The sequence below is a fragment of the Mobula birostris genome, chromosome 9 (genome assembly GCF_030028105.1).
Source record: "Mobula birostris isolate sMobBir1 chromosome 9, sMobBir1.hap1, whole genome shotgun sequence".
In the NCBI taxonomy this organism is placed as follows: Eukaryota; Metazoa; Chordata; class Chondrichthyes; order Myliobatiformes; family Myliobatidae; genus Mobula; species Mobula birostris.
In genome coordinates this window covers 68,262-307,707 of record NC_092378.1, presented here as the reverse complement: position 1 = coordinate 307,707, position 239,446 = coordinate 68,262, and the positions used below count along the sequence as shown (strand labels likewise).

Genomic DNA, 239,446 nt, shown 5'->3' with positions numbered 1-239,446 from the left:
TTTTAGTTTTCCAGCTAGAACATGCGTCTGTGTCTCCGTTTCTGTTGTGTATTTGTTTTTATGTCACAGTTTCATTTTTAAAACAGAGTGTTACGTTCTGTTGCAAGGTACAATAGTGCTGGATTGGTAATTTTTGCTAGATGTGTTGATGTACCTTATTCCAGCAGTAGTATGGGGGAGTGAAGACTTTATGGAAGTACAGGACCCGAAGGATAGAGAGCAGTCGGTATCATTTGGCTGTTTAACAAAGGATCGACCTTATTGAGTCTTCGTTAAAGTAATGATCTGCATCCAAGATAACTCTTGCCAAAAGTGCAAAGAGTTCATGCAAGGTGCTCACTAGAATTTAAGGTCAGTTGTTTTACACTGTTTATTTCCTGCATCGTGAATCCTTTGGACAGAACCAGCAGGAAATTTGCGTCTATGAAGAAATCCTTCTCCAGAGAAGTCTCTCCCAATTGAACGTATAAATCTGTTGGACTTTCAAATTTACCATTTTAAGAACTACATCTGACTTTACCGCTTTAAGAACTGTTTTCGCATTTAACGCTTTAAGAACCAATGCCGAGTGATGATTTGTTGAATGGCTGCATAGCGGTTAACTTCCAGTTAAGATTTTCGTTTTTTTTTATTGTTTATCCGTGTTTAATAAATGTTTAGTTGTTTTTATATAACCTGTCTCAATTGATATTCATTGTTGCTGGTTATATAACAGGAGCAAAATGGATCAACCATGATGTAATGGTAGAGCAACCTCAATGGACCAAATGGCCTAATTTTGCTCCACTCTCTGAGGTCTAAATGTTACAATTGTACTTGTATCCACTGTACCACTTCCACCCGCGCTCATTCCACACTCACACTGCCCTCTAAGTGAAGAGATTCTTCCTCAGGTTTCCCGTAAATATTTTATCTTTCTCCCTAAACCTATGACCTCTAGTTTTGGTCTCACCCAAACTGCATGCGTTCACCCTATCCATACCCCTCATAGATCTCCCTCAGATCTCCCCTTGTTTCCTATGCTCTAGGGAATAAAATCCTAACCTACTCAACCTTCCCCTACAAGTCACTCTTTCAAGCTTACTGATATCCCTCCTGTAGGTAGGTGACCACAGCTGCACACAATACTCCAAATTAGGCCTCACTGACATCTTAAACAATTTCAGCATAACATCCCAACTCCTGTACTGAATACTATGATTTATGAATGTCACTGTACCAAAGCTCTTTTTACAACCCTATCTATGTATCATGCCACCATAGAGGAATTAGGGATCTGTATTCCCAGGTCCCTTTGCTCTACCACACGCCTCATAGCCCTACCATTCACTGTATAAAACCTACCCTGGTTTGTCCTCCCAAAGTACAACACCTCACTCTTGTCTGCATTTAATCTCATCTGCCATTTTTCAGCCCATTTCACAGTTGGGTCCAGATCCTGCTGCCAGCATTGATAGCCCTCCTACTGTCTATGTCACCCACCGCCCCCCCCCGCCCCATCTTGGTACCAATGACCAGAAGGTCGTAAATTGAGCTGGCTCCATCTTGAAACTAGCCTATGAAGTACCCAGGACATCCTCAAGGAGCGGTGTCTCAGAAAGGCAGCGTCCATGATAAAGGACCTCGAGCACCCAGGGCATGTTCTTTTCTCACTGTTACCATCTGGTAGGAGGTACAGGAGACTGAAGGCACACACTCAGCAATTCAGAAACAGCTTCTTCTGATTCCTAAATGGACACTGAACCCATGAACACTACCTCACTTTTTAAATATATACTATTTGTTTTTTTGCATGAATTTTAATCTATTCAATATACCTGTATGTATACTGTAATTTATTTATTTTTCTTCTATAACATAGAATAGTACAGCACATTATAGGCCCTTCGACCCATAATGTTGTGCCGAACCTCAAACCCTACCTCTCTGATTCTATTCTTTTCCATGATAATGCTAAAGGCCAGGGGGCGGTGGTCACTGTCCCCCAGATGCTCACCCACTGAGAGATCTGTGACCTGACCCGGTTCATTATCTAGTACTAGATCTAGTATGGCATTCCCCCAGTCAGCCTGTCCACATACTGTGACAGGAATCCATCCTGGACACACTTGACAAACTCTGCCCCATCTAAACCATTGGAACTAATCAGGTGCCAATCAATATTAGGGAAGTTAAAGTCACCCATGATAACAACCTTGTTATTTTTACACCTTTCCAAAATCTGCCTCCCAATCTGCTCCTCTGTATCTCTGCTGCTACCAGGGGGCCTATAGAATACCCCCAATAGAGTAACTGCTCCCTTCCTGTTCCTGACTTCCACCCATACTGACTCAAAAGAGGATCCTGCTACATTACCCCCTTTCTGTAGCTGTAATAGTATCCCTGACCAGTAATGCCACCCCTCCTCCCCTTTTTCCGCCCTCTCTATCCCTTTTAAAGCACTGAAATCTGGGAATATTGAGAATCCATTCCTGCCCTGGTGCCAGCCAAGTCTCTGTAATGGCCACTACATCATAATTCCATGTATGTATCCAAGCTCTCAGTTCATCACCTTTGTTCCTGATGCTTCTTGCATTGAGGTACACACACTTCAGCCCTTCTACCTTACTACCTTTACACCCTTCATTCTGCTTCTCTTTTCTCAAAGCCTCTCTATATGTTAGATCTGGCTTTACTCCATGCACTTCCTTCACTGCTCTATCGCTCTGGGTCCCATCCCCCTTGCAAGTTAGCTTAAACCCTCCCAAACCATGCTAGCAAATCTACCTGCAAGGATATTGCTCCCCCTCGAGTTCAGGTGCAAGCCATCCAATCTGTACAGGTCCCACCTTCCCCAGAAGAGATCCCAACAATCCAAAAATCTAAAACCTTGCTCCCTGCACCAACTCCTCAGCCACGCATTCAACTGCCATCTCCTCCAACTCTTACCATCACTGTCACGTAACACTGGCAGCAATCCTGAGAATGCTACCCTTGAGGTCCTGTGCTTCAGCCTTCTGCCTAGTTCCCGAAACTCACACTTCAGGACCTCATCTCTTTTCCTGCCTATGTTGTTGGTGCCAACATGTATCATGACTTCTGGTTGCTTTCCCTCTCGTACCAGGATGTCGTGCACACGGTCAGAGACATCCCGGACCCTGGCACCCGGGAGGCAACAAACCATGCGGGTGTCCTTCTCACGTCCACAAAATCTCCTGTCTGCTCCCCTGACTGTAGAGTCTCCAATGACGACAGCTCTCCTCTTCTCCGTCCCACCCTTCTGCACCACCGGGTCAGACTCAGTGCCGGAGGCCCTGCCACCGTGGCTCACAACTGGTCGGTCGTCCCCGCCAACAGTATCCAGGATGGTAAACTTATTATTCAGGGGAATGGCTACAGGGGTGCTCTGCACTACCTGTCTGCTCACCTTCGCTTTCCCCCCTCTGACTGTCACCCAACGACCTGCTTCCGACAGCCTAGATGTGACTATCTCCCTGTAGCTCTCATCTATGACTGCCTCATTCTCCCTTATGAGTCGAAGGTCATCCAGCTGCTGCTCCAGATTCCTTACATGGTTTTCCAGGTCGCCCAGCTGTATGCACTTCTGGCAGACGTGACTCTCAGGGACAGGGGCATTCCCCCAAGACTGCCACATCTCACATGAGAGGCACATCACCGTCTCAGGAGGCATTGTAAAGATTAACTGCAAGCAAGCTTGTCCTCCGCCTCTTCTCGTTGAAGCCTCTCGAGTCAAAGCCTCAAAGCTTCACTCCTTCACTGGCCCACTCACACAGTGGCTGCTCCGCTTGAGCTACCCCTCTATTTATTTGTTTGAGCTTTTCAAACTGCTTGGTCACCTGACCTCGATTGCCCAATCAGCTGCTTTCTGCTGAGTCTGAGCTATTCAAATCTTGTGTTCTTGTGGCATATTAAGATGCTTGACCAGTTCGACCTGCGAAACCTTCACAAAATCATAGGCATCTCATGGCAAGACAGAGTCCCCACACAGACATGCTATGAAGGACCAAGAGCTCTGGCACAGAGACACTGATCACTAAGGCTCAACTTAATGGGTTAGGCATGTGGTCCAGATGGAAGGCAACCACCTTCCAAAGATGGTATTCTTTTCAAAGCTGGCACATGGCACCAGAAAGCAGGGAGGCTCCACAAAGTGCTATAAAGACTATGTGAAAGCATCCTTGAAGGCATGCAATATCCCTGTGACTGGTTGGGAGGCCTTGGCCAAAGACAGCAATGCCTGGCACCTGACGGTCTACAAAGGCACCAGCACATTCAAACAGCAGCCGCTTAAGGACCTCGATCAAAAGCGCCGGGACCGCAAGGAGAAACAACCTGACTCAACCCTTCAGGAAATTATAGGTCAGTTAGCCTGACTTCATAAGATCATAAGGTATAGGAGCATAAGTAGGCCATCTGGCTCATCGAGTCTGCTCCGTCATTCAATCAAGGGCTGATCCAATTCTTCCAGTCATCCCCACTCCCCTGCCTTCACCCCATACCCTTTGATGCCCCGGCTAATCAAGAACCTATCTATCTCTGCCTCAAGTACACCCAGTGACTTGGCCTCCACAGCCGCCTGTGGCAACAAATTCCACAGATTTACCACCCTCTGACTAAAGGAATTTCTCCACATCTCTGTTCTAAATGGACGTCCTTCAATCCTGAATTTGTGCCCTCTTGTCCTAGAATCCACTACCATGGGAAATAACTTTGCCATATCTAATCTGTTCAGGCCTTTTAACATAGGGAATGTTTCTATAAGACCCCTTCCTCATTCTCCTGAACTTCAGGGAATACAGCCCAAGAGTTGCCAGACGTTCCTCATATAGTAACCCTTTCATTCCTGAAATCATTCTTGTGAATCTTCTCTGAACCCTCTCAATGTCAGTATATCCTTCCTAAAATAAGGAGCCCAAAACTGCACACAATACTCCAAATGTGGTCTCACGAGTGTCTTATAGAGCCTCAACATCACATCCCTGCTCTTATATTCTGTACCTCAAGAAATGAATGCCAACATTGCATTTGCCTTCTTCACAACTGACTCAACCTGGAGGTTAACATTTAGGGAATCCTGCACAAGAACTCCCAAGTCCCTTTGCATCTGGGCGTTTTGAATTCTCTCCCCATCTGAACAATAGTCTGCCAGTTTATTTCTTCCACCAAAGTGCATAACCATACAGTTTCCAACATCGTATTTCATTTGCCACTCTCCATTTTCTGCCGACCAGCCAATGCTTCACCCATGCTGGTAACTTCCTTGTAATTCTATGGGCTCTTATCTTGCTAAGCAGCCTCATGTGCGGCACCTTGTCAAAGGCCTTCTGAAAATCCAAGTACACCATGTCTACTGCATCTCCTTTGTATACCCTACTTGTAATTTCCTCAAAGAATTGCAGTAGGTTTGTCAGGCAGGATTTTCCTTTCAGGGAACTATGCTGGCTTTGGTCTATCTTGTCATGTGCCTCCAGGTACGCCGTAATCTCATCCCTAACAATTGATTCCAACAACTTCCCAACCACTGATTTCAGGCTCACAGGTCTATAATTTCCTTTCTGCTGCCTCCTACCCTTCTTAAATAGTAGAGTAACATTTGCAATTTTCCAGTCATTCAGTACAATGCCAGAATCTATTGATTCTTGAAAGATCATTGTTAATGCCACTGCAATCATTCCAGCTACTTCCTTCAGAACTCAAGGGTGCATTCCATGACGTCCAGGAGATTTATCCACCCTCAGACCATTAAATTTCCTGAGCACCTTCTCAGTCGTAAGTTTCACTGCACATACTTCACTTCCCTGACACTCTTGAATGTCCGGTATACTGCAGACGTCTTCCACTGTGAAGATTGATGCAAAAGATGTGTTCAGTTCCTCTGCCATCTCTGCATCTCTCATTATAAGATGACGCTGGAGATATTGTATTGGTTCCATATCCACCCTCAACTCTCTTTTACCCTTTATATACTTAAAGCTTTTAGTATGTTCTTTGATATTAGTCACCAGCTTCCTTTCATAATTCATCTTTTCCATCCTAATGACCTTCTTAGTTTCTTTCTGCAAGTTTTTATAAGCTTCCCAATCCTCTATCTTCCCACGAGCTTTGGCTTCCTTGTATGCCCTCCTTTTGCTTTTACTTTGGCTCTGACTTCACTTGTTAGCCATGGTAATGTCCTCCTTCCCTTTGAAAATTTGGTTGGGAAGATGTTGGAGTCAATTGTTAAGGATGAGGTTATGGAGTACTTGGTGACACAGGACAAGACAGGACAAAGTCACCATGGTTTCCTTAAGGGAAAATCTTGCCTGACAAACCTTTTGTAATTCTTTGAGGAGATTACACCTAGGATAGATAAAGGGGATGCAGTGGATATTGTATTTTGGACTTTCAGAAGGCCTTTGACAAGGTGCCACACACGAGGCTGCTTACCAAGTTAAGAGCCCATAGTATTAGAGGAAAGTTACTAACATGGCTAAAGCATTGGCTGATTGGTAGAAGGCAGCAAGCGGGAATAAAAGGAACCTTTTCTGGTTGGCTGACTAGTAGGTGTTCCGCAGGAGTCGGTGTTGGAACCACTTCTTTTTATGCTGTATATCAATAATTTAGATGATGGAATAGATGACTTTGTTGCCAAGTTTGCAGTTGATAGGAAGATTGGTGGCGGGGCAGTAGTGTTGAGGAAACAAATAGGCTGCAGAAGGACTTAGACAGATTAGGAGAATGGGCAAGAAAGTGGCAAATGAAAAACAATGTTGGAAAATGCATGTTCGTGCACTTTGGTATTAGATATAAACGTGCAGATATTTTCTAAATGGGGAGAAAATCCAAAAATCTGAGATGTAAAGGGACTTGGGAGACTTTGTGCAGAACACCCTAAATATTAACTTGCAGGTACAGCTGGTGAGGAAGGCAAATGTTAGCATTCATTTCAAGAGGTCTAGAATACAAGAGCAGGGATGTGATGTTGAGGATTTATATAGCACACACCTTGAATATTGTGAACAGTTTTGGGCTCCTCATCTCAGAATAGATGTGCTGGCGAAGGTTCAGAGGAAGTTCACAAGGATGATTCCAGGAATGAAAGGGCTATCATACGAGGAACATCTGCTGACTCTGGGTCTGTACTTGCTGAAATTTAGAAGGATAAGGGGGGGATCTCATCGAAACCTTTTGAATGTTCAAAGGCCTAGATAAAGTAAATGTGGAAAGGATGCTTCCATTGATGGGGGAGTCTAGGACTAGAGGGCATAGCCTCAGGATAGAGGATCGTCCTTTCAAAACAAAGATGTGGAGAAATTTCTTTAACCAGAGGGTGGTGAACTTGTGGAATTTATTACCACAGGCAGCTGTGGAGGCCAGGTTGTTTGTGTATTTAAGGCAAAGCTTGATAGGTTCTTGATTGGACAGGGCATCAAAGGCTACGGGGAGAAGTCTACTGAGTGGAGCTGAGGAGGGGAAAAATAAAAGAATCAGGCAGGATTGGATGGCGGAGCAGATTTTATGGTCCAAATGGCCTAATTCTGCTCCTATATGGAAAAAAAAATCTTCTCCACTAGTATCTATGTCCAACGCAATGGAATTTTGCAGTCTCATATGGACCTGACTTCCAGATCTGGATTTCCAGCATCTGCAGAATATTGTGTTTAAGGAAATGACTTCAACTGTATTTGCTTAGGACTTTCAAAAGTCAACTTTTATCATCTCTATTTGCTATGGAGAAAGACCCAAACACTTTGGAACCTCGGATAGTTCATGGGGATATATTGCATTATCAGGGCTTGTTCCAGATATGCACCACCCTCTACATGAAAAACAGCACACAGACATCTTATTTCTCCCCTCACACATTAGACCTGTGTGCTTGAGATATAGATGTCCTGGCTGGGAACTAATTCCATCTCTCCTACTTATCCAGCCCCCCAATAATTTTATACACCTTTATAAGGTCACCCTCAGCTTCCCAGTGAGTCTTACCTCAGTGGTTGGTAAGTTGATAGAGAAGATCCTGAGAGGCAGGATTTATGAACATTTGGAGAGGTATAATATGATTAGGGGTAGTCCACATGGCTTTGTCAAGGGCAGGCTATGCCTTACAAGCCTGGTTGAATTTTTTGAGGATGTGACTAAACACATTGATGAAGGTAGAGCAGTAGGTGTATATGGATTTCAGCAAGGCATTTGATAAGGTACCCCATGCAAGGCTTATTGAGAAAGTAAGGAGGCATGGGATCCAAGGGGACATTTCTTTGTGGATCCAGAACTGGCTTGCCCGCAGAAGGCAAAGTGTGGTTGTAGACAGGTCATATTCTGTATGGAGGTTGTCACCAGTGGTGTGCCTCAGGGCTCTGTTCTGGGACCTTTACTCTTCATGATTTTTATAAATGACCTGGATGAGAAAGTGGAGGGATGTGTTAGTAAATTGGGCTGCTGATGACACAAAGGTTGGGGCTGTTGTGGATAGCGTGGAGGGCTGTCAGAGGTTACAGCGGGACATTGATCAGATGCAAAACTGGGCTGAGAAGTGGCAGATGGAATTCAACCCAGATAAGTGCGAAGTGGTTCATTTTAGTAGGTCAAATATGATGGCAGAATATAGTATTAATGGTAAGGCTCTTGGCAGTGTGTTGGATCAGAGGGATCTTGGGGTCTGAGTCCATAGGACACTCAAAGCAGCTGCGCAGGTTGACTCTGTGGTTAAGAAGGCGTACGGTGTACTGGCCTTCATCACTCATGAAATTGAATTTAGGAGCTGACAGGTAAAGTTGCAGCTATATAGGACCCTGGTCAGACCACACTTGGAGTACTGTGCTCAGTTCTGGTCGCCTCACTACAGGAAGGATGTGGAAGCCATAGAAAGAGTGTAGAGGAGATTTATAAGGATGTTGCCTGGATTAGGGAGCATGCCTTATGAGAATAGGTTGAGTGAACACAGCCTTTTCTCCTTGGAGCAATGGAGGATGAGTGGTGACCTGATAGAGGTGTATAAGATGATGAGAGGCATTGATCATGTGGATAGTCAGAGGCTTTTTCCCAGGGCTGAAATGGTTGCCACAAGAGGACATAGGTTTAACGTGCTGGGGAGTAGGTACAGAGGAGATGTCAGAGGTAAGTTTTTTTACTCAGAGAGTGGTGAGTGCGTGGAATGGGCTGCCGGCAACGGTGGTGGAGGCATATACTATAGGGTCTTTTAAGAGACTTTCAGATAAGTACATGGAGCTCAGTAAAATAGAGGGCTATAAGTAAGCCTAGTAATTTCTGAGGTAGGGACATGTTCGGCACAACTCTGTGGGCCAAAGGGCCTGTATTGTGCTGAAGGTTTTCTATGTTTCTATGTTTCCTAATGTTGGTAACAAGAAACACAGATTATCTAGTTTCTCCTTATTACTCCAATTCCTCATTCCAGACAACATCCTGGCACTCACTTTAATACTTTCACATTCTAACTAGTGTTGTCTCACAATTGTTCAAATTTGAACCCGAACAGAAAATCCTGCAAAACGTAGTGGATACAACCCAGTACATCATGGGTAAAGACCACCCCATCACTTAGCACATCTACATGGAGCACTGTCACAGGAAAGCAGCATCCATCATCAAAAATTCCCACCAGCCAATGCTCTTTTCTTGCTGCCATCAGGAAGGTGGTACAGGAGCCTCAGGGCTTAAACATAGAAATTTACAGCACATTACAGGCCCTTCAGCCCACAACATTGTGCCAACCATGTAACCTACTCTAGAGACTACTTAGAATTTCCCTAGCGCATAGCCCTCTATTCTTCTAAGCTCCATGTACCTATTTCAGAGGTTCTTAAAAGACCCTATTGTATCCGCCAATATACCATACACCTTCTTAACAACACTGTCAACCTGTGCAGCAGCTTAGTGTCCTATCGACACAGATCTCTCAGATCCTCCACACTGACAAGAGTCTTAACATTTATATTATATTCCATCTTCCAATTAGACATACCAAAATGAACCACTTCACACTTCTCTGGGTTGGTCCATCTGCCACATCTCAGCCCAGTTCTGCATCCTATCAATATCCCGCTGTAACCTCTGACAACCCTCCAGACTATCCACACCACCATCAACCACAAAAGAGGAGGAGTCCCAGAACAGATCCCTGCAGAACACCACTGCTCACCGACCTCCATGCAGAATACGAACCATCTACACCCAACCATTTGCCTTCTGTGGACAAGCCAGTTCTGGATCCACAAAGCAAGGTCTCCTTGGATCCCATGCCTCCTTACATTCTGAAGGAGCCTTGCATGGGGAACCTTATCAAATGCCTTATTGAAATCCATATCCACTACATCCGCTGTTCTATCTTCATCAACGTGTTTTATTTCATTCTCAAAGAATTCAATCAGGCTCGCAAGGCACAACCTGCCCTTGACAAAGCCATGCTGACTATCCCTCATCAGATCAGATTGAGAGGACTCAATGATCCAAAAATCTGAATCCCTGCCCCCTGCTCCAATCCTTCAGCCATGCATTTATGCTCCACTTCATTCTATTCCTATACTCACTGTCGCGTGGCACAAGCAGCAATCCCAACATTACTGCCTTTGGGGTCCTGCTTCTCAGTTTCCTTCCTAACTCTCTGTATTCTGCTTTCAGGACCTCCACCCTGTTATTATCTGTGTGGTTGGTACCAATATGTAACACAGCCTCTGTCTGCTCACACCCCCAACCCCATTTCAGAATATTGTGGATGCGCTCAGACTTATACCATCAAATTCAACAACAGTTATTACACCTCAACAATGAGGTTCTTGAACCAGAGGGGATAATTTCACTTAACTTCACCTCCCCATCACTGAACTGTTCCCACAACCCATGTGCTCCCTTTCAAGGAATCTTCATCTCACAGAACATATAGAACATACTTTATTGTCGCCAAACAATTGATACTAGAACGTACAAGCATTACAGCGATATTTGATTCTGCACTTCCCACTCCCTGGATTACAAATATTAAATATTAAAAATAGTAAAAATTAGTAAATATTAAAAAATTAAATTATAAATCATAAATACAAGATAGAAAAATGGAAAGTAAGGTAGTGCAAAAACACCGAGAGGCAGGTCCGGATATTTGGAGGGCACGGCCCAGATCCAGGTCAGGATCCGTTCAGCAGTCTTATCACAGTTGGAAAAAAGCTGTTCCCAAATCTGGCCATATGAGTCTTCAAGCTCCTGAGCCTTCTCCCGGAGGGAAGAGGGACAAAAAGTGTGCTGGCTGGGTGGGTCGTGTCCTTGATTATCCTGGCAGCACTGCTCCGACAGCGTGCGGCGTAAAGTGAGTCCAAGGACGGAAGACTGGTTTGTGTGATGTGCTGCGCCGTGTTCACGATCTTCTGCAGCTTCTTCCGGTCTTGGACAGGACAACTTCCATACTAGGTTGTGATGCACCCTAGAAGAATGCTTCTAGAAGAACATAGAATAGTACAGCACAGTACAGGCCCTTCGGCCCACATTGTTGTGCCGACCCTCAAACCCTGCCTCCTATATAACCCCCCACCTTAAATTCCTCCATATACCTGTCTAGTAGTCCCTTAAACTTCACTAGTGTATCTGCCTCCACCACTGACTCAGGCAGTGTATTCCACGCACCAACCACTCTCTGAGTAAAAAACCTTCCTCTACTCTTCCCCTTGAACTTCCCATCCCTCACCTTAAAGCCATGTCCCCTTGTATTGAGCAATCTATTCTATCTATTCCTCTTAATACCTTGTATACCTCTATCATGTCTCCTCTCATCCTCCTTCACTCCAAAGAGTAAAGCCCTAGCTCCCTTAATCTCTGATCATAATGCATACTCTCTAAACCAGGCGGCATCCTGGTAAATCTCCTCTGTACCCTTTCCAATACTTCCACATCCTTCCTATAGTGAGGCAACCAGAACTGGACACAGTACTCCAAATGTGACCTAATCAGAGTTTTATAGAGCTGTATCATTACCTCGCGACTCTTAAACTCTATCCCTCGACTTATGAAAGTTAACACCCCATAAGCTTTCTTAACTACCCTATCTACCTGTCAGGCAACTTTCAGGGATCTGTGGACATGTACCCCCAGATCCCTCTGCTCCTCCACACTACCAAGTATCCTGCCATTTACTTTGTATTCTGCCTTGGAGTTTGTCCTTCCAAAGTGTACCACCTCACACTTCTCCAGGTTGAACTCCATCTGCCACTTCTCAGCCCACTTCTTCATTCCATCAATTTCTCTCTGCAATCTTCAACAATCCTCTACACTATCTACATCACCACTAACCTTCGTGTCATCTGCAAACTTGCCAACCCACCCTTCTACCCTCGACATCCAGGTCATTAATAAAAATCACGAAAAGTAGAGGTCCCAGAACAGATCCTTGTGGGACACCACTAGTCACAACCCTCCAATCCCAATGTACTCCCTCCACCACGACCCTCTGCCTTTTGCAGGCAAGCCAATTCTGAATCCACCTGGCCAAACTTCCCTGGATCCCATGCCTTCTGACTTTCTGAATAAGCCCACCATGTGGAACCTTGTCAAATACCTTACTAAAATCCATATAGATCACATCCACTACACTACTCTCATCTATATGCCTGGTCACCTCCTCAAAGAACTCTATCAGGCTTGTTAGACATGATCTGCCCTTCACAAAGCCATGCTGACTGTCCCTGATCAGACCATGATTCTCTAAATGCCCATAGATCCTATCTCTAAGAATCTTTTCCAACAGCTTTCCCAACACAGATGTAAGGCTCACTGGTCTATAATTACCCAGACTATCCCTACTACCTTTTTTGAACAAGGGGACAACATTCGCCTCCCTGCAATCCTCTGATACCAGTCCCGAAGACAACTAGGACATAAAGATCTTAGCCAGAGGCTCAACAATCTCTTCCCTCGCCTCATGGAGCAGCCTGGGGAATATTTCGTCAGGCCCCGGGGACTTATCCATCCTACTGTATTTTAATAACTCCAACACCTCCTCTCCCTTAATATCAACATGCTCCAGAACATCAACCTCACTCATATTGTCCTCATCGTCATCAAGTTCCCTCTAATTGGTGAATACCGAAGAGAAGTATTCATTGAGGACCTCACTCACTTCCACAGCCTCCAGGCAAATCTTCCCACCTTTATCTCTAATTGGTCCTACCTTCACTCCTGTCATCCTTTTGTTCTTCACATAATTGAAGAATGCCTTTACCCTACTCGCCAAGGCCTTCTCATGCCTCTCTAAAGAACATTAATTAATTAATTTTTCTTTTGTATTTGCAGTTTTTTGTCTGTAGCATGTTAGTCATATGTTCATCCTGTTGGGTGTGGTCTTTCATTGATTTCATTGTTTTTCATGAATTTACTTCATATGTCCGTGTCCTGTGGCAGGGTGTGCCTTATTCCGATTGTCAAAAGCCATTTCCATTGTGATTAGTTCAGAAATGGCAGCTGCTTTTCCCATTGGATAGCTGCCTGGTGTCCAGTGTCAAATATCCTGGGTATATAAAATAGCATATGGAAGAGGGTTGCTTGCTTCTTCCTTTGTTTTAGGCAATAATGCACATGATGATTGGAAAGGTATGCTCTGTGTGCACTTTTAATTATGTTTGCTGAATGTACTATGTTTGTTGAATATTCAGCTTTGTGTTGTCTGTAACTTGGGAAACATGAATGTCTGGTCGAATTTTAATTGTTTGCAAATAAATGATTCATATACCTTTCAAAGTCGGTGCATTTCCTGTCTCACTTGCCGGACCCGCAAACCTGATTCAACATTACAGTCCTCAAGAAAATTAAACTTAGGGTTGTATGTGGTGGAATATGTACTTTGATAATAAATTTACTTTGAATTTTTGAAGAACATTTAGTTCTGCCTAACTAATATATAGTACAGCTGCAGACAGGATAGCCCAACACTTATATTCAATGACTTGCTCAATGAAGACAAGCATGTCCCCATGCCTTTAAAAATAATAAAATAAAAACAGAAGTGTAACACATCAGGATACTGTGTTCCACGCTCTCTAATACTCCAAAAAGAGGAAATGAGGTAGAAAGACAACATTGTTGTTTTGCCCATAAGGCTAATGACTAATTGAAATAGTTGCCTGAATTTTTACTCTAAAGATGTAAAACGATTGAGATAATGTTATTAAACAAACCTTCACACCGTGCCTCACGAGGACAGCTAGTCCACAGTCCATCCAGTTGCTTGTCAATCCAAAGAGACTCGGAATTATGAGGAGTACAATGCATGGGGAGAGCTAGGCTTCAAGTGTGCCAAAGCACCACACTACAGGAAGGCTACACTCGGGTAATCTGGCCTGAGAAAAAGAACATGAATAGCAAAGACTTGGAGACATGGCAAAGAAGGTTCTGCCCACAGGAAAAAGAAGTTTAAGACTTCTTCCCTCTCTACCTCAAAAATTCTTCAGCACCAAACTTCAAGTGTTCTCTTTTTCAATACCTCCAGATTTTAATGTGCAGAGTGGATATCAGATATTCTGTGCATTGATTCCCACAAAGACAATAGAGTTCCTGCTAAAGACCATTGTTTTGTCCACAGAGTGAAAAGTCCCAAGAAGCCTATTGGTTAGTGGAAAAGAGCTGATAGACCATCTCCTTGGTATTTATATTTATTCCATCTTTGCAAGGGAGTTCAAATGGGTCTGATTGTTTCAAGAAATGTTAAATTTAGAACATTTCATTGCATTTTAATGTGTCTTTCCCATTTCATTACCTGATAATTTCAGCAGTAATTTCTTCAGTTCTCTTTAACAGAAACTAATCAGGTATTCTGGATAGATATGGTTAGCATCAAATATTACAAAAATCTTTGGATTCCACTGGTTGTCCACACAGCTGTCATACAGGTTCACCAGACTTCCATCTTTGGAAGGAGGACGGGTATATTTGGGATATCCTGTAACATAATCACCCACAAGAACTCGAGCAAGAAACATTGTTTTAAGTTGTGGCTTCCCCTGATCTGGCTTCAATGTTGCTACAGACTTCTCATTAGGTTGGCAATAACGGCTGGAGTATGAGGCATCACGAGCAAAATAAGTCCCTGTAGAAAAATTCAAAATATACTTCAATGTAGTCCCAATTCTTAGCAATAGAATCTGCTTTTAATTGATGAAAGTGCAACTCACAAAGTAGCAATGTCATAATTACTGGCTTACCTTTTCCATAAACAGTAGCATGCATTCCATTTATTCTCCAGTCAAAATTCTGTAAACATATTGTTTGCACAAATTCATTGCTCGTACCATGAAAAAGCAATCTTTCATTCACTTCCAAAACATTTTTAATCTTCTTCAAATGGGCTTTTTTTCTGAAAAAGTGAAATATTAAAAGTATTAAGGAAGGTAAGATTATAATGCCTGAATTTATAATGCTTTAATGCTGTACAGCACAGAAATAGGCCATTTAATTCACAATATCTGTGCCCAACACGACACAACTTGTACGTGATCCATATCCCTCCATTTACTGCGTATTCATGGGTCTACCTACTGTATCTTCATCTTAAGTGGCACTATCATACTTCGCCACTAACCTCTCCCCCTCCCCCCACTCTTTTCCTGACAGCGTCTTCCAGGCACCAAACACTAGCCTTCACTGGAAAAAGGTTAAGGACATAGTCATTCAACATAACAGCACAGAAAGAGGCCCTTTGGCCCATCTAGTCCATGTCAAACTATTATTCATAGAAACATAGAAAGCCTGCAGCACAATACAGGCTCTTCAGCCCACAAAGCTGTGCCAAATATGTCCTTACTATAGAAATTACCTAGGGTCACCTATAGCCCTCTATTTTTCAAAGCTCCATGTACATATCCAGTAACCATAGAAACCATAGAAACTACAGCACAGAAACAGACCTTTTGGCCCTTCTTGGCTGTGCCGAACCATTTTCTGCCTAGTCCCACTGACCTGCACACGGACCATATCCCTCCATACACCTCCCATCCACGTATCTGTCCAATTTATTCTTAAATGTTACAAAAGAACCCGCATTTACCACTTCGTCTGGCAGCTCATTCCACACTCCCACCACTCTCTGTGTGAAGAAGCCCCCCCTAATATTCCCTTTAAACTTTTCCCCCCTCACCCTTAACCCATGTCCTCTGGTTTTTTTCTCCCCTTGCCTCAGTGGAAAAAGCCTGCTTGCATTCACTCTATCTATACCCATCATAATTTTATATACCTCTATCAAATCTCCCCTCATTCTTCTATGCTCCACAGAATAAAGTCCTAACCTATTCAACCTTTCTCTGTAACTGAGTTTCTCAAGTCCCGGCAACATCCTTGTAAACCTTCTCTGCACTCTTTCAACCTTATTTATATCCTTCCTGTAAATTGGTGACCAAAACTGAACACAATACTCCAGATTCGGCCTCACCAATGCCTTATACAACCTCATCATAATATTCCAGCTCTTACACTCAATACTTTGATTAATAAAGGCCAATGTACCAAAAGCTCTCTTTACGACCCTATCTACATGTGATGACACTTTTAGGGAATTTTATATCTGTATTCCCAGATCCCTCTGTTCCACTGCACTCCTCAGTGCCTTACCATTAACCCTGTATGTTCTACGTTGGTTTGTCCTTCCAACGTGCAATACCTCCCACTTGTCAGTATTAAACTCCATCTGCCATTTTTCAGCCCATTTTTCCAGATGGTCCAAGTCCCTCTGCAGGCTCTGAAAACCTTCCTCACTGTCTACTACACCTCCAATCTTTGTATCATCAGCAAACTTGCTGATCCAATTTACCACATTATCATCCAGATCATTGATATAGATGACAAACAACAATGGACCCAGCACTGATCCCTGTGGCACACCACTAGTCACAGGCCTCCACTCAGAGAAGCAATTCTCTACCATCACTCTCTGGTTTCTTCCATCGAGCCAATGTCTAATCCAATTTACCACCTCTCCATGTATACCTAGCAACTGAATTTTCCTAACTAACCTCCCATGCGGGACCTTGTCAAAGGCCTTACTGAAGTCCATGTACACAATATCCACTGCCTTCCCTTCATCCACTTTCCTGGTAACCTCCTCAAAAAACTCCAACAGATTGGTCAAACATGACCTACCACGCACAAAGCCATGTTGACTCTCCCTAATAAGCCCCTGTCTATCCAAATGCTTGTAGATTCTGTCTCTTAGTACTCCTTCCAATAATTTACCTACTACTGACGTTAAACTCACCGGACTATAATTTCCCGGATTACTTTTCGATCCTTTTTTAAACAACGGAACAACATGAGCCACTCTCCAATCCTCCAGCACTTCACCCGTAGACAGTGACATTTTAAATATTTCTGCCGGGGCCCCCGCAATTTCAACACTAGTCTCCTTCAAGGTCCGAGGGAACACTCTGTCAGGTCCCGGGGATTTATCCACTTTAATTTTCCTCAAGACAGCAAGCACCTCCTCCTTTTTAATCTGTACAGTTTCCATGGTCTCACTACTTGATTCCCTCAATTCCATAGATTTCATGCCAGCTTCCTTAGTAAATACAGATGCAAAAAACCTATTTAAGATCTCCCCCATTTCCTTTGGTTTCGCACAAAGCCGACCACTCTGATCTTCAAGAGGACCAATTTTATCCCTTACAATCCTTTCGCTCTTAATATACTTGTAAAAGCTCTTTGGATTATCCTTCACTTTGATGCCAAGGCAACCTCATGTCTTCTTTCAGCCCTCCTGATTTCTTTCTTAAGTATTTTCTTGCACTTCTTATACTCCTCAAGCCCCCTGTTTCCTATACATGTCATACAACTCCCTCTTCTTCTTTATCAGAGTTGCAATATCCCTTGAGAACCAAGGTTCCTTATTCCTATTCAATTTGCCTTTAATCCTGACAGGAACATACAAACTCTGCACTCTCAAAATTTCCCCTTTGAAGGCTTCGCACCTACCAATCACATCTTTGCCAGAGAACAACCTGTCCCAATCCATGCTTTTTAGATCCTTTCTCATTTCTTCAAATTTGGCCTTCTTCCAGTTCAGAACCTCAACCCTAGGACCAGATCTATCCTTGTCCATGACCAAATTGAAACTAATGGTGTTATGATCACTGGAACCAAAGTGCTCCCCTACACAGACTTCCGTCACTTGCCCTAATTCGTTACCTAACAGGAGATCCAATATTGCATCCCCTCTAGTTGGTCCCTCTATATATTGATTTAGAAAACTTTCCTGAACACATTTTATAAACTCTAAACCATCTAGACCCCTAACAGTATGGGAGTCCCAATCAATGTATGGAAAATTAAAATCCCCTACCACCACAACTTTATGTTTCCTGCAGTTGCCTGCTATCTCTCTGCAGATTTGCTCTTCCAAGTCTCGTTGACTATTGGGTGGTCTGTAATACAATCCCACTAATGTGGCCATACCTTTCCTGTTTCTCAGCTCCACCCATGAGGACTCAGTAGACAAGCCCTCTAATCTGTCCTGCCTGAGCACTGCTGTAATATTTTCCCTAACAAGCAATGCTACTCCCCCACCTTTCATTCCTCTGCCTCGATCACATCTGAAACATCAGAACCCTGGAATATTAAGCTGCCAGTCCTGCCCCTCCTGTAGCCAAGTTTCACTAATTGCTACAACATCATAATACCACGTGTCAATCCATGCCCTCAACTCATCCGCCTTCCCCGCAGTACTCCTAGCATTGAAATATATACACCTCAGAAGATTTTTACCACCACTCACAACCTTTCTATCAGCGGATTTGCTTAAATCTTCAACATCATTTATTTTCACCCCAGCCACACTGTCAGCTCTGGCACTCTGGTTCCCATCCCCCTGAAAATCTAGTTTAAAGCCTCCCCAATAGCACTAACAATCCTCCCTGAAAGGATATTGGTCCCCCTGTGGTTCAAGTGTAACCCATCTCTCTTGTACAGGTCCCACCTGCCCAGGAAGAGGTCCCAATGATCCTGAAATCTGAAACCCTGCCCCCTACACCAGTTCCTCAACCACTTGTTCCTCCTCCAGAGCATCTTATTCCTACCCTCACTGGCACCTAGCACAGGTAGCAATCCTGAGATTACCACCCTTGAGGTCCTGCTTTTCAACTTCCTACCAAGCTCTCTATACTCACTGTCCAGGACCTCTTCACTCTTCCTTGCTATGTCATTGGTACCGATGTGCACCACGACACCTGGCTGGTCACCCTCCCACTTCAGAATGTCATGCAATCGATCAGAGACATCCTTGACCCTGGCACCCGGGAGGCAACAAACCATCCTGGATTCTCTGTCATGACCACAGAACCTTCTACCTGCACCTCTAACTATCTCTTAAAAGACCCTATTGTATCAGCCTCCACCATCATTGCACGTACTCACCACTCTCTGCGTAAAAACACTTAACCCTGACATCTCCCCTGTACCTACTTCCAAGCACCTTAAAGCTGTGCCCTTTCGTGTTAGCCATTTCAGCCCTGGGAAAAGGCCTCTGACTATCCACACGATCAATGCCTCTCATCATCTTTTACACCTCTATCAGATCACCTCTCATTCTCCGTCGCTCCAAGGAAAAAAAGCAGAGTTCACTCAACCTATTCTCATAAGGCATGCTCCCCAATCCAAGCAACATCCTTGTAAATCTCCTCTGCTTCCTTCTATGGCTTCCACATCCTTCCTGTAGTGAGGTGACCAGAACTGAGCACAGTACTCTAAGTGGGGTCTGACCAGGGCTCTATATAGCTGTAACATTACCTCTTGGCTCCTAAACTCAATCCTACGATTGATGATGGCCAACGCACCGTCTTAACCACAGAGTCAATCTACAGAGCAGCTTTGAGTGTCCTATGGACTCGGACCCCAAGAACCCTCTGATCCTCCACACTGCCAAGAGTCTTACCATTAATGCTATATTCTACCATCATATTTGACCTACCAAAATGAACCACCTCACACTTATCTGGGTTGAACTCCATCTGCCACTTCTCAGCCCAGTTTTGTATCCTATCAATGTCCCGATGTAACCTCTGACAGCCCTTCATGCTATCCACAACACCCCCAACCTTTGTGTCATCAGCAAATTTACTAACCCATCCCTCCACTTCCTCATTCAGGTCATTTATAAAAATCACGAAGAGTAAGGGTCCCAGGACAGATCCTTGAGGCACACAACTGGTCACCGACCTCCATGCAGAATATAACCCATCTACAACCACTCTTTGCCTTCTATGGGCAAGCCAGTTCTGGATCCACAAAGCAATTTCCCCTTGGATCCCATACCTCCTTACTTTCTCAATAAGCCTTGCATGGGGCACCTTGTCAAATGCCTTGCTGAAATCCAATTCATTACATCTACTGCTCTACCATCATCAATGTGCTTAGTCACATTCTCAAAAAATTCAATCAGGCTCATAAGGCATGACCTGCCTTTGACAAAGCCATGCTGACTATTCCTAATCATATTATGCCTCTCCAAATGTTCATAAATGCTGCCTTTCAGGATCTTCTCCATCAACTTTCCAACCACTGAAGTACGACTCACTGGTCTATAATTTCCTGGGCTATCTCTACTCCCTTTCTTGAATAAGGGAACAGCATCCGTAACCTCCAATCCTCCGGAACCTCTCCCGTCCCCATTGATGATGCAAAGATCATCGCCAGAAGCTCAGCAATCTGCTCCCTCACCTCCCACAGTAACCTGGGGTACATATCGTCCGGTCCCGAACTTGATGCTTTCCAAAAGTTCCAGCATACCCTCTTAATATTTATATGCTGAAGCTTTTCAGTTCGCTGTTAGTCATCCCTACAATCGCCAAGATCCTTTTCCGTAGTGAATACTGAAGCAAAGTATTCATTAAGTATCTCTGCTCTCTCCACGGTTCCATACACACTTTTCCACTGTCACACTTGATTGGTCCTATTCTCTCAAAGCTTATCCTCTTGCTCTTCACATTGCTATTCTGCCTAGTCCCATCAACCCGCACCGGACCATAGCCCTCCATACTCCTCCCATCCATGTACCTATCCAAATTTCTCAAGTGTTGTTTTCAGACCCACATCCACCTCTTCTGCTGGCAGCTCATTCCACACTCACAACACGCTCTGAATGGAGTATCCCCTCATGTTCCCCTTAAACATTTCACCTTTCACCCTTAACCCATGACCTGTAGTTCTAAGTGATTAGCTGAGTCTCACCCATTCTCAATGAGAAAAGCCTGCTTGCTATCAATACCACTCATAATTCTGTATACCTCGAGCAAATTTCCCCTCATTCTCCGATGCGAGAGGGAATAAAGTCTGAACCTATTCACCATTTCCCTATTAACCCAGATTCTCAAGTCCTGGGTAAAATCCTTGCAAATTTTCTCTGCACTCTTTCACTCTTACTAATATTTTTCCTGCAGGTAGGTGACAAACCTGCACACGATACTCCAAATTAGAGCTCACTAACTTCTTATACAACTTCAACATAGCATCCCAACTCCTGTACTCAATACTTTGATTTATGAAGGCCAATGTGCCAAAAGCTCTCTTTACGACCCTATCCAACTGTGACGCCACTTTCAATGTATTCCCAGATCCCTCCTTCTACTTCACCCTGCAGTGTCCTACTGTTCATCATGTAAGTGCTATCCTGGTTTGTCCTCCAAAAGTGCAACACTATACACTTGTCTGCATTAAATTCCATCTGCCAATTTTCAGTCCATTTTTCCAGCTGATCCATATACCGTTGCAAGTTTTGATAGACCTCCTCTATTCTACCACACCCCAAGTTTTGGTGTCATCTGCAAATTTGCTGAGCCAATTTACCACATTATCATCCAGTTCGTTGATATAGATAACAAACCACAACAGACCCAGCACCAATTCCTGCACAACACCACTAGTTAAAGGCCTCTAGTCAGAGAGCAACCACCTATTACCACTCTTTCGCTTCTCCCATAAAGCCAATGGTTAATCCAGTTAATTACCTCATCCTGAATGCCAAGCGACTGAACCATCTTGACTAACCTCTCATGCAGGACCTTGTCAAAGGCCTTGCTAAAGTCCATATAAAGCAACATCTACTGCCTTGCCTTCATCATCTTTCCTGATAACATCCTGATAAGAAGGGGGGGGGGAACAAGGAAAGAGGGGAGGGAAGAAAGAAGGGGCCAGAGGAAGAGGAGGAAGGGGAGGTAGGAACGAAGGAAAAATACATAATCAAGCATCGAGAACATCAGGTGAGGGGTCCTTGAAAGTGAGTCCATTGATTGTGGGGAGTTATCCCCTTTAGTTCAAGAGCCTGATGGCTGAGGGGTAGTAACTGTTCCTGAAGCTGGTGATGTGAATGTTGAGGCTCCTGACAGCAGCAGTGAGAAGACGGCACGTCCTAGGTAGTGGAGCTCCCTGACGATGGATGTTGCTCTCGTACAACAGCATTTTGTGTGAATGTGCTCAAAGGTGGGTAGGGCATTACCCGTGATGGACTGGGCTATATCCACTACTCTCTGTAGTTTTCATTCAAGGGCGTTGATGTTTTCATATCAAGCCGTCATGCAGTATACTCTTCACTACACATCTATAGAAGTTTGTTAAAGTTTTAGATATCATGCCAAATCTCCACAAACTCCTAGTTAGAGGTGCTTCCATGCTTTCTTCATAATTGCACTGATGTGCCGGGCCCATGACAGGTCCTCTGAAATTATAACATATAGGGACTTAAGATTGCTGGCCCACTCCACCACTGATCAGGAATGGCTCATAGACCTCTAGTTTTCTCCTCCTAATCAGCTCCTTGGTCTTGTTGATGTTAAATAAGAAGCTGTTATTGCAGCACCACTCAGCCAGATTTGTAATCTTTCTCCTACATGCTGACTCATCACCACCTTTGATTTGGTCTACGGCATTGGTGATGTCAGCACCATTGGAGCTGTGCTTAGCCACACAGTCATAAGTGTAAAGTGAGTAGAGCAAAGGGGTAAGTATACAGCCTTGTGGTGCTGGAGACAGTGGTGCAGATGTTGTTGCCAATCCAAAGAATACCCTTCCAAAAACTTACCCATGTCTGATATCAGGCTCACTGGCTTCTCTACAAAGTGATCTAAATTAATTACAAATATAAAACACAACATAATTGATTGCATAAGTATTCACCCCCTTCAAGTCAGTATTTAGTAGATGCTCCTTTGGCAGCAATTACAGCCTTGAGTCTATATGGATAGGTCTCTGTCAGCTTTGCCCATCTGGAATTTGCAATTTTCCCCCGTTCCTCTTTGCAAAACTGCTCATGCTCTGTCAGATTGCATGAGGATCATGAGTGAACAGTCCTTTTCAAGTCCCGCCACAAATTCTCAATTGAATTGAAGTCTGGACTCTGACTTGGCCACTCCAGGACATTAGCTTTGTTATTTTTAAGCTATTCCTGTGCAGTTTTGGCTTTATGCTTGGGATCACTGTCTTGCTAGAAAATAAATCTTCTCCCAAGTTGCCGTTCTCCAGCAGACTGCATCAGGTTTTCCTCCAGGATTTTCCTGTATTTTGCTGCATTCATTTTACCCTCTACCTTCACAAGCCTTCCAGGGCCTGCTGTAGTGAAGCATCCCCACAGCATGATGCAGCCACCACCATGCTTCACAGTAGAGATGGTGTGTTTCTGATGCTATGCGGTGTTTGCCAAACATAGCATTTAGTCTGATGGCCAAAAAGCTCAATTTTGATTTCATCAGACCATAGAACCTTCTTCCAGCTGACTTCAGAGTCTCCCACATGCCTTCTGGCAAACTCTATCCAAGATTTCATGAGAGTTTTTGCAACAGTGGCTTTCTCTTTGTCACTCCCCGATAAAGCTGTGACTGATGAAGCACCCGGGCCACAGTTGCTGTTTGCACAGTCTCTCCCATCTCAGCCACTGGAGCTTGTAACTCCCCCAGAGTTGTCATGAGTCTCTTGGTGGCCTCTCTCGCTAGACCCCTTCTTGCACAGTCACTCAGTTTTTCAGGACAGCCTGCACTAGGCAGATTTACAGCTAAGCCATATTCTTTCCATTTCTTGATGATTGACTTAATTGTACTCCAAGGAATATTCAGTGACTTAGAATTTTTCTTGTAACCATCTCCTCTGTTTTTCAATAACCTTTTTGCAGAGCTGCTTGGAGTGTTCATTTGCCTTCATGGTGTAGTTTTTGCCAGGATACTGACTCACTAGCAGTTGGACCTCCCAGACACAGGTGTATTTTTACTACAATCAATTGAAACAGGCCCCAAACAGTCCTCCCAGGTGAGGCAACACTTCACTTGTGAGTCTGTTGGGGTCATCTATTGCATCCGGTGCTCCTGGTGCGGCCTCCTCTACATCGGTGAAACCCGATGCAGATTGGGGGACCGCTTCATTGAGCACCTCCGCTCCGTCCGCCACAACAGACAGGATATCCTGGTTGCCACCCACTTCAACTCTGCTTCACATTCCTATTCGGATATGTCCGTACATGGCCTCCTCTACTGCCATGATAAGGCCAAACTCACATTGGAGGAGCAACACCTCATATACCGTCTAGGTAGTCTCCAGCCCCTTGGTATGAACATCGAATTCTCCAACTTCCGGTAATTCCCTCCCCCTCCCTTCCCCTATCCCAGTTTCACTCTGCCCCCTCCCCCAGCTGCCTATCACCTCCCTTATGGTTCCACCTCCTTCTACTACCCATTGTGCTTTCCCCTATTCCTTCTTCACCTTTCCTGCCTATCCCCTCCCTGCTTCTCTTCCCCCACCCCTTTATCTTTCCCCTTACTGGTTTTTCACCTGGAACCTACCAGCCTTCTCCTTCCCACCCTCCCCCCACCTTCTTTATAGGGCCTCTGCTCCTTCCCCCTACAGTCCTGACCTGAAACGTTGACTGATTGTTTCCACGAATGCTGCCCAACCTGCTGAGTTCCTCCAGCATGTTGTGAGAATTGAAACACCTCGACTACACACAGGTGTCCAAAAACAGATCTCCTAAGTGCACCAGTGATGATTTGGTGTGTCATTTTAAAGGGGGGGGGGGTGAATACTTATGTAATCAATTATTTTGTGTTTTATATTTGTAATTAATTTAGATCACTGTAGAGATCTCTGACATGAAAGAGTCTTTTTCTGTTGATCAGTGTCAACAAAGCCAAATTAAACCCACTGTGATTCAATGTTGTAAAACAATAAAATGTGAAAATTCCCAAGGGGTTGAATACTGTACACAGCCTTATTAATGCTTCTGCTTTCTGAGGGGCTACAAAGGGCTTGACTATGCACATCTATACTCACGTCATTCGAGGATCGTAACAAGCTGCACGGTACAGAAACTGCACCGCGGCAGACAGGAAGGCTCTACAACAGGTAGTCTAAACTGCCCGGTGCATCACCGGCATCAGCCGATCTATCAAGGACATATATACAGAAAGGTGCTGGAAAAAGGCCAGTAACATCATTAAGTACCTCTCCCACCTTGCTCATGGACAGCTTGTTTGACTCCTTCAGGGAGAAAGCTATGTAGCACTTGCACCAGGTCCACCAGACTCAAAATGAGTTATTTTCTCCAAGCAGTAAGACTGTTCAACACCTCCAACCACTAACTCATCCCTTCACAACACCCTACCCGCCAACACCACACCTGCCACCACTACTTTATCATTTCTTGTCAGTCTCCTTATGCACAGATACTCCTGTGCCTGAAGTCACTTTACAGACATTCATGTATATAATCTAATATACCATATTTATATGTTTTTTATTATTGTTTTTTTGCTTTTTGTGCTGCATTGGATCCAGAGTAACAATTATTTTGTTCTTTACACTTGTGTACTGAAAACAACATTAAATTACATTAAACAATTTTGAATCGCTATAATCTGTATACAATCCATGACCTCATTGCTATTTTGCCTTACTTCTATAAACTCCGAGTCCATCTCCTGAGTAAATACAGGTACAAAGAATTCTCTTACAGCTTAATGTTTAGATGATCACTCTGATCTTCAAAGAGGACCAATTTTGTTCCTTGCTATCCTTATGCTCTTAATAATCTGTAGAAGCCCTTGGGATTCTCTTTCACCTTGTCTGCTAGAGCAACCTCAAGCCTTCTTTTAGCCCTCCTGAATTCCTTCTCAAGTGTACTCTTGCATTTCTTATACTCAAGTACCTCATTTGTTCCTTGCTACCTATACCTGCTATGCACCTCCATCTTCTTCTTGACCTTGGCCTCATTATCTTCAAAAACCAATATTCTCTAAACCTGTTAGCATTTCTTTTTAATTCTGACAGGAATATATAAACTCTGTATTCACAAAATTTTATTTTTGAAGGCCTCCCACTTACCAACTATACCTTAGCCAGAAAACAGCCTGTCCCAATCCACACTTGCCAAATCCTTGCTGATACCATCAAAATTGGCCTTTCTCCAATTTAGAATCACAACCCAAGGACCAGATCCATCTTTCTCCATAAATATCTTGAATATAGGAACATAAGAAATAGGAGAAGGAGTTGGCCATCTGTCCTGTCAAGCCTGCTCTGCTATTCAATAACATCATGGATGATAGGACTGTGGACTCAGCTTCACTGACCTGCCTTTTCCCCATGATCTTTAATTCTCCTGCTATGCAAAAATCTCACTGTTAATGCTTAATAAGATAAACTCTACTGCTTCTAGGCAGAGAATTCCAGATTCACTACTCTATAGGGAAAAAATTTCTCCCCTTTTCCATCCTTAATCTACTCCCCTAAATCTTGAGTTTACATCATCTAGTTCCAGTCTCACCTACTAGTGGAAACTATTTTCCTGCCTCTATCTTATCTATCCATTTCTTAATTTTACGTTTCTTATTCTTCTGAAATCCAACAAGTATAGTCCCAGTCAACTCAATCTCTCTTTATCTCCAAGATCAACCCTCCTCTGCATCAGCTCTCAAGGAGACCAGAAATGCACACAACACTCCAGCTGTGGCCTCACCAGTACCCTATAAAGTTGCGGTGTAACCTCCCTGCTCTTAAATTCAATCCCTCTAGCAATGAAGAACAACATTCTATTTGCCCTCATGATTACTTGTTGCACCAGTTGCAAACTAACTTTTTGAGATTTATGCTATTGTGCAGAGGGACTTGGAAATGCTTGTGCATGTTGCAATCTTTCACTATTTAAATAATAATTACTTTTTTCTTCCAAATTGGATGACCTTGCATTTACTGCCATTGTACTCCATTGCCAAACCCTTGCCCACTCATTTAACCTATCTATATTTTTCTGCAGACTCTCCAAATCCTCTGCATCATTCGCTTTACTGCCCAATTCAGTGTCAAAGTTAGATTTGCTATAAAAAATCTTCATCTTCCAAATCATTAATGTACATCATGACCCCTGTAGCAGTTGACTCACCACGGACTGTCAACCAGAGAAATAATCATTTATCCCAACTCTCTGCCCTTTATTAGTTAAACAGTCCCCCATCAATGATAATGCATTACCACCAACTCCATGCATCCTGATCTTATGGATAAATTAGTTATAGTCATACTTTATTGATCCCTGGGGAAATTGGTTAAAATTATTTATGCAACAACTTTTCAAACATATTCTGGAAACTCAAGTACACAAATTTCACAACATATGCCGGAGATATTAAACCTGATTCTGATTCTGACAACATCCACTGCACTCATTATATCCTCAAGGAACTCCACTAAGTTTGTCAAACAGGACCTGCATTATGAATCCAAGTTGTGTCTGCCCGATAGAACCACTTCTATCCAGATGCTTTGCTATATCTTCCTCAGTGCATTTTTCTGACTACAGACATTAAGCCAAATGGCCTATAGCTACCTGCCATTTGTCTACATGCTTTTTAAGCAGTGACATGACATTCACCATCTTTCAATCCAAGAAGACATCCTATTAGTGTGTTTGGAAGCAAGTTTAGTGGAGATGTCAGAGGTAAGAGTTTTAAACACAGAAAGTGGTAAGTGCCTGGTATACATTACTGCGTGTGATGGTAGAGACCAATACAAAAGGGACATTGCAGAGCCTCTTAGATAGGTACATGGATGTAAGGAAAATAGAGGATTATGAACTCTATAGGAAGGAAGAGTTAGATAGATCATGGAGTGGTAAATCTGTGAAATTCTTTGCCACAGGCAGCTGTGGAGGCCAAGTCTATGTACACTTAAGGCAGAGGATGATGGATTCTTGATCGGTCAGGGCATGAAGGGATACCGGGAGGCGGGGGCAGGCGGGGAAGAGGCAGGAGATTGGGGCTGAGAGGAAAATTGGATCACCCATGATGAAATGGAGAGCAGACTCGACGGGCCCAATGGCCTAATTCTGCTTTGTTATCTTATAGTCTTATATAGGTCAGCACAACATCATGGGCTGAAGGTCCATACTGTGCAGTTCTGTTCTATATTCTGTGTTCAATCTGCTGGGAGCTGCCTAGAGTTCAGAGAATTTTGGTAAATTATCACAAATACCTCTACTATAACTTCTGCCATTTCGTTCAGTACACTGGGACGTGTTACATACGAACCAGGACTGGTCTATCTTTACGCCCATGCATTTACTCAGTTTCCTTCCATTGCAGGCATAACATCTTCCTTTGGTATATTAGATATGTCCTCCACCATGTATACTGACGTTAACAGTCATTTAAAGTCTCGCAATTTCTGCAGTACCAAATATTAATTATCTCTTCTGATCTTCCAAGAGAGTTATAGGAAGAGAAGACAAATGAGTAGAACTAGACCATTCAGTTTATCGAGCCTACTCTGCCATTCCATCATGGCTAATTTATTATCTCTCTCAACCCCAATTTCATGCCTTATCCAGGTAACCCTCAACACACTTGTTAATCAAGAAGCTATTAACCTCCACTTTAAATATATCCAATGACTCGGCCTGGACAACCGCCTGTGACGATGACAATGAATACACCACCCCTGACTCAAGAGATTCTTCCTCATCTCTGTGCTGGTTGGATGTTCTACTATTCTGAGGCTGTGGCTTTTGGTCCTAGACTCCCACACGATAGGAAACATCCTCTCCACATCCACTCTATCTAGGCCATTCAATATTCAATGGTTTTCAATGAGATTCCGCACCCCCCCAAACTCTTCCAAACTCCAGTGAGCAGAGTCATCAAACACTCCTCCCTTTACTGTCCTAAATCGTTTGCATTATGCTTTACCAAAGCAGGCTCATTTACGATGGAATTTCATAAGTAAATGACATACACTCCGTTTCTCCCTAAACTATACTAACATCCTATATAAAAAAAGATTATCAAACTCTACTTGTTTTCAAACTGGCTTTGACACTATTCCATAAGGCCACAAGACATAGGAGCAGAATTAGGCCATTTGGCCCATCGAGTCTGCTCTACCATTTCATCGTGGCTGATCCATTTTCATCTGAGCCCCAATATCTTGCCTTCCCCCCGTATCCCTTCATACTATGACCAATCAAGATTCTACCAAACTCTGCCTTGTATATACATAAAGACTTAGCCTCCACTGCCACCTGTAGCAAACAATTCCACAGATTCACCATTCAATGGCTAAAGTAATTCCTTCTCATCTCTGTTCTAAAAGGATGCCCCTCTATTCTAAGGCTGTGTCCTCTGGTCCTAGGGTCTCCCACCACAGGAAACATCCTCTTGACATCCACTCTATCATGGCCTTTCACTATTTGATAGATTTCAATTAGATCACCCACCATTCTTCTGAATTCCAATGAATACAGGCCCAGAGTCATCAAACGTTCTTCATATGACAAGCCATTTAACCCTGGAATCATTTTTGTGAACCTTCTTTGAACCCTCTCAAGCGTCAGCACATCCTTTCTAAGATTAGGGGCCCAAAACTGCTCAAAAAAAACTAGAAGTGAGGTCTCACTAGTGTTTTATAAAACCTCAACATGAGATCTTTGCTTTTATATTCTAGTCTTCTTGAAATGAATGCATACATCGCATTTGCATTCCTCACCACAGACTCAACCTGTAAATTCACCTTTAAGGCATCCTACACTCTTTGCACCTCAGATTTTTGAATTTCCTCTCCATATAGAAAAAAGTCAACCCTTTCATTTCTTCCTCCAAAATGCATGACCATTCACTTAGGAACCATAGAAACCATAGAAACTACAGCACAGAAACAGGCCTTTTGGTCCTTCTTGGCTGTGCCGAACCATTTTCTGCCTAGTCCCACTGACCTGCACACGGACCATATCCCTCCATACACCTCCCATCCACGTATCTGTCCAATTTATTCTTAAATGTTACAAAAGAACCCGCATTTACCACTTCGTCTGGCAGCTCATTCCATACTCCCACCACTCTCTGTGTGAAGAAGCCCCCCCTAATATTCTCTTTAAACTTTTCCCCCCTCATCCTTAACCCATGTCCTCTGGTTTTTTTCTCCCCTTGCCTCAGTGGAAAGAGCCTGCTTGCATTCACTCTATCTATACCCATCATAATTTTATATACCTCTATCAAATCTCCCCTCATTCTTCTACGCTCCACAGAATAAAGTCCTAACCTATTCAACCTTTCTCTGTAACTGAGTTTCTCAAGTCCTGGCAACATCCTTGTAAACCTTCTCTGCACTCTTTCAACCTTATTTATATCCTTCCTGTAATTTGGTGACCAAAACTGAACACAATACTCCAGATTCGGCCTCACCAATGCCTTATACAACCTCATCATAACATTCCAGCTCTTATACTCAATACTTCGATTAATAAAGGCCAATGTACCAAAAGCTCTCTTTACGACCCTATCTACATGTGACGACACTTTTAGGGAATTTTGTATCTGTATTCCCAGATCCCTCTGTTCTACTGCACTCCTCAGTGCCTTACCATTAACCCTGTATGTTCTACATTGGTTTGTCCTTCCAATGTGCAATACCTCACACTTGTTTGTATTAAACTCCATCTACCATTTTTCAGTCCATTTTTCCAGCTAATCCAAGTCCCTCTGCAGGCTCTGAAAACCTTCCTGACTGTCTACTACACCTCCAATCTTTGATCATCAGCAAATTTGCTGAACTAATTTACCACATTATCATCCAGATCATTGATATAGATGACAAATAACAATGGACCCAGCACTGATCCCTGTGGCACACCACTAGTCACAGGCCTCCACTCAGAGAAGGAATTCTCTACCACCACTCTTTGGCTTCTTCCATTGAGCCAATGTCTAATCCAATTTACCACCTCTCCATGTATACCTAGCAACTGAATTTTCCTAACTAACCTCCCATGCGGGACCTTGTCAAAGGCCTTACTGAAATCCATGTAGACAATATCCACTGCCTTCCCTTCATCCACTTTCCTGGTAACCTCCTCGAAAAACTCCAATAGATTGGTCAAACATGACCTACCACGCACAAAGCCATGTTGACTCTCCCTAATAAGTCCCTGTCTATCCAAATGCTTGTAGATTCTGTCTCTTAGTACTCCCTCCAATAACTTACCTACTACCGATGTTAAAATCACCAGCCTATAATTTTCCGGATTACTTTTCGATCCTTTTTTAAACAACGGAACAACATGAGCCACTCTCCAATCCTCCGGCACCTCACCTGTAGACAGCGACATTTTAAATATTTCTACCAGGGCCCCCGCAATTTCAACACTAGTCTCCTTCAAGGTCCGAGGGAACACTCTGTCAGGTCCTGGGGATTTATCCACTTTAATTTTCCTCAAGACAGCAAGCACCTCCTCCTCTTCAATCTGTACAGTTTCCATGATCTCACTACTTGATTCCCTCAATTCCAAAGACTTCATGCCAGTTTCCTTAGTAAATACAGACACCAAAAACCTATTTAAGATCTCCCCCATTTCCTTTGGTTCCTGACACTGTATTCCGTCTGCAACTTCATTGCCCATTCTCCTAAAGTATCTAAGCCCTTCTTTAGCCTCTCCATTTCCTCAAATCTGCCTGCACCTCCACCTATCTTCATTTCATCCAAAAACTTTGCAACAAAGCCATCAATTCTGTCACCAAAATCATTGACATATAACGTAAAAAGAGGTCCCAACATAGATACATGTGGAACACCACTAGTCACCAGCAGCCAACCAGAAAAAAAACTCTTATTATTCCCATTCTTTGCCTCCTGCCAATCAGCCACTGCTTTATCCGTAGTATAATTCCTGTAACACCATGGGCTCTTAATGCATAGGGATTATGAAAAATAAAAAAGGATGTTCTTGTTGTACTATTACAGATTATCAGGTATGATGTTGTAGCCATCACTGAATCGTGGCTGAATGATGGTTGTAGTTGGGAGCTGATTGTCCAAGGCTACATGTTGTATCGGAGGGATAGGAAGGTAGGCAGAGGGGGAGGTATGGCTCTGCTGATTAAAAAATTGCATAATATCAATAGAAAGATGAGAGATAGGTTCAGAAAGTAAAGTCTAATGTAACAGTATTTCAGTGCAGTAAATTAGTGGTATGAGAGAGGAATTGGCCAAAGCAAATTGGAAGGAGTTGCTGGCAGGGATGACAGCTGAGCAGCAATGGTGTGTGTTTCTGGGAAAAATGAGGAAGGTGCAGGATAGATGTATTCCAAAAATGAAGAAATGATCAAATGGCAAAATAGTACAAACGTGGCTGACAAGGAAAGTCAAAGCTAATGTAAAAGCAAAAGAGAGGGCATACAACAAAGCAAAAATTATTGGGAAGATAGAGAATTGGGAAGCTTTTAAAGACCTACAGAGAGCAACTAAAAGGATCATTAGAAGAGAAAAGATGAAATATGAAAACAAGCTCGCAAACAATATCAAAGTTGATAGTAAAAAATTTTCATTTAAAAATAAAAGAGAGATGAGAGTGGCTATAGGACCACTAGAAATGAGGCCAGAGAAATAATAACAGGGGACAAGGGAGGAGAAGATGGCAGCGCACCACACGTGTGCAGCTCTCCGGTGAAAAATGATGTTGTATCTGTTAAATAGGGGCTGTGAACAATTCTGATTTGATGGAGATAGACGTGAAAGCACAGAGGAACATCTGCAGAAATTTCTGAAACACCCATCCGCTGCTGTCGTTACTGTGTGGTCGTGAATCTTTCGGAGGGTAGGCCTCAAAATCCCCGGCCTTGCCTGCTTTTGGTGACTGAGAAAGAGGTCCAATCGCTCGGACAGAGATGGCGCTCAGTACTCGGTGTCGGAGAGCTGATCAGAGCTCGAAGTTTGCGGATGACTCAGAGTCGGATTGTGGTCGGCATGGCAGGGTGAGTTTTTCTTCCCTCTCCGTCTGCGTGAGATGTGGGACATTTGAGAAACTTTGAACTTTACTGTGCTCACGGACTTCTTCATCAAGTTATGGTATTGCGCACTGTTGTAACTATATGTATAATTATGTGATTTTGTCAGTTTTTTCAGTCTTGGTTTGTCCTGTGTTTTTGTGATATCACACCTGAGGAAATAATGTATCATTTCTTAATGCATGCATTACTAAATGACAATAAAAGGGGACTACGTGTCTTCATAATCTAAAAGATGATGGCAAATGAACTAAATGTATAGTTTGCATGTCTTCACTGTGGAAGACACTAGCAGTGTGCCAGATATGGAAGGCAATAGGATGTTGTAATATTGATGTGACTCGGACACCGCTGTAAATTGAACAACCACGTTTATTCAACAGACTTCCATTTTTTACCTCTCCACATCCTGACGTCATACGCATTCTGATGCTAAGAATACTCACACAATACATTACAACCCCTTCTCAAGATTATTTTTTACAACACTGTGAATTACCAAAACAATGCCTCTAAGTATGCCCTTCTTACAGTGCAACAACCATGACATAAATTAAAAGAAAACATCTTAACTTCTTGTACTCTGCATTGCATCTTACAATACTAATAGCAGTGTATTTTCTTTTACTAATATAGACTAATAAACCTTTTATTTTACACCTTGGAACTTATAACATGTGTGCCTTTGCCTCAAACTGTGTGAGACTGTATGTATGTCTAGTCTCTGTATCTAACTGGAAGTTTGACTTGTCTCCCAGTCCATGTGTGATACAACTGCGACTGTGCTTGTCCTTCATCAGTGTCAGTCTCTTGAGTGTCCTCTGTGTCTTTGTGGTCAGCATCACACTTGGTGTCGTTTGTTTCCATGTCTGTACAGTATATGTGGAAATGTCCTGTGCATCTGTACGTGGAAACTCCCTCTCGCCTGTCGCCTGTTTTCAGCAGATGCTTCCTGTTCCTCCTGTAGACTCTTCCATCCGGCGTGCAAACTATGAAGGATCTTGGTTGCTGATGTCTGTTTAATTTGCACATCTTTGCAAAGTGATTTCTCTTCTGGCATAACTTGCATGTCTGACCAAAGGCTGGACATTTTCTGTATCCATGTTCACAACCACAGCTGGTTGCCAAGTGTTTCCTCTCCGTATTCTGACATTTTCACCTGTATGCAGATCTGGCAACTGTCTTGTATGTCTGTCATAGTAGCTCTTTTTGCTTTATTTGCTTGTACTTTTGCTTGTCATGTACTTGAGCATTACCTTCAGGAGTCAGCAGAGTTGTGGATGTTGGCAGTTTGGACTTCAGACGAACCCCCATCAACAGCTGCGCAGGAGAGAATCCACACCCTCAATCGGTGTGTTGCAGTATTCAAGCAGAGCAATGTAAGGGTCACCGTCGCTGCTATGTGCCTTCTTAAGCATGTTCTTGACAGTTGGTACAGTTCTCTCTGCTTGTCCATTAGACCGAGCGTGCCCTGGACTGGAAGTAACATGTTGAAATTCCCAGCTTTCTGAGAACCCTCTGAACTCACCATTGGCATATTGTGGACCATTGTCACTAATGACAATATCTGGAATACCATGTCTTGCGAATGTCAACTTCATTGCGGTAATGACACCTCGACTGGACGTGTCACTCAACTTGGTGATCTCCGGATATTTTGAATACTAGTCCACACAAAGCAGATATTCTAAACCACTGTAGTGAAAGAGATCTGTGCCAATCTTCTCCCATGGTCTTCCTGGTAGTGGGTGGGGAAGCAGAGGCTCTCTTGGATTGCTGTTTCTGTTTTCATTACAGGCAGCACACTGAGACACAATGTCTTCTATCTGAGTTGACATGCCTGGCCAATAGAGAATGTCCCTTGCTCTTTCTTTACATTTCGCTACCCCAGGTGTGACTCATGAATTCTGTTGAGCATTTCCTGTCTCGTTTGGTTTGGTACGATGAGTTTTGCCCTTTTCAACATTAGTCCTGATGCATAGCTGATTTCCTCTTTAAATGTCCAGTATTTCTGCATTTTCTTTGGTACATCTTTTCTTTCTGCTGGCCATCCATTCATTGTAATGTCTCTTAGCATTTGCATTTCAGGATCATCTGCAGTCGCTTTCCTGAACATGTTCAACTTCTCCTCAGAGATGGGTAGCTGAGGTGTAACCCAGTTGACCTCCAGCTCTCTTCCTAGCAACTCTTCCTTTTGCTCTTTGAGGTAAGCACGGCTCAAAGCATCAGCGATGTGCAGTTCTTTTCCTGGCTTATAGGTGACTGTGAGAGTGTACCTCTGTAGTCTGAGAAGCATCCTTTGCAGCCTCATAGGAGCTTGGTGGAGTGGCTTTTTGAAGATGCTCTCAAGTGGTTTGTGATCACTCTCAACCTGGATTTCTTTGCCATATACATATTGGTGGAACTTCTCACACCCATAAACTAAGGCGAGTAATTCCTTTTCGATTTGAGCATATCGGCGTTGACAGTCCGTAAGTGCTCATGATCCATACGCCACAGGCCTCCCATCCTGCAGTATAACAGCTCCTATTCCCTCCGAATTGGCATCCACAGACATTGTCTCCAGTTTATTGACATCATAGAACTTGAGAACTGGTGCATTGGTAACCAACTGCTTCAATGTGTCAAAACTTTTCTTCTGTTTGTCTTCCCAATGCCATTCAGTGTTGCCCTCTAGTAACTTTCAGAGCGCTGACCTCTGATAAGTTGGGAATGAATTTGGCAAGATACTGTATCATGCCCATGAACGTCAATAGTTCTTGCTTGTCTTCGGGTGGTGGTAGCTGTACCACAGCTCTGACCTTTTCATCATCTGGTTTTAGCCCATCAGCGCTGAGTACATGACCTATGTATTTGATCTCTGTAGTTCTGATCTTACATTTACTTTTGTTCAGTTTTAGGTTGTACTCACGTGCTCTCTCCAGGAGCTTCCCCAGTCTCTGATCATGTTCCTCAATTGTATCACCCCATATCAGCAAATCATCAATGATGTTGAGCACCCCGTCCAGGCCTTCAATCATTTGTGCCACGGATCTCTGGAATACCTCTGATGCAGAAGAAATCCCAAAGGGTAGACGCAGGAAACAATATCTCCCTATGGATGTGTTGAAAGTGCATAATTTGGACCTTTCTTCATCCAGCTTGAACTGCCAGAAACCTTGATTTGCGTCTAATACTGAAAAGTATTTTGCATTAGGCTTGCCGGAGACAACCTCTTCGACCGTGAGCAGCGGATAGTGCTCTCTTTTGATGGCTTGGTTGAGATCTTGTGGATCCATGCAAATCCTCGTCTTTTTTTCTGTGACCATTGTCACCATACTATTTACCCAGTCAGTTGGTTCTATTTGTCTTGTTATGACTCCCATCTGTTCCTTTTTGTGTAGCTCCTCCACTACTTGATCCCTGAGAGCTACTGGAATCTTTCTCGGGGAATGCACGACTGGTGCATTAGTTGGATCAATCTGGATATGGTGTTTCCCTGGTAAACATCCTAATCCAGAAAACAAGTCATCAAAGTCTTTGAGAATGTCATTTTCTTTTTCAACACCATAGATTCGCTTCACCAGGCCTAGCTTTGTGCATGTTGCTTTGTCCAGTATTGCTGAAACATGTTGCTGTACTATTTCAAACTCAATATTGTATTTTTGACCTTTGTACAAACAGGTGAGTGCTTTTTTGCCCAGTGGCGCCATCTTGTGGCTGAAATATGCAACAAGCTTGCAGGTGGATTTTCTCAGTCTTCCTCTGATGTCCAGGGAGTTGAATGTTTCTGCTGACATTACATTGCACTTTGCCCCAATGTCACATTCCTCCTGTTTATTATCAGATCTTGAGTCCAATCATCTTCATCCTCCATCTCTGCATTGTCAATATTCTTGATGCATTCCTCCTATTCCACTTCAACTGTGCCAATGAACATATCACCGTTGCCCTCACTCTGTTCCACAGCATGCACTTTCCTTGTGTTCTCCTTCCATTTGCACATCTTTGCAAAGTGATTTCTTTTCTGGCATACCTTGCGTGTCTCACCAAAGTCTGGACATTTCCTGTATCCATGTTTATAACCAAATCTGTTGCAGTTAACTTCCTTTTTATCATCCTGTGGAACTGGCTTTGTCCTACTCTTGTCAATTTTCAGAGTTTTTATTTTGTGCACTTCAATCTCTTCATTGAGCACTTTAACCTGACTTGACGTGATCTCGCTGGCACGGCAAACATCAATCGCCTTATCTAATGTAAGATCCGCCTCTCTCAATAGCCTGCCTCTCACTTGATCATCTCGTATGTTGCATACAATCCTGTCACGTATTAAAGAATCATGCAGTTGTCCGAACTCACAGTCTTTTGCCTCGTTCTTCAAACCTGTTACATAGGCGTCTATGGTCTCTATTGGTCCTTGAGCCCTCGTGAAAAACGTGTCGGATGTACGGTAGGTTTTTTCTCGGTTCACAGTAATCTTGAAACGTTTTCTTCAACACTTCAATTTTATCTTGCTCATCATCTTGGAAGACAAACATGTTGCAAACCTTTATTGCCTCTTCTCCCACCACATGCAGAAAGGTAGCACATTGCACTTTCTCTCTTTTCAGCTACACTGCTAGTGGTGCAAAACAGCTCAAACCTCTGGATCCATATTTTCCAGTTTTCAGCAAGATTACCTTGTAGGCTTAAACTTGACGGTGGCTGTAACTGTGACATCTTTTACGTGTCTTCTCTTCCTTTTTTTTTTCTTCGCAATATTTTCTGACACCATGTAATATTGATGTGACTCGGACACCGCTGTAGATTGTCATAGTCATAGTCATAATTTATTGACCCCGGGGGAAATTGGTTTTTGTTACAGTTGCACCATAAATAATTAAATAGTAATAAAACCATAAATAGTTAAATAGTAATATGTAAATTATGCCAGGAAATAAGTCCAGGACCAGCCTATTGGCTCAGGGTGTCTGACCCTCCAAGGGAGGAGTCATAAGTTTGATGGCCACAGGCAGGAATGACTTCCTATGACACTCTGTGTTGCATCTCGGTGGAATGAGTCTCTGGCTGAACGTACTCCTGTGCCCACCCAGTACATTATGTAGTGGATGGGAGACATTGTCCAAGATGGCATGCAACTTGGACAGCATCCTCTTTTCAGACACCACCGTGAGAGAGTCCAGTTCCATCCCCACAACATCACTGGCCTTACGAATGAGTTTGTTGATTCTGTTGGTGTCTGCTACCCTCAGCCTGCTGCCCCAGCACACAACAGCACACATGATCGCACTGACCACCACAGACTCGTAGAACATCCTCAGCATCGTCCGACAGATGTTAAAGGACCTCAGTCTCCTCAGGAAACAGAGACGGCGCTGACCCTTCTTGTAGACAGCCTCAGTGTTCTTTGACCAGTCCAGTTTATTGTCAATTCGTATCCCCAGGTATTTGTAATCCTCCACCATGTCCACACTGACCCCCTGGATGGAAACAGGGGTCACGGGTACCTTAGCTCTCCTCAGGTCTACCACCAGCTTCTTAGTCTTTTTCACATTAAGCTGCAGATAATTCTGCTCACACCATGTGACAAAGTTTCCTACCGTAGCCCTGTACTCAGCCTCATCTCCCTTGTTGATGCATCCAACTATGGCAGAGTCATCAGAAAACTTCTGAAGATGACAAGACTCTGTGAAGTAGTTGAAGTCTGAGGTGCAAATGGTGAAGAGAAAGGGAGACAAGACAGTCCCCTGTGGAGCCCCGGTGCTGCTGATCACTCTGTCGGACACACAGTGTTGCAAGCACACATACAGTGGTCTGCCAGTCAGGTAATCAAGAATCCATGACACCAGGAAAGCATCCACCTGCATCGCTGTCAGCTTCTCCCCCAGCAGAGCAGGGCAGATGGTGTTGAATGCACTGGAGAAGTCAAAAAACATGACCCTCACAGTGCTCGCTGGCTTGTCCAGGTGGACGTAGACACGGTTCAGCAGGTAGACGATGGCATTCTCAACTCCTAGTCAGGGCTGGTAGGCCAACTGGAGGGAAGCTAAGTGTGGCCTGACCATAGGCCAGAGCAGGGTCTTCATGATGTGGAAGGTCAGTGCCACAGGTCTGTAGTCATTGAGGCTGCTGGGGCGCGGCGCCTTCGGCACAGGGACGAGGCAGGACGTCTTCCACAGCACAGGAACCCTCCGGAGCCTCAGGCTCAGGTTGAAGACATGGCGAAGTACTCCACATAGCTGAGGGGCACAGGCTTTGAGCACCCTGGTACTGACACCATTTGGTCCTGCAGCCTTGCTTGGGTTGAGACATTTCAGCTGTCTTCTCACCTGTTCAGCTGTGAAGCCCACCGTGGTGGTTTCGTGTGGAGAAGGGGTATAGTCATGAGAGCAGGGTGGGAGACTGTGAGGAGGGGTAGGAGGGGAGAGTGGAATATGTGTTGGTTGGGGGCCGACAACAGATGACTCATGTGAGGGATGGGCAGGGGCCACAATGTCAAATCTGTTAAAGAACAGGTTAAGTTCGCTGGCCCTGTCCACACTGCCTTCAGCTCCTCTGTTGCTAGTTTGCCAGAACCCAGTGATGGTCCTCATCCCACTCCAGACCTCTCTCATGTTGTTCTGCTGGAGTTTCCACTCAAGTTTCCTCCTGTACTTGTCTTCAGCCTCCCTGATCCTGGCTTTCATGTCCCTCTGTATTGCCCTCAGCAACTCCCATTTTCATCTCTAAACGCCCTCTTTCTAGCGTTCAGGATGTCCTTAATGTCCTTTGTTACCCATGGCTTGTTATTTGAATAACAAAGGAATTGAATAACCACGTTTATTCAACAGACTTTACCTCTTCACGTCCTGATGTCATACGCACTCTGACGCTACGAATACTCACACAATACATTACAGGTGTGAGGGAAGAGAAATGAGTGCAGTTACTATTACAAGGGAGAAGATGCGCAAGTCACCTGGATCAGATGAACTACACCTTAGGGTTCTGAAAGAGGTAGTCGTAGAGATTCTGGAGGCATTAGAAATGATCTTTCAAAAATCACTGGACTCTGGCATGGCGCCAGAGGTCTGGAAAATTGCAAATAGACAATAGGTGCAGGAGTAGGCCATTCGGCCCTTCGAGTCAGCACCACCGTTCACTGTGATCATGGCTGATCATCTACAATCAGTATCCAGTTCCTGCCTTATCCCCATAACCTTTGATTCCACTATCTTTAACAGCTCTATCCATCTCTTTTTTTGAAAGCATCCAGAGACATGGCCTCCACAGCCTTCTGGGGCAGAGCATTCCATATATCCACCACTCTCTGGTCGAAAAAGTTTTTCCTCAACTCCGTTCTAAATGGCCTACCCCTAATTCTTAAACTGTGGCCTCTGGTTCTGGACTCACCCATCAGCGGGAACATGCTTCCTGCCTCCAGTGTGTCCAATCCCTTAATAATCTTATATGTTTCAATAAGATTCCCTCTCAGCCTTCTAAATTCCAGAGTATACAAGCCCAGTCACTCCAATCTTTCGACATATGACAGTCCCGCCATCCCGGGAATTAACCTTGTGAACCTACGCTGCACTCCCTCAATAGCAAGAACGTCCTTCCTCAAATTTGGAGACCAAAACTGCACACAGTACTCCGGGTGTGGTCTCACCAGGGCCCTGTACAGCTGCAGAAGGACCTCTTTGCTCTTATACTCAATTCCCCTTGTTATGAAGGCCAGCATGCCATTAGCTTTCTTCACTGCCTGCTGTACTTGCATGCTTGCTTTCAGTGACTGATGTACAAGAACACCTACTTCCCTTTTTCCTAACTTGACTCCATTTAGATAATAATTTGCCTTCCCGTTCTTACCACCAAAGTGGATAACCTCACATTTATCCACATTAAACTGCATCTGCCCACTCACCCAGCCTGTCCAAGTCACCCTGCATTCTCATAACATCCTCCTCACATTTCACACTGCCACCCAGCTTTGTGTCATCGGCAAATTTGCTAATGTTACTTTTAATTCCCTCATCTAAATCATTAATATATATTGTAAACAGCTGCGGTCCCAGCACTGAACCCTGCAGTACCCCCTTGGTCACCGCCTGCCATTCCGAAAGGGACCCGTCAATCGCTACTCCTTGTTTTCTGTCAGCCAGACAATTTTCAATCCATGTCAGTACTCTGCCCCCAATACCATGTGCCCTAATTTTGCCCATTAATCTCCTATGTGGGACTTTATCAAAGGCTTTCTGAAAGTCCAGGTACACTACATCCACTGGCTCTCCCTTGTCCATTTTCATAGTTACATCCTCACTCCACTCTTTAAGAAAGGAAATTATAGACCAGTTAGCCTGGCCTCAGTAGTCGGGAAAGTGTTGGAGTCAATTGTTAAGGATGAGGTTATGGAGTACTTGGTGACGCAAGATAGGACAAAATCAGCAGAGTTTCCTTAGGGGAAAATCTTGCCTGATGAACCTTTTCACATTTTGAGGAGATAAAAGGGATGAAATAGATGTTGTATATTTGTACTTTCAGTAGGCCTTTGACAAGGTGTCACACATGAGGCTGCTTACCAAGTTAAGAGCCCGTGGTATTACAGGAATGTTACTAACGTGGTTAGAGCATTGGCTGATGGGTAGGAGGCAGCAAGTGGGAATAAAAGGATCCTTTTCTGGTTGGCTGCCTGTAATTAGTGGGGTCAGTGTTGGGACCGCTTTTTTTTATGCTGTACTGTATATCAATGATTTAGATGATGAAATAGACAGCTTTGTTGCCAAGTTTGCAGATGATACAAAGATTAGTGGAGTGGCAGGGAATGTTGAGGAAACAGGAAGGCTGCAGAAGGATTTAGACAGATTAGGAGAATGAGGACAGATTAGGAGAATGGGGAAGAAAGTGGCAAATTAAACAATGTTGGAATGCATTGTCATGCACTTTGGTAGAAGAAATAAATGTGCGGACTATTTTCTAAATGGGGAGAAAATCCAAAAATCTGAGATGCAAAAGGACTTGAGTCCTTGTGCAGAACACAGTAAAAGTTAACTTGCAGGTAGAGTCGGTGGTGAGGAAAGCAAATTCAATGTTAGCACTCATTTCAAGAGGTCTAGAATACAAGAGCAAGGATATGATGCTGAGGCTTTGTAAGGCACTGTTGAGGCCTCAACTTGAGTACTGTGAACAGTTTTGGGCTCCATATCTAAGAAAAGATGTGCCGGTTTTGGAGAGGATTGAGAGGAGGTTCACAAGGATAATTCCGGGAATGAAAGGGTTATCATACGAGGAATGTTTGATGGCTCTGGGTCTGTACTTGCTGGAATTTAGAAAGATGAGAAGGGATCTCATTGAAACCTTTCGAATGTTGAAAGGTCTAGACATGGTAGATGTGGAAAAGATGAAGGGGAGTCTAGAACAAGCGGGTACATCCTCAGGATAGGGGAGCGTCCATTTAAAACAGATGCAGAGAAATTTCTTTAGCCAGAGGGTGGTGAATTTGAGGAATTTGCTACACAGGCAGCTGTGGAGGCCAGGTCGGGTGTATTTCAGGCAGAGGGTGATAGGCTCCAGATTGAACACAGCATCAAAGGTTAGGGCATGAAAGCCAAGGAGGGGAGCTGAGGAGCAGGCCATGATTAAATGGTGGAGCAGACTCAATGGGCCACATGGCTTATTTCTGCTCCTATGCCTTATGGTCTTATTAAGGTCTTAACTTGTTAAGCAGCCTCATGTGTGGCACCTTGTCAAAGGCCTACAGATAATCCAAGTACACAACATCCACCAATTCTCCTTTGTCTATCCTGTTTATTATTTCTTCAATGAATTCCAACAGATTTGTCAGACTTGATTCTCCCTTGAAACAATGCTGACCATGGCCTATTTTATTGTGTTTCTCTGAAACAACATCCTTAACAATTGACTCCAACATCTTCCCACCCACTGAGGTCAGACTAACTGGCCTATCATTTCCTTTCTTCTGCCTCTGTCCCTTTTTGAAGAACGGAGCGACATTTGCAATTTTCCACTCCTCCGGAACCATTCCAGGATCTAGTGATTCTTCAAAGATCATTACTAATACCTCCACAATCTCTTCAGTCAACGCTTTCAGAATCTTGGGGTGTATACCATCTGGTCTGAGTAACTTATCTACCTTCTGATCTTTCAGCTTCCCAAGAATCTTCTCCCTAGTAATTACAACTTCACACTCTTCTGCCCCCAACACTCTCAAACTTCCCTGTATACTGCTAGTGTCTTCCACAGTAAAGTCTGATGCTAAAATGCTTATTCATTTTGTCTGCCATTTCTGTTTCCCGCATTACTACCTCTCCAGCATTGTTTTCCAGCATGACAAGGTGACAATCCTCAGAGAAGACACTCTAACCATTGAAGGCAAGTATTCTATCTGCTTTCTTTAGCAACTTATCCACTTGCATAGCCACTTCCAGTGACTGGGGACCTGTACCTTGTACCTCAATGTTATGAGGTGGCCTACCATTAAATATAAACGTTCTCCTTCCATTTTACATCAAGTACAACACCTTAGACACATGGATGGCTACGAGGGAGGGAAGGGTTAGATTGATCTTGGAGTAGGTTAACAGTCAGCACAATATCATGGGCCAAGGGCCCTGTACTGTGCTACTATGTTCTTTGATCTATGTTTTATGTTGTCACAGTTACACAGATTAAACTCCATCTGCCACTTCTCAGCACAGCTCTGCATCCAATCAATGTCCATTGTAAGCTACAATGACCTTCTGCACTATTCACAACTCCACCAATCTTCATATCATCTGCACACTACCAACCCACCCTTTCACTTTCTCAGTCATTTATAAAAATCATAAAGAGCAAGTGTCCCAGTAGAGATGCCTGCAGAATTTCACTGGCCATTGATCACCATGTAAAATACTTTCTATCTATTGCCACCTCTGCCTTCTGTGAGCAAATCAATTCGAAATCCACACAGTCAAATTCCCCGGATTCCATGCCTTTAACTTTCTGAATGAGCCTACTGTGGGGAACCTCATCAAATAAGAACATAAGAAATAGGAGCAGGAGTAGACCATCGAGCTTGCTCCGCCATTCAATAAGATCATGGCTGATCTGACTGTGGACTCATCTCCACCTACCGGCCTTTTCCCCATAAACTTTAATTTCCCTAAATGCAAAAATCTATCTAATCTTGTCTTAAATATATTTACTGAGGTAGCCTCCACTGCTTCATTGGGCAGAGAATTCCACAGATTCACTCCTCTCTGGGAAAAGCAGATCCTCCTCATCTCTGTCCTAAATCCACTCCCCTGAATCTTGAGGCTATGTCCCCTAGTTCTAGCCTCACCTACCAGTGGAAACAGTTTTCCTGCCTCCATCTTATCTATCCCTTTCATAATTTTATGTGTTTCTATAAGATCTCCTCTCATTCTTCTGAATTCCAGCAAGTACAGACCCAGGTGACTCAATCTCTCCTCATAGTCTAACACCCTCATCTCTGGAATCAACCTGGTGAACCTCCTCTGTACCTCCAAAGCCAGTACATCTTTCCTCAAGTAAGGAGACCAGAGCTGCACGCAGTACTCCAGGTGCAGCCTCACCAGTACCCTGTACAGTTGCAGCATAACTTCCCTGCACTTAAATTCAATCCCTCTAGAAATGACCAACATTCAATTTGCCTTCTTAACAGCCTGCTTCACCTGAACACCAACCTTTCACGATTCATGCGCAAGCATTTCCAAGTCTTTCTGCACAGCAGCATGCTGCAATTTTTTACCATTTAAATAATAATCTGCTCTTTCATTTATCCTGCCTTACTAAAATCTATCTATTCCACATCTACTGCTCTACCATCAATTCATTTTGTCACTTCCTCAAAGAATTCAATCAAGCTTGAGAGACATGGCCTGCCAGTCACAAAACCACGCTACCTTTCTCTAATCAAACTATGCTTTTCCAAATGCTCAGAAATCCTGCCTCTAGGAATCCTCTCAGTAGTCTGCTCACAGCTGATGTAAGACTCATAGGTCTATCATTCCCAGGGTTATCCCCACGACCTTTCTTGTACAAAAGAATAATATCTGCCACCCTCCAATCATTCGGTACTACTCCTCTGGCAGGCAAGGATGCAAAGATCAACACCAAAGACACAAAAACTTCTTCCTTCAATTCCTTCAGTTATCTGAGGTGTATCCTGTCAGGCCCTGGACACTTACCCATCCTAATATTTTTTTCAAAAGTTCCAGCACATTCAGATGAATAGGAGTTGGTGTAGTGGAAGATTTGAGCTCCACTGTGCACATATGACTGTTTAAGCATGATAGGCCTTTTTTAAATTTTCTTCTTTCTTTCCTTTAATAACTGTTTGCTTAAGTTAACATCCTTAAATATATTTCTTTATATCTGTTATCTCTTGCCGACAGGTGATTGCCGGGGCAGTAAATCACACAGCATTCACACAAACTGGAGTTTGGGTGGGCACGACATTTGAACCTCACGGATCTGGCGGGATCAAAGTCATAGACACCCTAGACATATGAAGCTTGAGAAAGGTGAGTCTCTTGCCGCGGAGTCTAGTGGCTGTTATCGAGGGGCTAGCGAGCCACATTTCCAGAGATGCGCAGTAAAAAGGAGTTTCACCTGCAAGCGTTGCCATAGTTCTAGCACCAACATAGCATGACTACAATTCACTAACAATAATCCGTTTGCCTCTGTGTGTTCATATATGACAAACAACAGAGATCCCAGCACTGGTCCTTGCCCAGACAGTATATAATCCTTCATCTACTTTGTTCTCTAGGGAAGCCAGTTCCAAATCTAAACCTGCAATTCACCCTAGATCCCATGCACTTTTATCTTCTGAATTAACCAGCCATGAGGACACGTCAAATGCCTGAATCAAGTCAGATTTTGTCCACTACCTTACCCTTATCAAATACCTTTGTCACCTCCTAGAAAAACAATCAGGTTTGTAAAACACGACTATTCCCACAACATGTCATGCTGATTGGTACATCTGGAAATTAATATAAATGTTTTTCATTTAACCTCAATTGATCCAATGTCACCAGTTATGCATATGCAGACTGATGAGATGGTGGTGAAATCTTCGTTTAAGTTCTCAGTGACATGACCGGTATTGAAACTGGATGCAAGGTAAGACATGGAAATTCTAGCCCAAAATATTCACAGAAAAAGAATACTTAAGATTATTCTAATCAACAACAGGTTGATTTTTCTCCTGAAGAAAATGTGTATAGACAATCGACACAAAATAATAAGATAGCCCTCAGAATTACCTGCAATAGAACTCCCATAAGTCTAAATTCTGAATTCTTTGAATTTGCATGATTCGGTTCTGATCCATTGTTTGTCCAAAGAGTTTTGCGACTTCCTGATATTCATTTGTAGATTTATGCAATGGACAGAGCTAAAACAGAGTTTATAATTTAAGTTGATAGGTTAAGATGCAGTTACAAACCATGTTAGGAAACTGGAGTTACAACTGGATGACCTTCGGCTCCTACAGGAGAACGAGGACATGATAGATAGGAGGTACAAGGAGGCAATCCCCCAAAATTTGCGGGAGGCAGGTAGCTAGGTGACTGCCAGAAGAGGGAAAGACAATAAACAGCCAGTACAGAGTACTTTTGTGGCCGTTCTCCGCAAAAATAGGTATATCACTATTGGGGAGTCAGTTTACTCGGGGAAAGCTACAACAACCAGGTCTCTGACACTGAACAACACACACAAAATGCTGGAGGAACTCAGCAGGTCAGGCAGCATCCACAGAAACGAATAAGCAATCAATGTTTCAAGCCAAAACCCACCATCAGGACTGAAAAAGGGGGAAGATGTAAGAAGGTAGAGAGAAGGAAAGAAGGACTAGCTAGAAGGTAATAGATGAAGCCAGGTGAGTGGGGGGGGTGGGTAAAGTAAGAAGATGATTGGTGGAAAAGGCAAAGGGCCAGTGAAGTAGGAATGTAGTAGGAGAGGAGAGTGGGCCATGGGAGAAAGGGAAGGATCATGAGAGAAACAGCATGACAGGGAGGTGATGGGCAGAAAAATGAAGATATGAGGCCTGACTGGGGAATTGAAAATTACTGGAATTTAGAGAAACCAATGTTTATGCTATCAGGTTGGAGGCGACCTAGAGGGAATATGAGGTGTTGCTCCTCAAACCTGAGAGAAGCTTCATCATGGTAGAACATTAGGCCATGGACTGATATATCAGAACAGGAGCGGGGATAAGAATTAAGATGGTTGGCCACCCAAAAATTCAGCTTTTGGGATGGAGTGGAGGTGCTCAACAAAGCAGCCCCCCAATCTAAGTTGGGCCTCACCAATGCCAAGGTAGAGGAATCCACTTCGGGAGCAACGGACACAACAGATGACAGGTGAAGTGTTGTGTCACCTTGAAGGACTGGTTGGGATCCTGAATGGAGGTGAATGGGTAAGTGTAGCCTTCTTCCGCTTGCAGGGATAAGTGCCAGGACAAATGAAGAAGGGAATCATGGAGGGAATGAACTCTGTGGAAAGGAGAGATGACGGGGGGGGGGGGGCGGGGGCAGTAAAAACATGTTTGGTGGTAAGGTCCTGTTAAAGATGGCGCAAGCTGTGGAGAATGCTGTGATGGATGCCGATGCTCATGGGGTGGTAGATGAGGATAAGAGGTCTTGCTGAAGGGTTTTGGACCGAAAAGTCGACTGTACTTTTTTTCCCCATAGATGCTGCCTGGCCTGCTGAGTTCCTCCGGCATTTTGTGTGCGTTGCTTGGATTTCCAGCATCTGCAGATTTTCTTGTTTGTGATCTCTATCCCTGCAAAAAGGCAGCAGGAAAATGGGGAGAATACACACGTTCCCGAAATAGAGGAGATGCAGGTGAAGGTAGCATCAATGGTAGAGGAAGGGAAACCCCATTCTGTGAAGGAGGAGGACATCACTGATTTCCTGGAAAAGGAAGCCTTATCCTGAGAGTAGATGCAACAGAGATGAAGGAATTGAGAAAAGGAAGAAGCATTTTTACAGGAGGTGGGAAGCGTTATAGTCAAGATAGCCATGGGAATTGAAAGGTTTATAAAAGAAGTTGGTTGACAGTTTATCTCCAGTGATGGAGACAGAGATCGAAAAAGGAGAGAGAGAAAGTCAGAAATGGAGCAAGTAAATTTAAGAGCAGAATGGAAGTTGGAGGCAAAGTTGATGAAATTGACGAACTCAGCATGGCTGCATGAAGCAGCACCAATGCAGTTGTCAATGAAGTGCAGGAAGAGATGGGAAGCGTTACCAGCGAAGGCTTAGAAATTGGACTGTTCTATGTAGCCAATGAAAAGGCAGGCATAGCTGGGGCCCATGGCTATACCTTGAGTTTCAAGAAAGTAGGAGGAAATGAAAGAGTATTGTTGAGGGTAAGGACCAGTTCTGTCAGACGGAGGATGTTGATGGTGGAGGGGAACTGGTTGGGTCTTTTGTCAAGAAAGATGTGGAGATCTTTAAGGCTTTCTTGATGTGGGATAGATCTGTATATGGGCTGGACATCCACAGTAAAAATGAGATGATATGGGCCAGTGAATTGAAAGGTTGAGCCGATTGAGAGCATGTGAAGTGTCATGGATGTAGGTGGGAAGGGATTGCACCAAGAGGGATAAAACAGAGCTGAGGTATGTGGGCACGAGCTCAGTGGGACAGGAGCAGGCAGGAACAATGAGTCTATCCGGACAGTCAGGCTTGTGAATCTTGGGTAGGAGGTAGAAACAAGGTAGTGGAGAATGTGAACCATAAGGCTGTCATTGAGTCTGGCTCTCAGGTTCAGAAGGGAAGGGGAAGAAGAGGAGTGCAATAGTGATAGGGGATTCCATAGTTAGAGCAGCAGACAGGAGATTCTTGGACATGAAAGAGTCATCAAGATGGAATATTGACTTCCAGGTTCAAGGGTCAGGGATGTCTCAGATTGGGTCCACAGCATTCTGAAGGGGGACAGTGCAAAGCTAGATGTATTGGTACACAATGGTATCAACATCATAGGTAGGAAAAGAGATGAGGGTTCTGAAGAGAGAATATCAGGAGCTAGGAAGAAAGCTGAAAGGCAGGATCTCAAGGGCAGTGATCTCTGGATTGCTGCCTGTGCTACGCACCACTGAGGGTATGAATAGGATGATTTTGCAGATGAATGCGTGGCTGAGGAATCACCGAGTCATTCTGAAAGAAGATCACAGTTTCAAGCTTAACATTCAAGGATATGCATTGTATTGAAAGGACAGGCAGGTATGCAGAGGGGGTGCAGTGGCCCTGTTGAAAAAAAAAATGAAATTAAGTCCTTAGAAAGAGGTGACATAAGATCAGATGATGAAGAGTCCTTGTGGATGGAGTTAGGAAATGGCCAGAGTACAAAGATCCTGATGGGAGTTATATCAAGTGACCACAATGCCATTAGTTTCAAGGTAAAAATAGAAAAAGATAGGTCTGGCCATGGGTTGAGATTCTAAATTGGAGAAAGGCCAATTCAGATGGTATCAGAAAGGATCTGGCAAGTGTGGATTGGGACAAGCTGTTTTCTGGCAAAGGGTATATTTGGTAAGTGGAAGGTCTTCAAAAATGAAATTTAGAGAGTGCAAAGCTTATATGTGCCTGTCAGAATAAAAGGCAAAGATAAAAGGTGCAGGGAACCTTGGTTTTCAGGAGATATCAAGGCCCTGGTTGAGAAGCAAGGAGGTGCATAGCAGGTATAGGAGGCAGGAGCAAATAAGGAGCTTTGGAGTACAAGAAATGCAAGAGAATAAGAAATCAGGAGGGCTAAAGGAAGACAAAGTTGCTCTAGAAGGCAAGGTGAAGGACAATCCTAAGGGATTCTACAGATATGTTAGGAGCAAAAGGACTGCAAGGGACAAAATCAATTCTCTGGAAGACCAGAATGGTAATCCATTTATGTAGCCAAAACAGTTGGGGGAGATCATAAATCATTTTTTTTACATCTATATTTACTCAGGAGATGGACACCGAGTCTATAGAAGTGAGGCAAAGGAGCATGAACTTCATGGACCCAGTACAAATTACAGAGTAGGTGGTTTTGGCTACCCTGAGGCAAATCAGGGTAGATAAATCCCCATGGCCTGACAAGGTGTTCCATCTTACCATACATCTCACCAAGTGCAGAAATTGCCAGGGTCCTAGCAGAGATATTTAAATCAACCTTAGCGACAGAAGGAGTATCAGAGGATTGGAGGATGGTCAATGTTGTTCCACTGTTTAAAAAAGGCTCTAAACAGAAACCAGGAAATTATTGGCTGTTGAATCTGATATCAGTTGCCAGAAAGTTATTAGAAGGTATTCTAAGAGACTAGATATAGAAGTATTTGGATAGACATGGGCTGACTAAGGATAGTCATGGGCTGATTAAGGATAGTCATGGGCTGATTAAGGATAGTCAGCATGGCTTTGTGCGTGGCATGTCATACCAATCTTAGAGTTTTTTGAGCAATTTACCAGGAAAGTGGATGAAGCAAGGCAATGGATGTTGTCTACATTGACTTCAGCAAAGCATTTAACAAGATCACAGTTGGAAGGTTGGTCAAAAAAGTTCAATCGCTCGGCATTCAAAATGAGATAGTAAATTAGATTAGACATTAGCTTTATGGGAGAAGCTTCAGATGATGGAAGATTGTTGCCTCTCTGACTGGAGGCTTGTGACTAGTGGAGTGCTGCAGAGATCAGAGCTGGGTCCGTTGTTATTTGTCATTTATATCAACAATTTAGATGATAATGTGGTTAACTGGATCAGCAAAGTAACAGATAACACCAAGATTGGGGGTGTAGTAGACAGTAAGGAAGGCTATCATGACTTTCAGCAGGATCTGGACGAGCTGGAAAAATAGGCGGAAAAATGGCAGATGGATTTCAAGCCAACAAGTGTGAGATGTTGTACTTGGGTAGAACCAACCAGGGTAGGTCTGACGCAGTGAACAGAAGGGTACTAGGGAGTGCAGTAGAACAAAGATATCTGAGAATACAGGTCCATAATTCTCGCAAGTTGATAGGGTTGTAAAGAAAGATTTTGGCACAATGGCCTTTATAAATCAAAGTATTGAGTACAGGAGATGGGATGTTATGTTGAAGTCATACAAGACATTGGTGAGGCCCAATTTGGAGTACTGTGTGCAGATTTAGTTCTCTCACCTAAGGAAAGATGTAAATAAGACCATAAGATATAGGAGCAGGCTATTTGGTCCATTGAGTCTGCTCTGCCATTTCATCATGGCTAATCCAATTTTCCTCTCAGCCCCAATCTCCTGCCTTCTCCCCGTATTCCTTCATGCCCTGACCAATCATGTATGTATCAACCTCTGCCTAAAATATACATAACAACTTTGGCCTCCACAGCTGCCCTACTGCAAAGAATCCCACAGATTCGCCACTTTCTGGTGAAAGAAATTCCTCCTCATCTCCCTTCCAAAAGGCCCATGACTGCACACTGAGGCTGTGTCCCCTGGTCGTAGGCTCTCCCACAAAGGAAACAACCCCTCCACATCCATTCTATCGAGGCCATTCACCATTTGAGAGGTTTTAATGAGGTCACCTCTCATTCTTCTGAATTCTAGTGAATACAGGCCGAGAGCCATCAAATGCTCTTCAAATGTCAAGCCATTCAATCCTGGAATCATTTCCATGAACCTTCTTTAAACCCTCTCTAGTTTCAACACATTCCTTCTAAGATATGGGAACAAAACCTGCTCATAATACTCTCAAGTGAGGCCTCACCAGCTCTTTATAAAGTTTCAACATTACATCCTTGCTTTTATATTCTAGTCCTCTTGAAATGAATGCCAACATTGCATGTGCCTTCCTCACCACAGGCTCAATCTACAAATTAACCTTTAATGTGTTCTGCACAAGGTTTCCCATGCCCCTTTGCACCCCAGTTTTTTTGTATTTTCTCTCCACTCAGAAAATAGTCAACCCTTTCATTTCTTCTTCCAAAGTGCATGACCATACACTTCCTGACACTGTATTCCATCTCCCATTCTTTTGCCCATTCTCTTAATCTAAGACCTTCTGTAGCCTCTCTACTTCCTCAAAACTACCTGCCCCTCCACCTATCTCCACATCATCTGTAAACTTTGCAACAAAGTCATCAAACCATAATCAAAATCATTGACATATAATGCAAAAAGAATCGGTCCCAACAAAGACCACTGTGGAACACAAGTTACCAGCAGCCAACCCAAAAAGGCTCCCTTTATTCCCACAGTATGCCTCCTGCCAATCAGCCACTGCTTTATTCATGCTAGAATATTTCCTATAATATCATGGGCTCATAGCTTGTTAATCAGCCTCATGTGTGCCACCTTGTCAAAGGCCTTCTGAAAATCCAAATAGACAACATCAACTTTGTCTATCCTGCTTGTTATTTCTTCAAAGAATTCCAACAGCTATGGAGGCCAGTTCATTGCATGTATTTCAGGCAGAGTTTGATACAGCATCAAAGGTTATAGCATGAAGGCTGAGGAGTGGAGCTGAGGAGGGGAAAAAGGATCAGCCATGATTAAATGGTGGAGCAGACTCAATGGACAGATGGCTTATTTCTGCTTCTATGCCTTATGGTCTTATCAAGACCTGAACTTGCTAAGCAGCCTTATGTATGGCACCTTGTCAAAGGCCTCCAGATAACCCAAGTACACAACATCCACCGATTCTCCTTTGTCTATCCTGCTTGTTACTTCTTCAAAGAATTCCAACAGGATTGTCAGGCAAGATTTTTCCTCGTGGCAACCATGCTGATGATGACCTATTTTATCATGTGCCTCCAAGTATTCTGAGACCTCATCCTTAATAATCAACACCGACATCTTCCTGACCACTGAGGTCAGACTAACTGACCAATAGTTTCCTTTCTTCTGCCTCTCTTCCTTCTTGAAGAGTGGAGAGACATTTGCAATTATTCGGTCTTCTGTAAATATTCCAGAACCTAGGCATTCTTGAAAGATCACGACAAATGCCTCTATGTTCTCTTCAGCTACCTCTTTCAAAACCCTGGGGTATATACCATCTGGTCCAGGTGACTTATCCACCTTTAGACCTTTCAGTTCTTGAAGAACCTTCTTTCTAGTTATGGTTATTTCACACACTTCATGCCCCCGACACCTGAAACTTCCACCATTGTACTAGTGTCTTCCACAGTGAAGACTGATTCAAAATTATTGGCTAGCTTACTTTTGAATTCCATTTTTAACTTTTTCATAACATTTTTAGTTGTCTTCTGTTGGTTTTTAAAATCTTCCCAATCCTCTAACTTCCCACTAATTTTTGCTCTATTATATGCCCCCTCTTCAACTTCTACATTGGCTTTCACTTCTCTTGTTAGCCACGGTTGTGTCATCTTTCCTTTAAAATACTTCTTCGTGATGTACATATCCTGTGCCTTCCAAATTGCTTCCAGAAATTCCAGCCATTGCTGCTTTGCCATCATTCCTGCCAGTTGTCTTTTCCATTCATCCTGGCCAAATCCTCTCTCATGCCTCTGTAATGCCATTTACTCCACTGTAATACTGATACATTTGACTTTAGCTGCTGCTTCTCAAATTTCAGGGTGAATTTGTCCATATTATGATCACTTCCCCTAACGGTTCTTTTACCTTTTCCTCTCTAATTAATAAACAAGAGAAAAACAGCAGATGCTGGAAATCCAAGCAACACACACAAAATGCTGGAGGAACTCAGCAACCCAGGCAGCATCTATGGAAAAAAGTACAGTTGACGTTTCAGGCCAAGTCGCTTTGGTAGGATTGAAAAAAAAGATGAGGAGTAGATTTAAAAGGTGGGGGAGGGGAGAGAGAAGCACATGAGATTAAGTGAAACCAGGAGGGGGAGAGATGAAGTAAAGAGCTGGGAAGTTGATTGGTGAAAGAGATACAGGGCCGGAGAAGGGGGAGTCTGATAGGAGAGAACAGAAGGCCATTGGAAAAAAAACTGGAGGGAGGGGCACCAGAGGGAGGCAATGGACTGGTTCATTGCACAACACCCAGTCCAGAATATCTGATCCTCTAGTGGGTTCCACCACGAGCTGCTCTAAAAGGCCATCTTGTAGACATTCTGGAAATTCCCCCTCCTGGAATCCAGCATCAACCTAATTTTTCCCATCTACCTGCATACTGAAGTCCCTCATGACTATTGTCACATTGCCCTTTTGGCATGCATTTTCTTTCTCCCATTGTAATTTGTAGGCCACATCCTTACAATTGTTTAGGTGTTTGAATACAACTCCCGTCAGGGTCTTTTCACCTTTTGCAGTTTCTTAGCTCCATCCATAATGATTCAACACCTTCCGATCCTGTCACCTCTTTCTAATGATTTGACTTTGTTACCAACAGAGCAACACACCCCCTCTGCCTTCCTGCCCATCCTTTCAATACAATGTGTATCCTTGGACATCAAGCTCTCAGTTATAATCTTTCAACCTTATTCCGTATTCTGCGTGTATTCAAACACCTTCAGTCCTGTATTCACCCTTTTTGATTTTGTCCACCTTTTACACTGCAACTCATCCTGTTGACTGATATTTTGCCCTTTTAACAGCCTCTCCTCACTATACATTGCCTCTGTTTGTAAACCAGCTACCTTATCTACAGCACCATTATCTGCCTGACCTGCGATACTATTTGCATTGAAATATATGTAGCTCCAGAACACTAGTCGCACCATGCTCAACTTTTTGATTCCTAACTTTAAACAAGGTCTTACCAACTCTGCCTCCACAACCTCTCCACTGACTGTTCTGGCACTCTGGTTCCCATCCCCTGTAACCCTAGTTTAAACCCCACCGTGCAACACTAACAAACATTCCTGCTAGGGCAGTAGCCTCCCTCCCAGTCAGGACCATCTCTCTTGTACAGGCTCTCTTCCCTGGAACAGAGTCCAACGATCAAAAAACGTTTACCCTCTGTCCTATACCAATGAGGGAGTTAGATACGGCCCTTGTGGCTAAAGGGATCAGGGGGTATGGGGGGGAAGGCTGGTACAGGGTTCTGAGTTGGATGATCAGCCATGATCATACTGAATGGCGGTGCAGGCTCGGAGGGCTGAATGGCCTACTCCTGCACCTATTTTCTATGTTTCTATGTTTCTATCTCTTTAGCCACATATTAAACTGTATAATCTTCCTTGTTCTGGCCTCACTAGACGTGGCACAGGTAACAATCCTGAGATCACAACCCTTTAAATTAGTTCCCTGAACTCCCTGCGCAGAACCTTGTCACTCGTCCTACCCATGTCATTGGTACCTACATGGACCACGACTTCTGGCTGTTCACCCTCCCACTTAAGAATGCCAAGGACTCGATCAGAGATATTCCTGATCCTTACACCTGGGAGGCAACATTCCATCTGGGAATCTCATTCTCGCCCATAAATCCTTCTGTCCATTCCCCTAACTAAAGAATCCCCTATCACTACAGCGCGCCTCTTCTCCCCACTTCCCTTCTGAGTCACAGAGACAGACTCAGTGCCAGAAACCCAACCACTGTGAATTTCCTCTGTTAGATCACACCCCCACCTCCTCGACAGTACCCAAAGTGATGTACCATTTGTTTGGGGGGGGGGAATGGCCACAGCGGTACTCTGCACTGGCTCTGTGAACCCTTTCCAATTCCTGACTGTCACCTAATTTCCTGTGTCCTGCATCCTGGGAGTGGCTATTTCTTTCTATGTCCTATCTATCACTTCCTCAGCTTCCTGAATGATCCCAAAGTTCATCCAGTTCCAGCTCCAACTCCTTAATGGGATTTGTTTGAAGCGGCAACTGGATGCAACTCGCAGTTGTAGTCGTCAGAGACACCGGGAGTCTCCCTGCCTTCTCACATCCCGCAAGAGAAGCATTTCACTATCCTGCCTGGCATCTCTACTGTCCTAGCTGAGCAGATATGAAGAAGAGAAGAGAAAAAAAAATCAGCTTTTCTTTCTTTTGCTTTCTTGAGTGAAGCCTCTCTTCTTCGAAGCCCTGAGGAGCTAAAGCCTTAAGATCACCACTCTGACTATGTCCACTCAGCTGATGGCCACTGCCTTCCTTTAACTTCCTCTTACAATTCAATCCCAGACGCTGGCTGGTTGCTGGTCAAAGGTTGAAAGAGTACAGAGAAAATTTACAAGGATGTTGCTGGCTCTGGAGGACCCGAGTTATAAGGAAAGATTGAATAGGTTAGGACTTTGTTCCTTTGAATGTAGAAGATTAAGAGGAGATTTGATAGAAGTGTACAAAGTTATGAGAGGTATAGATAGAGTAAATGCAAGCAGGCTTTTCCAGTGAGGTTGAGTGGGACCACAACCAGAGGTCATGGGTTACGAGTGAAACTTTAGGGGGAACATGACAGGAAACATCTTCACTCAGAGGGTCGTCAGAGTGTGGAATGAACTGCCAGCTGAAGTGGTGCATGCAAGCTCAATTTCACCATCTAAGAGAAATTTGGATAGGTACATGGATGGTAAGGGCTTGGAGGGCGATGGTCCTGATGCAGGTCGATGGAAGTAGGTAGTTTAAATGGTTCAGCATGGACAGATAGGATGAAGGGCCTGTTTCTGTGCTGTACCTCCCTATGACTCTAGGACTACGCTGTCCTATACATCTGTAAGTGAACTGGAAGGAGATGCTGGCGAGGATGTCAGCAGAGTAGAAATGGCATGAATTTCCAGGAAAAATGAGGAAGGTGCAGGATAGATGTATTCCAAAAACAAAGAAATACTCAAATGATAAAATAATACAACCGTGACTGACAAGGCAAGTCAACGCTAATGTAAAAGCAAAAGAGAGGGCACCCAACAAAGCAAATATTAGCAGGAAGATAGAGGATTGGGAAGCTTTAAAAACCTACAGAAAGGAACTGAAAAAACCATTAGGAGAGAAAAGTTGAAAAATGAAAGCAAGCTTGTAAACAGCATCAAGACGGATAAAAAAAGCTTTTCAAATATATTTTAAAAATCCTTGCATGCCGGTTAGCTAGAGTTGTTCAGATGGGTTTAAACTAATTGGACAGGGAAGTGAGAACTGGGGTGATAGTGCTGAAGATGAGGTCATTGGTTTACAAAGAGGCAATGTATAGTGAGACTCCAAGCAAGGAGAGGCTGATAACAAGGCAAAATTACAGTCAACAGGATGAGCAGCAAAGTAAAAGGAAGACAAAATTGAAAAGGGCGAATCCAGGTCTGAAGATGTTGTATTTATAGAACATAGAATAGTACAGCACAGTACAGCCCTTCGGCCCACAATGTTGTGCCAACCCTCAAACCCTGCCTCCCATATAAGCCCCCAACTCAAATTCCTCCATATGCTTGTCTAGTAGTCTCTTAAATTTCACGAGTGTATCTGCCTCCACCACTGACTCAGGCAGTGCATTACACGCACCAACCACTCTCTGAGTAAAAAACCTTCCTCTAATATCCCCCTTGAACTTCCCACCCCTTACCTTAAAGCCATGTCCTCTTGCATTGAGCAGTGGTGCCCTGGGGAAGAGGCGCTGGCTATCCACTCTAACTATTCCTCTTATTATCTTGTACACCTCTATCATGTCTCCTCTCATCCTCCTTCTCTCCAAAGAGTAAAGCCCTAGCTCCCTTAATCTCTGATCATAATGCATACTCTCTAAACCAGGCAGCATCCTGGCAAATCTCCTCCATACCCTTTCCAATGCTTCCACATCCTTCCTATAGTGAGGCGATTAGAACTGGACACAGTACTCCAAGTGTGGCCTAACCAGAGTTTTATAGAGCTGCATCATTACATCGCGACTCTTAAACTCTATCCCTCGACTTATGAAAGCTAACACCCCATAAGCTTTCTTAACTACTCTATCTACCTGTGAGGCAACTTTCAGGGATCTGTGGACATGTAACCCCAGATCCCTCTGCTCCTCCACACTATCAAGTATCCTGCCATTTACTTTGTACTCTGCCTTGGGGTTTGTCCTTCCAAAGTGTACCACCTCACACTTCTCCGGGTTGAACTCCATCTGCCACTTCTCAGCACACTTCTGCATCCTATCGATGTCTCTCTGCAATCTTCGACAATCTTCTACACTATCTACAACACCACCAACCTTTGTGTCATCTGCAAACTTGCCAACCCACCCTTCTACCCCAACATCCAGGTCGTTAATAAAAATCACGAAAAGTAGAGGTCCCAGAACAGATCCTTGTGGGACACCACTAGTCATAATCCTCCAATCTGAATGTACTCCCTCCACCACCACCCTCTGCCTTCGGCAGGAAAGCCAATTCTGAATCCACCTGGCCAAACTTCCCTGGATCCCATGCCTTTTGACTTTCTGAATAAGCCTACCGTGTGGAACCCTGTCAAATGCCTTACTAAAATCCATATAGATCACATCCACCGCACTACCCTCATCTATATGCCTGGTCACCTCCTCAAAGAACTCTATCAGGCTTGTTAGACACGATCTGCCGCTCACAAAGCCATACTGACTGTCCCTGATCAGACCATGATTCTCTAAATGCCCATAGATCCTATCTCTGAGAATCTTTTCCAACAGCTTTCCCACCACAGACGTAAGGCTCACTGGTCTATAATTACCTGGACTATCCCTACTACCTTTTTAATGCACGCAGTACACGGATTAAGGTAAATGAACTTATAGCACTGTTACGGATTGGTATGCATGATGCTATAGGCATCACTGAATCATGGCTGGAAGAAGATTATAGCCGGAAGCATAATGTCCAAGGATACACATTGTATCGAAAGATCAGGCAGGAATGCAGAGGGGGTGGCGTTGCCCTGTTGTTAAAAAATGAAATCAAATTATTAGAAAGAGGTGACAGAGGATCAGATGGTGTTGAATAATTGTGGATTGATCCAAGGAACTGCAAAGGTAAAAAGGCCCTTACAGGAATTAATAACAGACACCCAGACAGTGGTAAGGATGTGGCCTACAAATTACAAAAGGAAGATAGAAAATGCATTCCAAAATGCAATAGTACAATAGTTATGGGGGACTTCAATATACAGATAGATTGGGAAAATCAGATTGGTGCTGGATTCCAAGAGGGTGAATTTCTGGAATGCCTACGAGATGGCTTTTTAGAGCAATTCATGGTTGAGCCCACTAGGGGATCAGCCATTCTGGATTGGGTGTTGTGTAATTAACTGAAATTGATTAGACAGCTAAAAACAACCCTGATGGACAAGTGATCATAATATGATTTAATCACATTGAAATTTGAGAAGGAGAAGCTAAAAAAATTAGATGCATCGGTATTACAGTGTTGGCACGTGGCCAAGTGGTCAAGCGTTCATCTAGTGATTTGAAGGTCGCTAGTTTGAGCCTTGGCTGAGACAGCGTGTGTGTCCTTGAGCAAGGTACTTAATCACACATTGCTCTGCGACGACACCAGTGCCAAGCTGTATGGGTCCTAATGCCCATCCCTTGGACAACATCAGTGGCATGGAGAGGGAAGACTTGCAGCATGGGCAACTGCTGGTCTTCCATACAACCTTGACCAGGCCTGCGCCCTGGAAACTTTCCAAGGCGCAAACCCATGGTCTCATGAGACTAACGGATGCCTATAACAGTGGAGTAAAGGGAATTACAGAGATATGAGAGAGGAGTTGGCCAGAATTGATTGGAAAAGGACACCGGCAGGGCAGCAATAGCTGGAATTTCTGGAAGCAATTCAGAAGGCACGGGATATGTACATCATAACGAGGAAGAAGTATCCAAAGGCAAGATGACGCAACCATACCTAACAAGAGAAGTCAAAGCCAACATAAAAGCGAAAGAGAGGGCATTTAATTATTCAAAATTAGTAGGAAGTTGGAAGATTGGAAAGCTTTCAAACACCAACAGAAGGCAACTAAAAAAGTCATTACGAAGGTAAAGACTGAATATGAAAGTAAGCTAGCCAATAATATTAAAAACGATACCAAAAGTTTCTTCAGATACATAAAGTGTAAAAGAGAGACAAGAGTGGATATTGGACTGCTGGAAAGCAATGCCGGAGAGGTAGTAATGTAGGACAAGGAAATGGTGGACGAACTGAATAAGTATTTTGTGTCAATTTTCACTGTGGAAAACACTAGCAGTATGATGGAAGTTCCAGAGGTGAGGGATCATGAAGTGTGTGAAGTTACCATTACTAAGGAGAAGGCTCTGGGAAAACTGAAAGGTCTGAAGGTAGATAAGTCACCTGGACATGATGGTGTACACCCCAGGGTTCTGAAAGAGGTAGCTGAAGAGATTGTGGAGGCATTAATAATAATCTTTCAATTATCACTAGATTCTGGACTGGTTCCAGCAGACTGGAAAATTGCAAATATCACTCCACTCTTCAACAAGGGAGAGAGACAAAAGAAAGGAAATTATAGACTAGTTAGTCTGGCTTCAGCAGTTGGGAAGATGTTGGAGTCAATTGTTAAGGATGTGGTTTCCGGGTACTTGGAGGCATATGATAAACTAGGCCGTAGTCAGCATGGTTTCCTCAAGGGAAAATCTTGACTGATGAATCTGTTGGAATTATTTGAAGAAATAGCAAGCAGGATAGACAAGGGAGAATTGGTTGATGCTGTGTATTTGAATTTTCAGAAGGCCTTTGACAAGGTGCCACATATGAGACTGCTTAATAAGCTATGAGCCCGTGGTATTACAGGGAAGATTCCAGCATGGATAAAGCAGTGGCTGACTGGCCGGAGGCAAAGAGTGAGAGTAAATAGAGCCTTTCCTGACTGGCTGCCGGCGACTACCGGTATTCACAGTGGTCTGTGATGGGAGCAATTCTTTTTACATCATATGGCACTGATTTAGATGACAGAATTGAAGGCTCTGTTGCAAAGTTTGCAGACGATACAAAGATAGGTGGAGGGCCAGGTAGTTTTGAGGAAGTAGAGATGCTACAGATGGACTTCGGCAGATTAGGAGAATAGGCAAAAAAATAGCAGATGGAATAGAGTGTCGGGAAGTATATGATCATGCACTTTGGTAGAACAAAGGGAAGAGTTGACTATTTTCTAAATGGAGAGAAAATACTAAACTCTGAAAAACAAAGGGACTTGGGAATCCTTGTGCAGGATTCCCTAATGATTACTTTGCAGGTTGAGTCTTAATATACACTCAGTGGCCAGTTTATTAGGTACACCTGTACACCAGCAGCAACTCAATGCACAAGAACATGCAGACATGGTCAAGAGTTTCAATTACCATTCAGACCAAACGTCATAATGAGGAAGAAATGTGATGCAAGTGTCTTTGACTGTGGAATATAGTTGGAGCCAGGTGGGGTGGTTTGAGTATCTCAAAAACTGCTGATATCCTGGGATTTTCACACACAAGTCTGGAGTTTACAGAAATGGTTCGAAAAACAAAAAAAAACATCCAGACAGTGGCAATTCTGTGGGCAAACATGCCTTGTTAAAGATCAGAGGAGAATGGCCAAATTGGTTCAAACAGTCAGGAAGGCAACAATAACTCAAAGAACCACACATTAAAACAATGGTGCACAGAAATGCATATCTGAACACACAACACATCAAACCTTGAAGCAGATCAGCTACAGCACCAGAAGAGCACGAACATACAGGAATGACTCCTGTGTGTAATAAAATAGCCACTGAGTGTCGATGATTAACAACAATGAACACAGCACCGATCACTGTGGCACACCACGAGACACAGGCCTCCAGAGGGACAACCATCTACTTTTCGCTCTGACTTCTCCCAGAAAGTCAATGTTCAATCTACACCAACACACACAAAATGCTGGAGGAACTCAGCAGATCAGGCAGCATCTATGAAAATGATTAAACAGACAATATTTCCAGCTGAGACTCTTCTTACAGTCTTGGCCCAAAATGTTAACTGTTGATTCATTTCCATAGATGCTGCCTGACCTGCTGAGTTCCTCCATCATTTTCCATGTGTTGCTCTGGATTTCCCACATCGGCATAATCTCTTGTCGTTATAATGTTGAATCTAATCATCTACTTTATCCCAAATGGCAAGTGACTTAACGTTCTGGTTTGGCCTCCCATATATGACTTTGTCAATGGCCTTGCTGAAATCTGTGTAGAGAACATTCACCACTTTTCCTTCTACCTGTCTCAAAACCTTGTCAAAAACCTTTATAAGATTGATTAGACATAACCTACCACACACAAAGCCATGTTGACCATCTCCAACAGATACATAAAATGTAAAAGAGAGGCGAGAGTGGATATCGGACCCGCTGGAAAACAATGTGGGTAGCAATGTGGGACAGCGAAATAATGGACAAACTGAATTAGTATTTTGCATCATAGAAAACCATAGAAACTACAGCACAGAAACAGGCCTTTTGGCCCTTCTTGGCTGTGCCGAACCATTTTCTACCTAGTCCCACTGACTTGCACATGGACCATATCCCTCCATACACCTCCCATCCATGTATCTGTCCAATTTATTCTTAAATGTTAAAAAAAGAACCCGCATTTACCACCTCGTCTGGCAGCTCATTCCATACTCCCACCACTCTCTGTGTGAAGAAGCCCCCCTTAATGTTCCCTTTAAACTTTTCCCCTCTCACCCTTAACCCATGTCCTCTGGTTTTTTTCTCCCCTTGCCTCAGTGGAAAAAGCCTGCTTGCATTCACTCTATCTATACCCATCATAATTTTATATACCTCTATCAAATCTCCCCTCATTCTTCTACGCTCCAGGGAATAAAGTCCTAACCTATTCAACCTTTCTCTGTAACTGAGTTTCTCAAGTCCTGGCAACATCCTTGTAAACCTTCTCTGCACTCTTTCAACCTTATTTATATCCTTCCTGCAATTTGGTGACCAAAACTGAACACAATACTCCAGATTCAGCCTCACCAATGCCTTATACAGCCTCATCATAACATTCCAGCTCTTATACTCAATACTACGATTAATAAAGGCCAATGTACCAAAAGCTCTCTTTACGACCCTATCTACCTGTGACGACACTTTTAGGGAATTTTGTATCTGTATTCCCAGATCCCTCTATTCCACTGCACTCCTCAGTGCCTTAACATTAACCCTGTATGTTCTACATTGGTTTGTCCTTCCAATGTGCAATACCTCACACTTGTCTGTATTAAACTCCATCTGCCATTTTTCAGTCCATTTTTCCAGCTGGTCCAAGTCCCTTTGCAGGCTCTGAAAACCTTCCTCACTGTCTACTACACCTCCAATCTTTGTATCATCAGCAAATTTGCTGATCCAATTTACTACATTATCATCCAGATCATTGATATAGATGACAAATAACAATGGACCCAGCACTGATCCCTGTGGCACACCACTAGTCACAGGCCTCCACTCGGAGAAGCAATTCTCTACTACCACTCTTTGGCTTCTTCCATTGAGCCAATGTCTAATCCAATTTACCACCTCTCCATGTATACCTAGCGACTGAATTTTCCTAACTAACCTCTCATGCCGGACCTTGTCAAAGGCCTTACTGAAGTCCATGTAGACAATATCCATTGCCTTCCCTTCATCCACTTTCCTGGTAACCTCCTCCAAAAACTCCAATAGATTGGTCAAACATGATCTGCCACGCACAAAGCCATGTTGACTCTCCCTAATAAGTCTCTGTCTATCCAAATGCTTGTAGATTCTGTCTCTTAGTACTCCTTCCAATAATTTACCTACTACCGACGTTAAATTTACTGGCCTATAATTTCCCAGATTATTTTTCGATCCTTTTTTAAAGAACGGAACAACATGAGCCACTCTCCAATCCTCCAGCACCTCACCTGTAGACAGCGACATTTTAAATATTACTGCCAGGGCCGCTGCAATTTCAACACCAGTCTCTTTCAAGGTCCGAGGGAACACCCTGTCAGGTCCCGGGGATTTATCCACTTTAATTTTCCTCAAGACAGCAAGGACCTCCTCCTTTTCGATCTGTACAGTTTCCATGATCTCACTACTTGTTTCCCTTAATTCCATAGACTTCATGCCAGTTTCCTTAGTAAATACAAATGCAAAAAACCTATTTAAGATCTCCCCCATTTCCTTTGGTTCCGCACATAGCCGACCACTCTGATCTTCAAGAGGACCAATTTTATCCCTTACAATCCTTTTGCTCTTAATATACCTGTAAAAGCTCTTTGGATTATCCTTCACTTTGACTGCCAAGGCAACCTCATGTCTTCTTTCAGCCCTCCTGATTTCTTTCTTAATTATTTTCTTGCACTTCTTATACTCCTCAAGCACCTTATTTACTCCCTGCTTCCTATACATGTCATACAACACCCTCTTCTTCTTTGTCAGAGTTGCAATATCCCTTGAGAACCAAGGTTCCTTATTCCTATTCACTTTGCCTTTAATCCTGACAGGAACATACAAATTCTGCACTCTCAAAATTTCTCCTTTGAAGGCTTCCCACCTACCGATCACATCCTTGCCAGAGAACAACCTGTCTTTGTTGTGGAAGAGTCTAGCAGTATGGTGTAAGTTCCAGGTGTCAGAGGGTATGAAGTTAGCATAACTAGAGAGAAGGAAACTAGAGAGAAGCATAACTAGAGAGAAGGAAACTGAAAGGTCTGAAAGTAGATTAGTCACTTGGACCAGATGGTGTACACCCCAGGGTTCTGAAAGAGATGGCTGAAGGGATTGTGGAAGCATTAGTAATGACCTTTCAAGAATCACTAAATTCTGGAATAGCTTGGCAAACTGGAAAATTGCAAATGTCACTCCACTCTTCAAGAAGGAAGAGAGGCAGAAGAAAGCAAACTATTGGCCAGTTAGTCTGACCTTAGTGGTTGGGAAGATGTTGGAGTTGATTATTAAGGATGAGATCTCAGGGTACTTGGAGGCACATGATTAAATAGGCCATAGTCAGCATGGTTTCCTCAGGAAAATTTTTGCTTGACAAATCCGTTGGAATTCTTTGAAGTAGTAACAAGCAGGATAGACAAAGGAGAATTGGTTGATGTTACATAATTGAATTTTCAGAAGGCCTTTGACAAGGTGCTACACGGGACTGCTAAACAATCTACGAGCTCATGGTATTACAGGAAAGATTCTAGCATGGATAAAGCAGAGGCTGATTGGCAGGAAGCATACATAGGAATAAAGGGAGCCTTTCCTGGCTGGCTGCTGGCAACTAGTTGTATTCCACAGGGGTCTGTATTGGGGCTGATTCTTTTTACGTTATATGTCAATGATTTGGATGATGGAATTGATAGCTTTGTAAAGTTTGCACGATATGAAGATAGATGGGAGGGTGGTAGGGTAGGTTTGAGGAAGTAGAAATGCTACAGAAGGAAACATGGAAAACCTACAGCACAATACAGGCACTTTGGCACCCAAAGCTGTGCCAAACATGTACTTACTTCATAAATTACCTAAGGTTACCCATTGTCCTCTATTTTTCTAAACTCTTTAAAGGACTTAGACAGAATAGGAGAATTCGGAAAGAAATGGCAGATGGAATACAGTATTGGAAAGTGAATGGCCATGCACTTTGGTAGAAGAAATGAAAGACTTGACTAGTTTCTAAATGGAGAGAAAATACAAAAAACTGAGGTGTCAAGTAACTTGTGCAGGATTCTGTAATGGTTAACTTGCTGGTTGATTCTGTTGTGAGTAAGGCAAAAGCAATGTTAGCATTCATTTCAAGAGGACTATAATATAAAAGCAAGGACTTAATGTTCAAACTCTATAAGGAACAGGTGAGGCCTCACTTGGGAGTACTACGAGCAGGTTTGGGCCTCTCATAGTAGAAAGGATGTGCTGAATCTGGAGAGGGTTTTCAAAGGAGGTTCACAAAAGTGATTCCAGGATTGAATGGGTTGTCATATGAAGAGTGTTTGATGGCTCTAGGCCTGTATTCACTAGAATTCAGAAGAATAAGGGGTGACCTCATTGAAGCCTCTCAAATGGTGAAAAGGCTTTGATGGAGTGGATGTTGAGAGGATGTTTCCCATGCTGGGGTGTCTAAGACCAGAGCACACAGCCTCAGGATTGAAGGGCCACCTTTTTGAACAGAGATGAGGACCTTCTTGGGGAAGTCCAGAATGAGGACCTTGTTGGGCAAGTCCAGAATGAGGGGTCACAGTTTGAGGATAAAAGGGAAGCCTTTTAGGACTGAGATTAGGAAGAACTTCTTCACACAGAGGGTGGTGAATCTGTGGAATTCTCTGCCAAGGGAACAGTTGAGGCCAGTTCATTGGCTATATTTAAGAGGGAGTTAGATATGGCCCTTGTGGCTAAAGGGATCAGGGGGTATGGGGGGGGGAAGGCTGGTACAGGGTTCTGAGTTGGATGATCAGCCATGATCGTACTGAATGGCGGTACAGGCTCGAAGGGCCGAATGGCCTACCCCTGCACCTATTTTCTATGTTTCTATGTTTCTTTAGCCAGGGAGTAGTGAGCCTGTGGAATTCATTGCCACAGACAGCCGCGGAGGCCATTTGAAGCAAAGGTTGATCGATTCTTGATTGGTCAGAGCATGAACGGATATGGGGAGAAGGTAGGAGATTGGGCTGAGAGGAAAATTGCTCAGCCATGATGAAATGGCAGAGCAGACACAATGGGCCAAATGACCCAATTCTGCTCCTATGTCTTATGGTTGACCCTAGATAAGTCGCATGGTCCAGATGGACTACCCCCTAGGGTTCTGAATGAGGTAAATGATAAATTCTGGAAGTGTAAGTAATGATCTTACAAGAATCACTGGATTCTGGAATGGTTCCAGAGAACTGGAAAATTGGAAATGTCACACCACTCTTCAAGAAGGAAGAGAGGCAGAAGACAGGAAATTATAGGCCAGTCTGACTTCAGTAGTTGGGAAGGTGTAGGGGTCCATTACTAATGATGATATTTCGGGGTACTTGGGAGCATTTGATAAAATAGGCCAAAGCATGGTTTCCTTAAGGGAAAATCTTGTCGAACAAATTCGTTGGAATTCTTTGAGAAAATAACAAGCAGGGTAGACGAAGGATTGTCAGAAGGTGTTGTTTACTTGGACTTTCAGAAGGCTTTAGACAAGGTGTCGCACATGAGGCTACTAAGCAAAATTAGAACCCATGGTATTACAGGAAAGATACTAGCACGGAAAGACGATTGGCTGACTTGCACAAGGAAAAGAGTGGGAATAAAAGGAACCTTTTCTGTTGGCTGCCAGTGTCTAGTGGTGTTCTGCAGGGGTCAATGTTGGGACCCACTTTTTTGTGTGTTTAATATCAATCATGTCAGGCATGGGATCCAAGGGGACACTGCTTTGTGGATCCAGAATTGGTTTGCCCACAGAAGGCAAAGAAGGGACACGCTCAGACCGAAGGTTTGAGATGCGTCTATTTTAACGCAAGGAGTGTTATGAACAAAGCAGATGAGCTTACAGCATCGATCGGTACTCGGAGCTATGATATGGTGGCCATTACAGAGACTTGGATGGTTCAGGGACAGGAATGGTTACTTCAAGTGCTGGGTTTTAGATGTTTCAGAAAGGACAGGGAGGGAGGCAAAAGAGGTGGGGGCATGGCACTGTTGATCAGAGATACTCACAACACGCTGGAGGAACTCAGCAGGTCGGGCAGCATCCGTGGAAGAGATCGGTCGACGTTTCAGGCCGGAACCCTTCGTCAGGACCGATCTTTTCCACGGATGCTGCCCGATCTGCTGAGTTCCTCCAGCATGTTGTGAGTGTTGCTTTGACCCCAGAATCTGAAGATTATTTTGTGTTGATCGGAGATAATGTCACGGCTGCAGAAAAGGTGGACGCCGTGGAGGGAGTGTCTACAGAGTCTATGTGGGTGGAGGTTAGGAACAGTAACAACAATAACTTTACTAGGTGTTTTTTTATAGGCCGCCCAATAGTAACAGGGATTTCAAGGAGCAGATAGGGAAACAGATCCTAGAAAGGTGTAATAATAACAGAGTTGTTGAGATGGGAGATTTTAATTTCCCAAATATCGATTGGCATCTCCCTAGAGCAAGGGGTTCAGAACATAGAATGCTACAGCACAGTACAGGCCCTTCGGCCCACAATGTTGTGCCAACCCTTAAACCCTGCCTCCCCCACCTTAAATTCCTCCATATACCTGTCTAGTAGTCTCTTAAATTTGACATTGTCGCAAAGACAATAACCTATCCCTCAACGTCAACAAGACGAAGGAATTGGTTGTTGACTTCAGAAGGAGTAGCGGACCGCACGACCCAACTTACATCGGTGGTGCGCAAGTCGAACAGGTCAAAAACTTTAAGTTCCTCAGGGTCAATATCACAAATGACCTGACTTGGTCCAACCAAGCAGAGTTCACTGCCAAGAAGGCCCACCAGCGCCTTTACTTCCAGAGAAAACTAAAGAAATTTGGCCTGTCTCCTAAAACCCTCACTAATTTTTATACATGCACCGTAGAAAGCATTCTTCTAGGATGCATCACAACCTGGTATGGAAGTTGCCCTGTCCAAGACCGAAAGAAGCTGCAGAAGATCGTGAACACGGCGCAGCACATCACACAAACCAATCTTCCGTTCTTGGACTCACTTTACACCGCACGCTGTCGGAGCGGTGCTGCCAGGATAATCGAGGACGCGACCCATCCAGCCAACACACTTTTCGTTCTTCTTCCCTCCGGTAGAAGGCTCAGGAGCTTGAAGACTCATACAGCCAGATTTGGGAACAGCTTCTTTCCAACTGTGATAAGACTGTGGGATGGATCCTGACCCGGATCTGGGCCATACCCTCCAAATATCCGGGCCTGCTTCTGGGGTTTTTTGCATGACCTTACTTTCCATTTTTCTATTTTCTTTTTATGATTTATAATTTGAATTTTCAATATTTACTAATTTTTTACTATATTTAACATTTGTAATCCGGGGAGCGGGAAGCACAGAATCAAATATCGCTGTGATGATTGTACGTTCTAGTATCAATTGTTTGGCGACAATAAAGTATAAATTTCACTAGTGTATCTGCCTCCACCACTGATTCAGGCAGTGCATTACACGCACCAACCACTCTCTGAGTAAAAAACCTTCCTCTAATATCCCCCTTGAACTTCCCACCCCTTACCTTAAATCCATGTCCTCTTGCATTGAGCAGTGGTGCCCTGGGGAAGAGGCGCTGGCTACCCACTCTATCTATTCCTCTTATTATCTTGTACACCTCTATCATAGCTCCTCTCATCCTCCTTCTCTCCAAAGAGTAAAGCCCTAGCTCCCTTAATCTCTGATCATAATGCATACTCTCTAAACCAGGCGGCATCCTGGTAAATCTCCTCCATACCCTTTCCAATGCTTCCACATCCTTCCTATAGTGAGGCGACCAGAACTGGACACAATACTCCAAGTGTGGCCTAACCAGAGTTTTATAGAGCTGCGTCATTACTTCATGACTCTTAAACTCTATCCCTTGACTTATGAAAGCTAACATCCCATAAGCTTTCTTAACTACCCTACCTACCTGTGAGGCAACTTTCAGGGATCTGTGGACATGTACCCTCAGATCCCTCTGCTCCTCCACACTACCAAGTATCCTGCCATTTACTTTGAAATCTGCCTTGGAGTTTGTCCTTCCAAAGTGTACCACCCCACACTTCTCCGGGTTGAACTCCATCTGCCACTTCTCAGCACACTTCTGCATCCTATCAATGTCTCTTTGCAATCTTCGACAATCCTCTACACTATCCACAAGACCACCAACCTTTGTGTCGTCTGCAAACTTATCAACCCACTCTTCTACCCCCACATCCAGTTTGTTAATAAAAATCATGAAAAGTAGAGGTCCCAAAACCAATCCTTATGGGACACTAGTCACAAACCTCCAATCCGAATATACTCCCTCCGCCACGACCCTCTGCCTTCTGCAGGCAAGCCAATTCTGAATCCACCTGGCCAAGCTTCCCTGGATCCCATGCCTTCTGACTTTCTGAATAAGCATACCGTGTGGAACCTCATCAAATGCATTTCTAAAATCCACGTAGATCACATCCACTGCACTACCCTCATCTATACGCCTGGTCACCTTCTCAAAGAACTCTATCAGGCTTGTTAGACACGATCTGCTCTTCACAAAGCCATGCTGACTGTCCCTGATCAGACCATGATTCTCTAAATGCCCATAGATCCCATCTCTGAGGATCTTTTCCAACAGCTTTCCCAACACAGACGTAAGGCTCACTGGTCTATAATTACCTGGACTATCCAGACTACCTTTTTTGGACAAGGGGACAACATTCATCTCCCTCTAATCCTCCGGTACCATTCCCGTGGACAACGAGGACATAAAGATCCTAGCCAGAGGCTCAGCAATCTCTTCCCTCGCCTCATGGAGCAGCCTGGGAAATATTCCATCAGGCCCCGGGGGACCTATCCATCCTAATGTATTTTAACAACTCCAACACCTCCTCTCCCTTAATATCAACATGCTCCAGAACATCAACCTCACTCATATTGTCCTCATCGTCATCAAGTTCCCTCTCATTGGTGAATACCGAAGAGAAGTATTCATTGAGGACCTCGCTCACTTCCACAGCCTCCAGGCACATCTTCCCACTTTTATCTCTAATCGGTCCTATCTTCACTCCTATCATCCTTTTGTTCTTCACATATTTGAAGAATGCCTTGGGGCTTTCCTTTACCCTACTTGCCAAGGCCTTCTCATGCCCCCTTCTTGCTCTCCTCAGCCCCTTCTTAAGCTCCTTTCTTGATACCCTATATTCCTCAATAGACCCATCTGATCCTTGCTTCCTAAACCTCATGTATGCTGCTTTCTTCCACCTGACTAGATTTTACACCTCACTTGTCACCCATGGTTCCTTCACCCTACCATTCTTTATCTTCTTCACCAGGACAAATTTATCCCTAACATCCTGCAAGAGATCCCTAAACATCGACCACACGTCCACAGTTCATTTCCGTGCAAAAACATCATCCCAATTCACACCTGCAAGTTCTAGCCTTACAGCCTCATAATTTGCCCTTCCCCAATTAAAAATGTTCCTGACCTCTCTGATTCTATCCTTTTCCATGATAATGTTAAAGGCCAGGGAGCGGTGGTCACTGTCCCCCAGATGCTCACCCACTGAGAGATCTGTGACCTGACCCGGTTCGTTACCTAATACTAGATCTAGTATGGCATTCCCCCTAGTCGGCCTGTCAACATACAGTGACAGGAATCCATCCTGGACACACTTATCAAACTCTGCCCCATCTAAACCCTTGGAACTAATCAGGTGCCAATCAATATTAGGGAAGTTAAAGTCACCCATGATAACAACCCTGTTATTAATGCATCTTTCCAAAATCCGCCTCCTAATCTGCTCCTCGGTATCTCTGCTGCTACCAGGGGGCCTACAGAATACTCCCAATAGAGTAACTGCTCCCTTCCTGTTTCTGACTTCCACCCATACTGACTCAAAAGAGGATCCTGCTGCATTACCCACCCTTTCTGTAGCTCTAATAGTATCCCTGACCAGTAATGCCACCCTTCCTCCCCTTCCCCCCGCCATCCCTTTAAAAGCACTGAAATCCAGGAATATTGAGAATCCATTCCTAACCTGGTGCCAGCCAAGTCTCTGTAATGGCCACTACATCATAATTCCATGTATGTATCCAAGCTCTCAGTTCATCACCTTTGTTCCTGATGCTGCTTGCATTGAAGTACATGCACTTTAGCCCTTCTACCTTACTACCTTTACACCCTTTATTCTGTTTCTCTTTCCTCAAAGCCTCTTTATATGTTAGATCTGGCTTTACGCTATGCACTATACTTGCGGTTCTCGCATGACCTTTATCCTCCTCCACCTCACTATCTGCTCTAACACTCTGGTTCCCCTCCCCCTGCAAATCTAGTTTAAACCCCCCGGAGCAGCACTCGCAAACCTTCCCGCAAGGATGTTAGTCCCCCTCCAGTTCAGGTGCAACCCGTCCCGTCAGAACAGGTCCCACCTTCCCTGGAACAAGGCCCAATTGTCCAGAAACATGAAGTCCTCCCTCTTGCACCAACTCCTTAGCCACGTATTTAGCTGCATTATCTTCTGATTTCTAGCCTCACTAGATCGTGGCACAGGTAGCAATCCTGAGGTTGCAGCCCTGGAGGTCCTGCCCTTCAACTTTGCACCTAACTCCCTAAACTCTCTTTGCGGGACCTCCTCCTCCTTCCTACACACGTCATTGGTCACTACATGGACCGCAACATCTGGCTGCTCACCCTCCTTCCTGAGAATACCGAGAACTCGATGGGGTGGAGTTTGTTAGGTGTGTTGAGGAAGGTTTCTTGACACAATATGTAGATAAGCCAACAAGACGAGAGGCTGTACTTGATTTCCTATTGGGAAATGAACCTGGTCAGGTGTCAGATCTCTCACTGGGAGAACATAAGGCTAATAGGAAGGAGCTTAAGAAGGAAATTAGGAGAGCCAGAAGGGGCCATGAGAAGGTGTTGGCAGGTAGGATTAAGGAAAACCCCAAGGCATTCTACAAGTGTGTGAAGAGCAAGAGGATAAGACGTGAAAGATTAGGACCTGTCAAGTGCGACAGTGGGAAAGTATGTATGCAACCAGAGGAAATAGCAGAGGTACTTAATGAATACTTTACTTCAGTATTCACTGTGGAAAAGGATCTTGGTGATTGTAGTGATGACTTGCAGCAGACCGAAAAGCCTGAGCATGTAGATATTGAGAAAGAGGATGTGCTGGAGCTTTTGGAAAGCATCAAGTTGGATAAGTCACCAGGACTGGATGAAATGTATCCCAGCCTACTGTAGGAGGCGAGGGGGGAGATTGCTGAGCCTCTGGCGATGATCTTTGCATCATCAATGGGAACGGGAAAGGTTCCGGAGTATTGGAGGTTTGCAGATGTTGTTCCTTTATTCAAGAAAGGGAGTAGAGATAGCCCAGGAAATTACAGACCAGTGAATCTTACATCAGTTGATGGAGAAGATCCTGAGAGGTAGGATTTATGAACATTTGGAGAGGTATAATATGATTAGGAATAGTCAGCATGGCTTTGTCAAGGGCAGGTCATGCCTTACGAGCCTGATTGAATTTTTTGAAGATGTGACTAAACACATTGATGAAGGAAGAGCAGTAGATGTAGTGTATATGGATTTCAGCAAGGCATTTGATAAGGTACCCCATGCAAGGCTTATTGAGAAAGTAAGGAGGCATGGAATCCAAGGGGACATTGCTTTGTGGATCCAGAACTGGCTTGCCCACAAGAAGGCAAAGAGTGGTTGTAGATGGGTGAAATTCTGCCTGGAGGTCGGTCACCAGTGGAGTGCCTCAGGGATCTGTTCTGGGACCCTTACTCTTCGTGATTTTTAAAAATGACTTGGATGAGGAGGTGGAGGGATGGGTTAGTAAATTTGCTGATGACACAAAGGTTGGAGGTGTTGTGGATAGTGTGGACGGCTGTCAGAGGTTACAGTGGGACATTGATCGGATGCAAAACTGGGCTGAGAAGTGGCAGATGGAGCTCAACCCAGATAAGTGTGAGGTGGCTCATTTTGGTAGGTCAAATGTGATGGCAGAATATAGTATTAATGGTAATACTCTTGGCAGTGCAGAGGATCAGCGGAATCTTGGGGTCCGAGTCCATAGGACGCTCAAAGCAGCTGTGCAGGTTGACTCTGTGGTTAAGAAGGCATATGGTGTAGTGGCCTTCATCAATCGTGGAATTGAATTTAGGCAAGAGGTAATGTTGCAGCTGTATAGGACCCTGGTCAGACCCCAACAGAGTACTGTGCTCAGTTCTGGTCGCCTCACTACAGGAAGGATGTGGAAACCATAGAAAGAGTGCAGAGGAGATTTACAAGGATGTTGCCTGGATTGGGTAGCATGCCTTATGAGAGTAGGTTGAGTGAACTCGAGCTTTTCTCCTTGGGAGTGACAAAGGATGAGAGGTGACCTGATAGAGGCGCATAAGATGATGAGAGGCATTGATCGTGTGGATAGTCAGAGGCTTTTTCCCAGGGCTGAAATGGTTGCCACAAGAGGACATAGGTTTAACATGCTGGGGAGTAGGTACAGAGGAGATGTCAGGCGTAAGATTTTTTACTCAGAGAGTGGTGAGTGCGTGGAATGGGCTGCCGGCAGCAGTGGTGGAGGTGGATATGATTGGGTCTTTTAAGAGACTTTTGGATAGGTACATGGAGCTTAGAAAAATAGAGGGCTATAGGTAAGCCTAGTAATTTCTAAGGTAGGGACATGTTCGGCACAACTTTGTGGGCCGAAGGGGCTGTATTGTGCTGTAGGTTTTCTCTGTTTCTATGTTTCTATATGAAAGGCTGAGATAGAGAGCTTGTGGAATGGATGTTTCCCATAGTGGGGGAGTCTCAGACCAGAAGGTACAGCCTCAGAATACAAGGACATCCCTTTAGAGCAGAGATAAGGAGGAGTTTCTGCCACAGCGTGGTGAATCTGTGGAATTCATTGCGGCAGATGACTGTGAAGTGCAAGTCATCAGGCCTACAATGGTTTCCAGTTATTTGGGCCATTGGTTAATCAAGGCAGCTGCTTATTTGGAACAACTCTTAAAAAAACAAAAACAAAATCTAGAAAACAGCTGGGATTCCCTTTGTTTACTTGGGCTTAAATGCAGCTTAACTGGGACAGGAGACTGTTGCCAACCCGTTTCTAACTTGTGTTAATCATATGCATTGTGTGGCTGTTCGACACTACATTGTGCTTAGAGTGAACAGTTTTGAAACAGTGTCACTTGTGTGTGTTTGCATTCAAAAAGCATTGATTTTTGTCGTTGATAGTTGGTGAATAAAAGCCATAAGACAATTCAGTACTGTTTTTTCACTGTAGTTTCAAGCATTCAGACTTGGAGATACCAGAAACAGCTGGGAGTGAAAATGAAATAATTTCACAACTTCAACAAATTAGGAACTACTAAGAATTTGAAGGAATCGACAATCATTTTAAATGTTACAATGACAATGAAAATCTGGAAGATGTAATCACTGAAAACATTGTTTGACAGGTGTCTGCACTAATGTTAGACAAAAGAGGTACTGCAGATGCTGGAAATTCAGAGCAATACAAACAATGTGCTGGAGGACCTCAGCAAGTCAGGCAGCATCTGTGGATGGGAATAAACAGTTGACGTTTCAGGCCGAGATCCTTCATCTGGACTGACCTGATAAAGGGTCTCTGCCCAAAACGTCGATTCTTTATTCCCATCCATAGATGCTGCCTGACCTGCTGAGATCCTCCAGCGCAATGTGTGTATTGCTTTGGCCTAATGTTTATTTGTAGTCAATCAAATGATTATAGCAGTGTACACTGAATTAATTCCTCCATCTATAACTATAAGAAACTAATACACAGTTTTATAGTACTGTGGTAGTTTTGATAGTGTTCTTATTTGTTCTGTATTTCATTTAAATGCATAATTTGTTATTTAGTTAAACGGTAATTTGTCTTTTTTACTGTATACCTTTTTAACTATTTCTATGAAACTTCGGCAGCTGCTTAACTGGGTCAAAATTTTCCAGTCCCAACATGTCACAATTAACTGGAATCTACTGTATTTAAAATAAGAGCTAATAGGTTCTTAATTAGTCAGGATGTAGAGTGTTATAGGGAGAAGGCAGGAGAAAGGGGTTAAGAGAGATAATAAATCAGCCATGATGGAATGGGGGGATCAGATTCAATAGGCCAAATGGCCTAATTCTGTTCCTATATCTTATGGTCTTTAAGATTCTGAAATCAGCTGCATAAAATGACCTACCTGGTACGGTTTGTCTCGATCTATATTCTCCCAATGCAAAGGAATAGGAATTTCTGCATTTCCACATATAAAACTTCAAAAGATGTCAGAACAAACAGATATTAATGTTACCATTCAAAAACATAAATGAAAACAGAATATTTTTATATACACATTTATCTCTCTCTCACATACCTCATACACAGTTTGCTTCATCTATTTAGACGCAATATTTTAAAGTCATTTGTATGTAGATTTATGCTACCCACAGTTAAAATTTACTTTTGTTTATATTTTTATTAGAAGATTGCCTCAATTAACAGGCTCTCACAGCTCAATTACAGAAGGCTAACAATCCAAGACAACTCTAGAGTACAATATTTTGTGACCTATTGACAATAGTGCTGTTCTTCAGCTCTGGTAATGTCTCAGATCTATGATCTATGATCTAGCTAATTCCAAATTAAAACTACCAAGACTCCATGGGTCCCATGCATCTTAATCTTCTACAAAGATGGACCTTCGACATTGCCTTACTAAAACTCATGTAGGCAACATCCACTGCTCTATCTTCATCAATCATCACCGTCACCGCTTTCTAATACATGACCTGTCCTGCACAAAGTCATGGCTGACTGTTCCTAATCAGGCCATAGTTTCCCAATGCCAGTAATTCCTATCCCTAAAAATGCATTCCAACAGCATCCCTACTGCTTATGTAAGGCTCACCAGCCTATAATTTCCTGGATTATCCTTATTGAGTCAAGGAACAACGCAGGCTACCCTACAGTCCTCTAAAACCTTGCCTGTTCCTCATGATGTTACAATGACCTTTGTAAAGGCCCAGCAATTTCCTCCCTTACCTCTTTCAGTGGCCTGTGATATATCCCTGGTACTTAATGCACCTTAATTTTCTTCAAGAGACACTGTACCATCTCTTGCTTGATTTCAAAATGCCCAAGCATAAAAGTATACACCACTCAGCTGTTCTTCTGTTTGGTGAATACTGATGCAATGTATTAGCTTAGTCCCTTGTCCACATCATCTAACTACAAGTATTATTTTTCTGTTTTATCCTTGAAGGCACAAAAGCTTCCAGTCTTCCAGTATCACACTCATAGCTAACAAAGATACGAACAGTACAAATATTTGTGCTGGAGCTCCAGCAATCACTTTTGTGGCTTCCCACAATGTCCTAAAGTACACTTGGTCAGACCCCAGAGACTTATGCAGTTTAAGACCAGCAACAGCTCCTCCTCTTTTGTCATGTGGCTATGACAGGAACCTGGAGAATGTTGTTGAATAGTGGTACACTTGTTCTCTGAATAAGGAAACACAGACAGGGTGATGAGGAAAGTGATTGACATGCTTGCCTTCAACTGGCCAAGGCATTCAGTATGAGGATTTGAATGTCATGTTACAGTTGTAACAATACTTTAACTAAGCCACACTTGAAGCATCTGCAGTTCAATTTGCCACACTACAGGAAAGATGAGATGAAATGCCAGAGAGTGAAAGAGAGGAGGCTTCAAGTAGATCTGAGGAGTTAATACTGTCACACAGATAAATTGAATAGTGGAATTGATCTGAGTCCTGATGATGAGTCTCGGCCTGAAACGTCGATTGTTTATTCTTCTCCATAGATGCTGTCGATTTGCTGAGTTCCTCCAGCATTTGGTGCATATTGCTTGGATTTTTAGCATCTACAGATTTTCTCATGTTTGTGGAATAAACTGCCAGGGGAAATGGCAAAATGGCATGCTGAGTTCCTCCAGCGTGTTGTGCGTGTTGAAGTGCCAATTCAGTCTTATGGAGCTTTTCAAGATGGTTACCAGGAAAGCTGATGAAAGAAGGACCGTGGACATTATCTATTTGGACTTTAGCAAGATCTTTGACAACGTCCCGCATGGAGGTTGGTCAAAAAGGTTCAGTCGCTTGGCATTCAAGATGAGGTAGTAAATTGGATTCAACATTGGCTTCGCAGGAAAGGCCAGTGATTGGTAGTAGATGGCTGCCTCTTTGAGTGGAGACCCGTGGCAAGTGGAGCATCGCAGGGACTGGTGCCGGGTCTGTTGCTGTTTGTTACCTTCATCAATCAACTGGATGAAAATATGGTTCACTGGATCTGAAAATTTACGGATAACACTAAGACTGGGGATGTAGTGAACAGTGAGAAAAGCTTGCTGTGGGATCTGGACCAGCTAGAAAAATGGACTAAAAAAAAAAATGCAGTTAAGTGAGAAGTATTGCACCTTCGGAGGACAAACTGGGGGAGGACCAACGGGATCCCACCACCAAGCACCTCTTTCCCTCACCCTCACTTTCTGCTTTCCTCAGGGATCACACCCTACACAACTCCTTTGTACATTTGTCCCCACTGATCTCCCTCCTGGCACTTATCCTTACAAGTGGAACAAGTGCTACACTTGCCCCTACACCTCCTCCCTTACTACCATTCAAGGCCCTAACCAGTCCCTCCAGGTGAGGCGACACTTCACCTAAAAGTCTATTGGGGGTCATATACTGTGTCTGGTGCTCCCGGTATGCCTCCTGTGCATCAGTGAGACCCAACGTAGATTGGAAGACCACTTCACCAACTACCTACACTTCATCTGCCAGAAAAACCGGGATCTCCAGTGGCCACCCATTTTAATTCCACTTCCCATTCCTGTGTCTATGTCTATCCATGGCCTCCTCCACTGTTGTGATGAGGCCATACTCAGGTTGGAGGAACAACACTTTATATTCCGTTTGGGTAGCCTCCAACCCGATGGCAGGAACATCGATTTCTCGAACTTTTGGTAATGCCCCCCACCACCCCCCTTCACCATTTCCAATGCCCTTTTTCCTCTCTCACCTTATCCCCTTGCCCACCCATCGACTTCCTCTGCTGTCCCTCCCCCCTTTTCTTTCTTCCATGGCCTTCTGTCTCTTTCACCTATCAAATTCCAAGCTCTTTATTTCATTCCTCCCCCTTCAGGTTTCACCTATCACCTTGTGTTTTCTCTCTCCTAACCCCAACTTTTAAATCTACTCCTCAGCTTTTTTTCCCCTCCAGTCCTGTCACAAAGGGTTTCGGCTGCCTGGCCTGCATTTTGTGTTTGTTGCTTGGATTTCCATCATCCAAATGACTGACAAATAGAATAAAAAGTAGTCGTCCATGTGGAACACCACTAGTCACCGGTAGACTTTATTGTCACTCTTAGTCTCTTGCCAGTCAGACAATATCCTATCCAGGCTGGTATCTTTCCTGTAATACCACGGGCTCTTATCTTGACTCTCCTTTTCTACTCTGTTTGTTATTTCCTCAAAAGATTCCAACAGATTTGTCAGGCAAGATTTCCCCTCAAGGAAACCATGCTGACTTTGGCCTATTTTATTATGTACATTAAGTACCCCAAAAGCTCATCCTTAATAATGGACAACTTCCCAACCACTGAAGTCAGGTTAACTGGCCTGTAATTTCCTTTCTACAGCCTCCTTCCTTTCTTAAAAAGAGGGGTGACATTTGCAATTGTCTAGTCTTCTGGAACCATTCCAGAATCTAGTGATTCTTGAAGGATCAATGCCTCCATACTCTCTTCACACAGAAGCCTGGAGTGTAGTCCATCTGGTCCAGGTGACTTATCTACGTTCAGACCCAAGCACCTTCTCCTTACTAATAGCAACTATACTCACTTCTTCCCCTTGACACTCGAATTTCTGGCATACTGCTAGTGTTCTCCACAGTGAGGACAGAAGCAAAATACTTATTCAGTTCATCTGCCATTTCTCTATCCCCCATTAGTACCCATCCAGCGTCATTTTCCAGGAGCCCGATATCCACTCTCATCTCTATTTTACTCTTTATATAACTGAAAAAAGCTTATCTTCTTTTATATTATTGGCTAACTTACCTTGATATTCATCATTTCTCTCCTTCTGGCTTGTTAGTTGTCTTTTGTTGGTTTTAAAAGCTTCTCTATCCTCTAACTTCCCACTAATCTTAGCTATATTACATGCCCTTTATTTTGCTTTTTGCTGTCTTCGACCTCCCTTGTTAGCTATGGTTGCATCATCCCTCCTTTAGAATACTTCATCTTTGAGATGCATCTATCCTGAACCTTCCACGCAGCAGGACAGAGTGTTCAAAAGAAGCAAGGGTAGTCAGGCATCTGTGTGCCACGGTTCCCAAGGAGACATTAAATAGTGCATAATTAGGCACTTAGCACAAGCTGATAAAAAGTTAGATTTAAGTGGAGCAGCCATTGTGAGAGTGGGCCAGTGTTACAGTGGGGAGTTCAGGCTTTGCATCAGGCAAGGAGACACAGTAGATTTTTTTATTTAAATATTTTTGTCTTTCTTTCTCTTTGCACAGTTAGAGCAGGGGGAACACCAGGCAGGATAGTGGAATACTCCTCTTGCAGGATGTGGGAAGGCAGGGAGACCTCCAGTGTCCCTGATGACTACACCTGCAAGAAGTGCATCCAGCTACAGGTTTTTGAAACCGTGTTAAGGAAATGGAGCTGGAACGCGATGAACTCTGGATCATTCAGAGGCTGAGGGGTTGATCAACAGGACATACAAGGTGTGGCGGCACCCAAAGTGCAGGACACAGGATGACTGTCAGGAGGGGGAAGGAGATAGACAGGTGGTGCAGAGTACCCCTTTGGCCATTCCCGTCAACAACAGATATACCATTTTGGATAGTGTTAGGAGGGGGAAATGGCCGAGCAGAGGAAAGTCACAGCTGTCAGATCTCTGGCACTGAGTCTGGTTTTGTGGCTCAGAGAGAAAAGGGGAGAAGAGGCAAGCTGCAGTGATAGGGAATTCAATGGTTAGGGGAACAGGCAAAAGGCTCCCTGGACAAGAATGAGATCCCCAGAGGGTATGCAGCCTCTCAAGTGTCAGGATCAGGAACATCTCAGGTCAGAGCCCATAGCACACTTAAGTGAGAGGATGAATAGGCAGAAGCCCTGGACTACATCAGTATCAATGGCATAGGTAGGAGGGGTGACACAGTCCTGCAAATGTAGGTGCTAAGTTGAAGGACAGGACCTCCAAAGTTGTGATCTCAGGATTGATTCCTACCTGTACCACTTACTAGTGAGGCCAGAAATAGGAAAATCATACAGTTAAACACGTGGCTAAGGAGATGATACAAGAGGAAGGGCTTCAGATATTTGGATCATTGAGTTCTCTTCTAGGAAAGGTGGGACCTCTACAGACAGGACAGTTTGCACCACAGGGGAATTAATATCCTTGCGGGAAGGTTTGCTAGTGCTGCACTGGGGGGGAGGAGGTTTAAACTTGAGTTGCAGGGTGATGGGAACCAGAGTGCCAGATTTATGTTCCGAATTGTATAGATTTCAATGTAAGGGGTAGGAAAGCCATTAGAGCTTAGGGCATGGATCAGCATGTGGAATTATGATATTGTAGCCATTAGTGAGATTTGGTTGCAAGCGGGTAAGACTGGCAGCTCAGTACTCCAGGTTCTATTGTTTGAGATGTGATCGAGCAGGTTGTATTAAAGGGGGAGGGGAAGCATTACTAATCAGGGAAAATGTCACAGCAGTGCTCAGACAGGATAGACTGTAGAGCTCGTCTTCTGGGTGGAACTGAGGAAGAAGAAAGGGATGGCCACATTGATGGATTATATCATCAACAGGATGAGGAAAGGATGTGGAAAATCTAGTTAAGAAGTAAAAAGCTTATGAAAGGTTCAAGAAACTAGGTACTGATAGAGTTCTAGAAAATTCCAAGGTTTCCAGGAAGGAGCTTAAGAATGAAATTAGGAGAGCTAGAAAGGGGCCTTGAGAAGGCCTGGGTGAGTAGGATTAAGGAAAACCCCAAGACATTCTACAAGTATGTGAAGAGCAAGAGGATAAACCATGTGAGAATAGGACCAATCAGGTGCTATAGTAGCAACGTGTGCATGGAGTCAGAGGAGGGAGCAGAGGTACTTAATGAATATTTTGTTTCGGTATTCATCAGGGAAAAGGACATTGGCAATTGTGGGAATGACTTATAACGAATTGAAACGCTTGAGCACATAGACGTTAAAAAAGAGGATGTGCTCGGGCTTTTGAAAAGCATTAAGTTAGATAAGTCACTGGGACTGGACCTAGAATTACCCTACTGCATAGCCTTCTATTTTCCTAAGCCCAATGTACCTATCCAGGAGTCTCTTAAAAGACCCTATCATATCCACCTCCACCACTGTTGCCAGCAGCCCATTCCACGCACTCACCACTCTCTGTAAAAAAAACTTACCACTGACATCTCCTCTACACTTACCTCCAAGCACTTTAAAATTGTGCCCTCTCGTGTTAACTATTTCAGCCCTGGGAAAAACTTCTAACTATCCATACGATCAATGCCTCTCATTATCTTGTACACCTCTATCAGGTCACCTCTCATCCTCTGCCACTCCAAGGAAAAAAGGCTGAGTTCACTCAACCTATTCTCAAAAGGCATGCTCCCCAATCCAGGCAACATCCTTTCAAATCTCCTCTGCACCCTTTCTGTGGCTTCCATATCTTTCCTGTAGTGAGGCGACCAGAACTGAGTACAGTACTCTAAGTAGGGTCTGACCAGGGTCCTATATATCTGTAACATTACCTCTCAGCTCTTAAACTCAATCCTACGGTTGATGAAGGCCTTCTTAACCACAGAGTCAACCTGCACAGCAGCTTTGACTGTCCTACGGACTCTGACCCCAAGATCCCTCTGATCCTCCACACTGCCAAGAGTCTTACCATTAATACTATATTCTACCATCATATTTGACCTACCAAAATGAACCACCTCACACTTATCAGCCATTCTCAGCCCAGTTTTGCATCCCGCTGTAACCTCTGACAGCCCTCCACACTATCCACAACACCCCCAACTTTTGTGTCATCAGCAAATTTACTAACCCATCCCCCACTTCCTTATTCACGTCATTTACAAAAATCACAAAGGGGTCCAAGAACGGATCCCTGAGGCACTCCACTGGTCACCGACCTCCATGAATAATATGACCCATCTACAACCACTCTTTGGCCTTCTCTGAGCAAGCCAATTCTGGATCCACAAAGCAGGGTCCCCTTGGATCCCAGGCCTCCTTACTTTCTCAATAAGCCTTGCATGGGGTACCTTATCAAATGCCTTGCTAAAATCCATATACACTACATTTACGGCTCTACCTTCAATGTGTTTAGTCACATCCTTAAAAAAATTCAATCAGGCTCGTAAGGCACGACCTGCCTTTGGCAAAGCCATGCTGACTATCAGTAATCATAATATGCCTCTCCAAATGTTCATAAATCCTGCATCTCAGGATCTTTTTCATCAACTTACCAACCACCGAGGTAAGGCTCACTGGTCTATAATTTCCTGGGCTATCTCTACTCTCTTTCTTGAATAAGGGAAGAACATTTGCAATCCTCCGGAACCTCTCTCATCCCCATTGATGATGCAAAGGTCATTGCCAGAACACAGCAATCTTCTCCCTCACCTCCCACAGTAGCCTGGGGTACATCTCGTCTGGTCCCGGAGACTTATCCAACCTGATGCTTTCCAAAAGCTCCAGCACATCCTCTTTCTTCATGTCTATATGCTCAAGCTTTTCAATCTGCTGTAAGTCATCCCTACAATTACCAAGATCCTTTTCTGTAGTGAATACTGAAGCAAAGTATTCATTAAGTATCTCTGCTATCTCCTCCAGTTCCATACACACTTTTCCACTGTCAAACTTGATTGGTCCTATTCTCTCACGTCTTATCCTCTTGCTCTTCATATACCTGTAGAATGCCTTGGGGTTTTCCTTAATCCTGCTCGCCAAGGCCTTCTCATGACCCCTTCTAATGCCATTAGTTTCAATGTAGTTAAAGAGAAGGATAGGTGTGGTCCTCTGGTTGAGATTCTAAATTGGAAAAAGGCTAAATTTGATGGGTCTGGCAAGGGTCTGGCAGGTGTGGATTGGGATAGGTTGTTTTCTGGCATAGGTGCACTTGGCAAGTGAGAAGCCTTCAAAATTGAAATTCGAGTACGTCATTTTTCTGTTCCTGTCAGAATAAAAAGGTAAAGACAACAGCGTTAAGGAACCTTGGTTTTCAAGAGATATTGGGGGGGGGGGGAGGAAGATGAAGGAGGAGGACGAGGACGAGGAGAAGAAGAAGAAGGAGAAGAAGGAGAAGAAGAAGAAGAAAGAAAGTGCATAGCAGGTATAGACAGGAAGGATGAAATGAGGTAGGTAGTTGAGAACTGAATGAAATACACAAGAACACTTAAGGAGGGAATCAGGAGGGCTAAAAAAAAAGGTACAAAATTGATCTAGCAGACCAGGTGAAGGAGAATCCCAAGGACCTCCAAACTGGTCCCCTGGAAGATCAGAGTGGTCATCTATGCATGGAGCTGAAAGGGATGGGGAAGATCTTAAATCGACTTCTAACATCTATATTTACTCAGGAGTTGGACACAGTCCATAGAAGTGAGAGAAAGCAGCAATGATGTCAAGGACCCTATACAGATTACAGAAGAGGAGGTGTTTGCTGTCTTAAGGCAATTTAGGTTGGATAAATCCCCAGGGACTGACAAGGTTTCCTTTGGACCCTGTGGGAGGCTAGTACAGAAAGTGAAGGGGCCCTAGCAGAGGTATTTAAAATGTTCTTAGCCACGGGTGGGGTACCAGAGGATAGCTAATGTTGTTGTATTGTTTTACAAAGGTTCTAAGAATAAGCCAGGAAATTATTGGCAGGTGAGCCTGACATCAGTAGTGGGCAAGTTATCGGAATGTATTCTAAAGGACTGGATATATAAGCATTTGGATAGACAGGCACTGATTAAGGATAGTCAACATGTCTTTGACTGTGGTAGGTTGTGTCCAACCAATCTTATAGAGGTTTTTCAAGGAAGTTACCAGGAAAGTTGATGAAGGCTAGGCAGTGGATGTTGTCTACATGGACTTTAGAAAGGTCCTAACAATGTCCCGCGTGGGAACTTGTTCAAGAAGGTTCAGTAGCTTAGCATTCAGGTTGAAGTAGTAAATTGGATTAGACATTGATTTCGTGAGAGAAGCCAGAGAGTGGTAGCGGATGGTTGCCTCTCTGACTGGAGGGCTGTGACAAGTGGTGTGCAAAGAAGGATTGGTACTGGGCCCATTGTTGTTTGTCATCTATATCTAAGATCTGGATGGCACTGTAGTAAACTGGATCGGCATATGATACCAAGATTGGTGGGTGAGGAAAAATATCAAAGCTTGCAGCAGGATCTGGACGTCTTCCTGGTATGCTCAGTGCCCTGACCAATGAAGGCAAGCATCCTGTAAGGCTTCTTTACCACCTTATGCGCTGGTCTTACCACTTTCATGGACCCATAGACTTGCACCCAATGATTCATGTGGTTGCAAGGATCCTGTTATTTATTGTTTACTTTTCCTTTACAGTTAACATTCCGAAGTGCAACACAATTTGTCCAGATTAAACTCCATCTGCCATTTCTCTGCTCATATGTCCAACTAATCGACATCCTGCTACACACTTGGAATACTATATCAACTGTCCACAATTCCATCGACATTTGTGTCATCTGAAAACCTACTTTTGAGCCCTATCTACAAATGTGGCAGATAGAATATAGTGCTGGAAAGTGTACAATAAAGCATTTTGGTAAAAAGAACAATAGTGCGAACTATTATCTAAATGGGAAGAAGGTTCAAACATCAGAGGTGCAGAAGGACTTAGGAGTCCTCGTGCAAGACTCCCAGAAGGTTAATTTACAGGTTGAGTCTGTGGTAAAGAAGGTAAATGCAATGTTGGCATTTGGGGAATAAATATAAAAACAAGGAGGTAATGCTCAGGCTTTATAGGACAATAGTCAGGCCACAGGTGGAGAATTGTCAACAGTTTTGGGCCCAATAGCTCAGAAAGGATGCATTGCTATTGGAGAGAGTCCAAAGGAGGTTCACGAGGATGATTCCAGGAATGAAGGGATTAACATATGAGGAGTGTTTGGCAGTTTTGGGCCTGTACTCATTGGTGTACCCAGAACTAGAGGGCACAGCCTCAAAATTGAGGGGCGACCTTTTAGAACCGAGGTAAGGAGGAATTTCTTTAGCCAGAGAGTAGTGAATCTGTGGAATGCTCTGCCACAGACTGCAGTGGAGGCCAAGTCTGTGGGTATATTTAAGGCAAAAGTTGATCATTTCTTGATTAGTCTAGGCATCAAAGATATGGTGAGAAGGCAGGTGTATGGGGTTGTGTGGGATTCAGGATCAGCCATGATGGAATAGCAGAGCAGACTTGATGGGCTGAAAGGCCTAATTCTGCCTTATGGTCTTATGATCTACATTTTCCTACAATTTGTTTACATATTTCACAGCAATGATCTTTGCAGAACACACTCACTCAGAATAACACCTCTCAACCATGATCTCTGTCCTTTTTAGCCAAGCCAATCTTGAATCCAATCCAGTGAGTCTCCTTGGATCCCATATATCTTAGTCTATATTACCATTTCTTTTACATTACTGTTCCACTTTATTCTCCACAAAATGCATCACGTCCTAGAGTGATCAACACTACAGCACAGAACAGGCCCTTTGGCCTACCTAGTCTGTGCCAACCTATTAATCTGCCTTGTCTCATAGAACTGCACCTGGACCATACATAGTTCTCCATACCCCTCCCATGCATATTCCTATCCAAATTTCTCTTAAATGTTGAAATTGAACCCATAACTACAACTTCTGCTGGCAGCTTGTTCCACAATCTCATGACCCTCTGAGTGAAGAAATTTCCCCCTCAGGTTCCCCTCAAACATTTCATCTTTCACCATTAACCCATGACCACTAGCTGCAGCTTCACCCAACCCCAGTCGGAAAAGCCTGCTTGAATTTACCCTATCTATACCCCTCAATTTTCTTTACCCCTATCAAATCTCCTCTCAATCTTCTACTTCCCTGAAATTGCTTACAGGAAAAGAAGAATTCAATACATGGTATGAGCAGCACTTTCCATGACCAGTGGGAAAAATCAACAGGGTTTTACCAAAAAGTGTGGCACTTTCTCTTTACTCATTGATCTAGTGAAATCTGTAATGTGCAGTCAATTCTTGTAATGAAGCATTACTGAATCCTACCTGAAAGCAGTGACAGAGAAGTCTGCACGTTTCACAGGCCTCTCCTTTCCAGTTGCTGTGTTTGTTTGTTTCATTTCTGCAACACATACATTTCTTTATTCATATCAGCAATTTGCTAACCCAATTCCAGATTAGAAAAAGACAATACAGGTGTAACAATATAGAAACATAGAAAACCTGCAGCACAATACAGGCCCTTCGGCCCATAAAGCCGTGCCGAACATGTCCTTACCATAAAAATTACCTAGGGTTACCCATAGCCCTCTATTTTTCTAAGCTCCATGTACCTATCCAGGAGTCTCTTAAAAGACCCTATCGTATCCGCCTCCACGACATACAAAATCTTTAAGTAAAATGGAGAAAAATCACTTTTTTTATATAATGGAGAATCCTTCATCTAGACCAGGGGTTCCCAACCGATTTTATGCCATTATGAACTCAACTGCCATTAACTGAGGGGTCCATAGATTCCAGGCTGGGAATCTGGAACAGGGCTAAGAATAACTGATCATCCCATTCAAATGAGGAATTGAAAGCCTGGGTTATCATGTTTCCAGATGACTGGGAAGATGGTGGTGTTGTGGATAGTAAACAAGATTGTCATAGGTTACAGCAGGCCATTGGCAGGTTGCAGAGCTGACTGAGAAGAGGCAGGTGGAGTTCAATCCAGAAAAGTGTGAAGTGATTCACTTGGAAGGTCAAACCTGAAGGCAGAATACAGGGTTAATGGCAGGATTCTTAGCATTGTGAAGGAAAGACAATAATTGGAATGCATGTTGATAGATACTTCAAAGTTGCTATGCAAGTTGATAGGGTTACTAAGAAGGCATATAGTTTGTTGAGTCTTGAAGAAAGACTTCTGCCTGCAATTTCAACTGTTTACTTATTTTCATAGGTGTTGCCTTTCATAGGTGAGTTCCTCCAGCATTTCATGTGAAATTGCTCTCAATTTCTAGCATCTGCAGAATCTCTTGTATATAGTGTGTTGACCTTCATTAGAATGGGGAATTGAGTTAAAGTACTGCTTAATAACATTACAGTTTAATAAGACCATACTTGGAGTATTGTGTTCCATACTCATCACCTCATTATAGGAAAGATGTGAACGCTTTAGAGAGGGTGCAGAGGAGACCTACTAGGATGCTGCCTGGACTGCACAGCATGTATTATAGAACCTCTTCCTCATAAATTACAGAATTACATAGTGCAATGAAGGCAAAATGAGATTGTTTTTAGATTGTTCAGCAATCTAATGATGAAGAGGAAGAAGCTGTTTCTAAATCCTTACTTGTGGATCTCCTGCTTTCTGATGGTAGTAAGGTGAAAAGGGCTAGATGGCGTCTTTGAAATAAAATGTGCTGTTATCCCATATGGTAATCTAGGCTCAATGTGCACACTGTGCAAGCCACATAAGTACAATTCCTCTCTATACTTAATGCAATCATGGAAACAGGTCCCTACTGGAATATCAAAGACTGAATTCTTTCACTATCTGCATGGAATTTTATAGTGTGTTCTTTGGTCCAGCTTAATTTCCACGCATGTTAAATTAAAATACCAGAGTTACATTGATAGTAACTCATTTCTAAAGTTGAAAGTAAATTTATTATCGAAGTACATATGTCACGATATACAACCCTGAGACTCATTTTCCTGTGGGCATACTCAGCAAATCTATAGAATAGTAACTTAACATGATCAATGAAAAATCAACCAGAGTGCAGAAGACAACTAACAATGCAAATGCCAACATAAATAAATAGCAATAAATAACGAGAACATGATATAATGAGATAAAGAGTCTTAGAAGGGAGATCATTGGTTGTAGGAAGATTTCAATGATGGGGCAAGTGAGTGCAGTTATCCCCTTTTATTCAAGAGCCTGATTGTTGAGGGATAGTAACTGTACTTGAATCTGATGGTGCGAGTCCTGAGGCTCTTGTACCTTCTACCTGATGGCAGCAGCAAGAAGAGAGCATGACCTGATGGTGGTGAAATCTGATAACGTATGCTGCTCTCCTATGACAGCATTATATGTAGTTGTGCACAATGATTGTGAGGGCTTTACCCATGATGTACTGGGCCAAGTTTACCACCTTTTGTAGGATTTTCCATTCCAAGGCATTGGTGTTTCCATACCAGGCCATGATGGAGCCAGTCAATATACTCTCCACTACACATCTATAGAAATTTGTCCAAGTTTTAGATGTCATGCCGAATCTTCACAGACTCTTAAGTAGAGGCGCTGTCATGCTTTCTTTGTAATTGCACTTACGTGCTGGGTCCAAAACAGGTCCTCTTAAATAGTCACACCATGGAATTTAAAGTTGCTAACCTTCTCCACATCTGATCCTCTGATGATTACTGGCTCATGGGCCTCTAGTTTCCCTCTCCTGAAGTCTACAATCGATTCCTTGGTCTTGCTGACATTGGTGTCATAACAACAACCTCCCACTCACTCAGCGAAATTTTCAATCTCCCTTCTGTATTTTGACTTATCACTACCTATGATTCAGCCCACAACAGCAGTGTCATCAGCAAACTTGAATATGGCATTGGAGCTGTGCTTAGCCACACAGTCATAGGTGTAAAGTGAGTAGAGCAGGGGGCTAAGCACACGGCCTTGTGGTGCACCTGCATTGACAGAGATCATGGAGGAGATATTGTTACCAATCCGAACTGACTGAGGTCTGCAGGTGAGGAAATCCAGGATCCAAAATGCACAAGGAGGTATTGAGACCAAGGTCTTGGAATTTATTGATTAGTTTTGAGGGAATGATGGTATTGATTGCTGAGCTGTAGTTGATAAAGAGCATCCTGATGCAAGCATCCTTGCTGTCCAGATGTTCCAGGATTGAGGGAAAATCCAATGAGCTGGCATCTGCTGTGCACTGTTGCTCTGGTAGGCAAATTACAGCAGACCCAGGTTACCTCTCGGGCAGGAGCTGATACGTTTCTTTATCACTGTGGATGTAAGTGCAACTGGGCAACAGTCATTGAGGCAGGTCATCACTCTCTTCTTGAACACTGGTATGATTGAAGCCTGCTTGAAGCAGGTGGGTACCACACACAACCAAAGTGAGTGATTAACACACCAGCTAGTCAGTCAGCACCGGTCTTTAGTATGCGGCCAGGTACCCTGTCCAGTCCAGATGCTTCCCGTGGATTCATCCTCCCGAAGGCAGCCTGCACATTAGCTTCAGAGACTGAGATTATAGCATCATAGAGTCAGAGAGAAACACAGTACAGAAACAGGCCCTTCTGCCCATCTAGTCTTGGTTTCTCCATATTCTGATGGTCAAGGTGAACACAGAAGGCATTGAGCTCATCTGGAAGTGAAGCCCTGCTGTCCCCCATGTTGTTTGATTTACATTTGTAGGTGGTGATAGCATTCAAGGCCTATCACAACTGTCCAGCATCCCCTGTTGATTCAAGTTTGGTCCAGAATCTCCACTTTGCTTAATGGATGGCTTTCCAGAGAACATTTCTGGACCTCCTATAAGCTTCTTGGTAACCAGATTTGAATGCCTCTGATCTGGCCCTCAACAGATTTCAGATCTCATGGTTCATCCTGGGCTTCCAATTGGGGAAGACTCTGAATGATTTAGAGGGGACACACTCATCTACAGCTGTTTTAATGAAGTCCATTACAACCATGGTGTATTCACTCAAATCTCTAGATGAGTGCTTGAACACGGCCCTAAGCAATCCTGTAATCATTCCTCTGCCTCCCATACCACTCCTTTCTTGTCCTAATCTCTGGAGCCTTGATTTTTAGGTTCTGCCTGTATGTAGGTAGGAGGAGGATAGCCAAGTGATCCAATTTACCAAAATACAGTCTAGGCAAGGAATGGTAGGCATTCCTTATCTTAGTGTAGCAGTGGTCTAGTATGTTGGGACCTCTGGTGCTAAAGGTTATATGCTGGTGATGTTTGGGCAGGATTATCTTCAAGCAAGCCTGGTTGAAGTCTCCGATTATTATTTGAAATGCATTGGGATGGGCTTTTTTTTGTTTGAAGACAGCATCATGCAGTGTCATGAGTACTTGATTTTAGTCGGCAGCTGGTGGTATATCCACTGAGGTCAGGATTACACGAGTATTCCCTAGGTAAATAGAAAGGATGACATTTGACCATTAGGTGCTCCAAGTCGGGGGGTAAACGAGTTCAGCAGAACTGCCACACCTGAGCAACAATGAGAATTAACTACAAAACAGTCCTCCCTTTGCCTTACCAGGGTTCGCAGTTCAGTCCATTTTGCAAATTGTGAATCCTTCTGGTCTGACTGGTGCATCTGGCATGTCCGGAGATAACCACGTTTCGATAAAGCATAAAATCAGGCAGACTTTCATCTGCCTCTGATACAGCAGTCTTGCCCTCAGATCCTCAGTTTGATTCTCCAGTGACTGCACATTTGCCAACAAAATGCTGGGTAGAGGAGGCCTCATCCCTCACTGTTTAAGCCTAATTTGCATTGCCCGTCTCCTGCCATGTTTTTGACCATGGCGATAAGCCTTAAAGGTGCCCCCCCTGATTGGTCTGGGCTCTCCAATCAATCATGACATCTGAAGATCGTTGAGGTGATTTAAAATTCTATTCTTTGGAAGAAGGTTACATGCTTCAGATTTCAGCTCAAGTAGTTCAAAAGTGTATTTAAGAGGAATTTTGGAACAATTTTCTGTAGCCCACAGTAAGTCACCAATGATCATCAATGCCATCATGTGTGCCATGATGGCACCAGTGATCATTTCTGTTCATTAAGTGTATTAAGGGAAAGAAATGGATGCAGTGGGCAAGTAAGATTACCTCTGAAATCTATTATGTAGTTGTATTTTGCAGTGGAAAATGAAAGCACACCGTGTGAATTCTCCTTAAAATTTCTTTCGATATCTTCACTGCTTACAGAATGTGGAATATTGGGATCCTTCTGAAAGAAAAAGAAAAATTGTCTAAAAATAACAAACAAATCCCAAATTACTTTCTGACTTTATCTAGTTACTTCATATGGACAAGTAAAAGCCTTAGTGCAAAAGTTTGAGTTAAGGTAGAATGTTAGGTATGTCCAGGAAATATTGCTGAGACAGTATGTGGAGAGACTGACCAAAGGAGAGGTCACACTGCATGCAGTTATTCGGTAGTGAACCTGGTCAGGTGACAGAGTTTCTGGTGGACAAGCATTTCAGAGTTTGGAACCAACAATTTCCTGACCTTTAGCTTTTTAAAGGATTGCAGACAATATGGAAAGTATTTAATTGGGAAAGGGCTAATTATAATGGTATTAGCCAAGAACTTTGGAGTGTAAATTGGGAACAGATATTATCAGAAAATGTGGAAATTGTTTAGGGAGCACTTGCATGGGAATTTGAATAGCTTTGTCCCACTGAGACACAGAAAGGATGGTAGGTGAAGGAACCTCGTGGTTGACCAGAAAGGTGGAACATTTCATTAAGGGGAAGAAGGAAGCAGACTTAAAGTTTAGGAATGAAAATTTTCTAAAATCTTGAAAGTTCTAAGTAGCCAAGAAACCCAGAACTGAAATTGCACATTTTAGGGAAAAAAAAACACAGTACCAAGGAGGAATTTCCTATCAGAAATGTGGTTTAGCCATTAAAATTCCATTGACTACAAATACTGTCAAACTAAATGCTAAATAGGACAATAAAAATTGGCTAAACTGGATTTTTCCTTAATGTTACACAAAAAATAAATCTGAGCTACATTTTAGGACTCTTCAATTTTCTATCATAACTGATGGCTCACTTTTCATTTAAGCATTCCACAAGTAATAAAATACTACCTCATAAATGTGCCATTTTCCACATTCCCCCAAGTAGTACCAGCTCCATTGTGTATCAGATGTATCCATGTCCTCCATCATTGAAGCAAATTCCTCATCACCCATGAGTGAAATTACTGCAGGTCAAAATTACAATTTGAATTAATAAAATAGCAAAACGCATACTCATCCATTAAGCAACACACATAAAAGTTGCTGGTGAATGCAGCAGGCCAGGCAGCATCTCTAGGAAGAGGTACAGTCAACATTTCGGGCCGAGACCCTTCGTCAGGACTAACTGAAAGAAGAGACAGTAAGAGATTTGAAAGTGGGAGGGGGAGGGGGAGATCCGAAATGATAGGAGAAGACAGGAAGGGGAGGGATGGAGCCAAGAGCTGGACAGATGATTGGCAAAAGGGACGTCTAACACGAAGGAACCCATCACCCAGCACATGCCCTCTTAGACCATAAGACATAGGAGCAGAATTAGGCCATGCAGCCCTTCGAATCTGCTCCATCATACCATCATGACTGATCCTGAAACCCACTGAACCCCATACACCTGCCTTCTCTCCATATCCTTTGATGCCCTGACCAACCAGGAAATGATCAACTCTGCCTTAAATATACCCACGGTCTCCGCTGCAGCCTGTGGCACAGCATTCCAGACTCACCACTCTCTGGCCAAAAAAAATTCTCTTTACCTCTGTTCTAAAGGGTCAACCCTAAATTTTAAGGCTGTGCCTTCTAGTTCTATAGTCCATCTGGTCCAGGTGACTTATCCACCTTAAGACCTTTGAGTTTGCCTAGCAATTTTTCCTTTGTAATAGCAAAGACTACCATTCTTTAGCTCCTACCACTGTTTCTTTACTTTCCCTAACAAGCCAAAGGTCATTGAGTTGCAGCTCCAGTTCTCTAACACAGTCTCTAAGGAGTTGCACCTCGATGCGCCTGGTGCATTGGGGTGGCGAGAAGTCTCCTGGAAATACCACACCCAGAACAGAACACTGGCTCTTCTCGTGGTTACCTTGTTACCATCAGGAAGGAGGTACAGAAGCCTGAAGGCACACACTCAGTGGTTCAGGAACAGCTTCTTCCCCTCTGACATCTGATTTCTAAATGGACATTGAACCCATGAACATTACCTCACTGCTTTTTTTATTATTTCTATTTTTGCACTAATTTTAATTTATCTATGTAATATACACATAATTCAGCCTTTTCTCCCCTTTTATAGACCTCAAGGTGGCGCCGCGTAAGGCGGCCGTGTTGTGAGCTTCGTTCCAAATCTACAGTATACTACTAATTTCTACAACTTTCTTAGCATTTTTTGTTCAAGTAGCCAATAGTCACATCAGATACGATAAACTGACCCTTCTGAACATCAGAAAGATGGCATTTACCCACTATGTGCCGCCTTTCCAACACTGGGAACCCCTGCTTGTGCGATCCATGGGAGACTCACCTCTTACACCATCACTACCTCAGAAGAAGCACTGGAGGTGAGGGAGAAGGGCCGGTGTCCTGGTGAGGCTGAGACGGCGTGCAGCTCGACTGCCGCTCCCTAGCGTACTCCTGGCTAACGTTCAGTCCCTGGACAACAAGCTGTGCAAACTGAGAGCCAGAATCTCCTACTAGCAAAAAACAAAGGAGTGCAACGTTTTGTGCTTCGTGGAGACCTGGCTGACAGAGGAAATACCGGATCATGCCATCGAGCCCTCTGGGCTCTCCCTGTTCCAAGTGGACAGGTCAAAAAACCTCTCTGGGAAGAGTAAAAGAGGAGGGGTGTGCTTCAAGATCAACAATGCTTGGTGTAACCCCCAGAATGAGCATGCCTTCAAATTATTTTGTTTCCCAGACCTGGAATACCTGGTGCTGCTGTGCACACCCTACCGCTGCGTTCACAGTTGTTATCATCACAGCAGTGTACATTCCGCCGCAAGCTGATACTGACCTGGCTCTCAAGGAACTGTACGAGACCATCAACACGCTGGAGGCGGCACACCCACAGGCTGCCTTCATCGTTGTCGGTGACCTTAATTGAGCATCGCTGACGGAAGTCTCTCCGAAGTTTTGTCAGCGCATCCAGGTGAGCACTTGTGGAGATAACACACTTGACCGCCGCTATACTCCCTTCCGCAATGCTTACAAAGCTCTACTTTGCCCAGCTTTTGGAAAATCAGATCACTCTTCAATCCTGTTTCTGTCGACGTACAGGCAGAAGCTGAAACAAGAGGCGGCCATAGTTAAAGCCGTCCACTGTTGGTCTGACCAATCGGCCTCCATGCTGTAGGACTGCTTCGATGACGTCGACTGGAATGTCTTCCATGATGAGGATGTCTCTGAGTTCACGGATGGAGTCACATGCTTTATCCGGAAGTACATCAACGATGTTGTCCTCTGAAGTTGGTCAGGGTCTTCCTGAACCAGAAACCCTGGATCAATAGCTCTGTGTGAGCAGCACTTACCACGTGGCACAGAGCTTATGTTGTCGGCAATCAGCAGGAGCTCAAGAAAAGCAGCTATGATCTGTGCAAAGCTATCGAGGCTGTGAAATACAGGGACAAGATTAAGTCAAGATACGAATAGCACACATGACTTGTGGTGAGGGTTGCATACCATCGCAGACTTCAAAGCCAAACGTAGTGGCCTCTCTCTCAGATGAGCTCAATCGCTTTTACGCTCAGTTCGATGTCGCTAACTCTGAGCCTCCAAGGAAAGCCACCTCCACAACCTGCAACCTGGCCATCTTTGAGGCTAAGGCATGCAGATGTTTCCAATGAGTGGACAGTCGCAAGGCTGCGGGACCAGACAGCATCCCAGGGCGAGTATTCAGGATGTGCGCAGCACAACTGGCAGATGTGTTTACAGACACTAAGTCTTTTCCTCTCCCAGTGTAGATTGCCCTCCTATTTCAAATTATCCACCATTGTCCCTGTACCAAAAAAGAACAAGGTAACATGCCTGAACGACTGACGGCCTGTCGCACTCACCTCAATAATAAGCAAATGCTTTGAGAGGCTGGTCAAGGGTTACATCTGCAGCTTGCTACCACCCAAACTGGACGACCTACAATTCGCCTACCGACGCAACCGATCAACAGGTGATGCAATAGCCACTGCTCTACATACCGTCCTTACACACCTGGAGAAGGGGGATGCTTATGTGAGAATGCTGCTCTTGGACTACAGTTCAGCATCCAACACCATAATTCCATCCATGTTCGACAGGAAGCTCAGAGACTTCGGCCTTGACCCTGCCTTGTACAGCTCGATCCTGGACTTCTTGTAAGATCGCCAACAGGCGGCAAGAGTGGGCTCCCTCACCTCCACCCCTCTGACTCTACACACTGGAGCTCCTCAGGGCTGTGTACTAAGTTCCCTCCTTTACTCCCTGTATATCCATGACTGTGTTGCTACCCACAGCTCCTATCTGTTAATTAAATTTGCCAATGACACTACATTGATTGGCCTAATCTCAAACAATACCAAGGTGGCCTACAGGGGAAAAGTCCTCTCTCTGACAAATCGGTGTCATGAAAACAACCTCTCCCTCAATATCACAAAAACAAAGGAGCTGGTTGTGGATTACAGAAGGAATGGAGACAGGTTAACCCTTATTGACATCAATAGATCAGGGGTTGAGAGGTTGAACAGCTTTAAGTTCCTCAGCATACACATCACCGAGGATCTCATGTGCTGTGTGATGAAAAAGGCACAACAGCGCCTATTTCATCTCAGATGGTTGAGGAAGTTTGGTATGGACCCCCAAATCCTAAGAACTTTCTCCAAGGGCACAATTGAGAGCATCCTGACTGGCTGCATCACTGCCTGGTATGGGAACTGTACCTCCCTCAATCGCAGGACTCTGCAGAGAGTGGTGCAGACAGCCCAGCGCATCTGTAGTTGTGAACTTCCCATGATTCAAGACAGGAGTGGCAAAAAAGGGCCTGTAGGATCACTGGGGACCCGAGTCACCCCAACCACAATCTATTCCAGCTACTACCATCTGGGAAACGGTACCGCAGCATAAAAGCCAGGACCAACAGGCTCCAGGACAGCTTCTTCCACCAGGCCATCAGACTGATCAACTCATGCTGATTTGAGTGTATTTCTATATTACACTGGCTGTTCTATTTATTATAAATATTATAAATTACTATGATTGCACACTGCACATTTAGATGGCGATGTAACGTAAAGATTTTTACTCCTCATGTATGTGAAGAATGTAAGAAATAAAGTCAATTCAGTTCACGCAACACACATCAAAGTTGCTGGTGAACGCAGCAGGCCAGGCAGCATCTCTAGGAAGAGGTACAGTCGACGTTTCAGGCCGAGACCCTTCGTTAGTCCTGACGAAGGGTCTCGGCCTGAAACGTCGACTGTACCTCTTCCTAGAGATGCTGCCTGGCCTGCTGCGTTCACCAGCAACTTTGATGTGTGTTGCTTGAATTTCCAGCATCTGCAGAATTCCTGTTGTTTGCGTTTCAATTCAGTTCACATTCATTTCAATGTTTATCATGTACTTCATTACACTGTTGCTGCAAAGCTAACAGATTTCACAGCATATGCTGGTGATATTAAACCTGATTCTGATTCATAATTTATACTTCTGGGTATCACACAAATATGCAGGAGCAGGGATGTGATGTTGAGGCTCTATAAGGCGCTGGTGAGACCTCACTTGGAGTACTGTGGGCAGTTTTGGTCTCCTTATTTAAGAAAGGATGTGCTGACGTTGGAGAGGGTACAGAGAAGATTCACTAGAATGATTCCGGGAATGAGAGGGTTAACATATGAGGAACGTTTGTCCACTCTTGGACTGTATTCCTTGGAGTTTAGAAGAATGAGGGGAGACCTCATAGAAACATTTCGAATGTTAAAAGGCATGGACAGAGTGGATGTGGCAAAGTTGTTTCCCATGATGGGGGAGTCTAGTACGAGAGGGCATGACTTAAGGATTGAAGGGCACCCTTTCAGAACAGAAATGCGAAGAAATTTTTTTAGTCAGAGGGTGGTGAATCTATGGAATTTGTTGCCACGGGCAGCAGTGGAGGCCAAGTCATTGGGTGTATTTAAGGCAGAGATTGATAGGTATCTGAGTAGCCAGGGCATCAAAGGTTATGGTGAGAAGGCAGGGGAGTGGGACTAAATAGGAGAAAATGGATCAGCTCATGATAAAATGGCAGAGCAGACTCGATGGGCCAGATGGCCTACTTCTGCTCCTTTGTCTTATGGTATTATGGTGTTCATGATTCAAATTATAGAGTATGCCAATATATACCACACACTTCAAAGTATTCACCAATGATAGGGATCCTTGCAGATCCAGAGCAAGCATGTTCCCCTTTCATTAAACATTCCAGCAATGGTGGGTTGGTACTTTACCTGTGGTTCATGATTCTGACAAAGAACGAGAGTACACAATGGTCATACCCCCACCCCAGCCCCACATATTGTTTCAAACTAAGTCATTTATGTGAATGATCAACATGATTTGAGAAACAACACATCTAACCCTACCCATATCTTAGCCCCAGATATAACCATCACTGTTCATGGCAAAATTATTCAATCTTATTTACCCATAAAAATGCTTGTTGCCTGAGTTCAGAAGGTACCACTCCAGGAGGGCGTCGCCTATGTAATCGTACCCTACATTGTCCTAAATGAAGTAACAACTCTGCAACCTTTACTGATGACTAGAAAAACATCATGCTCTTATTAGGTACCTGTAATGGTAATTAGAAATGGTCTAAGTTGATGGAACAACAAGGCGTAGGAAGCGGTGCATATCAGCTCTCCCACATAATTGGTTAGGATCTTGTTATAAAGGATATGCTTTTCCTGCCTTGAGGCGCGCGCGCACACACACACACACACACACACCTTACTTGTACCTGTACCTCCTGAGTCTAAACATAAACGAGACATTTCAAAAGGACTCTGCTTTCCATCCACCCTTTTTCCATCCTAAGGTGTTGCAAGGAGTGTAAGAGAGACTATGAAAGCTTCCAGAGCATTAGAAAAGATGAGCAATGACATTGCTGATGCCTTGAACGAGGTTGCCATGCACAAAATTGCTCTTCAGAACCGCACGGCATTAGATATTCTCATAGGAGTTAAGGGGGGAACTCATGCAGTTTTAGGTAAGGAATCTTGTATCTACATTATCTGACAGCTCCAAAGACATAACTGATTTGGCTGACCACGTTCATAAAGAAGTTGCTAAACTACATCAAACTGATGGATGGGATTTCTTTAATTGGATTCATTTCAGTCTTGGAAGCGGTGGTTACTCAATATTAAAAGTCATAATATTCATAACAATATGTATGATTGTAATCTACAATTTTTGTGTTTGAAGAATAATACAAGTGTGACTGGTGTTCAATCATGACATAATGCTACAAAGGTTTTGAAGAATATGTATATATTTCTTGATATTATAGAACTGAGGTAGTTTAGATTACTCTGTAATGTAGAGATTTTAAGTTTTTCTGTCTCTAACTTTTAAGATATAATGATTCTAAATACATGATTTAGAATGAAATAGAGGATTGTTCAAATCGGTTGTCCTTTATGCTTTTAATAAGGTATTAATTGAATTAATGAGTTTTTAGCAAGACAGAATTTGTAGTTTCACTAACATATAACTTGTATTTTAACCTGTATTTTTCGCAATGTGGTGTTAGACTCCACCTACTGCTGGTAAAACAATGTAACAGTGACATAACGGTTTATTGCCTGTCATTTTTCATTGGCTAAGTGTAAAACATGTTATACCTGTACGTCTTCCAATAGGCTCTCCAATATCTCAGGAATTTACCTTAACTTGGTATAAAAGTGTCTCTTTCTGTGAAAGTCACCATCTTTGCTTTTAGTTCTTCTGTTCTTTAGTTTTTCGATCTCCTATTAGTAAAACGGTTGCCATGTGTTCTGTGCCTGTTCTTTACTTTGAGTTTTCAATAAATGATCATGACGCAACAAGTTGCCAACTCATTTTTGGACTCCTTAAAAGAACCTGTGGATCAGAAATCACCAGATCCAACACTGCACTACTGGAAGATTTCGGAGAAAATGCAAAACAGGTTCACCAAGATGTTGCCTGGACTAGAGAGCAATAGCTACAAGGAGTGGTTGGACAAACTAGGATTATTTTTTCCAGAGCATCAGGGGTTTGAGGGGCAAACTAAGAGAAGTACTTAAAGTTATGAAGGTCACAGAAAGCATACATCGACTTTTTCTTAGGGTGGAAATGTCAAATATTAGAGTGCACAGCTTTAAAGTAAAAGGGGGAATTTTATTTATGTACATAGAAAGTAGTAGGTGCCCAGAACATTCTACTGGTGGTGGGAGCAAACAGAGTATCAACATTTAGACAGGCATATGAACGGACAGGAAATGGAGGGATACAAGTCATGTGCAGGTCAATGGGATTATCATCGGCACAGGCATAGTTGACTGAAGGGCCTGTTCTTGTGCTGTACTGTTCTGCATTGTCTGCTCTAAGGATCGGCATTTCTTAAGTGCAGTGAAAGCACCTGCCTGTGCTAATATATTCTACATTGGACATCCCTTCCCTAGCATGCTGCTCCAAAGTTAAATAGCTGTAGGTGTTAACAGTCATGAGCACATTCAGAAAAACTGAGGTAAACTGATTGATGACAACTTCAGGATTTTCACATTTGCGTAGAAATTCTGATAATATCAGACATCCACAAAGAAATAACCATTTCTTTCTATATTCAGGACATTTCATTCATCCCATTTCAAACTCTGCTCCTCAGCCCTGCCCTTACAGCAATCTTGACCTGAACATGTTTACAGTTATGCATTCTTTGTAAGACTATAAGATATAGGATCAGAATTAGGCCATTTGGCCCATCAAGTCTGCTCCACCATTTCATCATGGCTGATCCAATTTTCTTGTCATCCCCAATCTCCTGCCTTCTCCCAGTATCCCTTCATGCCCTGACCAATCAAGAATCTTATGATTATGATTATGAGGACACGCAGTCCCCCTTTATTGTCATTTAGTAATGCACACATTAAGAAATGATAAAAATGTTTTTCCAGAATTCTATCACGAAAACCATGACAAACCGACTTAAAAACTAACAAAAACCACATAATAACATATAGTTACAACAGTGCAAAGCAATACCGTAATTTGCTAAGAACAGACCATGGCACAGTAAAAATCTCCAGAAAGTCCCATCATCTCACACAGACAGTGAACCTCTCAGCGCCGCCAACTTGCCGATGCAGCATCCCGGAAGCATCCGACCACAGTCCGACTCTGAGTCCGCCTGAAAACTCTGAGCCTCTGACCACCTGTTCAACACCGAGCACCATCTCTGCCGAGCGTTTCGACCCCGGCTCCAGGCGATATGCAAAGCCGAGGATTTGGGGCCTTTGTCTCTGGAGATTCTCGATCGCACAGTAGCAGCGGCAGCCAAGCGGGCATTTCAGAAGTTACTCCAGATGTTGCTCTGTGCTTCTCACGGCTGTCTCCATCAATTCCGGATTGTGCACAGCACCCCTAGTTACGCATATCAATATTCATTCGGAACGGCCGCGCGCGCTGCATCGCACCACCATCTTCTCCTCCCTCCTTTCAATCTCTGCCTTAAATGTACATCAAGACTTGGCCACCACTGCTGCCTGTGGGAAAGAATTCCACAGATTCACCACTCTCTGACTGAAGAAATTCCTCCTCATCTCTGTTCTAAATGGACGCCCTTTTATTATGAGACTGTGTCTTCTGATCTTAGACTCTCCCACCATAGGAAACATCCTCTCCACCACATCCACTCTATAAAGGCCTTTCACCATTCAATAGGTTTCAACGTGGTCACCCCTCATTCTTCTGAATTCTAATAAATACAGGCACAGAACCAGACACTCTCCATATGTCAAGCCATTCAATCTTGGAATCATTTTTGTGAACCTACTTTGAATCCTCATTAGGAGGGAGGAGAAGATGGTGGCGTGACGCAGCGCACGTAGCCGTTCCTAATGATATCAATATGTGTTAACTAGGAGACCATGCACAATCCTGATTTGATGGAGACAGCCGTGAGAAGCACAGAGGAACACCTGGAGAAACTTCTGAAATGCCCGCTTCGCTGCCGCTGCTACTGTGCGATCGAGAATCTCCGGAGACGAAGGCCCCAAATCCTCAGCTTTACCTATTGCCTGTTGCCGGGGCCGGGTTCGAAGCACTCGGCAGAGATGGTGCTCAGTGTCCAAGAGCAGGTCGGAGGCTCGGAGTTTTCGGACGGACTTGGGAGTCAGACTGTGGTCGGATGCTTCCAGGATGCTGCATTGGCAAGTTGGCGGCGCTGGAGGTTCACCGTCTGCATGAGATGATGGGACTTCCGAGAGACTTTGAGACTTTTACCGTGCTCATGGTCCGTTCTTATCAAATTACGGTATTGCTTTGCACTGTTGTAACTATATGTTATAATTATGTGGTTTTTGTCAGTTTTTCAGTCGGCTTGTCATGTGTTTCTGTGATATCATTCTGGAAAAACATTGTATCATTTCTTAACGCATGTGTAACTAAATGACCATAAAAGAGGACTGCGTGTCCTCATAATCTAATCTAATAGCACATCCTGTCTAAGATAAGGGGCCCAAACCTGCTCACAATACTCCAAGTGAGACCTCACCAGTGTTTTAAAAAGTTTCAAGATTACATTCTTGCATTTATATTCTAGTCTGCTTGAAATGAATTCTGACATTGCATTTGCCTTCCTCACCACAGACACAACCTGCAAATTAATCTTTAGGGAATCCTGCACCATGACTTCCAAGTCCTTTTGCACCTCAGTTTTTGTATTTTCTCTCCATTTAGAAAATCAACCTTTTCATTTCTTCCACCAAAGTGCAGGACCGTACACTTCCTGACACTGTGTTCCATCTGCCTTTGTCCTTCTGTTCACCATAAGATATAGGAGCAGAAGTAGGCCATTCGGCCCATCCAGTCTGCTCCGCCATTCAATCATGGGCTGATCCAGTTCTTCCAGTCATCCCCACTCTCCTGCCTTCTCCCCATACCCTTTGATGCCCCGGCTAATCAAGAACCTATCTATCTCTGCCTTAAATACACCCAATGACTCCACAGCCACTCGTGGCAACAAATTCCACAGATTTACCAACCTCTGACTAAAGTAAATTCTCTGCACCTCAGTTCCAAAAGGGCGTCCTTCAAACATGAAGTTGTGCCCTCTTATCCTAGACTCTCCTACCATGGGAAATAATTTTACTATAGCTACTCTGTTCAGGCCTTTTAACACTTGGAATGTTTCTATGAGATTCCCCCTCATTCTCCTGAACTCCAGGGAATACAGCCCAAGAGATGCCAGGTGTTCCTCATACAGTAACTCTTTCATTCCTGGAATCATTCTCATGAATCTTCTCTGAACCCTCTCCAATGTCAGTATATCCAGTAAATTTTCTAAAATAAGGAGCCCAAACTGCACACAATACTCCGTGTGGTCTCACGAGTGCGTTATAGAGTCTCAACATCACATCTCTGCTCTTATATACTATACCTCTAGAAATGAATGCCAACATTGCATTCGCCTGCTTCACCACCGACTCAACCTGGAGGTTAACATTTAGGGAAACCTGCACAAGGACTTGTAAGTCTCTTTGCATCTCTGCATTTTGAGTTCTCTCCCCATCTGAACAATAGTCTGCCTGTTTATTTCTTCCACCAAAGTGCATGACCATACACTTTCCAACACTGTATTTCATTTGCCACCTCTTTGCCCATTCCCCTAAACTATCCAAGTCTCTCTGCAGGCGCACTGTTTCCTCAACACTACCCGCTCCTCCACCTATCTTTGTATCATCGGCAAATTTAGCCACAAATCCATTAATACCATAGTCCAAATCATTGACATACATTGTAAAAAAAAACAGCAGTCCCAACACAGACCCCTGTGGAACTCCACTGGTAACCGGCAGCCAGCCAGAATAGTATCCCTTTATTCCCATTCTCTGTTTTCTGCCGACCAGCCAATGCTCCACCCATGTTAGTAACTTCCCTGTAATTCCACAGGCTCTTATCTTGCTAAGCAGCCTCATGTGCGGCACCTTGTCAAAGGCCTTCTGAAAATCCAAGTACACCATGTCAACTGCATCTCCTTTGTTACCCTGCTTGTAATTTCCTCAAGGAATTGTAGTAGGTTTTTAGGGAGGATTTTCCTTTTGGGAAACCATGCTGGCTTTGGCCTATCTTGTCATGTGCCTCCAGGTACTCCGTAATCTCATCCCTAACCATCAATTCCAACAACTTCCCAATCACTGATGTCAGGCTAACAGGTCTATAGTTTCCTTTCTGCTGCCTCTCACCCATCTTAAACAGCAGAGTAACATTTCCGGTACAACGCCAGAATCTATTGATTACTGAAAGATCACTGCTAATGCCTCCACAATCTCTCCAGCTACTTTCTTCAGAACTCAAGGATGCATTCCATCAGGTCCAGGAGATTTATCCACCCTCAGACCATTAAGCTTCCTGAGCACCTTCTCAGTCGTAATTTTCACTGCACGTACTTCATTCCCCTGACACTCTTGAATGTCCTTTCTGCTGCCTCCCACCCTTCTTAAATAATAATAGGCATCCGTTAGTCTCGTGAGACCTTGGATTTGTGCCTTAGAAGGTTTCCAGGGTGCAGGCCTGGGCAAGGTTGTATGGAAGACCGGCAGTTGCCCATGCTGCAAGTCTCCCCTCTCCACGTCACCGATGTTGTCCAAGGGAAGGGCACTAGGGCTGATACAGTTTGGCACCAGTGTCATCACAGAGCGATGTGTGGTTAAGTGCCTTGCTCAAGGACACAACACGCTGCCTCAGCTGAGGCTCAAACTAGCAACCTTCAGATCACTAGACCGACGCCTTAACCACTTGGTCACGCGCCAACACCTTCTTAAATAACGGAATAACATCTGCAATTTTCCAGTCATCCGGTACAATGCTAGAATCTATTGATTCTTGAAAGATCATCGTTAATGCCTCTGCAATCTCTCCAGCTACTTCCTTCAGAACCCGAAGGTGTATTCCATCAGGTCCAGGGGATTTATCCACCCTCAGACCATTAAGCTTTCTGAGCACCTTCTCAGTCGTAATTTGTACTGCACAATCTTCACTTCCCTGACACTTTCGAATGTCCGATATACTGCAGATGTCTTCCACTGTGAAGACTGATGCAAAATACACATTCAGTTCCTCTGCCATCTCTGTGTCTCTCATTACAATATCTTCAGCGTCATTTTGTATTGGTCATATATCTACCTTCAACTCTCTTTTACCCTTTATTTACTTAAAAAAGCTTTCAGTATCTTCTTTGGTATTAGTCGCCAGCTTCTCCGCACAATTCATCTTTTCCTTCCTAATGACCTCCTTAGTTTCCTTCTGCAAGTTTTTAAAAGCTTCCCAATTCTCTATCTTTCCACAAGCTTTGGCTTCCTTGTATGCCTCCTCTTTTGCTTTTACTTTGGCTCTGACTTCACTTGCCAGCCACGGTAGTGTCCTTCTTCCCTTTGAAAATTTCTTCTTATTTGGAATATATCTGTCTTGTACTTCCCTCACTTTTCGCAGAAACTGCAGCCATTGCTGATCTGCTGTCTTTCCTGCAAATGTCCCTTTCCAGTCAACTTCAGCCTGTTCCCCTCTAATGGCATTGTAATTTCCTTTATTCCATTGAAATACCGACACATTGGATTTTATTTTCTCCCTCTCAAATTTTAATAAACTCGATCATATTGTGATCATTATTCCCTAAGGGTTCCTTAACCTTAAACTCTCTTATCACCTACAGATTATTGCACAACACCCAATCCAGCACAGCCAATAGCCTAGTGGACTCAACAACAAGTTGTTCTAAAAAGCCATCCCTTAGGGACATTCTACACATTCTCTCTCGAAGTCCAGTACTGACCTGGTTTTATCAATCCACTTTCATGTTAAAATCCCAGAATTAACATGACACGCTTTTTCTATCTCCTGCTGCAATTTGTAATCCACAGCCCGACTGCTGTTTGGAGGTCTGCATACAACTGTCATATATACGTATATAACTAGCCTCTCTACTTCCTCAAAACTACCTGATCTTCCACCTATCTTCATATCATAGAAACATAGAAAACCTACAGCACAATACAGGCCCTTCGGCCCACAAAGGTGTGCCAAACATGTCCTTACCTTAGAAATTACCTACGGTTACCCATAGCCCTCTATGTTTCTAAGCTCCATCTATCTATCCAGGAGTCTCTTAAAAGACGCTATAGTATCCACCTCCACCACCGTTGCCACCAGCCCATTCCACACACTCACCACTCTCTGCGTAAAAAACTTACCCCTGATATCTCCTCTATACCTACTTCCAAGCACCTTAAAATTGTGCCCTCTCGTGCTAGCCATTCTCAGCCCTGGGAAAAGGCCACACGATCAATGCGTCTCATCATCTTGTACACTTCTATCAGGTCATCTCTCATCCTCTGTCTCTCCAAGGAGAAAAGGCCGAGTTCACTCAACCTATTCTCATAAGGCATGCTCCCCAATCCAGGCAACATCCTTGTAAATCTCTTCTGCACCCTTTCTATGGCTTCCACATCCTTCCTGGTCACCTCACTACAAAACTGAGCAGAGTGCTCCAAGTGGGGTCTGACCAGGGTCCTAAATAGCTGCAACATTACCTCTCGGCTCCTAAACTCAATTCCACAATTGATGAAGGCCAATGCACCGTATACCTCTTTAACCACAGAGTCAACCTACACAGCTGCTTTGAGCGTCCTATGGACTCGGACCCCAAGATCCCTCTGATCCTCCACACTGCTAAGAGTATTACCATTAATACTATATTCTGCCATCACATTTGACCTACCAAAATGAACCACTTCACACTTATCTGGGTTGAACTCCATTTGCCATTTCTCAGCCCAGTTTTGCATCCCATCAATGTTCCGCTGTAGCCTCTGACAGCTCTCCACACTATCCACATCTCCAGCCTTTGTGTCATCAGCAAATTTACTAAACCATCCTTCCACTTCTTCACCCAGATCACTTATAAAAATCACAAACAGTAGGGGTCCCAGAACAGATCGCTGAGGAGCACCACAGGTCACCGACCTCCATGCAGAATATGACCCGTCTACAACCACTCTTTGCCTTCTATAGGCAAGCCAGTTCGGGATCCACAAAGCAATTTCCCCTTGGATCCCATGCCTCCTTACTTTCTCAATAAGCCTTGCATGGGGTACCTTGTCAAATGCCTTGCTGAAATCCATATTCATTACATCTACTGCTTGACCATCATCAATGTGTTTAGTCACATCCTCAAAAAATTCAGTCAGGCTCGTAAGGCACGACCTGCCTTTGACAAAACCATGCTAACTATTCCTAATCATATTACGTCTCTCCAAGTGTTCATAGATGCTGCCTTTCAGGATCTTTTCCATCGACTTACCAACCACTGAAGTAAGACTCACTGGTCTATAATTTCCTGGGCTATCTCTACTCCCTTTCTCGAATAAAGGAACAACATCCGCAACCCTCCAATCCTCCAGAACCTCTCCCGTTCCTATTGATGATGCAAAGATCATCACCAGAGGCTCAGCAATCTCCTCCCTCGCCTCCCACAGTAGCCCGGGGTACATCTTGTCCGGTCCCAGTGACTTATCCAACGTGATGCTTTCCAAAAGCTCTAGCACATCCTCTTTCTTAATATCTACATGCTCAAGCTTTTCGGTCTGCTGCAAGTCATCACTACAATTACCAAGATCCTTTTCCATAGTGAATACTGAAGTAAAGTATTCATTAAGTACCTCTGCTATTTCCTCCAGTTCCATACACACTTTTCCACTGTCACACTTGATTAGTCATATTCTTTCACGTCTTATTCTCTTGCTTGTCACATACTTGTAGAATGCCTTGGGGTTTCCCTTAATCCTGCTCACCAAGGCCTTTTCATGGCCCCTTCTGGCTCTCCTAATTTCTTTCCTGAGTTCCTTCCTGCTAGCCTTATGATCATCTAGCTCTGTATCATTACCAAGCCTTTTGAACCTTCCATAAGCTCTTCTTTTCTTCTTGACTAGGTTTAGAACAGCCTTTGTACACCACGGTTCCTGTACCCTACCATCCTTTCCCTGCCCCATTGGAACGTACCTGTCCAGAACTCCATGCAAATATCCCCTGAACATTTGCCACATTTCTTCCATACGTTTCCCGAGACAATTTGTTTTCAATTTATGCTTCCAAGTTCCTGCCTGATGTCCTCATATTTCCCCTTACTCCAATTAAAAGCTTTCCTAACTTGTCTGCTCTTATCCCTCTCCAATGCTATGGTAAAGGAGATAGAGCTGTGATCACTATCTCCAAAATGCTCTCCCATTGAGAGATCTGACACCTGACCAGGTTCATTTCCCAATACTAAATCAAGTACAGCCTCTCCTCTTCTAGGCTTATCTACATATTGTGTCAAGAAACCTTCTTGAGCACACTTAACAAACTCCACCCCATCTAAACCCCTTGCTCTAGGGACGTGCCAAACGATATTTTGGAAATTAAAATCTCCCACCACCACAACCCTATTATTATTACACCTTTCTAGAATCTGTCTCCCTATCTGCTCTTCGATGTCCCTGTTAATATTGGGTGGTCTATAAAAAAAACACAGTAGAGTTATTGATCCCTTCCTGTTCCTAACTTCCACCCACAGATACTCCATAGACAATCCTGCCATGTCTTCCTCCTTTTCTGCAGCCGTGACACTATTTCTGATCAACAGTGTCACCCCCCCCCCCCCAATGCCTCCCTCCTTGTCCTTTCTGAAACATTTAAAGCCTGGCACTTGAAGTAACCATTGCTGCCCCTGAGCCATCCAAGTCTCTGTAATGGCCATAACATCATAGTTTCAAGTGCTGATCCATGCTCTAAGCTCATCCGCTTTATTCATGACACTCCTCACATTAAAACAGACACATCTCAAACCATCGGTCTGACCTTGTCCCTTCTCTACCACCCACCTATCCTCCCTCTCGCACTGCCTCCAAGCTTTCTCTATTTGTGAGACAACCGCTTCTTCTCCGTCTCTTCAGTTTGGTTCCCACTTTCCAGCGATCCTAGTTTAAACTCTCCCTACTAGCCTTAGCAAATCTCTCCGCCAGGATATTGGTCCCCCTGGGATTCAAGTGCAACCCGTCCTTTTTGTACAGGTCACTCCTGCCCCAAAAAAGGTCCCAATGATCCAGAAATCTGAATCCCTGCCTCCTCATCCAATCTATCAGCCATGCATTTATCTTCCACCTCACTGTATTCCTGTACTCACTGTCACGTGGCACAGGCAGTAATCCCGAGATTACTACCTTTGTAGTCCTGCTTCTCAACTTCCTTCCTAACTCCCTGTATTCTGCTTTCAGGACCTTCTCCCTTTTCCTTTCTATGTCATTGGTACCAATATGTACCACAACCTCTGGCTGTTCTCCTTCCCACTTCAGGATATCTTGGACACGATCAGAAACATCCCGGACCCTAGCACCTGGGAGGCAAACTACCATCTGTGCTTCCTTCCTGTGTCCACAGAATTGCCTGTCTGACCTCCTATAGAGTCCGCTATCACTGCTGCCGTCCTCTTCTTTCCCACAGGGCCAGACTCTGTGCCATTCCCCCCCCCCCCAATAGTACTCAAGCAGGAGTATTTATTGTCAAGGGATACAGCCACAGGGGTGCTCTCTAGCCTCTGACTCCTGCCCTTCCCTCTCCTGACTGTTACTTTTAAGAGAGGTATTTCAGGTTTTAAGCCTTGTGACACTAAAGGAGTATCATTATATTTTAATGTCACTATAAAATCTGTGTCTTCACCCGCTAACTTATCCCATTAATAAGTCAGTTGATCTACACGGCAATGGTAGCCTTATCGAGGTTGATCTTACCCTATCACAGATATTCTCCCTGAACTACCTATCCCTCCCATCACCTTTTTTGTATCTTGAAACTACATTTTTAAAATCTCTACCATTTCTGAAACATAGAAAACCTAAAGCACAATACAGGGCGTTAGGCTCACAAAGTTGTGCCGAACATGTCCCTACCTTAGAAATTACTAGGTTTACCTATAGCCCTCTATTTTACTAAGCTCCATGTACCTATCTAAATGTCTCCTAAAAGACCCTATTGTATCCGCCTCCACCACCGTTGCCGGCAGCCCATTCCACACACTCACCACTGAGTAAAAAAAACTTACCCCTGACATCTCCTCTGTAACTACTCCCCAGTACGTTAAACCTGTGTCCTCTTGTGGCAACCATTTCAGCCCTGGGAAAAAGTCTCTGACCACCCACACAATCAATGCCTCTCATCATCTTATACACCTCTATCAGGTCACCTCTCATCCTCCGTCACTCCAAGGAGAAAAGGCTGAGTTCACTCAACCTATTCTCATAAGGCATGCTCCCCAATCCAGGCAACATCCTTGTAAATCTCCACTGCACCCTTTCCATAGCTTCCACATCCTTCCTGTAATGCGGCACTCCAAGTGGGGTCTGACCAGGGTCCAAGATAGCTGCAACATTACTTCCCGGCTCCTAAATTCAATTCACGATTTATGAAGGCCAATACACAGTACGCCTTCTTAACCACAGAGTCAACCTGCGCAGCTGCTTTGAGTGTCCTATGGACTCAGACCCGAAGATCCCTCTGATCCTCCACACTGCCAAGAGTCTTACCATTAATACTATATTCTGCCATCATATTTGACCTACCAAAATGAACAACTTCACACTTATCTGGGTTGAACTCCATCTGTCATTTCTCAGCCCAGTTTTGCATCCTATCAATGTCCTGCTGTGACCTCTGACAGCCCTCCACATTATCCACAACACCTCTAACCTTTGTGTCATCAGCAAACTTACTAACCCATCCCTCCACTTCCTCATCCAGGTCATTTATAAAAATTATGAAGAGTAAGGGTCCCAGAACAGATCACTGAGGCACACCACTTGTGACTGATCTCCATGCAGAATATGACCTGTCTACAACCACTCTTTGCCTTCTGTGGGCAAGCCAGTTCGGGATCCACAAAGCAATGTTCCCTTGGATCCCACGCCTCTTTACTTTCTCAATAAGCCTTGCATGGGTATCTTATCAAATGCCTTGCTGAAATTCATATACAGTACATCTACTGCTCCTCCTTCATCAATGTGTTTAGTCACAGCCTCAAAAAATTAAACCAGGCTCATAAGGCACGATCTGCCCTTGACAGAGCCATGCTGACTATTCCTAATCATGTTATGCCTCTCCAAATCTTCATAAGTCTTGCCTCTCAGGATCTTCTCCATCAACTTACCAACCACTGAAGTAAGACTCACTGGTCTATAATTTCCTGGGCTATCTCTACTACCTTTCTTGAATACAGGAACAACATTCACAACCCTTCAATTCTCCGGAACCTCTCCCGTCCCTACTGATGATGCAAAGATCATCGCCAAAGGCTCAGCAATCTCTCACAGTAGCCTGGGGTACATCTTATCCGGTCCCGGTAACTTATCCAACTTGATGCTTTCCAAAAGCTCCAGCACATCCTCTTTCTTAATATCTACATGCTCAAGCTTTTCAGTCTGCTGCAAGTCATCACTACAATCACCAAGATCCTTTTCCATAGCGAATACTGAAGTAAAGTATTCATTAAGTACCTCTGCTATTTCCTCCGGTTCCATACACACTTTCCCACTGTCATACTTGATAGGTCCTATTATCTCACGTCTTATCCTCTTGCTCTTCACATAGAATGCCTTGGGGTTTTCTTTAATCCTGCCCGCCAAGGCCTTCTCATGGCCCCTTCTGGCTCTCCTAACTTCCTTCTTAAGCCTCTTTCTATTTGCCTTATAATCCTCTAGATCTCTAACATTACCTAGCTCTCTGAACCTTTTGTAAGCTTTTCTTCTTGACTAGATTTATTACAGCCTTTGTACATCACGGTTCCTGCACCCTACCATAACTGCCCTGTCTCATTGGAACGGACCTATGCAGAACTCCACGCAAATATCCCCTGAGTATTTGCCACATTTCTTCCGTACTTTGCCCTGAGAACATCTGTTTCCAATTTAAGCCTCCAATTTCCCGCCTGATAGCCTCATAACTCCCCTTACTCCATTTAAATGCTTTTCTAACTTGTCTGTTCCTATCTTTCTCCAATGCTCTTGCAAAGGAGACGGAATTATGATCACTACCTCCAAAATGCTCTCCCACTGAGAGATCTGACACCTGACCAGGTTCATTTCCCAATACCAAATCAAGTACAGCCTCTCCTCTTGTAGGCTTATCTACATATTGTGTCAAGAAACCTTCCTGAACACACCTAACAAACTCCAGCCTATCTAAACCCCTCGCTCTAGGGAGATGCCAATCGATATTTGGGAAATTAAAATCTCGCATCACGACAACGCTGTTATTATTACACCTTTCCAGGATCTGTTTGCCTATCTGCTCTTCGATATCTCTGTTACTATTGGGCAGCCTATAAAAGACACCCAGTAAAGTTATTGACCCCTTCCTGTTCCTAACCTCCACCCACAGAAACTCCATAGACAATCCCTCCATGGCATCCACCTTTTCCGCAGCAGTGACAGTATCTCTGATCAACAGTGCCACACTCCCACCTCTTTTGCCCCCCTCCCTGTCCTTTCTGAAACATCTAAAACCCGGCACTTGAAGTAACCATTCCTGTCCCTGAGCCATCCAAGATCTTCCACCTTAAAATTTAACTCTTTATTTTATCACAGATAGTGCCTAACCTGCTGAATGTTTCCAGCATTTTCTCACATAAAGAAAGATCCCAAGCTACAAGACATCACTGCGGCAGTTCCAAAGGCACAACAGTCTTCAGTTGTGCCCTCATTTAATAAGCCTTCTACCTGAAGCTTAGACATGGGGATGTTAGTGTTCAATTCCAGTCACTACTCTTCAGCAAATGAACCGGTCCATTCCTGCAGCCTGCAAGATCCAGATAACACTCATCAGTGGCAAGTAACATTCCCATCAAAAAAGGTGCCAGAGGAAATCCAACTATGCGCCCTAGACATCCATAGAGTTACCCTCATCACTAACACCCTGCAGTGAGATAGGGTTTATCATTAACCAAAAAACTGAACAGGACCAGCCACAACAATATATGGTGACAAGAGCAGTACCGAGTCTATTTTACAGTGAGTGACTTACCTTCTGTCATCCCAAAGTCTTTCTACCATCTCAAGGCATACATCAATACTATGAGAGAATACCCAACCTTTTCTTGATGAATGAAAATCCAACAGCATTCATGAAATTCAATACTCGTCAAGAGAAAGTAGCACATGGCACTGCTCTAAACATTCATCTCCAGTACTGCTGGCACACAGTTATTGCAGTGTGTATACCTTCTAAATCATACAGGTTGAGTATCCCTTATCTGAAATTTTTTTGAACGCTGACATGATGTCACAAATGGAAAATTCCACAAGGTGCTGATCTCTGCACATCACAGACAGTTCTGAGAAGTGACCTCATGCAAAATAGAAAATCACTGCATTAAAAAAATTGTAGATCTCAATCAAAAGAGTAGATTCATCAACATTGAAATGAACAAATGCTGCTAACAGTATGCTGATCAAGAAGCAAGGAAAGATCTATTAAAATAAACTGAAAGTTGAAGATAATTGTGAATATTCAGCAGGCTGGTTGCAGAAATTTAAGAAAAGGCATAGCACAAAATTTTTTTAAGATATTAAAAATTTTTAAGATAAAGTATCTGCTGATCATGAAGCAGCAGTTAAATTCATTGATAAATTTGTGAAGATTGCTGTTGAATATCTAACACCAGAACAAGTCTACAGTTTTGTTTTTATACTTTACATTAAACTTAAAATAAGTAATATACAAAAACAGTGGACGGTAACCTTTTAATCAAAACACAGCAACTTAAGTGGAAACCAAAAGCCTGCCATTATTTGTTATTGTTTAACAGCTGATTCAGGTATCCTCCTGATGCTGCTGTGCTGATTTTGTTACCCTGCACACATTATATTAATGGTATATAATAATTTTTAACTGTTAAGCATTTATGTGTGATGAACAAGTGTAAGAGAAAGACTTAACTGGTAGCACGTAAATTCAGAGATGGAAATGATAGCAATCCTATGCTATCTCATTATATATTCCAAAATTCGAAACATTTCTGGCACCAAGCGTTTCGGACAAAGGGAACTTCCAGTCCACATGATGCCAGTGAACAATGATTCCTCTGGCGACATCTTCCAGATAATAAATCATTTCAATTTTTCTATCCCTTCTACTTATTCGATACATCTTAATTTTGATTTCAGAACTGTTGGAACCTGTGACTTACAGTCTGTAGTTTAATTGAGTGAACTAGTGTTCAGCTGTTCCCGAGTAAACTCCAGGAAAGAAATGCTAGCACAAGATCCCACAAGGAGAAGTTCAGTAGCCATGATCAACTACATTTCTTGTCAATTACAGCGTCAAGGAAGATTGAAACAACGAAGCAAATGTGGAGGAAGCAAGTGATTCTCAGAGAGGCCGCTTGGTCCTTGTGCTCCTGGAGATGTTATCGAAATTCTGAGATTCACGGATCGGACTGTAGCTCATATTGGCCTCTTTCAATTTATGCTTTTTTTGTGTTCTCGCCCATTCTTTCCTGTTGCCGATTGGCGGGCTGGGGGTTTGGGGATTGATGTTCTTGCTGTTGTCGCTACATGGGTGATCTGTTAGTTTTTGTGTGAGGGAGAGGTCGGGATTTACAAGTTTCTGTTTCCTTTTCTTTCCATGCATGGGGGGGGTATTGAGAACCGGGGGGGGGGGGGAATTGATGTTTTTCTTTCAGCCACTATGATTTTCTGTATTTTGTGGTTATATGGAGAAAACAAATCTCAGAGTTGTATTCTGCATACATACTTTGATGACAAAATGAACCTTTTAAGGGTTACTCAACCTGTCTCGGGATGTCTCGGATCGGGTCCAGAATATTCTGAAGGGAGAGGGTGAGCAGCCAGTTGTCTTGGTACATGTTGGTACCAATGACATAGATAGGACAAAGGAGGAGGTCCTGAAGAGAGATTTCTGGGAGTTAGGAAGGAAGCTGAGAAGCAGGACCTCCAGGGTAGTAATCTCGGGATTGCTACCTGTGCCATGTGCTAGCAAGGATCAGGCAGATGAATGCGTGGCTGAGAGACTGGTGCAGGGGGCAGGGCTTCAGATTCTTGGATCATTGGGATCTCTTCTGGGGGAAGTATGACCTGTTCAAAATGGACAGGTTACACCTGAACCCAAAGGGGACTAATATCCTGGCGGGAAAGTTTAATAGAGCTGTTAGGGAGGGTTTAAACTAATTTGGCAGGGGAATGGGAACTGGAATGATAGAGCGGAGGAAGGGGAAAACAGAAATAAATCTAAGATAGTGTAGTGAGCAGTAAAGATGTCAGAAAAGACAGACAAGTGATGGGGCAAATTTGTAGCCATTGGGATGAGTTGCAGTGCAATAAAGTTGCAGTGAAATCAAAGCGAAAAGTACCAAATACTGGTCTTAAGGTGTTATACTCAAATGCACGCAGCATAAGGAATAAAGTGGATGATTTTGTCGTACAGTTACAGATTGGCAGGTATGATATTGTGGCCAAAACTGAGACGTGGCTAAAGGATGCATGTCTCTGGGAGCTGAACGTCCAAGGATACACGGTGTATCGGAAGGATAGGAAGGTAGGCAGAGGGGGAGGCGTGGCTTTATTGGTAAGAAATGATATTAGATCATTAGACTATCATGTGGACTACAAATTACAACAGGAAATAGAAAAGGCTTGTCAGAAGGGCAGTGTTATGATAATTATGGGTGATTTTAACATGCGAGTGGATTGGGAAAATCAGGTCGGCACTGGATCTCAAGAGAGAGAATTTGTAGAATGTCTGCGAGGTGGCTTTTTAGAACAGCTTGTTGTTGAGCCCACTAGGGGATCGGCTGTACTGGATTGGGTATCGTGTAATGAACCGGAGGTGATTAGAGAGATTGAGGTGAAGGAACCCTTAGGAGGCAGTGATCATAACATGATTGAGTTCACTGTGAAATTTGAAAAAGAGAAGCCGAAATCTGATGTGTCGGTATTTTAGTGGAGTAAAGGAAACTTCAGTGGCATGAGAGAGGAACTGGCCAAAGTTGACTAGAAAGGGACACTGGCGGGAAAGGCAGCAGAGCAGCAGTGGCTGGAGTTTATGCAAGAAGTGAGGAAGGGTGCAAGACAGGTATATTCCAAAAAAGAAGAAATTTTCGAATGGAAAAAGGATGCAACCATGGTTGACAAGAGAAGTCAAAGCCAAAGTTAAAGCAAAGGAGAGGGCATACAAGGAAGCAAAAATTAGTGGGAAGACAAAGGATTGGAAAGTAAAGAGGTCATTAAGAGGGAAAAGATTAACTGTGAAAGGAAGCTAGCAAATAATATCAAAGAGGATACTAAAAGCTTTTTCAAGTATATAAAGAGTAAAAGACAGGTGAGAGTAGACATAGGACCAATAGAAAATGATGCTGGAGAAATTGTACTGGGAGATAAGGAGATGGCAGAGGAACTGAACGAGTATTTTGCATCAGTCTTTACTGAGGAAGACATCAGCAGTATACCGGACACTCAAGGGTGGCAGGGAAGAGAAGATTCAAAGATTCAAGATTCAAAAAATTTTATTGTCATTCTAACCATACATCAGCTCTGCAGAGCAGAATGAGACAGCGTTCCTCAGGGGCAGTGCAATCATAACATAACAAACGCAACACTAAATAATAAACATAACAATAAATAGTAAAACACAACAGCTACATGTCAGTTAAATCAGTTATAAGTGTCCAGTGCAAGTTAAAAGTGTCCAAAGCAGAGTCAGGTGGAGCAGCTATTTAGCAGTCTGACTGCCTGTGGGAGGAAGCTGTTTAGTAGCCTTGTGGTTTTAGTTTTGATGCTCCTGTAACGTTTGCCTGATGGCAGAAGAACAAACAGTTCATGGAGAGGGTGTGAGGGGTTTTTAATGATGTACCGTGTCTTCTGGAGGCATCGAATCTGAAAGAGGTCTTGGACAGAAGGTAGGGAGACCCAAATAACCTTCTCTGCTCCCCTAACCACCCTCTGCAAGGCTTTTTTGTCGACAGCACTGCAGCCGGAGTACCAGGTTGTGATGCAAAAGGTCAGCACACTCTCAACCATGCCTCTGTAGAATGTAGTTAAGATGTCAGTGGGGAGTGATGCTTGTTTAAGCTTCCCCAGAAAGTGCAATCTCTGCTGGGCCCGTTTCACAATCCCAGTGATGTTCCTGGACCAGGTGAGATTGTCCGAGATCTGCACCCCAAGGAACTTGATGTTTTCCACTCTCTTCACTGTGGAGCTGCTGATGCTGAGGGATGTGTGCTCAGGCTGAGACCGTCTGAAATCGACGTTCATCTCCTTGGTTTTGGTGACATTAAGCATCAAGTTGTTATCCCTGCACCAGTTCGCTAGGTGTTTGACCACCTCCCTGTACATAGTTTCATCATTTTTGCTGATGAGCCCCACCACTGTGGTACCATCTGCAAACTTAGTGATCAGGTTCTCCTTGAATCTGGTTGTACAGTCATGTGTTAGCAGTATAAACAGCAATGGGCTAAGCACACAGCCTTGTGGAGATCCAGTGTTCAGTGTGATGGAGTCAGAGACGTTCCTGTCAACACGGACTGACTGTGGTCTCTCTGTCAAGAAATCCAGAATCCAGCGACACATGGCAGTGCTAAGGCCAAGCAGCGACAGTTTCTCCACTAGTCTCTGCAGGATGATGGTATTGAACGCTGAACTGAAATCAATGTACAGGATTCTGGCATAAGTGTCTTTGTTGTCCAAGTGAGAAAGAACTGTGTGCAGTGTGGTGGATATTGCATCCTCCGTAGAGTGATTTGGACGATAAGCAAACTGCAGAAGATCCAGTGATGAGGGGAGGCTGGCTGTGATATGAGGCTTGACAAGCGTGCGCAGAAGTGTGCGCAGTCACAATTACGACAGAGGAAGTACTCAGGAAGCTGAACAGTCTAAAGGTAGATAAATCTCCTGGACCAGATGGAATGCACCCTCGTGTTCTGAAGGAAGTAGCTGTGGAGATTGCGGAGGCATTAGCGATGATCTTTCAAAAGTCGATAGATTCTGGCATGGTTCCAGAGGACTGGAAGATTGCAAATGTCACTCTGCTATTTAAGGGGGCAAGGAAGCAAAAAGGAAATCATAGACCTGTTAGCTTGACATCGGTGGTTGGGAAGTTGTTGGAGTTGATTGTCAAGGATGAGGTTACAGAGTACCTGGAGGCATATGACAAGATAAGCAGAACTCAGCATGGTTTCCTTAAAGGAAAATCTTGCCTGACAAACCTATTACAATTTTTTGAGGAAATTACCAGTAGGCTAGACAAGGGAGATGCAGTGGATGTTGTATATTTGGATTTTCAGAAGGCCTTTGACAAGGTGCCACACATGAGGCTGCTTAACAAGATAAGAGCCCATGGAATTCCGGGAAAGTTACATACGTGAATAGAGCGTTGGCTGATTAGCAGGAAACGGAGAGTGGGAATAAAGAGATCCTATTCTGGTTGGCTGCCGGTTACCAGTGGTGTTCCACAGGGGTCCGAGTTGGGACCGCTTCTTTTTACATTATACGTCAACGATTTGGATTATGGAATAGATAGCTTTGTGGCTAAGTTTGCTGACAATACCAAGATAGGTGGATGGGAACAGTAGTGCTGAGGAAACAGAGAGTCTGCAGAGAGACTTGGATAGATTGGAAGAATGGGCAAAGAAGTGGCAAATTAAATACAATGTTGGAAAGTGTATGGTTATGCACTTTGGCAGAAGAAATAAAGGGGCAGACTATTATTTAAATGGGGAGAGAATTCAAAGTTCTGAGATGCAACGGGACTTGGGAGTCCTCGTACAAGATACCCTTAAAGGTTAACCTCCAGGTTGAGTCCGTGGTGAAGAAGGCGAATGCAATGTTGGCATTCATTTCGAGAGGAATAGAGTATAGGAGCGGGGATGTGATGTTGAGGCTCTATAAGGCACTGGTGAGACCTCACTTGGAGTACTGTGGGCAGTTCTGGTCTCCTTATTTAAGAAAGGATGTGCTGACATTGGAGAGGGTACAGAGAAGATTCACTAGAATGATTCTGGGAATGAGAGAGTTAACATATGAGGAACATTTGTCCGCTCTTGGACTGTATTCCTTGGAGTTTAGAAGAATGAGGGGAGACCTCATAGAAACATTTCGAATGTTGAAAGGCACGGATAGAGTGGATATGGCAAAGTTGTTTCACATGATGGGGGAGTCTAGTACGAGAGGGCATGTCTTGAGGATTGATGGGCGCCCATTCAGAACAGAAATGCGCAGAAATTTTTTTAGTCAGAGGGTGGTGAATCTATGGAATTTGTTGCCACGGGCAGCAGTGGAGGATAAGTCATTGGGTGTATTTAAGGCAGAGATTGATAGGTATCTGAGTAGCCAGGGCATCAAAGGTTATGGTGAGAAGATGGGGGAGTGGGACTAAACGGGAGAATGGATCAGCTTGTGATAAAATGGCAGAGCAGACTTGATGGGCTGAATGGCCGACTTCTGCTCCTTTGTCTTATGGTCTAAACTGGTTGTTATTTGCCAAGCCTGCTTCTAAAGGGAAAATGGATCAGCCATGATGAATTGGTGGGTAGACTCAACGGGCCAAATGGCCTAATTCTGCTCTTAAGGTCTAAAGTAGATCCCACAGTAAACCTCACCATCCAGAAAAACAAGGCAGCAAGTTCATTGGAATTTAAACTTGCTCTCTGAGTCACTAATCACACCTTCCAGAAACATGATACTCCTGTCAGGAGTGTGATGAATATTCTTCACTTGTCTGGATGAATGCAGCTCCAATAGACATCATCAAGATAAAGCAATTGAACTAATTAGTATCACATGCTACTGCATCTCTGACTCTCAGTGGAATTCACACTTGCCTTTTAAAACATTCATTGCTTATACCATTGGTACAGAGTGACTATAGTACCTCGAAAATAGATCATCAAGGCAACTCCAACAACAACTCCCAACCCTGCAATCTGTACCATCAAACAAGGATAAGAATTACATGGAAACATTACCACCACCAGGTTAGCAATCAAGTCACAAACCATCCTGACCTGGAAATTAGAGCATTATAAAGTTTTTGACAAGAATAGGCCATTCAGCCCAACAAAGCTTGCCAAATTCCTATTCACATAACTATGGAGTTTATATTTTGAAAGTCTCTATGTAACTGCTCTCAACTTTATAAATGACCTGGAAGACAAAGTAGAAGGGTGGGTTAGTAAGTTTGCTGATGACACAAAAGTTGGGGGTGTTGTGGACAGTCTGGAGGGCTGTCTGAAGTTACAGCGGGATATTGATAGGATGCCAAACTGAGCTAAGAAGTGCCAGATGGAGTGCAACCCAGATAAGTGTGAAGTGGTTCATTTTGGTAGGTCAAATTTAAAGACAGAATATAATACTAATGGTAAGACTCTTACAGTGTAGAGGATCTGAGAGGTCCTGGGGTCTGTGTTCATAGGACACTCAAAGCTGCTGCACAGGTTGACCGTGTTGTTAAGAAGGCATATGGTGTGTTGGCATTCATCAACTATGGGATTGATTTCAAGAGCCGTGAGGTAATGTTATAGCTATGTCAGACTCCAGTTGGAGTACTGTGTTCAGTTCAGGTCACCTCACTACAGGAAGAATGCGGATACTATAGAGAGAGTGCAGAGGAGATTTACAAGGATGTTGCCTGGATTGGAGGGCGTACCTTATGAGAATAGGTTGAGTGAACTTGGCCTTTTCTCCAGGGAGCGATGGAGAATGAGAGGTGACCTGATAGAGGTGTATAAGATGATGAGGGGCATTGATCGTGTGGATAGCCAAAGGCTTTTTTTCCAGGGTTGAAATGGCTAACGTGAGAGGGCGTAGTTTTTTAAGATGCTTGCAAATAGGTACCGATGGGATGTCAGGGCTAAGTTCTTCCACACAGAGTGTGGCGGGTGGGTGGAATACACTGCCAGCAGTGGTGGTGGAAGCAGATACACTGGGGTCTTTTAAGAGCCTATTAGGTAAGTACATGGAACTTAGAAAAAATAGAGGGCAATGTGCTTGGGAAATACTAGGCAGTTTCTAGAGTAGGTTACATGGTCAGCACAGCATTGTGGGCCGAAGGGCCTGTAATGTGCTATAGATTTCTATGTTCTAACTACAAAACTAGGTAGTCTATTCCATATGTCTATAACTCGCTGTGTAAAGAAATGTTTCCTGATATTTGTCAGAAATCTTCCCTTAAACAGTCCTCAACTATGGCCCTGTGTCCTCATTGATGGATTTTGAAGTAGCAGCTGGCATCCACCTTACTTATACCTTTAATGACTTCTATCATGTCTCCTCTCATTCTACGTCTACTTAGGCTAAAAAGATTTAATTCTTTCAATCTTTCTTCATAGATCATACCCTGCAGACCTGGAATGAGTCCCTTTGCCCTTCTCTGAACTCTCTCCAATGCCTTCACATCCCTTTCACAATATGGAGCCCAAATCTGTACACAGTACTCAAGGTGTGGCCTCACAAGTGCGTTATACAACTTAAGGAGAACGTCTCTAGACCTGGACTCCACTGGGCGCATTATATAGCCCAACATTCTATTAGCCTTCCTAATCGCTTCTGTGCATTGTCTAGACATTGATAGTGATGAATTTACCAGGACACCCAAATCTTTCTCATACAGTGTAATTTCTAACTCAGGATGACTCCCCCCCCCCCCAAAAAAATAAGAGAGCTTTAGCCAGTTCAGACGTTGGAAGTTTTGAGAGGAGGAGATTCAATCAGTTCCACTGCCCGAGGATAAAAGGCAACAGCAAGTTGGTAGAGTGAAAAAGAGCTTTGACCAGCAGCCAACGGGCATTTGGGATTGATTAGCAAGAGCAAATTAAAGGAAGGCAGGGGCAAACACTATGGCTACTCTCTGAGTGGACATAGTCAGGGTAGTGATCTTGAGGTTTTATCCCATCGAGGCTTCTGCGAGGAGAGACTTCAGTCAGAAAAAGCAAAGAAAAGAAAACATCAAGTTTTTTCGTTCTCTTCTTTAGATCTGTTCAGCTAGGACAGTAGAGATGTCAAGCGGAATGTTCCTCCTGCCAGATGTGGGAAAGCAGAGAGACCTCCAGTTCCCCTGACGACTACAACTTTAGGAAGTGCATCCAGCTGCAGCTTCTAACAGTCTGCATTAAGGAGTTGGAGCTGGAACTAAATGAACTCCAGAATCAGGAGGCTGAAGGGGTGATAGATAGGATATACAGAGATGCAGTTACACCCAAAGTGCAGGATACAGGAAACTGGGTGACAGTCAGGAAAGGGAAAAGGGATTAAGGACCACAGCAGGTAACCCTGTGACCATCCCCCTCAACAAAAGGTACTTTGGATTCTGTCGAGAGGGGATGACCTAACAGAGGAAAGTTGCAGTGGTTATGTCTCTGGCACTGAGTCTCCCTCTGTGACTCAGAAGGGAAGTGGGGAGAAGAGGTATGCAACACACATCAAAGTTGCTGGTGAACGCAGCAGGCCAGGCAGCATCTCTAGGAAGAGGTGCAGTCGACGTTTCAGGCCGAGACCCTTCGTCAGGACTAACTGAAGGAAGAGTGAGTAAGGGATTTGAAAGTTGGAGGGGGAGGGGGAGATCCAAAATGATAGGAGAAGACAAGAGGGGGAGGGATAGAGCCAACAGCTGGACAGGTGATAGGCAAAAGGGGATACGAGAGGATCATGGGACAGGAGCAGGAGGTCCGGGAAGAAAGACGGTGGGGGGGGGGACCCAGAGGATGGGCAAGAGGTATATTCAGAGGAACAGAGGGAGGAAAAGGAGAGTGAGAGAAAGAATGTGTGCATAAAAATAAGTAACAGATGGGGTACGAGGGGGAGGTGGGGCATTAGCGGAAGTTAGAGAAGTCGATGTTCACGCCATCAGGTTGGAGGCTACCCAGACGGAATATAAGGTGTTGTTCCTCCAACCTGAGTGTGGCTTCATCTTTACAGTAGTGGAGGCCGTGGATAGACATGTCAAATTGGAATGGATGTGGAATTAAAATGTGTGGCCACTGGGAGATCCTGCTTTCTCTGGCGGACAGAGCGTAGATGTTCAGCAAAGCGGTCACCCAGTCTGCGTCGGGTCTCGCCAATATATAAAAGGCCACATCGGGAGCACCGGACGCAGTATATCACCCCAGTCGACTCACAGGTGAAGTGTTGCCTCACCTGGAAGGACTGTTTGGGGCCCTGAATGGTGGTAAGGGAGGAAGTGTAAGGGCATGTGTAGCACTTGTTCCGCTTACATGGATAAGAGCCAGGAGGGAGATCAGTGGGGAGGGATGGGGGGGACGAATGGACAAGGGAGTTGCGTAGGGAGCGATCCCTGTGGAATGCAGAGAGGGGGGGGAGGGAAAGATGTGCTTAGTGGTGGGATCCCGTTGGAGGTGGCGAAAGTTACGGAGAATAATATGTTGGACCCGGAGGCTGGTGGGGTGGTAGGTGAGGACCAGGGGAACCCTATTCCTAGTGGGGTGGTGGGAGGATGGAGTGAGAGCAGATGTACGTGAAATAGGGGAGATGCGTTTAAGAGCAGAGTTGATAGTGGAGGAAGGGAAGCCCCTTTCTTTAAAAAAGGAAGACATCTCCCTCGTCCTAGAATGAAAAGCCTCATCCTAAGAGCAGATGCAGCGGAGACGGAGGAATTGCGAGCAGTGGATGGCGTTTTTGCAAGAGACAGGGTGAGAAGAGGAATAGTCCAGATAGCTGTGAGAGTCAGTAGGCTTATAGTAGACATCAGTGGATAAGCTGTCTCCAGGGACAGAGACAGAAAGATCTAGAAAGGGGAGGGAGGTGTCGGAAATGGACCAGGTAAACTTGAGGGCAGGGTGAAAGTTGGAGGCAAAGTTAATAAAGTCAACGAGTTCTGGACATCAGTGGATAAGCTGTCTCCAGAGACAGACAGGCCCTTCGGCCCTCGATGTTGTGCCAACCCATATATTCCTTTAAAAAAAGTACTAAACCCACACTACCCCGTAACCCTCCATTATTCTCTCATCCATTTGCCTGTCCAAGAGGCTCTTAAATACCCCTAATGTTTTAGCCTCCACCACTATCCCTGGCAAGACATTCCAGGCACCCACAACCCTCTGTGTAAAAAAAAATTACCCCTGATGTCTCCCCTAAACTTCCCTCCCTTAACTTTGTACATATGCCCTCTGGTGTTTGCTATTCATGCCCTGGGAAACAGGTACTGGCTATGCACCCTATCTATGCCTCTCATAATCTTGTAGACCTCTATTAAGTCCCCTCTCATCCTTCTACGTTCCAAAGAGAAAAGTCCCAGCTCTGTTAACCTTGCCTCATAAGACTTGTTTTCCAATCCAGGCAACATCCTGGTAAATCTCCTCTGCACCCTCTCCATAGCTTCCACATCCTTCCTATAATGAGGTGACCAGAACTGAACACAATACTCTAAGTGTGGTCTCACCAGAGATTTGTAGAGTTCCAACATGACCTCTCTACTCTTGAACTCAATCCCCCTATTAATGAAGCCTAGCATCCCATAGGCCTTCTTAACTATCCTATCAACCTGTGCAACGACCGGTAGGGATGTATGGATTTGAACCCCAAGGTCCCTCTGTTCGTCCACACTCTTAAGTAACTGACCATTAACCCTGTACTCAGCCTTCTGGTTTGTCCTTCCAAAATGCATCACCTCACACTTATCCAGATTGAACTCCATCAGCCACTTTTCTGCCCAACTCTGCATCCTGTCTATATCCTCTTGTAACCTTCGACAACCTACAGCTCCATCCACAACCCCTCCAATCTTCGTGTCATCCGCAAACTTACTCACTCATCCTTCCACCTCTTCATCTAGGTCATTTATAAAAATAACAAAGAGCAGGGGTCCCAGGACAGATCCTCGCAGCACTCCACTAGTCACCGACCTCCAGGCAGAATACTTTCCTTCCACTACTACCCTCTGCGTTCTTCCTGCAAGCCAATTTTTTATCCAAACAGCCAAGGTTCCACTGATCCCATGCCTCCTGACTTTCTGGATGAGACTCTCATGGGGGACCTTGTCAAATGCCTTGCTAAAATCTATGTAGACCACATCTACCGCCCTACCCTCATCAATTTCTTTTGTTACCTCTTCAAAAAACTCAATTAGGTTCGTGAGGCACGATCTTCCCTTCACAAAGCCATGTTGACTATCCTTGAGTAGACTGTACTTCTCCAAGTGCTTGTAGATCCTGTTCTCGAAAATCCTTTCCAATAATTTGTAGACCACCGACGTAAGTCTCACCGGTCTATAGTTCCCAGGATTCTCCCTATTACCTTTTTTAAACAAGGGAATTACATTTGCCATTCTCCAATCCTCCGGCACTTCCCCTGCAACCAAAGAGGATTCAAAGATCATAGCTACTGCTCCAGCTATCTCTTCTCTCACTTCCCACAGCAACCTGGGGTATATCACGTCCGGCCCTGGGGACTTATCAATCTTGATGTTTTTAAGAAGATTCAACACTTCTTCCTTAATCTCCACATTGTCCAGCACACAGGCCTGTTCTATTTCGACTTCACCCTGATCAAGGTCCTTTTCTCTTGTGAATACTGAAGCAAAGTATTCTTTTAGGACCTCCCCAACCTCCTCCGCCTCAAGGCACATGTTGCCTTCTTTATCCTTTAGCAGCCTCACCTTCATTCTTGTCATCCTTCTGTTCTTCACATACGCATAGAACGCCTTGGGGTTCTCCTTAATCCTACATGCCAAGGCCTTCTCATGCCCCCTTCAAGCTCTCCTAAGTCCTTTCTTAAGCTCCTTCCTGGCTACCCTATAATTCTCATGAGCCCTTCCTGCTTCCTGCTTCTGATATCTAACATATGCTTCCTTCTTCCTCTTGATGAGTTGCCTCACGTGTTTCATCAGCCACGGTTCCTTTTTCCTACCATTTTTTTCTTGTCTCAGTGGGACAAACCTATGCTGAACCCAGCACAAGTGGTCCTTAAACTTCTACCACATTACTTCTGTGCTTTCACCCTTGAACATCTGTTTCCAATTTACTCTCACTAGTTCCTGCCTCATCCCTTCATAGTTAGCCCTTCCCCAGTTAAGCACTTTCCCATTTTGTCTGTTTTTAACCTTTTCCATAGCTATGCTGAAGCTAAGGGAGTTGTGGTTACTCTCACTGAAATGCTCCCCCACCAAGTGGTCTGCCACCTGACCAGGTTCATTACCCAGAACTAGATCCAGTATGGCCTCACCTCTCATCGGCTGGTCCACATACTTTGTCACGAATCCCTCTTGAACACACCTGACAAATTCAGCCCCATCTATCCCCCTTGCAGTTAGGAGGTGCCAGTCAATATGACGGAAGTTGAAATCACCCATAATTACAACCCTGCCCCATTCTAAAATCTGCCTGCTTATCTGCTCCTCGGTGTCCCGGTGTGGTTAAAGAGTTAATGTTAGAGGGAAGGCAAAAGATTTCTGGATTATTGGGCTGTCTCCCTGGGAAGGTGGGACCTATACAGAACACACATCAAAGTTGCTGGTGAACGCAGCAGGCCAGACAGCATCTCTAGGAAGAGGTATAGTTGACGTTTTGGGCCGAGACCCTTTGTCAGGACTAACTGAAAGAAGAGCTAGTAAGAGATTTGAAAGTGGGAGGGAGAGGGGGAGATCCAAAATGATAGGAGAAGACAAGAGGGGGAGGGATGGACCTAAGAGCTGCCATCCCTTCTCGTAATTCCTCCATCTCCGCCGCATCTGCTCTCAGGATGAGGCTTTTCATTCCAGGACGAGGGAGATGTCCTCCTTTTTTTAAAGAAAGGGGCTTCCCTTCCTCCACCATTGACTCTGCTCTCAAACGCATCTCCTCCGTTTCACACACATCTGCTCTCACTCCATCTTCCCGCCACCCCACTAGGAATAGGGCTCCCCTTGTCCTCACCTACCACCCGACCAGCCTCCGGGTCCAACATATTATTCTCCGTAACTTCCGCCACCTCCAACGGGATCCCACCACTAAGCACATCTTTCCCTCCACCCCCCTGCTTTTCGCAGGGATCGCTCCCTACGCAACTCCCTTGTCCATTCGACCCCCTCATCCCTCCCCACCGATCTCCCTCCTGGCACTTATCCTTGTAAGCGGAACAAGTGCTACACATCCCCTTACACTTCCTCCCTTACCACCATTCAGGGCCCCAGACAGTCCTTCCAGGTGAGGCGACACTTCACCTGTGAGTCGACTGGGGTGATATACTGCGTCTGGTGCTCCCGATGTGGCCTTCTATATATTGGCGAGACCCGACGCAGACTGGGAGATCGTTTTGCTGAACACCTATGCTCTGTCCGCCAGAGAAAGCAGGATCTCCCAGTGGCCGCACATTTTAATTCCACGTCCCATTCCCATTCTGATATGTCTATCCACGGCCTCCTCTACTGTCAGGTTGGAGGAACAACACCTTATATTCCGTCTGGGTAGCCTCCAACCTGATGGCATGAACATTAACTTCTCTAACTTCCGTTAATGCCCCACCTCCCCCTCGTACCCCATCCGTTATTTATTTATATACACACATTCTTTTTCTCCCTCTCCTTTTTCTCTCCCTCTGTCCCTCTCACTATACCCCTTGCCCATCCTCTGGGTTTCCCCCCAGCCTTTTATTTCTCCCTGGGCCTCCTGTCCCATGATCCTCCGATATCCCTTTTGCCAATCACCTGTCCAGCTCTTGGCTCCATCCCTCCCCCTCCTGTCTTCTATCATTTTGGATCTCTCCCTCCCCTTCCCACTTTCAAATCTCTTACTAGCTCTTCTTTCAGTTAGTCCTGACAAAGGGTCTCGGCCCAAAACGTCAACTGTACCTCTTCCTAGAGATGCTGTCTGGCCTGCTGCATTCACCAGCAACTTTGATGTGTGTTGCTTGAATTTCCAGCATCTGCAGAATTCCTCGTGTTTACCTATACAGACAGTTTTCACCTGAACTGGTGGGGAACTAATATCCTAGCGGGAAGGTATGTTAACGCTACATGGTGGAGTTTAAACTAGATTTGTAGGGGGATAGGAACCAGAATGCCAGAACAGTTAGTGGAGAGGTTATGGAGGCAGATGTTGGTGAGACCTCATTCAAAGTTAGGAATCAAAAGGTTGAGCAAGGTGTGACTAGTGCCCCGAGCTGCCTATATCTCAATGCAAGTAGTATCACACGAAAAGCAGATAATGTTGCTGTCTGTAGATGAGGTAGCTGGTTCGTAAACAGTGGCAATGTATAGTGAGGAGAGGGTATTGATAGGGCAGAATTGCAGTCAACAGGATGAGTTGCAAAGTAAAAGGCAGACAAAATTAAAAAGGGTGAATACAGGGCTGAAGGTGTATTTGAATGTGTGCAGTATACAGAATAAGGTAGATGAACTTGCAGCACAGTTATGGAGGCAGATGTTGGAGATCAGAAGTTATGATGTTGTAGGCAAAACAATCATGGCTGAAAGAAGATTATAACTGGGACTTTAATGTCCAAGGATACATATTGTATTGAATGGAACCGCAAGGGCAAAAAGACCCTGATGGACGTTATATGCAGACCCCCAATCAGTAGTAAGGATGTGGCCTACAAATTAGATAGAAAATTCATGCCAAACTGACAATGTGATACAGTCAGGGGGGACTTTAATATGCAGGCAGATTGGGAAAAATGGGTTAGTGCTGGATTACAGGAGGGCGAATTTCTGGAGTGCCTACAAGATGGCTTGAGCCCACTATTGGATCAGCTATTCTGAATTGGGTGTTGTGCAATGAGCAGAATTGATTAGAGAACTTAAGAAAAAAGAACCCTTGGGGCAAGTGATCATAATATGGACAAATTCACCCTGAAATTTGAAAAGCAGCTAAAGTCAGATGTATCAATATTACAGTGAAGTAAAGGGAATTATAGAGGTATGAGAGAGGAGATGGCCAGAATTGACTGGAAAAGAACAGAGACGGGGATCATTAGAAAGAGGTGACAGGATCGGAAGGTGTTGAATCATTATGGATAGAGCTAAGAAACTGCAAAAGGTGAAAAGAACCTCACGGGAATTGTATACAGACACCTAAACAGGAGTAAGAATGCGGCCTACAAATTACAACGGGAGAAAGAAAATGCATGCCAAAAAGGCAATGTGACAATAATCATGAGGGACTTCAGTATGCAGGTAGATGGGGAAAATTAGGTTGGTGCTGGATTCCAGGAGGGGGAATTTCCAGAATGTCTACAAGATGGCCTTTTAGAGCAGCTCGTGGTGGAACCCACTAGAGGATCAGATATTCTGGACTGGGTGTTGTGCAATGAACCAGTCCATTGCCCTCCTCTGGTGCCCCTCCCTCCAGTTTTTTTTCCTGTGGCCTTCTGTTCTCTCCTATCAGACTCCCCCTTCTCCAGCCCTGTATCTCTTTCACCAATCAACTTCCCAGCTCTTTACTTCATCCCTCCCCCTCCTGGTTTCACTTAATCTCATGTGCTTCTCTCTCCCCTCCCCCACCTTTTAAATTTACTCATCTTTTTTTTCAATCCTGCCAAAGCGACTTGGCCCGAAACGTCAACTGTACTTTTTTCCCATAGGTGCTGCCTAGGTTGCTGAGTTCCTCTAGCATTTTGTGTGTGTTGCTTGGATTTCCAGCATCTGCTGATTTTCTCTTGTTTGTTAATTAGAGAGGTAAAGGTAAAAGAACCCTTAGGGGAAGTGATCATAATATGGACAAATTCACCCTGAAATTTGAGAAGAAGCTAAAGTCAAATGTATCAGTATTACAGTGGAGTAAATGGCATTACAGAGGCATGAGAGAGGATTTGGCCAGGATGAATGGAAAAGACACTGGCAGGAATGATGGCAAAGGCTGGAATTTCTGGTAGCAATTTGGAAGGCACGGGATAGGTACATGACGAAGAAGTATTCTAAAGGAAAGATAACACAACTGTGGCTAACAAGAGAAGTGAAAGCCAACGTAAAAGCTGAAGAGGGATCATATAATAGAGCAAAAATTAGTGGGAAGAGAGAGAGAGACAGAGACAGAGACAGAGAGAGAGAGAGAGAGAGAGAGACGGACAGGTGAAGACTAAGTTTTGGACTGTCACTTTAAGGCACGAGGAGGAACGGAGACTAACTTGTTTGCTAAGTTGGAGAGAGAGGGCACCGAGCAGCTCGTAAGTCACTATGGTGACCGAGGGCAGTGTTATTTGATGGACAATCGATGTTATAGTTACTCTGGAGTGTGTTTATACTTTCTCCAAGGACATTTGCCCGCTAGTACACTTTACACAGACAAAGAAAGGAGGAGTTATTTGAATGACAGTTGGAACTCAGTACGGTGAGATAAATAGGAGGTAGGATGATAGACCTGACACACGATTTTGAACACTGGATGAGCTTTGTTGTGCCCACAGAAAAAGTGGGTTTTTGGAGGATCGATCAGGCGGATCGATCAGTGGCTCTTGCAGTGAGAAAAGGGAGTGACCGGTGGGGAGATGTCCATGTGTCCAACCCTCGCCTGGGTTGATAGCTCCACCACAGAGGAACGGTCCCCTTTGTTGAAGTCACAGTCGGTGACTTTTAAAGGATTTCGGAGGGCAACAGGAAGATCGACGGCGTCAGCTCATCTGAAGACTCAAATCTCTCCCTCTCTCTCTCCATCACTACTCAACTCAACACCACGAACTGAACTTTACTCATTATCGTAAGACTATCTATTTACCCCTAGACTTGAAGAAGCTTGGTTTTCATATATATTCCACACTTACTTATATATAACTATTGCTAACCTGTTTGACTTATTTGCATTTAAATTACTGTATTGCATAGTTACTAATAAATATCATTAGTTAATAGCAATACCGGACTCCAAAGGGTTTTCCATTTCTGCTGGTTCATTAACCCGTCACGGGGTACGTGACACTAGAGAGAAGGTTCTTGGGAAACAGAAAAGATCTGAAGGTAGATAAGTCATCTGGACCAGATGGTGCACACTCCAGAGTTCTGAAAGAGGTGGCTGAAGAGATCATGCAGCATTACTCATCATCTTGCAGGGATCACTAGATTCTTCAATGGTTCCGGAAGAATGGTAAATTGCACTCTTCAAGAAGGGAGAGAGGCAGAAGAAAGGAAACTATAGGCCAGTTAGTCTGACTTCAGTGGTTGGGAAAATGTTGGACTAGATTATCAAGGATGAGAACTCAGGGTTCTTGGAGGCACATGATAAAATAGGCTGAAGTCAGCATGGCTTCCTCAAGGAAAAACCTTGCCTGACAAATCTGTGGGAATTCTTTTGAAGAAATAACAAGCAGGATTAATAAAGGAGAATCGGTTGATGTTGTGTACTTGAATTTTCAGAAGGCCTTTGATATGGTGCCACACCTGAGGCTGCTTGACAAGCTACGGGGCCATGGTATTCACAAGAAAGATTCTAGCATGGATAAAGCTGTGGCTAATTGGCCAGAGACAAAGAGTGAGAATAAAGGGAGCCTTTTCTGACTGGATGTCATTGACTAGTGGTGTTCCACAGGGGTCTATGTTAGGACTGATTCTTTTTACGTCATATGTCAATGATTTGGATGATGGAATTTAAGGCTTTGTTGCAAAGTTTGCAGACAGTATGAAGATACGTGGAGGGACAGGTAGTTTGGAGGAAGTAGAGAAGCTACAGAAGGACCTAATCTGCCTAAGAAATGACAGATGGAATACAGTGTCAGAAAGTGTACAGTCATACACTTTGGTAAAAGAAATGAAAAGGTTCACTACGTTTTGAATAGAGAGAAAATACAAAAAAAACTGAGGCGCAAAGGGATTTGGGAGTCCTTGTGCAAGATTCCCTAAAGGTTAATTGCAGGTTGAGTCTGTGGTGAGGAAAGCAAATGTAATGTGAGCATTCATTTCAAGAGGACTAGAATATAAAAGCAAGGGTGTAATGTTGAGACTTTATAAAGCACTGGTGAAGCCTCACTTAGAGTATTGTGAGCAGGTTTGGGCCCTTTATCTTAATAAGGATGGGCTGAAACTGGAGAGGGTTCAAAGGAGGTTCACAAAAATGATTCCAGGATTGAGAATGGCTTGTCACATGAAGAGTACTTGATGGCTCTGGGCCAGTATTCAATAGAATTCAGAAGAATGAGGGGTGACCTCATTGAAACCTATTGAATGGTGAAAGGCCTTGATAGAGTGGATGTGGAGAGGATGTTTCCTAAGGTGGGAGAGTCTAAGACCAGAGAAGACAGCCTCAGAATAGAGAGCATCCTTATAGAATGGAGATGAAGAGGAATTCCTTTAGCCATAAGGTGGTGAATCTGTGGAATTCTTTGCCACAAGCAGCTGCATAGGCCAAGTCTTTACGTATATTTAAGGCAGAGGTTGATAGATTCTTGACTGGTCAGGGCATGAAGGGATATGGGAAGAAGGCAGGAGATTGGAGCTGAAAGGAAAATTGGATCGGCCTTGTTGAAATGGCTGAGCAAATTCGATGAGCCCATTGACCTAATTCTGCTCCTACATCTTATGGTCTTACAGGAAGTAGGAATATTAGATATAAATATACAATTTGAAATATTTCACATTTATTTACATTAAATATCATTTGTCATTTATCTGCCCACATCTGGATTTTGTTTAGATCTAATTGTACTGACTCTGCTGCTCGAATGTTATCAGCCTGTTACCAGCAAACTTTACTCACTTACTGTATTTGTTATGTGCTTATCCAAATCATTAATGTTGCCGTTTCTTCTTTGTTGTTGGGTTTGAACCCTAAAACTCCCTTCCCAACAGCAATGTGGGCGCACCTTTACCAGAACAATTGCAGCAACCAAAGAATGATAAGAGCATTGGTAAAGCAAAAAGTAGAAAATCAGCCTGACCTGAATGAATGGAATTCACTGTATGCTACTGAAGGGAGTAAGAGTAATAAGTGATGAACTATCTTCCAGTCTTTCTTAATTATTCGGTGAAACCAACGGAGCAGAAGATTTCAAACTGCATCTGTTAAGATAAAAGCACTAGCAATAAAAACTGGAAAGCACATGCCAGTCAGTTCAGTGACATTAGTAGGAAACCTACAAAATTATCTGTTGCTGAGGTAGTTCAGAAACATAGAAACAAAATGCTAAAATGTTAAAAAAATGCCCCACACATCTCCTTTGAACTTTCCCCATCTCACCTTCAATGTATGCCCTGTAGTATTAAGTATTTTTATTCATTCATTTTTACCATTCAGATATGTCCATACATGGCTTCCTCTACTGCCATGATGAGGCTAAACTCAGGTTGGAGGAGCAACACCTCATATACCGTCTAGGTAGACTCCAGCCCCTTGGTATGAGCATAGAATTCTCCAACTTCTGGTAATTCCCTCCCCCTCCCTTCCTCTATCCCTATTTCACTCTGCCCCTCCCCCAGCTGCCTATCAACTCCCTCGTGGTTCCGTCTCCTTCTACTACACATTGTGTTTTCCCTTATTCTTTCTTCACCTTTCCTGCCTATCACCTCCCTGCCTCCCCTCCCCCACCCCTTTATCTTTCCCCTTACTGGTTTTTCACCTGGAACCTACCAGCCTTCTCCTTCCCACCCTCCCCCCACCTTCTTTATAGGGCCTCTGCCCCTTCCCCCTACAGTCCTGACGAAGGGTTCCGGCCCGAAACGTCGACTGATCGTTTCCACGGATGCTGCCCGACCTGCTGAGTTCCTCCAGCATGTTGTGAGTGTTGCTTTGACCCCAGCATCTACAGATTATTTTCTGTGTATTCCACATCTCTCAAAGTTTTATAAACATCTATCAGGTTACAGCTTGTTCACAACCACTGCAGAAAACTGTGTCCACCCTCTCCTTATAGCACGTCACTTCTACCCAGACAGCATTCCGTTGAAACTTTTCTGTATCTTGTCCATCGCTTCACATCCTTCCTATAATGATGTGACCAGACTTGAATGCAATACTCTTCATGCGACCTCAGAGTTCCATCAAGCCAGGGGATTCTTTACTAACAAACTGGGGGAGGAGTATTCCCTATTAGACATGAATTTTGCCCACTATCTCTTGCTTTTTCTACCACTCACATACATTCTCTCTCGGGACTCATGAGATGTTCGGCTTCCAGCTTCCCTCCTGAGGCAAAGGGATTCCCTCTTACTCTTTCTTAAAGAAACACAGAACAAAGAAAAAATACAACCTTTGGAAGGCCACTGCAACAGAGGCAATTCTGGTTGAAGCTGGGAAACAAACAGACACTTGACAGTTGTGGTAAGACTTGCACAGCATCACCATATGACAATAAAACGTAGGAACAGATGATTGGATTGAGTTGTTCTCTGATCTTGGCGATCCATTTGCAAATGTTTTGTCACCATATGAGGAGACATCAATGCGCTGTTCACTTATGGTGTGTCCTCCGAATGCTTAGCCTTTATATAATAGGAGCAGAATTAGGCCATTCGGCCCATTGAGTCTACCTGCCATTCCATCATGGCTGATTTATAAACCTTCTCAACCCTATTCTTCTGTCTTCTCCCCATAACCTTTACGCCCTGACTAATAGACTGATTAGAAAGGCTGGCGCTATTATGGGAGTCAAACTAGACATACTGGAGGCTGTGTTAGAAGAAAGGACCTCTGGAAAATCCTGCAATTCTGGACAATGTTTCTCACCCCCTGAATGCCACCTAGGCCAAACAGCAGACATCCCACCTCTCCCAGAAGTTCCGGGAGTCTCCCGCATATCGATAGTGGCTCCCTGACGCCCGGAAATTATATACAATATCCCGGAAATAGATTTTTTTGAGAGGCAGAAGGACAGCGAGCATCCGGATTGGTCTCTCTTCGTGCTAAGAGTGGTCCCCAACCACCGGGCCACGAGGAAACAATATGATTTGGCGATATGAAACAATGAGCTATTTGCACCTTTCCTCATTCCGTCATGCACTGTTGAACTTGAACACACGCGAGGTCATTACGCACGCGTCATCCATGTCAGCGCGGTAAGAAGATCAACTCCTCGAGCTTGTAAATGACAGTGGGCTGAAAAGTTTGTTTGACATAACATCTCTGCCGGCATTCTGGATCAAAGTCAAGGCTCAATATCCTGAGGTAGCCACGAAAGCGCTGAAAACGTTGCTTCCATTTCCAACATCATATCGCTGCGAAGCAGAGTTTTCTGCAATGAATGCAACGAAAACTAAATTGCGAAATAGACTGAACATAAGGAACCCTCCTAGAGTATCGCTGTCTCCCCTCACCCCTCGATAGGACCATCTTGTTGCAGGAAAACAAGCCCAGAGCTCCCACTGATTCAGCGATATTGGTGCGTTGCAATGATTTTATATGTTCATATGGGGAAAATATGCACTGTGTGTTTAATATCCAGAAGTTACTTAAAATGTTATGATGCTATTGTCTTATCACCTATATTCCGGTCGTGATTAACACCCTCCGCCCCCCCGGGTCGGCCGGTCCGCAAGAATATTGTCAATATTAAACCGGTCTGCGGTGCAAAAGATGTTGGGGACCCCTGCTAAGTGAACCTACCAGTTTTCTCTGTGGGCGGGCTTTACACTCGACCTCAAAGATAATGACAGTGTTGCTCGCTGCGCTGTTTGTAACAGTGACTTTTCTATTGCCCATGGTGGGTTAAAATGTAAAAGACATGTTGAGGTGAGTTTAACAGGTGTCATTACAGCATAGCTAACGTTATTTAAACTAGCTGGCTAGCTGCTAAGGAGCTACGCTATTGATGTCCTACATGATGAGGCCAAACTCCCTGTAGACCTGCTTAAAGTTGTAATAGAATAAACATGATAATATAAGTACATACTTTAATGTCACACTTGCTGCACATACCCAACTTGGTTTACAGATCAGACAAAATCACTAAACAAGGTATTACATACACTCTTGGAGGTCGACGGGGTGGGGGGGGCGGGGGGGGTGGGGATGCTACCTCCCTGAAATGGTGGTGATACCTCCCTGAAATGAGTTTTTGCAGGGTGGGATGTCTGGAACAGAGAAGCAGTTTCAATAATAGATTAGGACAACTGCGCTGCTATATGAGGTCATTCTTACCCTCAGTCACTAGGCTCTATACTGAGTCAATCTATAGCCAAGGAAGTGATCTTGTAATCTTTGACTTGTAAATCTTGTATATCTTACTTTTAAAGTAACTTATTTTTAATATTTCGAACCTCTTCCAATATATGCATATCTGTGCACTTGCAATGCTACTCTAACACTGTAATTTAGAAAACATAGACATAGAAAACATAGAAACCCTACAGAATACAGGCCCTTCAGCCCACAATGCTGTGTCGAACATGTACTTACTTTAGAAATTACCTAGGGTTACCTATAGCCCTCTATTCTTCTAAGCTCCATGTACTTATCCAGGAGTCTCTTAAAAGGCCCTGGATCTGCCTTCATCACAGTCGCCAGCAGCCCATTCCATGCATTCACCATTCTCTGTGTAAAAAACTTACCCCTGACATCTCCTTAAAAGCTCCTTAAAACTGTGCCCTTTCGTGTTAGCCATTTCAGTCCTGGGAAAAAGCCTCTGACTATCCACACAATCAATGCCTCTCATCACCTTATGCACCTCTATCAGGCCACCTCTCATCCTCCGTCGCTCCAAGCAAAAAAGGCCAAGCTCATTCAATCCATTCTCATAAGGCATGCTCCCCAATCCAGGCAACATCCTTGTAAATCTCCTCTGCACCCTTTCTATAGTTTCCACATCCTTCCTGTAGTGAGGTGACCAGAACTGAGCACAGTACTCCAAATGGGGTCTGACCAGGGTCCTATATAACTGTAACATTACCTCTCGGCTCTTAAACTCAATCCCACGGTTGATGAAGGCCAATGCACCGTATGTCTTCTTATCCACAGAATCAACCTGCTCAGCAGCTTTAAGTGTCCTATGGAATCAGACTCCAAGATCCCTCTGATCCTCCACACTGCCAAGAGTCTTACCATTAATACTATATTCTGCCATCATATTTGAGTTACCAAAATGAACCACCTCACACTTACCTAGGTTGAACTCCATCTGCCACTCCTCAGTCCAATTTTGCATCCCATTGATGTCCCGCTGTAACCTCTGACAGCCCTCCACACTATCCACAACAACCCCAACCTTTGTGTCATCAGCAAATTTACTAGCCCATCCCTCCACTTCCTTATCCAGATCATTTATAAAAATCACAGAGTAGGGGTCCCAAAACAGATCCCTGAGGCACACCACTGGTCACCAACCTCCAAGTAGAATAAGACCCATCTACAACCACTCTTTGCCTTCTGTGGGCAAGCCAATTCTGAATCCACAAAGCAAGGTACCCTTGGATCCCATGCCTCCTTACTTTCTCAATAAGCCTTTTGGGATTAATAAAGTATCTATCTAACCAAGAACATATCAGGCTCTGCTTTAAATATACTTGATTTCTTAGCCTCCACTGCCGTTTGTTACAATGAATTCTACAGATTTACTTTACTTTATAGTCGCCAAACAATTGATACTAGAACGTACAATCATCACAGCGATATTTGATTCTGCGCTTCCCGCTCCCTGGATTACAAATATTAAAAATAGCAATAAAATAGTAAATATTAAACATTTAAATTATAAATCATAAAAAGAAAATAGAAAAATGGAAAGTAAGGTAGTGCAAGAAAAACCGAGAGGCAGGTCCGGATATTTGGAGGGTACGGCCCAGATCCGGGTCAGGATCCGTTCAGCAGTCTTATCACAGTTGGAAAGAAGCTGTTCCCAAATCTGGCCGTACGAGTCTTCAAGCTCCTGAGCCTTCTCCCGGAGGGAAGAGGGACGAAAAGTGTGTTGGCTAGGTGGGTCGTGTCCTTGATTATCCTGGCAGCACTGCTCCAACAGCGTGCGGTGTAAAGTGAGTCCAAGGACGGAAGATTGGTTTGTGTGATGTGCTGAGCTGTGTTCACGACCTTCTGCAGCTTCTTCCGGTCTTGGATAGGACAACTTCCATACCAGGTTGTGATGCACCTTAGAAGAACGCTTTCTACGGTGCATCTATAAAAATTAGTGAGGGTTTTAGGGGACGGGTCAAATTTCTTTCGCTTTCTCAGGAAGTAAAAGCGCTGGTGGGCCTTCTTGGCAGTGGACTCTGCTTGGTTGGACCAAGTCAGGTCATTTGTGATATTGACCCCGAGGTACTTAGAGCTTTTGACCTATTCCACTTGCACACCACTGATGTAAATGGGGTCATCCTTTGGCTAAAGAAATTCCTTCTCATCTCAGTTCTAAATGGGTGTCCCTCTACTCTGATGCTGTGCCCTCTGGTCCTAGACTCACCTACTAAAGGAAACATCATCTCCACATCCATTCTGTCTAGGCCTTTCATTTATTTGATGTATTTCGATGACATCACCCCTCATTCTTCTAAACTCCAGCGAGTACAGGCTCACAGTCATCAAACACTCTTCATACATTAACCCTTTTATTCCTGAAATCATTCTCATGAACCTCCTCTGGACACTGCAATGCCAGCACATGTTTTCTTAGATAAGGGGCTCAAAACTGTACCAAGTACAGGCTAGCCAATACCTTAAAGCCTTAACATCACATCCTTTCTCTTATATTGTAGACCTCTCAAAATGAATGCTGCTAACATCGCATTTGCCTTCCTCACCACCGACTCAACCTGCAAGTTAACCTTTAGGGAATCCTTCACAAGGATTCCCAAGTCCTTTTGCACCTCGGATTTTTTAATTTTCTGGCAGTTTAGGAAATAGTCTACACTTTTGTTCCTTTGACCAAAATGCATGACCATACACTTCCCGACACTATTCCAACTGCCATTGTTTTTGCACATTCTCCTAATCTAAGTCTTTCTGCAGCCTGCCTGCTTCTTCAACTCTTACCTGCCTCTCCATCTGTCTCTGTATCATCCACAAACTTGGCCACAAAGCCATCAATATCATTGACATACAATGTAAAAATAAGCAGTCCTAATACCAAACCCTGTGGAACACCACTAATTAGCTGCAGCCAGCTGGAAAAGGCTCCTTTCATTCCCACTCTTTGCCTCCTGCCAATAAGGCAATCCTCTATTTATACTAATGCCTGTCCTGTAATACCATGGGCTCTTAACTTGTTAAGCAGCCTCATGTGCGGCACCTTGTCAAAGGCATTCTGAAAATCCAAGTACATTTTAACCAATTCTCCTTTGTCTATCTTGCTTGTTGTTTCTTAAAAGAATTCCAACATATTTGTCAGGCAAAATTACCCCTTAAGGAAATCATGCTTAATTTGGCCTATTTTATCATGTGCCTCCAAGTATCCTGATACCTAATCCTTAACAATCAACTCCAACATCTTTCCAACCACTGAGGTCAGACTAACTGGCCCATAGTTTCCTTTCTTCTGCCCCTCTCCCTTCTCTCTCTTCTTGAAGAGCAGAGTAACATTTGCAATTTACCACCCTCCAGAACCATGCCAGAATCTATTGATTCTTGAAAGATGATTACTGAAGCCTCACATTCTCTTCAGCCATCTCTTTCAGAACCCTGGGATGTAGTCCATCTGGTCCAGGTGACTTATTTACCTTCAGATCTTTCTGCTTCCTAAGCACCTTTTCCTTAGTAATAGTCACATCTACCCCCTGACATTCCTGAACTTCTGGCAAACTGCTAGTGTCTTCCACAATGAAGAGTGATGCAAAATACTTATTCAGTTTATCCGCCCTTTCCTTATTCCCCAGTGCTACCCATACAGTGTCATTTTTCAGCAGTCCGATATCTACTTTCTTCTCTTTTACTCTTTACATATCTGGAAAAAAACTTTGGGTATCCTCTTTGATATTATTGGCTAGTTTACCTCCATATTTCCTCTTTTCTCTCCTTACGGCCTTTTTAGTTGCCTTCTAAAAGCTTCCTGCCCCTCTAACTTCCCACTATTTTTTGCTCAATTATATGCCTTCTCTTTAGCTTTTATGTTGTTTTTGACTTCCCTTGTCAGCCACAGTTACATCCTCCTGCCTTTAGGATACTACTACTTCTTAGGGATGTATCTTGTGTCAAGTGAAGTTTATTGTCATTTAACTACTTACACGTATATAATGTATATAGAAAAGAGATGTTTCTTCGCACCAAGGTATAAAGCACATAACACGATAACTTACGAAGATAAGATGAAACCACATGAATCACAAAAATCACAAACTAAAGTACATTAATATTAAATATTGTAAGGTACGGAACAGATTAACCAGTGACACTTCAAATAGATGTGGCCGGGAGTTCAGAAGCCTAATGGTTTAGGGGAGAAACTGTTTCTCATCCTGACCGTTCTTGTTATTAATCCATCGCAGAAAGTCAAAGAGGATGCTGGATGGATGGGCGGGATCCTTAATAACATTAAGGGCCTGTGCCTTCTGAATTTCTCTCACAAACTCCAGCCACTGCAGTTCTACTGTCATACCTACTAATGTCCTTTCCAACAAATTTTGGCCAGCTTCTCTCTCATGCCTCTATAATTCCCTTTACTCCATAGTAATACTGACACATTTCACTTTAGTTTCTCCCTCTCAAATTACATTCAGGGTGAACTGCATCCTAAGGGATTCTTTACCATAAGCCCCCAATCAAATCTGGTTGATAAAACAGAACCCAATCCAGAATAGCCTCTCCCCTAGTGCCACAGGCAGCTGTGGAGGCCAAGTCTTTATGTATATTTAAGGCAGAGGTTGATAGAGTCTTGATTGGTCAGGGAATGAAGGGATGCAGGGAGAAAACAGGAGAATGGGGCTGAAAGGAAAATTGGATCAGCCATGATGAAATGGCAGAGCAGACTCAATGGACCAAATGGCCTAATTCAGCTCCTATAACTTACTGTCTCATAGTGGGCTCAACTACAAGCTGCTCTAAAAAAAACACATCAGAGGCATTCAACAAATTCTCTCTTGGGATCTAGCACCAACCTGATTTTTCCAACCTTTCTGCATACTGAAATCCCCCACGACTACCGCAACATTGCCCTTTTGACATGCGTCTTGAATCGCCTATTCTAATTTGTTGCTCAGATCCTGGAACTGTTTGGGGGCCTGTATACAACTCCCATCAGGGTCTTTTCACACTCGCAGTTCCTTAACTCTACACATAACGATTCCACATCTGATCCTATGTCACCTCTTTCTAAGGATTTGACTTCCCCCCCGCCAACAGAGTCACAGTACCCCACGTCTATCTGCCTGTCCTTTCCATACAATGTGTATCCTTGGATTTTAAACTCCCAACTATGATATTCTTTCAACTATGACTGTGGTGCCCAGAACATCTAACTGCACTACAAGATGATCTACCTTATTTCATATACTGCATGCATTCAAACATAAAACCTTCAGCCCTGTATTCGTCGCCCTTTTCAATTTTGTTCCTCATGTTACGCTGCCACTCATCACGCTAATTTTCCCTAATGTCTGCCTGCCCTTCCTGACAGTCTCATTGCACACTCTATATACAGACAGAGTCAAAGAGAAGTACAGTTCAGAAACAAGCCCTTTGGCCCATCTAGCCCATGAGGAAACCATTTAACCTTCCTACTCTCACTGACCTGCAACTGGACCATTGCCCTCCATTCCCCTACCATCCATATACCTATCCAAACTTCTCTTAAATGTTGAAATAAGCTCGCATGCACCACGTGCTGGCAGCTCATTCCACACTCTCACAATGCTCTGAGTGAAGAAATTTCCCCTTAAAACTTTCCAACTTTCACCTTCAATGCACGACCTCTGGTTTTAGTCCCACCCAACTTCACTGGAAAAAGCCTGCCTATGTTTACCCTACCTATACCACCTTAAAATTTTGTATACCTCTATCAAGTCTCCTCTCAATCTTCTACGTTCTAAGGAACACAGTCCTAAACTATTCAGTCTTATGACTCAGGTCCTCCAGACCCAGCAACATTCTTGTAATTTTTTTCTGTACTCTTTCAACCTTCTTTACATCTTTTCTGTAGATAGGTGACCAAAACTGCACAGATGCTCCAAATTAGGCCTCACCAACATCTTGTACAACTTCAACATAACATCCCATCTCCTGCACTCAATACATTGATTTATGAAGGCCAATGTGCCAAAAGCTTTTATTATGACCCTAGCAGGTCGGGCAGCATCCGTGGAAAAGATCAGTCGACGTTTCGGGCTGGAACCCTGATAGGGCCTCTGCCCTTTTCCCTCTACAGTCCTGACGAAGGGTTCCGGACCGAAACGTCGACTGATCTTTTCCACGGATGCTGCCCGACCTGCTGAGTTCCTCCAGCGTGTTGTGAGTGTTGCTTTGACCCCAGCATCTGCAGATTATTTTGTGATTATGACCCTATCTACCTGTGATGCCACTTTCAATGAATTATGAACTTGTATTCTCAGATCCTTTTGTTCTACCACAGTCCTCAATTCACTGTGTAATACCTACCCTGGCTGGTCCTACAGAAGAGCAACACCTCGCACTTGTCTGTATTAAATTCCATCTGCCATTTTACAGCCCATTTTTCCAGCTGATGCAGAACCCTCTGCAAACCATGACAGCCTTCCTCACTGTCCACTGTACCGGCAACTTTGGTGTCATCTGTAAGTTTGCTGATCCAGTTATTCACATTGTCATCTATATTAGTGATTTGGATAATAAACACCAAAGGACCCAGCATCAATCCCTGCAGCACACCACTAGTCACAGACCTCCAGTCAGAGAGGCAACCATCTAGTACTACTCTCTGGCTTCTCCCATAAAGCCAACGTCTATCCAGTTTACTACCTCATCTTGAATGCCAAGCAACTGAACCTTTTTGACCAACCTCCCATGCAGGACCTTTTCAAATGCCTTGCTAAAGTCCACTGAGACAATATCCCCTGCCTTGCCTTCATCCACTTCCCTGGTAACTTCCTCAAAAAACTCTATAAAAGATTGGTTAGACATGACCTGCCACGCATGAAACCATGTTGACTATCTTTAATCAGTCCATGTCTATCCAAGTACTTATTTATCTGGTCCCTTAGAATACCTCCTGATAACTTTCCCACAACTGATATCAGACTCACTGGCCTATAATTTCCTGGTTTCTGTTTAGAGCCTTTTTTTAAACAGTGGAACAACATTGGTTATCCTCCAATCCTCTGGTACTTCTCCTGTCACCAAGGATGTTCTAAATATCTCTGCTAGGGCCCTGGAAATTTCTGCACTTGCCTCCCATAGGGTCCGAGGGAAAACCTTGTCAGTCCCTGGGGACTTATCCACCCTGAATTGCCTCAGGATAGCAAACACCTCCTCCTCTGTAATCTGTACAGTGTCCATGAAATTGATGCCACTTTGTCTCACTTCTACAGACTTTGTGCCCGTCTCCTAAGCAAATAACATATTTATTTAAGATCTCTCCCATCTCTCTTGGTTCCATACATGAATTACCATTCTGGTTTTCCAGAGGACCAATTTTGATCTTTGTAATCCTTTTGCTCGTAACATATCTATAGAATCCCTTAGGATTCTTCTTCACCTTGTCCACAAGAGCAACTTCATGGCTTGTTTTAGCCCTCCTGATTTCTTTGTGTTCTCTTGCATTTCTTGAACTCCATATGTACTTGCCCATACCTGCTATGCATCTCCTTTTTTCTCTTAACCAGAGCCTCAATCTCTCTTGAAAACTAAGGTTCCCTACACTTGTTATCTTTACCTTTTATGCTGACAGCCACATAAAAGCTTTGTAATCTCAAAATTTCACTTTTCAAGGCCTCCCACCTACCAAGTGCACCTTTGCCAGAAAACAGCCCACCTCAATCCACTTTTGCCAGATCATTTCTGCAATACCAAAATTGGTCTTAATCCACTTTAAAATTTCAACTCATGGACTCATTCCCTAATAGCAGATCCAGTATCACATACTCTCTTGTTGGGACTTCCACATACAGATGAAGGAAACTTTCTTGAACACATTTGACAAACTCTATCCCATCTAGTCCTTTTACAGTATAATCCAGTCAATACGAGGAAAGTTAAAATCACCCATTATAACAGCCTTGTGTTTTTTGCAACAGTCTGCGATCTCCTTACAAATTAGTTCCTCTAAATTCCGAAGATTGTTGGGTGGTCTATAATATAGCCCGTTAATGTAGTCATGCCTCTTTTATTAAGACCATAACAATATATGAGTGGAATTAGGCCATTTGGCCGATTGAGTCTGCTCTGCCATTTCATCATGACAGGTAGGAGGTACCGAAGCCTGAAGGCACACAGTCAGCGATTCAGGAACACCTTCTTCCCTTCTGCCATCCAATTCCTAAGTGGACAATGAAGCTTTGGACACTACCCTTTTTTAAAAAAAAATGTACAGTATTGTTTTTTGCCCATTTTAAAAAATCTATTCAATACATGTCTACAATTTATTATGTTTTATTTTATTTTTTTTTCTCTCTCTCTCTGCTAGATTATGTATTGCATTGAACTGCTACTGCTAAGTTAAGAAATTTCACGTCACATGCCGGTGATAATAAACCTGATTCATTTTTCCTCTCAGCACCAATCTCTTGCCTCCCCACCCCGACTCCACGTATCTCTTCATGCCCTGACCAATCAATAATCTATCAACCTCTGCCTTAAATATACACAAAGACTTCACCTCCACAGCTGCTAGATGCAACGAATTCCACAGATTCACCACTCCCTGGCTAAAGAAATTCCTCATCAATTCCATTCTAAAAGGACACTCCTTCTATTTTGAGGCCATATCCTCTGGTCTTATACACTCCCAAAATAGGAAACATCCTCTCCACGTCCACTCTATCAAGGTCTTTCACCATGCAATCGGGAGACTGAGGTCCTTTAACATCTGTCGAACAATGCTGAGGATGTTCTACAAGTCTGTGGTGGCCAGTGGTATCATGTTTGCTGTTGAGTGCTGGGGCAGCAGGCTGAGGGTAGCAGACACAAACAGAATCAACAAACTCATTCGTAAGGCCAGTGATGTTGTGGGGATGGAACTGGACTCTCTCACGGTGGTGTCTGAAAAGAGGATGCTGTCCAAGTTGCATGCCATCTTGGACAATGTCTCCCATCCACTACATAATGTACTGATTGGGTACAGGAGTACATTCAGCCAGAGACTCATTCCACCGAGATGCAACACAGAGCGTCATAGGAAGTCATTCCTGCCTGCGGCCATCAAACTTTACAACTCCTCCCTTGGAGGGTCAAACACCCTGAGCCGATAGGCTGGTCCTGGACTTATTTCCTGGAATAATTTACATATTATTATTTAATTATTTATGGTTTTATTACTGTTTACTTATTATGGTGCAACTGTAACGAAAACCAATTTTCCCCAGGATCAATAAAGTATGACTATGACTATCATTCTTCTGAATTCCTGTGAGTACAGCCACAGAGCCATTAAATGATCTTCATATGACAAGCTGTTTAATCATTTTTGTGAACCTCATTTGAACCCTCCCAGTTTCAACATATCCTTTCCAAGATAAGAGGCCCAAATCTGCACACAAAACTCCGAGTGAGGCTTCACCACTGTTTTATAAAGTCTTAACATTACATCCTTGCTTTTACAATCTATTCTAGTCCTCTTGAAATGAATGCTAACACTGCATTTGCTTCCTCACCACAGACTCAACCTGCAAATTAACCATTACGGAATCCTGCACAAGGGCTCCCAAATCCCTTTGCCCTTCAGGTTTTTGTATTTTCTCGCCATTTAGAAAATAGTCAACTCTTTCACTTCTTCTACAAAGTGCATGACCATACACTTCCCAATACTGTTTTCCATCTGTCACTTCTTGGCCATTCTCCTAATCTGTCTAAATCCTTCTGTAGCCTCCCCATTTCCTCAAAACTACCTGTCCCTCCACCTATCTTTGTATCGTCTGCAAACTTTGCAACAAAGCCATTAATTTCATCATCCAAATCATTGACATATAACGTGAAAAAAAAGGCCCCAACGCAGAGCCCTGTGGAACACCACTAGTCAATGGCATCCAGTCAGAAAAGGCTCCCTTTATTCCCACTCTTTACCTCCTGCCAATCAACCATGCTAGAATCTTTGCTGTAATACCATGAGCTCATAGTTTGTTAAGCAGCCTCATGTGTGGCACTTTGTCAAGGGCCTTCTGAAAATCCAAATATACATCAACTGATACTCCTTTGTCTATCCTGCTTGTTATTTCTTCAAATAATTCCAACAGATTTGTCAAGCAAGATTATCTCTCGACTATGGCTTATTTTATCATATTTTAATCAAGTACCATGAAACAACATTCTTAACAATCAACTCCAACATCTCACCAACCACTGAGATCATACGAACTGGTCTATAATTTATTTTCTTCTGCCTGCCTCCCTTCTTGAAGAGGGGAGTGACATTTTACAATTTTCTAGTCTTCTGGAGTCATTCCAGAATCTAGTGATTCTTGAAAGATCATTACTAATGACTCCACAATCTCCTTATCTATCTTTTTCAGAACTCTGTGGTATACACTATCTGGTCTAGGTGACTCATCTACCTTCAGACGTTGCAGTTTCCTCAAGAACCTTCTCTCTACTGATGGTAACTTCACACACTTCATGACTCCCAACACCTGGAACTTTCACCATGCTGTTAGTGTCTTCCACAGTGAAGACTGATGCAAAATATTTACTCAGTTCATCCACCATTTCCTTATTCCCCACTACTACCTCTCCAGCATCATTTTCCAGTGGTCCGATAGCCACTCTCTCCTCTCTTTTACACTTTATGTATCTGAATAAACTTTTGGTATCCTCTTTAATATTATTGGCTAGCTTACTTTCGTATTCCATCTTTACCTTCTTAATGACAGGTTAAGTTGCCTTCTGTTGGTATTTAAAAGCTTCCCAATCCTCTAACTTCCCACTAATTTTTGCTCGGTTATATGCCCACTATTTGGCTTTTATATTGGCTTTGACTTCTATTGTTACTATGGTTGTGTCATCTTTGGAATACTACTTCTTCTTTGGGACATATATCTTGCGCCTTCCGAACTGCTTCCAGAAATTTCAGCCATTGCTGCTCTGCCGTCATCCCTGCCAGTGTTCTTTTCCATTCAATTCTGGGCAACCACATACAGTACAACACTGTCCCTGGAGCTATTCTCACTGTACTATGCACTAATAGATGAGGAATGAACAAACAAAAACAATGAGAGAATAACTGACAAGACAATCTACCTCCCTAAACCTGATTTCGCCCAAGCCTGATGAGCCAAAACCACTCTAAAGTCTGACACACTCCAAATGAATGGCTGATCAAAGAATGCCCGCTCCACTTGCACTTAAATTGTTCTCACTGACACTTTCTAATGAATCTCTCTTGCTGATTGATCACTCCTCAACTCAGAAAAACTGCCGTGAAACTCTGACTGAGCACATTAATGACATTTACCGACTAGTAACGCCACCCCTCCTTCTTTAATCCCTCCCACTGTGTCACATTAAAAAACAACAGAACCCCAGAAGACTGACCTGCCAGACCCACCCCCACCCCCTGCAACCGTCTCACTAATGGCTACAATGTCATAATTGTTGATCCATACCCTGAGATCATCCCCCTTTCCTAAGATACTTCTTGCATTGAAATATACTTGGGTCAGAATACTAGTCACTCCATGCTCAACCATTTGATTTCTGACTTTGTCTGAGGTCTTAGAAACATCTGCCTCCACAACCTCTCCACTAACTGTCCTGGCACTCTAGTTCCTATTACCCCTGCAATTCTAGTTGCATACCTACTGCCCATTCTCACCCCTATCACTCTGGTTGCCATCCTCCTGCCAAATTAGTTTAAACTCTCCTCAAAAACTCTAGCAATCCTGCCTGCAAGGATATTGGTACCTGTCAGATTCAGGTGTAACCCATGCCGTCCAACTGGCAGTGTTCATGGACACCTTCAATTTCTGTGCTGAGCCTCCTACCTGCTTCAAGATTGCATTAATTTTACCTGTACTGAAGAAAGCAGTGTGAGCTGCCTTTATGACTACTGTCTGGTAGTGCTTATATTCATTCTAATAAAATGCTTCAAGAGTTGGTCATGGGTAGAATCAATTCCTGCCTCAATAAGGACTTGACATATTCCAATTCATCTATCTCCACAATAGCTTTACAGCAGATGCAAACACTCTGGCTCAGGAAGAGGCAATGTATCAGGAAGGCAGCATCTGTCATCTGGATCCCCACCATCCAGGCCATGCCCACTTCGTGATGCCATAATTGGGGAGGTGATACAGAAGGCTGAAGGCCCACGCTTCATGGTTCAGCAACAGCTACTTGCTCAGTGGCATCAAGTCTTGAAATCTGTAAAACATTAACGTCACCTCAGACTATTTTTTTTCTCATTTTTAAACTTGCACCAGTGTGGTATGTTTATTTTGGTGCTTATTTTGTGCACGTGTATGATTTATGAGGCATAATTAATGTTAATTTAAAAATTGTTAGTTTAGGTCTGTCTTTATCTTGTTAGGTACTGTACTGCTACTGCAAAAAGAAAACTAATTTCATGGCATTTGTGTCCTGTATGTGTATGCCTATGACAACAATAAACTTAAACATGGATGAGTACAGACATTCACACCTGCCCCCATAGGTTTTCATTTTATTGTCTTTAAACATTGAATCACAGTGGATTTAATTTGGCTTTTTTTGACACTAATCAACAGAAAAAGACCACTTTGTGTCAAAGTGAAAGCAGATGTCTTCAAAGTAATTTAAATTAATTACGAATATAAAACACCAAATAATTGATTGCGCAAGTATTCATCCCCTTTAATCTGACACACAAAATCGTCACTGGTGCAGCCAACCGGTTTTCGAAGTCACATAATTAGTTAAATGGATATCAGTATGTGCAGTCAAGGTGTTTCAATTGATTGTAGTGTTAGGTCAGCCAGTTGATGGTTCTCCACAGCCTGGGGGAATGGTTTCTTGTACAAGAACAGGTTAGTAATGAATATATATATATGTGTGGAAATATATGAAAACCAAGCTTCTTCAAGTCTAGGGGTAAATAGATTGTCTTATGAAGATGAGTAAAGTTCTGTTCAGTTCGTGGTATTGAGTTGAATAGTGATGAAGAGAGAGAGATATTTAATTCTTCAGGTTAATTAGTGCAAGATGTTTGTAATCCAAAGGCGAATGTTGTGAGAAGGCAATTATGTCGATATTCCACAGATTCCATGACAGCAATACAGAAATACAATAGTGGTAGGTTTTATCTCTGAAGTTGTTCCACTCCACACACGAAGTATCACTGACAGTGATCTTCAACGAATATCCTTTCAACACAAGTGGTACCACACCTGACTTCAGCTACGAGTCATCCCAAAGTGGTGGCCACAGGATACTCCAACAGAATCCACGTAGGGCTTATCACCAACAGTAGTCTATCACTAAGGGGACCCGCTTCAAGTGGTAAAACTACCAACCCAGGCAAGGATTATCACACACAGGTAGTTTCCACACAAGGTTACCCCAAACACACAACTGTGATAGCCACTTATCCAGTTCCATGACATACAAAATAACTCCAACAGTGATTTGCCACAGAGGTGCCTTTCTCCAGTGAACTACCACACCCAAACAAGGGTAACACACAAGTGGTATTCACAAGGTACTCCCCTCACCAGAGAACCCACTCTTGTGGATTAACTATGTGACAATCACACCTTTGTATTCAAATGGAATCAAACTCACCCTTACGGGCTACTTAGAGAGTCCAAGCAGTGACCTCTTTGTCACTAGGTTTCTTCTGTTTCAAACCTTCTCTCCTCTCTTCTCTTCCTTTAAAGTCACCGAATGTGACCACAACAAAAGGGGACCATTCTTCTGTGGTGGAATTATCAACCCAGGCGCGGGTTGGACACACGAATAACTCCCCACTGGTCACACCTTCTCCACATCACGAGAGCCACTGATCGACTCTCTTTGACCGATCCTCCAAAAACCCATCTTTCTGCGGGCACAACAAAGCTCATTCAGTGTCCAAAACCATGTGTCTGTCCGTTTATCATTTGACCTATTCAGCCGAATACTAGCTGTCCGTCAAACAGCTCCTCCCTTCTCGTTCCCTGCAAATTCATTCCAGTTGCAGAAAGCTTGTGTTTAATAATTGTAATAAATTTAGACCAAGTTGAAGAAATTTGTTTTCATTTTGCCACAAAATAGACTTTTCTGTTGATCAGGGTCAAAAAAGCCAAATTAAATCCACTATGATTCAACATTGTAAAACATGAAAACTTCCAAGAGGAGTGAATTCTTTTTATAGGCACTGTAGAACAGGACCTCGCACAGACAAATTAACTCTCCTCTGCCTGCATATAACTCGACCCCTCCATTCTCTGCACATTCACATGTGTAAAAGCCTCTTTAATAATACTTTTGTTCCTGCTTCCTTCTCTACACCTGTAGCTCATTCAAGGCAGCCACCATTTTGTGTTTTTTTTTAAAAAAAACCTTGCCCCACGCACTCTCTTCTAAACTTTCCCTTTCTGACATAGGGCACTCGCGCCCTCACACCGACATTTCAAATCAATCCTTGCTAGACCTCTCATAACCAGCCTCTGTTGCCCCAGACAAAATTACTCGGGTTTGTTGAGCCTCTCCTTATCGGTCATACTTTCTCATCTATGGCAGCATCTTGGTAAGCCTTTTTTGTACCCTTTCCAACGCTTCACATTCTTCCTATAATTTTAGGCAGCTAGAATTTTAAACAAGAGTGGCCTAATCCAAGTTTTATATATCTGCAACATGACTTCCTGATTTTTGTGCTCAGTTGCATTCTTTACTACCCTATCCACTTCCAGTGAGCTATGGACCTGGACCCCAGGACCCCTCTGCACATCAATTTTCTTAAGGGTCCCTCCATGAATTATACATTTTCCCTTTACATTTGCAACACCCCATACTTGCTTACATTAAACTCCAGCTGCCATTTCTCTGTCCATCTCTGTAACTGTTCTATATCCTACAGAATCAATTGAGAGCCCTCTATACTAACCACATCTCACCAAGGTTTGTACTGCGGATAACCTACTTACTGGCACGCAAGCGCCATTAATAGAGGCAGCGCCTCTAATTTCTTCAAAGTTTGTGAAGATTCAGCATGTTATCTAAAACTTCAACAAACTTCTATAGATGCTCAATGTAGAGTATACTGACTGGTTGCATCTTGGCCTGGTATGGAAACACCAATACAGGTGTCCCCCACTTTTCGAATGTTCGCTTTATGAAACCTCACTGTTATGAAAGACCTACATTAGTACCCTGTTTTCGCTAACAGAAGGTGTTTTCACTGTTATGAAAAAAGCAGTGCGCGATAAAAGGCAGCGCCCGCCCCGAACAGTCGCTCTCCCCCAGATTCAGAATTGCATTCTCACCGGCATTGCTTAAACACGTGCCTGTGAGCAGCCGTTTGCAAGGTGAGTTCTATGGTATCGGAAAAGCCTAAAAGAGCTCGTAAGGGTGTTATACTTAGCGTAAAACTAGACACAATTAAGCGTTTTGATCGTGGTGAATGAAGTAAGGACTAAGTGAGTTTGGTTTGTGGAAGCTGACGAAGATGATGTTGAAGAGATTTTGGCACCCCATGACCAAGAACTGATAGATGAAGAGCTGATGCAATTGGAAGAGGAAAGGATAACAATCCAAACCGAATGAGTAATGATAAAGTACGACTTTAATTTTGAAAGGGTACGTCGGTTTAGCGGATATTTGCAGGATGGTTTGAGTGCTTACAAAGAACTGTATGATAGAAAAATGCACGAGGCTCAGCAGTCAAGCAAGCCTTCCACACCAGCCACAGCAGACAATGAATCTCGACCTTCGACACCGAGGCAGGCAGTCATAGGAAAAGATGAGCTGCCTGCTCTAATGGAAACAGATGAGAATGAGATGACACCCCAGTGTCCCACCACCCCAATCCCCAGGCCGCGGACAGATACTGATTCACGGAGAATGCAGCGGTACCTGGGAGACACACAGCACATCTTTAAGAAAACAGCCGAAATAAACATGCTAATTAATTAGGTGCCGCCCGACACGTAATTGTCGGCCCAGATCAAAGGCGATGCAATCGGCAATCAGCACTGATCTGGGCCGACAATTACGTGCCACCCTAAAAATTAGCATGTTTATTTCGGCTTTTTTCTTAAAGATGTGCTGTGTGCCTCCCGGCTACCGCTGCATGCTTCGCGGATCGGTATCTGTTCGCTGCCTGGAGGGTGGGGGCCACTGCGCCACCCAAACTCTGACGACTCAGTCTTACACTCCACCATCAGTGTGCTCCGCACTTTCCCAATCCCGGTAAGTGATACTACACTGTACATACATTATTTCTACTTTATATCGGCTATGTATTTTTACGTGTTACTTGGTATGATTTGGCAGCTTCATAGCTTAAAGGTTACTGGAGAGCACTTGCGCTGTGTTTTTGCCGACGGCACTTGCGTGAGATTTTCACTACGGAGAACAGTTCAGGCAATGATTGTGGAAAAGTATTTCTACTTTATATAAACTGTGTATTTATCATCTCATTCCTGCTTTTACTATATGTTACTGTTATTTTAGGTTTTATGTGTTATTTGGCATGATTTGATAGGTTATTTTTGGGTCTGCGAACGCTCACAAAATTTTCCCATATAAATAAATGGTAATTGCTTCTTCACTTTACGACATTAAGGCTTACGGACCGTTTCATAGGAACGCTCTACCTTCGGATGGCGGGGGAAACCTGTATCCTTGAATGTTCCTACATGGAGCATCCAAAACCAAGGTGCCCAACCATCCCGGCCGTGCTGTCTTCTTGCTGCTGCCATCAAGGAGGAGGTACAGGAGCCTCAGGACCCACACCTCAAAATTCAGGAACAGTTATTACCCTGCAACCATCAGGCTCTTGAACCAATGGGGATAACTTCATTCACCACAACAATGAACTGTACCCACAATCTATAGACTCTATATCTTATGTTCTCACTATCTATTACATATTTATTATTACTTTTTTCTTTTTTGCTTTTTTCAGTTTGTCTTTTGCACATTGGTTGTTTGTCCATCTTGTAACAGTTTTTCAGTGATTCAATTGTGTTTCCTGTGAATGCCTACAAGAAAATGAATCACAGGGCATTGCTTCCTACAAAGTGAAACCCAACATCATGAATGATATTGATACTCCACTCCCAGACAAGCTCAAATGCCTTTTCTGTTCGCTTTGAAAGTGAGAATAAAACTGCAGCTATGACGATCCCTGCAGCACCTGGTGACCCAGTGATCTCTGTCTTGGAGGCCTACTTTAGACTGTCTTTCAAGAGGATAAACTCTTGCAAGGTGACAGGCCCTGATTGAGTACCTGGTAGGGCTCTGAAAACCTGTGCCAACCAACTGACAGGGGTGTTCAAAGACTCAGAATTACTCAGCTCCATCATGGGCACTAGCCTCTGTAGTATCCAGATCATCTTCATGAAGCGCTGCCTCACAAAGGTGTCGTCCATCATTAAGGGCCTCTACCACCCTGACATGTCCTTATATTGCTACCATCAGGAAGGAGGTACAGAGTCTGAAGGCACACACTCAACGATCAGGAACAGCTTTTTCTGAATGAACGTTGAACTCATGAACACTACCTCACTACTTAATTTAACTATTTTATATATGATATTTTTATTATCATATTGCATTGGACTGCGGCCGCAAAGTTAACAAATTTCACGATATATACCAGCGATATTAAACCTTATTCTGTATATGGACTTTGATAATAAATTTACTTTGAGCTAATCCGTCAATCTACATTAAGACCAGCCTACCAGAAGTGGAAAATGGTTAACAACACACTTTATCGAAAGGTGACGCTAGCCTGCGGCGGAGGAGCCCTCTATTTTGGGATTCCGCCACCTCCCACTCGCTCTCTGAGGCGGACATTTAGCTGCCCTCTCTCCTTACCTGTGACACTCCCACTGCACTGACGGCTCTGCAAACCATGATGGGCCTCTCTGCCGGCTTCTTCCCCCGGCACCAGCCGAAGCCGGGTCCCGATCCGCCCCTGGCGATGGGCAACAGCTCGGAGCAGGAAACAGTAACTAGTCGCGGAACCAGGAAGCTGGGGCCAGGGCTTCACCTCCCAGGCCGAGGCCGTAGTCGCGGTCGCTGCGGGAGCGCCGGTTGCTGAGCGACGCTCAGGCCCGGTTGCCGGGTGACGCTCCGATTGTTGGAGGACCACTCACTCAAGCCACCCAGCCGTCATCGGGCAGCTTCTCCACAGCGAAACACATTCAGAACCGCCTCATAAACTCTGCCAGGCGATAGGTCCAGTTCTCAGCACACAAAGCTCGCCCATTCCACAGACCCCGCCCCTTAATGCCACGCCCCTTCCACTGGCCCCACCCCCACAGGTCCCGCCCCTTCCACACCTCCGTCCCGATCATAGGCCCCGCCCCTTCCACAAGCCCCACCCATAAAACCATTCGGCCCATCCAGTCTGCTCTGCTATTTCATCACAGCTGATCTCTTTTTCCTGCCTTCTCCCATAGCCCTTCATGCCCTGACCAATCAAGAATCTATCAGCCTCTGATATAAATTTGCCTAAACATTTGGCATCCACGGCTGCCCATGACAATGAGTTCCACAGATTCACCGCTCTCTGGCTAAAGAAATTACTCATCTAAAAGGACACCCCCTCTATTTTGAGGCTGTGTCTTCTGCTCTTAGACTCCACCCACAATAGAAAACATCCTCTCCACATCCACTCTAGCAAAGGCCTTCAGCCATTTGATAGTTTTCATTCTACAGAATTCTAGTGATACAGGCCCAGAGCCATCAAATGCTCTTCATATGACAAGCTGTTCAATCCTGGATTCATTTTCATGAACCTCCTTTGAACCCTTTCCAGTTTCAGCACATCCTTTCAAAGAAAGGGGGTCCAAAGCTGCTCTCAATACTTCAAGTGAGGCCTCCCCAGTGTTCATAAAGTGTCACATCTTTGCTTTCATACTCCTTTTGAAATGACTGCTAACATAGCTTGTGCCATCATCACCACAGACTCAACCTGCAAATTAACCTTTAGGGAATCCTGCACAAGGATTGCCAAGTCCCTTTGCTCCTCAGATTTTTGAATTTTCTCTCCATTTAGAAAATAGTCTGCCCTTCCATTTCTTCCACCAAAGTGCATGACCATACACTTCCCAATACTGTATTCCATTTGCCCATTCTCCCAATCTTTCAAGTCATTCTTTAGCTTTTCTACTTCTTCAAAACTACCTGCTCCTCCACCTATCTTTGTATCATCCACAAACATTACAACAAAGCCATCAATTACATTATCCAAGTCATTGACATGTAACATAAAAAGAAGTGGTCTAACACAAGCCCCTGTGGAACACCAGTAGTCACTGGCAGCCAACCAGAAAAGGCTCTCTTTATTCCCACTCTTTGCCTCCTGCCCATCAGCTAGTACCTTATCCATTCTAATATCTTTCCTGTAATGCCATGGGCTCTTAATTTGTTAAAGGCCTTTTAAAAAAATCAACGGAAGCCAACTAAAAATGTTATCAAAAAGGAAAAGATGGAAAATGAAAGTAAGCTAACCAATAATCTTAGAAGAGATGGGCTGGCATTGGAGAGGGTTCAGAGGATGTTCACAAGGATGATTCCAGGAATGAAAAGTTATCACACGAGGAACGTTTAATGGCACTGGGTCTGTTCTTGCTGGAATTTAGAAGAATGAGGGGGGATCTCATTGAAGCCTTTCAAAAGTTGAAAGGCCTAGACAGAGAAGATGTGGAAAGGATGTTTCCCATGGTGGGAGAGTCTAGGACAAGAGGGCACAGCCTCAGGATAGAGGGGTGCCCATTCAAAACAGAGATGCAGAAAAATTTCTTTAGCTAGAGGGTGGTGATTTTGTGGAATTTGTTGCCACGTGCAGCTGTGGAGGACGGGTCGTTTGGTGTATTTAAGGTAGAGATTAATAGGTTCTTGATTGGACATGGCATCAAAGGTTACAGGGAGAAGGTCGGGAAATGGGGTTGAGGAGGAGAAAAAAAAGGATCAGCCATGATTGAATGGCAGGGCAGACTCGATGGGCCAACTGGCCTAATTCTGCTCCTATGTTTTATGGTCTTATGGTCTTATAATATTAAAGAGGATAACCTTGTCAAAAGCCTTCTGAAAATCTAAGTACACAACATCCACTGATTCTCATTTGTCTATCGTGCTTGTTATTTCTTCAAAGAATTCCAACAGATTTATCAGGCAAGATTTTTTCCCTTGAGGAAACCATGCTGACTAAAGCCTTTTTTATCACGTGTCTCCAGGTACCCCAAAACCACATCCATAACAATCGATTCCAATATTTTCCCAATCACTGGGGTCAGACTGACTGGCCTATAATTTCCCTTGTTCTGTCTCTCTCCCTTCTTGAAGAGTGGAGTGACATTTGCAATTTTCCAGTCTTCCAGAACCATTCCAGGATCTAGTGATTCTTGAAAGATCATTGCTATTGCCTCCATGATCTCTTCAGCCACCTATTTCAGAACCCTGGGTTGTATACCATCTGGTCCAGGTGACTTGAGATCTTTCATTTACTCAAGAGCTTTCTCCCTAGTAATGGCAACTTCACAAACTTCTGGCCCCTGAAAATCTGGAACCTCTGGCATACTGTTAGTGTCTTCCACAGTGAAGACTGATGCAAAATACTTATTCAGTTCATCCGCCATTTCCTTGTCCCCTAAAACTACCTCTCCAGTCTTGTTTTCCAGTGGTCTGATATCCACTTCCTCCTCTCTTTTACACTTTATGTATCTCAATAAGCTTTTGGTATCCTCTTTAATATTATTGGCTAGCTTACTTTTGTATTCCATCTTTTCCTTCTTAATAATATTTTTGCCTTCTGCTGTTTTTTTAAAAGCTTCCCAATCCTCTAACTTCCCACTAATTTTTGCTCTATTATACATCCTCTCTTTGGTTTGTATGTTGGCTTTGACTTCTCTTGTAAGCTACTGTTGTGTCATCCTGCCTTTAGAATACTTCTTCCTCTTTGGGATGTATATACACTGCACCTTCAGAATTGGTCCCAGATTTCCAAGTCATTGCTGGTCTGCCATCATCCCTGCCTATGTTCTTTCCCAATCAATTTTGGCCAACTCCTCTCTCATGTCTCTGGAATTCCCTTTACTCCATTGTAATGCTAATACATCTAACTCTATCTTCTCCTTCTCAAATTTCAGGATGAATTCAATCATATTATGATCATTTCTCCCCTAAGGATTCTTTTACCTCAAGCTCTCTAATCATTGCATAACACTCAACCCAGAAGCAGGTCCCCTAGTGGGCTTAACCACAAGCTGCTCTAAAAAAGCCATCTCATAGGCTCTCTATAAATTCCCCTTTTTGGGATCCAGCACAAAGTTGTTTTTTCCAATCTACCTGGTTACTTCAAGTGCTGGGTTTTAGATATTTCAGAAAGGACAGGGATGGAGGCAAAAGAGGTGGGGGCGTGGCACTGTTGATCAGAGATAGTGTCACAGCTGCAGAAAAGGTGGACGCTGTGGAGGAATTGTCTATGGAATCTCTGTGGGTAGAGGTTAGGAACAGGAAGGGGTTAATAACTTTACTGGGTGTTTTTTTATAGGCCGCCCAATAGTAACAGGGATATCGAGGAGCAGATAGGGAAACAGATTCTGGAAAGGTGTAATAATAAGAGTTGTCATGATGGGAGATTTTAATTTCCCAAATATCGATTGGCATCTCCCTAGGGCAAGGGGTTTCGGTGGGGTGGAGTTTGTTAGGTGTGTTCGGGAAGGTTTCTTGACACAATATGTAAATAAGCCTCCAAGAGGAGAGGCTGTACTTGATTTGGTATTGGGAAATGAACCTCGTCGGGTGTCAGATCTCTCAGTGGGAGAGCATTTTAGAGAGAGTGATCATAATTCTATCTCCTTTACAATAGCATTGGAGAGAGATAGGAACAGACAAGTTAGAAAAGTGTTTAATTGGAGTAAGGGGAATTATGAGGCTAGCAGGCAGGAAATTGGAGGCTTAAATTGGAAACAGATGTTCTCAGGGAAAAGTACAGAAGAAATGTGGCAAATGTTCAGGGGATATTTGTGTGGAGCTCTCTATAGGTACGTTCCAGTGAGACAGGGAAGTTATGGTAGCGTACGGGGACCGTGGTGTACAAAGGCTGTAATAAATCTAGTCAAGAAAAGAAAAGCTTACAAAAGGTTCAGAGAGCTAGGTTATGTTAGAGATCCAGAAGATTATAAGGCTAATAGGAAGGAGCTTAAGAAGGAAATTAGGAGAGCTAGAAGGGGCCATGAGAAGGCCTTGGCAGGCAGGATTAAGGAAAACCCCAAGGTATTCTACAAGTATGTGAAGTGCAAGAGGATAAGATGTGAAAGAATAGGACCTATCAAGTGTGACAGTGGGAAAGTACGTATGGAACCAGAGGAAATAGCAGAGGTACTTAATGAATACTTTACTTCAGTATTCACTATGGTAAAGGATCTTGGTGATTGTAGTGATGACTTGCAGCAGACTGAAAAGCTTGAGCTTGTAGATATTAAGAAAGAGGATGTGCTGGAGCTTTTGGAAAGCATCAAGATGGATAAGTCACTGGGACCAGATGAGATGTAACCCAGGCTTCTGTGGGAGGTAAGGGAGAAGATTGCTGAGCCTCTGGCGATAATCTTTGCATCATCAATGGGGACGGGAGAGGTTCTGGAGGATTGGAGGTTTGCGGATGTTGTTCCTTTATTCAAGAAAAGGAGTAGAGATAGCCCAGGAAATTATAGACCTGTGAATCTTACATCAGTGGTTGGTAAGTTGATGGAGGAGATCCTGAGAGGTAGGATTTATGAACATTTGGAGAGGTATAATATGATTAGGAATAGTCAGCATAGTTTTGTCAAGGGCAGGTCGTGCCTTACGAGTCTGATTGAATTTTTTGAGGATGCGACTAAACTCATTGATGAAGGAAGAGCAGTAGATGTAGTGTGTATGGATTTCAGCAAGGCATTTGATAAGGTACCCCATGCAAGGCTTATTGAGAAAGTAAGGAGGCATGGGATCCAAGGGGACATTGCTTTGTGGATCCAGAACTGGCTTGCCCACAGAAGGCAAAGTGTGGTTGTAGACGGGTCATATTCTGCATGGAGGCCGGTCACCAGCGGAGTGCCTCAGGGATCTGTTCTGGGACCCTTACTCTTTGTGATTTTCATAAATGACCTGGATGAGGAAGTGGAGGGATGGGTTAGTAAGTTTGCTGATGACACAAAGGTTGCAGGTGTTGTAGTTAGTGTGGAGGGATGCCAGAGGTTACAGAAGGACATTGATAGGTTGCAAAACTGGGCTGAGAAGTGGGAGGTGGAGTTCAACCCAGATAAGTGTGAAGTGGTTCATTTTGGTAGGTCAAATATGATGGCATAATATAGTATTAATGTTAAGACTCTTGGCAGTGTGGAGGATCAGAGGGATCTTGGGGTCCGAGTCCATAGGACGCTCAAAGCAGCTGTGCAGGTTGACTCTGTGGTTAAGAAGGCATATGGTGTAGTGGCCTTCATCAATTGTGGAACTGAATTTAGGAGCCAAGAGGTAATGTTGCAGCTATCTTGGACCCTGGTCAGACAACACTTGGAGTACTGTGCTCAGTTCTGGTCACCTCACTACAGGAAGGATTTGGAAGCAATAGAAAGAGTGCAGAGGAGATTTACAAGGATGTTGCCTGGATTAGGGAGCATGCCTTATGAGAATAGGTTGAGTGAACTCGGCCTTTTCTGCTTGGAGCGACGAAGGATGAGAGGTGAACTGATAGAGGTGTACAAGATGATGAGAGGCATTGATCGTGTAGATAGAAACATAGAAACATAGAAAATAGGTGCAGGAGTAGGCCATTCGGTTCTTCGAGCCTGCACTGCCATTTATTATGATCATGGCTGATCATCCAACTCAGAACCCCACCCCAGCCTTCCCTCCATACCCCCTGATCCCCGTAGCCACAAGGGCCATATCTAACTCCCTCTTAAATATAGCCAATGAACTGGCCTCAACTATTTCCTGTGGCAGAGAATTCCACAGATTCACCACTCTCTGTGTGAAGAAGTTTTTCCTCATCTCGGTCCTAAAAGGCTTCCCTTTTATCCTCAAACTGTGGCCCCTTGTTCTGGACTTCCCCAACATCGGGAACAATCTTCCTGCATCTAGCCTGTCCAATCCCTTTAGGATTTTATACGTTTCAATCAGATCCCCCCTCAATCTTCTAAATTCCAACAAGTACAAGCCCAGTTCATCCAGTCTTTCTTCATATGAAAGTCCTGCCATTCCAGGAATCAATCTGGTGAACCTTCTCTGTTCTCCCTCTATGGCAAGGATGTCTTTCCTCAGATTAGGGGACCAAAACTGCACACAATACTCCAGGTGTGGTCTCACCAAGGCCTTGTACAACTGCAGTAGTACCTCCCTACTCCTGTACTCGAATCCTCTCGCTATAAATGCCAGCATACCATTCGCCTTTTTCACCGCCTGCTGTACCTGCATGCCCACTTTCAATGACTGGTGTATAATGACACCCAGGTCTCGTTGCACCTCCCCTTTTCCTAATCGGCCACCATTCAGATAATAATCTGTCTTCCTATTTTTGCCACCAAAGTGGATAACTTCACATTTATCCACATTAAGTTGCATCTGCCATGAATTTGCCCACTCACCCAACCTATCCAAGTCACTCTGCATCCTCTTAGCATCCTCCTCACAGCTAACACTGCCACCCAGCTTTGTGTCATCCGCAAACTTGGAGATGCTGCATTTAATTCCCTCATCCAAGTCATTAATATATATTGTAAACAACTGGGGTCCCAGCACTGAGCCTTGCGGTACCCCACTAGTCACCGCCTGCCATTCTGAAAAGGTCCCGTTTATTCCCACTCTTTGCTTCCTGTCTGCTAACCAATTCTCTATCCACATCAATACCTTACCCCCAATACCATGTGCTTTAAGTTTGCACACTAATCTACCGTGTGGGACCTTGTCAAAAGCCTTTTGAAAATCTAAATATACCACATCCACTGGTTCTCCCCTATCCACTCTACTAGTTACATCCTCAAAAAATTCTATGAGATTCGTCAGACATGATTTTCCTTTCACAAATCCATGCTGACTTTGTCCGATGATTTCACCGCTTTCCAAATGTGCTGTTATCACATCTTTGATAACTGACTCCAGCAGTTTCCCCACCACCGACGTTAGGCTAACCGGTCTATAATTCCCCGGTTTCTCTCTCCCTCCTTTTTTAAAAAGTGGGGTTACATTAGCCACCCTCCAATCCTCAGGAACTAGTCCAGAATCTAACGAGTTTTGAAAAATTATCACTAATGCATCCACTATTTCTTGGGCTACTTCCTTAAGCACTCTAGGATGCAGACCATCTGGCCCTGGGGATTTATCTGCCTTTAATCCCTTCAATTTACCTAACACCACTTCCCTACTAACATGTATTTCGCTCAGTTCCTCCATCTCACTGGGCCCTCTGTCCCCTACTATTTCTGGAAGATTATTTATGTCCTTCTTAGTGAAGACAGAACCAAAGTAATTATTCAATTGGTCTGCCATGTCCTTGCTCCCCATAATCAATTCACCTGTTTCTGTCTGTAGGGGACCTACATTTGTCTTTACCAGTCTTTTCCTTTTTACATATCTATAAAAGCTTTTACAGTCATTTTTTATGTTCCCTGCCAGTTTTCTCTCATAATCTTTTTTCCCTTTCCTAATTAAGCCCTTTGTCCTCCTCTGCTGAACTCTGAATTTCTCCCAGTCCTCAGGTGAGCCACTTTCTCTGGCTAATTTGTATGTTTCTTCTTTGAAATTGATAATATCCCTAATTAGAGGTCAGAGGCTTTTTTCCCAGGGCTGAAATGGTTGCCACAGGAGTCCACAGGTTTAATGTGCTGGGAGCAGGTACAGAAGAGATGTCAGGGGTAAGTTTTTTACTCAGAGAGTGGTGAGTGCGTGGAATGGGCTGCCGGCAACGGTGGTGGAGGCGGATATGATAAGGTCTTTTAAGAGACTTTTGGATAGGTACATGGAGCTTAGAAAAATAGAGGGCTATGGGTAAGCCTAGTAATTTCTAAGGTAGGGACATATTCGGCACAGCTTCGTGGGCTGAAGGGCCTGTATTGTGCTGTAGGTTTTCTATGTTACTACGTTTCTATATTTAAATCCCCCATGACTAACATTGCCCTTTTGGCATGCATTTTCTACCTCCCTTTGTAATTTGTAGACCACTTCCACAGTCACTACCCATTCCAAAGGTCCAATTCCTTTGACAGGCCTCACCACTTCCACAAGTTCCCTTCCACTGTCCAGTCCCGCCCCTTCCACATGGCTTGGCTCTCCCATACGGCCATCGTTCCCACGAGCTCCATCCCTCCCGTGTGTCCTGCCCCATCCATTGACACCGCTCCCTCCATATCCCTGACACTTCCACAGACCCCGCCTCTTCTGCAGGCATCGTTGCTTCCACAGGCACCTTCCCTTCAGCAGGCCCCACCCCTTCTGAGGGTCCTGTCTTTCCGGTCCCTCCCCCTACACATCTCAACATAAGTTCCCATCCTTGCACCACAAGTCCTGTCCCTTCCATAAACCCGCTCCCACTCCCCCACCACAAGTCTGTCTTCAGAATCAGGTTTAATATCACTGGAACACAGTTCTGTGTAAAATTCTTAGGCACATATATGAGTGATGATAAACATGATTCTGATGTCGTGGACCAAGAATGGGAAGGGGAAGGTGATGGGGGGGTGGAGTGGGAAGCAACAGAGAAACATTCTATAGCGATCAATAAACTAATTGTTTGGAATCAAACGACCTTGCCTGATGTCTCATGGCTTGATGTGTTTGCACCCTCGCCAATCCTTGCCCTGGATACTACTTCTCTGCCACCGATCTCAAACACCTCCCACAGTGCTCCACCCTCACCATTACCCCCATCCTTTGCTCCCACCTCTCTGCTCCATATTGATGTATACTGTACTGTTCAAAGGTTGCAGGCTGTAGCTATATATATACCTGACTATTGCACAGTACTGTATATCATGAGATTTGATGTATTGCAGCAGCAGTACATTGGAATACATACTAGGAAAATCTACAATATACTTGAATACGCACAATAATTAATTAAATTAAATAAGTAGTGCGAAAAGAGAACAAAAAATAGTGAGGTATTGTCCATAGGTTCATTGTCCAGTCAGAAATTTGACTGTGGGGTGGGGGGAAGGAGCTGTTCCTGAAATGTGCTTTCAGGCTCCAGTACTACCTAGAAGAGGTAGTCCTATGTGATGGAGGTCCTTAATGATGGATGCCGCCTTCCTGAGCTTTTCAAGCTGTCTTCGATGCTCGACCTTACCGCTACTGGCTCCACCCCTTCCACAGGTCCCATCTGTTACGCTTTGTAACTCCAAAACTCAAAAACCAATTAAAAGAAAAATATGGACCTAGGAGATAATGCGTGTCTAGTATTGTCTTCACTTTAAGTGATCTGTGTGCGTATCACATTGTGGTGTGACATAAGCTATTCACGTAATTTTGCACATAAAATGTAAAGAGATGAGGTTCAGGGTAGTAATCTCTGGATTGCTGCCTGTGCCACATACCAGTGAGGGTAAGAACAAGATAACTTGTCAGGTGAATGTGTGGCTGAGGAACTGTGCAGGGGGTAAGGGTCAAATTTATTGATCATTTGGATCTCTTTTGGGGAAGGTATGACTTGTAATAAAGGGTTGGGTTATACCTGAACCCAAGGGGGTCCAATAGCATTGTGGGCAGGTTGGCTAGAGTTGTTCAGGAGGATATAAACTAATTTGGCAGGGGGATTGGAACCGAAGTGATAGTGCTAAAGATGAGGAAGTTGGTTAACAAACAGAGGCAATGTGTAGTCAGACTCCTAGTAAGCAGAGGCTGGTGACTGGGCAAAATTGTACAGGGCCTATCAGCGGCGTCAACAGAGCTCTACCAAGAGGTGTTTCATGCAGGTTGGCGGTTGGCAGCAGTTATTTTAAAAAAGCACTTCACGGGCATTTGCCCATTGTATGGGGCCTATCAGTGGTATCAACAGAGTTCTACAAACTAAATAAAAGTACAGAGGGATGAGCAGAGTGGCCTTTGTCAGGGTGAACATTGTTTGGAGTAGGCCAGTGGTGAGAGTAGAAGCAACAGGCTTTGGCTCGGAAAGCATCTGTTAAGGTTTCCTTTTTATTTTTTTTCCCTCTCTTATTGTACCATTTAAATGGCTGTGGTGTGCTCTTCATGCCAGATGTTGGAAAACTAGAGACCCAGAGTCTCCCAGGGAAATACATCTGCGTGAAGTACATCTGGCTGCAGCTGCTTGTGAGGGATCTGAAGCAGCAACTGGATAACCTTTGGCTTGTACAGGAGAGTGAGGACATAATTGATCAAAGTCACAAGGAAGTAGTCACCCCGAAGTTACAGGAGACGAGCAGCTGGGTGACTGTCAGGAGAGATGGAAATAGGCAGTTAGAGCAGAGCACCCTGTGGCCATTCCCCTCAAAAACAAGTATACTGCTTTGGATACCTTTGTGGGGGATGACCTCCCAGGAGAATGCCACGGCAACCTGGTTACAGGCACTGACCATGAGTCCATGGTGCAGAAGGGAAAGAGAAAGAAGAAGAGAGCGGTAGTGATAGGGGACACAGTAGTGAGGGGAACAGACAGGAGATTCTGTGGACGTGAATGGGACACCCGGATGGTATGTTGCCTCCCAGGTGTCGGAGTCAGGGATGTCTCAGATCGTGTCCACAACATTTTGGAGAGGGAGGGGGATCATATTGGTAGCAATGACATAGGAAGGAAAAGCAATGAGGTCCTGTGAAGATAATTTAGAGAGTGAGGTAGAAAGCTGAGAAGTAGGACCTCCTGGGTAGTAATTTCTGGATTGCTGCCTGTGCCACGCACCAGTGAGGGTGGAAACAGGATGATTTGGCAGATTAATGTGTGGCTGAGAGACTGGTGCAGGGGGCAGGGCTTCAGGTTCTTGGATCATTGGGATCTCTTCTGGGGGAGGTATGACCTGTTCAAAAGTGACGGGTTGCACCTGAACATGAGGGGGACCAATATTCTTCTTGTGGGCAGGTTTGTTAGAGCTGTTGGGAACGGTTTAAACTAACTTGGCAGGGGGGTGGGAACCGAAGTGAAGGGACTCAGGATAGGACAGATGGTAGAAAAAGTAAAGATAGCATGAGTCAGACTGTCAGGAAGGGCAGGCAGGTGATGGGACGTGGTTGCAGCCAACTAGCTGAGTATCAGATCATTAGGGATGCAGAATCAGAAAGGACAGCAAATATGGTACTCAAAGTGTTGTATCTAAATGTGTGTAGTCTAATAAATAAGGTAGATGATCTTGTTGCAATAGTACAGATTGCCAGGTATGATGTTATGGCCATCACTGAATCGTGGCTAAAGGATGGTTGTAGTTGGGAGCTGAATGTGCAAGGTTACACATTATATCGGAGAGATAGGAAGGTAGGCAAAGGGAGTGGTGCGGCTCTACTGGTAAAGAATGGCATCAAATCAGTAGAAAGATATGACATAGGATCGGAAGATGTTTAATCCTTGTGGGTTGAGTTAAGAAACTGCAAGGGTAAAAGGATGTTGATGGCAGTTATATACAGACCTCCTAATAGTGGCTGAGAGGTGGACCACAGGTTACAACAGGAAAGAGCGAGTCAAAAGGGCAATGTCATGGAAGTCATGGGAGATTTTAACATGCAGGTCGATTGGGAAAACTAGGTTGGTAATGGATCTCAAGAGAGTGAGGTTGTTGAATGCCTGAGAGATAGCTTTTTAGAGCAGTTTGTCGTTGAGCCTACTAGGGGATCAGCTATACTGGATTGGGTGTTATGTAATGAACCGGAGGCAATTAGAGGGCTTAAGGTAAAAGAACCCTGAGGAACCAGTGATCACAATATGATTGAGTTCAACTTCAAATTTGATAGGGAGAAAGTACAGTCTGATGTAGCAGTATTTCAGTGGAATAAAGGAAATTACAATGGTGTGAGAGAGGAGTTGGCCAAAGTAAATTGGAAGGAGCTACTGGCAGGGATGTCGGCAGAGCAGCAACGGCATACGTTTCTGGAGGAATTGAGGAAGGTTCAGGACACATGTATTACAAAAATGATGAAATACTCAAAAGGTAAAATAGTACAACCATGGCTGACAAGGGAAGTCATAGACATCGTAAAAGCAAAAGAAAGGGCATACAAAACAAAAATTAGTGGGAAGATAGAGGATTGGGAAGGTTTAAAAACCTACAGAGAGCAACTAAAAAAATCATTAGAAGGGAAAAGATGAAATATGAAAGCAAGCTAGCAAATAATATCAAAGAGGATAGTAAAGGTTTTTTTCAAGTATGTTAAACATAAAAGAGAAATGAGAGTGGATATAGGACCACGAGAAAATGAGGCAGGAGAAATAATAGAAACATAGAAAATAGGTGCAGGAGTAGGCCATTTGGCCATCCAAGCCTGCACCGCCATTCAGTACGATCATGGCTGATCATCCAACTCAGAACCCTGTACCTGCCTTCTCTCCATACCCCCTGATCCCTTTAGCCACAAGGGCCATATCTAACTCCCTCTTAAATACAGCCAATGAACTGGCCTCAACTGTTTCCTGTGGCAGAGAATTCCACAGATTCACCACTCTCTGTGTGAAGAAGTTTTTCCTCATCTCGGTCCTAAAAGGCTTCCCCTTTATCCTCAAACTGTGACCCCTCGTTCTTGACTTCCCCAACATCAGGAACAATCTTCCTGCATCTAGCCTGTCCAATCCCTTTAGAATTTTATATGTTTCAATAAGATCCCCCCCTCAATCTTCTAAATTCCAGCGAGTATAAGCCTAGTCGATCCAGCCTTTCATCATATGAAAGTCCTGCCATCTCAGGAATCAATCTGGCGAACCTTCTTTGTACTCCCTCTATGGCAAGAATGTCTTTCCTCAGATTAGGGGAACAAAACTGCACACAATACTCCAGGTGTGGTCTCACCAAGGCCTTGTACAACTGCAGTAGTACCTCCCTGCTCCTGTACTCGAATCCTATTGCTATGAATGCCAGCATACCATTCGCCTTTTTCACCGCCTGCTGTACCTGCATGCCCACTTTCAATGACTGGTGTACAATGACACCCAGGTCGCGTTGCACCTCCCCTTTTCCTAATCAGCCACCATTCAGATAATAATCTGTTTTCCTGTTCTTGCCACCAAAGTGGATAACCTCACATTTATCCACATTAAATTGCATCTGCATGAATTTGCCCACTCACCTAACCTATCCAAGTCACCCTGCATCCTCTTAGCATCCTCCTCACTGCCGCCCAGCTTTGTGTTATCCGCAGGCTTGGAGATGCTGCATTTAATTCCCTCGTCTAAGTCATTAATATATATTGTAAACAACTGGGGTCCCAGCACTGAGCCTTGTGGTACCCCACTGGTCACTGCCTGCCATTCTGAAAAGGTCCCGTTTATTCCCACTCTTTGCTTCCTGTCTGCCAACCAATTCTCTATCCACATCAATACCATACCCCCAATACCATGTGCTTTAAGTTTGCACACTAAACTCCTGTGTGGGACCTCGTCAAAAGCCTTTTGAAAATCCAAATATACCACATCCGCTGGTTCTCCCCTATCCACTCTGCTAGTTACATCCTCAAAAAATTCTATGAGATACGTCAGACATTATTTTCCTTTCAAAAATCCGTGCTGACTTTGTCCGATGATTTCACCGCTTTCCAAATGTGCTGTTATCACATCTTTGATAACTAACTCTAGCATTTTCCCCACCTCCAATGTCAGGCTTACCGGTCTATAATTCCCCGGTTTCTCTCTCCCTCCTTTTTTAAAAAGCGGGGTTACATTAGCCACCCTCCAATCCTCAGGAACTAATCCAGAATCTAAAGAGTTTTGAAAAATTATCACTAATGCATCCACTATTTCTTGGGCTACTTCCTTAAGCACTCTAGGATGCAGACCATCTGGCCCTGGGGATTTATCTGCCTTTAATCCCTTCAATTTACCTAACACCACTTCTCTACTAACATGTATTTCCCTCAGTTCCTCCATCTCACTAGACCCTCGGTCCCCTACTATTTCCAGAAGATTACTTATGTCCTCCTTAGTGAAGACAGAACCAAAGTAGTTATTCAATTGGTCTGCCATGTCCTTGTTCCCCATGATCAATTCACCTGTAAGGGACCGACATTTGTCTTAACCAATCTTTTTCTTTTCACATATCTATAAAAGCTTTTACAGTCAGTTTTTATGTTCCCTGCCAGCTTTCTCTCATAATCTTTTTTCCCTTTCCTAATTAAGCCCTTTGTCCTCCTCTGCTGGATTCTGAATTTCTCCCAGTCCTCAGATGTGCCGCTTTTTCTGGCTAATTTGTATGTTTCTTCTTTGGAATTGATACTACCCCTAATTTCCCTTGTCAGCCATGGGTGCACTACCTTCCCTGGTTTAGCCTTTTGCCAAACTGGGATGAACAATTGTTGCAGTTCATCCATGAGATCTTTAAATGCTTGCCATTGCATATACACCGTCAACCGTTTAAGTATCATTTGCCAGTCTATCTTAGCTAATGCACGTCTCATACCTTCAAAGTTACCCTTCTTTAAGTTCAGAACCTTTGTTTCTGAATTAACTATATCACTCTCCATCTTAATGAAGAATTCCACCATATTACGATCACTCTTTCCCAAGGGGCCTCGCACGACAAGATTGCTAATTAACCCTTCCTCATTGCTCAAAACCCAGTCTAGAATGGCCTGCTCTGTAGTTGGTTCCTCGACATGTTGGTTCAGAAAACCATCCCGCATACATTCCAAGAAATCCTCTTCCCCAGCACCCTTACCAATTTGGTTCACCCAATCTATATGTAGATTGAAGTCACCAATTATAATTGCTGTTCCTTTATAACAGGAGACAAAGAGATGGCTGCTGAATAAAATGAGTATTTTGCATCAGTCTTCACTGTGGAAGACATCAGCAGTGTACGTGATGTTATAGTATGTGAAGGAAGAGAAGTGGATGCACTTACTGTTAAAAGGGAGAAGGTGCTCAAAAAGTTGAAAGACCTAAAGGTACATATGTCACATGGACCAGATGAACTGCATCCTAGGGTTCTGAAAGAGGTAGCTTTAGAGATTGTGGTGGAATTAGAAATGATCTTTCAGAAATCATTGGACTCTGGCATGGTGCCAAAGGATTAGAAAATTGCAAATGTCACTCCACTCTTTAAGAAAGGAGGAAAGCAGCAGAAAGGAAATTATAAACCAGTTAGCTTGACCTCAGTGGCTGGGAAGAAGTCAGAATCAATTGTTAAGGATGAGGTTATGGAGTACTTGGTGACACAGGACAAGATGGGACAAAGTCAACATGGTTTCCTTCCAGGAAAATCCTGCCTGACAGAACCGTTGGAATTCTTTGAAGAGATTCTGGGGAAGGTGAGGCCTGTGCAGATTGGATGGGTTGCACCTGAACTCAAGGGGGAGCAATATCCTTTCAGGTAGGTTTGCTAGCATAGTTCGGAGGGTTTAAACTAATTTGCAAGGGGGATGGGACCCGGAGCAATAGAGCAGTGGAAGAACTGCATGGAGTAAAGCCAGATCCAACATATAAAGAGGCTTTGAGGAAAGAGAAGCAGCATAAAGGGTGTAAAGGTAGTAAGGCAGAAGGGCTAAAGAGCATGTACTTCAATGCAACAAGTATTAGGTAACGAACCAGGTCAGGTCACGGATCTCTCAGTGGGTGAGCATCTGGGGGACAGTGACCACCGCTCCCTGGCCTTTAGCATTTCATGGAAAAAGATAGAATCAGAAAGGACAGGAAAATTTTTAGTTGGGGAAGGGCAAATTATGAGGCTAAAAGGCTAGAACTTGCAGGTGTGAATTGGGATGATGTTTTTGCAGGGAAATGTACTATGGACATGTGGTTGATGTTTAGGGATCTCTTGCGGGATGTTAGGGATAAATTTGTCCCGGTGAGGAAGATAAAGAATGGTAGGGTGAAGGAACCATGGGTGACAAGTGAGGTGGAAAATCTAGTCAGGTGGAAGAAGGCAGCATACATGAGGTTTAGGAAGCAAGGATCAGATGGGTCTATTGAGGAATATAGGGTAGCAAGAAAGGAACTTAAGAAGGTGCTGAGGAGAGCAAGAAGGGGACATGAGAAGGCCTTGGCGAGTAGGGTAAAGGAAAACCCCAAGGCATTCTTCAATTATGTGAAGAACAAAAGTATGACAGGACTGAAGGTAGAAAGGATTAGAAATAAAGATTGGAATATGTGCCTGGAGGCTGTTGAAGTGAGCGAGGTCCTCTATGAATACTTCTCTTCGGTATTCACCAATGAGAGGGAACTTGATGATGGTGAGGACAATATGAGTGAAGTTGATGTTCTGGAGCATGTTAATATTATGGGAGAGTAGGTGTTGGAGTTGTTAAAATACATTAGGACAGATAAGTCCCCGGGGCCTGACGGAATATTCCCCAGGCTGCTCCACGAGGCGAGAGAAGAGATTGCTGAGCCTCTGGCTAGGATCTTTCTGTCCTCATTGTCCACAGGAATGGTACCGGAGGATTGGAGGGAGGCGAATGTTGTCCCTTTGTTCAAAAAAGGTAGTTGGGATAGTCCGGGTAATTATAGACCAGTGAGCCTTACGTCTGTGGTGGGAAAGCTGTTGGAAAAGATTCTTAGAGATAGGATCTCTGGGCATTTAGAGAATCATGGTCTGATCAGGGACAGTCAGCATGGCTTTGTGAAGGGCAGATCGTGTCTAACAAGCCTGGTAGAGTTCTTTGAGGAGGTGACCAGGCATATAGATGAGGGTAGTGCAGTAGATGTGATCTACATGGATTTTACTAAGGCATTTGACAAGGTTCCACACAGTAGGATTATTCAGAAAGTCAGAAGGCATGGGATCCAGGGAAGTTTGGTCAGGTGGCTTCAGAATTGACTTGCAGAGGGTCTTGGTGGAGGGAGGACATTCAGATTGGAGGGTTGTGACTAGTGGTGTCCCACAAGCTTCGGTTCTGGGACCTCTACTTTTCGTGATTTTTATTAATGACCTGGATGTGGGGGTTGAAGGGTGGGTTGGCAAGTTTGCAGATGACACAAAAGTTGTTGTTGTGGATAGTGTAGAGGATTGTCAAAGATTGCAGAGAGACATTGATAGAATGAAGAAGTGGGCTGAGAAGTGGCAAATGGAGTTCAACCCGGAGAAGTGTGAGGTGGTATACTTTGGAAGGACAAACTCCAAGGCAGAGTACAAAGTAAATGGTAGGATACTTGGTAGTGTGGAGGAGCAGAGGGACCTAGGGGTACATGTCCACAGATCCCTGAAAGTTGCCTCACAGGTAGATAGGGTAGTTCAGAAAACTTATGGGGTGTTAGCTTTTGTAAGTCGAGGGATAGAGTTTAAGAGTCACGAGGTAATGATGCAGCTCTATAAAACTCTGGTTCGGTCGCACTTGGAGTACTGTGTCCAGTTCTGGTTGCCTCACTATAGGATGGATGTGGAAGCATTGGAAAGGGTACAGAGGAGATTTACCAGGTTGCTGCCTGGTTTAGAGAGTATGCATTATGATCAGAGATTAAGGGAGCTCGGGCTTTACTCTTTGAAGAGAAGGAGGATGAGAGGAGACATGATAGATGTATACAAGATATTGAGAGGAATAGATAGAGTGGAGAGCCAGCACCTCTTCTCCAGGGCACCACTGCTCAATACAAGAGGATATGGCTTTAAGGTAAGGGGTGGGAAGTTCAAGGGGGATGTTAGAGGAAGGTTTTTTACTCAGAGAGTGGTTGGTGCGTGGAATGCACTGCCTGAGTCAGTGGTGGAGGCAGATACGCTAATGAAATTTAAGAGACTACTAGACAGGAGGAATTTAAGGTGGGGGGGTTATATGGGAGGCAGGGTTCAAGGGTCGGTACAACATTGTGGGCCGAAGGGCCTGTACTATGCTGTACTATTCTATGTTCTATGTTCTAGATTACAAGTAGGGAATGCAGTGGATGTCGTGTAGTTAGACTTTCAGAAGGTATGTCTTGCTCCTGTACCCTCTTGTCACCACCTGGGATTCTACCAACAATGATTGTATCATCAGCAAATTTATAGATGGTATTTGAGCCAGATACATTTCTATGACAACAAGGCTTAGGCTACTAAAATGTTACATCTGGTCAATCTTGCTGTATGCTTCCGAAACATGGACTATAACACCAGAATTCCAAAGAAACTTAGAAGCAACAGAAATGTGGTTTCTTAGAAGAATGCTGAAAGTATTATATAGAGATAGGGTAACTAATGAGACAGTACTCCAACATGCCCATACTAAAGGATCTTTAATAAGAACATTAAATGAGGGGAAACTTAAATTCCTGGGCCATGTCATCAGAAAGGAAGTAATAGAATGCCTTACATTACAAGGCCGTATGCCTGGGATACGCGGAAGAGGAAGGCAAAGAAGAAAATTTATGGACATTTTGAAAGAACTAACAGATCTAAGTGTGTGAGATATCATTGATGCTGCATGGGATCGTTTGATGTGGAGAGCCACGATTGCTGAGGAGGATATGTTATCACCAATCCGCAGAGATTGTGGCCTTCCGGTTAGGAAGTCAAGGATCCAATTGCAGAGGGAGGTACAGAGGCCCAGGTTCTACAACTTCTCAATCAGGATTGTGGGAATGAAGGTATTAAATGCTGAGCTATAGTCGATGAACAGCCTTCTGATGTAGGTGTTTGTGTTGTCCAGGTGGTCTAAAGCCGTGTGGAAAGCCATTGAGATTGCATTTGCCATTGACCTATTATGCCGATAGGCAAATTTCAATGGGTCCAGGTCCTTGCTGAGGCAGGGGTTCAGTCTAGTCATGACCAACCTCTCAAAGCATTTCATCACTGTAGATGTGAGTGCTACCAGGTGATAGTCATTAAGGCAGCCCACATCTGTCATTAAAGAGATAGTGATGAGCAAACTAAAGGGCCTGAAGGTAGACAAGTCCTCTGGTCCTGATGGGATTCATCCCAGGGTGCTGAGGGAATTGACAGAGGTTATAGTAGACGCATTGGTAATCATTTATCAAAACTCAGTAGACTCTGGGCAGGTCACGGTGAATTGGAAGACAGCAAGTGTCACGCCGCTTTTTAAAAAAGGATGTAGGCAAAAGACTGGCAACTATAGGCCAGTTAGCTTAGCATCTGTAGTCGGGAAAATGCTCGAAGCTGTCACTAAGGAAGAAATAGCGAAACATTTAGAAAGGAGTGGTTCCATTAGACAGACACAGCATGGATTCAGAAAGGGCAGGTCCTGTTTGACAAACTTAAGGACATAATAAGTTCAGTGGATAGAGGGGAACAGGTGGATGTTGTATACTTGGATTTCCAGAAGGTGTTCGATAAGGTGCTGCACAAGAGACTTATAAATAAGATACCGATGCATGGATACGGAGGAAGTGTATTGGCATGGATAGTGGATTGGTTAACTAACAGAAGGCAGAGAGTTGGTATAAATAGGTGTTTCTCTGGTTGGCAGTCAGTGGTGAGTGGGGTGCCACAGGGGTCGGTGCTGGGCCCGCAGCTGTTTACCATTTACATCGATGATTTGGAAGAGGGGACTGAGTGTAGTGTAGCAAAATTTGCTGATGACACTAAACTGAGTGGAAAAGCAAATTGTACAGAGAATATGGAGAGTCTGCAGAGGGATATAAATAGGTTAAGTGAGTGGGCCAAGGTCTGGCAGATGGAATACAACGTTGGTAAATTTGATATCATCCACTTTGGAAGGAATAATAGAAGAGCAGATTATTATTTAAATGGTGAAAGATTGCAGCCTGCTGTTGTGGAGAGAGACTTGGGAGTGCTTGTTCATGAATCACAAAAAGTTGGCTTGCAGGTACAACAGGTTATTGAAAAGGCAAACGGAATGTTGGCCTTCATTGCTGGAGGGATTGAATTCAAGAGCAGGGAGGTCATGCTGCAACTGTACAGGGTACTGGTGAGGCCGCACCTGGAGTACTGTGTGCAGTTCTGGTCTCCATACTTGTGGAAGGATATACTGGCTTTGGAGGCAGTGCAGAGGAGGTTCACCAGGTTGATTCCAGGGATGAAGGGGTTAACCTATGAGGAGAGATTGAGTCACCTGGGACTATACTCTCTGGAATTCAGAAGAATGAGAGGGGATCTTATAGAAACATACAAAATTTTGAGAGGGATAGATAAGATAGAAATAGGAAAGCTGTTTCCATTGGTAGATGAGACTAGAACTAGGGGACATTGCCTCAAGATTCAGGGGAAAAGATTTAGGACAGAGATGAGGAGAAACTGTTTTTCCCAGAGAGTGGTGAATCTGTGGAATTCTCTGCCCAGGGAAGCAGTTGAGGCTTCTTCACTAAATATATTTAAGATACAGTGAGATAGATTTTTACATAGTAGGGGAATTAACGGTTATGGGGAAAAGGCAGGTAGATGGAGCTGAATTTACGGACAGATCAGCTGTGATCTTATTGAATGGCAGATCAGGCTCGATGGGCCAGATGGCTGACTCCTGCTCCTATTTCTTATGTCCTTATGTTTATTCTTCTTAGGCACTGGTATAATTGTTGCCCTTTTGAAGTAAGTGGGAACTTCCACCCATAGCAGTGAGAGGTTGAAAATGTCCTTGAATACTCCCGCCAGTTGGTTGGCACAGGTTTTCAGAGCCTTACCAGGTACTCCATCAGGACCTCCCACCTTGCGAGGGTTCACCCTCTTTAAAGACAACCTAACATTGGCCTCTGAGACAGATATCACAGGGTCAACAGGTGCAGCAGGGATCTTCACAGCTGTGTTCTCCCTTTCAAAGCGGGCAGAGAAGGCGTTGAGTTCATCTGGTAGTGAAGTATCACTGCCATTTATGCTATTGGGTCTTGCTTTGTAGGAGATAATGTCTTGCAAACCCTGCCAGAGTTGCCATGTATCCGATGTCGCCTCCATCCTTGTACAAAATTGTCTCTTCGCCCTTGAGATAGCTCTCTGCAAATTATACCTGGTTTTCTAGTACAGGCCTGGGTTGCCAGACTTGAATGCCACAGATCTAGCCTTCAGCAGATGGCGTACCTCCTGGTTCACCCATGGCTTTTGGTTTGGGGATGTACAGCAAGTCTTCGTAGGCACACACTCATCCACACAGGTTTAATGAAGTCAGTAACAACTGCAGCATACTCATCCGGATTCGAAGATGAATTCCTGAATACAGTCCAGTCCACCGATTCAAAGCAGTCCTGTAGGCGCTCCTGTGCTTCCCTTGTCCATACCTTCTTGGTCCTCATTACTGGTGCTACAGTCTTCAGTCTCTGCCTATACTCAGGGAGTAAAGTACAGCTAGGTGATCAGACTTCCCAAACTGAGGGCGTGGAATAGCACGGTAGGCATTATTGATGGTGGTGTAACAATGGTCCAGTGGGTTGTTTCCTCTGGTATTGCAAGTGATCTGTTGATGGTAGTTGCTTAGTGATTATTTTCAGACTGGCCTGGTTAAAATCACCCAAAACGATAGTGAACGTGTTATGATGCGCTGTTTTGTGCATGTTGATCCCATTCCTCAGATCATCTAAAGCCTGAGATGGACTGTAAACTGCTACCAAAATAACCCCAGAGAACTCCTGTGGTAGGTAAAAAGGATGGCACTTAGCCGCTAGATATTCCAGGTCTGGTGAGCAGAATTGGGACAGCACTGATATATTTGTGCACCAAGAAGAGTTGATCATCAGGCATACTCCTCCACCTCTGCTTTTAAGAGACTTTATAGATCTATCCTGACAGTGTATAATAAACCCGTCAATCTGAATCGTTGTATTGGTACGGAAAAGGTTAAACAGGATTCCGTGAAACAAACATAGAACATAGAATAGTACAGCACAGTACAGACCCTTCAGCCCACAATGTTGTGTCGACCCTCAGACTCTGCCTCCCATATAACCCCCCACCTTAAATTCCTCCATATACCTGTCTAGTAGTCTCTTAAACTTCACTAGTTTAGGACAGAGTAGATGTGGAAAGGTTGTTTCCCTTGATGGGTGAGTCCAGGACAAGAGGCCATAGACTCAGAATTAGAGGGTACCCAGTTAAAACAGAGATGAGGAGAAATTTTTTTAGCCAGAGGGTCGTGGATTTGTGGAATTCGTTGCCACATATGGCTGTGGAGGCCCGATCATTGAGGGTGTTTAAGGAGGAGGAGATTGACAGGTATCTAATTAGCCAGGGTATCAAGGGATATGGGGAAAAAGCCGGAAATTGGAACTAGATTGGTGAATAGTTTAGCTCATGGGGGAGCTACAGAGCAGACTCGATGGGCCGAATGGCCTACTTCTGCTCCTTTGTCTTGTGATCTTGTGATATAAGCCCCCAACTTAAATTTCTCCATATACCTGTCTAGTAGTCTCTTAAATTTCAACATCCTGGTAAATCTCCTCTGTACCCTTTCCAATGCTTCAACATCCTTCCTATTGTGAGGCAACCAGAACTGGACACAGTACTCCAAGTGTGGCCTAACCAGTGCTCCTCCACACTACCAAGTATTCTGCCATTTACTTTGTACCCTGCCTTGGAGTTTGTCCTTCCAAAGTGTATCACCTCACACTTCTCCGGGTTGAACTCCATCTGCCACTTCTCAGCCCACTTCTGCATCCTATCAATGTCTCTCTGCAATCTTTGAGAATCCTCTACACTATCTACAACACCACCAACCTTTGTGTCGTCTGCAAACTTGCCAACCCACCCTTCTACCCCAACATCCAGGTCGTTAATAAAAATCATGAAAAGTAGAGGTCCCAGAACAGATCCTTGTGGGACACCACTAGTCACAATCCTCCAATCCGAATGTACTCCCTCCACCATGACCCTCTGCCTTCTGCAGGCAAGCCAATTCTGAATCCACCTGGCCAAACTTCCCTGGATCCCATGCCTTCTGACTTTCTGAATAAGCCTACCATATGGAACCTTGTCAAATGCCTTACTAAAATCCATATAGATCACATCCACTGCACTACCCTCATCTATATGCCTGGTCACCTCCTCAAAGAACTCTATCAGGCTTGTTAGACACGATCTGCCCTTCACAAAGCCATGCTGACTGTCCCTGATCAGACCATGATTCTCTAAATGCCCAGAGATCCTATCTCTAAGAATCTTTTCCAACAGCTTTCCCACCACAGATGTAAGGCTCACTGGTCTATAATTACCTGGACTATCCCTACTACCTTTTTTGAACAAGGGGACAACATTCGCCTCCCTCCAACCCTCCGGTACCATTCCCGTGGACAATGAGGACAGAAAGATCCTAGCCAGAGGCTCAGCAATCTCTTCCCTTTCCTCGTGGAGCAGGCTGGGCAATATTCCGACAGGCCCCAGGGACTTATCCGTCCTAATGTATTTTAACAACTCCAACACCTTCTCTCCCTTAATATCAACATGTTCCAGAACATCAACCTCACTCATATTGTCCTCACCATCATCAAGTAACACACATCAAAATTGCTGGTAAACGCAGCAGGTCAGGCAGCATCTAAAATCAACATCATCAAGTTCCCTTTCATTGGTGAATACTGAAGAGAAGTATTCGTTGAGGACCTCGCTCACTTCAACAGCCTCCAGGCACATCTTCCCACCTTTATCTCTAATCGGTCCTACCTTCACTCCTGTCACCCTTTTTTTCTTCACATAATTGAAGAATGCCTTTGGGGTTTTCCTTTACCCTACTCACCAAGGCGTTCTCATGCCCCCTTCTTGCTCTTCTCAGCTGCTTCTTAAGCTCCTTTCTTGCTTCCCTATATTCCTCAATAGACCCATCTGATCCTTGCTTCCTAAACCTCATGTATGCGGCCTTCTTCCACCTGACTAGATTTTCCACCTCACTTGTTACCCATGGTTCCTTCACCCTATCATTCTTTATCTTCCTCACTGGGACAAATTTATCCCTAACATCCTGCGAGAGATCTCTAAACATCGACCACATGTCCATAGTACATTTCCCTGCAAAAACATCATCCCAATGCACACCCGCAAGTTCTAGCCTTATAGCCTCATAATTTGCCCTTCCCCAGTTAAAAATTTTCCTGTGCTCTCTGATTCTATCCTTTTCCATGATAATGCTAAAGGCCAGGGAGCTGTGGTCACTGTCCCCCAGATGCTCGCCCACTGAGAGATCTGTGACCTGACCCGGTTCATTACCTAGTACTAGATCTAGTATGGCATTCCCCCTAGTCGGCCTGTCCACATACTGTGACAGGAATCCATCCTGGACACACTTGACAAACTCTGCCTCATCTAAACCCTTGGAACTAATCAGGTGCAAATCAATATTAGGGAAGTTAAAGTCACCCATGATAACAACCCTGTTATTTTTGCACCTTTCCAAAATCTGCCTCCCAATCTGCTCCTCTGTATCTCTGCTGCTACCAGGGGGCCTATAGAATATCCCCAACAGAGTAACTGCTCCCTTCCTGTTCCCGACTTCCACCCATATTGACTCAAAAGAGGATCCTGCTACATTACCCACCCTTTCTGTAGCTGTAATAGTATCCCTGACCAGTAATGCCACCCCTCCTCCCCTTTTTCCACCCTCTCTATCCCTCTTAAAGCACTGAAATCCAGGAATATTGAGGATCTGTCCTGGACTTGCCCAGGTGCTAGTCGAGTCTCTGTAATGGCCACTACATCATAATTCCATGTATGTATCCAAGCTCTCAGTTCATCACCTTTGTTCCTGATGCTTCTTGCATTGAGGTACACACATTTCAGCTCTTCTACCTTACTGTCTTTACACCGTTTATTCTGCTTCTCTTTCCTCAAAGCCTCTCTATATGTTAGATCTGGCTTTACTCCATACAATTCTTTCACTGCTCTATCACTCTGGGTCCCATCCCCCTTACAAATTAGTTTAAACCCTCCCGAACCATGCTAGCAAACCTACCTGCAAGGATATTGCTCCCCCTCGAGTTCAGGTGCAATCCATCCAATCTGAACAGGTCCCACCTTCCCCAGAAGAGAAAGGACACACACGGTCCTAATGTCCCTCTGATTCAGCACCTTAGCTCTGAGATCATCGATTTTATTCACCAGATACTGCACGTTTGCCAGCCAGATAGTCGGTATAGGAAGTTTAAAACCCCGCTTCTTTAAACGCACTTGTAACCCCACTCTACACCCGCGCTTCCTCTGAGGTGTCCTACGTGGGTGCTTCCGACCCCAATCGGTGTTGTTTCCATTGGCTTTAAGCAGCAATAGTTCGTTTAAACACATCAAGTCCAGTATGGCCCCTGCTCTCGTTAAACCATCTACATACTGATTTAAGAAACTTAACTGGAGACACTTCTGCCCCATCTGAACCCCTTGCACTAAGGTCCCAGTTTACATTAGAGAAGTTGAAATCCCCCATGAGAACAACCCTATTATTTTTATGCATATCCTTAATCTATTCACCAATGTCCCAGTAACTATTAGGGGGTCCATGGTACAATCCCATCAGTATGAATGCACCCTTCCTATTCCTGAGTTCTGACCAAATGGGCTCAGTGTCTGACCTGTTCTGTCTCCCCTGAGTGAAGCTCTGATATTGTCCCTGATTAGTAGTGCAACTTCCCCCTTCTTTTACTTCCTCCTCTATCTTTTTGAAAGCTTTGAAAACCTGATTATTAATCATTCATTCCTGCCCCTCTCTCAACCAAGTTTCAGTCACAGCTAAAACATTGTAGTTCAACGTACTGATCCATGCTCTAAGTTCATCACCCTTACCCATAATACTGCTAGCATTAAAATATACACACTTCCAGCAATCCGATCCATCATACCTATAATTTGAATTTTGCATTACCACATTTTCCCCGACATCTACCTTCCGATCAGATCTTCCCCTTTCTGGCCAGGGGCTCCAGTTCCAGCTGTGCCTCACACAGCTCGTTGTTGCAATGCAACAATCTCCTCTAAAGTATAACAACAGAAGAATGGTAGGTAAATTTCAAAGGAGCAGGGTCAGGAACCAAACAGAGGCCAGCATACATCAGGGCTTTGGGGCTCCAGGACGTTTTGGGGGCTAGAGTTTACAGGGAGGAAGATGAGGCTACAAGTGAAAGATAATCAACATTACGAATCTAACTGAAAAATTAGGTTTATTTCTGCAAAATGCTGGAGAAACATAGTTGCTCAGGCAGCATCTATGGAGAGGAATAAACAGTCTATGTTTTGGGCCTAGACCCTTCAGCATGACTAGATTGTTTAGATGTCATCTGACATACGAATTCCTGTACCATTTTGTGTATGTTGGTCCATATTTCCAGCATCAGCAGAATCTCTTTGAGTTTTTTATCTGCTTTGTAAGTGGGTTGGACTTTGATATTTGACACATGGAACACCTACTGATATTGAGTATATTGCTGTGGGAGCTTGCTGCGTTAAAGTAGCTGCTGAGTTTTCTACATAAAAATATTGACTGTTTTTGAGGCATGCCGCGGAACCGGTAATTGCAGACACATTTAATGGTACAGTATCTTGCTGACCCAGAGGTTTCCATGTTCCAGAATTCGCTGCCGCTGACCCTGCGATCAAATGCGCAAGCGCCAGCGTCACTGACACCCCAAGAATCGCGCATGCGCTGAGTAGACAAAAGGCTGCGGAGGATCGGCTGCAGGTAGGAGCGGGGATTTAGGCAGGGTTTTCATCAGCTTCGGTGTCTGTAATTGAGGAACAGTTACCGTGTGCTCCGGACACACCGTGGACCCGCAACTCCAGACAGTACTCTGTCCTTTCCCCGTCTCTCTTCTCTCAGACCCACGACCGCAACCGGGCTCCGGGGAATTTTCTGCTGACAAACAAAAGATGCTTACGCCATTTCGGCGGCGCATGCGCAACGCTGGGCCCTTGACTTATAGACAGGTGTCCCGTTCGTGGTGTTTTCTGGGTATAGACGCAGCCACGGGTGACCCTGCCATTATTTTTCGCGCCAGTCTGTAGGGCGTATTTGAAAGTGTAAGTAGACAGACTGGGTCCCCCATACACTGCCGAGTATTAACTATCTAAATCTAACGATTAAGAACCCGGAACAAAAATATTGTTTCGAAATAAACTTGGATGAAGGGTCTACCTTCCAGTCAATAAAAGTGTCAATTAGTGCTCCATGGAAAAAAAAGAAAATCCTTCCATCAGCTTCAGTTCTTGAGCAAATCACTTCAGTTCTACCTCCTCTTGCTCAGTCAGACCTTTCTAACTGTGAGAATATTTTTTTTACCATTCTCTCTGGGTGTAATATTGATATGACTCGGACACTGCAGTAGATTGAAAACCAACTTTATTCACCAGACTTCCATTTTTTTACGCAAACAACAGGAATTCTGCAGATGCTGGAAATTCAAGCAACACACATCAAAGTTGCTGGTGAACGCAGCAGGCCAGGCAGCATCTGTAGGAAGAGGTGCAGTCGACGTTTCAGGCCGAGACCCTTCGTCAGGACTAACTGAAGGAAGAGTGAGTAAGGGATTTGAAAGTTGGAGGGGGAGGGGGAGATCGAAAATGATAGGAGAAGACAGTAGGGGGAGGGATAGAGCCAAGAGCTGGACAGGTGATAGGCAAAAGGGGATACGAGAGGATCATGGGACAGGAGGTCTGGGAAGAAAGACAAGTGGGGGGGGGGGACCCAGAGGATGGGCAAGAGGTATATTCAGAGAGACAGAGGGAGAAAAAGGAGAGTGAAAGAAAGAATATGTGCATAAAAATGAGTAACAGATGGGGTACGAGGGGGAGGTGGGGCATTAGCGGAAGTTGGAGAAGTCGATGTTCATGCCATCAGGTTGGAGGCTACCCAGACGAAATATAAGGTGTTGTTCCTCCAACCTGAGTGTGGCTTTATCTTTACAGTAGAGGAGGCCGTGGATGGACATGTCAGAATGGGAATGGGATGTGGAATTAAAATGTGTGGCCACTGGGAGATCCTGCTTTCTCTGGCGGACAGAGCGTAGATGTTCAGCAAAGCGGTCTCCCAGTCTGCGTCGGGTCTCGCCAATATATAAAAGGCCACATCGGGAGCACCGGACGCAGCATTTCACCCCAGTCGACTCACAGGTGAAGTGTTGCCTCACCTGGAAGGACTGTTTGGGGCCCTGAATGGTGGTAAGGGAGGAAGTGTAAGGGCATGTGTAGCAGTTGTTCCGCTTACATGGATAAGAGCCAGGAGGGAGATCAGTGGGGAGGGATGGGGGGGACGAATGGACAAGGGAGTTGTGTAGGGAGCGATCCCTGTGGAATGTGGGGGGGGGGGGAGGGAAAGATGCGCTTAGTGGTGGGATCCCATTGGAGGTGGCGGAAGTTACGGAGAATAATATGTTGGACCCGGCGGCTGGTGGGGTGGTAGGTGAGGACCAGGGCAACCCTATTCCTAGTGGGGTGGCGAGAGGATGGAGTGAGAGCAGATGTACGTGAAATGGGGGAGATGCATTTAAGAGCAGAGTTGATAGTGGAGGAAGGGAAGCCCCATTCTTTAAAAAAGGAAGACATCTCCCTCGTCCTAGAATGAAAAGCCTCATCCTGAGAGCAGATGCGGCGGAGACGGAGGAATTGCGAGAAGGGGATGGCGTCTTTGTAAGAGACAAAGTGAGAAGAGGAATAGTCCAGATAGCTGTGAGAGTCAGTAGGCTTATAGTAGACATCAGTGGATAAGCTGTCTCCAGAGACAGAGACAGAAAGATCTAGAAAGGGGAGGGAGGTGTCGGAAATGGGCCAGGTAAACTTGAGGGCAGGGTGAAAGTTGGAGGCAAAGTTAATAAAGTCAACGAGTTCTACATGCGTGAATTTCTCCTCTACCACCACTCTGCTCCGTCTAGCGGAATTAGTCCTTACTCTTAATAATTTCTCCTTTGGCTCCTCCCACTTCCTCCAAACTAAAGGTGTAGCTATGGGCACCCGTATGGGTCCTAGCTATGCCTGCCTTTTTGTTGGGTTTGTGGAACAATCTATGTTCCGTGCCTATTCTGGTATCTGTCCCACACTTTTCCTTCGCTACATCGATGACTGCATTGGCGCTGCTTCCTGCACGCATGCAGAACTCGTTGACTTTATTAACTTTGCCTCCAACTTTCACCCTGCCCTCAAGTTTACCTGGTCCATTTCCGACACCTCCCTCCCCTTTCTAGATCTTTCTGTCTCTGTCTCTGGAGACAGCTTATCCACTGATATCTACTATAAGCCTACTGAATCTCACAGCTATCTGGACTATTCCTCTTCTCACCCTGTCTCTTGCAAAGACGCCATCCCCTTCTCGCAATTCCTCCGTCTCCGCCGCATCTGCTCTCAGGATGAGGCTTTTCATTCTAGGACGAGGGAGATGTCTTCCTTTTTTAAAGAATGGGGCTTCCCTTCCTCCACTATCAACTCTGCTCTTAAACGCACCTCCCCCATTTCACGTACATCTGCTCTCACTCCATCCTCTCGCCACCCCACTAGGAATAGGGTTCCCCTGGTCCTCACCTACCACCCCACCAGCCTCCGGGTCCAACATAGTATTCTCCGTAACTTCCGCCACCTCCAACGGGATCCCACCACTAAGCACATCTTTCCCTCCACCCCCCCCCCCGCATTCCGCAGGGATCGCTCCCTACACAACTCCCTTGTCCATTCGTTCCCCCCCCATCCCTCCCCACTGATCTCCCTCCTGGCACTTACCCATGTAAGCGGAACAAGTGCTACACGTGCCCTTACACTTCCTCCCTTACCACCATTCAGGGCCCCAAACAGTCCTTCCAGGTGAGGCAACACTTCACCTGTGAGTCGACTGGGGTGATATACTTCGTCCGATGCTCCCGATGTGGCCTTTTATATATTGGCGAGACCCGACGCAGACTGGGAGACCGCTTTGCTGAACATCTATGCTCTGTCCGCCAGAGAAAGCAGGATCTCCCAGTGGCCACACATTTTAAATCCACATCCCATTCCCATTCTGACATGTCTATCCACGGCCTCCTCTACTGTAAAGATGAAGCCACACTCAGGTTGGAGGAACAACACCTTATATCCCGCCTGGGTAGCCTCCAACCTGATGGCATGAACATTGACTTCTCTAACTTCCGCTAATGCCCCACCTCCCCCTCGTACCCCATCTGTTACTCATTTTTATACACACATTCTTTCTCTCACTCTCCTTTTTCTCCCTCTGTCCCTCTGAATATACCTCTTGCCCATCCTCTGGGTACCCTCCCCCCCATCTTTCTTCCCGGACCTCCTGTCCCATGATCCTCTTGTATCCCCTTTTGCCTATCACCTGTCCAGCTCTTGGCTCTATCCCTCCCCCTACTGTCTTCTCCTATCATTTTCGATCTCCCCCTCCCCCTCCAACTTTCAAATCCTTTACTCACTCTTCCTTCAGTTAGTCCTGACGAAGGGTCTCGGCCTGAAACGTCGACTGCACCTCTTCCTAGAGATGCTGCCTGGCCTGCTGCGTTCACCAGCAACTTTGATGTGTGTTGCTTCCATTTTTTTTTAAACTCTTTTCCACGTCCTGACGTCATACGCACTCTGACGCTATGAATACTCGCACAATACATTATATCCCCTTCTCAAGATTTTTTTTACAACACTGTGAATTACCAAAACAATGCCCCTAGATATGCTCTTCTTACAGTGCAACAACCATGACATAAACTAAAAAAAAATCTTACCACCTTGTACCGTATTCTGCATTGTATCTTACAATACTAACAGTAGTGTATTTTCTTTTACTAACATAGACTAATAAACCTTTCATTAGTCGCTGTATCTAGCTGGAAGTTTGACTTATCTCCCAGACTGTGTGTGATACAACTGTGACTGTGCTTGACCTTCATCTGTGTCAGTCTCTCAAGTGACCTCTGTGTCTTTGGGGTCTGCATCATTCTTGGTGTTGTTTGTTTCCATGTCTGTTTCTGTGGAAATATCCTGTGCATCTGTACATGGAAACTCATTCTAGCCTGTCTTCAGCAGATGCTTCCTGTTCCTCCTGTAGACTCTTCCATCCAGCGTGCGAACTATGAAGGATTTTGGTTGCTGATGTCTGTTCACAACCACATCTGGTTGCCAAGTGTCTCCTCTCTGTATTCTGACATTTCACCTGTATGCAGATCTGGCAATTGTCTTGTATGTCTGTCATAGTAGCTCTTTTGCTTTATTTGCTTGTACTTTTGCTTGTCATGTACTTGAGCATTACCTTCAGGAGTCAGTAGAGTTGTGGATGTTGGCAGTTTGGACTTCAGACGACGTCCCATCAACAGCTGCGCAGGAGAGAATCCACACCCTCAATCGGTGTGTTGCAGTATTCAAGCAGAGCAATGTACGGGTCACCGTTGCTGCTATGTGCCGCCTTGAGCATGTTCTTGACAGTTTGTACAGTTCTCTCTGCTTGTCCATTAGACTGAGTGTGCCTTGGACTGGAAGTAATATGTTGAAATTTCCAGCTTTCTGAGAACCCTCTGAACTCACCACTGGCATATTGTGGACCATTGTCACTAACGACAATATCTGGAATACCATTTCTTGCGAATGTCGACTTCATTGCAGTAATGACACCTCGACTGGACGTGTCACTCAACTTGGTGATCTCCGGATATTTTGAATACTAGTCCACACAAAGCAGATATTCTAAACCACTGTAGTGAAAGAGATCTGTGCCAATCTTCTCCTATGGTCTTCCTGGTAGTGGGTGGGGAAGCAGAGGCTCTCTTGGATTGCTGTTTTTGTTTTCATTACAGACAGCACACTGAGACACAATGTCTTCTATCTGAGTTGACCTGCCTGGCCAATAGAGAATGTCCCTTGCTCTTTCTTTACACTTCACTACCCCAGGTGTGACTCATGAATTCTGTTGAGCATTTCCTGTCTCATTTGGTTTGGTACGATGAGTTTTGCCCTTTTGAACATTAGTCCTGATGCATAGCTGATTTCCTCTTTAAATGTCCAGTATTTCTGCATTTTCTTTGGAACATCTTTCTGCTGGCCATCCATTCATTGTAATGTCTCTTAGCATTTGCATTTCAGGATCATTACTGTCGCTTTCCTGAACATGTTCAACTTCTCCTCAGAGATGGGTAGCTGAGGTGTAACCCAGTTGACCTCCAACTCTCTTCCTAGCAACTCTTCCTTTTGCTCTTTGAGGTAAGCACGGCTCAAAGCATCAACGATGTTCAGTTCTTTTCCTGGCTTATAGGTGACTGTGAGAGTGTACCTCTGTAGTCTGAGAAGCATCCTTTGCAGCCTCATAGGAGCTTGGTGGAGTGGCTTTTTGAAGATGCTCTCAAGTGGTTTGTGATCACCCTCAACCTGGATTTCTTTGCCATATACATATTGGTGGAACTTCTCACACCCATAAACTATGGCGAGTAATTCCTTTTCGATTTGAGCATATCGGCGTTGGCAATCCGTAAGTGCTTGTGATACATACATCACAGGCCTCCCATCCTGCAGTATAACAGCTCCTATTCCTTCCGAACTGGCATCCACAGACTTCGTTACTGGTTTATTGACATCATAGAACTTGAGAACTGGTGCATTGGTAACCAACTGCTTCAACGTGTCAAAACTTTTCTTTAAACAACACACATAAAAGTTGCTGGTGAACGCAGCAGGCCAGGCAGCATCTCTAGGAAGAGGTGCAGTCGACGTTTCAGGCCGAGACCCTTCGTCAAGACTAACTGAAGGAAGAGTGAGTAAGGGATTTGAAAGTTGGAGGGGGAGGGGGAGATCCAAAATGATAGGAGAAGACAGGAGGGGGAGGGATGGAGCCAAGAGCTGGACAGGTGATAGGCAAAAGGGATACCAGAGGATCATGGGACAGGAGGTCTGGGAAGAAAGACAAGGAGGTGGGGGGGGACCCAGAGGATGGGCAAGGGGTATATTCAGAGGGACAGAGGGAGAAAAAGGAGAGTGAGAGAAAGAATGTGTGTATAAAAATAAGTACCAGATGGGGTACGAGGGGGAGGTGGGGCATTAGCGGAAGTTAGAGAAGTCGATGTACATGCCATCAGGTTGGAGGCTACCCAGACGGAATATAAGGTGTTGTTCCTCCAACCTGAGTGTGGCTTCATCTTTACTGTAGAGGAGGCCATGGATAGACATGTCAGAATGGGAATGGGATGTGGAATTAAAATGTGTGGCCACTGGGAGATCCTGCTTTCTCTGGCGGACAGAGCGTAGGTGTTCAGCAAAGCGGACTCCCAGTCTGCGTCGGGTCTCGCCAATATATAAAAGACCACATCGGGAGCACCAGACGCAGTATATCACCCCAGTCAACTCACAGGTGAAGTGTTGCCTCACCTGGAAGGACTGTTTGGGGCCCTGAATGGTGGTAAGGGAGGAAGTGTAAGGGCACGTGTAGCACTTGTTACACTTACACGGATAAGTGCCAGGAGGGAGATCAGTGGGGAGGGATGGGTGGGAACGAATGGACAAGGGAGTTGTGTAGGGAGCGATCCCTGCGGAATGCAGAGAGAGGGGGGAGGGAAAGATGTGCTTGGTGGTGGGATCCCGTTGGAGGTGGCGGAAGTTATGGAGAATAATATGTTGGACCCGGAGGCTGGTGGGGTGGTAGGTGAGGACCAGGGCAACCCTATTCCTAGTGGGGTGGTGGGAGGATGGAGTGAGAGCAGATGTACGTGAAATGGGGGAGATGCGTTTAAGAGCAGAGTTGATAGTGGAGGAAGGGAAGCCCCTTTCTTTAAAAAAGGAAGACATCTCCCTCGTCCTAGAATGAAAAGCCTCATCCTGAGAGCAGATGCGGCGGAGACGGAGGAATTGCGAGAAGGGGATGGCGTTTTTGCAAGAGACAGGGTGAGAAGAGGAATAGTCCAGATAGCTGAGAGTCAGTAGGCTTATAGTAGACATCAGTGGATAAGCTGTCTCCAGAGACAGAGACAGAAAGATCTAGAAAGGGGAGGGAGGTGTCGGAAATGGACCAGGTAAACTTGAGGGCAGGGTGAAAGTTGGAGGCAAAGTTAATAAAGTCAACGAGCTCTGCATGCGTGCAAGAAGCAGCGCCAATGCAGTCGTCGATGTAGCGAAGGAAAAGTGGGGGACAGATACCAGAATAGGCACGGAACATAGATTGTTCCACAAAGCCAATAAAAAGGCAGGCATAGCTAGGACCCATACGGGTGCCCATAGCTACACCTTTAGTTTGGAGGAAGTGGGAGGAGCCAAAGGAGAAACTATTAAGAGTAAGGACTAATTCCGCTAGACAGAGCAGAGTGGTGGTAGAGGGGAACTGATTAGGTCTGGAATCCAAAAAGAAGCGTAGAGCTTTGAGACCTTCCTGATGGAGGATGGAAGTATATAGGGACAATTCCTGAGGGCTCCAACACCTCAGGGCATATTCAAAACCCGGACTCCAGCAACGACCATGGACACACTCAAAGTGATTGCGCAACCACCAACTGCGACTCCACCCAGGGTCTTTATGTGCTGCTATTGTGACTTCCGTCTCCCCTTCCCCCACCAATACTCTGCAATCCCATCTCCTTCAGATCCCATCGTCAGCTCCTGGGTCCTCAGAGGCTCCATCTTCCTCTCACCCCAACCTTCCCCTCTCCATTGACCCCCCCCAAGCTTCACCCCTCCCCCCTCTGATCCCAGCTCTCATCCGTGCTGGGTCTTTACCATTCCCTCCGACCTTCAACTGTCGGAGGCAGAGCGCTCTGTCCTCAGTAAGGGCCTCACCTTTGTCCCCCTTTGCCCACACCTCAGCGAGTTCCGTGTTCGCCATGATGTGGAACTTTTCTTCCACCGTCTCCATCTCCGAGCCTACTTCTTCGGCAAGGACTCTTCCACCCCCACCGATGACCCCTTCTCCCGTCTTCAACCTTCCTCTTCTTCATGGACACCCCGCTCTGGTCTTCTGCCTGCTCTGGATCTCTTTATCGCTAACTGCCGACGGGACATCAACCGTCTCGACTTCACCGCACCTTGTTCCCATTCCAACCTCACTCCTTCGGAACGCTCTGCTCTCCACTCCCTCCGCACTAATCCTAACCTTTTTATTAAACCCACCGACAAGGGGGGTGCTGTTGTAGTTGTAGTCTGGTGTACTGACCTCTACCTTGCCGAGGCGGATACCTCCTCTTATTTACCCCTCAATTGTGACCCCACTAAGGAGCACCAGGCCATTGTGTCCCACACCATCACTGACTTTATCCGCTCAGGGGATCTCCCATCCACTGCTACCAACCTTATAGTTCCCACACCTCACACTTCCCATTTCTACCTCCTACCCAAAATCCACAAACCCGCCTGTCCTGGCCGACCTATTGTCTCAGCTTGCTCCTGCCCCACCGAACTCGTTTCTGCATACCTTGACACGGTTTTATCCCCCCTTGTTCAATCCCTTCCTACCTATGTTCGTGACACTTCTCATGCTCTTAAACTTTTCGATGATCTTAAGTTCCCTGGCCCCCACTGCTTTATTTTCACCATGGATGTCCAGTCCCTATATATTTCCATCCCCCATCAGGAAGGTCTCAAAGCTCTATGCTTCTTTTTGGATTCCAACCTAATCAGTTCCCCTCTACCACCACTCTGCTCCGTCTAGCGGAATTAGTCCTTACTCTTAATAATTTCTCCTTTGGCTCCTCCCACTTCCTCCAAACTAAAGGTGTAGCTATGGGCACCCGTATGGGTCCTAGCTATGCCTGCCTTTTTATTGGCTTTGTGGAACAACCTATGTTCCGTGCCTATTCTGGTATCTGTCCCCCACTTTTCCTTCACTACATCGATGACTGCATTGGCGCTGCTTCCTGCATGCACGCAGAGCTCGTTGACTTTATTAACTTTGCCTCCAACTGTCTCCCTGCCCCTCAAGTTTACCTGGTCCATTTCCGACACCTCCCTCCCCTTTCTAGATCTTTCTGTCTCTGGAGACAGCTTATCCACTGATGTCTACTATAAGCCTACTGACTCTCACAGCTATCTGGACTATTCCTCTTCTCACCCTGTCTCTTGCAAAAACGCCATCCCCTTCTCGCAATTCCTTCGTCTCCGCCGCATCTGCTCTCAGGATGAGGCTTTTCATTCTAGCACGAGGGAGATGTCTTCCTTTTTTAAAGAAAGGGGCTTCCCTTCCTCCACTATCAACTCTGCTCTTAAACGCATCTCCCCCATTTCACGTACATCTGCTCTCACTCCATCCTCTCGCCACCCCACTAGGAATAGGGTTGCCCTGGTCCTCACCTACCACCCCACCAGCCTCTGGGTCCAACATATTATTCTCCGTAACTTCCGCCACCTCCAATGGGATCCCACCACTAAGCGCATCTTTCCCTCCCCCCCCCCCCCCGCATTCCGCAGGGATCGCTCCCTACACAACTCCCTTGTCCATTCGTCCCCCCCATCCCTCCCCACTGATCTCCCTCCTGGCTCTTATCCATGTAAGCGGAACAAGTGCTACACATGCCCTTACACTTCCTCCCTTACCACCATTCAGGGCCCCAAACAGTCCTTCCAGGTGAGGCAACACTTCACCTGTGAGTCAACTGGGGTGATATACTGCATCTGGTGCTCCCGATGTGGCCTTTTATATATTGGCGAGACGTAACACAGACTGGGAGACCCTTTGCTGAACACCTACGCTCTGTCCGCCAGAGAAAGCAGGATCTCCCAGTGGCCACACATTTTAATTCCACATCCCATTCCCATTCTGAAATGTCTATCCATGGCCTCCTCTACTGTAAAGATGAAGCCACGCTCAGGTTGGAGGAACAACACCTTATATTCCGTCTGGGTAGCCTCCAACCTGATGGCATGAACATCGACTTCTCTAACTTCCACTAATGCCCCACCTCCCCCTCGTACCCCATCTGTTACTCATTTTTATACACACATTCTTTCTCTCACTCTCATTTTTCTCCCTCTGTCCCTCTGAATATACCCCTTGCCCATCCTCTGGGTTCCCCCCCCCATGTCTTTCTTCCCAGACCTCCTGTCCCATGATCCTCTCGTATCCCTTTTGCCTATCACCTGTCCACCTCTTGGCTCCATCTCTCCCCCTCCTGTCTTCTATCATTTTGGATCTCCCCCTCCCCCTCCAACTTTGAAATCCCTTACTCACTCTTCCTTCAGTTAGTCCTGATGAAGGGTCTCGGCCTGAAACGTCAACTGCACCTCTTCCTAGAAATGCTGCCTGGCCTGCTGCGTTCACCAGCAACTTTTATATGTGTTGCTACGTTCTTGATTAGCCTGGGCATCAAAGGGTATGGGGTGAAAGGGGAGTGGGGGTAACTGGAAGAATTAGCTCAGCCCATGATCGGTGGGCTGATTGGCCTACTTCTGCTCCTATATCTTATATCTTATGGTCCTCTGGGACCATGTCAGAGTCAACTGATTTTGAAAGATCATGACCAATGCATCTGTTATCTCTTCAGCAACCTCTCTCAGGACTCTGGGATGTAGTCCATCTGGCCCAGGTGGCTTGTCTGCCTTCAGACCTTTGAGTTTGCCTAGCACTTTTTCTTTAGAAATACCAATGGCACTCACTCCTGCTCCCTGATACACACAGACCTCTGCATCTGTTTTCACTGTGGAAGACACTAGTAGTATGCCAAAGTACCGATTAAGTTCATCCGCCATTTCTTTGTCTCCCCCCCCCCCGCCCCCCCCCCCACCTTTACTTCCATACCAGCATTATTTTCCAGTGGTTCAATACCAACTCTCACCTCTCTTTTACTCTTTATATAACTGAAAATACTTTTGGTATCTTGCTTTATATTATTGGCTAGTCTGCCCTTGTATTTCATTTTTTCCCTTCTTATATTTTTGTTAGTTGGCTTCTGTTGGATTTTAAAAACTTCCCAATCATCTAAATTCCCACTCACTTTTGCTATCTTATATGCCCTTTTATGTGCGGTCCTTAACTTCCCTTGTCAGCCACAGTTGCCTACTGCTGCCATTTGAGAACAGCTTCTTCTGTGGGACATACCTATCCTGCGCCTTGTGAACAATTCCCAGAAACTTAAGCCATCTCTGTTCTGCAGTCATCCCTGCCATTATCCTCCTTCAATCCACCTGGGCAAGCTCCTCTCTCATGCCTCTGTAATTCTCCTTATTCCATGTGTTACTGATACATGCTTCTCCCTCTCAAACTGCAGTATGAATTCAATCATATTACAATCACTGTCTCCTAAGGGTTCCTTTGTGTTAAGCTCCCTAATAAGATTTGTGTTATTACACAACACCCAATCTAAGATGGCCTTTCCCTGAGTAGGCTCAAGCACAGGCTGTTCTAAAAAGCCATCTCGTAGGCATTTAAAAAAACTCTCTCTCTTGCAATTTGAGGCCAACCTGATTTTCCCAATCAACTTGCTTATTGAAGTATCCTATTACAATTGTGTCATTACCCTTATAATATGCCTTTTCCAACTCCCTTTACAATCTCAATCCCACACCTTGGCTGCCGTTTGGAGGCCTATATATGATTCCCATAATTTTTTTACCCTTGCAATTTCTTAACTGCACCCACGAAGATTCAACATACTTTGACCCTATATCACCTCTTTCTAAAGATGTAATTCCATCTGTCACCAACAGAGCCACTCCGCTGCCTTATGCCTTCCTGCCTGTCCTTTCAATACAAAGTATATTCTTTGATGTTAAGCTCCCAATTATGGCCTTTCAGCCACAATTTAGTGATAGAGCATAATACCGACCAATCTGTAATTGCACCATGAGTTCATCCACCTTAATCCGAATGCTATGCGCATTTAAATATCACCTTCAGTACTGCATTCTTCACCCTTTTGGATTTTGCATCTGTAATACTATTTAACTCTTTGCTCTGTCTGCATTTGTACCCAATTATTGGTTTGTCCTTCCTTACATTCATGTTACACCCATAATCTACGTGTAAACCTGCTGGCTTATCCTCAGCTTTATCAAGCAACACACATCAAAGTTGCTGGTGAACGAAACGTTGACTGTACCTCTTCCTAGAGATGCTGCCTGGCCTGCTGCATTCACCAGCAACTTTGATGTGTGTTGCTTGAATTTCCAGCATCTGCAGAATTCCTCGTGTTTACCTCAGCTCTATCATCCTGTTTTTCATCCCCCTATCATTTTAGTTTAAATGACTCCCAACAGCACTATTAAATCTGCCTGCAAGAATATTGGTCCCCCTCAGATTCCAGTGCAACCCATCTCTTTTGTACAGGTCTCACATGCCCCAGAAGTGGTCCCAATTATCGAGAAATCTGAATTCCTGCTCCCTGCTCCAATTCTTCAGCCACACATTTATCTGCCATCTCATTTTATTCCTATCCTCACTGTCACTAGGCACAGATAGTGGGGGGGGCAGGGGAGGTGCAGGGTGGAGTGGTGGAGTCAAAGTAATTAGAAAGTCTCCAGGAGGAGCCATGTGGGAGAAAGTACAGTTGGCATTTCGGGTCAACACCTCGACTGTGCTTTTTTCCATAGGTGCTGCCTAGCCTGCTGATTTCCACCATCATTTTGTGTGTTGCTGGGATTTCCAGCATCTGCAGATTTTCTCTTGTTCGTAATGTAATATCCTATGCTCTATGTAGCATTGTGGGACTTGACCAGAACTTGAAATACTACTGATGGAGACAAGCTGTGCCAAGTCATAGATTGAAAACAGGCAAAAATGTCCCATTCTGATACCAAGAGAAAAACAGTCAGAGAACTTGGTGATCTCTCCCATGCCCATTTTGAAGCTGGGGAGTTTATTTAATTATTGAGTTTTGAGTCCTTTTAGCCACACCGCCCAGCAATCCCCTGATTTAATCCTTGCCTAACAACGGGGTAATTTACTATGATCAATTAACCTACCAACCAGTATGTCTTTGGACTGTGGGAGGAAGCTGGAGCACCCAGAGTAAACTCAATTGGTCAGGGGAGAACATACAAACTCCTACAGGTGGTGATGGGATTGAACCCAGGTCGCTGATTCTGTAAAGAGTTCTGCTAACCACTATGTTACCGCGAGTTGTTCAGCTTGAGATGAACCTCACTGTAACAATGTGATGTCAGAACTCATTGTAGAGACTAAAGTTATCTCATCTGAAATGTTGTTCTTTACCCATTGATGTCTTTTGTAAATCTTCTAACAGGGTAGAAACGGCAAAGGATTTGTCAATGGGAATCACAAACAACATTACGTCAGTTTTGCTGTCTCTGTCCAGATACTCAAGGAATGACCAGATATTTCAACTGTAACATCAATATATCTGTTGTTGATCCTTGGAGATGAAGAAGTATGTCACCCCAGCTGAAAACATGCTTTGTGTCTGAAATGAAGTTTTCTGCTTTAACTCAGTGAAATCTGCTTGGAACCGAGGTGCTGAGAACATACCAGCATTTGTTCACTAGAGATAATTCTTTAACTACATTGATTGTGCAAGGGATTCACTACATCTAACATCTGACTTGATGAATTGCTAGAAAATTGATAGCAGGGAGATATCCTGTCAATGTGGGAAGAGATTCATTCACTCAGCAACCCGTGGACACACCAGTGAGTTCACAGTGGGGAGAGGCCATTCACCTGTTCAACTGGAATCATTCAGCTCGAAGATAAGTCAGCAAGTTCACAACATAGATGGTTCACCTGGCTGTCTGCAGGAAGCAATTCATTCTGTCATCTAAGCTGAAGGTACATAAGAAAATTCACAGCACTGTCAAGCTGTTCACTTGTTCTGTTTATGGGAAGAGATTCACTTGGTCAACTGATCCGCTGACACACTGGAGAGAGGCCGTACATCTGCTCTGACTGTGGGAAGGGATTCACTTAGTCATCTGACCTACTGGCACACCAGTCACTTCACAGCGGGGAGATGCCGTTCACCTGCTCCGATTGTGGGAAGGGATTCACTCAGTTATCCCACCTACTGACACACCAGTTAGTTCACACTGGGGAGAGGCCATTCACCTGCTTGGACTGTGGAAAGGGATTCACTCAGTCATCCAATCTACAGACACACAAGCGAGTTCACACTGGGGAGAGGCCATTCATCTGCTCAGACTGTGGCAAGGGATTTACTCGGTCATCTGATCTACTGGCACACCAGTTAGTTCACACTGGGGAGATGCCGTTCACCTGCTCAGACTGTGGGAAGGGGTTTCCTCGGTCCTGTCAATTGAAGGTACATCAGCGAGTTCACACTGGAGAGAGGCCGTTTACCTGCTCAGACTGTGGGAAGGGATTCACTCAGTCATCTCAACTGAAGGTACATCAGAGAATTCACACTGGGGAGAGGCCATTCATCTGCTCAGACTGTGGAAAGGGATTCACTCGGTCATTTCTATTGAAGGAGCATCAGCGAGTTCACACTGGGGAGAGGCCATTCACCTGCTCAGACTGTGGGAAGGGATTCACTCAGTCATCTCAACTTAAGGTACATCAGCGAGTTCACACTGGGGAGAAACCATTCATCTGCTCAGATTGTGGGAAAGGTTTTCCTGGGTCATCTCAACTGAAGGTTCATCAGCGATTTCACACTCGAGAGAGGCCGTTCATCTGTTCTGTATGTGGGAATGGATTCACTCAGTCATCTCAACTGAAGGAACATCAACGAATTCACACTGGGGAGAGGCCATTCACCTGCTCAGACTGTGGGAAGGGATTCAGTCGGTCATCTCAACTGAAGGAGCATCAACGAATTCATACTGGGGAGAGGCCATTTATCTGTTCTGTGTGTGGGAAAGGATTCACTCAGTCATCTCAACTGAAGGTACATCAGAGAATTCACACTGGAGAGAGACCGTTCACCTGCTCAGATTGTGGGAAGGAATTTTCTCGGTCATCTCAACTGACAGTACATCAGCGAGTTCACACTGGGGAGAAACCGTTCACCTGCTCTGAATGTGGGAAGGCATTCACTCAGTCATCCAGCCGACATATACACCAGCGAGTTCACACGGGAGTGAGGCCATTCACCTGTTCTGTTTGTGGGAAGGGATTCACTAAATCATCCCACCTACAGATACACCAGTCAGTTCACACTGGAGAGAGGCCATTCATCTGCTCTGAATGTGGGAAGGGATTCACTCAGTCATCCCACCTTGTGGCACACTATCGAGTTCATGCTGGGAAAAATTTTAAATAAGCTGCATGCTGAATATTTAATAATCACAGTTGCTGAATCCAGAGGCAAGTTCAAGAGTGACTGTTGGTGCCGAACTCTACAATTATTGCTGCATCACACCCATTTCTGCAACCTGGTCACTCAGCAGGGAAGGAGTTTCTTTAGCTGATGTTCACCTTTAATTGGACTGTAGTTTAATATTCCGGATCTGAGACCAATAAATCAGTTCTATTCTAAACTCTCTCTCAAGTACTTAGTGAACCCACAACACATCCAGTGTTCAGTAGGGAGTAAACTCAGCCCAGCTGGTCCCTGCCTGTATTTCTATTCCATAACAGCCCTTTTATATCCATACCTGCCGTTCACCTCACTCTCCCTATGGCTATGGGTTTGAAACAGTCACCACTCTGAAGATGAAGAGGTATCCTGTGAATTTTCTGCATGACTTTCTGCAGATTGAAAGAGAAAATGAGCTGACTACAGTTATGTCTCATGTTCTTCATCCCTCAAATCTCTGGACTGAGGAAAAATGACATTAGTAGTTAACCTCCTTACTCCCTGCTCATTTCAATGTTATGGGTTATTTTTACTGCTTCTAAAAGGTTTTTTAGAATTCACCACTGCCCTTTAAAGTATGAAAACAGAGTGGAGTACCATTAGTTGTTTGCTCAATGGAGCAGGGTCAGAAACCAGTGATGGGTCAGCACAGGTCAGGGTTTGGGTCTTTTCACAGTGGTAGGGGTCAGAGGATATTGTTGGCCAGGAAGAACTACAATTAGTGAACAGGAATGGAGGTGGCCATTTTGTGAGACTGTCCTTCCTGTTGCCATTATGTGAATTATTTGGTGAACTGATTCTTGCTCTGGGAGCAATTGAACATGGACACAAGAAGTTTCTGCTAATGATTTGCTAAACCTGAGACCATTCTCAGATAAGAAGCTGTTTATTGTGTAAAATGGCAGGTTTGTAGAAGTAATCTTGTCATCTGAGCCCAGTATCTGGGTGACCTGGTTTGAATCAGTCAGAGTTGAATAGAACAAAATACGACACCAAAGGCACAAAGTTGAAGGCAAAGACCATCGAAGAATACTGCCTGAAGTCCTGGGCTACATTCAATGGGAATCTGACACAGGTCAGTCAGATTACCTTGAGCCAATGAAATTGAAACATTATAGATTGGCCTGACAAGGAAGAGTATAAAAATAGATGATTTTGGGGGTTCAAGCAGCAATAACTCTCCGGAGACCAACCATTGCGAATGTGGGGGAACCCACGTTGGATGGGTGGAGATCACATCAGGACCATGAGGAACACCTGGCGGCTAGCATAGGTGCTTTTTCCCCGAGTATTACCTTTTTTATTCTTTGATTGTTCACAAAGAGTCAAGGAAACCTAGCAGGTGTGCACACAACTGGACAGTATGTGAATTCACATGCTTGTTTGTTGAGACAACAAAGGTACAGTAAGTACAGATTCTCACTGTGCCTAACTGATCATCATTACTAAGGGGTAATCCTTGCAACAGAATTGGCAACCCTGGTGCCATATGGGTGAAGTTCAGCGAGATCTGGGGCTGGGTAGTTACTACTGACACAGCATGAAAAATTCAGGGAATTCTGCAAGTCCGAGGGACTTGGATTGTTTTGATTTGAGGGGATTCCTCCAGAAATATGTACCGAGGAAGTGGCCACAATATAAAGCTTTTTGCTGGTCACGCTGGCAGCAAAGGAAATACTGCTGGGGAAACTGTCAGGCAGGGAATATAAACCATTCCACAAGCCAGCAGCAGTTGGCAGTTTAATTGAGGAGTTGATTAATGTTGGCAGGAAGCTAAAGTACAGAAAAACTGATTAGAAGAGGAAATTAAAAGGCTTTGCAAAGAGGTAGTATACCTTAAGGAAAAAGTTACTGATATACAGCGAAGTATGGATTTGATGCATACGAACCAGTTTCAGCTAAAATGTATGAAACTGGTTAAAGAAAAGAGGAAATTAAAAGAAGAAGCCCAAGTAGCTAAGAATGATGTACAGGGGTTGAGGAAACAGTGCAGTGGTTTAAAGATGGCTATGAGTGTGATGCAGAAATCAGTACATGGAAAGTAACAGAGTGCTTAAAGTAGATAAAAAAAAAGCTGCAGGGCCAGTTTGCTGCACAGAGGGGAATAATAAGTGCTTTTGGTTCTGAAAGAGGTGAGGAGAGTGAAAATGGAGATATAGTTTGGAGCAGTTTCACAGATGATGCAGCCAGATATGATTATGATATGACAAAGAGCCTTCCCCCCCCCCCCCCAGGATACCCCATCAACGTACAATCAAAAAGAGGCTGTCCTTCCCTCAGCGTGATTGCTCCCCTAATTACTATTAGAGAGGGAGGAAACGGCAGAAAATCAAAACCAGAATATACCATACACTATGCCATTTGGTGTACAGCAGCTAAGGGATATATCTGCCCTGGAATGACCCTGGGGAGCTATTCCAGGCAATTAGTTACAAGAGAGCAATACGCAGTCTAGATGGTGCTACAGAAAGGAGATTGGTTTTGTTATAATGTGCTTGCATCCAAACATACACCCAACTCTGCCAGAAGCACAGTAACGTGCTGGGGGAATGAATGAGGAGTTAAGGATTGCCACACTGACTGTTATGGGTAATAACAGCGGAGACCCAATAGATAAGTAGATGTTACCAGAAGAAAGGACAACACCCCACTGCATCTGTAGATGGTGTTCCGAGGGAAGAGGAAAGGGCAGGCAGAGCAGGGTTCCCCTGTGGCCATTCCCCTCAACAACAAGTATACCGCATTGGATACTGTTGGGGGGGATGACTTACCTGGGACTAGCTGCAGTAGCCGGATCTCTGGCACTGAGTCTGGCTCTGCAGTGCAGAAGGGAGGGGGGAAAAAGGGGAGAGCGGTAGTGATAGGGGACTTGATAGTTAGAGGTGCAGATAGAAGGTTCTGTGGTCGTGACAGAGAATCCAGGATGGTTTGTTGCCTCCCAGGTGCCAGGGTCAAGGATGTCTCTGATCGATTGCATGACATTCTGAAGTGGGAGGGTGACCAGCCAGATGTCGTGGTGCACATCAGTACCAATGACATAGCAAGGAAGAGTGAAGAGGTCCTGGACAATGAGTATAGAGAGCTTGGTAGGAAGTTGAAAAGCAGGACCTCAAGGGTGGTAATCTCAGGATTGCTACCTGTGCTAGGTGCCAGTGAGGGTAGGAATAGGATGCTCTGGAGGAGGAACAAGTGGCTGAGGAACTGGTGTAGGGGGCAGGGTTTCAGATTTCAGGACCATTGGGACCTCTTCTGGGGCAGGTGGGACCTGTACAAGAGAGACGGGTTACACTTGAACCACAGGGGGACCAATATCCTTTCAGGGAGGTTTGTTAGTGCTATTGGGGAGGCTTTAAACTAGATTTGCAGGGGGATGGGAACCAGAGTGCCAGAGCTGACAGTGTGGCTGGGGTGAAAATAAATGATATTGAAAGTTTAAGCAAATCCACTGATAGAAAGGTTGTGAGTGGTGGTAAAAATCTTCTGTGATGTATATATTTCAATGCTAGGAGCATTGCGGGGAAGGCAGATGAGTTGAGGGTGTGGATTGACATGTGGAATTATGATGTTGTAGCAATTAGTGAAACTTGGCTACAGGAGGGGCAGGACTGGCAGCTTAATATTCCAGGGTTCCGATGTTTCAGATGTGATCGCGGCAGAGGAATGAAAGGTGGGGGAGTAGCATTGCTTGTTAGGGAAAATATTACAGCAGTGCTCAGGCAGGCCAGATTAGAGGGCTTGTCTACTGAGTCCTTATGGGTGGAGCTGAGAAACAGGAAAGGTATGGCCACATTTGTGGGATTGTATTACAGACCACCCAATAGTCAACGAGACTTGGAAGAGCAAACCTGCAGAGAGATAGCAGGTAACTGCAGGAAACATAAAGTTGTGGTGGTAGGGGATTTTAATTTTCCATACATTGATTGGGACTCCCATACTGTTAGGGGTCTAGATGGTTTAGAGTTTGTAAAATGTGTTCAGGAAAGTTTTCTAAATCAGTATATAGCGGGACCAACTAGAGGGGATGCAATATTGGATCTCCTGTTAGGAAACGAATTAGGGCAAGTGATAGAAGTCTGTGTAGGGGAGCACTTTGGTTCCAGTGATCATAACACCATTAGTTTCAATTTGATCATGGACAAGGATAGATCTGGTCCTAGGGTTGAGGTGCTGAACTGGAAGAAGGCCAAATTTGAAGAAATGAGAAAGGATTTAAAAAGCGTGGATTGGGACAGGTTGTTCTCTGGCAAAGATGTGATTGGTAGGTGGGAAGCCTTCAAAGGGGAAATTTTGAGAGTGCAGAGTTTGTATGTTCCTGTCAGGATTAAAGGCAAATTGAACAGGAATAAGGAACCTTGGTCCTCAAGGGATATTGCAACTCTGATAAAGAAGAAGAGGGAGTTGTATGAAATGTATAGGAAACAGGGGGTAAATCAGGTGCTTGAGGAGTATAAGAAGTGCAAGAAAATACTTAAAGAAATCAGGAGGGCTAAAAGAAGACATGAGGTTGCCTTGGCAGTCAAAGTGAAGAATAATCCAAAGAGCTTTTACAAGTATATTAAGAGCGAAAAGATTGTAAGGGATAAAATTGGTCCTCTTGAAGATCAGAGTGGTCGGCTTTGTGCGGAACCAAAGGAAATGGGGGAGATCTTAAATAGGTTTTTTGCGTCTGTATTTACTAAGGAAGCTGGCATGAAATCTATGGAATTGAGGGAATCAAGTAGTGAGACCATGAAAACTGTACAGATTGAAAAGGAGGAGGTATTGCTGTCTTGAGGAAAATTAAAGTGGATAAATCCCCGGGACCTGACAGAGTGTTCCCTCGGACCTTGAAGGAGACTAGTGTTGAAATTGTGGAGGCCCTGGCAGAAATATTTAAAATGTCGCTGTCTACGGGTGAAGTGCTGGAGGATTGGAGAGTGGCTCATGTTGTTCCGTTGTTTAAAAAAGGATCGAAAAGTAATCTGGGAAATTATAGTCCGGTGAGTTTAACGTCAGTAGTAGGTAAGTTACTGGAGGGAGTACTAAGAGACAGAATCTATAAGCATTTGGATAGACAGGGGCTTATTAGGGAGAGTCAACATGGCTTTGTGCATGGTAGGTCATGTTTGACCAATCTGTTGGAGTTTTTCGAGGAGGTTACCAGGAAGGTGGATGAAGGGAAGGCAGTGGATATTGTCTACATGGACTTCAGTAAGGCCTTTGACAAGGTCCCGCATGGGAGGTTAGTTAGGAAAATTCAGTCACTAGGTATACATGGAGAGGTGGTAAATTGGATTAGACATTGGCTCGATGGAAGAAGCCAGAGAGTGGTGGTAGAGAATTGCTTCTCTGAGTGGAGGCCTGTGACTAGTGGTGTGCCACAGGAATCAGTGCTGGGTCCATTGTTATTTGTCATCTATATCAATGATCTGGATGATAATGTGGTAAATTGGATCAGCAAGTTTGCTGATGATACAAAGATTGGAGGTGTAGTAGACAGTGAGGAAGGTTTTCAGAGCCTGCAGAGGGACTTGGACCAGCTGGAAAAATGGCAGATGGAGTTTAATACTGACAAGTGTGAGGTATTGCACGTTGGAAGGACAAGCCAACGTAGAACATACAGGGTTAATGGTAAGGCACTGAGGAGTGCAGTGGAACAGAGGGATCTGGGAATACAGATATAAAATTCCCTAAAAGTGTCGTCACAGGTAGATAGGGTCGTAAAGAGAGCTTTTGGTACATTGGCCTTTATTAATCGAAGTATTGAGTATAAGAGCTGGAATGTTATGATGAGGTTGTATAAGGCATTGGTGAGGCCGAATCTGGAGTATTGTGTTCAGTTTTGGTCACCAAATTACAGGAAGGATATAAATAAGGTTGAAAGAGTGCAGAGAAGGTTTACAAGGATGTTGCCAGGACTTGAGAAACTCAGTTACAGAGAAAGGTTGAATAGGTTAGGACTTTATTCCCTGGAGCGTAGAAGAATGAGGGGAGATTTGATAGAGGTATATAAAATTATGATGGGTATAGATGAGTGAATGCAAGCAGGCTTTTTCCACTGAGGCAAGGGGAGAAAAAAACCAGAGGACATGGGTTAAGGGTGAGGGGGGAAAAGTTTAAAGGGAACATTAGGGGGGGCTTCTTCACACAGAGAGTGGTGGGAGTATGGAATGAGCTGCCAGACGAGGTGGTAAATGCGGGTTCTTTTTTAACATTTAAGAATAAATTGGACGGATACATGGATGGGAGGTGTATGGAGGGATATGGTCCGTGTGCAGGTCAGTGGGACTAGGCAGAAAATGGTTCGGCACAGCCAAGAAGGGCCAAAAGGCCTGTTTTTGTGCTGTAGTTTCTATGGTTTCTATGAGTGTAAGGTTTAACATTAGATTGGGATCATTTTGAACTAGAACCAAGATCTTGGAACTGTTTGATACCAGAAACCCTACACATACTGAAGAATGGGCACTTAGGAAAATTATTAGAGCATGGGAGAAGGAAGTGCAGGAGTTAGATTTTAACTTTAGGAATACTTCAGCTAAAGTGTTTCCCCTTTAAGGAAATAGAGGGGACATTGTGTGGAGAAATGCAGGTCAGGATAGACTGCAGAGAGATTGCAGAAGATAAGTAGCTCAGAGCTGGAGTGCACCTTCATCCAATCAGGAAAACTGTTGTGGGGGGCAAACATCCCAGCTCAATGCTCAAATCTGCTGTTTCAGCTGTGGTCATGTGAGTTAATTATACCCAGAACAGGACAGCAAACAGTTCATTTAATCTGAATCCTAACAGAGATCAGGGATTAGGGTTACAAAAAGGTCAGAATATGTTGGAATTTTGGTTAATGTGGAGATGTCATGCTTTAAACTTGTTGAATGTATACTTGTGCATGATGAAGAACTTGCAGTATTTCTTTGTTTTAAAGTCTGAAGGTAACACATTTCTTCAGTTGTGTTTGTTTGTAACCATGTTTTGGAGCAAGGGATTTTCTGAAATGGTTTAAAGTGTGAATGGTGTGTTTCAAATGTGAAGTGTGGCCATGTGACATGACTTCACTTGAGAGAGAAAATGAATGTGTGTGTGAGTGTGTGCAAAAGGTGTTATATGTTTGGCCGATCAGTATTGAGAGGAAGTTTGAATTAATCCTCTGCTTCAGAGGATAGCACGCATTAGGGTTAGGGTTTAGTTGAAATATTTTGCTGTTCGGAAATGAATTTGAAGGAGCTCTTGTCTTTTAAGCAGTTGTGTGACTGCCTCGTGGGACCCCACACAGCAGTTTCCTTTCTTTTGTTCTTTGAAAAATGTCTTAAAGTTTTTCATGGTGGGCATTAACTGTTAATTCTAAGTTTTGCAGTTGAAGGATGAAGAGTTTTTGTGGATTTTTGTTTGGAATAATGAGTTTTTGGTTTTTGTTTCTTTATTCCTTTTCCATGGAATTGGGTTTAGAGAGGCCAGATTTCACATTAGCCATGTGGAATCCAGATTTAGGTGATGGAAATCTGCAACTGTATTCCGGATACGAGAGGACCACATTTTAGAGGGAAATGGGCGTTTGAGGAAATTGCTTATTGCTGGACAGTTAAACTGGGAATTTGAAATTAACATTTGGAAGATTGGAAGCAGGAATTTGAAATTAACATTTGGAAGATTGGAAGTGGGAATTTGAAATTAACATTTGGAAGATTAGAATGTATGGGGAGCAATCCTAAAAGTTGTTTTTACTGATATAAAAGATGTTTCCCAAGACTTTAGACATATTGACTTTGAGTTTGAAATTTTGAAAAATATTTTGATGCAATCATAGTGTTTATCATGTAAATTACAAATGAAAGCTTAATTTAAATATTGGGCTGGTGAAAAAAGCAGTTAGGCATTAATTCCCTCACCATCTTAAAGCTCACATCTTATCCAGCTGCTGCTGAATAGTCAGTCAGCCCTGACATTGCAGTGTTAAGATGTAGTTGTAAAGGGTATTAAAGTTTCAACCTTGAACTGCATGGGTGTCAGGATATGATAGTAAATGATCCTGAGAGAATATTTGTGTCAAAGCGAAAAGGGGGAACATAGAATAGTACAGCATAGTACAGGCCCTTCGGCCCACAATGTTGTGCCGACCCTCAAACCCTGCCTCCCATATAAGCCCCCACCTTAATTTCCTCCATATACCTGTCTAGTAGTCTCTTAAATTTCACTAATGTATCTGCTTCCACCACTGACTCAGGCAGTGCATTCCACGCACCAACCACTCTCTGAGTAAAAAATCTTCCTCTAATATCCCCCTTGAACTTCCCACTCCTTACCTTAAAGCCATGTCCTTTTGTATTGAGCAGTGGAAGAAGATCAGATAAACCAAGAACAAAGACACAAAGGAAAAACTTTTTTTCTTTGTAGATTGTTTCTCACCTGTACAGGATGGTGAGAGGAAGACCGACTGTGGGAAATATGTGAGGGTAAAAGAACACAAAGTCATAAAAATTAAAGCTCACTCAAAGTTATCCCAAGGGGGAATAATAAGGCTAATGACTTTGCAAAACAAGGTGTTGCAAACAGACGTCGCAGTTGCAGATTAGCCGAATTGAGAGGCAAAAAGAGCAACATAGTAAGATTATGGCTTTAAGATGAGAAAAATAAAAACAGATGTACAATAACTTCTAGAAGAGGCAGGAATATACAAAGAGCATAGGGAAGTGCTTACTAAAGGCTGAGTGGTCTTATGTGAAATTTGTGGTTCTGGAGGGGGAATGAAACCAAATGACCCACTGATGCCATAAACTATGGGGTTATCAGGGTGCTGAAAGTGCTCTGGAAGGAATAGAAGTGTAAACCTTTAAACACAAGATGAAGGGGAAAACATATTTTGTTGTAATGTAATTAATAATGATTGGAGCCATGTTTGGTCTTGCTCCAGAATCATTAGAGTGGACAAATGTGTCAACAGTGATGTTGCTACTTGGAAAACATTTGGTGATCAAAAACAACTTTTCACAGTGAATTTGGGCTAATGAAGGAGTAATAGTGATTTAAATTTGTATTATGCTGGTCTGAAATGCATGGACAAAGTCTTAGATACCCCAAAGGGTATGGATCTACAGTTTTTATACAAAATTCTCCAGGTGACATTATCAAGTATCCCAGAGGGAACGATCATGAGTCAGCTTTTAGGTCCAATTGTTGAACAGCCTTCAGGTAATGATGGCTGCAGTATGGTTACAGTTCTGTGGGATATGTCTGGGGCATTGATTCACACAAGATAGATCTATTGAGGTGGGAAGAACCAAGTATTTTCCATAGGATGCTTCAATCATTATTAACTGTGCAGCAGAAGACATTGTGCAGGGAGGTTGGTAGAGTAAAAAGGGTTCACAGTGTGGGCAAATATCATGAGAAGGCTTCAGTATCCTTAAGTAACCCACCAACACATGCTATTGTTATGAATGGTACTGGGAAAGGGATGGATTCATCAAGATGCCTTCAAAGAGGAGACTATTGAGCTTGCCCAGAAGAAATGACAAGACAGAAATTTACAAACTGTGGTTTCAGTACTTATGAAAATTGTTCGTTGTCGACTTTTTCCTGTGAATAATCAGTCTGCCTTGCAATATACATTGGTATAACAGACATATGACAACTGCAGCCGCTAGTTATACTAAGGGATGGAAACAGTGCCCTTTGGAAAGTCACAATATCGCAATTGGGGATATGACATTAGAACTGGTTATTGGAAGATGAACTTTCCCTCAGCCAGCACTAAACATGGTAATGAAGCAGAACTCACAATCCAATGCACTGATACGGATCAATACTTGTAGGACTGTTGTTACAGAGTTGCTGCCAATTCCTCATTTGACTGCAGAATGGACATGTGTTGTGGAGGAGGCAAAGGAGATGTAATCCATCAATGGACTAAACACAGTAAAGGAGTTAAGACGTGCTGATAATTCAAATGAAGTATTGCGTGATTCAGACTTTTAGAGTAAGTTTTGGAACTGGGAATCCAATGTTCAAATATATCCGTGGGTGAGAAGAGTAATGCATGCTACTGTAATAGTACTTTTATGTATATTAATTATTATGCTTAATGTATATCAACTTAGAAGGTAGAAGGCTGAAATTACACAAAAATAGACAGTGATGGTCTTATAAAACAGAAGAAACAATCACTGGTATAAAATGTGTGTAAGAATTCATTAAGTAAATATTACTTTTGCATTTATATATTGTGAGTGTTGCACACCTACAGGTGGTCCATATGAGCCAACAGAATGAAAGGACGATGATGATCCTAAAATAGTTATCTTTGGATCAAGTGGAAGATGTTGGCCAGAGATAACTACAATCAGTGAATAGGAATGGAGGTGGTCATTTTGTGAGACTGATCTTGCAACCGCCATTTGTGAACTGATTCATGCCCTGGGATAACTTAATCAGAGCAATTGAACATGGAGCCTAGGAGTTTCTGCTAATGATCTGCTAAACCTAAGACCATTTTCAGATAAGACCATAAGATATAGGAGCAGAAATAGGCCATCTGGCCCATTGATTCTAACTGAAATTTCATTATGACTGATCCATTTCCCTCTCAGCCCTAATCTCCTGCCTTCTCCCTGTATCCCTCCATGCCCTGACTATCATAAGAACATAAGAAATAGGAGCAGGAGTAGGCCATCCGGCCCATCCAGCCTGCCCCGCCATTCAGTAAGATCATGGCTGATCTGTCTGTAAACTCAGCTCAATCTACCTGCCTTTTCCCCATAACCCTTAATTCCCCGACTATGTAAAAATCTATCTAACTGTATCTTAAATATATTTTGCTTCCCTGGACAGAGAATTCCACAGATTCACCACTCTCTGGGAAAAATAGTTTCTCCTCATCGCCGTCCTAAATCTTCTGCCCTGAATCTTGAGGCAATGTCCCCTAGTTCTAGTCTCATCTACCAATGGAAACAGCTTTCCTACTTCTTTCTTATCTATCCTTTTCAAAATTTTGTTTCTATAAGATCACCTCTCATTCTTCTGAATTCCAGAGAGTATAGTCCCAGACGACCCAATCTCTCCTTATAGGTTAACCCCTTCATCTCTGGAATCAACCTGGTGAACCTCCTCTGCACTGCCTTCAAAGCCAGTATATCCTTCCTCAGGTATGGAGACCAGAACTGCACACAGTACTCCAGCTGCGGCCTCATCAGTACCCTGTATAGTTGCAGCGTGACCTTCCTAGTCTTGAATTCAATCCCTCTAGCAATGAAGGCCAACATTTTGTTTGCTTTCTTAATAACCTGTTGTACCTGCAAGCCAACCTTTTGCGATTCTTGCACAAGGACTCCCAAGCCCCTCTGCACAATAGCGTGCTGCAATCTTTCACCATTTAAATAATAATCTGCTCTTCTATTATTCCTTCCAAAGTGGATGATCTCACATTTACCAACGTTGTATTCCATCTGCCAGACCTTGGCCCACTCACTTAACCTATATATATCCTTCTGCAGACTCTCCATATTCTCTGTACAATTTGCTTTTCCACTCAGTTTAGTGTCATCAGCAAATTTTGCTGCGCTACTCTCAGTCCCCTCTTCCAAATCATCAATGTAAATGGTAAACAGCTGTGGGCCCAGCACTGACCCCTGCAGCACCTCACTCACCACTGACTGCCAACCGGAGAAACACCCATTTATACCAACTCTCTGCCTTCTATTGGTTAACCATTCCACTATCCATGCCGATACACTTCCTCCGACTCTATGCATCTGTATCTTATTTACATAACTCTCTTGTGCGGCACCTTATTGAACGCCTTCTGGAAATCCAAGTACAGTATACAACTTCCACCTGTTCCCCTCTATCCACTGCACTCAACAATTTATCAACCTCTGCCTTAAATATAAACAAACATTTGGCCTCCACAGCTGCCTGTAGCAATGAATTCTATATTTACACCACTCTCTGACTAAAGAAATTCTGCCTCATCTCCATTCTAAAAGTACATCCCTCTATTCTGAGGCTGTGTCCTCTGGTCTTAGACTCCCCCACTATAGGAAACACACATCCACTCTATTAAGGCCTTTTAACATTCGATAGGTTTAAATGAGATTTGCCTCATTCTTCTGAATTCCAGTGAATTCTAATGATTTGATTTCATTTTTTTACCAATATAGCCCATTCTGCCAGCCTGCCTTTCCTTCTGATACAATGTGTATCCCGGAAGACTGGAAGATTGCAAATGTCACTCCACTCTTTAAGAAGGGAGGAAGGCAAAAGAAATTATAGGCCAGTTAGTTTGACCTTATTGGTTGGGAAAGTGTTGGAATCTATTATTAAGGATGAGGGTTTTGAGATATTTGGAGACTAATGATTAGTCAAGGTCAGCATGGTTTCCATAAAGAGAAATCTTGCCTGATAAATCTTAGAATTTTTGAGGAAGTAACAAGCAGGTGGACAAAGTTGAGGCAGTGGATGTCATTTACTTGGATTTTCATAAGGCATTTGCTAAGGTGCCACACAAGAGGCTGCTTAACAACATAAAATCCTATGGCACTACAGGAAATATACTGGCATGGATAGTGGAATGGTTGACAGGCGGGAGGCAACGAGTGGGAATAAAAAGGACCTTTACTGGTTGGCTGCCGGTGACTAGTGGTGTTCCTCAAGGGTCAGTTTTGGGACTTCTGCTTTTCACATTGTTTGTCAATGATTTAGACAATGGAATCGATGGCTTTGTGGCAAAGTTTGCAGATACATGGAGGGGTAGTTAGTGCTGAGGAAGTAATGCAATTACAGCAGGACTTAGGCAAATTGGAAGAATGGGTAAGAAAGTGGCAGATGGAATTAGTGTTGGGAAATGTATGATAATGCATTTTGGTAAAAGGAACAATAGTGTGGACTATTATCTAAATGGGGAGAAGATTCAAACATCAGGGGTGCAGAGGGATTTAGGAGTCCACAAGAAGTTTAATTTACAGGTTGAGTCTGTGGGAAAGAAGGCAAATGCAATGTTGGCATTTATTACGAGGGGAATAGAATATAAAAGCAAGGAGATAATGCTGAGCCTGAGTCAGGCTGCACTTCGAGTACTGTTAACAGATTTGGGCCCCATATCTCAGAAGGGATGTGGTGTCATTGGAGAGTCCAGAGAAGGTTCACGAAAGGATGATTCTGGGAATGAAGGGGTTAACATATGAGGAGCCTTGGCAGCTTTCGGCCTGTACTCACTGGAATTTAGAAGAATGTGGGAGGATCCCATTGAAACATGCTGAATTTTAAAAGGACTAGTTAGAGTGGATGTGGAGAGGATGTTTTCTGTGGTGGGAGTATCCAGAACTAGAGGGCACAGCCTCAAAATTGAGGAGCAACCCTTTAGAACAGAGGTAAGGAGGAATTTTTTTAGCTAGACAGTAGTAAATCCATGTAATGCTGTGCTACAGTCTGCAGTGGAGGCCACGTCCATGCATATATTTAAGGCAGAAGTTGATCCTTTCCTGATCATTTAGGGCATCAGCGGATGTGTGAGAAGGCAGGTGTGTGGGGTTGAATGGGATCCGGGATCAGCCATGATGAATGGCAAAGCAGACTGGATGGGCTGAATGGCCTAATTCTGCTCCTGTGTCTTATGTTAGGCTCCTAGCTATATACTTCTTTCAGCCATGATTCAATGATGTCCACAACATTATGCATTCAAATCTGTAACTCTGCTGCTAGTTCATCTACCTTATTCCATATACTGCGTGAAGTGTAACACCTTCAGTCCTCTATAATCATCCTTTTTGATTTTGACCCCCTTTTACATTGCAACTCATCCCATTGTCTCCAATTTTGCCCAATCATCAGCCTCTCCTTGCAAGAATTCTCATTACACTCTGCCTCTGTTTTTAAACCAACTACCCCATCCTCAGCTCAATCACTCTGGTTCCAAGCCCCCTGCCAAGTCAGCTTAAACCCTCCTGAACAGATCTAGGAAACCTGCCTACAAGGATATTAGTCCCCCAAGGGTTCAGCTGTAACCCATCCCTTTTGTACAAGTCACACCTTCCCCAGAAGAAAACCCAATGATCCAGAAATTGGACCCCCTGCCCCATTTACCAGTTCTTCAACCATGCAGTCATCTTCATCTCTATTCCACCTGGACTACGGTATTAATGGATTTGTGGCTGAATTTGTTGATGATACAAAGATGGGTGGAGGAGCGGGTAGTGTTGAGGGAACAGACAGCCTGCAAAGAGACTTAGATAGTTTAGGGGAATGGGCAAAGAAGTGACAATTGAAATACAATATTGTAATGTGTGTGGTCATGCACTTTGGTGGAAGAAATAAATGGGCAGATTATTATTTAGGTGGGGAGGGAATTCAAAATGCAGAGATGCAAAGGGACTTGGGAGTTCTTGTGTCATTGTCATAGTCATACTTTATTGATCCCGGGGGAATTTGGTTTTCATTACAGTTGCGCCATAAATAATTAAATAGTAATAAAACCATAAATAGTTAAATAGTAATATGTAAATTATGCCTGGAAATAAGTCCAGGACCAGCCTATTGGCTCAGGGTGTCTGACCCTCCAAGGGAGGAGTTGTAAAGTTTGATGGCCACCGGCAGGAATGACTTCCTATGCCACTCTGTGTTGCATCGTGGTGGAATGAGTCTCTGGCTGAATGTACTCCTGTGCCCAACCAGTACATTATGTAGTGGATGGGAGACATTGTCCAAGATGGCAAGTGTGCAGGATACCCTAAAGGATAACCTCCAGGTTGAGTTGGTTGTGAAGAAGGCGAATGCAGTGTTGGGATTCATTTCTAGAGGTTTGTAATATAAGAGCAGAGATGTGATGTTGAGGCTCTATAAGACCCTCGTGAGACCACACTTGGAGTATTGTGTGCAGTGTTGGGCTTATTTTAGAAAATATACTGGATATAATGACATTTGAGAGGGTTCAGAGAAGATTCACAAGAATGATTCCAGGAATGAAAGGGTTACCATATGAGGAACGTCTAGCAGCTCTTGGGCTTTATTCCCTGGAGTTCAGGAGAATGGCGGGGGGATCTCATAGAAACATTCCGAATGTTAAAAGGCCTGACCAGATTAGATATGACAAAGTTATTTCCCATGGTAGGGGAGTCTAGGACAAGAGAGCACGATTTCAGGATTGAAGGACATCCATTTAGAACTGAAAAGTGGAGAAATTACTTTAGTCAGAGGGTGGTAAATCTGTGGAATTTGTTGTCACGAGCAGCTGTGGAGGCCAAGTTATTGGGTGTATTTAAGGCAGAGATAGGTAGGTTCTTGATTAGCCAGGGCATCAGAGGGTATGGGGAGAAGGCAGGGGAGTGGGGATGACTGGAGAACTGGATCAGCCCATGATTGAATTGCAGAGCAGACTCGATGGACCGAATGGCCTACTTCTGCTCCTATATCTTATGGTCTGTTTATTGTGATAAGCAGCTTTTTATTAATAACACAGTTGCTGATGTAATCTTATTATCTTGGCCCAATGTCCGGGGGACCCAATTTGACTGGTTTGAAGCAATAAGAGTTGAATAGAACAAAAGAAATCACAAAAGGCATGAAGTTGAAGGTAAAGGCCAATACTGCTTGTAGCGCTGGGCTACAGTGAATGGGAATCTGACACAGGTCAGATGACCTCGAGCCAACTAAATTGAAACATCACAGATTGACCTGATAAGGAAAAGTATAAAAATAGTTAATCTTGGGGGTTCAAGCAGTGACAATTCCCCAGAGACCAACCATTGCAAATGTGGAGGACCCCACATCGGACACATAGAGAATAGATCAAGACCACAAGGAAAGCTTGCTTGGCCAGTGTATCACCTTTTCTGTTCATGGAGGGTCATGGAAACCTAGTAGGTGTGCACACAGACAGTTTGTGAATTCGTGTGTTTGTTGGTTGAGACAATAAAGATACTTGTCAATCTGTGCCTAACTAATCATTATTACTAAGAGGTAATCCTTACAATCAGATCTTTGGGTACAGAGCTTCGAAAAAGCGACGCAATGGACTTTTAACATTGTAAACCAGCGAGTTATTTGTTATGTCTCCCTTTTTGCTGTGAAATGGTGACACCTCTTTCTCCCTTATTAGGGAGAGAGAATCTGTGGTATGTCGAATACTGGGTAACTGCAAGTAGGTGTCTTTGCTGTTGCTTTGCTCATGCTTGAGTGCTCAGTGGCAGGTGCCAATGCTTTTTTTTGCCAGTGGGGGGAAGGGGAATCGTGCTTATTGCCGCTTACGTGCAGGAGGGAGAGGAGCTGGGGGGTGGACTTTGGGGTTCTAATATTTACCTGTCATTTATTATTTGGGGGCACTCCTCTGTTTTTGTGGATGGTTGCAAAGAGAAAGCATTTCAGGATGTATATTGTATACATTTCACTGATATTAAATGTACCTTTGAACAATATAATGAGGGTCAGGGACTATGGCTACTAATGACAGAGTAGCAACATTTGGAAGTTGATTGACAGAAAACAATAAGGTTGACTGTTGACACATACCATGCCTATTGACATTGAGTATATTGTTTGTGGGAACTTGCTGTGTTAAACTGGCTATTGACTGGATTGGTGTCATTTGGGAGAGGGGAGGTAATGCTTGTAAATGCTTTCAATGGCATATTCTTACCCAGAAATCTCTGATCTTAACAATGTACTATCACTATGAATTGAGTGTGCAGGTGCTGAGAGTCTAAGCTTTTGATGAAAGGTGCACATACATTCAGTAGACAAAGTGCTCTGTCATTGGGCGCGCTGGACCTCCTAGGCACAGCTGAGATTTTGTGATCTACTAAGAATTTGGGACTTGGACAAAAAATATATTTGAGTTTTTCCTCTCATGAGAAACTTATAACTTATCTTTCAGATAAGAAGATAAGTGATTTTCTACCAATTGAAGAGGAACATTGAGATCATGTCTGATGTCCAGAACCAGCTGATGTCCATACCTCGGTAGATAATGAGAATAGTTGAAACTGAGAGCTTTAGCTCGGTGGTTACTTTGAATGTATTTTAAATTCCTTCAACGCGGGTTCATAGCTCACCAACGATGGGCACTGATTGACGTTTTTTTGGGCTTTTTCAGTGGCTCAGACACATCAGCTACAGGCAGGTAGTCAACCCGGGGCCACAGGACACAGATAAGTGGGTGACCGTCAGGAGAGGGAAGGGATGGTACCAGGTAGTGGAGAGCATCCCTGTGGCTGTCCCCGCTTAACAGTAAGTACTCCATTTTGATTTCTGTTGGGGGGAATGACCTATCTGGGGGAAGCAACAGTGGCTGTGCCTTTGGCACTGAGTCTGGCCCTGTGGCTCAGAAGCGTAGAGAATGGAAGAGGAGGGCAGTGGCAATAGGGGACCCTATAATTAGGGGGACATATAGGCGATTCTGTAGACGCGAAAAAGAAATAAAGATGGTAGTTTGCCTCCCAGGTGCCAGGGTTTGTGATGTTTCTGAGTGCGTCTACAATATCCTGAAATGGGAGGGGGAGCAGCCAGAGGTCATGGTACATATTGTTACCAATGACATAGGTAGAAAAAGGGAAGTCCTGAAAGCAGAATACAGGGAGTTAGGAAGGAAACTGAGAAGCAGGACCATAAAGGTAGTAATCTCAGTATTGCTGACTGTGCCACGTGACAGTGAGTATAGGAATAGAGTGAGGTGGAGGATAAATGCATGGCTGAAGGATTGAAGCAGGGAGCAGGGTTTCAAATTTTTGGATCATCATCCTCTTCTAGGGCAAGTGTGACCTCTACAAAAAGGATGGATTGCACTTGAATCTGCGGGAGATCAATATCCTGGCGGGGAGGTTTGCTAATGCTATTGGGGAGGGTTTAAACTAGATCTGCAGGGGAGTAGGAACCGAAGTGATGAGGTAGAGGATAGGAGGTTGGAGCACAAGTAGAGACAGCTTGTAGGGAGTTTGTGAGAAAGGATAGGCAGATGTTAGAGCAAAGATGCACTCAGCCTGATGGTTTGAGATGTGTCTATTTTAATGCAAGGAGTATCATAAACAAGGCAGATGAACTTAGAGTGTGGATCAATATGTGGAACTATGATGTTGTGGCCATTACAAAGACCTGGATATCTTGGGGCAGGAATGGCTGCTGAGTGTGCCACACTTTAGATGTTTCAAAAAGAACAGAGAGAGAGGCAAAAGAGCTGGGGGCATAGCATTGCTAATTAGGGATAGTGTCACGGCTGCAGAAAATGAGGAAGTCATGGAGGGATGATCTACTGAGTCAGTGTGGGTGGAAGTCAGAAACAGGAAAGGGGCAATAACTCTACTGGGTGCTTTTTATAGACTCCCCAATAGTAACAGGGATATCAGGGAGCAGATAAGGAGGCAGATTCTGAAACGGTGCAAGAATAATAGGGTTGTTGTGATGGGAGATTTTAAGTTTCCTAATGTTGATTGGCATCTCTTTAGCACAAAGAGTTTAGATGGAGTGGAGTTTGTTAGATGTGTTCAGGAAGGTTTCCTGACGCAAAATGTAGATAAGCCAACTAGAGGAGAGGCTGTACTTGATCTAGTATTGGGAAATGAACCTTGCAGGTGTCAGATCTCTCAGTGAGACAGCATTTTGGCAGTAGTGACCACAACTCTATCTCCTTTACCATAGCGCTGGAGGGGGATTGGAGCAGACAATTTTGGAAAACATTTAATTGGGATAGGGGGAAATATACTATTAGGCAGGAACTTGGGGACATAAATTGGGAACAGATGTTCTCAGGGAAATGCATGGCAGAAATGTTGCAAATATTTAGGGAACATTTGTTTGGAGTCCTGCAGAGGTATGTTCCATTGAGGCAGGGAAAGGATGGTAGGGTTAAAGAACCATGGCGTACAAAGAAAATCTAGTTAAAAAGAAAAGCTTACGAAAGGTTCAAGAAATTAGGTACTATTAGAGCTCTAGAAAATTACAAGGTTGCTAGGAAGGAGCTTAGAATGGAATTGGGAGAGCCAGAAAGGGCCATGAGAAGGCCTTGGTGAGCAGGATTAAGGAAAACCCCAAGGCATTCTACAAGTATGTGAAGAGCAAGAGGATGAGACGTGCACGAATACGACCAATCAAGTGTGATGGTGGAAAAGTGTGCATGGTGTTCGAGGAGGTAGTGGAGGTACTTAATGAATACTTTGCTTCAGTATTCACTATGAAAAAAGACCTTGGCAATTGTGGGGATAACTTACAGAAGACTGAAATGCTTGAGCATATAGACATTAAGAAAGAGGATATGCTGCAGCTTTTGAAAAGCATTTAGTTAGAAACTCACTGGGACTGGATTAGATATACCCCAGGCCACTGTGGGAAGTGAGGGACGAGATTGCTGAGCCTCTGGCAATCATCTTTGTGTCACCAATAGGCAGGGGAGAGGTTCCGGAGAATTGGAGGGTTGCAAATGTTGTTCCCTTGTTCAAGACAGGGAGTAGAGATAACCCAGGAAATTATAGACCAGTGAGTCTTACATCAGTAATGGGCAAGTTGTTGGAGAAGATCCTGTGAGAGGTAGGATTTAAGAGCACTTGGAGAGACATAATCTGGTTAGGGATAGTCAGCATGGCTTGTCAAGGGCAGGTCATGCCTTACGAACCTGACTGAAATCTTTGAGGATATAACAAAAGACATTGATGAAGGTACAGCAGTGGATGTAGGGTATATGGATTTCAGTATGACACTTGATAGGGTTCCCTATGCAAGGCTCATTCAGAAAGTAATGAGGCCTGGGATCCAAGGAGACCTTGCTTTGTGGATCCAGAATTGGATTGCTCACAGAAGGCAAAGGGTGGTTGTAGATAGTTCGTATTCTGCATGCAGGATGGTGTCCAGTGGTATTCTGCAGGGATATATTCCGGGACCCCTCCTCTTTATGAATTTTTTATAAATGACCTGGATGAGAAAATAGAAGGGTGGGTTAGTAAGTCTGCTGATGACACAAAGGTTGGGGGTGTTGTGGATAGTCTGGAAGATTGTCAGAGGTTACAGTGGGACATTGATAGGATAGAGGACAGATGGAGTGGCAGATGGAGTTCAACCCCGATACGTGTGAAGTGGTTCATTTCAGTAGGTCTAATTTGAAGACAGGATATAATATTAATGGTAAGACTCTTGGTAGTGTGGAGGATCAGAGGGATCTTGGGGTCCGTGTCAATAGGACACTCAAAGCTGCTGCACAGGTTGACAGTTTTGTTAAGAAGTCATATGGTGTGATGGCCTTCATCAACCATGGGACTGAGTTCAAGAGCTGTGAGATAATCCTACACCTATACAAGACCTTGGTTAGATCCCACTTGTGTTCAGTTCTGGTCACCTCACTACAGGAAGGATGTGGATACTATAAAGAGAGCACAAAGGAGATTTACAAGGATTTTTCCTGGATTTAGAGGTAACTTACCTCGCCTCGACCCATTATCGCCTAAGCCCTGTTAAGCCAAACCCCTCCTACTCTGTCTCCCTCTACTCCAACGTCCACTCTATAAAGCTGTCTCCTTTTAAACTCTTCCCACTGGTCTAACTCATGTCCACACACTTGTGCAGTCGTGCCTCGATCAAACCCTAGCAGGATCAATAGGCTCCAGGACAGGTTTTTCCACCAGGCCATCAGACTGATTAACTCACGCTGACAGAATTATATTTATAAGCTATATTGACTGTCCTGATGTATATCTTACTGTACATACTATTTATTACAAATTACTATAAATTGCACCTTGCATATTTAGACAAAAACGTAATGTGAAGATTTTTACTCCTCATGTATGTGAAGGATGTAAGAAATGAAGTCCACTGAGCTGGAGGAGAGATAACAGTGTGCCGCGCATGCGCAGCCCTCCGGTGAAAATGATCTGTTAAATAGGGGCCGTGGACAATTCTGATTTGATGGAGACAGACGTGAAAGCACAGAGGAACATCTGGAGAAATATCTGAAATGCAAGTTCGCTGCTGTTGTTAATCCGCGATCGAGAATCTTCCGGAGGGAAGGCCCCAAAATCCCCGGCTTTGCCTGCTGCTGGCGACCGAGATTGAGGTCGATTCGTTCAGATAGAGGTGGTGCTCGGTACTTGGTGTCAGAGAGCTGATTGGAGGCTCGAAGTTTTCGGCCGACTCAGAGTCGGACTGTGGTCGGACATGGCAGGGAGAGTTTTTCTTCCTTCTCCTGTCTGCGTGAGATGTGGGACATTTGAGAGACTTTGAACTTTTTACTGTGCTTATGGACTGTTCTTCATCAAGTTATGGTATTGTTGCACTGTTGTAACTATGTGTTATAATTATGTGGTTTTGTTAGCTTTTTCAGTCTTGGTCTGTCCTGTGTTTTGTGATATCACACTGGAGGAAATATTGTATCATTTCTTAATGCATGCATTACTAAATGACAATAAAAGAGGACTGCGCGTCTTCATAATCTAATTCAATGGTTGCTGCCTTTACCTGTTGATGATATTTGGTAATGCTTTTTGTGAGGGCAATGCAATAGTTCAGCATACCCTTCTCCCTGTTATAAGTATACATCCATCAGCTTAACTTCCAGTGGCACATCAGATGGCAGGCACAAGGGCCGTCCCATTATGATTTCATGTGGGGACAGACAGGCCAATGGTTCTACTAGCAGTTGAATAGTCATCAGAACCAAAGGCAGCACCTGGTTCCATGTTAATCCAGTTTCTTCACTCAATTTGCTAAGTTTATTCATAATTGTTCCATTCATCCTTTCTACAAGGCTCGCCGACTGAGGATGGTAGCTACACAATGGAAATTGTGATCCATCTGTAAGGCATAGCTTATTCTTTAATGACTTTACCATTCGATATTTTCCCAGGGATCCCAAATTGCGGGATTGTTTCCTCTAACAAACATTTTGCTACCATAACTGCATAATTCTTTCTACAAGGAATGTTTCAACCAATAGTGAGAACAAATCAAAAATAACTAATACCTACTGATACCCATCACATTGAGGAAATTGAATGAGGCAGTGTACAGAAGGGCCATGTAACGACAGGGTATGAGATGCTGTTACTTGTACCACTTTTCCCATATTCTGTTAGGCACATCTCATACAATGTCTACAGATTTGTTCTGTAACTTGAGATACTACAGGGTCATAGCAAGTTTGGTCAGTCATTCCCCACTTGCCCACATTTGAACACATCTGGCAATAATGGGGCCATATTGAGTCCATCTGGGTGAAGCCACATACCATCGTGCTGCTTCCAACCCAGCTTGTCCCACTTTGCCCTTTCATCCGATGGAGTGGACTGCTATGCTGCTCCAAATTGGAGTGTCATCAGAGCCAGTCTGCGCTTGCTTCTGGAACAACAAGGGTGGCCTAACTGCTGCCCCTTTTGCAGCACGATCTTATTACCTTTAGAGAAGGGACTCTGGAAATGGATGCTGCCTGGCCTGCAGAGTTCCTGCAGTATTTTCTGTGTGCTGCTTGGATTTCCAGCAGCTGCAGATCTTCTTTTGCTTGTGGTAGGAACGTAAAAATGCAAGAAAAGACTTGCTGCAGAAATCAGGATGGTTAAAAGATCGGACGAGGTTGTCCTCGCAGACAAGGTGAAAGAGGAACAGCAAGTTCACAGCACGGTGCTTACCCAGAAGCCTCCGCGTATCGGTGACGCAACGCCGGTGAGCCCCGAATATCGCGCATGCGCTCAGTAGACAACAGGCTCTGGAGTGTCGGTAGCAGGTAGGAGCGGGGCTTTCGGAAATAGCGTAGGCGTCAAAGAAGTGAGGTGTCGGTCCGAAACGTCGACTGTTCACTCTCTTCCGTAGATACTTTCTGGCCCGCTGAGTCCCTCCTGCGTTTTGTGTCTGCTGGAGGAACTCAGCAGGCCAGGCAGCATCGATGGATAAAGGTAGAGTCGGCGTTTCGGGCCGAAACCCTTCGGCAGGACTGAAAAGCTGAGGAGTAGATTGAAAAGGTGGGGGAGGGGAGAGAGAAACACAAGGTGATCGGTGAAACCTGGAGGGGGAGAGGTGAAGTAAAGAACTTGGAAGTTGATTGGTGGAAGAGACAGAGGGCCCTAGAAGAAAGAAAAGGGAGGAGGAACACCATAGGGAGTGGATAGCTGGGTAAGGAGATAAGGTGAGAGAGGGAAAAGGGGATGGGAAATGGTGAAGGGGGGGGAGCATTACCGAAAGTTTGAGAAGTCAATGTTCATGCCATCAGGTTGGAGGCTACCCAAATGGAATATAAGGTGTTCCTCCAACCTAAGTGTGTCATGATCACGACAGTGGAGGAGACCATGGATGGACATATCGAAATGGGTGGCAACTGGGAGATCCCACTTCTTCTGGTGGACGAAGCATAGATGCTGGGCAAAGCGGTCTCCCAATCTACGTCGGGTCTCACCGATATACAAGAGGCCACACCGGAAGCACTGAACACAGTATATGGCCCCAACAGACTCATGGGTGAAATGTCACCTCACCTGGAAGGACTGTTTGGGGCCCTGAATGGTGGTGAGGGAGGAGGTGTAGGGGCAGGTGAAGCACTTGTTCCACTTGCAAGGATAAGTGCCAGGAGGGAGATCAGTGGAGAGGCGAATGGACAAGGGAATCGCTTAAGGAGCGATCCCTGTGGAAAGCAGAAAACAGAGGGAGGGAAAGACGTGTTTGGTGGTGGGATCCATTTGGAGATGGTGGAAGTTTCAGAGAATTATCTGCTGGTCGCGGTGGCTGGCTGGGTGATAGGTGAGGAAAGAGGAACCCTATCCGTGGTAGCGTGACGGGAGGATGGGGTAAGAGCAGAAATGTGTGAAATGGAAGAGATGTTCTAGAATGAAGGAGATGTCCTTTTTCAAAGAAAGGGGCTTCCCTTCCTCCAACATCAGCGCTGCCCTCAGCTGCATCTCTTCCATTCCTAGCATGTCTGGTCTTACCCCATCCTCCCACCACCCTACCAGGGATAGGGTTCCTCTTGTCCTCACCTATCACTCCATCGGTGAGACCTGATGTAGATTGGGAGACCGCTTCACTGAGCATCTATGTTCCGTCTGCCAGAACAAGCGGAATCTTCCAGTGGCCACCCATTTTAATTCCATTTTCTGTTCCTGTTCCAATATTCCGATATATCCATCTATGGCCTCCTCAACTGTAGGGATAAGGCCACACTTGGGTTGGAGGAACAACACCTTATATTCCATTTGGGTAGCCCCAACCTGATGGCATGAACATGAATTTCTCAAACTTCTGGTAATGCCTCCACGCACTCCCCACTTCACCATTTCCCATCCCCTTGTCCCTCTGTCATGTCATTTCCTTGCCCGCCCATCACCTCCCTCTGGTGCTCCTTCCCCTACCCTGCCCCTTCTGTCTCTTTCACCAATCAACTTCCCAGCTCTTTGCTTCATCCCTCCCCTTCCAAGTTTCACCGGCATTTCTCTCTCCCCTCCCCCCAACTCTCAAATCTACTCCTCAGCTTTTTTTCTTCAGTCCTGCCGAAGGGTTTAGCCTGAAACATCGGCTGTACTTTTTTCCATAGATGCCGTATGGCCTGCTGAATTCCTCCAGCATTTTGTGTGTGTTGCTCGGATTTCCAGCATCTGCAGATTTTCTCGTCTTTCATAAACACTGGCATCTGCACCCTGACTGAGGGACAATTGCTGTAAGCTCTGGACACACCGAGGCCCCACAAACCTGGGACAGTCCTGTTCCTTTCCCTCTCTCTCAGCCCCATGAACCGTACCCGGGCCAGGGGAGTTTTCTGCTGGTGAGCAAAGATGCTGTGCCATTTTAGCCATGCTTGTGCATCACTGGGACTATATCAAATAGATGGGTTTCTGGGTACAGGGGCAGCCATGGGTGGTAGTTCCAGTGCATTCCCGGCCAGTCCGTAGAGTGTGTTTGTAAGCGCAGGCATAGGGACAAGGAGCGGATGGATCTGTTAGACACAGCTGAGCTCCTGCTATCTAAATCCAAGGACAAACAAGATAAAATCTGCAGAAGCTGGAAACCAAGCAACACACACAAAATGCTGGAGGAACTCAGCAGGCCAGGCAGCATCTATGGAAGAGTACAGTCCTCTTTTCCATAGATGCCTCCTGGCCTGCTGAGTTCCTCCAGCATTTTGTGTGTGAATCTAAATCCAAGGATTAGAAATTTAGAACAAAAATATAGTTCTGAGGTAATCTCGGATGAAGAGTCTACCTTCCAATCAGTGAAATTTATCATTTAGTGCTGTATTGAAAAAAAGAACAATATCATTCCATCAACTTTTGTTCTTGGATAAAAGATACTGGAGCAGAATTAGGCCATTTCACTCATTGAGTCTGCTTCACCATTTCGTCAGGTTAATCCATTTTTCCTCTCAACCCCATTCTCTGCCTTCATCCCTTCATGCCCTGACTAATCAAGAACCTATCAACCTCTGCATTAAATATATGTAAAGACTTACCTCCACAGCCACCTGTAGTAATGAATTCCATAGGATTCACCACTCTCTGACTAAAGAAAATCTTCCTCATCTCCCTTCTAAAAGGATGTCCCTTCCTCACCACTGACTCAACCTGCCAATTAACCTTTAGGGAATCCTGCACCAGATGTCCATCTTCTTGTCAAGGTGACTTATCTACTTTCAGACCTTTCAGTTTCCACAGAACCTTCTCCCTGGTAATGTCACTCATTTCTGAGCCCTGATACTCTTGAACTTCCACCATACTGCTAGTGTCTTCCACAGTGAAGATTGATGCAAAATGCTTATTTGGTTTGTGCACCATTTCCCTATTCCCCATTACTACTTCTCGTTTCCAGAGAAAATTTCTTGCAAAAATCACTTTTGTTCTACTTCCTCTTGTTCTGGACCTTTCTGCCAGTAAGAACATGTTGTATATATTCTCTCTGGGTACATGATGATATCAAACACTTTGTCCTGGGCAACAAGTAGTCTGTAGCTTTCACATGTCAAATATGCTAAACTCCAATGAGAAAGCCTACTCCCCTCTCCTTCACATTCATTGGCATTACCATCGATGAGTTCATCACTGTCAATCATTTTTGCAGAAGGGTTCAGTGTAATTGGAAAGACTCCAGGATCAACCATGTAATATCATGTGTTCTTTGTAGTGCTCTGGGGGACATGACAAGAACTTCAAATGATACTAATGTTCCCTCTAATGTTTTTCAGCAACTGCACAGGCCAACTATTGGTCTGAGCGAGAAATTCTTACACGTCCTGAAAACTGTGTGGCACTTTAAATTAACATTATATGAATTTAAATTCCAGCTGTGCGGCAACAAAGGCTATCTGCATGAGAGTATTTCAGTTACTGCACAGCCACGCACCCGTGCAGCTTAGAGGGATCAAGTGAATAATACTAATGGAGAGAGTCAAATTGAGCCATGTCACAGATGAAAAGTTCCATTCTGATACAAACAGGAAAATCATCAAAGAATTTGATGGCCAGTCCAGATGTCTGATCTGTGCCCAGTCAGACGATGAGGAGTTGTTCCTCCATTTTGTGTTCAACCTGGTTGCAAAAGTGTGATGTCAGAGACCACCGTAGAGATGAAAATTAACTCATCTGAAGTGCTGTCCTTCACCCATTGATGACTTTTGTAAATCTTATTACAGGTTAGAAACGACAGAGAATCAGTGTACGGGAACCTCAAACACAACAACGCGTCAGCTTTGCTGTCTCTCTCCAGATAGTTCCTTTATAAAACCAATGTATCTGTTGTTGATTTTTGGAGATGAAGAAGTATCTCTTCCCAGCCTGAAATGTGCTTTGTGTCTGAAATGAAGTTTTCTGTTGTAACTCAATGGAACCAGGGTGCTGAGAATATACCAGCATTTGTTCACCAGAGATCAGTTCTTCAACTGCATTAATGGTGCAAAGATTTTCCTATGTCTGACATCAATTTGTTGAATTGATAGAGAACTGTGGGAAGGGATTCTCTCACTCATTCCAGAGGAAGACACACTAGCAAAATCACACGGAGGAGAAGCCGTTCACCTGTTCTGTGTGTGGGAAGGGATTCACTCACTCATCCAACCTGCAGACACCAGCAAGTTCATACGAGGGAGAGGCTATTCACTTGTTCTGTGTGTGGGAAGGCATGAGTGTCATCCAGCCTACAGGCACACCAGTCAGTTCACACTGGGGAAATGCTATTAACATGCTTAGACTGTGGGAAGGGATTCACTCGGTCATGTGACCTACTGGCACACCAGTCAGTTCACACTGGAGAGAGGCCATTCACTTGCTCAGACTGTGGGAAGGGATTCACTCGGTCATCCAACTTACAGAGACATCAGCGACTTCACACTGGGGAGAGGCCATTCACCTGTTCTGTGTGTGGGAAGGGATTCATTCGCGCATACAGACTGCAGACACATCTGTCGGTTCACACTGGGGAGTGGCCTTTCATCTGCTCACACTGTGGGAAGGGATTCTCTCAGTCATACGACCTGCTAGCACATCAGACAGTTCACAGTGGGGAGAGGCCATTCACCTGCTCATACTGTGGGAAGGGATTCACTCACCTATCTAGCCTACAGAGACATAAGAGAGTTCATGCTGGGGAGAAGCCATTCCCCTGCTCAGACTGATGGAAGTGATTCACTCTGTTATTGAACTGAAGGTATATCTGCAAGCTCACTAAGGGAAGAGGCCATTCACATCAAATTAAGTTTAATTATTTTTAAAACCATATGTAAATACAATTGAATGAGACAGCATTCCTCTGGGGCCAAGGTTGGAAACATTCAAAAATACCAAGTAACATAATCAAAGTAGTGAGCAAAGAAGTATATTCACTCAATAAAAAATCATATATATATAGTCATATATATAGAGCGACAATGTCCGGTGATCGATGGTAGTGTCCCAGCGGTGTGCAGGCACACGTAATACAGCTTATCATTCCACCACTCAAACACAAGATGGCAGTATCGATGGGAGAGTCCAGGCCCCAGCCGTGCGCAGACACCACGCTGTAAACTCTTCATGTTTCTCACCTGGACTGCAGCAGCAGACAAGTCCGAAGTTTGAAGTCTAGTCTTCATTACCATCAAGGCTACACAGCTCCCCTGTTGTCTGTCCACCCACCAGACAAGGGTAACAGCAACTCACATGATCACAGGTGAAATGTCCGAGCCAATCTCTGAACCAAACTGGCTCCTTCAACATCCTGGCAGGCTCTTCCAATATCCTGACTTGCTCCTTCTCCACCATCCTGACCTCGGCTGGCTCCGTAAGCTCTGAATGTGGGAAGAGATTCACTCGGTCGTCCAACGTTGTTGCACACTGCAGAAGGTAGTTAAATAAGCTGCATGCTTGATGTTAAGATGTTTGGATATGGTCCAAGTGCAGAGCGAGGCACAGCTAAGTGGGTCAGTAGTTCACTGACTTTAATGAAAACTTCGCAGAATTTTAAGGGAAAGAGAAACAATAAGCACTAAGCCAACAGGACCAGTAACTAAAACTCTGAAAATGAATGTAAAATATCAATGCTGCAGTTGAAAGCAATATCAAAATACTAAATGAATAACACTCCTTTCCAGCGTCAATCTGAACAGTAGTCCTTTCTTAGACACGGATGAAGGTAGGCAGGAAGCATAACGTTGCTGTGCTTTGCTCAAGTCTTGACAAGACTACGATGAAAAGAAGGAAGTTAAATGCTGCCATAATGAAACATAATTAGCTGGAAAGTGCATATTCAAAAGCGCAATTGCCGAACCTGTTGCACAGTCTGCCAGTGGGGGCGCATAGACCACGCAGTAGAGTCCATGATTGTGACATTAGATATTTCACCATCACAGCTGCTGACTCCAGAGGCAAGTTCAAAGTTGGTGTAGAATTCGGCAATTATTGTTGCTGCTCATCAAACCCGGTTCTGCACCCTGGTCACTGGGCATGGGTGGAGTTTATTCTGCTGATGTTCACCTTTAATGGGACTGAAGTTTAATATTCTGGATCTATGACAAATAAATCCGTCCCATTTTTAAACTGTGTCCCAGGTGTCCAGTGACTCTGCAACATACCCAGTGTACAGTAGAGAGTCAACCCAGCCCAGCTAGACACTGTCAGTGTTTCTGTTCCATGTTCTGTTCTTCGTATATTGGTGGTTAACCTCCTTATTCCCTGCTCATTTCACAGTTATTATTGTTACAAGGATCTACTCCTTAGTAATTCCACACGGTAGGCTTATTCAGAAAGTCAGAAGGCATGGGATCCAGGGAAGTTTGGCCAGGTGGATTCAGAATTGGCTTGCCTGCAGAAGGCAGAGGGTCGTGGTGGAGGGAGTACATTCGGATTGGAGGGTTGTGACTAGTGGTGTCCCACAAGGATCGGTTCTGGGACGTCTACTTTTCGTGATTTTTTATTAATGACCTGGATGTGGGGGTAGAAGGGTGGGTTGGCAAGTTTGCAGACGAGACAAAGGTTGGTGGTGTTGTAGATAGTGTAGAGGATTGTCGAAGACTGCAGAGAGACATTGATAGGATGCAGAAGTGGGCTGAGAAGTGGCAGATGGAGTTCAACCCAGAGAAGTGTGAGGTGGTACACTTTGGAAGGACGAACTCCAAGGCAGAGTACAAAGTAAATGGCAGGATACTTGGCAGTGTGGAGGAGCAGAGGAATCTGGGGGTACATGTCCACAGATCCCTGAAAGTTGCTTCACAGGTAGATAGGGTAGTTAAGGAAGCTTATGGGGTGTTAGCTTTCATAAGTCGTGGGATAGAGTTTAAGAGTTGCGAGATAATGATGGAGCTCTATAAAACTGGTTAGGCCACACTTGGAGTATTGTGTCCAGTTCTGTTCGCCTCACTATAGGAAGGATGTGGAAGCATTGGAAAGGGTACAGAGGAGATTTACCAGAATGCTGCCTGGTTTAGAGATTATGGATTTTGATCAGAGATTAAGGGAGCTAGGGCTTTACTCTTTGGAGAGAAGGAGGATGAGAGGAGACATGATAGAGGTATACAAGTTATTAAGAGGAATAGATAGAGTGGATAGCCAGTGCCTCTTCCCCAGGGCACCACTGCTCAATACAAGAGGACATGGCTTTAAGGTAAGGGGAGGGAAGTTCAAGGGGGATATTAGAGGAAGGTTTTTTACTCAGAGAGTGGTTGGTGTGTGTAATGCACTGCCTGAGTCAGTGGTGGAGGCAGATACACTGGTGAAATTTAAGAGACTACTAGACAGGTATATGGAGGAATTTAAGGTGGGGGGTTATATGGGAGGCAGGGTTTGAGTGTTGGCACAACAATGTGGGTCGAAGGGCCTGTACTGTGCTGTACTATTCTATGTTCTATGTAATAATGATCAGCAAGCACATAGAGAATCTGTAATTACTGACAAGTACCCTTATTGTCTCAATGAAAGAACACATGAATTTACACAACTGAGTACCTATGTGCACATCTACGCAGTTTCCTGACCCTCCGTGAACAGATGGATGTTCAATGGAGCAGGGTTCGAAACCAGAAACAGGTCAGCACAGGGCAGAGTTTGTGGCACTGGACAATGGTCAGTGTGTAAGAGCGTATGGTGAGAAGGGAATCAACAGGGGGGTGTGCCAAAGAATGGTGGAGTAGTAACATTTGGAAGCTGACTGACAGTTTAGAGATACTCTGTTCAGCATGAAACGTGTGTGTTTGGAATGGCAAGTTGTTCTTGCTTGATTGTCCTGTGATATAGCTGGAGGCTTACTATATATAGTCATATTTGTAATATATTGATCGTAATATAATTTGTAAAACTCTGACTCTAAAACTGGATCAGGCTTGTATTTATTGTACGGCATAGTGCCTTTTATGAGTTTGTATTTTAAAGCAAGATATTGGTGAATGACATTTGCCACTTGATTATGCCTGTGTAAGTAGATAAATTGAGTTAAACTGCCACACACAAACAATGCTGGAGGAACTCAACCAGCCAGGAAACATCTATGGAAAAGAGTAAACAGCTGACATTTGGGACCAAAACCCTTTATCAGGACTGGAGTAAAAATACGAGAAGTCAGAGTAAGAAGGTGGGACGAGGAGAGGAAGAATTAAAAGGTAGTAGGTGGGTGAAACGGGGAGTGGGGGGGTGAAGTAAGGAGCTTGGAAATTGATTGGTGAAAGAAATAATGGGCTGGAGAAAGGGGAATCTGATGGGAGAGGGCAGAAGGCTATAGGAGAAAGGGAACAGGGTGGAGCACCAGATGATAGGCAGGTAAGGAGATAAGGTGAGAGACCATAAGACACTATTTGTTAGAAGCTGCAGCTGGATGCATCCCGCAGTTATAGTCATCAGGGACACTGGAGGTTTCCCTACCTTCCCACATTCCACAAGAGGAGCATTTCACTATCCTGCCTGACACCTGTACTGATCCTCCCACTTCCTTCAATCAAAAGGTGTATCCCGGCACCCACATGGGCCCCAGCTATGCCTGCCCTTTTGTTGGCTATGTGGAACAAACTATGCTCCAAGCCTACACGTATCACTCACCAACATTTCCTACAATACATTGACGACTGAAATGGTGACCGTATCAATTTTGCATTCATCTTCCACCCCACCCTCAAATTTACCTGGTCCATTTCTGACACCTCCCTACCCTTTCTCGATCTCTTTATCTCTGGAGACAGCTTACCTACTGATATCTTTTATAATCCCACTGATTCTCACAGCTACCTGGACTATGTCTCTTCTCACCCTATTACTTGAAAAAAATGCCATCCCCTTCTCTCAATTCCTCCGTCTCCACCGCATCTGCTCTCAGGATCAAAGTTGCTGGTGAACGCAGCAGGCCAGGTGGCTATTCTAGGAAGAGGTACAGTCGACATTTCGGGCCGAGACCCTTCGTCAGGACTAACTGAAAGAAGAGCTAGTAAGAGATTTGAAAGTGGGAGGCGACACTTCACCTGTGAGTCGGCTGGGGTGATATACTGTGTCCGGTGCTTCCGATGTGACCTTCTATATATTGGCGAGACCTGATGCAGACTGGAAGATCATTTTGCTGAACACCTACGCTCTGTTCGCCAGAGAAAGCAGGATCTTCCCATTCTGATATGTCTATCCACGGCCTCCTCTACTGTAAAGATGAAGCCACACTCAGGTTGGAGGAGCAACACCTTATATTCCGTCTGGGTAGCCTCCAACCTGATGGCATGAACATTGAATTCTCAAACTTCTGCTAATGCCTCACCTCCCCCTCGTACTCCATCCGTTATTTACTTATATACACACACTCTTTCTCTCTCTCCTTTTTCTCCCTCTGTCCCTCTCACTATACCCCTTGCCCATCCTCTGGGTTCCCCCCTCCACCTTTCTTTCTCCCTAGGCCTCCTGTCCCATGATCCTCTCATATCCCTTTTGCCAATCAACTGTCCAGCTCTTGGCTCTATCCCTCCCCCTCCTGTCTTCTCCTATAATTTTGGATCTCCCCCTCCCCCTCCCACTTTCAACTGTCTTACTAGCTCTTCCTTCAGTTAGTCCTGACGAAGGGTCTCAGCCCGAAACGTCGACTGTACCTCTTCCTAGAGATGCTGCCTGGCCTGCTGCGTTCACCAGCAAATTTGATGTGTGTTGCTTGAATTTCCAGCATCTGCAGAATTCCTCGTGTTTGTGCTCTCAGGATGAGACTTTTCATTCCAAAACTAAGGAGATAGCCTCCTTTTTCAAAGAAAGGGGCTTCCCTTCCTCCACCATCAACACGGCCCTCAGCTGCATCTCTTCCATTTCACGCACATCTGCCCTCAACCCATCGGGGATAGGGTTCCTTTTGTCCTCATCCACCACCCCACCAGCCTCTGTGTCCAGTATATAATTCTTTGTAACTTTTGGCATCTCCAATGGGATCCCATCACCAAGCACATCTTTCCTTTCCTCCCCCCCCACCCCCACTTTCTGATTTCCAAAGGAATTGCTACCTATGTGACTCCCTTATCCATTTGTCCCTCCCCACTGATCTCTCCCTCCTGGCACTTATCATTGCAAGCAGAACAAGTGCTACACTTGCCCTTACACCTCCTCCATCATGACCATTCATGGCCCCAAACAGTCCTTCCAGGTGAGGCAACACTTCACTTGTGAGTCGGATGGGGTCATCCACTGTATCCGGTGCTCCCGGGTGGCATCCTGTATATTGGTAAGACCAAACATAGATTGGGCGACCACCATTGAGCACCTACACAATGTCCGCCAATGGCCACTGTTTTAATTCTACTTCCCATTCCCATTCCGACAATTGCAATAAGGCCACACTCAGGTTGGAGGAGCAACACCTTCCAGTGATACCCCCGACCCTACCTGTCCTTCACCATTTCCCTATCTCACCTTATCCCCATAAGGACACACCCCCTGCTCCATGTATACAGTGGTGTTAGAAAGTTTGTAAACCCTGTAAGTATGAACTAAAATGTGTTAAGGTCTTCAAGTAAATCTTAAAACTAGATAAAGAGAACCCAATGAAAAAAACACAACATCATTCTTGTTCATTTATTTATTGAGAAAAATGATCCAATATTACATGTTTGTTGGAAAAAGTATATGAACTTCTGGGATAATGCCTTCTACCAAAGCTATTTGGAATCAGTTGTTCCAATCAATGAGAGGAGATTGGAGGAGTGGGTTGTAGAGGCGCTTTCTAGCACCATTGTGGGAATCCCCATACACACCCGGTAACTAACTACATTAGTCCATGTAGCATATTCATACGCTAAGCCCAAGTAAGTATTATAGGTTTTCCCCTGTATAATAAACCCGAATGGTCCGTGGAACAAAAGTAATTTCTTGATAATTCAGTATTCTGGCTTTCCTTCTTCCAGAGAAGATAACTTAGAGTTTGTTCTGTATATCTAATCAGGCTTCCCTTGGAATTTCACAGTAGTCCTTGTCACCAGAATCGCTTAATAGGGCCTTTTCCACCCAGGAGAAAGACGGTCTTTCTTAAGCATCTTTACATATACAAAGTTTGTACATAGTCTCCAGGTTTAAAGGGATGAGCATTTAAAGGCAACATCTACCCCTCCTTGGTTTGCTTATTGCTTCACTGACGTCTTTAAAAATTGATATGGTTTTCTGTGGTCCAGATCCAGGACATTTGTGCATGAGTCAAAGGAGGCCCTGCTGGCACTGGCATTCCCATTTGACCATAAGATATAGGAACAGAATTAGGCCATTTGGCATATTGAGTCTCCTCCGCTATTTCATCATGGCTGAACCAATTTTCCTCTCAGCCCCAATTTTCTGCCTTCTCCCCATATCCCTTCATCCCCTCACCAATCAAGAATCTATCAGCTTCTGCCTTACATATACATAAAGCCTTGGCCTCCAAAGCTGCCTGTGGCAACGGATTCCACAGATTCACAACTCTCTGGCTAAAGAAATTCCACCTCATCTCCATTCTAAAAGGGCGCCCCTCTATTCTGAGGATGTGTCCTCTGGTTTTAGACTCTCCCACCATAGGACACATCCTCTCCACATACACTTTGTCAAGACTTTTCACTATTTGATAGAACTCAATGAGGACACCTCTCATTCTTCTGAATTCTAGTGAATACAGACCCAGAGCCATCAGTCGCTCTTCATATGACAAGCCATTTAATCCTGGAATCATTTGAACCCTCTCTAGCTTCAGCGCATCCTTTCTAAGGGGCCCAAACCTGCTCACCATACTCCAAGTGAGACCTCACCAGTGCTTTATAAAGTCTGAATGTTACATCCTTGCTTTTATACTCTAGTCCTCTAGAAATGAATACTAACACTGCATTTACTTTTCTTGCCAGAGACTCAACCTGCAAATTAACCTTCTGGGAATCCTGCACAAGGACCCCCAAGTCCCCTTGTACCTTTGATGTTTGATTTTTTCCCCTATTTAGATAATAGTCTGCATTATTCCTCCTTTTACCAAAATACATTATCATACATTTCTCAACACTCTATTCCATCTGCCACTTTTTTTGCCCATTCTTCCAATTTGTCTAAATCCTGCTGCAATCATATTGCTTCCTCAGCACTACCTACCCATCCACCTATCTTCGTATCATCTGCAAACGTTACCACAGCCATCAATCCCATAATCTAAATCATTGACAAACAATGTGAAAAGTAGCAGTTCTATTACTGACCCCTGAGGAATACCATTAGTCACTGGCAGCCAACTAGAAAAGGCCCCCTTTATTCCCACTTGTGCATCCTGCCTGTCAGCCATTCCTCTGTCCATGATAGTATATTTCCTGTGATGCCATAAGAGTTTATCATGTGTGACACCTTATCAAAGTCCAGGAAAATGACATCCACTGCCTTTTCTTTGTCCACCCTACTTATTACTTCCTCGAAGAACTCTAGACTTGTCAGACCAGATTTCCCTTGACAGAAACCATGCTGACTTTGATCTATTTTATCCAAGTATCCCGAAATCTCAACCTTAATAATGGACTCCAACACTATCCCAACCATTAACTGGCCTATAATTCCCTCTTTTTTCCCCCTCCCTTCTTAAAGAGTGGAGTGACATTTGCAATTTTCCATTTCTCCAGGACCATGCAAGAACCAAGTGATTCTTGAAAGATCATGACCAATGCATCCGTTATCTCTTCAGCAACCTTTCTCGGGACTCTGGGATGTAGTCCAGATTCAGAATCAGAGTCAGGTTTATTATCACCGGCATGTGATGTAACTTTGCAGCAGCAGTTCAATGTAATACATAATCTAGCAGAGAGAGAAAAAACATAATGAATAAACAAGTAAATCAATTACGTATATTGAATAGATTTTTTTTTTAAATGTGCAAAAACAGAAATACTGTATATTAAAGGAAAGTGAGGTAGTGTCCAAAGCAACAATGTCCATTTAGGACTTGGATGGCAGAGGGGAAGAAGCTGTTCCTGAATCGCTGAGCGTGTGCCTTCAGGCTTCTGTATCTCCTACCTGATGGTAACAGTGAGAATAGGGCATTCCCTGGGTGCTGGAGGTCCTTAATAATGGACGAGCCTTTCTGAGACACCGCTCCCTAAAGATGTCCGGGGTACTTTGTAGGCTAGTGCCCAAGATGGAGCTAACTAGATTTACAACCTTCTGCAGCTTCTTTCGGTCCAGTGCAGTATCCCCTCCATACCAGACGGTGATGCAGCCTGTCAAATACTCTCCACGGTACAATTATAGAAGTTTTTGAGTGCATTTGTTGACACGCCCAATCTCTTCAAACTCTTTATAAAGTATAGCTGCTGTCTTGCCTTCTTTATGACTATATCGATATGCTGGGACCAGGTTAGATCCTCAGAGATCTTGACATCGAGGAACTTGAAGCTGCTCACTATCTCCACTTCTGATCCCTCTATGAGGATTGGTATGTGCTCCTTCATCTTACCCTTCCTGAAGTCCACATTCAGCTCTTTCATCTTACTGATGTTGAGTGCAAGGTTGTTGCTGCAGCACCATTCCACTAGTGGGCAGATCTCTTGTGTGCCCTCTTGTCACCACCTGAGTTTCTACCAACAATGGTTGTATCATCAGCAAATTTGTAGATGGTATTTGAACTATGCCTAGCCACACTGTCATGTGTATACAGAGAGTAGAGCAGTGGGCTAAGCACACACCCCTGAGGTGCACCAATGTTGATAGTCAGCAAGGAGGATATGTTATCACCAATCTGCACAGACTGTGGTCTTCCAGTTAGGAAGTCGAGGATCCAATTGCAGAGCGAGGTACAGGGGCCCAGGTTCTGCAACTTCTCAATCAGGATTGTGGGATTGATGGTATTAAATGCTGAGCTATAGTTGATGAACAGCACCCTGAAATAAGTGTTTGTGTTGTCTAGGTGGTCTAAAGCCGTGTGGAGAGCCATTGAGATTGTGCCTGCCGTTGACCTATTGTGGCGATAAGCAAATTGCAATGGGCCCAGGTCCTTGCTGAGGCAGGAGTTCAGTCTAATATAACCAACCTCCCAAAGCATTTCATCACTGTAGCTGTGAGTGCTACCGGGTGATAGTCATTAAGGCAGCCCACATTATTCTAAGGCACTGGTATAATTGTTGCTTTTTTGAAGCAAGTGGGAACTTCTGCCTGTAGCAGTAAGAGGTTGAAAATGTCCTTGAATACTCCCGCTAGTTGGTTGGCACAGGTTTTCAGAGCCTTACCAGGTACTCCATCAGGACCTTCTGCCTTGTGAGGGTTCACTCTCTTTAAAGACAGTCTAACATCAGCCTCTGAGACAGAGATCACAGGGTCATCAGATGCAGCAGGGATTTTCACAGCTGTGGTTGTGTTCTCTCTTTCAAAGCGTGCATAGAGGGCATTGAGTTCATCTGGTAGTGAAGCATCGCTGCCATTCATACTATTGGGTTTTGCTTTGTTGGAAGTAATGTCTTGCATACCCTGCCAGAGTTGCCGTGCATCTGATATTGCCTCCAACCTCGTTCGAGATTGTCTCTTCGCCCTTGAAATAGCCCTCCACAAATCATACTTGGTTTTCTGTTACAGGCCTGGGTTAGCAAACTTGAATGCCATACATCTAGCCTTCAGCAGACAACGTACCTCCTGATTCATCCACGGCTTTTGCTTTGGGAATGTACAGTAGGTCTTTGTAGGTACACACTCATTCACACAGGTTTTAATGAAGTCAGTAACTACTGCAGCATACTCATCCAGATCCAAAGATGAATCCCTGAATACAGTGCAGTCCTCCGATTCAAAGAAGTCCTGTAGGTGCTCCCCAGGTGACTTATCCACCCTAAGACGTTTGAGTGTGCCTGGCACTTTTTCTTTTGTAATAGCAATGCAACCATGGCTGACAAGAGAAGTCAAAGCCAAAGTTAAAGCAAAGGAGAGGGCATACAAGGAAGCAAAACTAAGTGGGAAGACAGAGGTTTGGGAAGTTTTTAAAAGCTTACAAAAGGAAACTAAGGAGGCCATTAAGAGGGAAAAGATGAACTATGAAAGGAAGCTAGCAAATAATATCAAAGAGGATACTAAAAGCTTTTTCAAGTATATAAGGAGTAGATATACGACCGATAGAAAATGATGCTGGAGAAATTGTAATGGGAGATAAGGAGATGGTGGATGAACTGAACGAGTATTTTGCATCAGTCTTCACGGAGGAAGACATCAGCAGTATACCGGACACTCAAGGGTGGCAGGGAAGAGAAGTGTGCGCAGTCACAATTGCGACAGAGAAAGTACTCAGGAAGCTGAATAGTCTAAAGGTAGATAAATCTCCTGGACCAGGTGGAATGCACCCTCGTGTTCTGAAGGAAGTAGCTGTGGAGATTGCGGAGGCATTAGCGATGATCTTTCAAAAGTAGATAGATTCTGGCATGGTTCCGGAGGACTGGAAGATTGCAAATGCCACTCTGCTATTTAAGAAGGGAGCAAGGAAGCAAAAAGGAAACCATAGACCTGTTAGGTTGACATCAATGGTTGGGAAGTTGTTGGAGTCGATTGTCAAGGATGAGGTTACGAAGTACCTGGAGGCATATGACAAGATAGGCATGGATTCCTTAAAGGAAGATCCTGCCTGACAAACCTATTACAATTTTTTGAGGAAATTACAAGTAGGCTAGACAAGGGAGATGCAGTGGATGTTGTATATTTGGATTTTCAGAAGGCCTTTGACAAGGTGCCACACATGAAGCTACTTAACAAGATAAGAGCCCATGGAATTACGGGAAAGTTACATACGTGGACAGGGCATTGGCTGATTGGCAGGAAACAGAGAGTGGGAATAAAGGGATCCTATTCTGGTTGGCTGCCGGTTACCAGTGGTGTTCCACAGTGGTCCATGTTGGGGCAGCTTCTTTTTACGTTGTACATCAACGATTTGGATTATGGAATAGATGGCTTTGTGGCTAAGTTTGCTGATGATACGAAGACAGGTGGAGGGGCTGGTAGTGCTGAGGAAACAGAGCGTCTGCAGAGAGACTTGGATAGATTGGAAGAATGGGCAAAGAAGTGGCAAATGAAATACAATGTTGGAAAGTGTATGGTTATGCACTTTGGCAGAAGAAATAAATGGGCAAACTATTATTTAAATGGGGAGAGAATTCAAAGTTCTGAGATGCAACAGGACTTGGGAGTCCTCGTGCAGGATACCCTTAAAGTTAACCTCTAGGGTGAGTCAGTGGTGAAGAAGGCGAATGCAATGTTGGCATTAATTTCTAGAGGAATAGAGTATAGGAGCAGGGATGTGATGTTGAGGCTCTATAAGGCGCTGGTGAGACTTCACTTGGAGTACTGTGGGCAGTTTTGGTCCCCTTATTTAAGAAAGGATGTGCTGACGTTGGAGAGGGTACAGAGAAGTTTCACTAGAATGATTCTGGGAATGAGAGGGTTAACATATGAGGAACGTTTGTCCGCTCTTGGACTGTATTCCTTGGAGTTTAGAAGAATGAGGGGGGACCTCATAGAAACATTTTGAATGTTGAAGGGCATGGACAGAGTGGGTGTGGCAAAGTTGTTTCCCATGATGGGGGAGTCTAGTATGAGAGGTCATGATTTAAAGTTTGAAGGGCGCCCATTCAGAACAGCGATGCAAAGAAATTTTTTTTAGCCAGAGGGGGAATCTATGGAATTTGTTGCCACGGGTGGTAGTGGAGGCCAAGTCATTGGGTGTATTTAAGGCAGAGATTGATAGGTATCTGGGTAGCCAGGGCATCAAAGGTTATGGTGAGAAGGCGGGGGAGTGGGACTAAATGGGAGAATGGATCAGTTCATGATAAAATGGCGGAGCAGACTCGATTGGCCGAATGGCTGACTTCTGCTCCTTTGTCTTATGATCTTATAAACAAGTAAATCTTGTACTCTTTCTTATACTCCATGCATTGAGATATAACACTTTAAGTACTGTATTTGCAACTCTTTCTGATTCTGCATCCCTAATGCACTGATACTCACCCGGCTGGCTGCAATTTTGTCCTTTCATCCGCCTGCCCTTTCTGGTAGTCTGAAGCCCCGCTACCTTTGTTTTTTTTTTAACCATCCATCCTATTCTGAGTCCCTTCAATCCGGTTCCTATCTGGCAGAGGGTTGGGAATCAGAGTGATAGTGCTGAAGATGAGGTAGCTGGTTTACACACAGAGGCAATGTGTAGTGAGGAGAGGATACTGATAGGGCAGAATTGCAGTCAACAGGATAAGTTGTAATGTAAAAGTCCGACAAAATTGAAAAGCATAAATACAGTACTGGAAGTGTTATGTTTGAATGTGCGCAGCATACAGAATAAAGTAGATGAACTTGCAGATTGGCAGGTATGATATTGTAGGCATCACTGAATTATGGCCGGAAGAAGATTATAGCCAAGAGCTTAATGTCCATGGATACACATTGTATCAAAAGGATAGGCAGGAAGGCAGAGGAGATGGTGTTGCTCTGTTGGTAAAAGATCATTAGAAAAAGGTGACATAGGGTCAAAAAGTTTTGAATCATTGTGGATAAAGTTAAGGTCCTGCAAGGTTAAAAGACCCTGAAGGGAGTTGTTTACAGACTCCCAATCAGCTGTAAGGATGTGGTTTACAAATTACAATGGGAGATAGAAAATGCATGCCAAACGGGCAATATTACAGTAGTCATGGGGGATTTCAATATGCAGACAAACTGGGAAAATTAGGTTGGTGCTGGATTCCACAAGCTGAATTTCTAGAGTGCCTACGATACGGCTTTTTAGAGCAGCTCATGTTGAGCCCCCACCTTTTCTGGATTGGGTATAGTGAAATGAATCAGAGTTTATGGTAAAAGGGGCAAGTGATCATAATATTATCCAATTCATCCTGAAATTTGAGAAGGAGAAGCTAAGATCAGATATATCAGTACTACATTAGATTAACGGGAATTACAGAGGCACGAGAGAGAAGTTGCCAGAGTTGATTGAAAAAGACCATTGGCAGGAATGATGGCAGAGCAGCAATGGCTGGAATTTTTGGAAGCAATTTGGAACCACAGGATACACACATCCCAATAAGGAAGAGGTATTCCAAAGGCAAGATGACACAACCGTGGCTAATGAGACAAATCAAAGCTAACACAAAAGCAAAAGAGAACAACAAAAGGTAATTAGAAAATTATTAAGAAGGTAATGATGGAATACAAAAGTAAACTAGTCAATAATACTAAAGAAGATACCAAAAGTATCTTCAGATATATAAAGTAAAAAAGAGAGGCAAGAGTGGATATCGGTCAGACCTCTGGAAGAAGTAGTAACAGGGGACAAGGAGATGCTGGATGAACTGAATAAGTATTTTGCACCAGTCTTCACTGTGAAAGACACCAGCAGTGTGGTGGAATATCCAGGTGTCAGGGGTCATGAAGTATGTGTAGTTACCATTACTAGAGAGAAGGTTCTTGGGAAACCGAAAGGTCTTAAGGTAGATAAGTCACCTGGTCCAGATGGTGTACACCTAGGGTTCTGAAAGAGGTGGCTATAGACATTGTGCTTGACAAATCTGTTGGAATTCCTTAAAGAATTAACAAGCAGGATAGGCAAAGGAGGATCGGTTGCTGTTGTGTACTTGGATTTTCAGAAGGTGCCACACAGGAGGCTGCTTAATATGCAATGGCTGATTGGTAGGAGGCAAAGATTGGGAACATAGGGAGCCTTTTCTGGTTGGTGTTCCACAGAGGTCTATGTTTGGACCAATTCGTTTTATGTTATATATCAATGATTTGGATAATGGAATTGATGGATTTGTTGCAATGTTTGTAGATGTTATGAAGATAGGTGCAGGGGCATGTAGTTTTGAGGAAGTAGAGAGACTACAGAAAGACTTAGACAGATTTGGAGAATGGGCACAGAAGTGGCAAGTGGAATACAGTATCGGGAAGTGTATGGTCAAGCACCTTGGTGGAAGAAATGAAAGGGTTGACTGTTTTCTAAATGGAGAGAAAATACAAAAAAAAAGGTACAAAGGTACTTGGAAGTCCTTGTGCAGGATGCCCTGAAGGTTAATTTGCAGATTGAGTCTGTGGTGAGGAAGGCAAATGCAATATTAGCATTCATTTCAAGAGGATGAGAATATGAAATTAAGGATGTAATGTTGAGGCTTAATAAAGCACTGGTGACGCCTCACTTGAAGTATTGTGAAAAGTTTTGGGCACCTTATCTTAGAAAGGATGTGCTGACATTGGACAGGGTTAAAAGGAGGTTCATGAAAATGATTCCAGAATTGAACGGCTTGTCATATGAAGAATGTTTGATGGCCCTGGGCCTGTATTCACTGGAATTCAAAAGAATGAAGGGTGACCAAATTGAAACCCATTGAATGGTGAGTGGATGTAGAGAGGATGTGTCCTATGGTGGGAGAGTATAAGAACAGAAGATACAGCCTCAGAATAGAGGGGCATACATTTAGAACGGAGATGAGGAGGTATTTCTTTAGCTATTGAGTGATGAATCTGTAGAATTTCTTGCCACAGGCAGCTGTGGAGACCAAGTCCTTATGTATATTTAAGGCAGAGGTTGATAGATTCTTGATTGGTCAGGGCATGAAGGGATATGAGAAGGCAGGAGACTGGAGCTGAGAGGAACACTGGATCAGCCATGATGAAATGGCAGAGCAGAGTGATTTAGCCAAATGACCTAATTCTGCTTGTATATTGTATAGTCTATTTTAAACTTTGCAGTTACTTGTGGAGGTTCTGAAGGAAGAAAAATAGCATAGGTTTTTGTTCTGTCATGTATGTTTTTAGTTTGCGTTTCCTTATTTGTTTTCCATGTAACCAGTTTTAGAGATACCCAAATTCCACACTGGCCATATGCAATCCAATGTTAAGAAGATGGAAATATGTGAATCTGTATTCTGGATATGAGATGCCCACATTTTAAAGGAAATGGGTACTTGAGGAAATTGCTCATTGGCGGACAGTTAAATTGGGAATTTAAAATTAACCATTTAGGAAAGATTGCAATATTTTAGGAGAAATCCTCAAAGTTGCTTTACTGGCAAGACTGCTTTCTTTGAAGAACATGGATGTTCAAGACTTTTGACATATTGATTTTGAGTTTGGGATTTCTTGGGCAATAGTTTTGATGCGATCAGTGTTTTGTTATGTATATTGCAAAAGGAAGAAGGTAATTAGTTCCCTTGGGGCTCTACTCTAATACAGTATGCAGATTATCTTCTGTTGACCTTCCCTAGAATGGAAGCTTGTGAGCAGGAATCTCTCTACCTTTTACATAAACTACCTAAGTTCATAAAGTATCAAAGCAGAAACTCAGATGTTACTTATTGAGGACATACCTTACCGCAGGATACAAGCTCATACCCTGCCATTAGATGGCCCTTTGTACACTTACAGGTGGACCTTTATTGAAGATGAAGAGTATAAGTACATATTAGTCATTATTGATGTGTTCTCATGATGGGTTGAAACATTTCCTTGTAGAAAGAATGATGCAGTTACAGTAGCAAAATATGAGTGGAAAGAGATAATCCCGCTATTTGGAATCTCCTGGAATCTAGCTAGTGAA

At 44.1% G+C, this 239,446-nt stretch overlaps 2 protein-coding genes across 6 annotated transcripts; one reads left to right on the top strand and one right to left on the bottom strand.

The window, feature by feature from the left end:
* Positions 1–10,905: 10,905 nt before the first annotated feature.
* Positions 10,906–154,115, bottom strand: LOC140202465 (protein mono-ADP-ribosyltransferase PARP11). 5 transcript variants are annotated; one of them, XM_072267328.1, is made up of 9 exons: positions 153,856–153,944; positions 132,767–132,887; positions 92,778–92,893; positions 91,787–91,907; positions 86,982–87,057; positions 75,900–75,972; positions 46,520–46,650; positions 15,186–15,337; positions 10,906–15,070 (listed from the first exon to the last, which is right to left on the bottom strand). In XM_072267328.1, exons 3-9 carry the CDS (start codon positions 92,880–92,882, stop codon positions 14,775–14,777), a joined length of 954 nt encoding a protein of 317 aa, XP_072123429.1. In that variant the 5' UTR covers positions 92,883–92,893; positions 132,767–132,887; positions 153,856–153,944; the 3' UTR covers positions 10,906–14,774. The 5 variants fall into 5 exon arrangements, with proteins under 5 accessions (XP_072123429.1, XP_072123432.1, XP_072123433.1 ...); XM_072267331.1 differs by having other exon boundaries at positions 91,787–91,904; XM_072267332.1 differs by lacking the exon at positions 132,767–132,887 and having other exon boundaries at positions 153,856–154,115.
* Positions 154,116–185,410: 31,295 nt separating this feature from the next.
* On the top strand, positions 185,411–224,985 carry LOC140202464 (uncharacterized). The gene is given in 6 exon segments (XM_072267327.1): positions 185,411–186,110; positions 194,060–196,033; positions 196,678–196,683; positions 222,998–223,056; positions 223,058–223,112; positions 223,194–224,985. Coding segments are annotated over 5 exon segments (1,785 nt in total). The 5' UTR covers positions 185,411–186,110; positions 194,060–194,782; the 3' UTR covers positions 223,608–224,985.
* The last annotated feature ends 14,461 nt before the right edge of the window (positions 224,986–239,446 follow it).

What these genes read in the sequence shown, in the direction of transcription:
- LOC140202465 (XM_072267332.1), bottom strand. Translation starts at nt 92,882, where the DNA reads ATGGGTGATGAGGAATTTGCTTCAATGATGGAGGACATGGATACATCT. An exon ending in GAAAATGGCACATTTATGAG is followed by an intron (nt 91,908 to 92,777) that starts GTAGTATTTTAT and finishes TTTTTCTTTCAG; the next exon opens with AAGGATCCCAATATTCCACA. An exon ending in TTCTCTGTCACTGCTTTCAG is followed by an intron (nt 75,973 to 86,981) that starts GTAGGATTCAGT and finishes CATCTTTTGAAG; the next exon opens with TTTTATATGTGGAAATGCAG.